This window comes from Pelophylax lessonae, assembly GCF_965119305.1.
Source record: "Pelophylax lessonae genome assembly, chromosome: 2".
NCBI lineage: Eukaryota > Metazoa > Chordata > Amphibia > Anura > Ranidae > Pelophylax > Pelophylax lessonae.
Window position 1 is genome coordinate 691,557,674 of NC_138769.1, and position 288,358 is coordinate 691,846,031.

General features: G+C 44.4%; 3 protein-coding genes across 3 annotated transcripts in view; 1 reads left to right on the forward strand and 2 right to left on the reverse strand.

Moving 5' to 3' along the window:
* Window positions 1-628: 628 nt before the first annotated feature.
* On the forward strand, window positions 629-76,117 carry CHORDC1 (cysteine and histidine rich domain containing 1). The gene is made up of 11 exons (XM_082247318.1): window positions 629-731; window positions 14,037-14,086; window positions 14,172-14,228; window positions 19,581-19,738; window positions 30,260-30,363; window positions 38,535-38,593; window positions 38,797-38,867; window positions 41,907-42,012; window positions 47,288-47,407; window positions 67,067-67,129; window positions 75,852-76,117. The coding sequence occupies exons 1-11, from the start codon at window positions 668-670 to the stop codon at window positions 76,008-76,010; spliced, it is 1,011 nt and encodes a 336-aa protein (XP_082103444.1). The 5' UTR covers window positions 629-667; the 3' UTR covers window positions 76,011-76,117.
* A 30,400-nt stretch (window positions 76,118-106,517) lies between these two features.
* NAALAD2 (N-acetylated alpha-linked acidic dipeptidase 2) lies at window positions 106,518-226,651 on the reverse strand. The gene is made up of 20 exons (XM_082245616.1): window positions 226,564-226,651; window positions 210,632-210,756; window positions 188,663-188,774; window positions 186,834-187,020; window positions 183,646-183,747; window positions 182,030-182,155; window positions 168,994-169,180; window positions 167,795-167,888; window positions 164,323-164,418; window positions 162,707-162,792; window positions 159,486-159,605; window positions 154,783-154,865; window positions 153,429-153,492; window positions 149,881-149,948; window positions 132,681-132,772; window positions 128,851-128,941; window positions 127,157-127,421; window positions 120,908-120,989; window positions 118,735-118,827; window positions 106,518-106,742 (listed from the first exon to the last, which is right to left on the reverse strand). Exons 2-20 carry the CDS (start codon window positions 210,714-210,716, stop codon window positions 106,556-106,558), a joined length of 2,220 nt encoding a protein of 739 aa, XP_082101742.1. The 5' UTR covers window positions 210,717-210,756; window positions 226,564-226,651; the 3' UTR covers window positions 106,518-106,555.
* A 52,662-nt stretch (window positions 226,652-279,313) lies between these two features.
* LOC309545356 (putative N-acetylated-alpha-linked acidic dipeptidase) overlaps window positions 279,314-288,358 on the reverse strand; it is a 135,935-nt gene continuing 126,890 nt past the window's right edge. Inside the window, exon 19 of the mRNA XM_082244520.1 lies at window positions 279,314-279,680. Coding sequence (XP_082100646.1) covers window positions 279,491-279,680 — 190 coding nt within the window. The 3' untranslated portion in view covers window positions 279,314-279,490. The remainder of the gene's footprint in view (window positions 279,681-288,358) is intronic.

Consider the following 288,358-nt stretch of genomic DNA (forward strand, 5'->3'; position numbering starts at 1 on the left):
TATATATATATATATATATATATATACACACACTATATATATATATATATATATATATATATATATACTATATATATATATATACTATATATATATATTATATACACTATATATATATACTATATATATATATATATAAAACTATATATATATATATATATATATATATATATATATATATATATTAGTTACATATAGCGAGTTAGAATGTTCATATGTGTAATCATCGTACAGAGCGAGTCAGAATCTGACATTAGATTCTTCCCCGCTCTGTCTCTCGTCGGATTGTGCCCCCGACGGACTGCGCACGCGCCAACCCCAGCCGACCAGCTGTTCTGACAGGGTGACGTCACTTACGGAGCATGCGCAGTCCGACCCGGGCATTATCCGACGGAGGGCATTCCTCGACACGACACCGGCGCTCCTATAGTACGCACGCGCAATGTAAGATTCTCGTCTCCTGTTGAAGTCGTGGCCGGCAACACGCATGCCCAAGAAAAAAAAAAAAAAAAAAACACGCCAGGTTGCGGCTCCCGGCGACGTACGCATGCGCGGAAGGTTCGGGAAAGTTCCCGAGTGGTAGACGGTGTCTTCCGGAAGGAAACGAAGCTGCTGCTTCTCTGCCGGGTGTTCCTCCTCAGCCCAGCGTGTGGCTGTGTGTGTCACCATGTCTGTGCTGTGCTACAACCGGGGCTGCGGGCAGCGCTACGACGCCGAGACCAACACCGAGGGTGAGAGCCGTGTGCCTGGGCACCGAGGGGCGGGGGATGGAGTCATAGGATACATTGTATCTGTGGGGCCGCCCCGTGTTCAACTATATGTGTGTGTGCTGGAGGGAGGCAGACATTGGAATACCCGGATGGTGGCTGTGATCTATTCCGGTATATAGGGGAGTTCTACTACACTGTCCACACACACTTCTATTCTACACACCATAAGGAATACTACCCCCCCTCCATTACCTACAGACCACTCACCCCCCCATTACTTCTGTGCTATACGCAGAACACTGCCCCCCCCCCCATTACTTCTGTACCATACAGGACACTGACACCCCCCCCCCCCCCAAATCACTTCTGTACTATGTAGGACACTGATTCCCCCCTCCCCCCATTACTTCTGTACTATACACAGGACACTGACCCCCCCCCCATTACTTCTGTACTATACACAGGACACTGACCCCCCCCCCATTACTTCTGTACTATACACAGGACACTGACCCCCCCCCCCCCCATTACTTCTGTACTATACACAGGACACTGACCCCCCCCCCCCCCCCATTACTTCTGTACTATACACAGGACACTGACCCCCCCTCCCATTACTTCTGTACTATACACAGGACACTGACCCCCCCCCCCCATTACTTCTGTACTATACACAGGACACTGACCCCCCCCTATTACTTCTGTACTATACACAGGACACTGACCCCCCCCCCCCCCATTACTTCTGTACTATACACAGGACACTGACCCCCCCCCTATTACTTCTGTACTATACACAGGACACTGACCCCCCCCCCCATTACTTCTGTACTATACACAGGACACTGACCCCCCCCCCCATTACTTCTGTACTATATACAGGACACTGACCCCCCCCCCATTACTTCTGTACTATACACAGGACACTGACCCCCCCCCCCATTACTTCTGTACTATACACAGGACACTGACCCCCCCCCATTACTTCTGTACTATACACAGGACACTGACCCCCCCCCATTACTTCTGTACTATACACAGGACACTGACCCCCCCCCCCCCATTACTTCTGTACTATATACAGGACACTGACCCCCCCCCCCCCATTACTTCTGTACTATACACAGGACACTGACCCCCCCCCCCATTACTTCTGTACTATACACAGCACACTGACCCCCCCCCTCCCCCCCATTACTTCTGTACTATACACAGGACACTGACCCCCCCCTCCCCCCCATTACTTCTGTACTATACACAGGACACTGACCCCCCCCCCCCCCATTACTTCTGTACTATACACAGGACACTGACCCCCCCCATTACTTCTGTACTATACACAGGACACTGACCCCCCCCCCCCCATTACTTCTGTACTATACACAGGACACTGACCCCCCCCCCCATTACTTCTGTACTATACACAGGACACTGACCCCCCCCCCCATTACTTCTGTACTATACACAGGACACTGACCCCCCCCCCCCCCCCCATTACTTCTGTACTTTACACAGGACACTGCCCCCCCCCCATTACTTCTGTACTATACACAGGACACTGCCCCCCCCCCATTACTTCTGTACTATACACAGGACACTGACCCCCCCCCCCATTACTTCTGTACTATACACAGGACACTGACCCCCCCATTACTTCTGTACTATACACAGGACACTGACCCCCCCCATTACTTCTGTACTATACACAGGACACTGACCCCCCCCCATTACTTCTGTACTATACACAGGACACTGACCCCCCCCCCCATTACTTCTGTACTATACACAGGACACTGACCCCCAGTGGCTTGTGTATAGTACAGAAGTAATGGGGGGGTCAGTGGTCTGTGTGGGTAAAGGGGGGGGCAGTGGATAGAACAGAAGTAATTGCTGGGGATCAATGTCCTATATAGTACAGAAGTGATTTAGGGGGGGGGTCAGTGTCCTGTGTATAGTACATAAGTAATGGGGGGGTCAGTGTCTTGTGTATAGTACAGAAGTAATGGGGGGGGTCAGTGTCTTGTGTATAGTACAGAAGTAATGGGGGGGGGGGTCAGTGTCTTGTGTATAGTACAGAAGTAATGGGGGGGGGGGTCAGTGTCTTGTGTATAGTACAGAAGTAATGGGGGGGTCAGTGTCTTGTGTATAGTACAGAAGTAATGGGGGGGGGGGGGATCCGTGTCCTGTATAGTACAGAAGTAAAGGGGGGGGGATCCGTGTCCTGTATAGTACAGAAGTAAAGGGGGGATGGAATCCGTGTCCTGTATAGTACAGAAGTAAAGGGGGGGGGGAATCCGTGTCCTGTATAGTACAGAAGTAAAGGGGGGGGGGAATCCGTGTCCTGTATAGTACAGAAGTAAAGGGGGGGGGGAATCCGTGTCCTGTATAGTACAGAAGTAAAGGGGGGGGGGGATCCGTGTCCTGTATAGTACAGTAGTAAAAGGGGGTGGGGTTGTGCCCTGTGTACAGTACAGAAAAAAAGGGGGGGTCAGCGGCCTGTGTACAGTACAGAAATAAAGGGGGGGAATCAGTGTGCTGTGTATAGTACATAATTAAAAGGGGGGGTCAGTGTACTGTGTATAGTACAGAATTAAAAGGGGGGGGGGGCAGTGTTCAGAACAGAAGCAAAGGGGAGGGGGGGGTCAGTGTCCTGTGTATAGTACAGAGGTAATGGGGGGGGGGGGGTCAGTGTCCTGTCTATAGTACATAGGTAATGGGGGGGATAGTGGTCTGTGTATAGTACAGAAGTAATGGGGGGGGGGGTCAGTATCTTGTGTATAGTACAGAAGTAATGGGGGGAGTGAGTGGTCTTTGGGTAATGGGGGGGGGTCAGTATCCTGTGTATAGTACAGAAGTAATGGGGGGGGGGGGGTCAGTGTCTTGTGTATAGTACAGAAGTAATGGGGGGGGGAGTGAGTGGTCTTTGGGTAATGGGGGGGGGGGGGGGTCAGTATCCTGTGTATAGTACAGAGTAGAGCTGCACGATTCTGGATAAAATGAAAATCACAATATGTTTGCTTGGAATAAAGATCACCATTCTCTGCGTAACAACTTATACATTATAAAAAAAAAATTGGGATAACTTTACTGTTTAGTTTATTTTTTTTATTCATTAAAGTGTATTCATTGCATTTGAAAGACTGCTGCGCAAATACACTGTGACATAAAATATTACAACAATTGCCATTTTATTTTGTAGGGTCTCTGCTAAAAAAAAAAATATATATATATATATATATATATATATATATATATATATATATATAAAATGTTTGGGGGTTCTAAGTACTTTTCTAGCAAAAAAAAACGGATTTTAACTTGCAAGGAACAAGTGTCAGAAAAAGGTTTAGTCTTTAAGAGGTTAAACTTCCCTCCTCCAGCAGAAGGAAGAGATGCATTGTATTCATTGTGTTTATACCATACTGGGAGACTGATGTTGATTGGCATTTGCGGGGGGCTCTTTTTTTTTTTTCTTTGACAGCTGTTCTCTGCTCCCTTACAGCTATGTAAAGAATGGAGCAAATGTCATGTTAAAGCGGAGTTCCGGCCACAAAATCGACATAATTGATTTTGGGCCATCCGTTTGCTTTTGGTCACCTGAAAAAGAAAAAGATCCGATTTTTTTATTTGTTTACTTGTTATTGAAGAAAAATATACTCACCTTTCTTCCACTTCCTCCCTCTGCGCCCCGCGCCGTCTCTTCCTGCTTGCATTGACTCCTGGGAGCTGAACGTCATTGCTCCCTGGAAACAATGCGCCTGCACCGGCCCCGCTCGTCACTTCCAGTGCAGCGCCTCATTCCCTGCTAAACAGCTTCTGGCCATGCCCAGATAATGTGGAGGAATGACGCGCCCGCACCGGAACTGACGGCAAGGCCGGTTTCAGGCGCATTCTGGGAGAAGAGGACACGGATGAGGATGCAGAAGAGGACGCGCTGGCTTCAGCTGCCCACATCAGAGATGGCAGCGCTGGAGAAGAAATTTTCAAGGTAAGTATTTCTTCTAAAAGGTAAGTGCAACCCGGGACAGATCAGAGGCTATCCATTGTGGAATGTACTAGCCCCGACTGTCCCGGGGGTATTTTTAGTGAAAAAAACAATGTAGTGGCCGGAACTCGGCTTTAAGATCGTCAGGGGGGGCGATTCGAGATCGCGATTTTTTTTTTTTTTACGATTAATCGTGCAGCTCTAATCAGTATGGTAGTGTCAGTATGTTAGTGTCAGTCAGTATGGTAGTGTCAGCGAGCGGTACAGTAGTTGTCAGTATGTTAGTGTCAGTCAGTATGGTAGTGTCAGCCAGCGAGCGGTACAGTAGTGTCAGTCAGTATTGTAGTGTCAGCGAGCGGGACAGTAGTGTCAGTCAGTATGGTAGTGTCAGTCAGTATGGTAGTGTCAGCGAGCGGGACAGTAGTGTCAGTCAGTATTGTAGTGTCAGCGAGTGGTACAGTAGTGTCAGTCAGTATTGTAGTGTCAGCGAGTGGTACAGTAGTGTCAGTCAGTATTGTAGTGTCAGCGAGCGGGACAGTAGTGTCAGTCAGTATGGTAGTGTCAGCGAGCGGGACGGTAGTGTCAGCGAGTGGTACAGTAGTGTCAGTCAGTATGGTAGTGTCAGCGAGCGGGACAGTAGTGTCAGTCAGTATGGTAGTGTCAGCGAGCGGGACAGTAGTGTCAGTCAGTATTGTAGTGTCAGCGAGTGGTACAGTAGTGTCAGTCAGTATGGTAGTGTCAGCGAGCGGGACAGTAGTGTCAGTCAGTATGGTAGTGTCAGCGAGCGGGACAGTAGTGTCAGTCAGTATGGTAGTGTCAGTCAGTATGGTAGTGTCAGTCAGTATGGTAGTGTCAGCGAGCGGGACAGTAGTGTCAGTCAGTATTGTAGTGTCAGCGAGTGGTACAGTAGTGTCAGTCAGTATTGTAGTGTCAGCGAGCGGGACAGTAGTGTCAGTCAGTATTGTAGTGTCAGCGAGTGGTACAGTAGTGTCAGTCAGTATTGTAGTGTCAGCGAGTGGTACAGTAGTGTCAGTCAGTATTGTAGTGTCAGCGAGCGGGACAGTAGTGTCAGTCAGTATGGTAGTGTCAGCGAGCGGGACGGTAGTGTCAGCGAGTGGTACAGTAGTGTCAGTCAGTATGGTAGTGTCAGCGAGCGGGACAGTAGTGTCAGTCAGTATGGTAGTGTCAGCGAGCGGGACAGTAGTGTCAGTCAGTATTGTAGTGTCAGCGAGTGGTACAGTAGTGTCAGTCAGTATGGTAGTGTCAGCGAGCGGGACAGTAGTGTCAGTCAGTATGGTAGTGTCAGCGAGCGGGACAGTAGTGTCAGTCAGTATGGTAGTGTCAGCGAGCGGTACAGTAGTGTCAGTATGTTAGTGTCAGTCAGTATGGTAGTGTCAGCCAGCGAGCGGTACAGTAGTGTCAGTCAGTATGGTAGTGTCAGCGAGCGGGACAGTAGTGTCAGTCAGTATGGTAGTGTCAGCGAGCGGGACAGTAGTGTCAGTCAGTATTGTAGTGTCAGCGAGCGGGACAGTAGTGTCAGTCAGTATGGTAGTGTCAGCGAGCGGGACAGTAGTGTCAGTCAGTATGGTAGTGTCAGCGAGTGGTACAGTAGTGTCAGTCAGTATTGTAGTGTCAGCGAGTGGTACAGTAGTGTCAGTCAGTATTGTAGTGTCAGCGAGCGGGACAGTAGTGTCAGTCAGTATGGTAGTGTCAGCGAGTGGTACAGTAGTGTCAGTCAGTATTGTAGTGTCAGCGAGCGGGACAGTAGTGTCAGTCAGTATGGTAGTGTCAGCGAGCGGGACAGAAGTGTCAGTCAGTATGGTAGTGTCAGCGAGCGGGACAGTAGTGTCAGTATGGTAGTGTCAGCCTGTACGTGTCAGCTTTTCTTTCCATGTCCATTGGTCACACACTCCTTGGTGCGTACCTTCCTCCAGGGAGTGAAACAATTGGCTCCCCCAGTGCGGTCGCCATTGCCGCCGTGGGACCTAAATTTGGTGCTCTCGGTCCTTCAGAAACCTCCCTTTTAGACTATTCGTCAGATTCCCCTGCTTACGCTGTCCCAGAAGGTGGCCTTTTTGGTGGCTATCACTTCTTATCGTTCACCTTATCTGGTGGTTCTTCAACCATGTCCTTTGTTCCTTTCAAAGGTCGTCCCTGAATTTATTCTGAATGAGGACATTGTGTTGCCCTCCCTGTGTTCTAAGCGTAAGCATCCTAAGGAAGTTGCCTTGCTTTCCCTGGATGTGGTTCGGGTTATCAGGGTGTACCTGGCAGTTACAGAGTCTTTTAGGAAATCAGACTCACTACTTGTCCTCACGGATGGACCTCGCAAGGGGCTGGCTGCTTCTGCTGCAACCATTTCCAGATCAGACAAGACTGTGGTTCAGGCTTGTTCTATTAAGGGTCAGGTTCCTCCTTGTCAAGGCCCACTCTACTTAGGCGCTTAGTGCCTTCTGGGCCTTCCGTCATCAGGTGTCAGTGACACAGGTTTGCAAGGTGGCCACCTGGTCGCCTGTACACACATTCACAACGTTTTTTATAAAGTGGATGTCTTGGCATCTGCAGATGCTTCTTTTGGCCGCAAAGTTTTGCAGGCTGCTGTTTAGAGGATTTTTCCTCGTTGAGGGTGTTTTTTTCAGTTGAGCTCCATGTTACCTGGTTGGCTATGTTTAGCCTTGGGGAAGTTTGTTCTGCTTTCCCCACCCCTCATGTTTGACACTGATTTGGGACGTCCCTACAGTCATGAAGATGAAGAGCTGTGTCCGTCAATGAACGAAAGAGAAAATGTCCAGCTTGACTTACCATAAAATCCATTTCTCTGATGTTCATTGACAGACACAGCACCCGCCCCTCTTTGGAGTTGGGTTTTTTTCTTCTGACACTGCTTGTTACAAAACTGAATGCCTATAGCAGGAAGTGGGAGTATAACCCCAGGGACTGCCCCATAGGCGTGCCCAAGCTTTTCTCTGCCTAGTGTCCTACTCCTGTAGGGAGCAGTATAACCCAACGGTCATGAAGAGGAAGAGCTGTGTCTGTCAATCAACATCACAGAAATGGATTTTACGGTAAGTCAAAAATCACATTTTTTTTTTTTCTACAAATAAAAAAAAATCTGGGGAGAACATAGCACTTTATAGGTATTACTGATACTGTATACTTCAGCAGTCAGGAGCAACGATAAGCCATCTGTGGCTGATGCTGCAAAATGTATAAATTCTGCATTGCATAGAAATGGGATTTTGATTTTCCTGGTTCAGATCAGCTCAGCTGTTTGCAGGAATCACGCTTTGTTCCTTTAATGCAGTTCCAGAAATTAGAATTTCATGTGGCTGCTAACAGGGGAACAAAATCCATGCTTTCTTTTTTTTTTTTTTTTTGCTATTGCTATGAAAACGATATTGGGTTTTCTCATGGTAAATGTTTCTGTAAAATTGCCGTTTTTGGAGATGTGTGTGTATGTATGTGTGTGTGTATACATATGTATGTGTGTGTGTATACATATGTATGTGTGTATACATATGTATGTATGTGTGTGTGTATATGTATATATATATATATATATATATATATATATATATATATATATATATAATCTCTCTATATCCAAAAAGAACCAATCTGCAGCACCTTGTATATTTATTAGGAGAGTAAAATACTCACAAAGGAGACATCAAAATAACAATGTCAATCGTTTCGGATCCATTAAGATCCTTCACCAGGAATAGCAAGCCATGTAACATCTTTCCCATTCTTCAAAAAATTGGGCTAACTTTAATTCTTTTTTTTTTAAATTAATTGAAGTGTATTTTTTCCAAAACAATTGAGTTTGAAAGACCGCTGCGCAAATACAATGTGACATAAAATATTGCAACAAGCACCATTTTATTCTCTAGGGCAAAGATGGCGAACCTTGGCACCCTAGATGTTTTGGAACTACATTTCCCATGATGTTCAACTACACCGCAGAGTGCATAAGTATCATCGGAAATGTAGTTCCAAAACATCTGGGGTGCCAAGGTTAACCATCACTGCTCTACGGTCTATGCTAAAAAAAAAATATATATATATATAAATGTTTGGGGGTTCTAAGTAATTTTCAAGCAACAAATACTGATTTTTAACTTTTAAGCAATAAGTGTCAGAAAAAAGCCTAGTCTTTCAGAGGTTAAACTGACCTAATTTGCAGAAGATGTTCATCCCTTTGATCTAAAAGAGCCAAATGATACAATGTTTCTTTTTATCACTCAGTGCTGACCAATGTTGATAAACATTTGCCAGCTGCTATTTTTTTCTCTCAGACAGATGCAGCTCCATCTCTTCAGAGACCATTGGGCTATGCTCCTCCAATCAGGAATAGGCACTAGGCAGGAAAAATGTTTAACCTTGCCTGCAGGCATAACCCCACACACTCTGCTATCAGCAATCAGTTTGTTTCTGCCTAGTTTTAGGAATAGGACCTAGCTCTCTGCTGGGACTTCGGTCTTGGCTTTAACCACTTCAATACCGGGCACTTTCACCCCCTACCTGCCCAGGCCAATTTTCCCCTTTTAGCGCTGTTGCATTTTGAATGATAATTGCGCGGTCATGCAACACTGTACCTACACCAAATTTATGTAATTTTCCCCCCACAAATAGAGCTTTCTTTTGGTGGTATTTGATCACCTCTGGGTTTTTTTCCTTTTTGCTAAACAAATAAAAAAATACCGAAAAGTTTGAAAAAAAAAAAAAGTTTTTTTTGTTTGTTGTTCAATTTTGTAAATAAGTGTTTTTCCTGCACGATGAGCACTGATGAGACTGCACTGACAGGCACTGATATGTGGCACTGATATGCAGCATTGGTGGGCACTGATAGGTGGCACTGGTGGGCACTGATAGGCGGCACTGATTGGCACTGATGAGCAGCACTAATGGGCACGGGTGGGCAATAATGGGCACTGGTGGGCGACACTGATAGATGGCAATGATGGGCACTGGTGGGCAGCACTGATAGGGAGGGCACTGATGGGGAGGGCAATGGGGGGCTCCCTGGGGTCATGGGTGGGCATCCCTGGGGTCATGGGTGGGCATCCCTGGTGGTTCTAGTGGCACCCCCCCCCCACCGAGGGTCTGCACTGGTAATCAATGATCTGATTACCAGTGCCGACCCCCCCCCCCCCCTGTCAGGGGAGCCGCCGATCGGTGCTCCTTTACTCGTGCCTGTCAGGCACGAACTAAGGAAAGCCGATCAACGGCTCTTCCTGTTTACTATGTGACCAGCCGTGATTGGACACGGCTGGTCACATGGTAAAGAGCCTACGTCAGTAGGCTCTTTACCGAGATCGGAGGTGCAGGGAGTCAGACTGACTCCTCACATTACCGATCGCCGCTCTGCCGCCGTCATATGACGTCCGGTCAGGATAATACAACCACATTCCCACCGTCATTTGCCTATAGGGCGGGCGGGAAGTGGTTAATAGAGAAATTTTTTTCCCCAAAAACAAAGCTGCCAAAATTGCAGGGGGCAATTAGGTTGAGCCACAACACAGTCTGCTCTGTTGTGGTGGATTCAGTCTCCAGCACTATGCCGGGGCAAGTCCTACCTCCCGTTTTTTTGGACAGTGGTAACCACGGACGCTAGCCTGTTAGGCCTGGATGGGATGCTGGGGAAGCTCTGTGCCCAGGGTTCCTGGACAGTGGAAGAGTCAAAACTGCGAGCTCAGAGCAATAAAGCTTTGTCTGAGCCATTGGACGTCTCGTTTGCAAGATTGTCTGGTTTGAATTCAATCGGACAATGCCACGGCTGTGGCTTACATCAATCACCAGGGGGGCACCAAGAGTGTATTGGCAGCAAAGGAAGTGGCCGAGATTCTGGTTTGGGCGGAAAGGTTTGTTCCAGCCCTCTCTGCTGTGCACATTCCAGGTGTGGAGAACTGGCAGGCGGATTACCTGAGTCGTCAGGTGTTGGATCAAGGGGAGTGGTCCTTACACCCGGAAGTGTTTCATCTCTTGTGTGTTCGGTGGGGGACATCTGAGGTCGATCTGTTTGCTTCTCGTCTCAACAAGAAGGTTCAGAGGTTTGTAGCAAAGTCTTGCGATCCTCTGGCCGACGCCACAGACTCTGGTGGCTCCTTTGGGTCGGTGCCGACTGATTTATGCCTTCACTTCTTTGAAACTTCTGCCGAGGCTTCTCCACAGGATAGAGGGGGAAGGCATTCCGGTGGCTCCAGACTGGCCTCGCCGGTCTTGGTACGTAGACCTGGTAAGGTTGGCCGCCAATGCTCCTTGGAGACTTCCTCTCAGTGAAGATCTGCTGTCTCAAGGCCCGATCTTCCATCCTGCTTTACAGTCCATGGCTTTAACAGCATGGTTGTTGAAAGCCAGGTGTTAAGAGCTAGAGGTCTTTCTGAGTCTGTGATTCCTACGCTTTTGAAGGCTAGGAAGTCGACTCCCAGGAAGATCTATCATCGTATGTGGAAATCGTACATTTCATGGTGTGAATCATTGAAGGTGCACCCTCGCTTGTTTTCGTTCGCTAGGGTTTTGGCCTTCCTGCAGAAAGGGGTTGAACAGCGGTTGGCTTTGGGCACTATCAAAGGCCAAGTGTCGGCTTTGGCTATATATTTCCAACGACCATTAGCTACGCGTGCCTTGATTCGTACCTTCATACAGGGTCCCCTGTTACCGCAGTGGGATCTCAATTTGGTGTTGTCTGTTCTTCAAAAGCCTCCTTTGAGAACATTCGGGAGATTTCTATGCTTTTGTTATCTCAGAAGAAAAAAAAAGGGGGAAGGGGGGAATGAGGGTTTTAATTAAGAAGTAGGTCTCATCCCTAATGTGCAAGACCAAAAAAAAGCAAGTTCCCCTCTGGGTGGAACTATAACGACCTACAGTAGAAGTCAAAAGGTAGGTATGTAAGGGTAATATAAAAAATATATATTTTATTGAATAAATTGTTTAAAATGTCAGAAAAATTGAAACATAATAGCAAAGCAACACAAAGAAAAATAACAATCTGGTTGTTGACATGGCAACGTTATGATACACATACATAATCCATGTATAGAATACAGTGGCTCACAAATTGAAAAATGTAAGACAAGGTGAAAAAAAAAACACGTTTCGGAATAGATGATATTCCTTCTTCAGGGGTAGCATACGTCCTGTAATCACAAAATAGAAGCCAATGGAAATATACTTAACAGCCAGATATTAAAACCAAGGACTGGATAGTTGGCAGCAGCGAGAAATGAACACGCAGGAAGAGATTATCCCAGGGTTCCTCCCAAAAACAGCAGGTCCTCCAACAAGATCCAGAAAAGGCCCAAACAGGATCAGCATATGGGAATGGGTAAGACTGGTTTTAAAAGTCTATTAGGTCCAAGATGGGAGTCCACGGAATAGGGGTATAAAGGCTTCATATTGTATGCCTACAGCCACAGACCTCTGACACAGCCGCATCCTGGGTTACTCAGTGAGGGATGCGGCTGTGTGAGAGGTCTGTGGCTGTAAGCATACAATATGAAGACTTTATACCCCTATTTCTTGGACCTAATAGACTTTTAAATCCAGTCTTGCCTATTCCCATATGCTGATCCTGTTTGGGCCTTTTATGGATCTTGTTGGAGGAACCCTGGGATAATCTCTTCCTGCATGTTCATTTCTCGCTGCTGCCAACTATCTGGTCCTTGGTTTTAATATCTGGCAGTTAAGTATGTTTCCATTGGCTTCTAATATATGATTACAAGACGTATACTACCCCTGAAGAAGGAATATCATTCATTCCGAAAAGCGTTGTTTTTTTTGCCTTGTCTTACATTTTTCCATTTGTGAGCCACTGTATTCTATACATAATGTATGTGTATCATAACTTTGCCATGTCAAAAACAAGATTTTTCTTTTTCTTTGTGTTGCTTTACTATTATGTTTCAATTTTTCTCACATTTTAAACGTTAAATATGTATTTTTTATATTACCCTTACAATATCTTTTGACTTCTACTGTAGGTCATTCTAGTCCCACCCAGTGGGGAACTTGATTTTTTTTTTGTTCTCGTTATCTCAGAAGGTTGCCTTCTTGGTGGCTATCACTTCTGCTCGCAGAGTATCTGAATTGGCGGCGTTGTCATGCCACTCACCTTATCTGGTGGTACACAGAGATAAAGTGGTACTTCGACATAATCAGTTGTTTCTTTCTAAGGGGGTTTCTGATTTTCATCTGAATGAAGACATTGTGCTGTCTTCACTCTGTCCTAAGCCCAAACATTTAAAGGAATTTGCCTTGCATTCTTTGAATGTGGTTCAGGCAATCGGGGTTTACCTGGAGGCCACTGAGTCTTTTTAGAAAGTCAGATGCTCTTTTTGTCCTTACCGAAGGACCTCGTAAAGGATTTGCTGCGTCTGCTGCGACCATATCCAGGTGGATCAGGCAGAGGGTAGTTCAGGCTTATTCACTGAAGGGTCAGGTTCCTCCTTTCTCAGTGAAGGCGCTTTCTACTAGAGCGCTGAGTGCTTCTTGGGCTTTTCGCCATCAGGCGTCAGTGCTGCAAGTTTGCAAGGTGGCAACTAGGTCGTCTGTGCATACGTTCACAAAACTCCAAAAATTTGATGTGTTGTCATCTTCGGATGCTTCCTTTTGGCCGCAAGGTTTTGCAGGCTGCTGTTTAAAAAGAATCTTTTTTGTTTCTCTTTGAGGGTGTATGTTTTTTTTCAAGGTGAGCTCCAGTTGTTCCTGGTTGAGCTCCATGTTACCAAGATTTTAGCCTTTGGGGATTTATGACTTCTTTGTGTTGTCTTCCCACCTCTCCATGAATATACTGCTTTGGGACATCCCTATGGTCTCTGAAGAGATGGAGCTGTGGCTGTCAATGAACGATAGAGAAAACTGGATTTTTGTAAGAACTTACCGTAAAATCCTTTTCTCTGAAGTTCATCGACAGACGCAGCACCCGCCCCACTACTTCTGAGTGATTGGGGTTTTTTGTATTCTAAACCCTGCTTGCAACTAAAGTGAATGCTGATAGCAGAGTGTGTCGGGTTATGCCTGCAGGGACAGCCCCATAGGTGTGGTTACACTTTTTTCCTGCCTAGTGCCTATTCCTGATTTGAGGAGCATAACCCAATGGTCTCTGAAGAGATGGAGCTGCGTCTGTCGAACTTCAGAGAAAAGGATTTTACGGTAAGTTTCTGACAGCTCTGAGCAGACAACGGCTCTGCACTTTAACATGAATCGTGGAAATGCCAGATTAAGATCATGAGGGGGGTTAAATCGAGATCGCTATTTTTAAACAATTGTGTAGCTTTAATATATATATATTCATTCTTCCCTGCACTGTGCTGATGACATATCATTATTCTGTGTTGCAGACTCCTGTACATACCACCCCGGTGTGCCGGTGTTTCATGATGCTCTGAAGGTACGTATATTAGAACGTGATCCATCCATAGTGGAATATGATGGAATGGGACTGTGTTGTGACATGTTTGTCTTCCTGTACACAGGGCTGGTCATGCTGTAAGAGGAGGACGACAGATTTCTCAGATTTCCTCAGTATTGTGGTAAGTGCACGGTATTTGCTGTCTTTTGAAAACATCCCACATTTTCTTCTATGCACATACTTTTCCCACTCATGCAGGATCTTAGGTCTTTTATCGTAGCATTCATTCTTGGCTGTGTCTGCATTCTAGCAAGTGGATATTTATAGCTCCCCACCCCCCCTCCCGAAACTGGAAAAAAGTACATTAGTATGGAGCTCTGCCTGCTGAACAGTAATCACTTTTATTGGGCCTAATTCACTAAGCAATATTTTACAGCATCAGAGTATGCGGTAAAATAACGCACATGTTCCCAGGAAAAAATATGTGCAATTAATGATGAAACTCGCATACTTTATCTGTCTGAAGTATCCCTTAACCACTTAAGGACCAAACCTATTTCGGACACATTTACAAGTTAAAAATCAGTATTTTTAGCTAGAAATTTACTTAGAACCCCCTAATTTCTAATTTACCCCCTAATTTCTAATTTACTTAGAAAACCTTAGAACATTATTTATATATATATATATATATATATATATATATATTTTAGCGAACACTTTGGAGACTAAAATGGGTGTTGTTGCAATATTTTTTGTCTCGCGGTATTTGCGCAGCAATCTTTCAAATGCAGTTTTTTGGGGAAAAAATAAATTTAACTGCATTTAAAAAATAAATAAATAAATAAACCGTAAAGTTAGCCCAATTTTTTTGTATATTGTGAAAGATGATGTCACACCGAGTAAATAGATACCTAACATGTTACGGTTTAAAATCGCGCACACTCATGGAATGGTGACAAACAACGGTATTTTAAAATCTCCATTGGCGAAATCTTTAACATTTTTTTTTAACGGTTACCAGTTTAGAGTTTAAGAGTAGGTCTTTTTTCAGAATAATTGCTCTCGCTCTGGCAATAACTCACATGTGTGGTTTGAACACAGTTTTCATTTGCGGGCGTTACTTACGTATGCATTTTCTTTCGTGCGCGAGCTCACAATGTTTTCCTATTTTATTAATTTTTTTTTATTTTTAGCACTGTTTTTAATAAAAAAAAAATAAAAAAAAAAAACAAAAAAACAAAACTGATCACTTTTATTGCTGTCACAAGGGATGTAAACATCCCTTGTGACAGTAATAGGCAGTGAAAGGTACTCTTTATAGAGGGATCAGGGGTCTAAAATCCCAGACCCCTCCACTGCCTTCAAAATGCTGAAATTGTCATTTTTGAATACTGACAGTTTTTTTTCAATTCGACGCCGTTAGCCACCCAGTAAACCGCAAGTAACTTCATGACGTTGCTTCTGGGTTACTACATCGGAAACCTAATCAAAGCTGAATCCGCCGGCTGGTTGCCTCCCGTTCGCTTGGCTGAGTGGCTCCTGAGTTGCATCGGCTGTTTTCTTCTGAAAGTCCACCGCTGGCTCTAAAGAACAGTACCAGGAAGATGCCTGCAGCTGCATATCATCCCGGTACAACCACTTCTCCGAGCCAACGTACAGGTACGTCAATTCGCGGGAAGTGGTTAAATACCGCATAAAACCGTGCGGTAAGTTATCCCAAGCATCTCCCATAAACCCTATGAGTTGGGTATAGAGATCCATGAGAAGTGGCTTCGATACTCTGAACTTCTGCATGGTATCAGCATCGATCCAACAGTGTGCGCTCCTTTGATGGCTCTTTCCCTTAAAACAGGGGTGTCAAACTCAGTTTCATTGGGGGCCACATCAGCATTATGGTTGTCCTCAAAGGGCCAGTTATATCTGTAAGATTAGATGTCCAGAGCACCCCACGCCCCCTTGCACGAGATGTCAAGAGCCCCACCCCCACCATCAGAAGTCAAGAGTCACCCACCCTTCCTCACATCACAATGCACCCCCCTGCTGCCAGGAAGAAGATGCAGGTGGATCTGGGAAGAAGAAAGTACAGGGTCTGGAGGAGGACCAGAGGAGGGCTGGAGTCAGCTTCCAAAGTCTGCTGAATGCTGAGACTAGAGGAGGCAGATACAAGGTGGTGTTGCGGCTGAGAAGGGGGGGTGGGCAACAAGGAGCCTTTCTGCAGCTGCACAGAGAAGCGCTGGATCTGGCAAAGGAGTTCTGTCCTCTCTGCTGCCGACTACTGAGACAAGGTGGTGGCAGAGACAAGGAGGGTGCTGCAGGAGAGGTGCGAGGGCCTCATGAAATGGCCTGGGGGGCCGCATTCGGCCCGCGGGCCTTGTGTTTGACACCTGTGCCTTAAAAGGACCATTTGAAACCTCCTTTCCCTCTTCCTCCTTCAAATTCCATAAGACTGGATTCAAAGGGCTCCATCCTATTTGATATGCCGTCTGCCAGCTTTCGGAAACAGCTCCTCATTAAAGTTCTCCAGCTTTCACTTTCCCGCCTCTTTTTTAAACTAATCAATGGGGGGGTCTGACCATTGCCTTAGTTACCGCATAGTTATCACAAGCTTTGACCAGTACTTTATTACCGCATGCATTTATTTCCTTTAGTGAAGTAACGTTATTGCCTTTTTTATGTGGTGTTTAACAATCGTTTTTAGTGTTTCTGCTAAATATCGCATACGAGCGAAAGTGAATTGACATTTTCCTTTATGGCATGTTTTAAGTGGTCATGTGACTGTCCTATTTCATGCGATAACCTTTTAGTGAATTGCCCCCATTGTTATATGTGAAGTTATGTTATTTATAAAAACTGGTGACCTAGCAGCCTAGCTAGTGCCTTCCCGTTGCCCACTGGGAAGGCTACATCACCAGTTCATTCCAAGTTCCTTTAGTACCAAGTTTCTTCAAACCCTAAAGATTATATAGATTTAAATGTACTGCCCCTCTATATAAACAAGTGTGGGGTGTTTCTCCCTCTACTAGCCTGAGCCCTGCTATAAAGGGACTGCAAGAGGCTGATGGCAAGTCTAATTTAGGTGCTTACACTGCATGCATTTAAAAAAAATACATTTTACAGTGCCTTGAAAAAGTATTCATACCCCTTGAAATTTTCCACATTTTGTCATGTTACAACCAAAAACATAAATGTATTTATTGGGATTTTATGTGATCGACCAACACAAAGTGGCACAGAATTGTGAAGTAGAAGGAAAATGATCAGTATCTGAAAAGTGTGGCATGCATTTTTTTTTTTTTTTTTAAGCCCCCTTTAGTCTGATACCCCTAACTAAAATCTAGTGGAACCAATTTGCCTTCAGAAGTCCCCTAATTGGTAAATAGTCCACCTGTGTGTAATTTAATCTCCGTATAAATATCCAATAACAAAAATCATTTTTATCTTCATAAATTTTGGCCAAAATAAATGCTGCTACATGTTTTTAGGGGGGAGGAAAAAAAGAAAAAAAAAATTCCTTTAAGTGTATATTGATTGACTTTGCGTGAAAGTTATAGCACCTACAAACTATGGTGTGTGTGTATATATATATGTATGTGTAATATATATATATATATATATATATATATATATATATATATATATATATATATATATATATATATACCGTAAATGTATTATTTTTTTATACTAATAATGGCAGGGATCAACGACTTGTGATACTAGACTGTTATAGTGCGGTGGTCAATCTGACACTGGAGGGAACTTACTAACTGCCACTGACCTCACCAGTGACATTAATACAGTGATTAGAGATCATACACTGTCACTACTAATGATATTGGCTGGGAAGGAGTTAATATCTAGGGCGCTGAAGGGGTTAAATATGTGCCTAATTATGTGTAATGTGTGTAAAGTGTGCTGCTTTTGCTAATCACTTAGTTTACCATCCTTGTATTTCATGGATGAGAAATGGGGAAATTGTTCCCTCTGTACAGAGCCCTGTGTTGATTGGCAACACAGAGCTCTGGGCTGTCATTTTAAACTGCCAATCAGCAGGTCCTGGCTGTAAATCATTGGCTGGGACTTGCTGGAAGGCTCCTGCTTTGTACAATCACAGTGGGCGGGGGGCGCAAATGCACGCACCCTAAACCCAGAAGTAGACAGTGATGTATGGGTATATCGCTTTGCCTACAGTGGCCATTTGTTCGCAGTACATTGCGGGTGGGCAGTTGCTGAGTGGTTAAGTTAAAGCAGAACTTTACTCTCCTAATCAACAATGATTTTAATCATTTTGCTGCTAGCTTTAGTAATTGCATAATAAGGTGTATTCTATTTACTTAAAACTTTTTTACATTTCTTCAGATGCTTCCTGGTTTCTGACCCAGGCCAGAATGATAACCTATACCCTAGGAGTCTTTATGGGCATTTTTTTTTCCCATCGGGATGAGGGGAAGAGGAGCTTTCTCAGCTAAGCACACCCTCCTGTCTGCATGCCTGAGTTAAGCGCAGATAGACTCTAGGAAATAAAACTAAATGAATCATGTGCCCTTACTCAAGAGGATCATGGCTAGAAATGCTTGGAGGATGTTTTTCAAAGTGATTGCTCAACAAAATAAATAATGGGACATGGATGGATGGCGAGTTTGCTTTGAAAATTTAAAATTAATTTGTAATTCTAAGTCCCCGTTCACACTGGGGCGACCTGTGAGGCGACCTGGTTGCCGTAGGTCGCCTTCCATAGGGAAGCTGCGGACCCGTTCTAATAGGAGCGACACAAGTCGCTCCGACTTAGAAAAAGGGTCCGGAGCTTCTTTGGGGCGACCCGGAGCGACCGTCTTAGACTTCAATGTTATGAAGTCCATGGCGGCCGCTCCGAGGTCGCGCCGCGCTGCTCGCACCGCGACCTCGGAGGTCGCCCCTGGAAGTCGGATCGCCCCAGTGTGAACGGGGCCTAAAGGAGATATATAATATATATTATAAAAATAAAAAAACATAGGGGTTCCTGCCTGTACTCAGCTCCTCCTCTCTTCTCAGTGCCCCCACATAGCAAACTGCTTTCTATGAAGGCACTCCTGTGTTTCGTCCCATCTATTGATACACATAGCATAGCTTGGCCCCACCCCCCGCTCTCCCGTTACATGTTTTTATTGACAGCAATAGGTGCTTCTGCCTCCATGTCCAGTGAGGTGAGAGAGGAGAGAGCTGCTGCTCCCGGGCACAGCGTTGAATCCATATCAGGCTCAGGCAATTATTTGGGGGACTGGCGGGTGGGAGCTGCTCACAGAAATAATATATATATATATATATATATATATATAATGTATTTTTTTCCTTACTACAGAGAGTGTATTAAAATAAAACAAAAACCTTCTGCCTTTAAAACCATTTTAAATAGTGATATTTTTTTCTTTTTAGTTTCTGGTGCTCAGATAGTTAAATTCTGCCATGGTAGGGCTGTGTAAATAACGGCGCTATAGAAGTACATAATAAAATAAATGATCATTTTTAATGAAGTTTTTGTGGATAATTGCAGGGCTGTACTAAGGGGCTCCACAGTAATGAGAAACCCCCAGAACCTGTAAAACCAGAGGTGAAAACATCAGAGAAGAAAGAATTGGCAGACCTGAAGCCAAAGTTCAATGAACATATCATACAAGCACCAAAGCCCATAGAATGCATTAAGAGACCCAGGTAAGTGGAAATTTGCCGTAAAAAATGAGTGTATGTAGCTCTTCATCTTGGATAGAGTAGGGAAGGGTTAAAACAACTCTCTGGTTTTTGCTTTCGCTTGGGAGATTTCCCTTTAAAACCTGTCCTGTAAATGCAATAGGAAATGAGGAGAAAGCTTCCTTGAGTGATGGAAATTCCCATCGGACAGTTCCACCGGAACATATGCAGTGGCAGCAGGCCCAATGAGGCAGCGTAATATGCGCAGTAGAAAACCGGCTGTAAAGCCGCAAAGCTTCCCTGCTGGTTTCCCTTACCCAAGATGGTGGCCCCAGCACCCGAATGCCAATTCAAGAATCGGCTTGGATGAGGACATCACGGGATCCCTGTACAGGTATGTGCCCTAATAGTAAAAGCCAGCAGCTACAATATTTGTAGTTGCTGACTTTTAATTTTTTGGTAGGGGTGTTTAAAGTGGAGCTCCAGCATTTTTGCTTTCCCCTCCCTTTTTGTTTCATTGACAGTGGTAACCCTCTCCAGTGGGGAAACAGACAGCAATTGGAACCTAACACATACATTTCCCGTCCTGCACTGTCAACCATAGTATAGAAGGGTGCTTGGGTAACAGTGGTGCTGTGTGAATCCAAAATCTAAGGAATAGCCAACACTCTCGTATTTAAAAATACAGGTGTTAGTTGCAAACATGGAAGTCCCATCAAAGCTTAAAGATGAGCTCTAGAATGGGGGGAAAAAATACCTGTCCAGGGATCCCAGGATGTCAGCACCCCGAGCTGATTGGTCAAACCGGTTCGGGTTGAGGCGCCTGCATTGTAAATAAGGGACACTGGCAGTGAAGCCTTCAGGCTTCACAGCTGGTTTCCTACTGCGCATGTGCAAGTCACGCTACACTTTTTGAATAGTCCCGCCTTCTTCTGAGACCTATGTGTGTCCCAGAAGGCAGTGAGAGGGAGGAGGAGGGGTCAGAAATGTTTGGAGATTGCTGCAACGATCTTACCTGGGAGTGGGAGCTGGTATCTGTCAAAACCAGGTACAGTGGTGATCAAAAGTTTGGGCACCCCTGGTAAAAATGTGTATTAATGTGCATAAAGAAGCCAAGGAAAGATGGAAAAAATCTCCAAAAGGCATCAAATTACAGATTAGACATTCTTATAATATGTCAACAAAAGTTAGATTTTATTTCCTTCATTTACACTTTCAAAATAACAGAAAACAAAAAAATGGCGTCTGCAAAAGTTTGGGCACCCTGCAGAGTTAATATCTTGTACTGCCCCCTTTGGCAAGTATCACAGCTTGTAAACGCTTTTTCTAGCCAGCCAAGAGTCTTTCAATTCTTGTTTGAGGTATCTTTGCCCATTCTTCCTTACTAAAAGTCTTCCAGTTCTTTGAGATTTCTGGTCTGTCTGTCACACACTGCTCTTTTAAGGTCTATCCATAGATTTTCAATTATGTTGAGATTGAGGAGATTGTGAAGGCCATGGCAAAACCTTCAGTTTACACCTCTTGATGTAATCCCCCGTGGATTTCGAGGTGTGTTTAGGATCATTATCCATTTGTAGAAGCCATCCTCTCTTTAACTTCAGCTTTTTCACAGATGGCATCAAGTTACCATTTGACTTCTACAAATGGATAATGATCCTAAACACACCTCGAAATCCACGGACGCCATTTTTTTGTTTTCTGTTATTTTGAAAGTGTAAATGATGGAAAAAAAAACTAACTTTTGTTGACATATTATAAGAATGTCTAATCTGTAATTTGATGCCTTTTGGAGATTTTTCCATCTTTCCTTGGCTTCTTTATGCACATTAATACAAATTTTTCTCTGTCGCTCATTGACAGACGTAGTCCTCGTTGATTAATAACAACTCGGTTATACTGCCCTCTACAGGAGTAGGACTAGACAGGAAAGAAAACGTTCTGGCCACACCCTAGGGGCAGTCCCAGAGGGTATATCCTCTCACTTCCTGCTACAGCAAATCAGTTTTTTTCTGTCTAGTTAGGAGTAAGGACCTAGATTCCTTGCTAGGATCTTCGGTCCTGGCAAGATTTTTTTTTTTTTTTTAGAAATACTTTTTTTAGACAGCTTTTTTTCTCCAGTGTTCCTGTGAGATCTTCAAGCAAGTACGCTGAAACTGGGCGATGGGCTGGATGTTGAGATCCAGTGGTCACCCCAGTTCAGCCTACGAGCGCGTGCAGGCCATAGCTCCGCGCTGGGTCGGCCGCGACATAGTCCCACTGGACGGGGACTGACCCTGCGAGTTAAACGTCTCGCCTGGACGCCAATGACCAACAGAGTCACGGCGTCTGTATTGGTCGACAGCCCCCCCACCCCGGTGGAGAGGGGTTCTGTCAGGAGTTGGCGCCCGCCTGGTTCCGGTATGGTGAGTAGAATGTTCCCCCTCTCCCCCTGTCGGGTTGTTGGTGGACGCGGGCCCCTCTCTGGGATGGTCGGACACTCGGTTTTCTGGGTCTCCCCTCTATCCTATAACAGGTCACAGATCCCCCAATTTGAGTGTGATTTTTGTGAATAGAAACCAGGAGGCTTGGTTTGGGAGCTGACTATCTAAAGTCACAATATGACTGTAAGGGTGACTGAAGTCAGTGGCAGACTATTAAAAGGCATTACTATTGAGGTATAGAGGTATCCTACCTGTCTAGTGTGTACACAGGCCGATGCCTATGCCTGAGTTACTGCAGCCACAGATCGCCATCCCTCCAGAAAGCCGGTCACTTCCACAGGCCACACAGCCTCCCGCAGGCCGAGGCACTTCCGCAGGCCGCACAGGCCGAATGCACACATCCCGCAGGCCACTTGCAAGCCGCCGCTATCCTACACAGGCCGCCGCCATTTTCCTGCAGATCGCACGAGGCCGCCATATTGGCGTAGCCTCGTGTCTCCAGCATGGGGGCGGCCATGTTTGAGGTGACCAAACACCTCGTGGAGTAATTGGAAGGCGTGTAAAGGGGCGGAGCCGCCTCCTTGGCCCAGGGAAAGCAAGCCAAAGACTTCCTGTCTGTAACAGACAGTGCTGGAAGCAGGTTGATAAGAAACTTCTGTGCATCAGGTGAGCCTTGGGGTCTCTCTCTCTTTCTGAGGGGTCCAAGCAGGTAGACTGAGGGGCGCTACTGCGCTGGGGGACTAAGTTTTAAAAAAAAAAAAAAAAGAAAAAATGTTTTTTTTCTTGCAATTAATTTTTTTGTGTTTGCTGGCAAGCGTCTTGTTACATGAACCCTGCCACTCATGTATCCCCACCTGATCCCCTCGGGGTGGCCGCAGGACCCTCCAGTACCCCACTTGTGATGATGCATTATCAGCAGTTTTGGAGTCTTTGGTATCCCGGGTGGAGGTAGCCTGTCAGGGACGGGGGTCAAGAAAAGCGACCCCCCCCGCCTACCCCTATGTCATCTGATACTTCAGATACGGATTCTGAGCTGGTCATTGCCGGGAAACCTTGAATCTTGAGGTTACACCGGCAGAGGTAGCTGAGACTCATATTCCTTTTTTGGTACTAGCAAACCTACCAAGATGGTGAAGGGTTTCCCTTGCCCAAATGGGGTCTTCCGTAAACAAGCCTCTGCTATTTCCAAACGCATTGCTAGGCGCTATCATTTTGAGGAATCCCTCATTACAAAAATGGACGGTACCACCAATAGTGGACTCACCGATTTCCAGACTAAATAAAGCCACTGTTATCTCGTTGGATTGACAGAATGGGCCCCACCCATCTCTAGGGTGGGGTGACGTCTTCACCGGTTTTCGGATCCAGGGCTTTCCAGAATCCCGGATAAAGGGGTTCGCAAGGTCATATGGTCGGGATACAAGATCGAGTTTCGATCACTTCCACCGGTGCGATTCTTCCCTTCCAATATTCGACATCCCCGGGTCGCTTAAAAAGCTTTGCGGGGAACAGCTTGATGCAACAAGCAGTGGTAGTTCTCATTCCTTGGAAGAGTTCTAGTCGAAGTCGAACCTGTTCACAATGCCCAGGAAAAAGGGCTAGGTGCGTCCAATTCTGGTCTTGGAAGAAATGGAGTCCATCCATACAGTGGTGGCCTCCCTGCATCAGGGGGATTTCCTGGCGTCCATAGACATTTAGGATGCCTATCTTCATATCCCCATCTTTGCAGGACATCAGCGTTTTCTTTGCTTTTCCCAAAGATCATCCCTGGTTCCCACCAGGAGACTGAACTATCTGGGCCTAATTTTGGATACATCCTTGGCAAGAGTGTTTCTCCAGGCGGAGAAACTCCAGAAGATTCAGTCAATGATTCGGATGTTGCTGTCCGTCAACTGGCTGGGATTGATGGTCGCCTCCTTAGAGGCAGTACCGTTTGCCCAGTCTCATACCCAAATTCTCCAAAGAGGAGATTCTTCTCATATGAAATCGGAATCCCGATTCCCTGGACAATCGGATCCGATTGAGCGAGCAGGCCAGGGAGGCTCTGGTCTGGTGGCTTCGGTCTCCGATGCTCAGCCAGGGGAAGTCATTTCTTCTGATAAATTCCAGGTTACCGATAAAGGTGTTGGAACTGAGAGCGATCAGACTTTGTCTGATTTACTGGACCGAGCAGCTCCAGGGCAGTCCGGTTCGGATCCAATCGGACTATGCCACGGTCATGACTTATGTCAATCACCAAGGGGCACCAAGAGTGCCCTGGCGGCCATAGAAGTGGCCAACATTCTTTATTGGGGGAACAGTTGTTCCAGTTCTCTCCGCGATATTTATCACGGGGGTGGACAGGCAGATTATTTCAGCCGTCAGATTCTGGATCAAGAGGAATAGTCTCTTCATCCAGAGGTATTTCACCAGCTGTCCCTTCATTGGGGCACCCCGGATATGGATCTGTTGGCAGGTTGGCTCAACAGGGCTCGCGCCCGCGATCCTCTAGCGGACGCAGCAGACGCGCTGAGCGCCCTGTAGGGGGAAGTATCAGCTACTGTATGTCTTCCCCCCCCCCCCCCCCTCTCAAATTACTGCTGAGATTTCTCCGCAGGATAGAGGTGGAGGGAACTGGTAATTCCGGGCTGGCCTCGTCAAGCCGGGTACGCTGACTTGGGTAGGCTAGTCGCAGACGCTCCTTGGAGACTTCTTCTCAGGGAGGATCTGCGGTCTCAAGGACCGATCTTCCATCGTGCTTTACAGTCGCGGGTTTTAACGGCCTGGCCATTGAGACCCAGGTTCTGTTGTCCGCTTCAGTTATTCCTACTCTAATTAAAGCAAGGAAAGCGACTTCTAGCAAATTCTATTATCGCACATGGAAGACTTATATTGCGTGGTGTGAATCGTTGGGATTTCCCCCACGTACCTATTTGGTGACCCGAATTTTGGCTTTTCTGCAAAAGGGGGTTGAGCAGAAACTATCCTTGAGCACTATCAAGGGTTAGGTTTTCAGCGTTGGCAATCTTCTTTCAGAAGTCGCTGGCTACTCATTCCTTGGTGTAGAATTTCATCCAGGGGGTGCGGCACTTAGCTCCGCCAGTGCGCGCGCCCTTACCGCCCTGGGATCTTAATTTGGTTTTGTCGGTTCTGCAGAAACCTCCCTTTTAAAAGATCCGGGAGATTCCCTTGCTTACATTATCCCAGAAGGTGGCCTTCTTGGTAGCTATCACTTCTGCACGCAGGGTGTCAGAACTGGCTGCATTATCATGCCATTCCCCATACCTAGTGGTTCATAGGGATAAGGTAGTTCTTCATCCGAAGCCATCCTTTCTTCCTAGGGTGGTTTCAGATTTTCATCTGAGTGAAGATATTGTGCTACCTTCCTTGTGTCCTAAGCCCAATCATCCTCAGGAATGTGCGTTGCATTCCTTGGATGTAGTTCGGGCAATCAGGGTATACCTGAAGACTATGGAATCGTTCCGTAAAACGGATTCACTTTTTGGGATCACGGATGGCCCCAGAAAGGGGTTGCCTGCGTCTGCCGCGACTATCTCCAAATGGATTAGACAGATGGTGGTACAGGCTTATTCTATGTAAGGGTCGGAATCCTCCGTTCCCTGTTAAGGCGCACTCTATTCGGGCGCTCAGTACTTCCTGAGCCTACCGCCATCAGGCGTCAGGGGTCCAGGTTTTCAAGGCGATTACTTGATCGTCGGTTCATACCTTTACAAAATTTTATAAAGTTGATGTGATGGCATCGTCGGATGCCTCATTTGGCCGCAAGGTTTTGCAGGCCGCAATTTGAGGAGACCGTTGGTCTACCTCGAGGGTTTGTTGGATTTTTTCACTTGGGTCTCATCTTTTTGCTCGATGAGTCCTTGATGCTTCTGGTTGGCTCCGGTTGGGCCTTCTGGATTTTGATTTCTGTTATCCCACCCCTCATTTGTGGCACTGCTTTGGGACGTCCCGAGTTGTTATTAATCAACGAGGACTACGTCTGTCAATGAGCGACAGAGAAAAATTGATTTTTGTAAAATCTTACCGTAAAATCCTTTTCTCTTAAGCTCATTGACAGACGTAGTACCCGCCCCTCTGTTTTTGAGTTGGGTTGGGTTAAATTCTCTAAACACTGCTTTGTGACATAACTGATTTGCTGTAGCAGGAAGTGAGAGGATATACCCTCTGGGACTGCCCCTAGGGTGTGGCCAGAACGTTTTCTTTCCTGTCTAGTCCTACTCCTGTAGAGGGCAGTATAACCCGAGTTGTTGTTAATCAACGAGGACTACGTCTGTCAATGAGCTTAAGAGAAAAGGATTTTACGGTAAGATTTTTTACCTGGGGTGCCCAAACTTTCGATCACCACTGTACCTGTCCCCCCCCCCCCTTCTAAAAAGTGGAAAATATGGCAGTGGAGGGGGGGGGGGGGTGTACAAGCGGAGCTTCCCCTTTTTGGTTGGAGCTCCGGTTTAAGGAAACCTTTTTGACTAAACCAATTGATTAAAAGGTAAATAAAAAAAAAAAAAAAAAAAAACATGTCTATACTTACCTGCTCTGTGCCATGGAATGGCACAGAGTGACTGTGAACCTCCTCTTTTCATGTCCCCCGCCGGAGCTCCTGGTCTCTCCCCTTTCCATAAGGGGCAATCGTGCGTGCTCACTCCCGAGCCCCCCCCTGTTGCATCCATTGGCAGAGAGCGGGACTCGGCCCGCTCCCTCATCACTTTCTTTGATTGACAGTACTGCCAGTGCCCCAGCAAAGCCAGCGAGACCCAGAAGTGAGGGGAGAGAATAGCTGCAGACATGCATGGCGCTGGATCGAATGGGGGGTTAGGTGAGTAAAAGGGGGGGATGCTGACACCTTTTTTTACTTTAATGCATGGAATGCAGGTAAAAAATGTTTAGGCTTTACAACCACTTTAATTCCCAATACATATTCAAGGTATACTGATAAGTCACCGTTGCTTGTGCTCTCTAACAAACGGTCAAGCCATCCTATGACTGTCATACCTGATCACGTGCAGCACCATGGCAACTACATTAAGATGGTCAAAGATGGTAGCTTCCTTGGCTGGAAAGGCTACGAGGGTTTAGTCGGAGGGTTAGTCAGAACTGAAAACCCAGGCATTACGGAGAGGGTCAAAGAAGGGGACAACAAGGATGCTGTGCAGGCACCTGACGTTGTCCTTCTCAACCAATGACCTCCTTCAAAATAAATGAATAAATCTACCAATGACACAATTTGGTTGTTAGGACGCCGAAGGCTGGAAGGTTGTAATATCCAATGAAAACTTGTGGCTTTTTGTAATTAAAAGGCAGGCTTCATCCACCTGCTGACCTGTATACAGTTTTTGGGGAATTTTTAGGCAGTGTTGCCAAGGTCCCCCTGAAGAGTCCTGAAAGCACCCTGGTTGAAAAAGCCTCGGCTAGGCAGAGCACAGAGGCTTGCTCTGGTAAAGACTAGAGATGCGCCAAAACATATTGGCTGAAAATGATTCTCTTTCGTTCGTTGATGGACACAGCTCCTGATTCTTCTTAACCATTGGATTATACTGCCCCCTATAGGAATAGAACACTAGGCAGGAAAAAGCTTGACTACGCCTATGGGCAGCCCCAGGGGGTATACACCCACTCTCAGCTATAGGCACTCCAGTTTTTTTTTTTTTGCCTAGTCAGGAGTAAGGACCTAGTTCCTTGCTGGGATCTCTGGTCCTGGCAATTTTTTCATTTTAAATGGAATTTTTTTTCCCTCTTTTTATTACTTTGTTTCTGTGAGAACAAAAAATTAAGTGCCGGACTGGGCGACAAACTAGACAATATAGATCCTTAGGGTCCCCCCAGTCTAGCCAGCCAGCCCGTGCAGACCGCAGCTCTGCGCTAGGTAAGCCACGACATAGCCCCACTGGACGGGGGCTGGCCTGCAAGTCAAATGTCTCACGAGGACGCAATACGAACTGGCTTTGGCCTGAGTCGCAGTGTTTCCTCTTGACCAACAGCACCCACATTACGATGGATCGGTGTCCTGTCCGGAGCGGTGCCTACCCTGTTCCGGGTGTGGTAAGCAGCTGTCTCCCTCACTACCCCTGGAGGGTTTTGGGGTGGACGTGGGCCCCTCCCTGGGATGGTCGGACCCCCAGGTTCCCCTCCCATCCCCCCAGCCCCTCTAAAATTTCGGTCACTGTGGGTCTCACAGGGGGTAAGAGTACTCTACTCTTCTTCCACAGGCTACCAAGGGCAAGGAGCCCCGTCATAGACTAGGGCCATTCTCCTCGGCACCTAAGTGGCCTCGTCTCTCAGGGTCTCAAGACAAGGGATCAAAAGTCAGGGCCTCCACAAGAGGTTCCAAGAGGACCTGGTCTGGCAAGCCACGAACGGGCTCTTCCAGACCTGCGGACAAGGCTGCCTCTGCGCTAAGGGGGGCCCTCACCTGTACCTGGGGAGGGGAGATGTCGTTGCTGGTTTGCGGATCCATGGACCTCCCTGGTAGAGGACAAGTGGGTCCATGAAGTTATTTGGTCAGGCTACGAGATCGAGTTTGGTCTTGCCTTCCAGAAAGGTTTTTTTCTCTAATCGTCTTCCAGGGCAGCACCTGAGAGATAGATATATGCTCCTCCCACCTGAAACAGGAAACATTTGTCCACCATTATAAAAATGTCAGTCATCCCTTCAGCCTCAGTTTGATTGTGTTTCCTCCTGACCCACAGGAGCTGCAGCAGTTTTTTTATTTTCTTCAGTCTCTGTGCTATTTGCAGGAGGCTCCCTGACCAGCCTCCCATCCAGCTCAGGAAGCCTTGGGCAGCGTGGGTCAGGGGCAGCACATTGTGGCAAGCAGGCCCCTGCCTGAGGTTTCACCCTACTGAGAGGTATACAACCATCTCCCCAGCTGTCAGGATGCTGGCTATTTCATTCCCCCCACCCCCCGTACCATACCTGGTTTTGCCCCCGAAGATCTTCCAGGCTGGTCCAGACAGCCTCAGCAATTCCCTCCAGCATTCTTGGTTGTACGGCTTTCCTGGACTCTGCTTGTGGTGGAGGAGCAAATTGGCAGCGGAACAGGAACATTGCGTCACTTCCAGTGATGTGCTTCCGGTCCGCAGCTACCTTGGAAGGATGGAGATGGAGGCCTATTCTGCTGACGTCACTTCGGGCAGCGGCGTGGTTTTCAAACAAGGAAACTTGCAAATGGAAACTAACAGAGCATGGGGGGTCCCCTTTTTTCACATGGAAAAGGTGACCAATAGGATACCAGGATGGTCAATACAGGTATGTCCACCAAGGGCGGGGCTGGAGCTGGGCAGGAAATGGTTAAAGGTCCCTATGTTGTGGTTCCCTTTCTGAGACTGACCATGTAAGATGCCTCCCCACCCTGCCCTGCAGATCCTGCTGGTCAGGACAGCTCCAAGGTAAGACAGAGCACTCTGGAGTTCCCTCTGTCTACCTCACCAACAAACTTCTTTTTCGTGGTTGTGTAACTGCCTTCATTGTTCATGGCAACTGCCTGCTTCACTGGGTCCTTTGTGCTGACTTACAAGCTCCCGTAGCAAGGCATGCGCCTCTTTCAGTCACAAGTTTCCTCCAGAATGGAGAAAACCCTGTCAGAAATGCATCAATAAAATGGTGGCCAAAGATCCTCAAATATATGCTTAATTCTTTTAAAAAGGAGATTAAAAGCACAATTAGTCCCCTTCATACATCCATAAAAAAACTGCATGGTGGGAGTCTCTTACGGTTCATCCTCGCTCCTTCTCGGTGGATTGGATCTTGATAGGTAAGCCTTATTATAGGCTTATCTATAGGTAAAATTCACGCATGGAAGTTTACTCCCACTTTTCTGTCATTTTCAGTTTTCAACCAAGTGCATCCTGCATTTTTGGGTTCGGCGCCAAAATTTCCATTCGGTGCCTATCTGAAGATGCATGGAGTATGTTGTGCTATGCACACTGTCACATCTTTCTAGAAGGTATAGATAGCTGCATATTGCTTTTATGTTCCTTGGAAATGTCTGTTATCAGTTTACTTATCACTGGAGTACACACGCCTGTATATAACTGTGTTGGTAAGTCGCTGACTGTTTCTGTCTAATGTTGAACATGGTAATCTGTTTCTGGCTCCCTTGTTACGCTCCTTATTTGTAATGTCTTTACAGCCCAGATGAGCCTTTGACACGGTTTGAGCTGAGGGTATCAGCGTCTTTGAAGCAAGCACTGGATAAACTGAAACTTTGCTCCAACGACAGTAAGACCGAAGCAGGTATGACGTTTCTAAAGACCACTGTACCTCGATAGTCTTAAAAGGCTGAAAGGAGCTTTTATCATCTGGATAATCTTTTCGTATTTGGGCTCAGATCGGATTCCCATCTAAATCAATGTTAAGATTTCTTGCTGCAATTCCTGATTACTATTTGTAATGCCCCCTTCTGGTAAAATCTGCTGGTTCAGTGCATGCATTTTAGAATGACATCTTGTGAGTGGTGTTCTAAAAAAACGCTTTTCCATTGAAACGAAAGGTTATCCAGTTATGTTTACAGCAGGAACTTTTGCTTTAAAGCATAACTGTAACAAACAGCTGGCAGGCAGGATTCTAATGCAGAAGAGACATACATTGTTTCTTCTGCAAGAAAATGATGCTACCTGCCTGCTCACTGTCCTCTCCGGTGAAGCTGTGCTCAGCTTACAGTGCCGGACTGGTCCCTGCCGGGATGACTAGCTCCTATGTGCAGGATTGACATCATCCACTGCTGCCAGATATCTGAAGACCACCACTCAGAAGCAGATGTCAGGGAAGGACTGTTATCTTTTTAGTTCCGCTTTATAGCAGGCTTGCAGTCAAAAAAGAAAACGTGCACGCTGTTAAAAAGTTATGGAATACTCTTGAGTTGGTCTGCTACAGAAAACTACTGAGCCATTAGAGGCAGGGTGGATGTAAAAATAAAAATCTCATACATGTCAATTAAAATTGAAGGTCTGCTGGTGCTCTATTTGGGGGTCAAGATTCTCTAGATTAGTAGTGGCAATGCAGGTAAGGTCAGTCAGCAAAGTTTTTTTTTTTTTTTTTTTTTTTTTTTTTTTTTAGTGAAAATGCTGTCAAGATGTTGGCATCCACAGTGCAAAGCTGTCGGCGTGGTCACAGGTCATGAAGCGTTGCAGATATTTTGAACTCTAACTGATTTTCTAATTTGGAACTGCTTCCCCACCTATAGTGGGGAAAATATTTATTTGATCCCCTACAGATTATGTACATTTGTCCACTTACAAAGAAATTAATGGTCTATCATCTTTATCCCAGGTGTATTTTAAATGATAGAGACAGATAGTCAACCAAAAATCCAGAAAAAATAAACAATACAAATGTTATAAATTGAGTTTCAGTTCAGTGAGTAAAATAAGTTTCTCTTTCGTTCATTGACGGACACAGCTCCTGATCTTCATAACCATTGGGTTATACTGCCCCCCTACAGGAGTAGGACACTAGGCAGAAAAATAATCTGGCTACGCCTATGGGCAGTCCCAGGGGGTATACTCCCTCTCTCTGCTATAGGTACTTAGTTTTTTATGCCTAGTCAGGAGTAGGGACCTAGTTCCTTGCTGGGATCTCTGGTCCTTGCAATTTTTTTTCTTTTTTGCTAGAACTTTTTTTATCCTGTTGTTTTTTTTTTTGTGAGATCTACAATCAACTGCTGGACTGGGTGACGGGCTGGATAATCTAGACCCAGTGGTCACCCCAGTCAGGCCTGTGAGCCCGCACAGGCCTCAGCTCTGCTCTAGGTCGGCCGCGACATAGCCCCACCGGACGGGGGCAGGCCTGCAAACTAAACGCCTCGTGAGGTCGCATACGACCCGGTCTCGGGCCGAGTCGCAGTGTTCCTCATGGCCGACAGCCCCCCATTTTGAAGGCGATGGGTTCTGTCTGGAGCAGTGCCTACCTGGTTTCTGGTATGGTGAGTAGCTGTCCCTCCTCTCCCCCTGGAGGGTTTTGGGGTGGATGTGGGACCCTCCTCGGGATGGTTGGACCCCCGGGTTCCCCTCTTTCCCGTCAGGCACCCCCCTTTCATCTGTCCCTCATCCTTCCTACCCCCGTCCACATATGCTGGGGCTGTGTGGGTGTTCTGGTCCACCTCCTGGGATGGGATCAGGGATCAGGGCCCTTTGCTGGCGATGGGGGCTGGGGCGGGTGCGCCGCTGGGGACTGGATGATTGGCTATGCGGGGGGGGGTCTGTCCTTGAGGCCTTGGGATCCCTCCTGGGTCCCTGGAATCCTTGTTATGCTGCGCGGGGCTGTCATTTTGCTGTAGCCTGTGTGCTTCTATGCACGGCGGCCATGTGTGTGCAGTCCGGGAGCCATTTTGAGGTGGTTTGCCATTGAAAATAGTGGGTGCCATGACAGTGGAGCCCTGTGGGCTGCAATTTCAGTGGTGGGAGCCCCTCCTCGTCCCCTGGTGCTGACTCCTGGATCTTTTCACTTCCTGATCACCGCACGTGGAGTGCAGATTATCCTGGTGGCTGCAGGTGCCTGTTTCTGCTGGGTAGGGAGTCTGGCGGGGTTCTCTCCCCCTCTGCTGAGGATCGCTCAGTGCTTGTGCCTGGCGACCAGGTGGTGCTGCCAGCGGGGTTGGGGTTTTGGCTTTGCGGTGTTATACACTTTTTTTTTGTGGGGTCTCCTTGGTGACTCATGGAGTCTTTAGAGCACATCTCCCCACCTGATCACCTCTGAGGCTGCGGGGCCCTCCGGGTCCCAACCCTTCTTCGATGCAGTGATGGTGGTCCTGGAGAGTCCTTTATGTCCTGGATGGAAGTGACTTTAGGGCGACGGGCTAGCAAAAAGCGCCCCCTGCCTTCCCCTACCTCATCAGATCCTGAATCTGATTCGGCCGCCGCGGACGTGGGTCACCCTGCTGAGTCTGCAACCACACTCCCGGAATCTTCTGATAGTGAGGATGATTCCTCCACATCTGCAACCGCGCACGAAAAGGCGCTGGTGGAAGCACTGATTGTATCTGTGCGTGAGACCTTGAAGATGGAGGACGCAGCTGCGACGGAGGCGCAGGTTCTCTTTGGCACTCACAAGCCATCCAAAGCGGCAAAGGTATTTTCTTTCCCTTCCACGGGACGTCTTTGCTGGTTCCCGGACCCGTGGACTTCCCTGGTACAAGACAAGTGGGTCGACAAAGTCAATCGGGCCGGCTACAAGATCGAGTTTCGCTCTTGTCCCCCGGCAAGGTTCTTTCCTTCCAACTTGCGCCTGTCCCCGGACCACTTACAAGGGTCTGTTTGGGGCTGTACAAGACCTGTTACTTCAAGGGGTGATTGTTCCGGTTCCAACTTCAAAAGTTTTTCAGGGTTTTTATTCAAACCTGTTTACAGTTCCCAGGAAGGAAGACAAGGTGTGTCCAATGCTTGACCTCAAGGCGCTGAACTGCTTTGTGTGGGTGCAGAAGTTCAGAATGGAGTCCATTCACACGGTGGTCGGCCTGTACCTTTTAGCAGAAAAACAGCCCCAAAGCATACTGTTTCCACCTCTGTGCTTGACTGTAGGGATGGAGTTTTTAGGGTCATGGTCAGTATTTTTCTTCAAACACGAGTCAAGTTTAATGCCAGAGCTCAATTTTGGAAAGAAAATGAAGATAACTGGCAATTGTTTACATGTGATCTCCTGTAATTGAACACAGCTGATCACGTGTTTTTTTTTTTTTTTTTTGTTTTTTTTTTTTTTTTTTTTATGCTCATCTTTAAAGTGGAGTTAAACTTCCATTTATTGTTTGTACCTATTGGTAAGCCTATAATAAGGCTTGCCTATAGGTACTGTAAATATCTATTTACTATATGTGCAGCCGATGACCTCATCGGTGCATGCTCTCTGAAGGAAGAGCCACCTGTGCCGTTTCTTCAGAGCCCTGTGCTGTGACCAACGGCTCCTGGGCGCATGCTTGGGAGTGACGTCATGCGGTTCCGGCCAGTCACACGGCCGGAGTCCAGGGACCCGCAAGAAAGACGAGTGAAGATGGATGCGGCCTCCAGCGGTGACGAGGGCTTTGTTTGCAGGTAAGTTTCACCTAATGTGCTAGTATGCATGATGCATACTAGCACATTATGCCTTTGCTTTTGCAGGTCAGAAAAAAAAAGGGGGAACTTTTATTTCCTCTTTAATGCACACAGAAGATTGGTGATTTACTATTATGCTGGAAATACAGGGACAGAGTGCTCCCATGCAATCTTGATGTTTTGAATTATTTGGGGGGGGAAACCATGGCAGCTTGGCTTATCACTGGTTCACCAAAACTGGAGCTTGCCACCTGAACATATTTTTACAATGCTTTTTTTTTCTAGACAAGTGGGCTTTGGCCTCAAAATGTCAGTTTATTATCTCCGCTATGGCTGACATATTTCTATGTGCCTGCCTCGCTGCTTGGCTAGCACAGTAGGACATATTGTCTTTTGTTGCTGAACACGGTGCTGTTACATCGACCTTGCTGCTTATGTGCCTATAAAAAGCAACAGGATATGATTACTGGTCTGAAAAAAAGAGATGGAAAAATACATTCTTTCCAGACGTTCTTCAGCTTAATCCGTTGCTGCACTGGGCTGACCACGACAAGCCGAGCTGACAGACATGAGCATGGAGCAATGGACTGTTTTATTGATGTAAATAAGGCTGAATGACAGTCTGGATTACGACCCAGCTTTTTATTTTCCAGTACTGCTCCTGTGTGTTTCTATTTGTTCTGATCTTTAGCAGATCTGCAGTTTTTAAAATGACTTTCATTCCATGCTGCTAAATGTCAGCCGCCTGTAGAGAAATCCTGAACTGAAGTGATTTAGGAAATTAACATTTCAGGAAGTGGTCAGTGGTTTCTCCTGCCGACCTTCACATCACTACTGGCTGGTCGAGTGATGTCAGGGCTTCTCTCTCTTTTGGCGACATTGGTAATCTTTACTTCTGCACAGCACTCATATAATGATGCCTGAGCGTTGTTCAATGCAGTAGAGCTCAGAGGAAGTGAATTAAATGTCATTTAACCTAGAAGACTGGTGACATCTAGTGTTGCTGCTTGTGACAGCTCATGGTTGAAAGCTGAATATTGCAGCAAAATTAGTATTTCTTTTTCGTTCATTGACGGACAAAGCTGCTGATCTTCTTAACCATTGGTTTATACTGCCCCTTACAGGAGTAGGACACTGGGCAGAAAAATAACTTGACTACGCCTATGGGCAGTCCCAGGAGGTTTACTCCCTCTCTCTGTTATAGGATTTTTTCTGCCTAGTCAGGAGTAAGGACCTAGTTCCTTGCTGGGATCTCTGGTCCTAGCAATTTTTTCTTAGATAGATTTTTTTTTTCTCCTGGTGTTTTCCTGCGAGATCTACAATCAATTGCCGAACTTGGTGAGGGGCTGGATAATCTAGACTCAGTGGTCCTAGTCTGGCCAGCGAGCACGCGCAGACCTCAGCTTTCCGCAAGTTCGGCCGCGACATAGCCCCACCGGGTGGGGCCTGGCCTGTGAGTTAAACGCCTCGTGGGGTCGCATACAACCGGGTCTCGGCCTGCTTTGCAGTGCTCCTCCTGGCTGACAGGCCCCCTACCCCATTTCGATGGCGAAAAGGTTCTGTCTGGAGCGGTGGCCGCCTGGTTCCTGGTATGGTGAGTAGATATCCCCCCTTCCTCTTGGAGGGTTTTGGGATGAATGCGGGCCACACCCCCGGGTTCTCCTCCTTCCCGTTAGCCCCCCCCCCCCCCCCCTGAATGTTATGGTCCTGTGGGTCATCTATCTCCCCCTCTGTGCCCCCCCCCCTCCTCTGCCTATACTGGGATTGTATGGTGGTTGGGCTACCTCCTGGGGCAGGGTGCTGTACTAGCGATTGGGGGGGGGGGGGGTGCGCCGCCAGCGACTGGCTGATCGGCTGTGGGGGGGGGGGGGTTTACCTGGTGGGGGGCTACTGCCACGGCCCCCCTTCTTGCTTTATGTCTTGTCTGGGCTTAGGGATCCCTCCTGGGTTCTTGGGAGCCGCCATTTTGTTGTAGCCTATTTTCTGTATAGGCTGGTGACCATGTTTGTGTAGCCGGGGCAGCCATTTTGCTTTAGTCCGGCATTGAAATGAATGGAAACCATTACTGTGGAGCCCTCTGAGAGGCCATTTTAGCTGTGGCAGCCCCTCTTTATCCCCTGGTGCTGACTCCTGGGCCTCTCTCCTTCCTGGATGCCATACGTGGAGTGTTTTAATCCTGGTGGGGTGGTAGGTCTGGTGAGGTCCTCTCCCTCTCTCTGCTGCAGGAACGACGGGTGCTCTGTGCCTCGCGACCGGGTGGTGTTACCAGCGCGGTGGGGGGGGTGTCCCTTCGCAGTGTCTTTTTTGCACTTTTGTGGGGTACCCTTATTCCTCATGGAGTCCTTGGAGCACATTTCCCTATCTGAACCCTCTCTCAGAGCCTACGGGTCCTCCGGGTCCCTACCATCCATTGTGTCCCTGGTGGAGGTGGCTTTTTGGTGGCAGGGTAGTAAAAAATGCCCCCGGCCTTTCCCTACTTCATCTGTCTCCTCAGATTCTGAATCTGATCTGGCTGCCACGGACTGTACCCGCCCTGAGGGGTCTGCGGCCATGCATCCTGAGTTCTCAGATAGTGAGGATTATTCCTCCAGCCCTGTAGCCTGCGGTGGAGGCACCGGTTCCCTTTGGCACTCGCAAGCCATCTAGAGCGAAAAAGGTGTTTGTTTCCTTCCTGTTTTGACAGATTTGTCGTAAAAGAGTGGGAACGTCCAAAACATCCCTACTGCTTTAGGACGTCCCAATGGTTAAGAAGATCGGGAGGTGTGTCCGTCAATTAACGGAAGAGAAAATTGGATTTTTGACTTATTGTAAAAATTGTAAGCTCTAACGAGCAGGGCCCTCTAATTCCTCCTGTATTGAATTGTATTGTAACTGTATTGTCTTCCCTCACATTGTAAAGCGCTGCGCAAACTGTTGGCGCTATATAAATCCTGTATAATAATGTAAAATCCATTTCTCTGATGTTCATTGATGGACACAGCACCCGCCCCTCTATGGAGTTGTATTACTTCAGACTCTGCTTGTAACAAAACGGGAGTACCTATAGCAGAGCGGGGGAGTAAACCTCCTGGGACTGCCCATAGGTGTAGTCAAGTTCTTTTTTTGCCTAGTGTCCTACTCCTGTAGGGGGCAGCATAACCCAGTGGTTAAGAAGATCAGGAGCTGTGTCCATCAATGAACATCAGAGAAATGGATTTTACGGTAAGTCAAAAACCCCAATATTACAGCGAATACTGAATTTTCTATTTGAACCGCTTAAGGCCCACCCACAGTATAAATACTGCAGACAGGCTGCTCCACTGCCTGTAGGTCAGCAGGTCTCAGCCAATGATTAATGACCGGGACCTGCTGATTGGCATAGAGAATCACAGCACAGAGCCCTGTGTTTACTAAAAACATAGGGCTCTGTATAGGGAGCAGCAATGTGGCTGTTTTTTTTTTTTTCTCCCTTCAAAGCAAGGAGAAAAATCAGTCGCCTCTATTGGTAAAAGCAGCACACATTACTCTTGTTAGGCACACAGTTAACCCTTTCATTGCCCTCTAGATGTTAACCCTTTCCCAGCCAGTGTTATTAGTACAGTGATCGTGTTCAGTATTAGCAATGATCACTATAGTAGTGTCACTAGAGATGTCTGTGTCAGTTCCTACCCAGTGTCAGATTGCCCCACACTCACTAGAAGTCGCTGATCACCACTATTACTAGTATAAAAAATAATAAAATATTCACTATATGTATCATAGTTTTGTAGACACTATAACTTTTGCACAAACAAATTAATATACACTTATTGGGATTTTTTTCCCGAAGACATAGCCGAATACATTTTGGCCTAAATTAATGAAGAAATTATAATTTATTTTTTTTTTTTTTCCAAAATGTCAAAATGTTCCGTCTTTTTTTCGTTTTTATATATAAAAAAATGAATAAAATAACCCAGTGGTAACCAAATACCACCAAAAGAAAGCTCTATTTGTGTGAAAAATATGATATAAATTTTTATTTGGGTACAGCGTTGCATGACCGTGCACTTGCCATTTAAAGTAGTGCAGTGCCAAATAGCAAAAAAAATGCCATCATCATGAAGGAGGTAAAACCTTCCGGAGCTAAAGTAGTTGAAAAGCGCTTGTCTGTGTATTTTAACTATTTAACTTCTTTAAAGTAAACCTATCACAAACCTGGGAAACCTGGGCCGTTCAAACTGACATGCTGAACCTACCAAACTACAGGTGGAAATGATCAGTAAATCCTGAGACATGGTGCATGCAAATCTCAATGTTTCCTAGAGCCCTAACACGTATAGTGATGCAGGGATTATTCTAACCAGATGGTTTTCTTTCATTAAAAATATACTAATGCCACTTGCTGTTCTTTTTATTATTTAGATGAGGACACAGGAGAGATCAAAATTGGAACTTCCTGTAAAAATGGTGGCTGCACAAAGGTACAAACAGACTTCTTAATTATAGCTTTTTTATACCATGTTAGATCTACATATGTCTGCCATCTCCCTCTTCCATCCAATGATTTCACCTTCCCTTGTACAGCTTCTATCCAGTCCTGTCCCTTTTATGCTGCACACAATCACACCTTTTTATTATGTCAAAGATGTCTCTACCAGCATTTAATCTGATTTTCTCCCCTCAGACATTTAATGGACCACAGAGTAATGAAGAAGTATGTCAGTATCACGCTGGAGTGCCAATCTTCCATGAAGGGTATTTGTAATTATTGTGTGTTTTTATCATTTATCATAATATTTATCATTTAAAGTGTAAATTCACCTTTACAGAGAATCTGTAAAGTGAACTTAAAGAAGAGGAAGTAAACCCTCCTCTGACACTTGTACCTATAGGTGATCCTATGATAAGGCTTACCTATAGGTACTGTAAATATTTCCTAAACATGTACCGTTTAGGAGATATTTACCTTACATGCAGCCAGTGATGTCACTGGCGCATGCGCTCTGAAGGAACGGCCGCTGGTGCCGGTCCTTCAGAACTCCGTGCCTTGACCGTTGGCTCCCGCGCGCGTGCGCGGGATTGACGTCACTGTGGCTCTGGCCAATCAGATGACCGGATGCCGCGATCCCGGAAGACGGGCGACTGGACATGTCGCCCGTTATACAGGTAAGCGGGCGGCACGGCGGGGGCTCGTTCTAAGGTAAGTATTTCATAATGAGCTAGTATGCGATGCATACTAGCTCATTATGTGTTTGTCTTTCTGACCTTCTCCCTGATCCCGCTATACAGGAGTCCCACAATCACCTGCTGTGAGACACCGGGTCGCCGATTCACCAGTCTGAGGATTTAAAATCCCCACGGCCTAATCTCCTATCTGTACCTCTCAGCGTGTACAGCTAGGAGGCACTCTAATTGGCCGGCGCTGCCACATGGACGGTGCTGACCAATCAGAACCCGCCTTGCCCGTCCTGTCAGCACTGGGGAAGAGGAGCGAAAGCCAGGAGGATTTCAAATTCCCAGACCGGTAAAGAGGCGTTCTAGTGTCTCACAGCAGGTGATCGCAGGGCTCCTGTATAGCAGAGTGGCGGGTCCAGTGTAAGTTCACCTTTTCTGTAACGGTGAACTTACCCTTTAAGCCTGTTTTAGCCAAGCTGGCCCAAATTAACTAGTTCTAATTTTAACATTTCCTCTGTATGTGCTGTACTACACTGTAGTAGCATTACCTACATACAGTAGGCGGCACTGAGCCGGACCATGTGCTTCTCTGTCATTTGAGAGAGGCCTTATAATTATAAGTAGCATCAGCTACATACAGTAAGCAACACTGAGCTGGCCTGACTGCTTCTTCATTTAGGAGAAGCCTTGCAGTAGTATCAGTTACATACAGTAAGCAGCTCTGAGCTGGCCTGAATACTTCTCCACCATTCAGAAGAAGCTTTGTGTTTTTATCAAATATAAGGCTTTCTCCGATTGGCCAAGATGGAGAAGTGGGCAGACGTCACAATTTCCATCTCCACTAATTAAAGGAAGTCTTGTATGTATTAAACAGGGCTATTCCTGAATCGAGAAGTATTTTTAAGTCCACTCGATTCAGTTCCAGTAGAAGTCAAAAAGTTGCTCATGTGGCTGCTGGAACACAGTGCTGCTTTACTGTATGCAGCTGATGCTACACAGCAGCTGCATCAGTTAGTGATGGAAATCATTTCTTGCTTTCCCCTGTGAGATTGCAGCTGAGCTGTGTAATGATTGGGGGGGGGGCGCAACTTGTTGGCGATGGGCACAGATTTTTTTTTTGCCCTGCCTTGATCCATGATGCCTGTCCTGTATTCCCTTAGGCATCACGTAATGTGCTTTGAAAGATGCAGGAAGGGGCGGGAGACAGCCTGATTGTCTTCTACTGTCACTCTGTTTTTGGTAACTTGCTCCTCCTTAGGGCTCTTTCACACGGGCGGTCCGATCAGATCCGCCTGTCTGTTTTTTTAGGCGGATCTGATCGGATGCCCTATGGAGCAGCGGATGTCAGCGGTGACATGTCCGCTGCCATCCGCATCCGATCCTGTCCGTGAAATCCGGACGGATGGAAACCCTATTTTCCATCCGTCCTGGGGATCGGATCGGATGAGAGCGGACAGGCGGTCCGCTCTCATCCGATTCCCAATAGAGAACAGCGGGGGCTGTGACACCTCCCTCTCCGCACTGCAAGTGGAGACGGAGCTGTCATCCGCCGGCTTAGTGGGGATCGCGGATCGATCCCCGCTGAGCAGCACGGATCCACCTACGGAGGCAGACCGTGTGAAAGAGCCCATACTGTGAGTTGGTAAATGGGTCATTTGGGCCCCTTAAAAGAGAAATATGGTCTTAGGTGTTGTTTTTTTTTTTTTTTTTTAGAATTTTAAAATCTTGTCTAGGTGGATGCGGCATTGGTCCGATGCTGCATCTGTCCCCTGGCGCTTCTACACTGAGAACCGAGCGATTGAACACCGCCTATCACTCAGTTCTGACAGCTCTCCGAGCAGAGACAGTCAGTAGCTTTCTGCTCTGCTTCCTCCTCTCTCATTGGAGCGCTGAGCTGTGGAGGGGCGGAGTGCGGCCGGCTCAGGCTCTCAGTGGCCCGCTGAGATGGGTGTTGGTCCAGGCACCTGGCGGATCCTGACATATGTGGTCGTGATGACGCGGTGCCTAGACTGACATCCGTGATGTCAGCAGAGAGCAGACTTCAGCCCGCTCTCTGCTGAAAACAGATCACAGGAGTGTAATACGATCTGCACTCCTGTGACCCTTAGGAGATGTACCGCCAAACGAGCTTTAGCTGTACATCTCATTTAAATTGCATTTGCATGGTCTCCATTGGAAAAAGGCATTCCCTCCTTTCTCATGTATTGGTAGATGCTAAGAGTTAAACTACCAACAATTTTCTTATATTGCTTAGAACTTGATCGGTGGAACCTCTGTGCCAAGTCCCTCAGTCGTCATACCTGTTGTAGCGGTTATTGGCACCCTCACTAGCTGTTTGATATTCATCTCGCTTACTTTGTGGCAGTTGTAACTGGGTGGGGGCAGTAACACCGAAAACTCCCAGGTGGACAGAAACACTTTTGGGAATTATGGTAGAACAATCTTACTGTTAGTGTGTCCCTGACAGTTGATTTACCAGGTTCCACCTTTTAACTAAAAAAATATTTTTAATTGCACTGCCTAAGTTATATCTAGGTTCTGTGAGATAAAGCAAAAAGGAAAATGTATATCTTTTGCTAATTAGTTACATTTTTTTTTTTTTTTCTTGAAATTTCTTAGGATGAAATATTGGAGCTGCTGCAAGAGGAAAACGTCAGATTTTAATACGTTTTTATCGCAGGCAGGGTGCTCGAGTGGCTCACATTTGTGGATTAAAAAGAACGATGTAAGTTTAAAGGTTGAAGAAAATCTGTTTCAATGTCTCTTTGTTTATTTGGAAACATAATTATTGGCTGCAGAAATTCATAGTGCTTATGAAAGCGCCACTGTATCCATGAATCTTATACTTGTTAGGCCCCTTACACACGCGGTGAAATCCACTTGCCCAGCAGGGGAATCTGTCTGCTGATTCCCCCCTACTGAGCGGAGTGGGAAGATGACAGGCCTGTGTTTGCTCCGCTCTGCTCTATGGGCTGTTCATTTTACATCCGACTGCTATCCGATCCACCCATAAGGAGGGGAACAAATCCCCTTCCATTGGTTTTTAGCGGATCAAGTTGAAGGTAGACTGTTTTTCTCTATCGCTCATTGACAGACGTAGTCCTCGGTGATTCAACACCCTCGGGTTATGCTGCCCTCTACAGGAGTAGGACTAGACAGGAAAGAAAACGTTCAGGCCACACCCTAGGGGCAGTCCCAGAGGGTATATCCTCTCACTTCCTGCTCTAGCAAATCAGTTTTTTTCTGTCTAGTTAGGAGTAAGGACCTAGATACCTTGCTGGGATCTTCGGTCCTGGCAGGATTTTTTTCTTAGAAAAGATTTTTTAGACAGCTTTTTTTCTCCAGTGTTCCTGTGAGATCTTCAAGCAAGAAAGCTGAACTGGGCGACGGGCTGGATGTTGAGATCCAGTGGTCACCCCAGTTCAGCCTACGAGCGCGTGCAGGCCATAGCTCCGCACTGGGTCGGCCGCGACATAGTCCCACTGGACGGGGACTGACCCTGCGAGTTAAACGTCTCGCTGAAACGCCAAAGACCATGAGTCACGGCGTCCGTATTGGTCAACAGCTCTCCTACCTCGGTGGAGAGGGGTACTGTCAGGAGTTGGCGCCCGCCTGGTTCCGGTATGGTGAGTAGTATGTTCCCCCTGACGGGTCTTGTGGTGAACGCGGGCCCCTCTCTGTAATGGTAAGGATGGGTTCCCCTCTATCCTATAACATGTCACAGATCCCCCTAATTGAGTGTGATTTTTGTGTACAAGAAGCCAGGAGGCTTGGTTTGGGAGCTGACAATCTAATTGTAAAGATGTGAAAATGATTGTAGTCAGTGGCAGTACTAGAACTTTACTGTGATAGTATAAAGTATCCTACCTGTCAGTAGCCACAGGGCGATGTCTATACATGTATACTGCATCCCAGATCATTCCTCCAGCTAGCAGATGCCTCCCGACGGCCACGGACCGCATACGGCCCGCCAGGGTCCGGTACCTCCGACCACGCTGACCACCATGAGGGTGAAGGGTTGTGAGGCCGAGATCCTTCTGCAGACATGCCGCTATTCTGTGCAGGCCGCCGCCATTGTCTGGTAGACACGAGGCCGCCATTTTGGTCTCTCTCTCTGTCTCTCTCTCTGTCTCTCTCTCTGTCTCTCTCTCTGTCTCTCTCTCTGTCTCTCTCTCTCTGTCTCTGTCTCTGTCTCTGTCTCTCTGTCTCTGTGTCTCTCTCTCTGTCTCTCTCTGTCTCTCTCTCTTCCACCGGTGCGATTCTTCCCTTCTAACATTGAACGGTTTCAGGGGTTCTATTCGAACCTATTCACAATGCCCAGGAAAGAGGGCAAGGTGCGTCCAAATCTGGACTTGGGAAGAAATAGAGTCCATCCGTACAGTGGTGGCCTCCCTGCATCAGGGGGATTTCCTGGCGTCCATAGACATTTAGGAGGCCTATCTTTATATCCCCATCATCGCAGGACATCAGCGTTTTTTCGCTTTCCCAAAGATCATCCCTGGTTCCCACCAGGAGACTGAACTATCTGGGCCTAAGGTTGGATACATCCTGGGCAAGAGAGTTTCTCCTTGCGGAGAAACTCCAGAAGGTTCAGTCAACGATTCGGATGTTGCTGTCCGTCAATTGGCTGGGACTGATGGTGGCCTTCTTAGAGGCAGTACCGTATACCCAGTCTCATACCCGAATTCTCCTGAAGGAGATTCTTTTTTTGGAATCAGAATTCCGATTCCCTGGACAATCGGATCTGGTTGAGCGAGCGGACCAGGAAGTCTCCGATGCTCAACCAGGGGAAGTCATTTCTTCCGATAGTATCCAGATTACCAATAGTGTATCGGAACTGAGAGCGATCAGATTTTGTCTGATTTACTGGATCGAGCAGCTCTAGAGCAGCCCGATTAGGATCCAATCGCATATGGCCTCTTCATCCAGAGGTTTTTCACTAGCTGTCCCTTCATTGGGACATCCCGGATGTGGATCTGTTGGCACCTTGGCTCAACAGGAAGGTGCGGAGGTTTGTAGCTCGCACCGCGATCCTTTAGCGGACGCAGCAGAAACGCTAATCGCCCCGTGGGGGCATTATCAGCTACGGCATGCCTTCCATCCTCTCAAGTTGCTGCGGGAACTTCTTCGCAGGATAGAGGTGGAGGGAATTCCAGTTATTCTGGAAATTCCGGACTGACCTCGTCGAGCCTGGTACGCCGACTTGGTGAGGCTAGTCGCGGACGCTCCTTGGAGACTTCCTCTCAGGGAGGATTTGCGGTCTCAGGGACCGATCTTCCATCTTGCTTTACAGTCGCTGGCTTAATGGCCTGGCCATTGAGACCCAGGTACTGAAGGACTAGGGAGTGTCAGCTTCAGTTATTCCTACTTCCAGTTAAAGCAAGGAAAGCGACTTCCAGCACATGGAAGTCTTATATTGCGTGGTGTGAATCTCTTGGATTTCCCCCACATACCTATTCGGTGATCCGAATCTTGGTCTGTCTGCAACAAGGGGTTGAGCAGAAACTATCCTTGAGCACGATTAAGGGTCAGGTTTTCGGCGTTAGCAATCTTCTTTTTAGAAACCTTTGGCTAATCATTCCTTGGTGCGGAATTTCATCCAGGGGGTGCGACAGCTGGCTCCGCCAGTGCGCGCACCCTTACCGCTTGGGATCTTAATTTAGTCTGGTCGGTTCTTCAGAAACTTCTCTTTGAAGATATCAGGGAGATTCCCTTGCTTACATTATCCCAGAAGGTGGCCTTCTTGGTGGCCATTACTTCTGTACGCAGGGTGTCAGAACTGGCCGCATTATCCTGTCGTTCCCCAGATCGGGTGATTCATAGGGATAAGGTGGTTCTTCTTCCGAATCCATCCTTCCTTCCTAAAGTGGTTTTCGTAAGACGGACTCACTTTTGTGATCACGGATAGCCCTTGAAGGGGATTGCCTGTGTCTGCCGCGACCATATCTAGATGGATCAGTCAGACGGTGGTACAGGCTTATTCTAATAAGGGTCGGAATCCTCCGTTTCCTGTTAGGGCGCACTTCACTCGAGCGCTCAGTACTTCCTGGGCCTATCGCCATCAGGCGTCAGTGGTCCAGGTATGTAAGGCGACCACCTGGTCGCCGGTACATACCTTTACAAAATTTTATAAGATTGATGTGATGGCATCGGCGGATGCCTCATTTGGCCGCAAGGTTTTGCAGGCCGCAATTTGAGGAGACCGGTGGTCTACCTCGAGGGTTTTTTTCTGTTGAAAATTTTCTGTTGAGTCTCATCACTGAGGATGAGCATGGTAAACTTCTAGTTGGCACCGGTTGGGCCTTCTAGATTGGATTTGATTTCCATTTTTCCCACCCCTCATTTGTGGTACTGCTTTGGGACGTCCCGAGGGTGTTGAATCACCGAGGACTACGTCTGTCAATGAGCGATAGAGAAAAATGGATTTTTGTAAAATCTTACCGTAAAATCCTTTTCTCTTAGCTCATTGACAGACGTAGTTCCCGCCCCTCTGTTTTTAAGTTGGGTTGGGTTAAATTCTCTAAACACTGCTTTGTGACATAACTGAGTTGCTAGAGCAGGAAGTGAGAGGATATACCCTCTGGGACTGCCCCTAGGGTGTGGCCTGAACGTTTTCTTTCCTGTCTAGTCCTACTCCTGTAGAGGGCAGCATAACCCGATGGTGTTGAATCACCGAGGACTACGTCTGTCAATGAGCTAAGAGAAAAGGATTTTACGGTAAGATTTTACAAAAATCCATTTTTATCCGCCATTCCATAGAGAGGAGTAGAAGGTCCAGTCGGGTCCGCCTAAAAAAATGGACAGGCTGACCTGCTCAGATCGATCGTGTGAAAGGAGCTTTATACTACACAGAGGATACAGTTGGGGGAAAATAAATGTTGATCCTCTGGAGATTTTGTAATAGAGTGGGAGTATACCCCCTGTGACTGCCCCATAGGGCGTAGTCAAGGTTTTTCCTGCCTAGTGTCCTACTCCCGTAGGGGGCAGTATAACCCAGTGGTCAAGAATATCAGGAGCTGTGCCCGTCATTGAACATCAGAGAAATGGATTTTACGGAAAGTCAAAAATTCAAACTTTAACCAGGACATTTCGTCGTTCTCTGTGAACGTCGTATGATGTCTGCCCAGGATGCGTCTCGCCCGTGCCCCACGGGCTGTGCTGCAGCGTGATCTGGCACCGGATGTGTGCCGCTGCCAAGTACTATGTGATCGCTGTGACCAATCACAGAAGATCAGATGACAAAAAATTACAACTTCACAAAAATAGCTATGCCATACTAAATTCCTTGGACTGTCTAATCATTTGGGGGTATTTGTACTGTCCTGTCATTTTTGGGCCTCAAGAAATGAGACCCCATCAGTACATCAGGATTGATTGATTTTTAGATATATATATACCATAGTTTGTGAATTCTATAACTTTCCTACAGGCTAAAAACACACATTTCGGTTATTTTAATCAAAGAAATATAGCAGAATACATTTTGGCCTAAATTTATTTGCAAAAATATTTAACAGACCCAAAGAAAATCAAAATTTTTCTTCCAACATTTTTGGACTTTTTTGTGTTTATTTTGCAAAAAACAAAAAACCCATTGGTTTATAAACCCCACCAAAAAAAAAAATAACTCTATTTGTGTGTGAAAAAAATGATAAAAATTTCATATGGGTGCAGGGTTGCATGACCGTGCAACTCTCATTCAAAGTGCAACACTGCTGAAAGCTGAGAAAGGGGTAACAGGGCCCAGTATTAAAGTGGTTAAAAAAGTGTAAACAAAAAAATAGGAATTTTGAGGTTCCTAAACCGGTGACACGAATATCGTGTAACCTAAAATAATTGGAACTACCACTATTTTATCCTCCATGGTATCTGCTTTTGGAAAATGTAGAATAGTTGGAAGTTTTGGAACTAAAATGATTTTTAAATGAAAAAAACTTTCTGGCAGTGACTAATATGTGAAGTAAAAAAAAAAATCTAACATGTTCAATATTTTTTTTCAGGGTACAAAGGTTGTTCCATGTCGGCATGACTGGCATCAGACAGGTGGAGGTGTCACCATTTCAATCTATGCAAAGAATTCTGTTCCTGAGCTCAGCTACGTAGAGGCCAATAGCACTGTGGTAAGTTTCAGTAATAGTGATCTCACTGTGGTTGGTTGTAAACCCTCAGTAGCGCGTGGGTTGTTCCTGCTGAGATGGGTTCTCCTACAGCTCATCCTGAGACTGATCTTCCTGCGCCTGTGTAGGAACAACACAGGAGCTCTGCATCGATTCCTGAGAGGACAACGGTCTGCTGTGTTTACAACAGTAGACCAGTGTTCTCTCTTCACGGGGAGTGATCGCCGGTGCCTGGCGGCAATTCCGGCCCGTGCATCGCCTTCCCTGCCAAGGAGGTACTTTTTTGTAGTGTCAGTAAAAAATGTCTCAGTAAATTTCATGATTTTTGCAGGTAAAAAATAAATGCCATTGGTAAATTTTGGCGTCCTGTCAGTAAATTTTACTTTGTGGGGTTGGCAGCACTGCTGCATTGTTACAGTCAGAAATGTCTGAACCAAAGGTGTCAGAGGGGTCAGGAGACTTGCATGGTCAGGTCAACAACTGGGATCAAGCATCTTGAACCACTTCAGCTCCGGTTTAACCCCCTAATGACCAGGCTATTTTTTGCAATACGGCACTGCCTTATTTTAACTGGCAGTTGGGTGGTCGTGCAACGCTGTACCCAAATAAAATTGATGTTTTTTTTTCCCCCACAAATAGAGCTTTATTTTTGGTGGTATTTGATCACCTCTGCCATTCAGGGGCTGGCCTGCGTGTTAAACATTTTGCGAGCCCGCATACAAACTGGTCTCGGCCTGAGTCACAGCGTTCCTCCTGGCCGACAGCACCCCCTTAAACCAGTATCGTCTGATTTTATGCCTTCCCTCCTCTCAAGCTTCTGCCGATACTCTTGGATCGAGGCAGAAGGAATTCCAGTCATTCTAGTGGCCCCCGATTGGCCTCGCCAGTCTTGGTATGCTGACCTGGTGCAGCTGGTCCCCGACACCCCAGGAGACTACCTCTCAGGAAGGATCTGCTGTGTCCCAAGGACCAATCTTCCATCCTACTTTACAGTCGCTGGCTTTGATGGCTTGGCTGTTGAAAGCCAGGTACTGAAGGATAGAGGTTTGTCTCTATTGGTGATTCCTACACTAACTAAAAGTTAGAAAGTCTACTTCTAGGAAGATCTACCATCGTTCATTGAAAGCATACATTTCAGGGTGTGAGTCGATTGGTGTGAGTCGATTGGTGTTCACCCTCGCTCTTTTTCGGTGGCTCAGGTCTTTACTTTCCTTCAACGGAGGGTTGAGTAGAAATTGGCCTTGAGTACCATTAAGGGCCAGGTGTCGGCCTTGGTGGTCTTCTTTCAATGACCCTTGGCCATGTGCTCCCTCGTGCGTACTTTTTTTTTTCAGGGGGTTTGACATTTGACTCCACCAGTGCAGTCCCCACTACCACCTTGGGATCTCAACTTATTTCTAGATGGATCAGACAGACTCTGAATCAGGCCTATTTGATTATGGGTCAGGTTCATCCTTTCCCTGTGAAGGCGTGCTCTAAGCGAGCGCTTGGTGCTTCTTGGGCCTTCCGTCATCAGGCGTCAGTAACGCAGATGTGCAAGGCAGGTACTTGGTTGTCGGTGCACACGTTCACAAAACTTTATAAAGTGCATGTGTTGGCATCTGCGGGTGCCTCTTTTGGCCGCAAGGTTTTGCATGCTGCTGCTTAGGGGGCTTGTTTCCTCTTTGGAGGTGTAATGTTTGATAGGTGGGCTCCAGTTGTTCTGGTTCAGCTCCTGTTACCTGGTTGGCTACGATTTAGCCTTGGGAGTTTTTTATTGCTGTTCCCACCCCTCATGTTTGACACTGCTTTGGGACGTCCCGATGGTTAAGAAGATCAGGAGCTGTGTCTGTCAATGAATGAAAGAGAAAATTACATTTTTGACTTACTGTAAAATCCATTTCTCGATCGTTCATTGACGGACACAGTCTCTGTTCTTCATAACAGTAGGGTTATACTGCCCCCTACATTAGTAGGACACTAGGCTGAACAAAGTTCTGACTACGCCTATGGGCAGTCCCAGGAGGTATACTCCCCCTCTCTGCTATAGGATGTCAGTTTTATTCTGCCTAGTCAGTAGTAAGGACCTAGATCCTTGCTGGGATCTCTGGTCCTGGCAAAAGTTTTTTTTTTTTTTTCTAGTTCGTTTTTTTTCTCTGGATTTTTTTCCTGTGAGATTTACAAGCAGCTAAGCTGGATCTGGGCGACGGGCTGGATATATAGATCCAGTGGTCACCCCAGCCAATGAGCGAGCACGCGCAGACCCCAGCTCCACACTAGGTTGGCCCTGCGAGTTAAACGTCTCGCCAGGTCGCATACGACCGGGTCTAGACAGCGTTCCTATTGGCCGACAGCCCCCCCACTTCGGTGGAGAGGGGTTCTGTCAGGAGATGGTGCCCGCCTGTTCCAGGTATGGTGAGTAATTGTTCCCCCCTCTCACCTGGTGGGTTTTTGGGGTGGATGCAGGCTCCTCCTTAGGACAGTCGGACCCCTGGGTTCCCCTCTGTCCTGTCATCCTCCCCCTGTCCCCCCTCCTCCAATCACTTACTGGGGCTATGGGGCGCTTGAACTACCCCCGGTGGTTGGGACCGGGAGTCAATGCCGATGGTGGGGGGGGGGGTGTGCTGACGGCAACTGGACAGATGATCGATCGATCGATCGTTCATGCGGGGGGGACTCGCCTGTCACCAGGGCCCCCCATCCTGTCGATTTCGTCCAGGAGGCTGGAGGGTCACCATAAGCTCCGCAGGCTGGGCGGGGCCACCATTTTCTTGTAGCCCATGTGCTTAAAAAGATCAGCAGCCATGTTTGTGTAGCCCGGTGGCCATTTTGCAGTGGATCCCCATTGAAAATCAATGGCAGCCATGTTTTTGGAGTCACTAGGGGCTATTGTTTTGGCGTTGGAGCCCCTCCTTTTTCCCTAATGCAGACACAGATCGCTGCAGACACCTGCTGTACAGACATCCTGGGCCTTCTGGTGCATCTCTGGTGCGGGTGGTGAGTCTGGGGGTTCTCTCTCTCTCTCTCTGCTGCTGGAGGTCTTCAGTGCTTTGTGCCTGACATTTTGGGGGCGCTATAGCGCGGTCGGACGTTCAAAAAAAGTTGTTTTTTTTTTAAATTTCTGCGGGGTTCCCCTGCTGCGACATGGACTCTGCGGAACATGTTTCCCCACCTGACCCTCTCTCAGAGGCCGCAGGGCACGTATTTTGACAATATGGTCAAAAAAGAGTGGGACTGCCCCAAGCGTCCCCATGGGGTCCCTGAGCGGATTGCTATGCACTACCCTTTTGAGGGGTCTCTTACTAAAAAGTGAACTGTGCAACTTACGGTGGACCCTCCGGTCTCAAGACTGAATAAAGCTGCCATGATTCCAGTGTAGGATCCCCCGTCCTTTAAGGATGCAGTGGATAGAAAGGCGAAGTCGGTGGCCTGCAATATGTACTCCCTGGCGTGGTCTGCACTGAGACCGGTGTTTACTATTGCTCTTGTGTCACAAACTTTGACTGAATGGGCTAAGTTACTAGACCGTGACCTGGACGGGGGGTACAACCTGCCTTTTGCAGGGCTGACGGACCAGTTGGTTCAGGGGCTGCAATTTATTTGCAATGCCTCGCTGGATGTGGTTCCACTAGTGACCCGACTGTTGGTTTCAGCAGTGGTCCTCCGGCGTATACTTTGGCTAAAATGCTGGTCTGCGGATCAAACCTCCTAAGAAGGCCTTGACTGATCTCCCTTTTCAAGGAGATCGCCTGTTTGGGGCTACCCTTGATGACGTTACTAAAGATCTTACAGAGGGGGTAAGAGTACTTTTCTCCTACAGGCTAACAAGGGTAAGGACCCTCGTCGCAGACGGGGTCCCTCCTTCTCAGCACACACAATGTTTTTTCGTCCCTCAGGGTCAAGTAATAAGGGATCAAAGTCTTTCAAGGCCCCTTCGGGTGGTTCCAAGCGACCCTGGTCTGGCAAACAGAAATCGGGTTTCTCCAGATCTGCGGATAAGACCCCTTCGGCCTGAAGGTGCTCCCTCACCCGTATCTGGGATGGGGGGTCGTCTTTGCCGGTTCCCGGACCTGTGAGCTATCCAGGATACAAGACAAGTGGGTTCACGAGGTCATACGGTCTGGTTACAAGATCAAGTTTTGATCCGTACCTCCGGTAAGGTTCTTCCCTTCCAATGTGCGACTGTCCCTGGATCGCTTACAGGCTCTCTTTGGGGCTGTACAGGACCTGTTACAACAAGGAGTAATAGTTCCGGTTCCGTCATCAGGACATTTTCAGGGTTTTTACTCAAACCTGTTTATGGTCCCCAGGAAGGAAGGCAAGGTGCGTCCAATTCTGGACCTAAAGATACTGAATTGCTTTGTGAGAGTTCAAAAATGTATGGAATCCATTCGCACGGTAGTGGCTTCACTACATCAGGGGGACTTCCTGGCCTCCATAGAAATCAAAGATCCTTACCTTCACATCCCAATATGTGCAGGACATCCAACGGTTTCTGCATTTTGCTGTGGGAGAGGGTCACTATCAGTTTGTGGCGTTACCCTTTGGTCTTACCTCTGTCCCTTGGGTCTTCACAAAGGTGTTGTCTCCGGTCCTGGCATTGTTACGCCAGCGGGGGATATCGGTCCTAGGTTACCTGGATGATCTGCTTCTCTGTGCAGAGTCTCCCACGGCGCTGGGGACAAACTTGGAGGTAAGAACTCTGGAGGATTTCGGGTGGTTTCTGAACCTTCAGAAGTCGTCCCTGGTCCCTTCCATGAGAATGGATTATCTGGGACTGACTTTGGATTCGTCCTCAGCCAGGGTGTTTCTTCATCCGGACAAACTTCAGAAACTCCAGTCAGCAATTCAGCTATTGCTGTCCATCAAATGGTAATCCCTTTAGACTTGTATGAGAGATCTGGGACTGATGGTGTCATCCTTCGATGTGATCCCTTTCGCTCAATTCCACACGAGAATCATCCAGAAGGAAATCCTTTTTCAAATGGAACAAAGATCCAAATTCCCTGGACAACCAGATCCAGCTGAGCCAGGTGACCAGGGGGTCACTGATATGGTGGCTTCGGTCCCCAACGCTCAAACAAGGAAAATCCTTCCGTCCCCTATATTGGATAGTTGTCACCACGGATGCCAGTCTGTCCAGGTGGGGAGGTGTTCTCGGCAAGCTTCCTGCTCAAGGGGTGTTAGCTCAATTCCTGTCAGGAGGCAATCATGATGATATTACAGCCCTTCAGTTGCTAACGCCCCCAATCAATAATGGATTTCCCCCAATAGATAATGGATTTCCCCTCCAACCAGCTGGGAGTTATGACGACACATCGTACTCAAACTTCGTGCAGTCACAACTAACTTTATTGAATGTGAAGCTCATATTTAAAGCATATTTGTTGAGCAGGAAAAGACTGCTCCAAACCGGTTTTACAGTTCATCAGTCGAATTACATATCAGACAGAACAATACATGAAAGGGCCTTTGCTTTTGCCATGCATCTGTATGTCAATCTAAGGCGTTCCCGAATCTGAATGTGTGTCCTATGACAGTCGCCCTGTCTGCATTTCGTTGTCATGTGTTAATGTAAGCAATTGTCAATTGTTTATGGGTTTGTCCGTAATTTCCATGCGCAGACTTAACTTTGTCAAGTGTCCCAATGAATGAATGAACAGGTGTTTACATGTCGTCTAAATGCAAAACATAGCTGTCTGCTGACCAAGGTGGATGAATGGCTGTCAGTGCCAGCTCGTTAATATGTAAATACAAGGGCCTACACTTCATCACAGAATGGGCACAAACCGAAATATATATCTGAAAAATCATAAGGCATATTAATACAACCTTTCAACCCAACCTTTGATCCCAGCTTATTTATAACGGTGGGATCACTTAGAGTCTCTGAATAGCACAAAACAGGTGACATTATATTCCAAGGTGTATGTAGGCTGGCGACTTGGTTGTGTGCACATAGGGATATAGCTTCTATTGCAGGTCATGTTGTAACATACCTCAGCGGAGGTTACATATCCTGTATCTATCTCTACCAGTGTCTCTGTGAGTGAATATGAGGATCTGTCACTACGATAAGCATATAGATTTGGATGAGTGTATACATCAGTGTCTTCTATACTTGAGTCAGCCCACACCCCACTATAATAGACTTTTAAAACATTAACTGGGGTAGGAACAGCTAGCAGGCAGGTAGAGAACAAATCATTAGAATTGTAGTGATCAGAAAGGCAAAAGTCAGAAGAGTTCAGTATGTTGGCAGCAATAAACATCCATATGTTGTCCTTTGTGTCCAATAAGCTTGATTTTAACTGTAAAGTGGAGACATGAATGTCTCGTGTCTCTCTCCTTTCCTGGGGTGAGGAAGGGCAAAATGAGGAGAGGTTCTCCGGGTGGTGAGCACATGTTGCCAGTAACCAGACAGTGGCTACTAGTGTTGAGCTTGCTGTAAACAGTACCACTGCTGCAAAAATGGGAAGTTTTACAGGAGTAGGGGTGTCCGTTGGCATTGTACCAATGCGTCTGTCTGGATCCAACTGGAATTCGTCTGGTGCGCGTCACAATCTCCGGTCCGTTGTCGTGGGGTCCAGGGGTGGGGCTTCCGTCTGTCTGGATCCAACTGGAATTCGTTTGGCGCGCGTCACAATCTCCGGTCCGTTGTCGTGGGGTCCAGGGGTGGGGCTTCCTTCAGTCGTGATGCGTGGATCCAAACCGGGGAGTCGTCTGTCAATACCGCTGTTCTGGTCACTGCTTGAACTGTCACAGGAGGTCCGTAGGGCGGGTCTAGTGACTTCAGCTTATGGAGGGCCTTCACTAGGACTTTGTCTCCAGGCTTGAATGGGTGAGTCGGTGCACCTGTTGGCAAAGGAAACGAGAGCGAAATATCACCATAATCACTGTTTAATTTTTCAATTAATTTTGCCACATATTCCTCTTGTATCTGCTGCAAATCTCCAGGTATGAGAATTAATGGACTCATGGGGTTGAGACGGGTCTGAAGTCATTCTGACTTTAGCAAGAATAGCAGGTAAGTACAGAGACAAAAATACAAGTTTTACAAGAATGGCAGGAGTATTTTGCGCCACTTGGCGTCTGGCCTATAGACAGGCAGCAAAAAATAAATGCTAGTGAAGCTACTCGCAGCACTGAGGTTTAGGGCCTACAGGAAGGCAGGTAACAGGAAGGATACTTAATGGCACTGTTGTGGGAGAACACAGCATGTCTACACATGCAACAATGTTGAGGACCCTTGGAGGGGTTGAACTGCCTTGTATTCCTCCAAAGGTGGAGATGGGTTAAATTGCAGTCCTCTGACTCACCCAAGCAGGAAGCTACCTAGAACTGAGTATCCCTTGCATGGCTAAGATGCTGTGATCACTGAACAACAGGGAGTGAAATTCAAGCTGTCTTGTGTACATGGACAAATAGAGACACACAAAACAGCTAGAAGTCAGTACTCATGCAGACATAAATCTATAAGTGATTGCTCAGTTTGCTTGGTGACACCTGAACAGGAAATTGAAACCCAAATAGCCTTGGAGACTCAAAATCTGACTCCAAGGACCATTCATATGCAAAACCTGGGCAGTGAGTCACTTTCAGGATGAAAAGAGATCAACTAATTGAATTCACCGCAGGAGGTTTACCTTTCAAAGTAGTAACGCTGGCATAAATTCATTTTAATTCTTAGCATACTATCAACAAGCCAACCACTTCCATCCTATTTTTTTTTTTTTTTTTTTGAATGACAGCTTTCTATTCTACTATTTAACAATACAGATTTCACATACTGCACATCTGATAACGTGCTGTGACATATAAATGACAATCAGCTCACTAGTTTCCAGAGCTACATATGGTATATGTACACAAATCTGTAAAATTTCATTTGTATCCAAGATTATTATATAAGAGTAGTACTCCAGTATCTGCCTGAGCACATTATCCCATACCAATAATCTTGTCAAGAGAAAAGGTAGTAAAAGCATAAGTGCATAAATTCAAAAATTAGTGTTTAGCACCAGAATACAAAAGTATGTACCAATATACCAAAGGAAAACTCTAAAAAAAAACAGAGATGCTTAATTATCTAAAGCATAGCACCTCATTTATGCCAGAGCTCATATGTGTCAAATTAGAACACATCAAATATCTGACACCCAATAAATAAAAACTTTCTAACACCCATAAAAACAGTCTAATCAATCAGAAAAAAATCAATTTGGAAACAATACTCCCATGGGTTGTTGTTGAAGGCTGTGCTTGGTCGTTCTGAAAATCTCAAATTTCACTTATCTGAGGAATAAGCATCAGAAAGGTTTAGTAACAAAACATTTTACTTTTCCTCCTAAAAATAAACCAACGGTTAGAGGAATTGAGCATACAGTAAGCATATCAAACATTTCCTTCCTAACAGTGCACTTTTCTAATACCAAAAATTGTTGACGTCAAATTAATTATTACCACGTGGATTTCTATATTTTTTGTTATTATTATGGTATACCATAAACTTAAAGAAAAAAATTATTATTGTTCACCATGGTTGAAAAAAAAAAAATGAGCAGCTCAAAACATTAGTAATTTCTCATTTGAAATACAAGAACCCATACGTCACCCATTCTTTAGCAATTCGGAACATTCCTTAAACTTGTTTTCTCTAAAAGGCAAAACTGATCGTTAATTTGTATGACAATACAGCTGTTTACAGTCCCTTTGCAGTTACCTGTGTCACAGACCAAAAGAGGTGGGGGGGGAGGGGGGTTTGTTTGCTAAAAGGGCACTTAGAAAATATATACTTTTTTTTTTAAAAAAAGCCAGAGAAGAAAGAAAAGTTGGTGACACAAAACCTTAATGATGAAAGTTCAAAATTGCTTACGATTTTTTTAAAGGATAGAGATACAATTTTTTAGTCCTTAAGGTCACACTTTACACACCAAATATATATTTCCTTGCTTCTAAAAGCTGCCATGACCAGCATAGTATGGCAAAATCACATCACTTTTAAAACATAAGTAATAACCACAAAACAAATTATTATGCAACCAACATTCATTCAATGTTATGAAATGCTTTGCTTGATACAGCACCTTTAGGAATAGTGTTAAAACGAACACAACATAACGATTCATGGATCTAAGGTTGCCCATAAACGATACAATTTTCATACAATCTTCCTAAACGTACATTTCATCATTTTCTCGGAATTCTCCTTACCTTGAAAATTTCCCATTATCTTAAGCTCAGAATACAACGTGAGATCAGCTGAGTTTGAAAGTTTATATATCTATGGGAAGTGACATCAGTGTTTATACTTATTGGAAAAACCTAGTTTCCCAATTTATGTGGTTCCTTGCGTCTAAATAATCAGATTTATACATATCCAACTCATGGTCTGCTGATTAACTATCCTTGGTGGGCAAGACTATACCTTCAAGCTCAGCTTAATATCACATACAATTTCCACATACATCTATACAATGGCATGCAAACTTATATAACGACTAAATACACTTAAGTGTCTATACAAATATATACAAGGTTTTTGGAGGGGGAATCCACCATCACACACAGTACTGCTTTGTAACCGGGTTCCAAACCCCTTTTTATCTTTGGCGCTCCAAGCGCTGGAGTATCAGACCCCATCTTTGGGAATTTCAGATTCCCGGGAGTTGCTAAAATTAGCGGTTAACTGGGTACCGTTTATCTGCTCTGACAGTATAGGGCAGTAATAATAATAATAGAAAATATGATTACTTACCCCATACTGTTTTTGGCAGATCCCACTTTTCTGACACCAAAACCAGAACGCTTTGTTCCAGCTCTCTCCACCGTTCATATTCCAGGAGTGGAAATTGACAGGTGGATTACCTCAAGTCGGCAGACCTTGAATCAAGGGGAATGGTCTCTCCATCCGGAGGCGTTTCAGCAGTTGCCTTTGTTGGGGCACTCCAGAAGTAGATCTGTTGGCGTCTCGGATCAACAGGAAACTACAGAGGTTTGTGGCCCGCTCTCGGGACCCTCTGGCAGACGGGACGCCGCAGACACGCTGGTGGCTCCGTGGGGGTCAGTATCAGCTGATGTTGGCCTTTCCCCCTCTCAAGCTGCTGCCAAAACTTCTTCGCAGGATCAAGCGGAAGAGATTCCGGTCATCCTTGTGGCTCCGGACTGGCCTCGCCGAGCTTGGTACGCCGACCTGGTCAGGCTAGTCGCAGACGTTCCTTGGAGACTTCCTCTCAGGGAGGTTATACTGTCTCAAGGGCCAATCTTCCATCTGTCCATCAGACAGAACAATACATGAAAGGGCCTTTGCTTTTGCCATGCATCTGTATGTCAATCTAAGGCGTTCCCGAATCTGAATGTGTGTCCTATGACAGTCGCCCTGTCTGCATTTCGTTGTCATGTGTTAATGTAAGCAATTGTCAATTGTTTATGGGTTTGTCCGTAATTTCCATGCGCAGACTTAACTTTGTCAAGTGTCCCAATGAATGAATGAACAGGTGTTTACATGTCGTCTAAATGCAAAACATAGCTGTCTGCTGACCAAGGTGGATGAATGGCTGTCAGTGCCAGCTCGTTAATATGTAAATACAAGGGCCTACACTTCATCACAGAATGGGCACAAACCGAAATATATATCTGAAAAATCATAAGGCATATTAATACAACCTTTCAACCCAACCTTTGATCCCAGCTTATTTATAACGGTGGGATCACTTAGAGTCTCTGAATAGCACAAAACAGGTGACATTATATTCCAAGGTGTATGTAGGCTGGCGACTTGGTTGTGTGCACATAGGGATATAGCTTCTATTGCAGGTCATGTTGTAACATACCTCAGCGGAGGTTACATATCCTGTATCTATCTCTACCAGTGTCTCTGTGAGTGAATATGAGGATCTGTCACTACGATAAGCATATAGATTTGGATGAGTGTATACATCAGTGTCTTCTATACTTGAGTCAGCCCACACCCCACTATAATAGACTTTTAAAACATTAACTGGGGTAGGAACAGCTAGCAGGCAGGTAGAGAACAAATCATTAGAATTGTAGTGATCAGAAAGGCAAAAGTCAGAAGAGTTCAGTATGTTGGCAGCAATAAACATCCATATGTTGTCCTTTGTGTCCAATAAGCTTGATTTTAACTGTAAAGTGGAGACATGAATGTCTCGTGTCTCTCTCCTTTCCTGGGGTGAGGAAGGGCAAAATGAGGAGAGGTTCTCCGGGTGGTGAGCACATGTTGCCAGTAACCAGACAGTGGCTACTAGTGTTGAGCTTGCTGTAAACAGTACCACTGCTGCAAAAATGGGAAGTTTTACAGGAGTAGGGGTGTCCGTTGGCATTGTACCAATGCGTCTGTCTGGATCCAACTGGAATTCGTCTGGTGCGCGTCACAATCTCCGGTCCGTTGTCGTGGGGTCCAGGGGTGGGGCTTCCGTCTGTCTGGATCCAACTGGAATTCGTTTGGCGCGCGTCACAATCTCCGGTCCGTTGTCGTGGGGTCCAGGGGTGGGGCTTCCTTCAGTCGTGATGCGTGGATCCAAACCGGGGAGTCGTCTGTCAATACCGCTGTTCTGGTCACTGCTTGAACTGTCACAGGAGGTCCGTAGGGCGGGTCTAGTGACTTCAGCTTATGGAGGGCCTTCACTAGGACTTTGTCTCCAGGCTTGAATGGGTGAGTCGGTGCACCTGTTGGCAAAGGAAACGAGAGCGAAATATCACCATAATCACTGTTTAATTTTTCAATTAATTTTGCCACATATTCCTCTTGTATCTGCTGCAAATCTCCAGGTATGAGAATTAATGGACTCATGGGGTTGAGACGGGTCTGAAGTCATTCTGACTTTAGCAAGAATAGCAGGTAAGTACAGAGACAAAAATACAAGTTTTACAAGAATGGCAGGAGTATTTTGCGCCACTTGGCGTCTGGCCTATAGACAGGCAGCAAAAAATAAATGCTAGTGAAGCTACTCGCAGCACTGAGGTTTAGGGCCTACAGGAAGGCAGGTAACAGGAAGGATACTTAATGGCACTGTTGTGGGAGAACACAGCATGTCTACACATGCAACAATGTTGAGGACCCTTGGAGGGGTTGAACTGCCTTGTATTCCTCCAAAGGTGGAGATGGGTTAAATTGCAGTCCTCTGACTCACCCAAGCAGGAAGCTACCTAGAACTGAGTATCCCTTGCATGGCTAAGATGCTGTGATCACTGAACAACAGGGAGTGAAATTCAAGCTGTCTTGTGTACATGGACAAATAGAGACACACAAAACAGCTAGAAGTCAGTACTCATGCAGACATAAATCTATAAGTGATTGCTCAGTTTGCTTGGTGACACCTGAACAGGAAATTGAAACCCAAATAGCCTTGGAGACTCAAAATCTGACTCCAAGGACCATTCATATGCAAAACCTGGGCAGTGAGTCACTTTCAGGATGAAAAGAGATCAACTAATTGAATTCACCGCAGGAGGTTTACCTTTCAAAGTAGTAACGCTGGCATAAATTCATTTTAATTCTTAGCATACTATCAACAAGCCAACCACTTCCATCCTATTTTTTTTTTTTTTTTTTTGAATGACCGCTTTCTATTCTACTATTTAACAATACAGATTTCACATACTGCACATCTGATAACGTGCTGTGACATATAAATGACAATCAGCTCACTAGTTTCCAGAGCTACATATGGTATATGTACACAAATCTGTAAAATTTCATTTGTATCCAAGATTATTATATAAGAGTAGTACTCCAGTATCTGCCTGAGCACATTATCCCATACCAATAATCTTGTCAAGAGAAAAGGTAGTAAAAGCATAAGTGCATAAATTCAAAAATTAGTGTTTAGCACCAGAATACAAAAGTATGTACCAATATACCAAAGGAAAACTCTAAAAAAAAACAGAGATGCTTAATTATCTAAAGCATAGCACCTCATTTATGCCAGAGCTCATATGTGTCAAATTAGAACACATCAAATATCTGACACCCAATAAATAAAAACTTTCTAACACCCATAAAAACAGTCTAATCAATCAGAAAAAAATCAATTTGGAAACAATACTCCCATGGGTTGTTGTTGAAGGCTGTGCTTGGTCGTTCTGAAAATCTCAAATTTCACTTATCTGAGGAATAAGCATCAGAAAGGTTTAGTAACAAAACATTTTACTTTTCCTCCTAAAAATAAACCAACGGTTAGAGGAATTGAGCATACAGTAAGCATATCAAACATTTCCTTCCTAACAGTGCACTTTTCTAATACCAAAAATTGTTGACGTCAAATTAATTATTACCACGTGGATTTCTATATTTTTTGTTATTATTATGGTATACCATAAACTTAAAGAAAAAAATTATTATTGTTCACCATGGTTGAAAAAAAAAAAATGAGCAGCTCAAAACATTAGTAATTTCTCATTTGAAATACAAGAACCCATACGTCACCCATTCTTTAGCAATTCGGAACATTCCTTAAACTTGTTTTCTCTAAAAGGCAAAACTGATCGTTAATTTGTATGACAATACAGCTGTTTACAGTCCCTTTGCAGTTACCTGTGTCACAGACCAAAAGAGGTGGGGGGGGAGGGGGGTTTGTTTGCTAAAAGGGCACTTAGAAAATATATACTTTTTTTTTTAAAAAAAGCCAGAGAAGAAAGAAAAGTTGGTGACACAAAACCTTAATGATGAAAGTTCAAAATTGCTTACGATTTTTTTAAAGGATAGAGATACAATTTTTTAGTCCTTAAGGTCACACTTTACACACCAAATATATATTTCCTTGCTTCTAAAAGCTGCCATGACCAGCATAGTATGGCAAAATCACATCACTTTTAAAACATAAGTAATAACCACAAAACAAATTATTATGCAACCAACATTCATTCAATGTTATGAAATGCTTTGCTTGATACAGCACCTTTAGGAATAGTGTTAAAACGAACACAACATAACGATTCATGGATCTAAGGTTGCCCATAAACGATACAATTTTCATACAATCTTCCTAAACGTACATTTCATCATTTTCTCGGAATTCTCCTTACCTTGAAAATTTCCCATTATCTTAAGCTCAGAATACAACGTGAGATCAGCTGAGTTTGAAAGTTTATATATCTATGGGAAGTGACATCAGTGTTTATACTTATTGGAAAAACCTAGTTTCCCAATTTATGTGGTTCCTTGCGTCTAAATAATCAGATTTATACATATCCAACTCATGGTCTGCTGATTAACTATCCTTGGTGGGCAAGACTATACCTTCAAGCTCAGCTTAATATCACATACAATTTCCACATACATCTATACAATGGCATGCAAACTTATATAACGACTAAATACACTTAAGTGTCTATACAAATATATACAAGGTTTTTGGAGGGGGAATCCACCATCACACACAGTACTGCTTTGTAACCGGGTTCCAAACCCCTTTTTATCTTTGGCGCTCCAAGCGCTGGAGTATCAGACCCCATCTTTGGGAATTTCAGATTCCCGGGAGTTGCTAAAATTAGCGGTTAACTGGGTACCGTTTATCTGCTCTGACAGTATAGGGCAGTAATAATAATAATAGAAAATATGATTACTTACCCCATACTGTTTTTGGCAGATCCCACTTTTCTGACACCAAAACTGTTAGCTCAATTCCTGTCAGGAGGCAATCATGATGATATTACAGCCCTTCAGTTGCTAACGCCCCCAATCAATAATGGATTTCCCCCAATAGATAATGGATTTCCCCTCCAACCAGCTGGGAGTTATGACGACACATCGTACTCAAACTTCGTGCAGTCACAACTAACTTTATTGAATGTGAAGCTCATATTTAAAGCATATTTGTTGAGCAGGAAAAGACTGCTCCAAACCGGTTTTACAGTTCATCAGTCGAATTACATATCAGACAGAACAATACATGAAAGGGCCTTTGCTTTTGCCATGCATCTGTATGTCAATCTAAGGCGTTCCCGAATCTGAATGTGTGTCCTATGACAGTCGCCCTGTCTGCATTTCGTTGTCATGTGTTAATGTAAGCAATTGTCAATTGTTTATGGGTTTGTCCGTAATTTCCATGCGCAGACTTAACTTTGTCAAGTGTCCCAATGAATGAATGAACAGGTGTTTACATGTCGTCTAAATGCAAAACATAGCTGTCTGCTGACCAAGGTGGATGAATGGCTGTCAGTGCCAGCTCGTTAATATGTAAATACAAGGGCCTACACTTCATCACAGAATGGGCACAAACCGAAATATATATCTGAAAAATCATAAGGCATATTAATACAACCTTTCAAGGGGTCTGGTCCCTGGAAGAATCCAGGCTACCGATCAATGTTCTGGAGCTGAGAGCGATCAGGCTTTGCCTAGTCCACTGGACAGAGTACCTTCTGGGCTGTCCAGTGCGCATTCAATCAGACAATGCCATGGCAGTGGCTTATATCAATCACCAAGGGGGCACCAGAAGTGTCCTTACGGCCTTGGAGATGGCAGGCATCCTTCTGTGGGCAGAACGCTTTGTTCCAGCTCTCTCCACCGTTCATATTCCAGGAGTGGAAATTGACAGGTGGATTACCTCAAGTCGGCAGACCTTGAATCAAGGGGAATGGTCTCTCCATCCGGAGGCGTTTCAGCAGTTGCCTTTGTTGGGGCACTCCAGAAGTAGATCTGTTGGCGTCTCGGATCAACAGGAAACTACAGAGGTTTGTGGCCCGCTCTCGGGACCCTCTGGCAGACGGGACGCCGCAGACACGCTGGTGGCTCCGTGGGGGTCAGTATCAGCTGATGTTGGCCTTTCCCCCTCTCAAGCTGCTGCCAAAACTTCTTCGCAGGATCAAGCGGAAGAGATTCCGGTCATCCTTGTGGCTCCGGACTGGCCTCGCCGAGCTTGGTACGCCGACCTGGTCAGGCTAGTCGCAGACGTTCCTTGGAGACTTCCTCTCAGGGAGGTTATACTGTCTCAAGGGCCAATCTTCCATCCTGCTTTACAGTCGCTGGCTTTGATGGCTTAGTTGTTGAAAGCCAGGTGCTGAAAGACAGGGGATTGTCTGCTTCAGTGATTCCCTCTCTGATTAAAGCAAGGAAAGCAACTTCTAGAAAGATCTATCATCGTACGTGGAAGTGGTATATTGAGTGGTGTGAGCCTCTTGGGGTTCCCCTTCGCTCTTACTCGGAGGCTCGGATCTTGGCTTTCCTTCAACGGGGAGTTGATCAAAAATTGGCTCTGAGTGCTCTCAAGGGTCAGGTTTCGGCCTTGGCACTTTTCTTCCAAAGGCCATTAGCCACCCATTCCCTGGTGCGTAACTTTATCCAGGGGGTGCGAGACTTGGCACCGCAGGTGTGACCCCTGTTGCCACCTTGGGACCTTAATTTGGTGCTGTCGGTTCTCCAGAAACCTCCCTTTGAAAATATTCGGGAGATTCCCCACCTTATCCCAGACGGTGGCCTTCTTGGTGGCTATTACTTCTGCATGCAGAATTTTGGAACTGCCGGCGTTGTCCTGTCGTTGACCCTATTTGGTGGTTCACAGGGATAAAGTGGTGCTTCGTCCATATCCGTCCTTCCTTCCAAAGGTGGTTTCCAGTTTCCACTTAAATTAGGACATTGTGCTACCCCCCTTGTGTCCTAAGCCTAAGGCTCGGTTTCCACTAGTGCGACTTGCGGTGCGACTTGACATATGTCAAGTCGCACAGCAAGTCAAAAGCCATTGTTTTCAATGGGGCCCGTTTCCACTGCCACGGCTTCAGTTGCGGCGACTTCAAAAGTAGTTTGTGCACTACTTTTGAGCCGTCTTCAGTGCGACTTCCCTCTATATATGAGGGACAAGTCTCACTGAAGCCGCAGTTTACTTTCGCTACGAAGTCGTGCTAGAAGTAGCACGACTTCGTAACCGCACTAGTGGAAACCTAGCCTAAACATCCTAAGGAATTTGCACTGCCTACTTTGAATGTGGTTGGCGCAATCAGGGTGTACTTGGCGACTGAGTCTTTTCAAAAGTCAGATTCGCTCTTTGTACTCACGGATGTACCAAAGAAAGGGCTGCCTGCATCTGCTGCGACTATTTCGAGATGCATCACAGACGGTTGTGCAGGCTTATTCAATTAAGGGTCAGGTTCCTCCTTTCCCTGTTAAGGTGCATTCTACTCAGGCACTTCCTGGGCCTTTCACCATCAGGCATCTGTGGTTCAGGTTTGCAAGGCCTGGTCGTCTGTTCATACCTTCACAAAGTTTAATAAGGTGGATGTGCTGGCATCTGCAGATGCCTCCTTTTGGCTGCAAAGTTTTGCAGGCTGCCGTTTAAGGGTGTTTTAGTCTCCCTTGAGGGTGTTTTAATGTTTTTTCAGGTTGATCTCCTCTTGTACCGATGAGTCCTATGTTGCCTGGTTGGCTATGGTTCAGTCTTGGGGAATGATTTCTGCTGTCCCCTCCCTCTCGTGTCTTATGGCACTAACCCCTATAGTGATGGTTAGTTTTTAGATTCAAGGTTGTTATTTCATGACAAGAGCAGCCTGGAAAAGAGGACATATGATGGGGTCCTGTATATTTTATTATACTTTTTTTTACGCTGCTCAGGTCCTAATAATAATAATCCTATTCCCCAATGCATTTAGATCAATTTTTTTTTATATTCACTTCACTTCTCTGTGGGGTATATGATTATTATATATAGATGTATTCTACATTCAGTCTGGTTTATACCATGGGGATGACTTGTGTATTTCTGTTGTTGCTATGTACTCTGCCTGGTTGCTATGGATGGTAACAGTTGCTACGGGCTCTCTTTGGACACCTAGATGTGTTTTGGTGATGTCTCTGTAACTGTATATGTTGTACACTGGGGCTATGTTGTTCATATGTGTAAAAATTTATACAGACACACAACATGCAGGGCCATAGCAACACAGTACAGTTAATCCTGTAATCTAGATCTATTATAATATTAACTGTACTGTGTTGCTGTGGGCTGGTGGATTTCTAGTGATGGGATGGTATCTCTCTAACTTTCCTGCATGGTTGCAATGAGCTATCCATGGATGTCTAGAGGCGTTTTCTAGTTCTGGTTTGGTTTAGTGTCTCTGTAACTATATACTGCATAACATAGGGGTCTTGGTGAGGTCCGTTCATTAAATGTATGAGCCGCCATAGCGCAACGCATGATGGATGTGTGAATGAGCCTTTATATGCGCAGAATGAGGTCGGGAATCAGAGTGATGAGTAATTCTTACTAATGTCCCGGGGTCACATATGATGGGCAAATCTCCATTCCTTTCCTTCACCAGACCCTGAGTATGGTGACCGCGTATATTATACACAGTCCTGATATCTTCATATGACTATGACCCACTGTCATCCTCCTCACACCTGGCACCCCACTTCCACCTTGCTAACACCCCACCCCTGTCATCCTCATCACACTTGGCTCCTCACACCTGGCACCCCACTGCTGCCTTGTTAAAACCCTACCCCTGTTATCCTCCTCACACCTGGCATCCCACTGCCTCCTTGCTAACTCCATACCTCCTCTTTATCACACCTGGCACCCCATTTCCGCCTTGCTAACACCCCACCCCCTCTCATCTTCATCACACCTGGCACCCCACTGCCACCTTGCTAACACCCTACCCTCTGTCATCCTCTTGTTCATCACCCCTGGCACCCCACTGCCGCATTAAAAACACCCCACCCCCTCTCATCCTCTTCATTACACCTGGCACCCCACTTCTGCCTTGGTAACACCCCACCCCCTGTCATCCTCCTCTTCATCACATGTGGCACCCCACTGCTGCCTTGGTAACATCCCACCCCTTGCCCTTCTCCTCTTCATCACACCTGGCACCCCACTGCTGCCTTGCTAGCACCCTACCCCATCTTATCCTCATCCTCCTCACACCTGGCACCCCACTGTTGCCTTGGTAACATCCCACCTCCTCTCATCCTCCTCTTCAATTCTCCTGGCACACCACTGCTGCCTTGCGAACACCTTTTTCTCTGGCACCCCACTTCCACCTTGCTAACACCCTATCCCCTGTCATCCTCATCAGAGTCCTGGAACTTCCTTGGGGTGACAGGGGTCCCACAATTCTGTGTGCACAATTAGTCGGCAACAATCGTGGCAAAAAAGCGCAGCGATCGAATGTCATTGGAAGTGACGGGAATCCCAAGCGTGTCCTTCGAACCGGGATGCCTGGATGTGAACGGAGCCTTAATTCAAGGGTTCCCTTTTTTTTTTTTATTTTTTTTTTTTATTTTTTTTTTTTTTTTAAAGGTTGAGAGGCTGTTCTAGAGGAATCCCACGGGTATGGCATCTGCATAGTTTTATCGGTCCAGGCTGGACTGATGTAACTATGTAACAGTAGCCATACCTGGAATTTTTTTTTTTTAAATATATGAAAAATTTGCAATGTTGGTTATTGTCCAGTTAACAGATCATGCGAACACTGCTAAATTGGCCAGGTCATCAAGGCAATAACCCCTGGTCTAGAAAGAGGTTAATGTTTACCTGCTTGGATTGGTCTGTTCTCTCGCCTCGGGTTGTAAAACATAAAAATTAGATTAGAAAAACTATTGTTTGTGCTAGATAAAAATGACACTTTAAGGGAAAAGATTGTAGCATTGTAAGCAGTTTGGGTCAGCACATAAATTTATACTGTGGAATTTTGTTTACATAGTATATGCCTTTCGTCTTACAGGTCAACATTCACATAGTGTTTGATGGTGAGAAAGAATTCCAGCAGCATCTACAGTTATGGGGGGTAAGTATTATTCTTTAGCTTTGTTGTGCTGTTCGCTTTGTTAGTGGTGTTTCTTTTTTATCTTTTTCTAGTTGATGTAGCATAACACTGTTAAATAGTTGCAGGTTCCATGGTATACTCCCAGTTTGTTTAAAGTGGAACTTTGGGCAAAAACTTCTTTTCATTTTGGATAGTGCAGTGGAGGGTTATAACCCATGTCAGATTTGTTTTAATCATCTGTGTCCCTTTGCGGAGATCCTGGTCCATGGCCAAACGGGAAGTGAGAGGAAATCCATGTATATTAAAGAATCACTTAGGAACCCCCAGGTCACCAGAACTGGTGTCCCCATTGGAAGATTTCCCCTCTATTACTTTTCTGGGGACAACCCAAAATTTGGGACTTTCTTTTACTTTTCACTTTCAATCATAATGGTAAACAGGGCAAATAGAGAGGGTGTGTCTCCCTAACGGGGGCTCAGACAGCAATAAAAACTGACAGGTGTTCTAATCCCTCTTGACTCTATCCAAAACAAACTTAACCACTTGCCTACTGTGCACTTAAACCCCCTTCCCATCCAGGTCAATTTTCAGCTTTCAGTGCTCTCACACTTTGAATGACAATTGCGCGGTCATGCTACACTGTACCCATATGAAATTTTTATCATTTTTTTCACACAAATAGAGCTTTCTTTTGGTGGTATTTAATCATCTCTGGGTTTTTTACTTTTTACAAAAAAAAAAAGAAAAAAGACAGAAAATTTTGAAAGAAAAAAAAGTTTTTCTTATTTTCTGCGAGTAAATTTTGAAAATAAATACATTTTTCTCCTTCACTGATGTGCGCTGATGAGGCGGCACTGATGGGCACTGATAGGCTGCACTGATGGGCACTGATGATGTGGCACTTATGGGCACTGATGAGGAGGTACTAATATGCCGCACTGATAGGCGGCACTGATGGGCACTGACGGGTGGCACTGACGGACACTGACGGGTGGCACTGACGGGTGGCACTGACGGGTGGCACTGACGGGTGGCACTGACGGGTGGCACTGACGGGTGGCACTGACGGGCGGCACTGACGGGCGGCACTGACGGGCAGCACCATCAGTGCCCATAGTGTTGCCAGTCAGTGCTCATCAGTGCCTAGATGAGCAGGCACTGATGGGCACTGACTGGCAGCACTATGGGCACTGATTGTGGGCACTGATGGGGGGCACTGATGGCGGGCACTGTGGGCACTGAGTGTATGTTTTTTTTACCTTGTGTAATCAGGGCACTGGTGATCGGTGCCCGTTTTAAAAACGGCCTCCCGAAAATGTGAGTCCGCGCTGCAGCCGTACATAGGCTGTAGCGCCGATGGGAGGAAGTTAAAAAAGTTTCTCTTTTGTTCATTGACAGACACAGCTCCAGAATCTTCTTGACCATTGGTTTATGCTGCCCCCTACAGTAGTAGGACTCTAGGCAGGAAAAAGCTTTACCACGCCTATGGGGCAGTCTCAGGGGGTTTACTTCCTGCTATAGGCATTCAGTTTTTTTTCTGCCTAGTCAGGAGTAAGGAACTAGGTCCTTGCTGGGATCTCTGGTCCTAGCATTTTTTTATTCCTTTTTAGATGGAATTTTTTCTTCTATTATTTTCTGTTCCTGTGAGAACTACAATCAACTGTTGGACTGGGCGACGGACTGGATATTCTAGATCCTTAAGGTCCCCTAAGTCCGGCCAACAAGCTTGCGCAGGCCTCAGCTCCATGCCAGGTCAGCCACGACATAGCCCCATGGCGACATGGCCTGCGAGTTAAACGTCTCGCGAGGGCGCATACGACCTGGTCCCGGCCTGAGTTGCAGCGTGCCTCCTGGCCAACAGAACCCCCATTCCAATGGAGCGGTGGTCTGTCCGGCGCAGTGCCCACCCAGTTCCATGGTGTGGTAAGTAGTGTCTCCCCTCTCCCCTGGTGGTCTTTTGGGGTGGACGTGGGCCCCTTCCTGGAACGGTCAGACCCCAGGGTTCCCTTTCCTTCCCCCCCAGCCCCTCTAAATTTCAGGTCAATGTGGGTCTTTCGGCCACCCAATACCTCCCCCTCCTTGGGTGTGGTTATAAATTTGCTGTTGCCACATGCTCTTAAGGTAGGCTGGTTGGAGTTGCAGCTGACCGGGTTTTCCTGGTGCGCAACGACGGGGTTGGGTTCTCTGCCATCCGAGGGGTGTTGACTAGGGCAGGGATGTCCTTGGGGCTCGGTGGTTGAGCTGGGGGAGCGGATGTTGTACCATCCGCGGGTACGCGCCTCACGTGGGTTTATTTTGTTGCAGCAGTCCTTTTTTTTTTTTTTCCCCATTTAGTTAGCACACCTATTTTTCTTTGCTTTGGTTTTTTTTTTTTTTTTTTTTTCTTCAAACCGGTTTACAGTTCCCAGGAAGGAAGAAAAGGTAAGTCCAATCCTGGACCTCAAAGCTCTGAACCGCTTTGTGGGGGTACAGATATGTCAAATGGAGTCCATTCGTACGGTAGTGGAAACCACACGTCGAGGGGATCTTCTGGCCTCTATTGATATCAAGGACGCTTATTTTCATATTCTGATATGTCGGTCATCTGCGCTTCCATGGCCAAAGAGCCTGAACAATTTGTGGCATTACTCTTTGGTCTCACCTCACCTTGGCATAAAGTGTTGTCCCTGGTGTTGGCATTGTTGGGCCAGGGGGGATTGGGGTACTAGAGTACCTGGACGATCATCGTCTGCGAGCAGAGTCTCCGAATGCTCTGACGGACAACCTGAAGATTACTGTGCGGACTCTGCAGGAGTTCGGTTGGAAATTTCATTTCCAGGAATCTGCTCTGGTTCCGTCCACCACATTGGATTATTTGGGTCTGCCTCTGGATTCTGCCTCAGCCAGGGTGTTTCTCCCATGGCGGGGGGAACCGTTTGTCAGAGGCATATCCAAGTTAGAAATGTCTTGGATCCACAAGGCCAAGACTTATGTTCCCTTTGGCCTAAATGTAGATGTAGATGTCAATGCCTTCATTAATAATTCTTAAATTCATCTATTTTTCGGTATATATTGATGCTTGGATGTGAACTCTATCCGAATTGTGTTGGTTTTAGATTAAATTATTTATTAATACAACCATTGGCCTTTTTTACCTAAAGTAGCAGAGAGTGAGTATTTACTCATTAGACCATTGATATTTAATTGATATTTTTTATAATTTTATACTGTTGCTTTTAATCCTGTACTGCTTGGAAGCAATCTAATGACTTTCTTTGTTGGCCAATGTTTGTATTATACTTCAAGATGGTTTTATATTCACTATTTATGCCATTTATTTATATTTGCCATCTTATTATTTAAGATGGTTTTATATTTATTTTATATTCATAATTTGTGCTATTTATCTTATTCAGATTTGTCATTTTAATCTTTGGAATTATGTACAGGGATTACGTTTTTCTCCTCTTATAGACATTATAAGGATGCTTTATGTGCTGTGGGGCATACTCCCTCTGCTGGTGTAATACGGTCACCACAGCCCTATACAATATTTTTATCTTGTATATATCGATTCCTGTGTGTATCTGTCAGTTTGGAACCATGCACCTGTGATCGATATTCATATTTCTTTTAGCTTTAAGATATGATCGTGTATAGGGACATATCTTATGTGTAGAGTTAAGGGCAGCCGTTCCAATACCCAAAATGGTGGCCGCTGCGCTTCCGGCACAATTCAGATTGAGGCTGGTTCCTGATTGGTTGTTTCATATATATATATAGGGTGAAGTCAGCACGCCGCCCTCATCCCCATTAGAAGTCTTTGCAGACGAGCGCGTAGGGTACGGCGTGCTGACATCACTACGCTGCCCCGAGGACGAGCTACATGAGAGCCGGCCGGCTTCTTTACATGCGATTCTTTTCATCTACCATGTGAGTGTTATTTTACAATTTATTTAATAAAGGCTGTACAGTATCGCACTATCCAGTCCCCTTCTTTTCTTTATGGCACACTGAGCCCCATCTTGTGGTCAGCACCGGTAATACCATCCACTTGGCTGTGACCTGGAGGTTTGTTGCTGCTGTGATCCTTTCTGAGTGGCGCTGTGAGGAATCAACTACTAGATGCTCATTTATACCAGAATCTGGTAAGGAGACACGCATGTCACTTGTGTGGGAGCACCGTGGTGATTAGCCTTACTGGATTTTTCCTTTCACTCCACTGATTTTGGAATTCACTTCTGGGACTTTATGAAGATATATTATGAACTGATTTACTTTGTGTGTTTGTGATTTCTGGTCACTATCAATTTACAATGTATTGTGTTGCATTCATCCATGCTTAGGTCTACCCTTCAGGGTTTATTACTTAGTAGACACCTGTTATTTATTTATCCAGTGCCTTGGTTGCCCACCGGGCACCTGATGGTTTTACTGTCTCTTTTAGGTGATTTTCATTTTCTGATTGGTGTAGGACCCATCAGTTCTCATTAGCGCAGCTTTATTATATTTATTATTGTTTCTCCCATGGGACAAGCTCCCAAAGCTGCAGGATGCCATTTGGCTCCTGTTGTCCAGCTGTCGGTTATCTCTCAGGACTTGCATGCGGGTGCAGGGCCTAATGGTGTCTACCTTTTTGAGGCAGTCCTGTTTACACAGTTCCACACAAGACCTCTACAAAGGGAGATTCTTGCTAGCTGGGACAAGAATCCACAGTCTCTGGACAATCTGATCCTGTTGAGCCTGGGTACGAGAGGGTGCCTGATTTGGTGGCTTCTCTCTCCAGCACTTCGACAGAGAAAATCTTTCCTTCCCCTGTACTGGACAGTGGTCACTATGGATGCCAGCCTGTCCGGGTGGGGTGGCGTTCTACGCTTCAGACGGTCTGGCTCATTGGACGAATCTCCTTCAGGGCTGTCCAGTAAGGTTTTATTTGAACAAGACCATGGCCGTGGCTTATGTCAGTCACTAAGGGGGCACATGAAGTGTCCTGGTGGCTCGGGAAGTAGCCGACATTCTAAGGTGAGCAGACCGCTTCGTTCCAGCCCTCTCTGCTGTGCATATTCCAGGGGTGAAAAATTGACAGGTGGATTATGTCAGTCATCAGGCGTTGGACCAGGGAGAATGGTTACTTCATCCGGAGTTGTTTCATCAGTTGTGTCTCTGGTGGGGAACTCCCGAGGTGGACCTGTTGGCCTCACGTCTCAACAGGAAGGTGCAGAGGTATGTGGCACGGTCTTGGGATCTTCTGGCCAATGCCACAGACGCACTGGTGGCTCCATGGGGCCAGTATCGTCTGAGACACGCCTTTCCCTCTCTAAAAAAACTTCTTCCAAGACGCCTGTGAAGCGTCAGGGCAGAAGAGATTCTGGCCATCCTAGTGGTCCTGGACTGGCCTGACCGGTCTTGGTACGCCGATCTGATACGGTTGGTCGCTGCTGCTCCTTGGAGACTTCCCCTCAGAGAAGATCTGTTGGCTCAAGGGCCAATTTTCCATCTTGCTTTAGTCGTTGGCTTTAATGGCTTGGCTGTCGAAAGCCAAGTGCTGAAGGATAGAAGGTTGTCTGAATCGGTGATTCCCAAGCTTCTAAAAGCTAGCAAATCTACCTCTAGGAAGATTTACCATTGCGTTTGGAAAGCGTACATTATGTGGTGTGAATCCCTTGGGGTTCACCCCCTCTGCTTTTCATTGGCTCTGATTTTGGCTTTCCTCCACCAAGGTTTTAAGCAGCGTCTTGCCTGGGGTACCATCAAGGGCCAGGTTTCGGACTTGGCGATTCTTCTTTCAACTTCCTTTTGGCTGCACATTATTTGGTTTGCACCATTGTTTAGGGGGTTCAACACTTCGCTCCCCCAGTGCGGTCCCTGTTGCCCCTTGGGATCTCAATTTGGTACTGACGGTTCTTGAGAAACCGCTTTTCGAAAATATTTGCAAGATTCCTTTGCTTACATTACTTCTGCACGCAAGGTGTCGTGGTGGCTTTGTCTTGTCGTTCACCTTACTTGGTGGCTCAGAGATAAAGTGGTGCTTCGCCCTTGTCAGTCATTCCTTCCTAAGGTCGTCTCTGGTTTCCATCTGAATGAAGACATTGTGTTGCCTTCCCTGTGTCCTAAGCCTAAGCGTCCTAAGCATCTTAAAGAGATTGCCTTGCATTCTCTGGATGTGGTTCGGGCAATCAGGGTGTACCTGGTGGCAACCGAGTCGTTTGGAAATCGGACTCCCTATTTGTCCTTACGGATCGACCTCGCAAGCGGTTGGCCGCATCTGCCGTGACCATTTCCAGATGGATCAGACAGACGGTGGTGCAGGCTGTTTAAGAGGACTAGTCCTCTATGAGGATGTATGTTTTTTTTTTTTTTGGTTTTTTTTTTTCAGGTGCGCTCCAGTTGTTCCTGGTTGAGCTCCGTGTTACCTGGTTGGCTAGGGTTAGCCTTTGGGTTTTTTTTTTTCTGCTGTGTTTTTCCCACCCCTCATGTTCAATACTGCTTTAGGGTTTCCCAATGGTCAAGAAGATTCTGGAGCTGTGTCCCTCAATGAACAAAAGCAAACTCCAGGCATATATTTTCTTTACAATTTAAGTAAAATGGCGAGGTCTCCTCTCCACCACCAGCACCTGATTGACTAGTAAACCAGTCACCAGCAAATTATGAGATCATGTCATTAGATTTTGAAATAAGAAAAAAAACAATTGGGGAACAAGCAGGTTTTTTTAACGCAGAAGAGACCTACTGTTTCTCTTTTGCATTAAAGATTCTTATCTGCCAGTCCGTTGCTGTACACTAAACTGTGCATGTACTATTTCGGCAATGCAGAGATGACAGTACTCCTGTGCATGCATGGGAGTGATGTCACCTCAGCCCAGCCAATAAAATGACTGGAGATCGGTACCTGGAAGCTGCCAGGCCAAAGATGCAGGCAGGAAGCTCCAGCACACGGCAGCGTTGAAGTGAAGGGGAAGTACAATTCCACTTTAAGGCAACGCAGGTGATGATAAAGAATGTACTAAAGAATGCAGGAAACATGCATATGCCTCAATGTATTACCTCCTGTGGAATTTCCATACTTATGGAGACTTCATGTTGGCCGGTGGCAGTACGTCCTACAGTAGCCAATGCTGGCTGTGGCAAAAGTTAACTAAATAGATGTGTTTTGAGTTGTTAATACTTTTAACCATTTTCCGCCCGCGCTATAGCCGAAAGACAGCTACAACGTTGACTTCCAGTGCTGGGAGGGCGTCCATAGATGTCCTCTCTTGATCGTGCTGCTTGCGTGCCCCCTGCGGCACTCTTTGATAGAGTTCTTCGGACTCGGCTGATCATAGAGCAGGGTAAAGAGCCAGTCACAGCGGCCCTTTACCACGTGATCAGCTGTCAGCAAATGACAGCGGATCACAGATGTAAACAGAAGCCTGCTATCGGCTGTTTTCTCTCCTCAGGATCAGCGTGAGAAGAAAGTCGGTAACTGGCTTCTATTACAGGGACATCGGTCCTCATCCATGCCCGCTAGTCATTGCCACCTATCAGAGCAAATTGGTGCCCACCAGTGCTGCCAATCATTGCCCATCATCCGTGTTGCACATCATCAGTGTTGCCTATCTCCGTGCTTATCAGTGCCGCTTCTCAGTGCACCCTCATCAGTGCCTATCAGTGAAGGAGAAAAATTACCTGTTTGCAAAATTTTATAACAAACTGACTTTTTTTTTTTAATTTTCAGGTCTTTTTTTGTTTCTTTAGCAAAAAAATAAATAAAAAACCCAGTGGTGATTAAGAGCCGGCTCACACTGGGGCGACTTGTCAGGCGACCTGGTCGCCTGACAAGTCGCCGTGGGTTGCCTGCCATAGATTAGCACAGGACCCGTTCTAATAGGAGCGACACAAGTCGCTCCGACTTAGAAAAAGGGTCCTGTACTACTTTGGGGCGACCTGCATTGACTGTATGTGAACCGGCTCTTAATACCACCAAAACTCTATTTGTGTAAAAACAAAATGGTACATTTTGTTTGGGTACAGTGCTGCATGACCGTGCAATTGTCATTCAAAGTGCAACAGTGCTGAAATTTGCTTAGCCAGGAAGAGGGGGTAAAGGGCCCAGTAAGCAAGTGGTTTAAAGGATAAGTTCACCTTTGGGAACATGTTATATGTTTCATCCATTTTTAGGGTGGATCATGTAATATGCCCCAAATGCTGCAGCCACCGTGGTAGTTCAGATTAGTTGAGGACCGTAGTAGTACATTGGTTCTTCCTGTCAGTGTATTTGCATGCCCGTAGGGGATGTACGGGCACACAGATACACTGACCGGTCTGCTGGAAACCTGCATGGTTCACTGGTGCAATGCTTTACAGGCTCAAAAAAATGAAATGCACATTTTTTTTCACCTGCAAAAAAAGTGCATTTATTACTTTTTTTTTTTTTTTTTTTAACTTCTCCTTTTAACTAAGAGTTACATTTCTATCAGCTTACGTCCTGCTCTGACACCTGTGCAAAGAATGGGCGGAGGGGTTGTAACTGGAAGCGGATCTCAGAGAGCTATAATATCATTGTCAGTAGTTCTAACCCATGACTGAATGAAGCAGGATGTCATTTGTCATAATCCTTTATCAAAGACCAAACAAATGTTTTGGCTGAAGTTGACCATAAAATGTATTTAAAACCAATTGGTGGTATCCATCTGTCCTTTTACTTTTATGGATTATGTGCTACTTTTTTTTGTGTAACTTTTTTTTTTTTTTTTAATTTTATAAATTGTAATTTTTATTTTTTCAGGTCATTGATGTCCAAAAAAGTTATGTTAATTTAACTGCGACAAAGGTGGAAGTTTTCATGAAAAAGGCTGAGCCAATGATGTGGGCCCGACTAGAGCTACCTCAGAAAGTTGCCCCTCCGCCCCAACACAAGGACTCTGGAGACGCCCAAGACCCATGATCTGGGACTAGAATAAAATGCTGGCTAGTAGTAGGGATCCAAGAAATGTATTATTTTTTTTCCCCCCCAAGCATCACGTTTCACTGACTGAGAATTTTTGTTAAAAATTAAGGCTTTGATATTATGATTACTCAGTGCATGTCTAGTTACATCTCCTCTGTATTCGTTTTGATGGCAATACAAAAGCATTCAGTTCATCTGTGATCTTCATCAAGGCAGTGTCCTCTTTGGGCACCTACTCCCAGATAGGGCTTTAGTTGGAGGGGGGCAGAGTTCAGTGCCATGGTGGATCTTCTGCCTGGGACCCAAAAAAGGGAATTTTCCACCAATGATAAGCATTTTAAACCCAAGTCCATCCTCCAAAAAATTCACATACCTGCTTGTAAATGCTTTCTGTGCATTCCATCTCTCTCTGCGAGCTTCAGAACTTGCCATGGAGTCTGTGCTGGGCCCAATAGTTATTGGCAAGATGATCCCCCCTGCATCACCCATTCATTCCCTCCTCAGCCTGTCATGGACCCGCCCCATGGGTGGGTTAATAATTGCAGAATCCTGAACTTCGCATCCAGCTCACTAAAAACACCAGCCTTTGCCCACCCCCACCAGCTAGCAATGTGGCCTAATGGTGAATGTAGTTTCATAGCAAGGAAGCACATTTCTATCTTTATCGCATGTGTACAATGCTGGTCTCCTATTGAGCTTTAACAGCCATGTGACTGCAAAATAGGGTATGTGGAGTTTGTTAAAAAATAAAAAAATCACTTGCAGAATAAACAGAGTACTGGGGACAGTAAAATAAAATTTAAATTTTTAATTTATAAAAAAATTGCAAAATTTATTTTTTCACTTGGTCGCCCTTTACTTCCCTTCTTTAAAGGGACTTATAAGTTTAAAAAGGTGGAATTACATCATCTGTTGCTTACCTCCATTTAGTAGCAAGGAGCTCAGTTTTCCCAGTTTTGGGGGTCTTATCAGATTCAAGAGCTGCACTGCTACTTTTCCATTCAGGCCCACCTATTGGTGAAATCTGGTTATTCAACTCCTACCAGCCCAGTATAATAACATTCTTTAATACAATAGTTAAGAAAAAACTTTAAAGTGATTGTAAAGGATTTTTTTTTTTTTTTTTTTTTAGCATAACAAACCTGTTATACTTGCCTGCTCTGTGCAGTGGTTTTGTACAGAGCGGCCCCGATCCTCTTCTTCTAGGGGTCCCCGCTGGCGATCCTGACTCCTAATATAGCTGGGTGCTATTAGTCAATGAAGAGGGAGAGAGGAGAGAAAGCTTTTGCTCTCATGTACAAAGCTGGATTGAGATCGGACTTATGGAAAAAAAAAGGGGGGGGGGGGGCATGGAGAACATTGCATGCAGACGGGGGGAGCTGTGGGTCAACTGCATGCAGACGGGGGTAGCTGTGTGGGTCCACTGCATGCAGAAGGGGAGAGCTGTGGGTCCACTGCATGCAGACGGGGGGGAGCTGTAGGGACCACTGCATGCATAAGCGGCGATCTGTGGGGACCACTGCATGCAGAATGGGGGAGTTGTGGGGACCACTGCACGCAGAAGGGGGAGTTGTGGGGACCACTGCACGCAGAAGTTTTTTTTTTTTTTCTTTTTCCTTAATGCATAGAATGCAAGAAGGTAAAAAAACAACTTTCTGCCATTAGAACCACTTTCAATTAAAAACATAGGGAGAGCTGGGGACCAGAAACGGATAAAGGATTTCCACTAAAACTAAGTCTGTCACACGTATGCAGAGGAGGCACCTATTGGACTCAGGAATCAGTGATATCCTGTGGCACAACGTGCCTCATGCCACATCAGTGTCACCAGTCCTATAAAATCAGGCCTTGAAATATTGGCCCCCATCCAGGACAGGTGCACTAATGTTAACTGTTTTGATGCAATATTTAAACAAACTGTTAAACATTGGTGTAAATCTTGTTATTCAAAGCCTTAGAGGATGTGTTAAATTTATATTTTCACATTGTTGTCACATACTATATTGTATATTTAAATCTTTTGTAAATATCCTTTAGTTTGCCATGTCTGTCAAGCCGGTATGATGTTTTCAATGGTTGCCTGTTTACTAACAAGTTATGTTTTTATAGGTATAATGGAATAAATTCAGTAACTTCTCATTGTAGCAAACAGAAGTGGAGCTGAGGTCTGTCCTGACCAATCAGTGCTACCTCTTTGATGTCTTGTGAGAATTATGAAACGGGTAACTTGATTTGTTGCCATGGGCAGAGCTGCAATGTTTCTCATCCTTCTAGGGCCACTGTACCTCTTAGGGCCCTTTCACACTGGCGGACCAATCGCGTCCGCCTGTAGGTTTTTCCAGGTAGACCCGATCGGACCATCTATAGCTCTCTATGGAGATGCAGATGTCAATGGACGTGTCCGCTGACACCCGCGGCATCCCATCTGCTAAAAACAGACAGATGAGGATCTCTTTGACATCTGTCCGGCAGATCGGATGACAGTCGATTGGAAATAGACAGGCAGTCCGTCTCCATCCGACCGCCCCATAGAGAACAGCGAACTGTTGAGCAGACATGGACCTGTCATCTGCCTGCTCAGTAGGGATCAGCGGAGAGATCCCCCGCTGAGCAGGCGGATCCACTTGAGTCAGCCCTTTCTCAAAGGGGCCTCAGTTAAATTATATTGTTTTGAAATGTTCCTGTGCCTGTACATAAGTTGAGATAATTGACATCTTGTAAAACTTTGCTGCTTCTTCTATGTGAGCTGCTACGTTAAACAACAAATTGATAGTTGGTGGTTTTCTACCATTGAATTACTGGACAGGAAGTCTATATTGTCTGTACTGTGCGGGAAAATATTAGTCAAAGGTCATCAGCATTTGTATCTAATAGCGGATATCTATGTGATGTTTGCATATGAGATATACTGGTGTCCATCTGTTAAGAGTAATCCTCCAGCACTTGTAGTCTGGAGATGTTGCACATTGATTTTTGGTGTCAGCTTGGCCTTATTTCAGATGCGCATGATTGCAATGTACGCTGTATGGCTAAAAATATTGTGGATGCCTGACCATCGCACCCATGTGAGTTTGTTGATTATGCCATTCCTAAACCACACCAGCATTAGGACGGAGTTGCCTTCCTTTAGTGACTAGAACAGCCTTTGCTCGTATGGAAAGGCTCTTCACAAGATTTTGGATTGTGTCTTTGATAAATTTGTGCCTCCTTTTCTGCCAAAAGACCATTTGTTGAGTCAGCTACCCGATTTTGGACCAGAAGGCCTGGCTGACAATTGGTATTTTCTATTTGAGTATGTAAGCCCAACATTTCATATTCCGGAAATGTGCCTGCTGTACCCTGTCCTTTTTATGAAAAAGTATCCTGTCCTCTTTGTATTACTTTCTTTGTGTGAAATCCCGGTGTTCCTGCCAGTCCCTTTTGGTTTTCTCTTAAAAACTGACCACACTAAGAAGAACACCCCATGGTCAGTTCTCTAGCTGTGCTGGCAACTCAGCCTGCTTTCCTCCAATGATCAGACTTGTCCTGACACCCCCCCCCCCGCATTCCCCCACACTGCCTTTCACTAAGAAGGTCAGAGTGCTGCTGTTTATCCTCCCCCAGCTCTCTTGCAGCTGAGAGCAAGAAGAATGCGATCAGTTATAAAAATGGAAAACATGTTCTTATAATGTTTTTATACCTATACACAAATGTTTTGCCTTTCATTTCTGTTTTAAACTGAATGGGTGGTTTTTCAAGGTGAAGGTTTACATACGCTTTAACCCCAAAGGTTTTCAGTAGGGTTGAGGTCAGGGCTTTGTGCAGGCCACTCAGATTCCTCCACACCAAACTCATCAAACCATGTCTTTATGGAGCTGGCTTTATGTATGGAGGCAAAGTCATGCTGGAACAGGAAAGGGCCTTCACCAAACTGTTACCACAAGGTTGGAAGTGCACAATTGCCTTTGTACCCTTTACCGGAAACACCTGAACTTCCTCAGTCATTGAGGAGTCCATATAATAACTGATGGTCAGGTGTACACACTTTTGGCAATATTGTCTGTTGAAGGCCACACTAGCAGCGGGCTGTCCTTATTTTGTTTAAGCTCTAAAATGCCTTGATCACAAGCGGTGGCGTAAAGTTGGATCTTTAGCGTTTCTGTCGTTAGGTCTAAAAATCAAACCCTGACATTATGTGTTGCATAATTTTGTTTGGTTGGGGGTGAAATTTTTCAAAAATCTCCTGAACGTTTACACATTGTCCAGGACTGTTATTAAAACTTTTTATATGAACAATTTAACCAATCTGTGTAGTTTATTGCTTATTTTATTTCTGTCCAGTGAATCAGTTGGAGAATGCTGCAGATAAGCTGGCTAATTCCTTGATGGTGGGAAACCATACTGGTTTTTGGTCACATTAATTTGTTTTGTGGCTTTCATGTTTTAAATCTTTATTGGACAAACATTTAATGTAGACTGCTTTTGTGACATTGTTCAGGCAGAGCTTTCAGGGGTTAGCAATAAGAACCCAGTAGTAGTAACTGCTTACTTATGGACTCTCTCTAGTTGAAGCTCCATCCAAAGCTTAATGAACTTGAGTAAGTCACACAGGGCTGGCCCAAGACATTGTGCTGCCTGGGTCCAAGAAAACCCCAGTGAAGGCCCCCCCCCCCCCCCCATTCATTATTTTATATAAATATAACCTTTAGAAAATATGATATATACTGATATCTTCTTCCATAACTCACTACCAAACCGGTCCACCAAACACCAGCTGTCTGTCCTCTGTCCTCCTGTCAGTCTGCCCTAGAAGATCCAGTCTGCCCTGCGTGAGAAGGAGTGCACTGATGTCTGAGGTCGTTGCGCACACCACAATCACGTGAGGGAAGTTCCCTGGAGGAGGCACTCTGCGGCCTCATACTCATCATTTTGCACTACGGGCGGCAGTATGAGATGGGGAAATGCCACCCGTAACATAGCGCAAACTGATGACATATAAAACTGCTGTAAAAAAATAAAATCTTGGGAGTCAATTTGCTGCCCCTCTCCAAGTTCTGCCTGTGTCCACTCAGTGGGATCCATGGTAGGGTCGGCCCTGAAGTCACAGTACCAACTCCCTAACTCCAGTTTAAAAAAAAAAAAAAAAAGTGAACTAAACTGCCAGGATTCAAATTACTGTCTGTACAGCATTGAAAAACTGCAAATAAAGCTTGCTGTCACAAAACCTTTTAGCTCCACCTGATTGGCTGCAAATCAATATGAAATACTCGTATGCTGTATATGAAATTAAAACCTTACACTTTCTTTTTTTTTTTTTTTTTTAATAACAAATGTCCTATCTACCTGCTGTGTGCAATGGTTTTGTACAGAGCATTCCTGATCTTCCTTTTCTCAGGTCCCCCACCGGCGCTCCTGGCTGCACCTCTTTTCAGATTGCCAGCATAGGCAGCCGCTTCCTATGGTGGCACTTGTGCAAGCTCGATCCTGTGTGTGTCTATATAGACTGCTCCTATGTCACTGGATTTTATTGACCACAGCAGGAGCCAATGGCTTCCACTGCTTTCACTGCTTCCAGTGAGGAGGAAGAGCAGCGCTGCTGCTCTCAGGCACAATGCTGGATCAAGACCAGGCTCAGGCATGTATCTGGGGGGTGGGGGGGGGGGGGGGGGTTTAACCTTAATGCAGAAAATGCATTAATGTACAAGAAAAACCTTCAGACTTTTTAACCACTTTAGGTGCTAACCATAAATGTATACAAAATCACTCTATACATTCCCCTAAAGATCAGGTTAGTGAGATCACTTTTAAGACCTAGTGTGGCTGAGTCTGAAATATTCTGTCACCCAGCAGCCAAGCCTACTTTGCTGATTGCATGGAGACAGACAAAGGAATTCCATACACAGGAGGTACAGTTGTGGTAAAAGCTGGAAAAAAAAAGTCCCTCCTTTCCCCTATAGTGGGGCTCTAATGCTGGGTTAGCCTTGGAGGCCAGTAACAGGCATAACTTGCTTTACCCCTCGCTGCTCCTGCTCCTGCAGGCTTCCTCTCCGCTAGATGACTGCTCACATGAAGCCACTACTCCTCACATGGCCACCCCCTCACTGATGGCATCATATACAATGTAACACCAGCTCTTCTGCATTGTATGTGGGGATACGGAGGACCTGCCCACATTCTACGGTAGAAGCGGAGAACGATGGCTGTCAAAGGGAGCAAAGAGGAAGGTAAGAATGGGTCTAGACTAAAATAAAACATTACAGCCTTATTATGAGAAGGGGGTGCTTGAAAGGTGGTTCTCATTTATTTTCTAGTAACACTGAAAAAGCGAATGTGATTGGTTGATGTGAACAGTACACCTGAATGAAATAGTAAATGCAGTGTAATACATTGTTACACTGTATCTACTCAATAACGCTTGCAGGCTGTCTGCAAGTGTCATTTTACATAGGTGCAGCTCCTCCTCCTGTTTATGTACGAGCTGTCAATTTGACAGCCGGTAATAACAGCAGGGGGAGAGCAGCTGAATGCAAGAGATGCTTCCTAAAAACTGCGATTTTTTTTTTTTTTTTTTTTTTTTTTTTTTTTTTTTTTTTTTTTTTTCTTGTTTTCTAAATTAGGACGTACCTCTTGCATTCAAAATCCTTACGTGGTAAATAAGACTCATCAATCCTTCCTGCAGTTACTACAATCTTCGCTCTTTTGCATAGCTACACCCATCCAACACCTCTGTGTTTCACACCAATGTATCTGCAGGACTCTGGCAGTGAAGAGTTGGCAGGTGGAACCACATCAATGTAGTGGGGAACCATGCATCAGACACACCAGAAAGCATGTCCGTAACAATTGTGTTTCTATAACCTGTGCATGAGAATATTCTCACCTACAGTAGGTACTGCGTTATTAGGATATTTGAATGAACAGAACTGACCAAACAGGCAAGCCAAGACCCATATTTCAACTGGGGTGAGCCCTTGTGGTTCTCCAGGTTCACCCACAGGCCACAGCAAGTATGATGGTGTCTCGCTCTTTCCTCTGCATATACAGTATAGTATATGTTTCACTATATTTATGCAGAATCTATCAGAAACCGCATGCTCAGGTCCCCACCTCCTAGGCTGGCTGCACAATACTTGTGGTAGAGCTGCAACTGGTAACTGAGAACACTTGTGTTCCTCCAGAACTCAAATATATGTTCTATTTTGGAAGGACTTCTCAGGGGAGTGGGTTGCATTGACACCTGTTGTTTTTATACTTCACAGCTGTCCTTTTTTTTTTTTTTTTTTTTTCTGAATATATGAATGCTATTTATAAATTAAAAAAAAAATAAACTTATAGGTCTACTGTAAGTAGGTTACTAGTGAAATGAAAAAAACATTAATATATCCAAAATGACCAGACTGTTGCCTTTACCTCCTCAACAGAACGCTGTCACTACACCAACGCACATTTTCCGTATTTTTTATTTTTTTTTTAATTATTATAATTTGCATTTATTCCTGCACGTGTAGTAGGATAGAAGCCTGTGAAGAAACCATTTAATCTGGCAAAATGTTGATTTCTCCGTTCCTAGAACTTGCACTCTGTCAATTATCTATGAAATGTATTGCTCTTTTCAGAATGTCTTGACTGATGTTTAAATAAAAAATATGGTTCTATTTTCTTTTACCAGTGTTGATTTATTTAAATGGTTTATTTATCCTGACATAGCAGCATGCAATCTAAATATCCACATTTTGCCACCGAAACGGCTCTAACCCTTTGCAGCATGGATGCCACTAGACCTCTGAAGGTATGCTGTGGTATCTGTCACCAAGTCATCAGTGGCAGATCTTTTAGGTCCTGTAAGTTTCATGGATCGAAAATGTTTTCCAGCACATCCCGCAGATATTCTATGGATTGAGATCTGTAGAATTTAGAGCCCATGACAACACTTTGAACTTGCTGTGCTACCATTCTTGAACCATTTTTGCAGTGTGGCAGGGTGCATTGGTCTGCTGAAAGAGGCCACTTTCTTCAGAGAATACAGTTTCCATGAACGGGTATACGTAGGTAGCACTTGTCAAAGTAACATTAACATGAATTGAATGGTAGGACCCAAGGTTTTCCAGTAGAACATTGCCCAAAACACTTCCTCCACCAGCTTGCCTTCTTCTCATATACTGCATCCTGTTGCCAGCTCTTCCTCAGGTAAGCAACACTTACACATACACATATGGCCATCCATATTTAATTCCTACAAAGGTTCAGGTGATGTCCGAACTACCTAAGGTCCTCCCCTATCCCTGTCCAGGGAATTTATTTACCTAGGTCTGAGTCTAAATGGACAAACTTCAGGGACCACAGGCCATGATTCACCAGCTGCTGTTATACAGATAGTTCTCTCTCCCATTTTGCATATAGGTTCGCACAGTCCTATATGCAGCTCCTTTAGCAAGTTCAGCTCCACAGGAGGATACCAAGGTTTGTGGCGAGATCAACAGGTTCCTCTGGCAGATGCCGTAGTTGTCCAAGGGCCACGGTAAGGCCAGTATCGTCCTCTGCTCAGGCTTCTTCCACAATTCCTGCGGGAAATCAAGGGCGAGGATCTTCTAATCTGTCTGGTGGTCATAAACGTCTCATGGGGGTTTCCTCTCAGAAAAGACCATTTGTTCCAAGGACTGATGTACCATCCTGCTTTACAGTCGCTGGTTTTAATGGCTTACCTATTGAAAGCCAGGTACTGAGGTCTGTCTGGATCAGTGATCCCTACTATGGTGAAGGTGAGGAAGTCATCTTCCAGTAAGATATCCCATCGTTCGTGGAAAGCGTACATTTCATGGAGTCGATTGGTGCTCATCCTCGATCCTTTTCTGTGGCTCGGATCTTAACCTTTCTTCAACAGGGCGTTGATCAGAAGTTGGCCTTGAGTACCATCAAGGGCCAGGTGTCTGCCCTGGCAATCTTCTTTCAGCGACCCCCAGCCACGCGCTCTTTAGTTTGTACCTTCATTCAGGGGGTTTGACATGTGGCTCCACCTGTACGATCTCGTTTGCCACCATGGGATTTAAATTTAGTGCTTTCGGTTCTCCAGAAACCCCCATTTGAGAATATTTTGGAGATTCCCTTGCCTACGTTAGCCACCAAGAATGTCACCTTCTGGGATATTACCTTGGCCCACAGCGTATCAGAATTGGCAGCATTATCATGTCGCAGTCCCTATTTAGTGGTCCATAGGGATAAAGTGGTTCTTCGTCCCTGTCCATCATTCCTGCCCAAAGTTGTCTCTGACTTCTATTTAAATGAGGACATTGTGTTGCCTTCCTTGTGCCCCAAGCCAGCTCATCCCAAGGAATTTGCTTTGTATACCTTGGATGCAGTTCATGCCATTTGTGTGTATCTGGCAGCTGCTGAGTCCTTTCGGAGGTCAGACTCGCTTTTTGTGGTTACAGACGGATGGACCAAGAAAAGGGCTAGCCGCTTCTTTGGCTACTGTGACGAGACCAATCTCGCCACTGGGCATTGGAGAAGCCTGGTTGCTTGCCTCCTGCAATGTGACTATGGACCCTCTCGTCAGCCCATGCTAAACGTAAACCCCATGGCGATTTGACTGTGTTTGTGGCATCTGAGCGCTGTTTGGATATGTTGAGCGCTCAGATCCAGGCTATCTGCGGATGGGTTGAATGTGGGGGTTCTGTTCAGTAGACTGGGAGGGTGGTGTACACTGAGAATATGGTTTGGACTATTTCAAATGGGACAATATATGCATTACCCATATCTCTCAGGAAATAGGGAGATCTACCTTATTCCTGTACACTGTAAGGCACAGGAAGTACCACTCCTAATATGGTCATTCCAGGAAGTTCCATGAGGAGACGGACTGTCTGAGGTGGCTCTCCATTCACCTATTGTCGGGTGTGCTAATGAACTTGCCTGCTGTCTGCTAAGAGATGTATTGACACTCAGTGTAATGTGTATTGAGGGCTCGTTGGGGAACCATTGTTCTGTGTCTGACTATTGTGTACATTGATTGCCCCCTGGGGCTTCTGTCTCCTTGCACATGGCAGTACTTCTGGTCAAGCTATCTGACCAATCACTGCTGACTCATTTTCAAGCCCTCATTTGCATGGCTGGAGAGGACTTTATGGGGAACTGCAGGTACTGTGCAATTGACCAATGGGAAAGCGGTTGTTGGGGGAAGGATGTTCCAAATTCTGTATAAAAGTGTGCTGTGTTCTTCCAATAAATGTTGTTCCTGTTTTACCCTCAACTCGGAGCTTTGTCTCGTTATTGGGGGGATTTATTGTATGCTGTTCCAGTTTGACTGCTAGGAGTGTAAACCCTTCATATGGTTTTTCCTATTCAGCTGTATGCAGCATTCATAAGGTTCCAGCTACACTGTTTGCATCATTCCTTGGTTTCTAGTTCGGGAGTTTGGTGTCCTGCAAGTAGCTGTGCCTGTAGCTCTGGAAGGGGAAGATCTCCTAAACGGTTTTAACCCTTTTGTGTCCGGGGTGCCGTTACAGCTACCATCTCCAGATGGATCAGACAGACAGTGACTCAGGCCTATTCCAATAAAGGTCAGGTTCCACCTTTCTCTGTCGCAGCACATTCTAATCGAGCTCTGAGTGCTTCTTGGGCGTTCCGTCCTCAGGCATCAATATCCCAAGTTTACAAGACAGTACTTTGGCATCTGCGGATGCTTATTTTGGCCGCAAAGTCTTGCAGGCTTCTGTTTAAGATGGGCTGTTCCCTTTTGAGGGGTGTTTTTCTTTAAATTTTTATTTTTTAGACGGGGCTTCTGTGACCCGGTTAAGGTTCCTGTGTCCTGGTTATGGGCTCTTATGTTTAATCTTGGGTTATTTTCCCCACCCCTCATTTTCCTTATAAAAACAAAAAGCAGAGCGCCTCTAAGTGTTATCAGTTTAATTAAAAGGGTAATGCAGGTACAGGAAAACTGCTCACATTTAAAACAGTATAAAATAGCTCATCTGTTAGGTGGTCTGCAGGAACACAGGGGTCCACGGCTGGATGTTAGTAGCTCCAAGAGATGGTGCAGGGGATGCTGAAGGAGGGAGATGTCTGGAGAGCCAAGAGACCAGATAGTAGGATGGTCAGCAGCTTCAGGAAGGTGTTCTGTTCCTCAGGGAGACACCTGGTGAGCCGAGAGACCGTTAGGTAGAATGGCTGTCGGCTTCAGAAGGGCGCCCTGCTCCTCAGTACATCTGGCGCCAACAGATAGGGGAGCCCAGCGTGACAGATCCAGCAGCCAAACGCACAACGCGTTTCCGAGCATGCGCAGTAGCCTCACAGGACGTGCGCGCTCCTTTCTCAAGTGCAGTGGCATGACACAGAAGAGCTGAACAAGTTTATAGGAAGCCAGCACTCAAGCTGGGTGGATACAGATGGACTTAAAGTGGCCATTGTAAATGGGCTGGACAGTGGGACCACAATACTTAAAGCGGCAATAAGAAAATAAACACAAAAAAAAAAAAAATCGCATACAAATGAAATCGCAAAACAAAAACAAAAAAAATGGTTATTTAACAAGGTAAAAAGACATACATCGGCTCTAATCATAATATGGTGTTAACATCTAGCTCTTCGTTTAAACCCTTGGGTGAAAGTGAATCCAGGGTATAGATCCAAAATGTCTCTCGTTGGCATAATTTGGCAAATCGTTCGGCCTCAGATGGAAGTTTGGGGATAGACTCTATTACCCAAACCTCCAATCCTGATGTGGACTTGTTGTGGAACTCGAGGAAATGGCGTGGTACGCTATGTTGGTCGCAACCCTCCTCCACAAACCTGCGATGGCGACCAAATCGTTGCCGTAGTGGGCGGATGGTGCGACCAACATAGAGTAGTCCACAGGGACAGGCCAGGCAGTAGATCACGTAATCAGTAGAACAGTTGTAGAATTCTTCCAAACGGTAAGTCTTATTCTCATGGGTGAACTGTTTTTTACCATGTCGCACAAAGGCACATGTTTTGCATAAAGGCTTGTTACATCGATACATGCCCTTTAAGGGGATGAGGCATAGTGGATTATGGACTTTTTTAGTTTTGAGACGACTGGGTGCAATTTTGTTTTTTAGGGTGGGAGCCCTACGGTAAGTAACTCTAGGTTTGTGACCTAAACTGGGTAAAAGATGGGGGTCCTGTAATAAAATGTTCCAGTGTTTCTGTAGTATGGATTCCATTTTCCTGTAGCGGCAGTGGAATCTGGTGATGAACCTCGGAGTGGATTCATCATATTTAGCTGTATTTTTGGGGGGTTTACCAGGCAGGAAGGTGGTGTAAGCTTGATTGACCAATTGGTCAGGGTAACCCTTATCCCTAAACTTGGCTCTCAAAGCATCACTCTGTGTGATGTAATCTATATCCCTGGTACAGTTCTGTCTAAGGCGACAGAACTGCCCTTTAGGTATATTGTTTACCCACTGGGGATGATGACAACTACTATAGTGTAGGTACGAGTTGCCAGCGGTGGGCTTGGTGTAGTTCCGGGCAAAAATGGAAGTTCCTTCACTACCCAGCTCGAGGTCCAGGAAGGCTAGATGAACCGCATCACAAACAGAAGTAAAGGTGAGACCGAAATCATTGGTGTTGCAGTGGATGACAAAATCATCAATCGAGGATGGAGGACCGTCCCAGATGATGATGATATCGTCTATGTAACGGCCGTAAAAAACTAGATATTGAGCAAAGGGGTTGTTGTGCCAAATGAAGGATTCTTCCCAGAAACCCATGGTCAGGTTAGCGTAGGAGGGTGCGAAGTTAGCGCCCATTGCGGTACCATGGGTCTGAAGGTAGAAGTCGCCATTAAAACAGAAGTAGTTATGCCTAAGACAAAAATCGGTGGCATCAAGGATAAAGGTGGCTTGTTGGTTATTGAGCATAGGATCTTTTAATAAAAAGTGTTGTGTCGCCCGCAGACCTATGTCATGGGGGATGGACGTATAAAGGGAATTAACGTCCAGGGACAACCAAAGATAGCTATCCGCCCAAGAGTATGGGGCTAAGAGCTCCAATAGGTGGATAGAGTCTCTGATATAAGACTGCAGGGACTGGGCGAGTGGCTGCAAAAATACATCAATGTACTGTGACAATCCGCTGGTGATGCTATCCATGGCAGCCACGATAGGTCTACCAGGTGGGCAGAGGGGGTCTTTATGTACCTTGGGAAGGTGATAGAAATAAGGTGTATGGTAGTATTCCTTTTTAAGAAAAGCGGCTTCTTTGGTATCAAGGACTTTATCTCTAACTGCGTTACAGATCAAAGACTCCGCCTCTAATCTAAAGGTGGGGAGTGGATCCTTGGTTAGCTTGACGTAGGTGTTTACATCAGGGAAGCCCTCAGACTCTTGTCTGACACAAACACCTACGTCAAGCTAACCAAGGATCCACTCCCCACCTTTAGATTAGAGGCGGAGTCTTTGATCTGTAACGCAGTTAGAGATAAAGTCCTTGATACCAAAGAAGCCGCTTTTCTTAAAAAGGAATACTACCATACACCTTATTTCTATCACCTTCCCAAGGTACATAAAGACCCCCTCTGCCCACCTGGTAGAACTATCGTGGCTGCCATGGATAGCATCACCAGCGGATTGTCACAGTACATTGATGTATTTTTGCAGCCACTCGCCCAGTCCCTGCAGTCTTATATCAGAGACTCTATCCACCTATTGGAGCTCTTAGCCCCATACTCTTGGGCGGATAGCTATCTTTGGTTGTCCCTGGACGTTAATTCCCTTTATACGTCCATCCCCCATGACATAGGTCTGCGGGCGACACAACACTTTTTATTAAAAGATCCTATGCTCAATAACCAACAAGCCACCTTTATCCTTGATGCCACCGATTTTTGTCTTAGGCATAACTACTTCTGTTTTAATGGCGACTTCTACCTTCAGACCCATGGTACCGCAATGGGCGCTAACTTCGCACCCTCCTACGCTAACCTGACCATGGGTTTCTGGGAAGAATCCTTCATTTGGCACAAAACCCCTTTGCTCAATATCTAGTTTTTTACAGCCGTTACATAGACGATATCATCATCATCTGGGACGGTCCTCCATCCTCGATTGATGATTTTGTCATCCACTGCAACACCAATGATTTCGGTCTCACCTTTACTTCTGTTTGTGATGTGGTTCATCTAGCCTTCCTGGACCTCGAGCTGGGTAGTGAAGGAACTTCCATTTTTGCCCGGAACTACACCAAGCCCACCGCTGGCAACTCGTACCTACACTATAGTAGTTGTCATCATCCCCAGTGGGTAAACAATATACCTAAAGGGCAGTTCTGTCGCCTTAGACAGAACTGTACCAGGGATATAGATTACATCACACAGAGTGATGCTTTGAGAGCCAAGTTTAGGGATAAGGGTTACCCTGACCAATTGGTCAATCAAGCTTACACCACCTTCCTGCCTGGTAAACCCCCCAAAAATACAGCTAAATATGATGAATCCACTCCGAGGTTCATCACCAGATTCCACTGCCGCTACAGGAAAATGGAATCCATACTACAGAAACACTGGAACATTTTATTACAGGACCCCCATCTTTTACCCAGTTTAGGTCACAAACCTAGAGTTACTTACCGTAGGGCTCCCACCCTAAAAAACAAAATTGCACCCAGTCGTCTCAAAACTAAAAAAGTCCATAATCCACTATGCCTCATCCCCTTAAAGGGCATGTATCGATGTAACAAGCCTTTATGCAAAACATGTGCCTTTGTGCGACATGGTAAAAAACAGTTCACCCATGAGAATAAGACTTACCGTTTGGAAGAATTCTACAACTGTTCTACTGATTACGTGATCTACTGCCTGACCTGTCCCTGTGGACTACTCTATGTTGGTCGCACCATCCGCCCACTACGGCAACGATTTGGTCGCCATCGCAGGTTTGTGGAGGAGGGTTGCGACCAACATAGCGTACCACGCCATTTCCTCGAGTTCCACAACAAGTCCACATCAGGATTGGAGGTTTGGGTAATAGAGTCTATCCCCAAACTTCCATCTGAGGCCGAACGATTTGCCAAATTATGCCAACGAGAGACATTTTGGATCTATACCCTGGATTCACTTTCACCCAAGGGTTTAAACGAAGAGCTAGATGTTAACACCATATTATGATTAGACCCGATGTATGTCTTTTTACCTTGTTAAATAACCATTTTTTTTTTTTTTTTTTGTGTTTATTTTCTTATTGCCGCTTTAAGTATTGTGGTCCCACTGTCCAGCCCATTTACAATGGCCACTTTAAGTCCATCTGTATCCACCCAGCTTGAGTGCTGGCTTCCTATAAACTTGTTCAGCTCTTCTGTGTCATGCCACTGCACTTGAGAAAGGAGCGCGCACGTCCTGTGAGGCTACTGCGCATGCTCGGAAACGCGTTGTGCGTTTGGCTGCTGGATCTGTCACGCTGGGATCCCCTATCTGTTGGCGCCAGATGTACTGAGGAGCAGGGCGCCCTTCTGAAGCCGACAGCCATTCTACCGAACGGTCTCTCGGCTCACCAGGTGTCTCCCTGAGGAACAGAACACCTTCCTGAAGCTGCTGACCATCCTACTATCTGGTCTCTTGGCTCTCCAGACATCTCCCTCCTTCAGCATCCCCTGCACCATCTCTTGGAGCTACTAACATCCAGCCGTGGACCCCTGTGTTCCTGGAGACCACCTAACAGATGAGCTATTTTATACTGTTTTAAATGTGAGCAGTTTTCCTGTACCTGCATTACCCTTTTAATTAAACTGATAACACTTAGAGGCGCTCTGCTTTTTGTTTTTATTTTCACTTTCAGAGCTGACTTCTCTCTGCAGCTGAGCTGGCCCTGAGTGTAATCTATTTCAGCCATCAACTACACCAGATTAATGACTATACATGAACTGCATACCCCTTGATGCTATATAGGTATGTGTGATGCGCCAACTCTTATCCTGCGTGCTCATTTTCCTTATGGCACTGCTTTTGGACTTCCCAGTACTTATGATTTATGGATCACTGTGTCCGTCGATGAACGAAAGAAAATGGGATTTTTGTACTTACCGTAAAATCCATTTCTCTGAGTTCATCGATGGACACAGCACCCTCCCCTCTTTTAATCTCTGATATTTCTAATACTGCTTGCTACTAAACTGATTACCTAGAGCAGAGAGAGGGGTTATATACCAGCTGAGGATGGCCCATAGGCGTAGCCAGCTGTTTTTTGTTCTCCCTAGTCCTACTCCTGGAGGAGGTAATATAACCCAGTAGTTTTGATTTATGGAGCGCTGTGTCCGTCGAACTCAGAGAAACAGATTTTGTAGAAAGTACAAAAATCCCATTATCTCTCTCCTCACTTCACCTAAAATACAATTTCCATTTCAACAGTTCCCAAGCAGTTCCATTTCTTCTCACCAAAAGGCTTTATTCAAAGCTTTGGATGTGATGAATAGATGCTTGCCCACTGTTTAAATAGATTATAGTCTCCAGGGTTGGGATTATAAATCTGCATAAAACCCATAACCATACAAAGCATGTTCCTCTCACATCTGTGTTTATGAAATGGCAATGATTTATTTTATTACAATCCGCTCCTCGCTTATTTATATGTATATTTGCTTTACACCAAGTCCCGGCTTACTATATCTTATAAAACAGAACGTTTTGCACTTGTCCATTTTTATATTGCGTGCGAAGCAAGGATATTTTACGAACCTTTATATTTTTTAACAGGGTGACTAAAAATAGACCATGCGCCACTGGTTTGACGTCAATTGTTACACTAGAAAAGTTATTTTAACTGAACTCCATACAAAACTTTAGTGGGGAAGAGAGAGAACCTCTTTTGAGGAATAGGGAGACAACCACTGACTAGGGGACAGGAAGTTTGAGGAAGACATCTAAACAAAAAAAGACAACTCAAAAGACATTAAAGTAAAACTATAGGCACCAATTTTTTTTTAAATTTTGGATAGAGCGAGAGAATTATAACCCCTATCAGATTTTTATTTTTTAACCATCTGTGTTCCATTGCAGAGATTTCACTTCACTTCCTGTCCCATAGCCAAGCTGAGAGTGAGGAAATCCCTGCAAATTAAAGGAATATCTTTGAGGACCCCTAGATCAACAGAACTAGTGTCCCCATTGGAAGATTTCCCGTCTATTACATTTCTGGAGACAAAAACCCCAAATTTGGGAACAGAACAAATAGAGAGGGTACATTTCCCTAATGGGGGCACAGATCTCCAACAAATCTGGCAAACATTCTAATCCCTTTTCACTCTATCCAAAAAACAAAGTTTTGCCTTTAGTTATACTTTAAAGCTTGCCATGTATGTGGCAATTTGGTAACACAAACAAAATTTCAATTTCACTTTTTGCCAAAATTTGAAAGCAACGGAAGACATAAAATGGTACATTTCCATGGACAGCAAGCTAAAAGGATCCTATTTACCCTGATTGAGCCTGGTAAAAAAATATAAACGCTGTTTTGTTATTTAGGCCTCATGCACACAGGGTGTTTTTACAGCTGCCTTTTTGGAGCGTCAGGCGTTTTTTCTTTTTTTTTGTTTTTTTTGTTTTGCAGCTTAAAAACCCTCCTCCATGTTATTCTATGGCCTCATGCACACACAGGTTTTTAGGAGCTGTATGTGGCGTTTTTAAAGCGGAGTTCCACGCCCCCCTCTTCCAAAAATTAAAAGTCAGCAGCTACATCTACTGTAGCTGCTGACTTTTAATATTATGTCACTTACCTGTCCTGGAGTCCAGTGATGTCGGCACTGCAGCCGATGATTCAATCGGCTGCCGCTGCCATTGCCGGTAAGGGAACAGGGCAGTGAAGCCTTGCGGCTTCACGGGCGGGTCCCTACTGCGAATGCTCGAAGCGTGCTGCGCATTCGGATTGGGGGGGAGCCAAACTTCCGAGGGGTGGCGCTGTCTCCCAGAAGTGGGGAAGGGTACCTGTCAAAAACAGGTAACTGTTCCCCCCCTCCCCCCTGAAAGGTGCCAAATGTGGCACCAGAGGGGGGGGGGGGAGGAAGCAAATGATCAGAAGTTCCACTTTTGGGTAGAACTCCGCTTTAAGCTGTAAAAAAAAAAAAAAAAAAAAAAAAGTCCCCTTTCACACAGGCTTTGCGATCTGGTCTGCCTGTCAGTTTTTCAGGCGTACCTGATCGGATGCTCTACCTCTATGGAGCGGTGGATGTCAGGGGAGACATGTCCGCTGACACTCGCTGCTATTCAATCCGATGCTGTCCGTGAAATCCAGACGGATGGAAACCCTATTTTCCATCCGTCTGGAGGATAGGATCGGATAGGCGGTCCGTTTTCTTCTGATCTCCCCATAGAGGAGAGCGGGGCTCTGACAGCTCCGTCTCCGCAAAGTAAGCAGAGATGGAGCTGTCATCCTCCTGCTCAGTGGGGATCGGTGGATCAATCCCCGCTGAGAAAAACTGAGTCCGCCGAGCGCACCGCCTGTGTGAAAGGACCTTAACTTAGTTCTGGTGGTGGAATAACCTTGTGGGGCATTTCACTTCATTTCTTGATTACTTGCAATCATTTTGGAATTTCCCAATGGCTCAAAAAGGCTTAAAAGGGTTGTAAAAGGCAAAACCTTTTTTAAATAAAGGCGAAATTCACTTTTGTAGAAAAAACAAAACAAAAACGTGCATTTATTCATTTTACACTACAGCCTGCAAAGCATTGTACCTGTGATCAGTGGATTACTGGTGCAATGTCACTCTGTCTGCCTGTATGGGAGGTATGTGCAGACAGCTAGACTGTTACTGGAGAGCAGGAAGGATCAAAACTACGAGAGTGCTCACCAACACCCTTAATAGTTAATTGAGAACTACAAGCTGTCTGCTTTGGTGGCAGATGGTACTTGCAGTTCATTTATTCTTAGAGCTCTGTAAATGAATGACACGGGTGTGCACCGCCCTGTTTTTAAATTGTGATGTCCGGTGCGGGAAGAGGATCCTCACCACCTGTTGTCATAATAGGGTTTTTTTGGAGGGTGGGGGGGGGAGTTAGGGTGGTTGTGATCCTCTGCTGATTTTTTAAGTTTCCCATTGACAAAGAAATGATCAGGCTATAATTTTAATGGTAGGTTAATTTTACCAGTGAGAGACAGGATAATAACAAAAATATCCATAAAAATGCATTTCAAAAAAGGTATAAATTGTTTTGCATTTTAATAAGTATTTGATCCCCTATCAATCAGCAATATTTCTGGCTCCCAGGTGTCTTCTATACAAGTAATGAGCTGAGATTAGGAGCACTCTTAAAGGGAGTGCTCTTAATCTCAGCTTGTTATCTGTATAAAAGACACCTGTTCAAAGAAGCAATCAATCAGATTACTAAAGGTGAAGTTATCCTTCAAAATAATTGTGGTTTTTATGTACCTGCTTGGTATGGGGGGGGGGGGCAAGCCGGGCTGTGTGCATCCATAGACACACAGCGTTGCACAGCTCTAACAAACCCCTCCCCTCTCACTGTATTTGATTGACAACAGTAGGCCCCTGAGAGAAAGAGAAGACCTCATATAGTAAAATGATGGCCGCAAAGTGGTTGTCCCATCCCAGCTGGGAGTCATATGACGTCCAGCGGGATAGGCCGCAAAGCGGCGATTGGTGGTGCGGTGTGTCACTCTGACACACCACATCTCCGATCCCGGTAAGGAGCCTATGACAAAGGCTGTTTACCATGTGATCAGCTGTGTCCAATCACAGATTGTCACATAGTAAATAGAAAGTGCCATTGATCGGCTTTCTGTGCTGGTAATCAGAGCATTGATTACCAGTGCAGACCCTTGGAGGGGTGCCACTAGAGCCACCAGGGATGCCAATCAGTGCTCAGGGAGCCTGTTAGTGCCCTCCTCATCAGTGCTGCCCATCATTGCCATCAGTGCCACCCACTAGTGCCCATCAGTGCTGCATATTAGTGTCTCCCCATCAGTGCAGGAAAAAACGTATTTATTTTCACAATTTGACAACATAAACAAAAAAAAAACTTTTCGGTCTTTTTTTGCTTAGCAAAAAAGAAAAAACATTGCGGTGATCAAATACCACCAAAAGAAAGCTCTATTTGTGGGAAAACAAATGATAAATGTGTTTTAGGTACAGTGCTGCATGACGGCGCAATTGTCAGTCAAAAAGCTGAAAATTGGCCTGGGCAGGAAGGGGGTGTAACTGCCCTGTATGGAAGTGGTTAATGTGGAGAATTTATTAACCACTTCCCGCACCTGTACGTCACTTTGTTGAAGTGGTTGTACCGGGGGGTGCTGCTGCAGGTTTCAACCAGGTATCATTTTTTTTTTAGAGTGGACGGTCGGCTTCCAGGTGATAACCGATGCAGCTAAGTAGCCGCTCGGCCGTTATCACAAGGAACGGCAGGGGATGTTAACACCCCCCCCCCCTTTCACCGCTCTGCCCGGGACTCTGCCAGAATCAGCTTTGATCAGGTTTCAGATGAAGTAACCCAGAACCAATGTCCCTTCCAGCTTACTCGGCTGCCAACGGCGATGATTTTGAAAAATCCAAAGTATTCAAAACCGCCAATCTTGGCGTTTTGAATACCTTGAAGTGCAGTGGAGGGGTTTGGTGTCTTTTAGACCCCCGATCTCTCCATAAACAGTACCTGTCACTGCCTATTACTGTCACAATGGATGTTTACATTCCTTGCAATGGCAATATAAAAGTGATCAAATTATTTTTTTTAAAGGGACGGTGTAAAAAAAAAAAAAAAGAAAATAAATAAGAGAAAAAAAAGTTTAAAGCGCCCCCAGCCCTCCATGCTCGCACACCAAAGAAAATGCATATGTAAGTCGCGCCTGCAAATGTAAACAGTGTTCATATCACACATGTGAGGTATCACCGCGATCGTCAGAGCCAAAGCAATAATTTTAGAAGACCTCCGCTGTAACTCTAAACTGGTAACTGTTAAAATTTTTTAAAGCTGCATCTATGGAGATTTTTAAGTACCGTAGTTTGTCACCATTCCACGAGTGTGCGCAATTTTAAACCGTAACATGTAATGTTTCTATTTACTCGGCATGATATCATCTTTCATAATATACAAAAAAATTGGGTCACTTTTACGGTTTAGCTTTTTTACCTGTATGGACAGGTAACCTTTACCAACTTTACTTTATTTTAAAAAGTTGGTTTTATTTACCATGACCCCAGTGGAGATTTTCCATCACTTTTTGTCCCAGCAACACCAAAGACATTGCGTTGAGTGGAGCTTCCCATTTCCCCTGTGTTGCATTCAATATATATATATATATATATATATATATGTCTCTTTTGTGATTTTTTTATTTTCGGACTTACTGTATGTAGAACAATATGTTTGACTTAGAAACAAGACACCAAGTTTGAGGGAATACTTCGCAAACAAATGCCCTTGGATACAATGGGAACAATTAACTATTGTTGTTTCAGTTGACAGTCGTTTTTTTATTGTGTCTGTAACCCGGTCAAAAAAAAAAAGCTTGACTTTTTGGCATATATGACCTATGGCATGTATGATACAACAGTGCCATCTAGAGGTCAAATTTGAGAATGCTTCTCCCATTGAAACACAGTATTGCGAAAGGGGCCACACCCACATGGGAATGGTAAAACTTTTCAAATAAAAAGCCAACAACAGAGACTGAAAGGGGGACGCTATAATGACTTAACACAGGTCTCCGGTGGAACGGAGGTTCAGGGCGAGCCGCGAATGGCAGAGGGAGGGAGGAATATCCCCTCCCGCTGCTTGTAATAACAGCCAAGCAGCTGATTAGCTAATTCAGTTGATATTACATGAAAGCTGACCGTCGGCTCTAAAAAAAACAGTACTGGGGTGATGCCTCTAGCTACAGGCATCACCCCGGTACAACCCCTTGAAGCCGAGGCTGCATATTTGCCTTAGGTCAGTGGGAAGGGGTTAAGCCTGGGATCCTCATTTCCTACGGAGATCATTAACCCACTCTAACCCAGGGTAAATAACTTTTCATCGTATTTCTGCTGTTTACAGACCATAGTTTCTGCTTATTTGCTAGGAAGTAGTTAGCATTCTGCTTGGTATAGGTATATCTGTCAGTCTCATATTGTATTCCTATAATTGTAATAGTTTTGTATGTACAGCATTTTTCATTTAGTAAAAGCAAAATAACACATTGCAGAGGTCTAAGGTTCTTTTCTTTATTGCAACGTGACCTTACTAGATATCAAAGCAAAAACATCCCTCTCTGCAGAGTGTTCTCTCCGGTATTATGAAAAATCATCTGATACTTATCATAATTTTTCTTTCCTGGCTCCTTCCATTTCTCAAGCGAAGTATGTTGAGCCGGTGGTGTTGGCAGAGCCACTCACTGCTTGAATTTCAGCCAATTCACAGGAATCAAATTAAATTGGCCAGCTTAAATATATTAAAATTATCTGCATATTCTTAACCTCACGCCACCCACATGTGCATATGTGTGGCAGCAAAGAAGGCTTTAAACTGGTTCTAGAGCCTTAGGCCCCTTTCACACATACGGTCCGCTCAGATCCACTTGTCAGTTTTTCAGGCAGATCTGAACGGATGCCCCATGCATCTCTATGGGGCAGCGGATGTCAGCGGAGACATGTCCACTGACATCCGATCCAATCCTGTCCGTCAAATCCGGACTAATCGAAACCCTATTTTCCATCCATCTGGCGGATCAGATGAGAACGGACAGGTGGTCCGTTCTCATCCGATTCCCCCATAGGGGACAGCGGGGATCGGACACCTCCGTCTCCACACACAGAGCGGAGACCGAGCTGTCATCAGCCTGCTCAGCGGGGATCGGCGAAACAATCCCAGCTGGGGATGGAAGTGTGAAAGGGGCCTTATGGTTTTTCATCCTATTGCATTCTATGCATTAAGGTGAACGGCCCGCCTGTGTGAAAGGGGCCTAAGGCTGTTTTCTTAACAATATTTAGTTACATAGTTAATAAGGTTGACTAAATCCATCCAGGTCAACCAACAATTTATCTTTAACTTTCTAACTTTTCTGCCTCATGCACACTGGACATTATCAAAACGTGAGTAGAAAGCTGTAGAAGGTGTTTTTCAGCTTTTTTGTAGTAGTTTTTTTTTTTTGGCTGTGACATACCGTATTTTAGCTTTTTTTTTTTTTTAAAAAAAAACTTTATTCCGACAAAAGCTCATGGCTAAAAAACATTGATAAACGCAGAATAACTGCGTTTTTTTGTCTTTTATCAGAGTTAGAGCATTTTTACAGCTAAAAAATTCCTCCTAAAACCCACTAGTTCTGGGATTTTTTTTTTCCAGCCAGAAAACTGCTAACAGCCTGTGTGTGCATGGACAGATAGGATACCATGCTGGGGAGTTTACTGGCTGCAGAAAAAAAATTTCTGATGCCAAAAACAGCCGCTGTAAATTGTCCTGTGTGCATGAGGCCTTCAGTGAAGTGGGGTAGGGTGGATCCTCTGTCAGGTTATTTTAGGAATCTGAGGTCTTGCTAAGATTTTCCCTCACTTCCTGCTTGAATGACAAGATTGTCACCAAAGAAAGGGAAAGGTTAAGGGAAAATATGCAAAGACAGAAATAAAAAGCTATATAAAAAAAAAATATATATATATATATATATACATACACACACACACACACACATATATACCGTCAGGTCCATAAATATTGTGACAATTCTAATATTTTTGGCTCTATACACCACCACAATGGATTTGAAATGAAACCAACAAGATGTGCTTTAACTACAGACTTTCAGCTTTAATTTGAGGGCATTTACATCCACATCAGGTGAAAGGTGTAGGAATTACAACAGTTTGTATATGTGCCTCCCACTTTTTAAGGGACCAAAAGTAATGGGACAATTGGCTGTTCCATGGCCAGGTGTGTGTGATTCCTTTATTATCCCATTTACAAGGAGCAGATAAAAGGTCCAGAGTTCATTTCAAGTGTGCTATTTGCATTTGGAATCTGTTGCTGTCAACTCTCAATATGAGATCCAAAGAGCTGTCACTATCAGTGAAGCAAGCCATCATTATGCTGAAAAAAACAAAACAAACCCATCAGAGAGATAGCAAAAACATTAGGTGTGGCCAAATCAACTGTTTGGAACATCCTTAAAAAGAAAGAACGCACCGGTGAGCTCAGCAACACCAAAAGACCCGGAAGACCATGGAAAACAACTGGTGAATGACCGAAGAATTCTTTCCCTGGTGAAGAAATCACCCTTCACAACAGTTGGCCAGATCAAGAACACTCTCCAGGAGGTAGGTGTATGTGTGTCAAAGTCAACAATCAAGAGAAGACTTCACCACAAGATGTAAACCATTGGTGAGCCTCAAAAACAGGAAGGCCAGATTAGAGTTTGCCAAACAACATCTAAAAAAGCCTTCACAGTTCTGGAACAATATCCTATGGACAGATGAGACCAAGATCAACTTGTACCAGAGTGATGGGAAGAGAAGAGTATGGAGAAGGAAAGGAACTGCTCATGATCCAAAGCATACCACCTCATCAGTGAAGCATAGTGGTGGTAGTGTCATCGCGTGGGCATGTATGGCTGTCAATGGAACTGGTTCTCTTGTATTTATTGATGATGTGACTGCTGACAAAAGCAGCAGGATGAATTCTGAAGTGTTTCGGGCAATATCTGCTCATATTCAGCCAAATGCTTTAGCACTCATTGGACGGCGCTTCACAGTGCAGATGGACAATGACCTGAAGCATACTGCGAAAGCAACCAAATAGTTTAAGGGAAAGAAGTGGAATGTTATGCAATGGACAAGTCAATCACCTGACCTGAATCCGATTCAGCATGTATTTCACTTGCTGAAGACAAAACTGAAGGGAAGATACTGCAACGGTCTTCAGTTCCTGCTTGTTCTTGGGGCAGAGGCCTGGCAGAGCATCACCAGGGATGAAACCCAGCATCTGGTGATATCTATGCATTCCAGACTTCAGACTGTAATTGACTGCAAAGGATTTGCAACCAAGTATTAAAAAGTGAAAGTTTGATTTAGGATTGTTAATCTGTCCTATTACTTGTGGTCCCTTAAAAAGTGGGAGGCACATATACAAACTGTTGTAATTCCTACACCGTTCACCTGATTTGGATGTAAATACCCTCAAATTAAAGCTGAAAGTCTGCAGTTAAAGCACATCTTGTTTGTTTCATTTCAAATCCATTGTGGTGGTGTATAGAGCCAAAAAGATTAAAATTGTGTCGATGTCCCAATATTTATGGACCGGACTGTATATATATATATATATATATATATATATATATATATATATATATATATACACACACACACACACAGTATAATCAAAAAACGAGGACGCAATCTCCCAATTTGCAAAATTATTTACTTTAAAGTCGAGTCTTCATACAAAGCTACAATCAGTGTAGTGACTGCACAGTCATCATTGCTCTTCATCAAGCTGCATATAAATGTTCACTAAACCTGATCTAATCTATATACCCACACAGGGTGTAGCCACACAGCTACATCCCCACCACCAATTTTTCCTTAATTACCTCGCACACCCACACTCTATGATCATACTAAACGAACAATAAATTTACAGCATTATCTTCAGGAAATAATCCATTACACATTACTTTTGCCGTGTTTACATATACCATTAAACACGCAAATTGGGATTATTTCCTAAAGATAATGCAGTAACTTTGTTGTTTGCTTAGTAGGATCATAGAGTGTGGGTGTGTGAGTTAATTAGGTAAAATTGGTGGTGGGCATGTACCTCTGGGGGTGTATAGATTAGATCAGGTTTAGTGAACATTTACATGCAGCTTCATGAAGAGCAGTGATGCTTGAAACTGCAGTCAGTCCTCTGATTGTAACTTTGTATGAAGACTCGACTTTGAAATACATGTTTTTTGCAAATGGAGATTACATCCTCTTTTTTGATATTTTGATTAATGGATGATTGGGAGTCCACTATTGATACAATTTCCAGGTGCTGGAACATAGGCGTGCGCACAGGGTGTGCCGGGTGTGCCTGGGCACACCCTAATCACCTAGGGCACATTAGCATTATCGCTCTGTTTGCCAGTGAGGAGATGGGAAAGATCTCCCTCGGACCTGCTCTGCCATAAGAGAAGTGCCACACACTTCTATTTCACTTTGCCAGCAGGGAGAGTAATGTACCGGGGCCATATATACATGTAGGCAAACACATGCATGTGTATTTAAACTTTGGGGTGCACACCCTAATGCAATAGGCTGCGCACACCTATGTGCTGGAATTGAACACAGGAGGAGTGACTTACCCTCTATCTGTATATGTGTGTATACACACCCTTTTAAAGTATTCATACCCCTTGAAATTTTCCACATTTTATCATGTTACAACTAAAAACGTAATGTATTTTATTGGGATTTTTGGTGATAGACCAACACAAAGTGGCACATAACTGAAGTGGAAGGAAAATGATAAATGGTTTTCAAAATGTTACAAATAAATGTGAAAATTATGGTGTGCATTTGTAGTCGCCCCCCGAGTCAACACTTTGTAGAACCACCTTTTACTGCAATTACAGCTGCAAGTCTTTTTGAGGATGTCTCTACCAGCTTTGCACATCTAGAGTGAAGTTTTTGCCCATTTTACTTTTCAAAATAGCTCAAGCTCCGTCAGATTGGATGAGAAGCTTGTGAACATCAATTTTCAAGTTTTGACACAGATTCTCAATTGGATTTAGGTCTGGACTTTGACTGAGCCATTCTAACACATGAATATGCTTTGATCTAAACCATGCCATTGTAGATGTATGTATGTATGTATGTATGTGGAGTTTAATATATATATATATATATATATATATATATATATATATATATATATATATTACACGCATACATATATATATATATATATATATATATATATATATATATATATATATATATACACAGTGGGTACGGAAAGTATTCAGACCCCCTTCAATTTTTCACTCTTTGTTATATTGCAGCCATTTGCTAAAATCATTTAGGTTCATTCTTCTTCCTCATGAATGTACACATAGCACCCCATACTGACAGAAAAACACAGAATTGTTGACATTGTTGCAGATTTATTAAAAAAGAAAAACTGAAATATCACATGGTCCCAAGTATTCAGACCCTTTGCTCAGTATTTAGTAGAAGCCCTCTTTTGATCTAATACAGCCAGGAGTCTTTTTGGGAAAGATGCAACAAGTCTTTCACACCTGGATTTGGGGATCCTCTGCCATTCCTCCTTGCAGATCCTCTCCAGTTCTGTCAGGTTGGATGGTAAACGTTGGTGGACAGCCATTTTTAGGTCTCTCCAGAGATGCTCAATTGGGTTTAAGTCAGGGCTCTGGCTGGGCCATTCAAGAACAGTCACGGAGTTGTTGTGAAGCCACTCCTTCGTTATTTTAGCTGTGTGCTTAGGGTCATTGTCTTGTTGGAAGGTAAACCTTCGGCCCAGTCTGAGGTCCAGAGCACTCTGGAGAAGGTTTTTGTCCAGGATATCCCTGTACTAGGCCGCATTCATCTTTCCCTCGATTGCAACCAGTCGTCCTGTCCCTGCAGCTGAAAAACACCCCCACAGCATGATGCTGCCACCACCATGCTTCACTGTTGGGACTGTATTGGACAGGTGATGAGCAGTGCCTGGTTTTCTCCACACATACCGCTTAGAATTAAGGCCAAAAAGTTCTATTTTGGTCTCATCAGACCAGAGAATCTTATTTCTCACCATCTTGGAGTCCTTCAGGTGTTTTTTTTAGCAAACTCCATGCGGGCTTTCATATGTCTTACACTGAGGAGAGGCTTCCGTCGGGCCACTCTGCCATAAGGCCCCGACTGGTGGAGGGCTGCAGTGATGGTTGACTTTCTACAACTTTCTCCCATCTCCTGACTGCATCTCTGGAGCTCAGCCACAGTGATCTTTGGGTTCTTCTTTACCTCTCTCACCAAGGCTCTTCTCCCCCGATAGCTCAGTTTGGCTGGACGGCCAGCTCTAGGAAGGGTTCTGGTCGTCCCAAACGTCTTCCATTTGAGGATTATGGAGGCCACTGTGCTCTTAGGAACCTTAAGTGCAGCAGAAATCGTTTTGTAACCTTGGCCAGATCTGTGCCTTGCCACAATTCTGTCTCTGAGCTCTTCAGGCAGTTCCTTTGACCTCATGATTCTCATTTGCTCTGACATGCATTGTGATCTGGAAGGTCTTATATAGACAGGTGTGTGGCTTTCCTAATCAAGTCCAATCAGTATAATCAAACACAGCTGGACTCAAATGAAGGTGTAGAACCATCTCAAGGATGATCAGAAGAAATGGAAAGCACCTGAGTTAAATATATGAGTGTCACAGCAAAGGGTCTGAATACTTAGGACCATGTGATATTTCAGTTTTTTTTTTTTTTTAATAAATCTGCAACAATGTCAACAATTCTGTGTTTTTCTGTCAGTATGGGGTGCCGTGTGTACATTCATGAGGAAGAAGAATGAACCTAAATGATTTTAGCAAATGGCTGCAATATAACAAAGAGTGAAAAATTTAAGGGGGTCTGAATACTTTCCGTACCCACTGTATATATATATATATATATATACATACACATACGGTGTTGTGGAAATTTAATTGTGGACATTTCTTTAGTTAAATAGTCATAATGTCTCCCAGTGTCGGTTTTTACAGATAATCCCTATTCACAGTGATTATTGCTTTAACTGTCATTGCAGGTAAGACTTGTTAGTGAAAACCTTCCATTGGATGAGATGGCACAATACTAGTAGCAAAGAGAGTCCATCACACAGATCTATATCCGCAGTTCGGGGCCCCGTACTGCTGAGATGTGTTTGCGATATGGAATTCTTATGATTTTTACCAAGATTAATAGATGGCATCTTTTAGTCACATTCGATCCGTGTGACTGAAACTGCTGCTATTGTCTTATGCAGATAAAGCCTCATCGACTGGAACAGTTAGAATGGTCACTATTAAATTTGGTTTATATACATGAATCATGTTTGATTAGACCCACTAGCAGGTATGAGTCCATGTTTATGGATTGACATGAATGATCAATGGAAAGCCATGTGCTACAGTTGGGATTCCCTTTGTTCAGCCATTTCCATTCATGGGCATGTACTCTACAGTTCCTATTGTACTTTTTGAATGTATACATGTTCTGTGATTGGTGGTTTTGGAGCCACTCCCTGTAACCCCCTTTTGTTAAATAAACCTGTTCTGTCTTGGAGGGCTCAGTCACACACAGGAAACCCTCCAGATGGCATTGAATTGATTACAGCAAGCATTTCTGTTCATTTCTTTGCTGCCGAGCGATTGGATAACCTTATACAAAAGAGCTGTACATTTGTACTTTTCAGTCCAAGGGTTTAATGGCGTTTGGGGTGCGTATTAATCTTGAGCGCACTGAGCAGGTTTCTATGCCACGACAACATACACACACACAAAAACACACCAGTGTACTGTATGTGTATATTATATACACTGCTCAAAAAAAAAAAAAAAAAAAATGAAAGGAACACTTGGAAAACACATCAGATCTTCTGGGGGAAAAAAAATTGCTGGATATCTATAATGATATGGACTGGGTAATGTGTTAGGAATGAAAGGATGCCACGTTGTTTAATGGAAATAAAAATCATCAACCTACAGAGGGGAATTCAAAGACACCCCCCGAAAATCAAAGTGAAAAAATGATGCAGCAGGTTAGTCCATTTTGCTGAAATTTCATTGCAGCAACTCAGAATGGTACTCAGTAGTTTGTATGGCACGCATGGGCTTGTATTCATGCCTAACAACGCCTCTATTGGATATTTTCTCTCGCTTCCTGTTCTACATACAAAATTTGGAGGTAAAGAAAAAGGAAGCGTTCCACACCATTCGTTTTAGGTGGAAAAGTTATTTATTTAATGATAAATCCAGTAACAAAGCAAAACATTTTGGGGGCCAAGCTGCTCGCCCTTCATCAGGGATTCAGCAGAGTTCTTTTCTGACATAAGCGAGCATGTTTGCTTTTGTGTGTACTTCACCATACATAAAACTACATACAACATATGGATCGCAAGAGTTTGCGGGATGCCCATCTTCAGTGTAATTTTTGCCACACTGCAATGCTAAGGTTTTACATATACATTTTATTTACCCAGATTAAATATATTTAAACCTGGACCCTGAGCAGGTAATAAAAAAAAAAAAAAAACAGTTTAAAGACAGACCAGTGTATAGTAGTAAAACTTTCGACAATTGTGCTTTAAGGGCCCAGTCACACTTTTGTGCTGCGGTATCAATCAATGTTAACAAGATGCATGTTACTTGTGTTGGTGCAATGTGGTGCCAACATAATTAACACAGGTACACTAATGCACTGCTATGATGTGAATGGGCCCCAAGTGTCTAGAAAGCCCCCCCCCCCCCCCCCCAATTCCTGACAGTTGGGATGACTGAGAATACTGCACTTCCAAAGACCAATGCATGTACATTTTGGACCGTATACCTTTGGATCTGCTGTGACTGTACAGTGCATTTATTTCGGCCTTTACTGATAGATGCCCAAAATTAACAAGAAGCTGACACTTTATTAAACGTCTTTTAAGGTTTCTGCAGCAGCCTGCACAGTAAACGTGGCGATGGCAATTTGCCTTTTCACTTCTTCCCAAGCCTTCTGCTGGTCCGCATTGTTCTCAATGTCAAACAGAGCGTCGTAAATCCCGGGAAATGATTCCCCCGCATATTTATTGTGGCTGCTGGGCGCAAAGATGACATGTCTGCAAAAGAAGAGAATATTTGATACATTTTGTGATGGAAAGCAATTTGTTTGTTGAAATTGTTGTTAAGAAATAACTACAGCTTGCTATAGTCGGGATACAAGATAACAGGAATGGTTGTCTTTGCTCAGAAATTTGCAAGGATCGCAAGAGGAGAAGAAATAAAAAAATGAAAGACAACTTCTGTTAGGAGTCAAGTGGTTCTGCTAGTATAACTAAACATTTCAGCTGAAGTCAAGGATGAAGAAAAGGTTACGATTGCATTGGATTCCCCCTTAAGCAGTGGCGGCTGGTGCTCCATGGGCAGGGGGGGGTAGTCAGATGGACCACACCATACCCACCCCCCACCGGACCACACCAGCCTGCACACCATAACCCCCCCCCCCCCCCGGTCACTGACTCACTTACCCTGAGGAGAACCTGCCACTGCCTGCCTGCCCTCCACATGTTCAGTCGCCTCCCTCTTCCTTCTCCTTGACCAATGGCATGGCTTCTCCTTTCGGCCAATCGGGAAACGGGTCGCAGGACCCGCTTCCTGATTGGCCAGGAGGAGGATCCGTGTGACAATAGTGAATATTTGCTATTGTGACACAACTGGGTGGGCTCAGGGGCAGTGCTTTGCGCCCGAGCCCACCATTTTTTTGAAGCCTATTAGAGCCTCTGGCTCTAATCGCGTCCTTCAAAAAAAAAAAAAAAAGAAAAACCATTGGAATCAATGCGTCTGACGCCCTGCATGTACATTAGGGGGCCGGACGCATGGATAGGGGGGGCAGTGCCCTTGCGCCCCCAATGGATGGGCCACCACGGCCCCTAAGGGCTGCTTGCTTTGTCTAGGGTAGGGATCTCCAAACTACAGCCCTCAAGTTGTTCAGGAACTACAATTCCCATCATGCCTAGTCATGTCTGATTGTCAGAGTTTTACAATGCCTGTATAGTTCCACAACAGCTGGAGGGCCGTTGTTTGGAGATCTCTAGTCTAGGGCAATTGGAACTAGGGGAAACCTTTACCTTATTTCTCACTCCCAGCAGTCCTCCATGCTGTACCAACATACCCCCCACAGCAGCTTCTCACCACTGCCTGACCAGTTGTAGCAAAATCATTGCATATAATATGGGAGCAACAGTCCTGCATTGTACATGAGAACATACAGAGGGCCCGTCTACAACTGGGGATCATCGAACAGGAGGCTTAAAACAAATTTATATAAAAATGATAGAAGCCGGCTACATAAGACAGAAACACTCAGACAAAAACACTCAGACAAAATACTGCAGCCATGAGCTAGTTTTAACCCTCCTTCAGACTTTAGATGTAATGGACAGCCAAAATGCTGAAGGGATTAAAAGAGAAGTGCGTGATTTAAAACAAACAAAACCTACCTACGTACCTAGGTGGATGCAGCATCTGTCCCCGCCACCCCTAAAGTGGAGTACACACTATGCGAAAATCAGAAGAAAAATTCCACACAAGGCATGATTGTTGGATTTTTGTATAGTGTGTATAGTGTGTACACAACTTTTGCACAAACCAATCAATATACGCTTATTGGGAATTTTTTTGTTACCAATATGCAGCAGAATAAATGATTGGCTTAAATTGATTGAAGAATTTTTTTTTTCACATTTTTTTATTGGATGGGTTTTATAAACAGAAAGTAAAAAATCTATATTTTTTTCAAAATAGGTCAGTCTATTTTTTTGTTTATAGTGCAAAAAAAAAAACGCAATGGTATTAAAATACCAATAAAAGAAAGCTATTTGTGCGAAAAAAATGAAAAATAGTATTTGGATACAGCGTTGCACAACCTGCAATTCTCAGGTAAAGTAATGCAGTGCCATATTGCAAAAAAATGGCCTGGTCTGAAGTGATTAAAGTGAACAGTTTTATTACAGTTTTCGTATGAGAAAAAGCAGATGCGAAAGACTGCATGATCAAAAACCATAAACAAAAAGAAAAAAGCCTTTGTCGTAAGAGAATTTTCGTACATTTCTATCGACTTGACTTGCTGTGAAGCATCGAGGAAAACTGGATGATTTTCTTATAGTGTGCGCTGGGCTTAAGACCAACTGAGCAATCAAAGGACCATTGATCGCTCAGTTTTTTGTGATGGTCACACGCTTCTCTGCTCTGCCTCTCCAGCACTCACCGGAGTGCCAGGTTGTGGCGGGCACAAGAGGCTGGGCCTTTCAAGGCATATGGGTGGATCCTGACATTACAGTCAGAATCTCTCCAGAGCCTGGACCGGCTGAATATGGGTCAGAGGAGTGCAGAACAAAGTGCACTTCTGTAACCACAGCCAAATGGGGCCAAAAGAGCTTTGGCCCCACTTTTCCTTTAAGAGATATAAAGCTTAGTATGTGGGTGTCCTATGGACTATCTGCCTTGTCCCTACAACAGGAACATACAAAAGGAGAAGAACCATAGATGTAATACTTGGGAGGATATCTCTCCTAAAGGAAAAGTGGAACATACAAAAAAGGAGAAAAACCCCCTAGTTGGGACTTTTAGGGCAGATAAAGTTTATATTACCTTTTATACGACTTTTTATACTATTTATTATCACCTTTTATAGTACTTTTTTATACTATTTATTATCTGCCCTAAAAGTCCCAACTAGGGGGTTCTTCTCCTTTGTATGTTCCACATTTCCTTTAAGGGAGATATCCTCCCAAGTATTACACCTATGGTGCAATATCCAATGAAAACATCTCTTTAATATAAGGGTGAGACGGGAACATGTGACATGTCCAAACCTATTAATATGCTGTATATAGCCCAAATAGTCCTCCAGGACAGCATATGAGATAGGCACCTCCTCCAACAGGAACAGGAAATGCATTACCAAATACACTCTAAAGGAAGTCCTTCTGCCATACTGGTCAATTACGGTAACAAGAACTGAAGGATGAAACCTGAACTACATAAATGGCATAATAAAATTATTCAATTACTCTGTTACATCGACCGCATAGACTTCAGGGGCATTTGTATGTCTTGAGCCTCACTAGGGTTTATACCTTTTTATAACCAATACTTTTTTTTTTTTAAATCAGTCGCATGTAACTGAACTTATTTTCTTGATATAGACTTTTCTCTGCAGTTAGGGCCACTGCCATGGTTTTCTCTGGATTCAGAATTTATTACAACAGGGTTCACCATATCTGTGATATTTATGGTGATCCCTGTGGGAGGAAAGGTCTCTGGGCTCTTTTATTGTCCCTAACAAATACAAAAGAAACGTGTACATATTACACAAAACGTCAAGCGCTCCTCTGTTTAATGTAATGACAATTAGTCTATGGATAAACACTGTCTATTGTAGAGGAGTGGATGAAAAATAAAAAATAGATGGATAAATGTGGTTCACCTCTGCAGCTCCTGTAAAATCTGGGCATGGCATTAGAAAAAAAAAGAGGGCCATGTCCCTTGAAACGCGTTATGCTTACCCCCTTCTGACAGTGCAGCTGGAGACGCCGTCAGTTCTTTCTCTCCATACTACCTACTGGAGCTTTGGAGCCTGTGCTGCATGTTTGGCAGCCATCCATTGTCTCCGTGTACCTCCAGCTGATCAGCCCTGGTGTCTCAACCTGCTGTGTTACTATCCACTGGCGGATTGGTGATTTTTGACATGCAAGTGTGCTGCTTTTATTAAAGGTGTTTTTTGATTGGCATTAACCTCAGCTGCCCTGCTTTTTGCCATTCCCTCTTATTGTCCCTCAATAGTCTGGTAAGTTCTTGCTAATCCTCTCAAATGCTGTCCCGGAAAACAATTTGGGAAATCTGTCTTACTGAATACTATTTCCTTGACTCTTTCTGGACGGCAGGGTTCCAACCCCTGTGTTATGCTCTTTCTGGCTTTTGGCCTTCGGTTCTTGGAAAACCCCCTTGGAGCCGGTGCCTCCTGGCCTTTTAGGGGTTTCAGATTCCAGGAGGCGGGGCAGGGTTTATGATCGTGTGAACGCCATGATTGGCAGTCAAGGCTGTCACATGATCAGAAAGCTGCTATTTGCAAGAAGCGATCGGGGGTTAGGTGTCTGGAGCACGCAGGGCACACGCTCTTGGCACAGCTGTGTCTGCATATTGGTATGCAACTATGCAGCCTCTCAACGCCAAGGCCCACCCACTGAGAGGCCACATATTTGCGTACCGTCGGGCTTCAAACTGACCGGTCTGGTAGAAGGACGACATCCTTTTAAAAAGTGTTTTTGGGGTTTCTGGTTCCTGTTGGAGGAGGTGCCTATCTCTCATGTGCTGTCCCGGAAGACTCATGGAAATAAGAGCCACCAGTAAGTCTAGATCCAGATTTCCTACACTTTATAGTCCAGAGTTCAGCAGTAGTGTTGAGCGAACACGGACTGTATTATTCGTGTTCGTACCGAATAATTGGATTTTTTGTACCCGAACACGGACACTTTACTGTATGTTCGGGTAAAAATCCGTGTTCGGTCGTTTTATTTCCGGGTTTTGCATGCTTTGGCGCTCTTTTCATGGCGGGCTTTCAACAGCCAATCAACAATCGTTTAACTGGTGTGCCTTAAGCCATCCCAGCCATGCCTGCAAATGTCTCAGTAGCTGTGATTGGCCGTCTGAAGCATAAGTTCGAGGCAGCCGCAGCGGCGTCATTATGCTGCTTAGATTCAGGGACAGAGCACACATCAACGTGCTGGCTGCTGATTAGGGAAAGATAGGCAGGAAAAAACCATTTGTGTCCGGATAGAATTGAGGGACAGGTCGGAGTGTTTAGGCAGGGCGAGTTGTAGGCATTTTAGGGATAGAGTCTGCTGAATTATAGGGTCAGTGTCTTCTACAAACTACAATCGATATTGCTGTGTGGGGGGTGGGGTCTGCACTCAATCCTGATCTACGATCTCTTCTCAATCCTGTTAGGGACAGAGTCTGCTGAATTTTAGGGAAATTGTGTTCTACAAACTACAATCGATATTGCTGTGTGGTGTGGGATTGGAGATAGGCAGGTGTCAGTGATCCACATCCATTTTTCTGTGTGTGAGCTGCAGTGAACACAATCTTTTTGGGCTGCAGTGAACACAATCTTTTTGGGCTGCAGTGAACACAATCTTTTTGGGCTGCAGTGAACACAATCTTTTTGGGCTGCAGTGAACACAATCTTTTTGGGCTGCAGTGAACACAATCTTTTTGGGGTGCAGTGAACAAAATCTTTTTGGGGTGCAGTGAACACAATCTTTGTGGGGTGCAGTGAACAAAATCCTTTTTGGGGTGCAGTGAACACAATCTTTTTGGGGTGGAGTGAACAACATCCTTTTTGGGGTGCAGTGAACAACATCCTTTTTGGGGTGCAGTGAACAAAATCATTTTTGGGGTGCAGTGAACACAATCTTTTTGGGGTGCAGTGAACACAATCTTTGGGGGGTACAGTGAACACAATCTTTGTGAGGTGCAGTGAACACAATCTTTGTGGGGTGCAGTGAACACAATCATTGTGGGGTGCAGTGAACTCAATCTTTGTGGGGTACAGTGAACACAATCTCATACTTCTGAAGGTTTGAGGGTGCTGCCTGTTCCATACTCCCCCCTACTCCTCATCTAGCCTTTTAGGGGTACAAACAATAGTAATTGGGGCCTAGTGTGGTTGTGTACGTGTGATATACATACACTTTTTTGGGATCATATTTTCTATTCCGCTATTTAATCAAAAACCTTTGGGGATCAGTTAAATTGGGGGATAGTCTGTGTTGGTACGTGTGAGAGAGATCCACCTTTCCAAGTTGTTGGGGTTCATCTCATACTTCTGAAGGTTTGAGGGTGCTGCCTGTTCCATACTCCCCCTACTCCTAGCCTTTTAGGGGTACAAACAATAGTAATTGGGGCCTAGTGTGGTTGTGTACGTGTGATATACATACACTTTTTTGGGATCATATTTTCTATTCCGCTATTTAATCAAAAACCTTTGGGGATCAGTTAAATTGGGGGATAGTCTGTGTTGGTACGTGTGAGAGAGATCCACCTTTCCAAGTTGTTGGGGTTCATCTCATACTTCTGAAGGTTTGAGGGTGCTGCCTGTTCCATACTCCCCCTACTCCTAGCCTTTTAGGGGTACAAACAATAGTAATGGGGGCCTAGTGTGGTTGTGTACGTGTGATATACATACACTTTTTTGGGATCATATTTTCTATTCCGCTATTTAATCAAAAACCTTTGGGGATCAGTTAAATTGGGGGATAGTCTGTGTTGGTACGTGTGAGAGAGATCCACCTTTCCAAGTTGTTGGGGTTCATCTCATACTTCTGAAGGTTTGAGGGTGCTGCCTGTTCCATACTCCCCCTACTCCTAGCCTTTTAGGGGTACAAACAATAGTAATTGGGGCCTAGTGTGGTTGTGTACGTGTGATATACATACACTTTTTTGGGATCATATTTTCTATTCCGCTATTTAATCAAAAACCTTTGGGGATCAGTTAAATTGGGGGATAGTCTGTGTTGGTACGTGTGAGAGAGATCCACCTTTCCAAGTTGTTGGGGGTTCATCTCATACTTCTGAAGGTTTGAGGGTGCTGCCTGTTCCATACTCCCCCTACTCCTCATCTAGCCTTTTAGGGGTACAAACAATAGTAATTGGGGCCTAGTGTGGTTGTGTACGTGTGATATACATACACTTTTTTGGGATCATATTTTCTATTCCGCTATTTAATCAAAAACCTTTGGGGATCAGTTAAATTGGGGGATAGTCTGTGTTGGTACGTGTGAGAGAGATCCACCTTTCCAAGTTGTTGGGGTTCATCTCATACTTCTGAAGGTTTGAGGGTGCTGCCTGTTCCATACCCCCCCTACTCCTCATCTAGCCTTTTAGGGGTACAAACAATAGTAATTGGGGCCTAGTGTGGTTGTGTACGTGCGAGATACATACACTTTTTTTGATCATATTTCCTATTCCGCTATTCAATAAAAACCTTTGAGGATCAATTGAATTGCGGGATAGTCTGTGTCGGTACGTGTGAGAGAGATCCACCTTTCCAAGTTGTTGGGGTTCATCTCATACTTCTGAAGGTTTGAGGGTGCTGCCTGTTCCATACTCCCCCTACTCCTCATCTAGCCTTTTAGGGGTACAAACAATAGTAATTGGGGCCCAGTGTGGTTGTGTACGTGTGATATACATACACTTTTTTTGGATCATATTTTCTATTCCGCTATTTAATTTAACTGGGCCTCCATGCGAGACCTGTGTGCCTTGTTGCGCTGTTTTGAGTACTCCACCAACATGGCCAGTGGCAATGACGCCGTTCTCAGCTTAACTATCCCACTTCTATGCCTCCTTGAAAAAACAATTCGGGCGATGATGGAAGAGGATGTGGCACAGGATGAGGAGGAGGAGGAGGATGAAGAGGTAACATTTCCAAGGCTTTCAGGGCAGTCATTCGCAAGGGGCTCCGAGGGTGGGTTCCTGCACACGCAAACGCCAGGGACGCAATTGTCCAGCAGGGGCACAGTTCTGGAGGATGAGGAGGATGAGGAGGAGGAGGAGCTGGAGGAGGAGATGGAACCATGTTCACAGCAGGTCGGCACCCAGGCCAGCTCATGGCCATCACTGGTGCGTGGCTGGGGGGATACAGAGGACACGGACGATACACCTCCCACAGAGGACAGCCTTTCGTTGCCTCTGGGCAGCCTGGCACACATGAGCGATTACATGCTGCAGTGTCTCCACAACGACCGCCGAGTTGCCCACATTCTAACTTGTGCTGATTACTGGGTGGCCACGCTGCTGGATCCCCGTTACAAGGACAACGTACCGTCCTTAATTCACTCACTGGAGCGCGATCGCAAGATGCGCGAGTACAAGCGCACGCTGGTAGACGCCATGCTGCTGGCATTCCCATCTGACAGCGGGGCCACAGTGGAAGCACAAGGCAGAGGAGGAGGAGGAGGAGGTCGCCAACGCAACCAGGGCACCGCCAGCACCTCAGAAGGCAGGGTTAGCATGGCCGAAATGTGGAAAAGCTTTGTCAGCACGCCACAACAAACAGCAGCACCAGCAGCTCAGATGGAACGTCTTAGCAGGAGGCAGCATTTTACCAACATGGTGGAGCAGTATGTGTGCACACGCCTACATGTAGTGAATGACGGGTCTGCCCCCTTCAACTTCTGGGTCTCCAAATTGGGCACATGGCTTGAGCTTGCCCTTTACGCCTTGGAGGTGCTGGCGTGCCCTGCAGCCAGTGTATTATCTGAACGGGTATTTAGCACGGCTGGGGGCGTTATAACAGACAAGCGCAGCCGCCTGTCCAGAGACAATGTGGACAAGCTCACGTTCATTAAAATGAACCAGGCATGGATCCCACGGGACTTTTCCGTACCTTATGCAGAATAGCAATGGATACCGACCTTACCCACCCATTGTTCCATTTTTGCTCTTTCTCACTCTTTTGGGGTGTACCCTCATTTAAAATTTTTGAAAAGAAGCAGTGTTGGCTACCTCGTCCTCCTCCTCAGGGCCAGATTAATGTAGGGGCTATTGGAGCTGCAGCTCCAGGCCCCTACCTTTTATATAGGCCCCGGGTTGGCCATATTCACTGTTACCGCTCTTCTGTCACTTGTAAACACAGAAGTCTGGCTTCTATGCTCGCTTCCCCAGGCAGCACCCTCAGAACCTCCCCACACAGCGTGAAGGCCGGACAAGGAGGGACAGTTGGCGATGCATGGATGTGTTTATGGGCTTCAGAGACAGCATCCCATGTTGAATTAGGCATGCATGGCTGCACCCTTCCTCCTCTGGGTGCATGGCAAGGCACGGCCCTTAAGGCCCTTCAAAATCCTCAGCACCAAGCCCATGATGCTGTTAATCCGGCCCTGGTCCTCCTCCACCGCCGCTTCCACCTACACCGCCCATAGGTGTGCGCAGCCTATTGCATTAAGGTGTGCACCCCAAAGTTGAAATACACATGCATGTGTTTGCCAGCAGGGAGAGTAATGTATCGGGACCATGTACCTGTAGGCAAGGAGAAATAGAGCAGAGCAGGTCCCAGGGAGATCTTTCCCATCTCCTCACTGGCAATGCTATGTGCCCTAGGTGATTAGGGTGTGCCCAGGCACACCCAGCACACCCTGTGCGCACGCCTATGTCACCGCCACATCCACCACCACCTCAACCTCCCTCCTACTCCATATGGGCCTCGTCCTTCAGAGATGAAGAAGAACATTGTTTTATTTTTCTGTTTTTTTTTTGTTGTTTTAAGTTATTTTCCCTATCCACATTTGTTTGCAGAGCACTTGCCATGCTCTTAATTACGTTTTGCTGCCATTTGCAGCACTCTAGCCCTTTCCTTTGGTGTTTTAGAGCCATTTTAGTGCCTTAAAGTTCGGGTCCCCATTGACTTCAATGGGGTTCGGTGTCCGGGAAAAGTTCGGTAAAAGTCCGGGACACGGACCCGGACTTTTTTTTAAAGTTCGGCCGAACCCGTCGAACACGGACATCTAGGTGTTTGCTCAACCCTATTCAGCAGTGTTTTAAGCCGCCCATTAACATGCCCTATGCTTAAAAAGTGCTAAATTGGGCATTTTCACCCTCATATGCCACAGCTGAGACCAAAATATAAATGTATTTTATCTGCGTTCAGGGCTGCATCAAATTTTGATGTGTGGCTGTGGTGGCACCTGTGCAGTCACTGCATCTGCATGCTTGTGGCTTGGTGGGCAGCAGCACCTGTGTGAATGAGGCCATATGCTGTATTTGAAATCTGCAATCTTATTCAGCCAAACCTCACAGATTTTATTGAGGTCTGTGTACAAGCTGGGGAGATTCCCTTCTTGGTTTATCCTGGCGATCATGGTCACCAGGACAATAAGTGATGAGAAACCCATAAGTTTGCATTGTCACAACATTAGGAATGAAGAAAGTGAAATGGTCAGCCTGATTTGATACAAACTGTATGGAACGCTCAGGTCTGGTCATTTTCATAGCTTTAGTGGATCTAAAGAAGAAAGCTTAACCACTTGCCCTCCGGTAGATTTAACCCCCTTCATGACCAGGCCATATCGATACGGCACTGCATCACTTTTAATTGACAATTGCATGGTCATGCAACACTCTACAATGAATGTATTTATCTCCCACAAATAGAACTTTTTGGTGGTATTTGACTACCACTGTGTTTTCTTTTTTTTTTTTGCGCTATAAAACAAAAAGGTTGACAATTTTGGGGAAAAAAATAAAAAAATTACACACACATATATTTTATATATATATAAAATTGTAACTTTCTGCTATAAAACATATCCTATAAAAAAAAAAAAAAAGAAAATTAACAAAATTTTAATTTCTTCATCAATTTAGGCCAATATGTAGATCTTTGGTTTGCCTAAAAATTATAGGGTCTACAAACTATGGGATATATACTGGAATTTTTATCTATTTTTTTTATACTAGCAATAGCAGCGATCAGCGACTTTTAGCAGGACTGCAATATTGCGGCTGACATTCTGACACTGACACCTTTGACACTTTGTGGGATCCAGTGACACTAATGCAGTGATCAGTGCTAAAAATATGCACAGTCCTTGTACTAGTGACACTGATCGCCCTAGATGTTATAACCCCTTTCTAGCCAAAGGGTTACCTGTTTGTGTTCCATGTTGTGGTTTTACTAAGGGAAGTGGTGGATTGCATTCCCTGCTTTGTGGGGAATCAAAATCCATCACTTTACTGTATGTAAATAAGACAGAGCTCTGTCCAGTCAGCAGGAGTCAGAGCTCTGTCCTGTCTCTCTCTCTCCTCACCGATTAGTGGGCGACTGTGGACATTTATTGGCCCGCAACTGTTGATCGGCTTGTGTTGTGTCTAATCACAGCACAGCCGAGTTGCCCGCGGTGCACGCGCCCGCCCCCTGCCTGGTAGTTCCAGATCATTTACTAGGTATGTGATCTGCCACAGAAGAGTTGCTCTGCCGCCGTACATCTAAGTCTGGGATATGCAAACTGTGGCCCTCCAGATGTTGCAGAACTACAAGTCCCATGAGACATAGCAAGATTCTGACAGCCACAAGCATGACACCCAGAGGCAGAGGCATGATGGGACTTGTAGTTTTGCAACAGCTGGAGGGCCACAGTTTGCATAACCCTGATCTAAGTTTTATGGTCGGCAAGTGAGTAAAGTGGAATTAAACGCTCAGTCAACATCAACTATTTCTTAACCTTACGCGGGCTAGCATTAGTAAATATATAGGAAGGTACTGTATTGTATATTATATTTACTTGTTCACTTTTTATTTTTACATTTCAGTTACTTCCTGGCCTAGGCAAAAATTATGTTATACTTCCAAGGAGTCTTCATTGGATTTTTTGTTTCTTTCATCTGGAGGAGGGGCTTTCTCACCTAAAAACACCCTCCTGCCTCCATGCCTGTGCTAAGGGCAGATGGATTAATGGATTACCTGGAAGTAAATGCTACATGACATGAATCATCTGCCCTTACTCAAGATAGCAGTGGACCCCCCCCCCCCCAACAATTGTAGCGATTTCTCAAAAAAAAAAAAAAAAAAAAAAAAAAAAAGAAAAGAAAAGAAAAGAAGAAAAAGAAAAAGAAAAAGAAAAGAAAAAAAAAAAAAGGAGTCATGGACGGATATGGAAGTTAACTTTAAAAATGCTATTCAATTTAAAATGCTATTCAGTTAAAGATGCTATTCAATTAAGTGATAATTTTCAGTTTGTGGGGCTGAACTACAGTTTAGTTCCACTTTAAAACAGGAGATACATCTACTCATTCCTGTTTCCCACCCCATCCAAAGCTTTAGCTATACTTTCTACAGTAAGCAGATTTTCTATACTGTACATGTAAAAATACCTACATTACCACGAAAGAGGAATATATGTCCAAGGCAGAGGAAAGAAACACAAGTACCAACTATAAATTACTCAAAAAGAATGAACAGGTGAAGATTGGTGGTTACATAAAACCAAGTTAATGGAAGAATGAACTGTAGATAATGGAAAGCCATGGCAGTGGGCAGCATTTATCCAGTACCTGTAAAATGGTCTTCCTGGTAGACCAAGGGGATCCGTGAAAGCTCTCTCGGAAAACATCAACTGGTCATTCAGTATACGAATAGCAAGGGGACTGTAATTGAAAAAACTGATTAGTAATGTGCATGCCAACCCTGTGCACTGGATTCAAATGAATTTAAAGTACAATTAAAGACTTCTGTATGAAACTCCATTCAAGTACCTGAAATACTTCTGTATGAAACTCCATTCAAGTACCAAATCCAGGTACTATGTAATGTACAAGTCTCAAAGTAAACTAAAAGCTATTCTTTGTGTTCCCTAATTAATCCAGACCCTGTGTCTCACACGCTCCCCCTCCCAGATACTGCAGCTCACAATGGGAAAGGTTCAGGGGCTAAAACAGCATTTTCAATGCAGAAAGCAGTGGGCACGACAGGGTGTGATGGTACCGATTGACAACATAAAGGCTTGTGAGTCAGCAGTAAATGTGTTGATGGCCACACCCCTGATCATCATCCCGCTGTACTGCAATCAGGCTCAGCCTACATGGCCGTGACAAACCTTTCAGGAGCAGTGCAGCATAGTTGCCACACCATCACAAGAAGCTGCATTGGGTGGACTTCACTGACAGGATCAACAATTATTTGTGGGATTTTGCAGGGGGGATAAGACAACTCCCAAGTGCAGATGCACTACTTAAGTTCGGCAGCACATATATATTTTTTAATGGGAATTTATAGATTTACTTAAAGCGAATCTCTAGATTGATACAAAGGTGGGCAGCACAGTGGCTTAGTGATTAGCACTCATCCCTTGCAGCACTGGGGTGGAATCCAAACCAGGACCCTACTTGCATAGAGTTTACATGTTCTCCTTGTGTTAGTGTGGGCTCTCTCCAGGTACTCCAGGCTCTTCCCACATTCCAAAGACAAGTTGGTTGGGTAATGGTCTCCTCTTTAAATTGGCCCTAATATGTATCTGTATGAATGTGATATCCAATGGTAGCCACTGCACACAAATCAGGGATAAAAAAAAAAAAAAAAATGGGCCTGGGTGCACAGCAAATACTTTAGTGCATACAAACCAAAAGAGAGAGCGGCACTCCTGGATCTTGAAAGGTGAATACACGATAACGGCTTTATCTCGATGTTTCGAGGAGGCACAAGCTCCTCTTCCTCTGGATGTTTGAATGGGAGTGAAAGAACCTTCGATTGTAAGCTACTTGAGGTCAGGGACTAATGTGAATGTACAGTATGTAAAGTGCATCACATGCCTGATGGGAGTCCTACATGGTCCCGAAAGGTTGCAATTTACTGCTGTGATGTGATCACCTGAATAAACGCTTGAATAATATTTCAAAGATCCGTGGTGTGCTGGCGATATATACTTTGACTGTGAAAAAAGAACCTTCCAACCCCTTGCAGATACAAGTCCTAATGTCCTAGTATGCACTACATACTAGGATATTGTGCTAGACTCCAGCGTGTTGCTGTCACGGCTCTCCCTGGTCCTCAGTGCTTCCATCTTCGCTCAAGTCTTCCTTTCGGGTTTCGGATCATTGGTTGCTTGAATGGGCAGGCCGAGGGGACATCACTCCCGCACAGGCACTTGGGACTTACATCGCCGCAGCACACAGAGTGGTCCATAAATGTGGTCTGAGCTGTGCATGTGCGGCTCAGATCACATTACCCACTGACAGGCCAGGCGGCCATTTATGACAGGAGAGAAACCTCTAGGGCAGTGATGGCAAACCTTGGCACCCCAGATGTTTTGGAACTACATGTCCCATGATGCTCAACTACACAGTGCATGAGTATCATGGGGAATGTAGTTCCAAAACATCTGGGGTGCCAAGGTTCGCCTTCACTGCTCTAGGGTCTGCCCGTTAGTGGCTTTTGTAATTCTGCAGTTTACTACCACTTTGTACCGCACTGACTGCACAAAATTCATTCTCAGCTAAACAATCTTATTTGAATTTGTTTGCCTGACAAATATTTAGTGAAGAACCCAAAACGCACCAAAAAATATATTGGATCACATTGATGCCTAGGTCTGCATTTACTGATATACTAGCAGGACCAACGTAAAAAACAGTCATCAAACTATGTTATAAAGAGACAGACTGCACTTTAGATGTCACTTTTTATAAAGCACTGTTTGTAGGATTAAAGTATAATAAGTGTCAAACTTACTTTTGCAGATCAATGTTTTGAATGCGTTTGTGTAGGCCAGTCCCGTAATCTGTAAAATTATTAATGGCAGAAAACAAAGATTCTACAACAAAGAAAAAAGTAAATTATTAGAGAAAAATAAGATCCAAAATCCTTGTTTCTAAGCAGACAGGAACTTTATATGAAATATAATGTAGGACACGGTCATATCTGCTCACAAATCCACACTATGCTTCCCACTTTACATGCAGCACAGAGGAAGGTATACTTTTCTGGTTCACGGTCAGCAGAAAGACTGAGGGGGGGGGGGGGGGGGATGGAATGGCAGAAGGGTAAAGTTGCCCATAGGCACTAGAAGGGGGCTGGAAATGCAGGTGCAAGCTTACTGTCCTCTCCCATCCCAGCAGCCCCACACCTACTAAGGTGCCCATAGACATTAGCTGCCGAAACCAGCATCTAGGAGAAGATACTTTTGCCGAATACATTCGACCCTGATGAAGGGAAACAATTTGAACTCCTGAAAAGGAGTCAACTAAATACAACTTAGTAAGGGCTCTTTAACTCGGGCAGTGCCCGTTCTGCTCAGCGGGGGATCGATCCGCAGATCCCCGCCGAGCAGGCGGATGACAGCTCTGTCTCCACTCTGTGTGCAGAGACGGAGCTGTCAGATCCCCGCTGCCCTCTATGGGGAGATCGGATGAGAACGGACCGCCTGTCCGTTCTCATCCGATCTGATCCTCCAGACGGATGGAAAATAGGGTTTCCATCCGTCCGGATTTCACGGACAGGATCGGAATCGGATAGCAGCGGGTGTCAGCGGACATGTCACCGCTGACACCCGCTGCCCCATAGGGATGCATGGAGCATCCGATCAGGTCCTCCGGAAAAACTGGCAGGCGGATCGGATCCCCCGCGTGAAAGGGGCCTAAAAATAGTTTCTGGACTACACTGCACACCAGACCATCCAAGGTTGATGTGTATGTTGGATAGGCTGTGTCCCTTCCCTCTAATCAGCTCTCACTGAGCTCTGTAGAGTGCAACTTTAGATCCCCACCCCCTGCTTTCTGAAAGCTTAGACAAACTCGATGTAGCACTCTCCTAGGTAAAATATATGTATGGCTCTGTTCTGCTAATCAGGAGAGCCTGGATCTGTAGGTTTACCCTGTCACATGTTTCCAAGTGTGATTCACTGGGTCTGAGGGAGCTCATTGGACAGTGGAGGAAAGCTAGTCAGTGGCACACTCGTTTTATGTCAGTTCCAGTGGGAGGGCATTCCTGCAATGCATCCTGGGATTGCACATAATAGGAGCGGAGCATGTGACAGGGTGTCTTTAGGCGGGAAGCCAGGTCCCAGGAGGAGGGTGACGGCTGCCTCTCCTCCTGTTGCTAAGGAAGGTGGTCCAGGCAGTCAGCCTAGGGACCAGGGGTTGAGCTGTGCTGCAGAAGGATCCAGTGTGCTGACCAAGTGGAGCTCCTGGGCAGAAAACTTCTGGAAAAACCATCATGAGTACTCAAGCATCTGCCCAGGGGTCTGCCTAAGAGAGGGGACCACTCCAGAGAGGTCAAGGGGATCAAGGAGGCAGCTAACCTGGAGTGTTACAGTAAAGGGGGTGCCAAGTTGTAAAGCCCTGAAGATTAGGGGTTAAAGGGAGCGCCAGGAAGGGCCCTGAATTTGCTCAGCAGTGCAGACTATTATTAAAGTCCGCTACCTCAGGAAAGGAGTAGTGCTACATAGATAAATTATGCACTTTGAATGGATGTGGAGAAGAGAAGACTGCGGATAAACAGGTACTTCTGCAAGAGGATTTGTCACTGGCTGTGTGTAAGAATTTACAACCACTTTAAAGAGGATGACTGCCAGGCTATTAATTTGCACACCTTGTACATTGGCGGACACCTCAACTATGCAAAAAACGTATACCAAAAAAAGGGGGGGGGGGGGAGAGATGGAGCAAAAAAAAAAAAAAAAAGGGGAAAACAAAAAAGGAGGTTGTATCTGACTCCCAAATGAGGCAACTTGATGTACCTCTAAGCAACAAGGTCCCTTCTAGGCAGAGGTAGGGGTCACCGGGGTCTGTGGAAGTAGCTACCTAAAAAGGGCCCTATAGTACCAGCTGGGGTCGGCTTCGCATTACACCTGCACTGGGGACCCTTCGTCTACCGGTCGCAGTACTTGCCCCCCAACCAGCCAATATTAGCCCAACTAAAAACAACCAACCACTCTACCAGGAGTAGAAGAATAAGTCTGCATAGAACTGTTTTTCCAGTACTAGGACAGGACTTGTTTGTACGGATCAGTAACCTTAAAGTGAGTCCAGCACACCCAATGAAATTCTTCCATTTCTCAGGATCCATTTACTCTGAGATACCAATCCCCGTAAGCTTGGGGGTTGCGTGTCTAATCAGACAATGTAGACACACCCTGGCAGCATTGATCAAATGGGCTGCCAGGGACTTCTTGTAGGTACAGAGTGGTTGATCATTCCCATGCAAGAGATACTGGAGTGTGTGTGGGGGGGGGGGGGGGGGGGGGGGGGGAGTCCAGTCTCATGTACCTTTTGCCAGTAGTCAGATATACAGGGGCAAGTCCACCATGAATTCTAGGATACTTCTTCCTCCATCCTTGTTCCCAGGCCTCATCTTCTAGTATACAATTCAAGTCTGATGTCCATGCTTTTTACCTAGACATGTCTTTTAGTGGCTCGTCTGGAGCAGATAGCCTCAAAGGACAGCAAGGGTCTGCTACATGTTTGTTTTAGGGGATGAAGACAAAAAAATGTCTTAGCCTTAAACATGAACCAAAACTGGATAGGCGCCTCTTCAAATTGAGTCAGTAAAACTGACTTGTCCAGAAAGGCACCTGTATACAAAAAGTGGTGGGCCAGAGGAGAAGTAGAAGGCCGTTGTTGTAAAGAACTCGTCATACCCGGCATAAAATCCACGGGATTCCATCACAGTTGTGTTTAGGGTCCCAGGACTGAACAGATCCCACACATCCTAATAGTGGATTGAAAACTTTGAAGGGTCACTGTAAACAGTGGATTTTCACGGATCTTCGTCTTCCAGTGACATGACTGTACCCATGGCAAATTCAGTAAGAGGGGATGTTCATGAAAGCCTGCTTCAATCTGGCCCAGTGTTTGCAGGCCGCATGTACTGACCATTCTACAATACTCGCCAGATGTATTCCCCAATAATATTTCTGCATATTAGGGAGAATTTAAATTACCATCAAATTATATTGTGCGTTCGGCTCCTTTTCTTAACATACCTCGGCTGCCTGTCAAACACTATTAACAACTGCTAGATGTACCTGTAGCACAGCCCCCTAGAGGGCTGCTGGATATTACATCTTAGGGATTCCCCTGGGTATCCGTAGCAATTGTTTGCAGAAACTTAAGTTCTTGTCTCAGTCAAAGATGAGTCCAGGGGATGTTTTTGTGGTTTTATTTAAATTGGGATGGGAGAAGGGATGAGTGGGATACTCCAACTGTTAACTATTCACAATGCTGAGGACTTAACTTGAGAATGCGGCAAGGCTGCTACTTCATCCTGCCACTTGAGTGAAGAGGAGGCAAGTGTTGCTATAATATTTCTCTTCAGGGCACTCCCCTGGAACCCCCTTTCTCTCTGGGCTGACACCCGTCCACTGACTCTACACTCTGGAGTGGTCCCCCCTTCCTGGGCAAGTTCCTCTGTACTCCCGACACTATTTTTCCAGATTCTCCAATGCCCCAACTCCTGTAGTCAGCTTTCCTGGACCTCTGGGTTCAGCCTCACACCACCGGTACACCAAACCGACTGACTGTGACCACCATCAACTGCTGCAGAAGGAGGCAGCCGCCACCCTCCTTCTGGGACCTGGCTTCCTGCCCAAAGACCTCTGCCTCATGTGCCCGTGGCTTTTTATACCCTGTCCCATAATGCACCGCTGTCTGTGCCATCCCCCAGGGACAGTACCAAAAGCCTGTGTGTCATTGGTCAGGTTTCCTTCAGCATCCAACGTGCCTCCCCATTGGATCAGCTGCGGACACTCCCTGCGTCCAGATGAATCACACACTAGGCACACTAAGCAGACCGAACTACAAATCCTGCTCCCTGATGAGCAGAGTGCACAACTATTTTGCCTGCTGCTCTTCTGGTAAGCAGAGAGCCAAAACTACACTCTCTTACCTAGCACCTGACTAGGAGGGTGCTACATACCCATACACATTGTTGCAGCTGCATACAAAAAAAAAAAAAAAAAAAAAAAAAGGCATGAGGCATGTTACTTACGGCTGGTGAGACTGCCTACAAACACACACCATAGAAGTGAATTGGGCTGTACCACAACCACGTCTAATGGGTCCAGTTGCACCATAGTGAAGAGTACCTTCAGTATAAAATCCATCTTTAAAGTGGCATACGGGAAGTTGCATATTGTCTGATTACCTGCTAACCACGGGCCAGCTGCTGCTGACATAGCTATCCACAGTGGATTGCGAGTCAGAATCACTGCCCATGTGAAAAGGGGCCTTAAAAGAAGAGACTTCTGTTGCAATTTACTCTTTGGGAATATACTCTTTGGGAATATACTCTTTGGGAATATTCTCTTTGGGAATATTCTCTTTGGGAATATTCTCTTTGGGAATATTCTCTTTGGGAATATTCTCTTTGGGAATATTCTCTTTGGGAATATACTCTTTGGGAATATACTCTTTGGTCAAATTTAAAACAGCGCTAGCATATGGAAATAAACAGTAAAAATGATTAGAAATAATATACAAGTTGATATAAAGAACATCAGGAATAAATAAATAATAAGTCCTTTTTAAAAGTGATTAAAATCCAAAAAAGTGCTCGAGTGCAGATTATCTATTCAAGGTGCTCAAAAGGTGACAGGTGGCCCCTCTTGGTTCCCTACTCACCGCAACAGTAGATATACGTCGCTTGAAATATCAATAGAGATGTTGCACCCAGCCTCCTTCCGAGTATATCACAAAACCGCTAATAACTCCTAGGTGGGACTGGTCCAAGTCTCCTCCGTGGACCCCAAGTGAAAAGACAAAAGGACCGCATTATAGTGTAGTACGTTTGTAAAATGTATTGCCCCAATGAGATAATACACTATATGCGGTCCTTTTGACTGGGGGTCCATGGAGGAGACTTGGACCAGTCCCACCTAGGAGTTATTAGCGGTTTTGTGATATCCTCAGAAGGAGGCTGGGTGCAACATCTCTATTAATATTTCAAGCGACATATCTACTGTTGCGGTGAGTAGGGAACCAAGAGGGGCCACCTGTCACCTTTGAGCACCTTGAATAGATTATCTGCACTCGAGCACTTTTGGATTTTAATCACTTTTAAAAAGGACTTATTATTTATTTATTCCTGATGTTCTTTATATCAACTTGTACATTATATTTCTAATCATTTTTACTGTTTGTTATTTCCATATGCTAGCGCTGTTTTAAATTTGACCACCTTCTTTTATCTAAGCTTTTTATACTTAGAGACACAGCAGCTGCATACATTGAATATTTATATTTATTTAAATTCTATTGACACATTTTTCATTCACTAGTATTCACTTTACACCATAAGCGCGGGTTTTAATTTATAATATACTCTTTAGGAATATACTCTTTAGGAATATACTCTTTAGGAATATACTCTTTAGGAATATACTCTTTAGGAATATTATTAATTTTGCCACAATGTTCCTTTACATTTGTTTTAAGACAAGTGAAATTTCCCCTAAATGGCAATTTAAGGCGCTTTTCCACTGCATAGAACCGTACCGGCTCGGCACGCTTTTGTGCTTTTCCACTGCTGGTACCGCATGGTATAGGGTCGGAACGGTTCGGTACGGTACGGTATAGGTTTGCTTTTCCACTGCATGGAACCGAATGGTACGGTACGGCTCTGAAAAAACAGTACCTACTCGATTGTGGTTCCAACAGGTACCAAACTGGTACCATATCCCACAATCCTTTGCATGCAGTCACTACTAGCCACTGATTGGTCAGAGAATCACACCCACCCCGTTGTTATCCCACCCACTTAACTTTAGTACTACTTTAGTGGAAAAGCAAACCTATACCGTACCGTACCGAACAGTTCCGACACTATACCATGCGGTACCGCAGTGGAAAAGCAAACCGGGCCAAGCAGGGCCGAGTAGAGCCGAGCCGGTACTAGCCGGTACTTGCAGTGGAAAAGTGCCATTACATTCATTCTGTTTTAGGGAGCACAAATGCAGTATCCCATCTATAGATTATTTTTACTCACCAAAAGACACTCCGTAGGTCTCCATGGTCTCTTGGTGTTGCTTAGCCAACTTAGAAATGCTGTCAGCATAATTCTTTAGCTCCTTGCCATAATCCAGAACATTAAACGGTAGAATGGTGGAGTCAGCCAGCTTGTACACCAGACTTCCCCTCATCTGGGCTACTGCGAGTTGTTTCTTGAACGTTGGATCATAAAACTGATTCACCAGCTCAAATGTCTCATATACTGTGTGGTAGACCGGATAATTGCTGTATTTGTCCGTTTTCTGTAACAGAAAAAAGAAATAAAAATCAATGATGCCAGACGCACTATGTTTTATATGTGGCTGTCCTTGCAGAATATTGTATTCGTGTCAGTGATAGGTTTTGGTAACTAACCTTAAATGTATTTTTAATCTCTTATTACACCTTTTATTTAAATCTGAATTCCAGCATCACCTGTTTCTTTTCCATTCTATCTGGAAAACTATGCTGCGCTTTAATTTTTCCCCATTCCTACCCACTGTGTGCCTCCAAAATTTGACTGAAGGGAAATGCAGCAGGCACACTTCCTGGCTACTCACACAATACCTGCTGACCCCTCTGGGCTTAAGGGGGTGTCAGTCACTGCTGCTGTGGCCTGTGTGGTGCTAGTCCAGATGAGCTCCATAGAGCTAGTTTCATCTGGATGGAAACTTTAAAACTACAGAGCTGTTCCCCTGTGCTGCAGTAGTCCAGTACAGGGTCCCAGACATGATCCAGGACCCCCCATTAAAGAATATGTAAACCCAACCTTTTATATTCCCTATTCCACCACGTACATAGCTCCCAACTGTCTCCGATTGCGAGGGACTGTCCCGGATTTGGAACAAAGTCCCTCTGTCCCTCTCTCCTCATTTGTCCATTTTGGTCTGATCTATATTAGTTGTATAAAAAAGGCACTTTTTACCTTTTCAAAAAGTTTTTCCCAGTGCTCACCCTTTCAATTACTGCATTTGTAAATTTCAAAAGCCAATATAAAGTTAGAATAGTGGTAAAAAACAAAAACAAAAAAAAAAAAACAAAAAAAAACAAACACACTTGTGGGTTTAGCTAATCATTTTTTTGTAGAATTCTCCTTTTAAGGGGGCGTGGTAGGGGGTGTGTCTTATGCCTACATACTTTTGCTATTTGGTGTGCCTGGTTTCCATCTCAAAAAGTTGGGAGTTATGCAGGTACTTGTGTGAAAACAAATCCGGTTCCATTTGTATTGCTTCCTTTGTGTGAAATGCCTGGTGATCCTGCCAGTCCCTCTGCTCTTCTATTAAGAATTGACCACACTAAGCATGAGAGCACAGCGTGCTCAGTTCTCTAGCTGTGTAGGGAACTCAACCTGCTTGCCTTCAATGATTAGACTTGTCCTGACTCGCACCCCCTTCCCCCTGCACAGCCATTTACTGAGAAGTTCAGGGAGCTGGGGGAGGAGAAACTGCAGCACACTGAACTCATTATGCAGCTTAGAACACTTAAGGGGGAAACAAAGGTGTTTATAATATTTTCTACAGTATCCACAAATGTTTTGCCTTTCATTTCTTTTTTAATCTGAATACTTTGTTTACAAGGTGAGGGTTGACATTTACATAAATTACGGAAGCTCAGCAATAGTTGCACCCTCTGTAGTTGGCCGCACCATAAAACGGGTCCACTGCAAACGCATGCATCTCACAGCCAGCTCACCCTATTTTTTGTGTAGCGTGCTCTTGCAGATGCAATCCCTAGACGCTGGAAATAAGCCTCAAAGTCACTGCCAGAGCCAAGCTTGTTTATCCTGCACAGAGAGAAGTACAGAGAATAAGAAAGTAATATTAATGAAAAGAAGCAGAATGTGGCAGCTAGGACACAACAGCTCATATTATGCACTGCTTACAGAACATGACTAGGGTAGTTCAGATCCCACTTGTTTAACCATATTACCCGGATCAGTACCCAACACCATCCCCTTTACCATTAAATGAAAACACTAACTCAGCATTGGGAATGAATGGCTGGTTCGGCCCTTTATTAAACAAAACCATAAGTACCAGAAAAACATAAAAAACGGTCAAACCAATCCAGATCAAAGAATAGTTGCAGATCCTGGATGATACCATCTCCCACAACTTTGGAGTCTGTGGTACCATTAAGTCTGGTGGCTAATACAGCCTCAAGGACTATCCTAACTGCTCACAGACCCCTACCACCTTACACTACCCGGTTGGTCTCCAGACTGAACCAGACCAACCATAGGACTCCATACCCGAGATGGGTCCCACCATTTTATCGTTCAACGCCATGTTTTGGACCCTCCTCGAGGACCCCAACCACCAACATCCAACCTCGTTAGCAGAGCGTCAGAAAATGGAACCACCAGGGCGGGCGGGAGGGACGTTTCTCCTATGATCTCCAGTCTGCAAGTGAAGCCCCTTCACTCCTCCCCTCCAACTACTCTCTCTCCTGCTCCTCCCCATCACCTCGTCTGCTCTGCCAATAAGGGTCCTGACCTCTCATATCCCAACAACAAATTGAACCCCCTACTGCCTGGTTTTCCTTCCACCCCGTCATGTATGCCCTATGCTGATCATTTCCTTCAACCCCCGGGGATGTCGTCTTTCTCTACAGGTTTACTCTACTGAACTTGGGTTGCATTCACACCTCAGTCTTTAGAATCGCGAGCAGATTTCCTAGGATTCTGCCCATGATTTCAAAGTTCCCAGCCGTGAACAACAAATTGCAGGACACATTTGAGATGCCATTCATTTGAATGGCACCCAAGATCGTGGTACGGTTCTGCCATGATTGACGCACGTTAAATGGCGCTGCACTCGTGGCCAACCACATCGTGTAAAGCATGTAGCCCTAAAGTAGCTCCTGAAATGTTTTAGGTGACAAGCTTCAGGTAATGCAGTTTGCCATGATTGCAGCGCGATTTAACGTGCGACAATCGTGGCAGAAATGCACTGCGATTTTAGGTGCCTTTCAAATGAATGACACCTCAAATTAGGGTCCTGCAATTTGTCATTCACACCTGGGTGCTTTGAAATCATGGGCAGAATCATGGCAAATTTGCCCGCAATTCAAATCACTGAGGTGTGAATGCAGCATACAACAGCAATTTAAAAGTATGTATGGGCAAAAAAAAAAAAACAAACAAACACACACACACACAGTCAGTGCTGGGACAAGATCCTCCTCCTGTGCCCAGGGCAAAGTTGCCAAATTGCTCCCCCCTCTTCATTATATATGAACCTTTGTGGTGGAGGGAGGAGAGAGCACAGCCCGTACCTCTTCCCAGAACTCTAATGCTTCCAGTGCAGGGCTGAAAGAAGTAGTGATGCCGCTGTCACTACTGTCAGCCTTATAGTAGAAGGAACTTGAGATGTTCCCATCCCTACAATACCCGCTGTAACCAGGGCAGCCATCCCTTTTGCCCATCCCTTGTCCCAGCCCTGTATGCAGTATATCTCTGCAAAACTTGGACATTACAGAATTTCTAAAAAAAAAAAAAAAAAAAAAGAAGAAGGGAAAACGCCTGCAAATCTGCCAAAAATCCAGCTCCTAATTTCCTCTAATGAGCTGACAACACAGGGCTTCTGACAACACTGCTTGGGATTTCAGTGCAGCAGTTCTGCCTGTGTTCTCCCCTGCTGGTCCCCTACAGAACTCCCATCTTTCCCCAACCCTCTCTCCACAAGAATACTGTAAATTGATTTCTTTCCACCCAAAACAATGATCCTGCCGCCTTTATTCCCAGAGGTCTCTCAGTACACTGAGTGGTGAAAGCTTTTGGTAGATGTAGTTCTGGGGACATGCCTAAGGAAATGGGCACTGACAGGGCGCCCTGTTGATCGCTTCCCCCCTAGCCACTGCCCCTGCAAGACTTCTACAACCCAGGTGAGGACTTCACAGGGAGTAAAGCAATGCCCTGTGTTATAAACACAGTAAGGGCTCATGACTGGAGATGGATTTTTCCAGATAGTATGTTAGCATCAAAAGAATTAATGAATGGCAAAAAGGGTGGGGTGGTGAGGTGGTGTGATTTTTGGTGGCAGGAAAAGTAGAAAGGAGGGGACTTCTGTGTCACATCAAGTCCTGTGAATTTACTGTCTGCATTTCTCACGAGGGAACGAGTCCCCACCCCTCCCACCCTAGGTTGCCGGACTTACCCACCCCTCCCTAAGTTGCTGGACTCTCCCCCCCAGGTTGCTGGACTTGGACTCCGCCCCCCCCCCCCCCAGCCTCCCGCCCTAGGTTGCTGGACTTTGTTATGATTTGGTTAAAAAAAAAAAAAACTATTTAAAATCCTAAGAAAAATAATAATAACAAAAACAACAACAACCATCTGACCTCAGGAATATTTACCCCCCCTTCATGAGCAGGCCATTTTTGCGATATAGAACTGCGTTACTTTAACTGACAATTGCAGTGTCATACAATGCTGTATCAAAATAAAATGTATGCCATTGTTCCGCACAAATCGAGCTTTCTTTTGGTGCTATTTGATCACCACTGGGTTTTTTCTTTTTTGCGCTATAAACAATAAAATATGTACAATTTTTAAAAAACTAATAAAAAATATTTTTTACTTTCTGCTATAAAAAGCACATCCAATAAAATCTTTAAAAAAAAAACAAACCATCTAATCTAATTTCTTCATAAATTTAGGCCAATATGTATTCTGCTACATATTTTTGGTAAAAAAAAGAAATTCCAATAAGCGTATATTGATTGGTTTGCGCAAAAGTAATAGTGCCTGCAAACTAGGGGACACTGGAATTTGTATTGATTTTTGTTTTATACTACCAATGGCAGCGATCAGCGACTTCTAGCGAGACTGCGATATTGCGGCGGACATTCTGACACTGACAATTTTGACATGGGAACCAGGGACACCAATACAGTGATCAGTGCTAAAAATATGCACTGTCACTGTACTAATGAGGGAGGTAAGGGATTTTTTTTCTCTGCCTTGCAGGGAAAGAAAATCCCATTCCTTCCCCGTCAGGTTGGAGCTCTGCCTTGTTTACATAGGTAGAACTTCATCAAGCCTCCCTTCTCACCGATCAGTGGTTGCCGGCAGAGGCTGATCGACTTGTGCTGTGTCTAAGCAGAGCCGCGGCAGCGCGCGCTCCTTACCCGGAAGTGCCGGATCGCGTACGTACTACGTGACCCAGCTCAGGAGAGCCGCTCTGTCCCCGTAGAACTAGGTTATGCAGTTGGCAAGCGGTTCAAGTAAACTTTAGGCCTAAATGGTGCATTTTAACACTTCCGCAAGCAAAAAAACCGAAGGTGAAAAAGCTGAAAGGGTTAAACCAGGATCAGCATGTGAAGCCAGGATTAGGAGTGCAAAAAATGAATTCTTTCCATATAAAAGGTTTAAACAGAAAGCATCTTTGTTGCCTATGTTTGGGCAGAACTTTTTTTTTTTTTTTAAAGTTTAAATAACTGACAGCTTATCAAGAGGACAAGTTAAAAAGCAAAGTTTCACTTCAGTGACATCCGTAATTAGGCCAGAGACCATGACACTTTACCTTGGCAGCTCTGCATTCTCTATGGAAGGATCTTTGTTGAGCCAACTTTCATACAAGGATTTGCCCTCAAAGCCTTCATCTGGACTGGAGATCTAGAAAAGACAATGTGCAATGATGACTACATTTACATGGAACTCCTGCCAAGGCATTTTTCTTCTGAATGGAATGAGCAAGGGTTGGTGTGTATATATATTATATATATATATATATATATATATATATATATATATATATATATATATATATATATATATATATATATATATATATATATATATATATATATATATATATATATATATATATATATATATATATATATATATTATACACATATATACATATACATACACACACACACACACACACACACACACTTCCAAAAAAAGTTGGGACACTGTACAAATTGTGAGTAAAAAAGGAATGGATTATTTTACAAATCTCATAATCTTATATTTTATTCACAATATAATATAGATAACATATCAAATGTTGAAAGTGAGACGTTTTGAAATGTCATGCCAATATTGGCTCATTGTGGATTTCATGAGAGCTACACATTCCAAAAAAGTTGGGACAGGTAGCAATAAGAGGCCGAAAAAGTTAAATGTACATATAAGGAACAGCTGGAGGAGCAATTTTCAACTTATTCAGTCAATTGGCAACATGATTGGGTATAAAAAGAGCCTCTCAGAGTGGCAGTGTCCCTCAGAAGTCAAGATGGGCAGAGGATCACCAATTCCCCCAATGCTGCGGCGAAAAATAGTGGAGCAATATGAGAAAGGAGTTTCTCAGAGAAAAATTGCAAAGAGTTTGAAGTTATCATCATCTACAGTACATAATATCATCCAAAGATTCAGAGAATCTGGAACAATCTCTGTGCGTAAGGGTCAAGGCCGGAAAACCATACTGGATGGCGGTGATCTTCGGGCCCTTAGACGGCAGTGCATCACATACAGGAATGCTACTGTAATGGAAATCACAACATGGGCTCAGGAATACTTCCAGAAAACTTTGTCGGTGAACACAATCCACCGTGCCATTCGTCATTGCCGGCTAAAACTCTGTAGGCCAAAAAAGAAGCCATATCTAAACATGATCCAGAAGCGCAGGCGTTTTCTCTGGGCCAAGGCTCATTTAAAATAGACTGTGGCAAAGTGGAAAACTGTTCTGTGGTCAGACGAATCAACATTTGAAGTTCTTTTTGAAAAACTGGGACGCCATGTCATCCACACTAAAGAGGACAAGGACAACCCAAGTTATCAGCGCTCAGTTCAGAAGCCTGCATCTCTGATGGTATGGGGTTGCATGAGTGCGTGTGGCATGGGCAGCTTCCACATCTGGAAAGGCACCATCAATGCTGAAAGGTCTATCCAAGTTCTAGAACAACATATGCTCCCATCCAGACGTCGTCTCTTTCAGGGAAGACCTTGCATTTTCCAACATGACAATGCCAGACCACATAATGCATCAATTACAACATCATGGCTGCGTAGAAGAAGGATCCGAGTACTGAAATGGCCGGCCTGCAGTCCAGATCTTTCACCCATAGAAAACATTTAACATCATAAAGAGCAAGATGCAACAAAGAAGACCTAAGACAGTTGAGCAACTAGAAGCCTGTATTAGACAAGAATGGGACAACATTCCTATTCCTAAACTTGGCAACTTGTCTCCTCAGTCTCCAAACGTTTGCAGACTGTTATAAAATGAAGAGGGGAGGCCACACAGTGGTAAACATGGCCTTGTCCCAACTTTTTTGAGATGTGTTGATGCCATGAAATTTAAAATCAACTTATTTTCCCCTTAAAATTATACATTTTCTCAGTTTAAACCTTTGATATGTCATCTATGTTGTATTCTGAATAAGATGTTGAAGTTTGAAACTTTCCACATCATTGCATTCAGTTTTTATTCACAGTTTATACAATGTCCCAACTTTTTTGGAATCAGGTTTGTACATACACACAATATACAGTATGTAACTATGTTACCTTCCATGCCAGTCCGGCCATTGTCTCCGATTTGACATGTCAAATCGGACCGATGTGAACGTGGGCTAAATGTGGGAATTAAAACCAGGTGTGTGACAGTGGGGAATGTTTCCCAATAAAATAGTTGATCTAAAAAGAAGTCTTTCCCCATCTTGCATGAATTCATCAGAATGGGCACCCATCCTCTTCCTTCCAATCAATCTGATCTGTGTGACTGACTAACCATGACGGGTCGGGAGTGTGGCTCGGAAGATAAAAGGAGCTTTCACTGTACGCCACAATGAACATCTCTGCTCATCGGATGATAGGACAGGCGGCCAGGCGGCTCTCTGCTCTGTGATGCTTCCTTCCATAAGAAAATGAATTGGAAGATAAAAGGACCAGGGTTCTTATTTATGGCTGCAAAAAGGGACTACACCTGGTTCTGAAGGCTGAAGCCCTTCGCAGATGAACAACAAGTCTCAGAATGCTGGCTATACACCACTAGATTTTAGAACAAAAACTCCTGTGAAAATTATCAGAATATTCAATGGCATGACGGCGGTCGTTCCGTCAAAATTTTTTTTGTTTTTAAAATTTGATTTAGAAACAAACCGACTTTACTGAATGAAAAACAGTCACTTTTAGAGCCGGTTCACACTACTCCGACTTGTCAGGCGACTTGGTCATCTGACAAGTAGAACTCCATTCTGTGCAATGGAACGGTTTTATTCAGAGCGACTCAAGTCACTCCGACTTAGAAAAAGGTTCCTGCACTTCTGGGCGAAGTAGGATCGACTTGCGTTGACTTCTATTATGAGAAGTCGTTTGCAAGCGCAATTAAGTCGTGCTGCACGGGCGACTTTGTCGTCTTGGTGTGAACCGACTCTTAGTCTTCATTCACACTGGTACGACTTGTCAGGCGACTTGGTGAGCCTGACAAGTCACGCACCATCGCATCCCATAGAGTAGTACAGGAACGGTTCTAATAGGAGCGACACAAGTCGCTCCGACTTAGAGAAAGGTTCCTGTACTACTTCAGGGCGACCTCAGAGCGACTTGCAGACATTCATTTTATGAAGTCCGTGCAAGTCGTGCCAAAGTCGTGGTGAACGCGACTTCACAGGTTTTTAGCGCAAAATCAAAAAACAGCAGAGGTGGTATTTGATCACCTGTGCGATTTTTATTTTTTGCACTCTAAACAAAAAGATCGACAATTCCAAAAAAATAAAATAATATATAATATAATATATATATATATATATATATATATATATATTTATTTATTTATTTAATTTATTTTTTCTCCCCACTTTCTGCGTTTCACTTTCAACAATCCCAATAAAAAAAAAAATAAATAAATCCTCCACACATTGTGTAAAAAGGCTGTTTGATCCTGTCTTCTCTGATCCCCACACCATCTCCGGAGAGGCTAGGGGCACATGCTCAGCTTGATGTGTATTGCTAGAGACTTTTTTTCTTGGGAGAGTGCATGTGATCAGCAAGGGTCCATTCAGCACTGTCTAGGTCAGGGGTCCTGCATCCTGATAGGACAATCAGGAGAGAATGAAAACTCCTCCTACAAGCTTTAACCAGGCTCTGATAGAAGCCACAAGACTGCTATATACTGCTGATGAGAAGATGTATTTAGCAGTTTAGATTTACTAAAATAATTGCATTTCCATGTTCTGTGTACTGTGGGAGGCCAGATATAGTGTATGCAGGCTCCTGGGTTTAGTAACGCTTCAATGTCTACACCCGACCTCTTTGAGCCAAGACCAATGCATTAACACTAAAAAGTTTTGCTCTTTCAACTGTTCTTGGTAAAAATCAATTTTTTCCCGTGCTCCCTCTATTTTTCTGATAACAGATCCTCTAACCAGCCATAAAACCGAAGCTGTTGCACTCAGAAATAATTCAGTTCTTGAAAGCAGACACAATGTTGTTATAACATAAACTAACTGTAACTCGCTCTCTGCAGGGAAACCCCCATAAAATTCAGTCATTAATACAAAACTGGAGCAACAGTGCCACCTGGTGGATACATTAGATATTACACATCCATCTGTATCAACAAACAAGACCTCTATTTAATAGATTTATATAGCGCTGAGCACTTTACATATACATTGTACATTCACATCAGTCCCTGCCCTCAAGGAGTTTTCCATCCAAGTTCCCCAACTCCTATTCATGCATACGCAGACAAGTTTAGACAGGAGGCAAATAACCTACCAGCATGTCTTTGGAGTGTGAGAGGAAACCGGAGTACCCGGAGCAAACCCACGCAGGCACAGGGAGAACATGCAGACTACATGCAGGTAGTGTCTTGGTTGGGATTCAGACTCTACTGCTGCTAGGCAGAAGTGCTAACCACTTATATACTGTGCTACCCAATTAGCTAGAAATAGAACCTAATTTGGTTAATAAAATGACAGTGGACATGTATGGATCGTTTCTGGAGAATAAGGATATCATTACTATTTAATGGACCTGTAATCTATTTTTCATAAAATCCTTTTTCAGTGTTTCTGCCTCCTTAAAGTCCTCCGTGAGCTCCCGAACCCCCCCCCCCCCCCCTCACCGTTTGTATGAGGAGGAGAATAAAGTGACAGCTCAGATTCTTGCTGGGACTGCCATCACATCTAAAATGGCAGCAGCCACAGGCAGGACTACTGATAAGGCAGTACGGCCCGCACTCCTGTACCGGGCCCAGGCCCCATCAGTTCAATTTTTTTTTCATAGTCACCTACCTGAACCCTCTTTACCAAATACCCCTGAGGAAGCCAGAAAGGCGAAACGCATCAGTTGAGTTCGTCCCTCCCCGTTATTCACATTGGTCATTCTCTGGAAACCAGGAGCAATGCGTACTCATCGCTTCCGGTTCCCACAGTGAGGGGGGACCAACGTCAGTTCCTCTCTCTCTCTGTACCAGGCAGCCATCGCCGCATTGCTCCTGGCCTCCACAATGGGATTGGAGAGCCCAGGAGAGGCGGCAGCGGGAGGGGGGTGGGACCCCCTTCCACCAACTGTAGAAGTGATCGAGTGGCTAATTCGGATAACTTCTGCCTTGTACAGAAATTGCTGGCTGCAAAGAAGGATACCGGGATGATGCCTGTAGGTGCAGGCATCATCCCGGTATACCCACTGAAACCCAAGGACGTATGGGTAGGTCCATTTGGGGGAAGTGGTTAAAGAAGATTTATACAAAAAAATGGATTGGTTAAATACACAAGTGCTTTTTTTTACCACTACTATTCTCTTATAGTGGCTTTTAAAATTTACAAATGCAGCAATTTAGAAATAGGATGAAAGGTTTAGCACTGGGAAACACTTTTTGAAAGACAAAAAATGTATTTTATATACAACTATATGGATCAGACCAAAATGAGGGACAAATGGAGGAGAGAGGGACAGGAGGGACTTTGCTCCAAATCAGGAACAGTCCCTCAAAAAATCAGGGAAAGTTGGGAGCTATGCCCTAATGCACTTTTCCTCCCAAGGTACACAGAGCCAGGTGGACCCTGCTCCTTAGGGACCTGCCAAAGCTTGTCCTCAGTGTACTTGGTGAGGTTTCTCCAGAAGAGAAACCCCCAATGGAGGAAAAGGCCTGAGGACCACAGATCCTCTCCCCAACATCAGAGCAGGCCTGAAAAACCCTTGGGGGGGGGGGGGGGATAAGGAAGACGTGCATAAGTGCCCATGATAAATATAAAGTGCAATGTGCAATATATCAACACATCAGGAGCTCCATGTGCCTCCCAGTCCCTGACCAGAAACAAGATGGCGTTCCAGCTCTACCAGGAAAGTACTTAAAGAGGGACTGCCTACAAGCAGGGGGACAGCAAGCCAGGCCAGAATCAACCCAGAATAAAAAATGATCCCTCCCACCGTACCTACCTTACAACATTGTGCATAACTTCGCACAGTAAAAAGTGCGCCAACACATATGCTCAACTAATTACAACAATCAGTGACTAATCACTTGGTGCAAAAAAAAAAACCTATATCAAATAAGTGAAGAAAAAGTGTCCATGTTCCAATCGAATGAAAACCAAATCAATTTCCTCATCGTGTTCCAAATGTACGGGTTATAAAAATACACCGCTCCCAGTGATGAACAATATTTTCCAGTGCTCCACCCATGTATAGAAAGGATGTGCCTCTTACCAGAATCTCAAGATCTCTAAATTATAGGAGATCGTAATCCGCTCTAGAGGACTCTAGATATTACATGCAGCCCTTGAGGCTCGGTTCAAACTTGTGCGATTCGGGATCGCCGCGAATATGCAGCGTGATCCCGCATCGCATCCGCACATTGGCAGTTCACACTGCCATATGCGATACGCAGGGGGTGTCAATTAAATGTTAATGACACCCCCAGTTTGATCGCATATCGCAGTGCGATCTGAAAGTTCGCACAGAATCGGATTTCGCACAAGTGTGAACCACTATCCGATCCTGATGCTGCTGAAAAAGTGCCTCATGTGCGTCTTTGGTGCGGATACAGTGCAAATTCAGCCATACAAAGTGTATGGCTGAACTCGCATCCGCACATGAGATCGCATGTAATGAAGAAACAGTGCGCTCCGACATTACATGCGATCTCGCAAACCGCACTAGTGTGAACCGGCACTTCGAGGCGCAGACACCTCTCAGATGGATGAATCGCAAGCCTTACGATATGCAGCTCAGCCTTCACACCCGGCTTTTCTTCTCATTCCAACCATAGAAGGTATGTGAACTGTTCTGCACCATGCAGTAGAAATGGAGAAACATTGTGAATAACTAACCGGCACCCTTCCTAGGAGAAGGGCACCGGCGTTCCATTCCCAAAAACTGATAAAGGACTACACTTGATCTTAGCCAAGAGTGAGAAGCAATAGCAGGGCCTCTAACTTTGGTACAAGTACCTCTGAAGCTCACATTTAAAAAAAAATATTAAAAATAAAATAAATGCATTCAAATTTTCTTTTCAGTATCTAATTTTTGTCCTACGTGGCGTTTTTGTATATCACATTTTGCATCCGGAAGAGCTCGAGAGGGAGAGGAGTATTGAGGCAGAATGCTGGGATGTTTTTTGAAACCTTTAACTACATCAAGGGGGTGAATAATGCCTCGTTTCCACAGAGCGGTTCGATTCGGAACGGTACACCTTGATCAGGCTTGCATTTCCACCGCCAACAGTACCTCAACAGTGTAACTCCACCCTGTTGGTACGGTACTAATGTGCTTGGTACCCCAACGAAAAGGTCCCAAAAAAGTGGTAAGGTACGGTTCGAAATTAGGGTACCATTCACAACTTTTGACAATGGAAACGGCAAAAATTGCGTACCGTACCGAACCGTTCAGTGGAAACGAGGCATAAAGTTCAGGAGGGCAGTTTTTCACAATATGAAACCAAAATCAAGAACACAGGGATGTGACCTCAAACTAACTGGAGGAAAGTTCAAAACTAATCCTAGAAATTATTTTTTTTACTGAAACGGGTAGTTAAAGTAGAACTATAGGCAAAATTTTTTTTCCCCCCATTTTGGATAGAGAAAGGAAAAGTAATAACCCCTGTTAGATACAAAGCAAAATATAAGAGGAAAAAAAATGATTTTAAAGGCCACAAAAAGGAGGGATGATCACAATAGCATAAAAAAATTAATTGTATTTAATCCCTAAAGTTAAAGAGATCATATACATGACTCACAAAAATTGACAATAAAAATATTCCTCATAGGAATATTTTAAATACAAAAAAGGACTACTTGGTCTTCTGCCATCACTTTAATATGTTTAAATTAAGCTATATACAATGCCCTACCCTCAGCAGTGATGAGCCTGCATTGCTTGGAGAAGCACAGAGACCCAGTGAAGACGCCACCGGGTCTAAAATAAGGTATAAAATAAAATCTGATTTTTTTACATTTTTTTATTTTCATTAGCAGGTTGATGAGGAAAAAAATTGTGAAGTCAAAATATAAGCAGATTAAACTTCATTATTAGGAGGTTGCAGTACAACCACATATACAGGCTCATTTAAAGATGATTCCCACTCCTGTGAGCAAGGACAAGCTATGTAATATCTTTATCTTGGAGTTCCAGTAACAGCTGTGTAGATGTAATTACAGTGCAGGGAAGAGAATGAAGCTGTCAAGTCTGGAGACAGAGGGAGACCGCTTCCCTGAACTCATTACACCAGGAGCCGCTCTCAGAGCTACAAGGGCAAATATTTCCCGTCTCCTAGACCAGATCTTAAGGGCTTCCTAGTGTTTTCTTATTGCATTGTCACCTACAATTCTCTGCACAGAGCAGACTACATCGTACAGACACAGCTAGGGGCTGATGGGGATACTGGCAAGTTCTATGAGCGCAAGATTCAGAAACAAAAACATGTTCTAAAGGGGTCCACACACCACCAGATCATCTATCATGATAATCATCAGACCGTGTAGTCTTAAAAGTTCACATACATTGGATAGAATTTAAATGCGATTAGAGCGCTGTACCTCTATGGATCACAGGAGTCAGCAGACTGAAGCCCGCTGTCTGCTGGACGTAACATAGCCGGTCCAGGCTCAGGCAAGAGCGTGACAATGAAGTCGGGATCCTCCCACATGGCATGACCGCCACCCGCAAGACGCTGAGAGCCTGAACCAGCCGCTCCCGCCCCCTCCACACCCCAGCACTCCAGTGAGCGAGGAGGGGGCAGAGAGTCGGTGACTGACAGTCTGTCACCGGCTCTCTGCTCAGGGAGCCCCGAGAAGCTCGGTGTTCAGTGTCACCGGCTCTCTGCTCAGGGAGCCCCGAGACCCTCAGTGTTCTCAGTGTCACCGGCTCTCTGCTCAGGGAGCCCCGAGAAGCTCGGTGTTCTCAGTGTCACCGGCTCTCTGCTCAGGGAGCCCCGAGACCCTCAGTGTTCTCAGTGTCACCGGCTCTCTGCTCAGGGAGCCCAGAGACCCTCAGTGTTCTCAGTGTCACCGCCTCTCTGCTCAGGGAGCCCCGAGACCCTCAGTGTTCTCAGTGTCACCGCCTCTCTGCTCAGGGAGCCCCGAGAAGCTTGGTGTTCTCAGTGTCACCGGCTCTCTGCTCAGGGAGCCCCGAGAAGCTCGGTGTTCTCAGTGTCACCGGCTCTCTGCTCAGGGGGCCCCGAGACCCTCAGTTTTCTCAGTGTCACCGGCTCTCTGCTCAGGGACCCCCGAGAAGCTCCGTGTTCTCAGGGTCACCGGCTCTCTGCTCAGGGACCCTTGATACCCTCAGTGTTCTCAGTGTCACCGGCTCTCTGCTCAGGGACCCTTGATACCCTCAGTTTTCTCAGTGTCACCGGCTCTCTGCTCAGGGACCCTTGATACCCTCAGTGTTCTCAGTGTCACCGGCTCTCTGCTCAGGGACCCTTGATACCCTCAGTGTTCTCAGCGTGTTCGAGACGGTGGGGGACCGAAGCTGCATCCACCTAGGAAAGTATGATTGGGAAAAAAAAAATTAAGACTCCATCCTTCTCTTTTAAAGCCAAATGCTGGCCTTACAATCAGCTTTGCATAGTTGTACAAACTCCTCTCCTGTACTGACCTAGCTTACTCCGATTTCACCGCACACTGAGCTTCTCACAATATGCTTTAGAAGCTGCAGCAATTAAGATAGGGCCCGCCCCATTTTAATCTGGAGAAGATTCAGTATCTAACCCATTGTTTCTCAACCTTTTCTCAGTCAAGACACCCTTTAAAATTCTGCACAATCTCAATGCACCCCATTTTAAAATGTAAAAAAAACAAATAATTGTACATAATGCAACAGCATCTACACACATAGGACACCCAATGTTAGAGGAGATTTATTCTTCCACCAAAAATACATCTTTGCACAGTGGTACTGACTAGTATTCTAATGTCTTTTCCCCTAGTTTCTCTCCATCACTCACTAGTTTCTTTGGGATTCCCATTGTTGATAGAGGGGCAAGGGAGGACAAACAAGAATGCAGTGCAGGCGCCCTACATCATTGGGTGTTAGGACGTCGGTGGCTAGATGGTTGTAATGGTGCACATTGAAAATATGTGGCTTTGTGTAGCTAAAAAGGCAGGCTTCATCCACCCGCTGGCTTGTATACAATTTTTAGGCATTTTACCCATCCACCCCTGAAGAAACTTGAAGGCACCCCAGTTAAAAAAGGCTGATCTAGCCCTTTCTGCCTCAGACTGACTGTCCCTCATCCACCCCTTACATTCATTGGATTTCAGTTCCGTCAATCATGGAGGCTCAGCATCACATGTGGGTGTTGTCTAGGGTAATGTCTGCTACCTAGATAAAGGAAACCCTTGTGTCCCCAACACATTGGCCTTTATGGAACTGCAGCAAATCTTTGAACTTGCACTGTGCTGCACTTGCGCTGGTGTTTTTCTATTCTGAACTACACAGTACCACCGGTGGCTGTACACCCATTTAACCACCTCCTTCCCGAGCCTATTCTGACACTTCCCTCCTACTTGTAAAAATCTACTTATTTTCTTAGAACCCCCAAACATTTTTTTTTAGCAGAGACCCTATAAAATAAAATGAGGGGTGTTGCAATTTTTTTATGTCGCGGTATTTGCGCAGCGGTTTTTCAAACACAATTTTTGGGGAAAAATAAAATCACTTTCATGAACAAAAAAAAAAAAAAAACACTAAAGTTAGCCCAATTTGTTTGTAGAATGTGAAAGATGTTACGCCGAGTATATTGATACCTAACGTGTCATTCTTTAAAATTGCATCTACCAGTGGAATGGCAGCAAACAACAGTGCTTAAAATTCTCCATAGGCTGAGGCCTTCCCAATTTGTAGGCCTATTCATAGTGATTACACTTTAGTGTAGTCTCGCCCTCAAGATCCTTATGTCTTTTTGTTGTATACTCTGATATAATGAGTGGTCCTCTGGATTGCTACTTTGACTTTGTTTTATGTTATATCGATAGCTCAATGGTTGTTTATTTTGTTTACTAATGTTGGTACTCACATGTCCACCTGTTGCCTTATGGAAGACCTACCCATCTACCAAGTCTCCGTTTTTTTTGTTATGGTCGATTAATACCTCCCCCTCACTGATTTACTGTTTCTTGTATGTACAGAGCATGCGAGGATTGTTTGCGGTTTTGTACTTCTTGCTTTTTTCCAAATACTAGTAAAAACGATTGAAAACAGACAACTCTCCATAGGCGACGCTTTAAACGCCTTTCCAAAATTACCAGTTTAGAGTTGCACAGGAGGTCTGGTGCCAGAATTATTGCTTTGCTCTGCTCTGACATTCGCAACAATACCTCACATGTGGTGCGAGAAGTCTGTACATATGCCTGCGGGAATAACGTATGCGTTTGCACGGTTGGATGGTGGCGCTTTAAAAATAATTTTTTATTTATTTATTTTATAAATTTTTTTATTTACACTTTTTTTGTATTAACTTTAATGTTATAACAAAGTATGAACACCACCATGACGGGTCCTCATTATGGAGAGATTTGGGGTCCATTAGAACAAAGAGGCAGAACCAGAAGTGACAAACTACTCGTCGCTCCCGGTTTCCAGGGTTACAGAGATTGAGGGGAACAACATCAGTTTCTCTCTCTCTGTACCATGCGCCACTGGCCAAATCGTTCCCGGGCACCCCGATCGTATGGTAGAGCACGGGAGAGGTGGAACCCCCTTCTGCCACCTGCTGAAGTGATCAAATGGCTAATTAGCCACTTGGATCACTTCTGCTTTACTCAGAATCACCGGCTGAAAAGAAGGATACCGAGATGATGCCTGTAGGTGCAGGCATCATCCCGGTAAAACCCTTAAAACCTGAGGACATACAAAAACGTCCATTTGGGGAAAACTGTTAAAAACGTTCCCTTTACCTTCCTGAACTGAGCCAAATGCTCTTTCATTTGTGTCTCACAAGCTCCCCCTCCCGGACACTGCAGCTCACAGTGGGAGAGTTTCAGCAGCACAGACAGTCAGGGCCCTCTTTAACACAGGGCAAAAACGGGCAGCTGCCCCGGGCCCAGTCATTGTTGTGGGGCCCAAAGCAGCTGCCCCTTGAGTCTGAACTGCCTGCAAATATTTGATAAGCGAATTTTGGAGAGCCTAGGAAATAGTTTGCCCAGGGTCGACTCAATATTAAAGACGGCCCTGCAGAGAGTGCTATAAATCCAGAAAGCAGTGGGCGGGACTAGGTTGTCAGGTGCTGATTGACAAGTTATAGGCTTGTGAATTAGCAGCGACAATGGAAGCCACGCTCCTTGCAACATCTCATCCCACTGTAGTGCAATCAGAACAGCCTAGTGCAATCAGAACAGCCAGTCTAGGTGAGTAACAACTCTGCTCTGATTTCAGGAGTAGTGCAGCATTGTCGCAACACACTAGAAAGCCACACCCCTTCTATTCCAACTTTAGTTCATATATGGAAATGGGGATGTTCACCAGCACACCTTAGCGTAGTGAGAATATTTTAGTCACAAAGCATCTGACATCAAAAGCCAGTAATTTAGGACAGGATCACTCTACCTTGAAAAAGGCACCCTGTGAGGTCCAAAAACGTCAGTCTGATTCCTGTTTGGGTGACTAAAAGGACATTATTACTACTATACCAAGGTATGTTGATGAAGATCCCTTTTTATCTAGGACACATGATGGCGCCATTCACCAATTACAGCACCAAACATGAACTGTGGGGGAGCCTGTAAGGAGTGCGGCGGATACAATAGTGACGGGCGGTGTTTATGACCATGTGACTACTGTGATTGGCTGTCACATGATTGGAAAGCTTCTGATCGCATGTAGTGATTGGGAGCTTTACGTTCGGTGCTGATGCGGGGAGCGTGTTTTGTCCTCGTCACAGGTTTGTTACATTTTGGTACGCAAATATGCGGGGGGGGGGGGGGGGGGGAGTAAGACGTTTTTGGAAAATAGGACTTTGCCCATCTCTTCTGCCAAAAATCCCAACCTCTCTTTCATTGGGAGGCTGTAGTTCTTCTTCAGGGGTCTTCAAACATTCTAAACAAAAAAGGTCCAGATTACGGTCCTTCACAGACCGTAAACTGTGGCCAGAGGGAGTAGACCGTGCCTCAGGCTTAGTGATCAAAGTGCTTCATCTGGCCTACATGCCGCAGTTTGGAGACCGCTGATCTACTTTAAACATGGATATCCACATTCTTGCACAAGCCCTGTTGGAATGGCCCTTGTTTTGCCTAGTGTGATATCTAGAGTTATGCGCGTTTCCCATAGAAATCTAATCCCTGTGAAAACAGCTTTTCAACCATAATCCTTGGATAAACATTGGCTAAACCTGTTCCAGGTCACTGGGCACACTAGGTCTGCTCACTGCAGCATATTGGAGCATTTTGGCTGTATAGCTAGGACATACAGTGCATGGTTTCCTAGCAAAATTTTAACTTAACCTTTTAGGTTATATAGGAAAGTCGCCACATTTATATGGTTGACTTCACAATATCCTAGTTAAATGTTTAAACATTCCTTGACCTTTCTTACCACAACTACTAAACCCCAAGAAAGCCAAGCACTCATCTCAACCTTAAAACATAAATGTAATATACTGCAGCTTACCAAATATGGTGTATTCATTAGTTTTTTCAGTATTTTTTTATTTTTATTTTCACCTGGTGGATCTGCCATTAATACATTTCCTGTTCTAAAGTCACAACGTCCACTCACTCTTCTGTTCTATGGAGGTGCAGCATTGTCATCCTAGGTTCCCCTCTCCTGAATTGGACTACAGACTACCTTCCCCCCTTCCACTTATCTTCAAAGAAAGTAATTCTGTAGTCTCTAGAAATGAACTGTGCAGAGCTGAAAACACTGTATAAGATTTCAGTGATCAAAGTATACATCAGAAAGACCAAATGGTAGACATGTCCAAATCGATTTAAGGCTTCACACAAACAGCCAATGCATTTGTATTATGTAGGGAAGGGATCCTCAAGCTACTGCCCTCCAGCTGTTGTGGAACTACACATCCCATGAGGCATTGTAAAACTGACATAAATTCACAGACATGACTAGGCATGATGGGAATTGTAGTTCCTGAACAACTGGAGGGCCATAGTTTGAAGACCCCTGATGTAGGCCATCAGTCGCCAGTAATGCCAACATTATTAGCCATGACTCTCCTGAACCCAATGTAGCACCCTACAGGTAGGTGCTAGGCAAATGTATAGTATAGTGGGCCTTGTCTGCCTAACTGCAGGGCCATGGTCTCTTTTTGCTAGGGTGTCATGGCTTCCAGGTGTGCCTGTTGAGAGGGGAGTCTCCCACTGGTCCCTGTGAGAGGCTTCTCATAGGGCGGTGGAGGAAACCCAATCAGGGGGACACATTCAGGCTTGTAACTACTCCAGAAGGCAGATTATGCCACAATGGATTCTGGGAGTGGGTATAAGTTTGTGGGAAGTGCGTGACTGGGTGTCTTTGGCGGAGTCCCAGAAGGGAGAGTAAAACGGATATCTTGGGGTGTCGCCTGAGAATCCAGAGAGTGCCGAGTTGAGCTGAGGGGATCCGGTGTGCCGAGAACCAGCGGACAGCGAGAGGGGTCCAGTCCCAGGAAAGCCTACACAGGTCGTGAGTACTGAGGATTGCCCATGGGGGTCCGCCTGAAGTGTTAGAGGAGACCACTCCGGAAGAGGTTCTGGGATCCAGTGTCAGCTAGCTGTAAAGGAGGTGCCCAGGTTGAGGACCCTGAAGTGACAGAGGGGGTGCATAGTCCATGGACCCTGAAGAGCTAAAAGTGTACAGAGGGCGCCTGCAGTTTGGGCCCTGAATTGTGCAGAGTACCAGTTGAGAGTTGCAGCCAGGGATTATTGAAACCATGTCCTGTGGTCTGATGAGACCAAGATAAACTGATTTGGTTCAGATGGTGTCAAGCATGTGTGGCGGCTACCAGGTGAGGAGTACAAAAGATAAGTGTGTCTTGCCTACAGTCAAGCATGGTGGTGGGAGTGTCATAGTCTGGGGCTGAATCAGTGCTGCTGTCTCCGGAGAGCTACAGTTCATTGAGGTAACCATGAATGCCAACATGTATTGCGACATACTGAAGCAGAGCATGATCCCCTCCCTTCAGAGACTGGGCTGCAGGGCAATATTCCAACATGATAACGACCCCAAACGCAGCTCTAAGATGACCACTGCCTTTCTAAAGAAGCTGAGGGTAAAGGTGATGGACTGGCCAAGCATGTATCCAGACCTAAACCCTATTGAGCATCTATCTGTGGGGCATCCTCAAACAGAAGTTGGAGCCCAGTGAGGTCATCATGGAGGAGTGGAAGAGGACTCTAGTGGCAACCTGTGAAGCTCTGGTGAACTCTATGCCCAAGAGGGTTAAGGCAGTGCTGGAAAATAATGGTGGCCACACAAAATAGACACTTTGGGCCCAATTTGGACATTTTCACTTAGGGGTGTTCTTACTTTTGTTGCCAGCGGTTTAGACATTAATGGCTGTGTGTTGAGTTATTTTGAGGGGGGACAGCAAATGTACACTGTTATACAAGCTGTGCACTCACTACTTTATATTGTAGCAAAGTGTCATTTCTTCAGTGTGGTCACATGAAAAGATTAGAAAAAAAAAAAAAATGTACAAAAATGTGAGGGGTGTACTCACTTTTGTGAGATACTGTATATTCCTCGTATGTGCCTGCTGTACTATGAATTTGTATGAAAAAGTATCCTGTTCTCTTTGTATCATTTCCTTTGTGTGAAATACCTGGTGATCCTGCTAGTCCCTCTGCTTTCCTATTTCAAACTGACCACACTAAGCATGAGAACACATCCATCTCAGTATGGCCAGCTTTCTGACCATGCCTGCCTGCCTTCCAGTGGTCAGAATTGTGCCGACACGTTCCCCTGTTTCTCCTCCCCATCGCTCCAAGCCCCTTATTCAGCTGAGAACAGAGATTATGTGATCACTTATATAGGAATAAAAAAATAAGGAAAAATAGGATATTATAAACTTATACATATACATATACATATACACACACACACACACACTTGTTTTGCCTTTAATTTAGATTTTAAACAGAACAGAAAATGTGAGGGTTCACAAATATTTTAAATTCTGACAAACTCCCATTCTCTGTGGGATTTGAATTGACTTGTATTCTTGGATTGCCACCACGTCCACAAAAATCGTTGCCGAAAAAGGGGATTGCCATTGTCTTGACCTTTGCAGACGACTCTTTGGGTCGCGGGGAAGACAGTAAACGCCATTCCATCAATTGCTGCTTCGATTCCAGATCGAACTGATAGCGCCAAGTCTCTTCCCAAGCGATGATGGTTGGAAGAAGATGGATCCTGGTCACACATGGTAATGAAATCTCTAGAGGCGTCCATCTGTTTTGCTTCGTGTTCGTCTGTTAGCTTGTGCAGCACAAACCGGGATCAGATCTTCCGCTTACCCAAATCTTTGCGGACGATGGGGCGCACTGCATCCTTGCTAATGCCCAATTCCTCCGTCAATCATAGAGTCAGTCACCTATCTTGTGCCAGCATTTGTCACTCACTCAATCACGTCTGGGGTTCTGCTTGTTAACGGCTGACCCAAACGTGGCTCATGGTGGGTCATTTAGTTTCCATCCCGAAAGCGTTTAAACCAGCCGTAAACACATTTTCTGCTTACGGCTTCCATCCCGTACACTTGCACCAAAATTTCATGGGTTCCCATCGCGGTTTTCCCCAATTTGTAGCTTGACTACAATTTTGTTACAATAACTTGATGTTGACTCGTTGCTGCATTGCACTGAGACCCTACCTCTCACATGGACTGGGTTAGACTGTCCGTAGCGGGTTTACCCTGATGGTCACGTGTATTGCACTCTAGGTGTCGCTTCTCAATGGGCCTCTGGATAGCCACGTGCATGCACGCACAGCTGGCCCATGTTGCCGTTGAGATGTCGGACCATTCAAACTTTTTAGACACACCTCGTATAGTAACACTGCAGTCACCTAATGACCAGCAGTGGAAATTAAGTAATTTTGTTACTTTGGGGTTGATTTACTAAAGGCAATAAGACAATGTCAAAGAGAGTGTGCACTTTGCAAGTGTAGTTGCTCTCTGCAAGGGAATTTTCTCCAGAGCTACAAGAAGTAGAAGCTCTGCTGCTTTCCATCATTCAGTCATGTGCCCTTACTTCATTCATCACTTTGAGTTTATAAAATAAACCTGGACACCAAGTGACCCAGCAAAAATGCACAACGCACTTTTCTTCCAGGGGACTTACCTCTTTAGTCAGCTCATAGACCAGCTGGTACAGCAGAGGGGTGCAATCTACTCTTAAGGTGTAGTTTCCTAAAAAAACAAAACAAACAAAATAAAAATCTATATGGAATTAATCTCTTAGGAAGAGAAACTTCAATTGGTAGCCACCATTCTGCCTCTTAGAATAATTGGACAACATGGGTGGTTATAGAGGGTCAACTTTGGCAGGTAAGAATATATACTGAAAACATGGGCATTTTTTTTGTCAAAGATCACATGTATAAGGCACTTGTCAACATTACATCACTATCTTTCACACTATGAACAACAAAAACTGCTCCCTCGTGTGACCAAAAGCTAGGCAGCCCGGATCACATGAAGAAATCAACTATAGACTTGGATAAAAAGGAAGGCGCGCCCGATATCCAGATAAATGGGACTTCCAAAATCTGGTTCATTGATCTTTATTAAAAATTAGCAACATGTACATCAAGCCAAAGCATTTTGGGTTAACAGACTCCCCCCTTCTTCAGGGATGTTGCTGCGTTCTATTTGGTGGGAACAATTCCCATAAGTGGTAATGTTGGATCAAGGTCCCTGAATGGTAGGAAGCCTGCTTTTGTTGTATAGGCAGCAACACAACTGCATTACTGCAAAAACCTAAAAGCCGGCATCCTGCCATTCAGGAACCACTTATAGGAAATGTTCCCACAAACTAGAAAGCAGCAACAACCCTGAAGAAGGGGGGGGGGTCTATTTCCCCTACATGTGTTGGCTTGATGTACAGGCTACTACATTTTTAATAAGGATCTTGAACCAGATTTTAGAAGGCACATTTTTCTTGACACCGGGTGCTGAAAGGACCTTAAGGTCACACAGAAAAGCCAGCAGCTCAATCCCCGAGAGGGCCCATCACCACCATCCATCGCTGGGCAGGATCCACCGGAAGGGATTACTTTTTTCCCCACATGGAATACCCACTCAGGACTAGTGACCAATCCAGTCAGTCCATCGCGGTCTCCAACACAAGCTAGGTACAACTGTAGGCATTTCACACCCTTAGTGATTGTCACTGCACTTTCTGCAGACTCACATAATAAAAAAAAGGACCAGCCAGGCACAGCCTGCACATCTGAGGAAATATAATCACCCCTATACAAGGAGAATTCTAGAGAAAATATATTTTTTGTAAATCAGAAAATAAAAACTTTATTGAACAAAATGGGCAGTACATAGCAGCAAATTAACAGGTACTAATACATAAACATGACATCATCTCAATTATAGTAGTGTCCTACAGTTATCTCGCAAGAGTGCAATCATAGAAGGCAAAAAATAAAGGGAAAATTACAATTCACGGAACAAAGTATGTGAGAGTCCAGTATAGATGTTAAACCTGATACACAATACCCAACAACATGTAATCATGCCATAAGAGGATTAAGATCAAGTGTTAAATTGAAACCTCAGAACTCTGAGGACAGAACAAAACCATAGAAACAGGAGGAGAAAAAGAAAGAAAGAGAGAAAGAAAGAAAGAAAGAAAGAAAGAAAGAGAGAAAGAAAGAGAAAGAAAGAGAAAGAAAGAGAAAGAAAGAGAAAGAAAGAGAAAGAAAGAAAGAAAGAGAAAGAAAGAAAGAAAGAAAGAAAGAAAGAAAGAAAGAAAGAAAGAAAGAAAGAAAGAAAGAAAGAAAGAAAGAAAGAAAGAAAGAAAGAAAGAAAGAAAGAAAGAGAGAGAGAGAAAGAAAGAAAGAAAGAAAGAGAGAGAGAAAGAAAGAAAGAGAAAGAGAGAGAGAAAGAAAGAAAGAAAGAAAGAAAGAAAGAAAGAAAGAAAGAAAGAAAGAAAGAAAGAAAAAAGGGGGGGGGGGGGGGGAGTACAGACTGTTGCCACTACAGGATATGGCATTAGCGGTCACCTAGATAGTCCACCTCATCCCAAACAATCGGGTAGTTTCTATTATCCCTGCAGGAGCCTATCCGCAATGAACTGGTGAGGAGCTAGGCCTGGAGTTTCTAACTACGATTGCCACATAGAATAAAATTTGTTTGGAGAACCTCTATGAATGCAAGTCAGTTTCTCACGAATTAAAACACTGTTTCCTCGAGCTATCCACATTTGTACCGTGGGTGTCCGAGAGGACATCCACAATTGAGCAATCAGCTTACGAGCGATGCACAATAGTCTCAATATTGAGACATGTAAGTGAGGAGACAAGGAGTCTAGTAGACACAGAAAAGGATCTTTTGACATTCTAAAATCAGACACCCTAGAGATAGTGCAAAATACATCATCCCAATAGTGTTTAAGTTGGACATCTCCAAAGCATGTGGATAAGGTCTCCATGATCTCTTTCACATTTTGGACAAAGGTGTGTCCCCCCCTTCCCCATCTATATAACTGAGCAGGAGTCCTATAAGCTCTATTGAGTAAGTGCATAAGGGACAAATTGTGGTAAGGAGAAAATATCTTTAAAATTATTAAAGACTCCATGAGGCTCTGTGGTTTAGATACAGGCAGAGGACACAGGGGCACCATCCAGCCTGTCAAACAAATAGGCTGACAGCTGCTGTTGTTGGATGGGGTACCTAGCAATATTTACATTTAGGGCAGTAGGGCAGTATGTACCCAGGGAGGAATGATCAGAACACAGACTTGAGTTCCAGACATTTGTCCCTGGATAAATAGATACTGCTCCAAAACCTTAGTAACACTTGGTGCCTCGACAGGCTGCAGACAGTAAGGCAGTATGGTGTGCCTGTGCCCTTAGCCCACACCTAAACACCGGAGCCTCCTGCATGGAGGCTAGATGCCCAGTGTGGAAATATTCCCACTGATAAAATCCCAGTGGGGCAACGCACTGATAAGACTACCTTAAAGTGATACAGTTACTTATATAGAAACTGCATATCTTAAAGAGTCACTATACTTAGCCAAAAGCGTTTGTTGAAACACCAGCTTTTTGCTGCTCGCACCGGCAAAATGAGAAGTGATGGCATTTCAGCAAATAAGCTTGTATGTAACTCTTACACAAAATGATTCTGCACTAGTCTCACAAAGTTCAAAAAGTATGAAGGACCCCTTAGGACGACCCAAAAAAAAAAAAAAGTGCAGAAACTCACATCTGGTAAGTGGACCATCAGAACATACACAAGTACAGGTCTTTTTAGTCAAAGTACATGTTGGAGTTACTTTTTTTTTTTAATACAATGGTGAGACAATGAATGGCTTGTTGGCTGCATGTGAAGTAACAAAAACACTTGGTTTATAGGTCTAGGTTGGAGTGTATGAAAAGGAGAAGCCAAAAATATACAAATTATTATTAGAAGTGAATGATGCATTTTAAATGTTTACTGAGCTTGGACTACCCTGGGCCCACATTGACCAAAGACCCACTCATTCCATGTTCCTCCTCTACAATTCTCAAAACCTCCACTGGTTTGAGGTCAGTAAACGCTTCAATACAATCCAAAGATACTTGGACAAATAAAAAATAAAAATAAAATAAAAACCAGGTATACATTCTACAACCTACAGAGCACACTAAAAAAGGGACATACAAATAATCTCACCTTCTATGGAAGAGTCTGAATTTATGTAGGCCACTCCCCTCTCCTGGAGAATTTTAGCATTTTCCTTAAATAAATATTTAAAAAATATAAGATAAAGTAAAAAATATTTTGTTAGGAACTGGAAATATATACAATTTAATGTTTTCATGAAAAGAAAGTTACGAATATCCAAAGTCAACATATATTTGTGTAGTTTTGAACAGCGTAGAAATTGATTAAAACCCTAGTGTGGATTTTGTCTCTCCAAAAAATGGGAAGAGTTTCCATCACGATGTGTCCTGCAGACACAATTCTAAAATAATGTGGCTACTGAGGGGACATTTCAGGCCACAAGAACAGGGCCAGAAAGGAGCTTCCATTACCCTCAGGAGCCTATTAAGCCCACTTGGGTTGATTTACTGTACTAAAACAGTAAAAAAAAAAAAATCGCAAAATCTGGTGCAGCTTTACATAGAAACCAATCAGCTTCCGGGTTTTTTTTTTTTTGTCAAAGCTAAAAATTAAGAAGCTAAAGTAATGCTGGCCATACACCATATGAAAAATCGGCCGAAATTCGGTCATTTGGACAGTTTTCGTTTTTCGGCCAATTAATGGGCACGAATCGATAATAGTTTGTGATTTTTTTACGAGCCAAAAAAAAAAAAAAAAAAAAACGAAGGACAAGTTTGCAAATTTTCTGCCGAACGATTGATAATGGAAAGGTTATTGTGGGAATCTATTTATGTCAATTGAACGATTTATCGGTCATCACATGATGGCACGATCGTTTGTTCTCATGGCCGACGATTTTTCATATAGTTTATGGCCAGCATTAGAAGCGGATTGACTACTGTTCACAGGTGAATCAGATTTTGCACCCTCCAGTTTTAGTAAATTAAATCCATTGTTCCCTATGAAAAGCAGCAAAAACTAAAGCTGAACTCCAGCATAAAAACATTTGTTCAAATATTTCTCAATAGCCACAATGTATATAAATTCTCTTTGTTAGCACTAAATGCCTTTACAAATGCAGATATTACTTTGTTAATGTAACAAAGACACCATCACTGTGCAGCAGATCTCATATCAAGTAATCTTTGCAGTGCCTTTTGGCAACCCGGACAATGGCTTTGTTTGACCCACCGGAGTGCTGTACTGCACATGCACATGGGAGCTGCAGAGGCTTCTGTGGGCTGCCTGAATATCTAAGCATTTTACACTTTTTTGCACCAGCTTGGAAGTCCTGCAGTAATGTGGTGATAAGGAGATGGTAGTAGTAATCCATAGTAATCAACTGAATTAAATTGTAATAAGATTTTTGAGTGTTTGGTAGAAGACAAAACACTTTCCCTCAATCAACAACACTTGATCTCACCTCTGCCCACTCTGTTGATCCCAGAAGTCCAAACTCTTCCGCGTCCCAGCTTGCAAAAATAATTGTTCTTCTAGGCCTCCAACCTGAAAGAAAATGTTCTTTAGCTTTGGACAAAACTGCATACTTCACTGCTCAGAGACATGCCAGTATGTTATTTGGCTTACGTACGTCTAAAATCAATCTTTACCAAAGGTTTAATTCCTCCATTTGGTGGGACTTTAAGGGCTCAAAGAGCTCTTATCTAAAAAATTTATGAATTTTATTTTAAAAACTAAATATTAAAAATTCTGCATTGTAGAATGAACACAGAATCACAAAAATATGGTATGTATAGATTTATTTGATACGCAGAGATCACGTGTCCAAAGCGTTTCAAAGTCAAATATCTTCTTCTTTAGGAATAACTCTGCAGATAATATAATGTGATAAAGTGTTCTTGGTACGTGGAAAAGGAAAGATCATATAAAAAACAAACAATTAGGACCAAACAATTGCCCTAACTTCCATCAACCAGCTAGAACCCCATCACAGGATGGACATGTGAGGGGGAAGGTGATGACTCTTCGGCCTGAGCGGGGCCAACTAGGTGTGCACAGAGACCACCTCCAATTAGAGTTTGAATCTGCCAGAGCAGTTGTTAAAAAATGAGGACTCTTATGTTGATGTCCTAAATGCACTGGAAAGCAATCCTGTTTTTTCACAAACATGCTGCACAAATTTGACCTGACACTAAATCCACACCTGATTTAGGGTGCTTTCCAGTGCATTTAGGACATCCACTTATCAGAATCACCATAAAAAAAAAAAACTTACCTGGTAGAGCCAAACTCTAATTACGGATGGTTTCAGGGCACACCTGGTCAGCCCTGCTCAGGCCGAAGAGTCTTCACCTTCACATGTCCATTCTGTCCTGGGGGGGGGTCTAGCTGGTCAATGGAAATGATGGCAATTGTTTGGTCCTAATTGTTTAATTGTTTTTTTTTTCCTTTTATATGATCTTTCAGTTTCTACATACCAAGAACACTTTATCACATCATACTATGTGCAGAGTTATCCCTGAAGAAGAAGCTATTGGACTTTGCAACGTGTTGGAAACTTTTTTCATTTTACTATGTGGAATTTTTAATATTGTTTGTTAACGTATACATTTTAAGATAATTGGATTACTCTTTGAACCTTTTAAGTCCAACCAAAGGGGAAATCAAATCTTTGGTAAAGACTGTAACAGATGTGGCCAAAATAGCAGAAAAACCTCAAATTTATATTCGGTTTAAAACCAGGCCTAGTACGTGTGTGGGTCTAAAAACCCCAACTGCATCCTCCCAAGTAGACCCTGGTAACACTTAAGTCACTAATGCAGCTCTGGTACTCTTTTCAAGCATGAAGCCACAGTAAAACGTAAGGTTTCAGGTTCATGGATAAATGGGTGGGATCGAATAATAAAACAAGTGCAAGAAGAAGACCTCTCTTTCTGGCTGGCAGATAGAAAAGAGCAGAGCAGGGCTGTATGAGCTGTGTAGAGGAATTGTTCTACAGGAGTTGGTGAGAGTTGGATCAGAAGAGTTACTATGGTGCAAGAAACAAAACCATCTCTCCTTACTCTCATTGGTTGATTTTTAGATTTAAAAACTCAACAAATAAAAGTAGACTACATGCTACCTGCAAAAGTACATTCTTGCAATGGTCTTCAATTAAAAAATTAATAAAACATTTAAGACACAAGAGGTGTCATCATTCATGTGCACCATGAGGTCTAAATACAGATCTGGGGTGAAAGTTCGAGGAAATTGAAAAAGCAAGAATTAAACCAAAATAGTAAAAATGGATTATCGGGCATGGGAATAGGCTTTCAATAGTAGGGTCAGAAAATGGAGATGCTGAAGTCTTTGGTATGACCAGGAATATCCTTCTGGGAGCCCTAAGGACTCCTGTGACACCCATCATCCCCCAGCCTATCCCTACTATGTTGTGATGGGGCAGGCTGGCGTTTAGGCAGAGTTGCAGGTTTCGCATGCTCCAAAGTGTCCTGCTCTCCTTATTGGTTTAAGTAGTGAGCACAAGCTTTGAGTGCACCATCATTTTACATGGTCTGGAAAAGCGGGTGGGAAAAAAAAAAAAAAAAAAAAAATCACCACATTCTTACCTCGAAAAAAGTGCTGCTATTATGTGTGACCTTCTACCTACAGTATGCAGCATGGATTGCATGGTCTTGGGCTACCAAAATCATTACAGTTAGTAGAGTCTATTTTTTCATCAGACATAGGCCGTCTGGTAGATTTGAAGTGAGCTCGGCGGCTCAGCAATCAAAGACACAGTGCAGCAATACTAAGAACAGCCTGCATATAAAATGAGCAAATAGAACTTCTACCTTACATAAATATTAGTTCAAAAGTATACAAAGAAACAGGGTTTCAATATATTACCACAATATAGTTTTACATACAGTAAATAAAAAAAAAAAACATTTTGGGTTTATAACTATACATAAAGCTTTTGGTTTGACAAAAAAAAAAAAAAAAAAAAAAAAAAAGAAGATTCCCAGAGCAATATGGGGGTTTCTAATCCAAGAGAACACAGCAGTTATGGCCTTTCAGGCACCCAGTCTCTTATTGAAACCACAGATAAAAGCATTTGGAGAAGGGGGTGGGTTGTAGTCACTGCTTTGACACATTTACTCAAGTGTAAATGTCAGCTTGAGCTACTGAGCCCTGTAAATAGATTTTTAACAAGAGGAGCAAAAGGATTTGCAGATAACTATGTGAAAAGTAGCCAGCTGGTTACAAAAGAAAAAAAAAAAAAATATATATATATATATATATATATATATATATATATATATATATATATATATATATATATATATATATATATATATATATATATATATATATATATATATATATATATATACACACACACACAGCTGTCAAGACATACTAGTTCTATGTAAAATTGATTTTCTAAAGAACACGCAATTGTGTTTTTTCCTTATCTGCTTGTGGTTTAGTTTTAAAGGATTAGTGCAGTTATGAAAAGGTTTGTTGTTTTGAATACGTTTTGTAATTCAAGTATTATGTGTATGCTTTCATCACAGTCTTCCATTACAAGTGTTTGCCTATGTGACAGGTTCCATTTAATTAGGTCGTTTTCCAAGGTTTCAATGCAGATTTCGATTACAAGAAAAGTGTTCCATGTTCTTGTTTATACAGCAAGAAGTGTTGGCGTCGTACAGGATTATAATTAGGTGTTACCTTCAAGGAATACATAACAGAAAGTGTATCAATTGGGTGTATTCAATATCAGTTTATAGGGAAATGAAAGCAATAACTAAACCCCAAATATACTATTTCAGGAATTATCTTACTAGAGAAAAACTACAAATCCTATTACGTAGGTCCAGGGCATATTAGAAATAGAGGGGCCCCAAATAGCATACCCGACAGGGCCCCTGCCTGAGAGTCCCTGCCTTTAAATACCTTATTGTACTCGTACAGTAATTCCTCCAGTCGCAGCTCCCACCAAGAAAATAAAAATTTCTCCCAACAGCTAAAAGGTTCACTGGGCCATACTACGTCTGGGGATAGAGAGGGGACTATTGAATCATTTACGGGATCAGAAAAGTAGTCCTCCCGACAAATAAAAGTCCGGCCTGCCCCAGTGGATTAATATAGAAGAATTTGAAACTCAATTGAATGGTCTTGAGCAGTGGCCATGAATATTACACACCTACTCCCGGAAATGAACAGTGCACTCCACTAGCACCTATTTAATTACTGGTAGTCATAGCCATTGGGATTATAGTGCATGTTCCCAAAAGGTGTTAAAGTCCCCCTCTCTGCCTTGGGGCCCCTACTAAACTGATGGGGCCTGGCACAGGAGGGCTGGATTCCCCCCCCCCCCCCCCCACCCAAATCAGCAGCTCTGCATAAAACCAACTAGGGGACTGCCACAGACAATAACCCCTATTCATTTGTATACAACTGTACATACATCCAAAAAAAAATAAAAAACAGGTCTTTGGGCCTTTTTCATATAGCAATGCACCAAAAAGCTGAGCACTGCGGTTCAGTGGCGCTGCGTTTGCAAGATCTGGGGTAGCATACCATTTAATGGCACCCATGTGCATCTTGCAGGGGCAGCGTATTCAAACGCGGTGCAGAAAACACACACAGAACTTGCATTTCAGTTAACCAAATTCCTGTGCGAACAAGTCCTCAGATTGGAAGAACAGAAAATGATCTTCCACACACATACTGCCAAAGGCCAAGAAAGTAAAATTGATGCATGGCAAGCGGTGGCCCCGTACACATGTGAGATAAAAAAGTACTTCAGAAATCCATGAATAATAGATCTGGTCAATCAAGGGAGGACAAACACTGGGGACTCATGGGTCACCTTTATCAAGCTGCAAAAGACCTGGGCGTCGACTTTGTCTATTGCGATTGATCTGGCATTCTTTGCAAAGTGAAAAGTGAAAATTCACCTCATTCACTAAGTGAAGGTGGATGCCTTTGCAAAGTTCCACCACCCTATTTGTCGTTAGCAAATCAACGCTCTAGGGTTGATTTAGCTCTGCACCGCCTTCATCCTCATTGCAGAATAGATTAAATTTTTTGAAACAAACCTAAAAAAGGTTTTAATTGTTGGTTAATATAAAATGAAAATTCAAGTCAAAACGCACAGAAAAGTTATGGAGACTCTACCTTCTTTTACTTTTTTTCCAAAGCTTCTTGCAACTTCCTGCAGTACAGCTGCTCCAGTAGTTGGATCTATTCCACCAAACACCCAGGAATCTCGATGGCCTCCCAAAATTATGTAACGATCTACAGAAACATAAAAGGACAAAAATGAAACAAAGCATGAAGTGGTGAATGGTGAAAGCTAGTTTACAGGAAATTCAGTTTCTTGGATGGACTTGTCAAGTACAATCTAACCATGTTTACGAGATTGCTCCCCATGCAAACATTTTTGTAGTCAGTATGACTAGTCCAGTGGCAGTCAACATACTTCATATAGGCTTCATGTGCGGCCCACGATAATCACCAAAGGGCTGCATATAATATTCAGTTAACTTAATGCTAAGGATAGCTGCCAAAGACTGCACACATGTGATAGGCATTGCTGGGGACACTCCCCGAATCAGGCAAATGTTGCATTGTGACCACTAAAATGGGGCCGACTTTTTTTTCCCCATTTTAATAATAATGAGACCTTCAGGTATCGAATTACCACGAGGTCAATGGGTCACAAGTTGGGCACCAAGGGACTAGACTATAAAACATGGTTCTGATAACTTATTAAAACACCTAGGATAGGGATAAATTGACAAATATCCCCCAAGAAATGACAAGAGGACCAGGAAATCTGTGTGTGATAATACTTTGACCACTAGAGATGCTTACATAAAATTATACCATAAATAGATAAATATAAAGTTCACGCATAAAGTTGTAAAAATAAGTCCTACACCAAACAGTGAGTCCAAAAATAAATCCAGGATGCAACAGCACAAGAAGTTTTCTGTGGGTCCCAAATCAGATGTCCAAGCACAGGAAAAACATGCACATTCGGTTTGCTTACCAGAGCTAGTGTGACTGAGCAGAGAAGTCAGACAACACCTGTGTGAGTGAAACCTCACTGAATAATCCAGGGTCCTCCACAAACCGATATTCCACAGTTTAGGTTCCCCAAAAATGATGAAAAATAGAGCACCAGGCTCGCATAGTGTAAAATCCTTGGTGGTACTTTAGTAAACAAACACATACTAGAAAGTGTACAAAACCATTAGTGTCTTGCTGTCCAAAGAAAACTACAAATCCCACAATGCAGCGCTTTTGTGGGGACGTCAAGACTTCAGTTCCACCCTACGTACGTTTTGTCGAAAATTACATCAGCAGCCCGTAAAGGATTTTCCATAATGCAGTATTTTTCTGATGTAGCACTGCCCCCTGGGTAGCTGCTGAGAATTGCACCTTGGATTCCCCTGGGTTACCCTTAGCAACTGAATGCAGACAAATAGCAGCTTAGGTCTTTGGCTTAGTCAATAAACAGTCCAGGGGGATGTTGGTTTTTGTGTTTTATTTTAGAACTGGGATGGGAAAAGGGATGAGTGGGATTCTCCACTTGAACTAGGCACAATCCTGAGGAAAACTAACTGCAGTGTGTGCGGCATGGCCGCTGCTTCACCTTGCCACTGAAGTGAAGATAAAAAGAGTATGAACTCTTGTTTAGGTTACTCTTTAGGGTCCAACTTGGCACCCCCTTTCTCACCTGCTGTGTGTGCTGACCTCCTGTCCACTGACACTCTACTGGAGTGGACCCCTTCCTGGGCAGACCCCTGGCAAACATCCTGGTACTCACGGACACTTTTTCCCCAAGGTTCCTATGCCTCCAACTGCCTTGTCAGCATCCACTGGACCTCCTGGTTCAGCACCACACTTCTGTTCCACAAGGCCAATCGCCTGTCACCACCTTCCTTAGCAACAGGAGGATAGACAGCCGTTACTCTCCTCCTGGGACCTGGCTTCCTGCCCAAAGACACCCTGTCACATGTGCCCATGGCTTTTCTAACATATCCCAGGATGCACCACTGTTGTGCCAACCCACTGGGATGGTCATAAAAGCCTATGTGTCACTGGCTGGGTTTCCTCCACTGTCCAACAGGCTCTCCTGTTGGATACAGTGGGGACACTCCCTCAACCCAGATGAATCACACATGGGACACATGTAACAGGCAAAACAAACAAACAATCGGGCTCCCCTGATAAGCAGATGGAGCTGCTAAGCTTTTATCCACCTAGCACCTACCTAGGAGGGTGCTACACTGAAATACACCAAATCAGGAAAATACTGCATTATGACAACTAGATGGAGCGGACAGTCATAGGAAATATACGAGACAAACTATAGGGATTATTCATGATAGCTGGGTAATGCTTAAGACAGACCCCTTTAAGTTTTAGTTATGCTTCTTTCACACGGCCGCTCCGGATTTATAATCCGCTGCGGGACTTTTTTTTTTTTTTTCACGGAGCGGACGACATTTGTGTCATCCGCTCCGTGTGCCCGCATATCATCCCATCCGTTTGCGGATGATATGCGGACATAATGTATGTCTATGGCATTGCGGATATCAGCGGATGACACCGCTGACATCCGATTTTTCTTCCTTTCCGTTTTTTGAACGGAGGAAAAATAGGGTTCTGTTCCAAAAAAACGGAACAGAACTGAAAGGACGAAAATCGGATGTCAGCAGATCATCCATCAAAAAAAATAGGATGATTTGCGGACAAGAGGTTCACTTAAATTTGGGACAGGAAGTGGAGGGCAATAACCACAATGAAACAGATTGGCGAAAAGAAAATTGGACAGAGGTTATATTCCTCTACTTTCTCTATCCAAAATGTAATAAAAAGTTTTGCCCATAGTTCTACTTTAGGTTTACCTTATAAGCGGAGTTCCACCCAAAAGTGGAAGCTCCGCTTATCTGCCTCCTCCCCCCTCCGTTGCCACATTTCGAGGGGGAGCGAGTACCTGTTTCCGCTGCGAGATCACCTGGAAGTTCGGCCCCCTCCTCCTTCCTCCACCGCAGGGCCATTCACAAAGTGCTTCGCACATGCGCAGTAGAGAACTGGCTGTGAAGCCACAAGGCATCCCTGCCGGTTTCCATTACAAGCAATGGTAGCGGTAGCACCCGAGAGCCGAAAAAACTGGCTGGGGTGAAGACCCCACGGGAACCCTGGACAGGTAAGTGTCCTAATATTAAAAGTCAGCAGCTACAGTATTTGTAGCTGCTGACTTTATTTTTTTTTTTAAGGAGGCTGGACCGCCTCTTTAAGGTCTCATACATCCCTTCCCATGATGCATTTACTCATATCAAACACAAAGACAATGTCATGCATCATCTCTTCAGTCAGGCTCATACCTGGTTCCACAGCCCCTCGGATGGTACCGATGACATCATAAATCCTTGTGACTTTATTGTTGGTGTAAATGTGCATTCTCACTTGCCTGTGACAATTAAAAAGGGAAGTCTTTTTTAGAAAATATTTGATCAGCTGGTAAATATTTCTTTATAGTCAACATTTTATAGTCACATAAAATTGAATGGCATTCCAGACTTCTCTGTAGGGTTCAATATTGAGTTGGCCCACCCTTTGCAGCTATAACAGCTTCAACTCTTCTGGGAAGGCTGTCCACAAGGTTTAGGAGTGTGTCTATGGGAAGGTTTGACCTTCCCATAGACACATTAGCGCATTAGTGAGGTCAGGCACTGATGTTGAATGAGAAGCCCTGGCTCGCAGTCTATGCTCCAATTTATCCCATAGCTGTTGTATCGGGTTGACGTCAAGACTGTGTAGACCAGTCAAGTTCCTCCACCCCAAACCTCACTCATCCATGTCTTTATGGACTTTGCTTTGTGCACTAGTGCGCAGTCATGTTGGAACAGGAAGGGGCCATCCCCAAACTGTTCCCATAAAGTTGGGGGCATGAAATTGTCCAAAATGTCTCGGTATGCTGAAACCTTAGGAATTCCCTTCACTGGAACTATGCGGCCAAGCCCAACCCCTGAAAAACAACCCTACACCATAAACCACCCCTTCACCAAATGATTTAAACCAGTGCACAAAGTAAGGTCATGGATGAGCAAGTTTGGGGTGGAGGAACTTGAATGGCCTGCACAAAGTCCTGACCTCAACCCAACAGAACACCTTTGGGATGAATTTGAGTGGAGACTGCGAGCCAGGCCTCTTAACCAACAGGAGTGCTCGACTTCAAAAAAATGCGCTTCTGGAAGAATGGTCAAACACTCCCATAGACACTCCTAAACCTTGTGGACAGCCTTCCCAGAAGAGCTGAAGCTCAATATTGAACCCTACAGACTGAGACTGGGATGCCATTAAAGTCAATGTGCGTGTAAAGGCAGGCATCCCAATATTTTTTGTTTAGATAGCATAGGTTATATGTTTAGGCAACCCTTTTATGCGAGTGTTCAAGAAGAAAGTTTGACCGCACTCAGGAGTAAATAAACTGGAAGTATTTTATTCACCATGAACTTGAATACATAGGTGCATCACACAGACATGGGACAGGTTGACGCGTTTCACGATTCTACAGATCGCTTACTCATAACCAAAGTTGGTTATGTCTGTGTGATTCACCTATGTATTCAAGTTTATGGAAATAAAATACTTCCAGTTTATTTACTCCTGAGTGCGGTCAAACTTTCTTCTTGAACACTTGACGATTGGATGGCGGATCCGACCGGCACCGGAGTGTTTCGCCTCACCTGAGCGGCTTTTTTCTGTTGCTACAACCCTTTTATATGCACTGGCTGCTACAGCTGCTCAATCACTTCCACGGACCTCCCAGTTATGTGGTGGTTTTAACTAATCTTCAGGCCTAAATAGCTTTTTTTTTTACAAGATGTGCAAAAGACACAAACAAATCTGGCAGTGAAAGGGTTAACATTTTAGATCCAAAAAGCCCTCTTCCCAACAGGACACTGCTAAGGACTTTTCAATGAAGTATCTGTGCTACCTGTTCGAATAGTTGCTCACAAATCCAGGTCCGATATTATAGGAGACATTGAGATTTCCTTTCCATGACTTTGGCGGAGCTGGTCCTCCCATAAGCCTGATATACAAAAAAATAACAATTATAATTATATGGAGCATTAGTTGGTGTCATAGGATAGTTGTGACTACTATGAATACAAATGGAGAGAGTAGAAGAGGCAGCTGTACAATGATGGATTATAATACAGTCATGGTTCATAGGACTTGTATAGAGGACCACATTCAAACCACTTTCAGGGGATGTCTACCTTTATGAAATAAGGAATGAGCTCCTGATAGAACAGGAAAGGACGCCTAACAACCTCACCTCTTACAACATGCATCTAACACACAGTAAACTCAACCACCAGCACTTAGAAAATGCTGATTGCCAAATGTATATATCTTCCTGCAAGGTAGCAGAGGTACTCCAGCAGCTGGGGTAGCTTTATGGTTAAAGGGCTTTTAGTCCTAGTGGACTGAAACTGCCTACTGTATACTGACTGAGCATTTTATTTCTAAAGGACTGTATAATATACATTATATGCAGGGCTTTTTTTTTTTCCTCAGAATAGATGCTGGAACTCCCCTTCTGAATCCCCCCTTGTCTCCGCCTCCTCTGAGCACTGTTCCTTGGCTCCACCCCCTACCCACCTCCCAGTACCGCCCCTTTTAGAGAATATAGAACCAAGTATCATTTGGTGCCAAGTCATTTGTATAGAATTTGTAAATTAAAATAAGAAAAGCAGTACAAATCAATCCCCTGCTGCCAGCAATAGACCCCCCGCTACAATAGATCCCCCATACAATAATATGTCCCCCCCCAGCAACAATGGACCCCACCAACAATATATGTCCCCCCAGCAACAATGGACCCCACTCCAGAAACAATATGTCCCCCCAGCAACACTAGTCCCCACCCCAGCAACAATATGTCCCCCCAGCAACAAAAGCCCCCTCTCCCCAGCAACAATAGACTCCCAAACAATAGACTCCCCCCCAGCATCAAAAGATTCCCTGCAGCAACAATAGACTCAATACAACAGACTCCACACCAGCAATAATAAACCCCACATACCAATAGAAGACCCCCCCCCCCCCACACACACACACACACACACACACACACACACACACACACACACACACACACAGCAGCAGCAATTGGCTGCTCACAAGAAAATAACCCCCCCCCCCTAGCATTAGAAGATTCACCCCAGCAACATCCAACATCAGACACCCCCCCCCCCCCCAAGCAGCAACAGATTTCCCAACAGCCAGCATCAATAGACCCTCCAGCAGCTAGCAATACACCTCTCCTTTAACAGTAGACCCCTACCAGCAACACAAGACCCCCCAGCAACAATGGATCCCCCACAAGCAACAATAGACCTTCACACAAGAACAGATCGCCACCAGTGACCATAGATTCCCAGGCAGCCAGCATCAATAGACCCTCCAGCACACCTCACACCCCTTGACATTACATACATTCAGTGCTGGAGGTGGTAGAACTGTGTTCCCCCGTGTTCCTGCTAAAAAAAGCCCTGCTAAAAAAAGCCCTGATTATTTGTCTTCCTATTACTGACCTGCAGCCTACACAGAAAACCATAATAACAAAATGAAACTTATAATGCTTGGGTGTATTGTTACTGTGTTAAGCTTAGTCTAAACGTTTTCTTCATTTATTTTTAATATAGGGTTAAAACCCCCGTCATTCCTTTCTGTGCTCCATTGGTGATATTTCTCATCATTTCCTGTCCTGAAGATGCAACAGGAAATCTCTATAAATTCAAGGGAATTACACTGGAACCCATGTCCCCAAAGAAGATTTATCCCCACCACTACAATTTTGGATTCCTCCTGTGTACTGGTGACAATGCCCCCCAGGACTATGAGGGTGAATCTACCCACTGGGGACCCAGATAGCAGGGACACCTATAGGGGGGTAGCACCGGGCCCTTCTGTAGGGGGACCGGGCACACAGGGGGGATTGGATGGGAGGACAATTACAAAATAATGCACTGCGTCTGTCTCTCCCTCCAGCAGCTGAAAGCCAGTTTCTCCCCCCTCTCCAGCTGCTGGAGGGAGAGACACAGACAGAGCATTATTCTGCAATTGTCCTCCAGTCTCGCCCTACTGATTCCCCCCTCCCTGGGCTGCCCACAACTGCGTCCCCCCTGTGTGACCTGGCCACCCCTCTTCCGCTGGTTGCTGTAGCCGCACAGGTGGATAGAGAGTGGGGGGAAGGGGTGGTAAATATGCAATTTACCAGCCTCTTCCTTTTCTGAATTTGAACAGTCAGCGGTACCGTTTGCACCGGTGTCTATTCATAACTGAGCATAGTAAACTCAGCTTTTTACTATGCTTCAGTTTATCATGAATGAATGGGATCCTCTGTCTCCTGTTCATTCATCTTCAGGGCAGCTGTATAAAAGAAATTTTAGGAGTCCATGTCCTCAATTCCTCTCTGTCTAAATGGTGAGATGTCAGGGACCCCCTGACATTTCCATCGAACCCCCCTACAACAGCGCTGTAAAGTAAGCAAATAAAAAAAAAAAAAAAACAAGCATTTTTAAAAATTGGAAAATTGTAAATTTGTCATTTGCGGGGGGGGGGGGGGGGGCTGCCCTGTCAGGTAGGCTGTACAAGGCCCCATGATTTTTAACGGTAGCCATGCTGGATAGCAACAAGAACTTCACAGTTCTTATCCTTCCCTACCCAGTCCAAAACATTTCAGATTCTGGCTGTGTACATCTTACTTTTCTTGAAGCAGAACTCCAGACAAAAAAGAAGACAAGAAAAACCCACAACACCACACTTCTTCCACTATATAAATAAATAGCCCATTAAAAATAGGAAAATTTGCTGCAATATTCACCTTCAATCTAGAGCTTGTTTTTTGCACTAGATCATAAGACGATTTTATTGTGGCTAGAGGTCCTCAGTTTGATGTCCAGCATCATTTAAACCCTTTCCCTCTGAGCACAGGCTGTCCTGGACCCACCCCAGCCTGTGACTGGACAGTGAAAGGAGAAGCAGTACAGTGATGAGCTCATCTGTCACCCTGTTCTCGCCTCCTATCAGCATGCTTCTTGTAAGCAAATTAACTAATTGGCTCTATGTATTGCTTCTTCCTCTCGCACTCCAGCCCTGCTGTACAGGAACTGAAAGAGGCAGATCCAGGTCAAAAGTAATTACACTGCCTGTATCCAATAATGTATCAGATTACAGAAATGTCTATGTGTGTCTTTTATATCTGCCTAGACTACAAGATTAGACTGCTGCGTTCAGATTTAACATTGGGCAGCCTCTGAAAACCTGTACCCTGTTCGCAAAGAGGTTACATGGTATATTTAGACAGCGCGATAACTGCTTTGATTAATCTACATTAACATTACTGGGTGAGATACCTTGTATAAAGAAAAGATTGCCTTCATCAAAAAACTACTTACTTGAGGATCTTTTCTGCATCATGGTAACCTATAGGATGGACAGGAATGCTGGGCAGTCCTACGCCTTCATCAGCATTGTATCTGTACATAAACTCTGACCGGCAGAAAACAAACACAAATTTTGGTTATGAAAAATTTGATATTTCCTATACCCAATGACACTGAACGTTAATGCATGCGCAGTAGACATAATACATAAGGGTGAGAGTCTAGGTATATGCCCTATAGGGAGCATGAGAAATCAGGGAAAGAGCGCACAAAGCCGACACTGGGAAGTGGAGGAAAGAGTCAGAGTTTTACTGTGTTACTGCGCTATTTTCTTGAACTCTGCTGAAATGACACTGCGTTTGAGGCTCCGAAGGCAGCCCATGCTAGGCCCAGGGTCCCCTGCTGACCCAATGGGTACAACCTGTACCCCTCCGGTGTCAGCTCTGATCACAATAATTGGTTGTAAAGATCATCACACAAATCAAGAACCATGCCACTTGTGCCCTGATCACTGTTGGAAGACCCAAAGCAGTCATAGACTGGGGTCAAAAAAACTAGAACACGCACAATTGCCCATCCTTAGTTGTGAGCTTTAATGTTCATATTTTTTATACATTAAGTTTACCTTACATGGCACGGGTCACAAAGCAGATTTTACCTCTTTCATTCAGTGTCTGCTTTAAATGCATATATGTCAAATAGTACTAATTCTGTATATTCTGACTCCAATTGTTGTAATAGTGACTTATCCCCTGCTGAGACCTAATCCTGGCCTGTATAAGCAGATACAATTACCGCAGACAATCGTTATTCGATAGCTGAACTCACCAGGCACCGTTTTCCATCTACGTAGGTTTTATTGCAAGCAATAGATATAGCAGACAACAAAATGTGGCAGATGATGGAAAGATGGTATCTGCAGGTCAAAACATGGTAATGTGTTCCCGGATGCAAGCAGATTGTATAAAGGCCTAGACAGATGTGGCCATCTCTATACCCACAAGCATAAAGAAGCAGGAACAGGAAATACATCATAAATGGGAGGGGACAGGAAGGAACACAGAAGGGAAAGACAGAAAGCAAGTGCAACAACCACAAGATGGCAGTATAAACCAATAATGACATTATCACAACTATGCATTATATTATATTTTACATATTGGTAAAACAGCACACTAACTTTTCCATATTCTTGGTTTTGTTTTACTAACCTTTAGCAGGATAACCTGGAGTTAGAGGGTCTCCAGCTCCATTGAGATTTAGAACATTTCCTCTCTGGGCTGCACCACCAGGTAAGTTCCAGCCATTCGGATAGGGCTTAACACCAGGGGCGCAGTAATCAGCTGGATCAGAAAACAAGATGATTCCTTTGGCACCAGCTAATATAGCATTTTTTACCTGCAAGGAGAAATAGAACTACTAGGTCAGTGGAAGTTCATCCCAGAATTACTCTATAAACATTAAACAGCCATATAAAACAACATGTACCATCCTATATGCTTAGGACCACTGTTTACTTTGGTTTCGGCTGTCCCAGCATTTGATAAACTGCTGGCCGTTTATGAGACACCCCAAGAAACTCAATGTTTGTTGCTCAGTCACCCCTTGTGATGCTATCCCAAGTCTTCGACATCGTCAGGGAGAAAAGGAGGAGGAAACTTCTTTCTGGTCAAGCCTTTCAATCACAAGATGTACTGTATAACACATGCTGGGGTTGAGCCACACCAAGAGTTGCATGGTGTCACTCAGGAAAGGCTGCCTGCTTCCAGTGTGGATTGCTGGACCACTTTAGTATAGACAGATTTCAAACATGGGTTTTTTTTATCAAGGCACTGTAGAGGTTTTACATAGCTGTTTAATTGTCAGAGAAATTAGAAGGCGAAAAAAGGAGAACAAAAACTAGTTTGGACTTGAGGCACAGAAATGTAACCAAAATGTATAAAATGTGTATTTGTATTACAAGCTTATTATAAAAAAAAATAAATAAAAAAAATAAACCATGGCTGACATGATGTACACAATAGAATGCTCTTCTAGTTAGATCTAACCTATCCACTCCCCATTCCTACATGGGATTCATTCATTTCAATACTGCCATCGTAAAAAGATGGTTCCATGTGAGATGAGCCAATGCGTTTAATAATAGTCTTCTTAAGGGGCTGAACTAGCTATACATATGAAGAGAGTGAGAAGTTGGGCCAAATCTTAAAAAAAAAGCTCAATCCTCCAAATTGAGCTAAAACTAACCATCGTCAAGGGGCAAGAGAGCACACAGACCACAAAAAGGAAACCTCACAAGGTTAGTTCCCTTGATCAAAAATAACCTCCAGAGTAAATAAAGATGCTCCGTTACAGCTGCCCAATGGGGAACTTCCACTTTAAGGCAATGCAAAGAGAATTGATGTGCAAAGAGTGGTCAGCCACTGCATTCAATCCAAAATCATATTGCGCTAGCTCTACATCAAAGCTAAAAGGCTCTGTGGGTTAATACTATCTCTGATCCTACCAACACAGAGGAAGAAACAGTAAGTAATATTACATGATCCACAAAGCCATGGGACAGCACCGAGGTGTCACAGCTAGGAACTTTGATCTGTACTACCTTTAAAGGGGAACTTTGCAATTTTAAGCCAATTTAGCCTAGCAGTGCTGTGAGATCAAAGTTAGGTGGAATTGACTGCTCATTGCTAAATGTACATTAAAGCAGAACGAAAGCCACATGCGGTCCTTTCAGCTCTTGCCATTAATGGCAAATAAGCACAGCATTATGGCAGACCTACATTTTATTGATCTTGATACATTACTCTCGGGGTATGAGAAGTGTGGAACACATGCAAAAACATGAAAACAAGGGGAGCCTTTATAGTGCTGTAATGTTTTTAGATTGTAAATAAAGGAAAGGTCCGGTGAAAAACAAATCAAAAACTGGCTTTAGCTACTTGCATTGGTGTGATCGCGTATTGCCTTAGAGAAAGTCGTACGATGCAATACGACGCAACCTTTGTTCAGCTGCTTGTAAAGAATATCTTCACACAGAATCATGTTGGCCGCTTTTAATGCTTCCAGATGCCCAATCCTAGGTTCGTTTGGGAGACCTGAGGATAGTTTATACGATTAAGTGGATTGTTGTAGTAGCAGAGATACCTGGAGGTTGGTGGGTTTTTCCCCGTCAGTGGAACGGTTAAATCCAGTTTTTCTAAAACAAAATGTCAAGCTATGTTTTAGTGTGCCCTCCTACAGCAATACCAGGTCCCCACTCTCTCTTGTCAGTCTTCTCCTAGTCTTCTTACAGGTCCAGAGTCTTTGGTCTTCAGCCATGGGGTGGCTACTGACGATTGAAACCCCCAGATATGTGCACCATGAGTATGAGTTACAGTGTCCCCGGACCCTTTTCGCACTCTTAGTGCCGAAAAGGAAAGAGGTTTTATGGCACAATACGGTGTTTCCTCTTCCATAAAAACTTTCTTGGTATCAATTTTCCATTAAAAAAACCTTTAGACCAGGGGTCTCAAAACTGTGGCCTGCTTGCCAAATCCATCACTGTAGTTGGTTGCTAGAGCCGCTGGCAGTGGCATCCTAAGAGCCAACCACGTGCTTGTGCATTCCATATCATTCACAGGAGGATGCCACTTCTGATATAGATTGATTAAGGGGGACTATTTTGAATTGATTTGCTTTTTTTTCCTGAAGTGCTAAAAAACCTAAATTAATTTTATTTATTAATAAAACGGATTTTTGTCCCGTTTGTCATGGTGACCATTGCCTCTGGTATACCAGTGACCAACTGTCTAGCAGGGGGGATCTTCCTCTTCTTTTGGAAAGATTTACTGTTGTGTCTCTAGGACAGGAAGTGAAGGGACACCACATTCCAACAGTCCTCTAGTTCTTTAGGAGGATTTTAGCATCAGAGCATCTATTTGTTGGACAATGCTTGGCCTTTCCGATCATGTGATCACCATGATTGGCCATCTCTAGATAATGTAAACTGGGAGCCTGTCCTTACTGACTCCTGATTGTTACTAGGTGACCATGAGCTGCTGGTGACAGTGTAGCCACTGTGCTAAGGGCACACAATTGTGCTTGCTTCCAGTTCAAAAGAGGTATGTGTATTATCTGTCGGAATGGCATTAAGGCCCATCTCCGTGCTGTCACATACAATACATGTGTACAGCCAATGGGAAGGGGTTAATCTATCCCAAAATATAAAGCTTGACTTCACGTAAACTTTCACTTATCTGATTTCAGTAAATCGAAATAACTGAATTTTTGTAAAATCTTACCTGTAAAATTCCTTTCTCTGAGTCCTCCGACAGTCGCCGCCTCCTCTAAGTCATCACTATTGAGTATTGTCTTCCAATCCGTAGGAATAGCTAGGCATATAGACTTAGTCAAAAGACAAAAGGCATTAGCATATACACACCCATGGGGGCTGTCCCATCCGGTCAATACCCCCCCCCCCCCTGCATCACCACTCCCAATTCAGTTTGGTAGCATAGCAGTAGGTAATAAGAACCCCAAAAGAGGGGCGGGGGCAGCGACTGTCGGAGGACTCAGAGAAAGGAATTTTACAGGTAAGACTTTACAAAAATTCAGTTTTCTTACGTCCTCCGACAGTCGCCGCCTCCTCTAAGTCATCACTATTGGGATGTCCCAAAGCAGTATAGACATGAGGGGTGGGAGACGCAACCGTAGAAAAGGCAACGCAGTACCCACATCAGAGAAAGGAATCTTACATGCACCGTAAGAACCAACTGGGCAACAGAAAAAAAAAAAAAAAAAAATGCTCAACAGGAGCAACAGCCTAGGAAAGCTAATGCCAACAGCCAGGGACCCAGAGAAAAATTCAAGGGTCCAACATGGCACAGCCACACTGAGAACTTTGCGGCCAAAAGAAGCATCAGCTGATGCTAGAACGTCTACTTTGTAGAACTTGGTAAAAAGTGTGCACCGACGACAAAGTCGCCGCCTTGCACACCTGGGCCACTGAAGACGGATGCCAATAGGCCCAGGAAGTACTCAAAGACCTGGTAGAGTGCGCCTTAACAGGGAAGTGCGGAACCCGTTCCTTCAAGGCGTAAGCCTGCTCAATGGTCTGTCTGATCCATTTGGCAATAGTCGCTGCGGACGCAGCCATGCCCTTCAGAGGTCCCTCAGGAAGGACAAAGAGGGAATCCGTCTTCTGAAAGGACTCCGTAGATGACAGGTAAACCCTGATCGCCCTGACAACATCCAAGGAATGCAAAGCAATCTCCTTTGGATGTTTAGGCTTCGTACAAAGCGAAGGCAGGACAATGTCCTCATTAAGGTGATATTCAGAGATCACCTTGGGAAGGAAGGATGGGGGTGGTCGCAAAACCACCTTATCCTTGTGAATTATCAAGTAAGGGGAGCGGCAAGACAATGCCGCCAGCTCCGACACCCTGCGAGCCAAAGTGATCGCCACCAGAAAGGCAATGATATCTCCCTGATATTTTCAAAGGGAGCACGCTGCAACGCGGACAGAACCAAGTTCAAGTCCCACGGAGGTAAGGGCTCCTTCCTGGGAGGAGCCAAATGTCGCACACCTTGAATTAAGGTGCGCACAAAGGAATGAGACGCCACAGGGCGTTGGAAAAGGACAGCCATTGCGGACACCTGGCCCTTTATCGTGGCCAGCACCAGGCGCTGATCCACTCCAGACTGGAGGAAAGCCAAGATTCTCAACACCGAGTAAGAACGAGGGAAGAACCCCCTGGACTCACACCAGGTGAAATAGGCTTTCCAGGTACGGTAATAGATCTTACCAGAGGAGGATTTCCTAGCCTTGATCAGGGTAGGGATAACCTCAGGGGATAGACCCTTGTCCTTCCAAGACCCGGGTCTCAACAGCCAGGCCGTTAAAGCCAGCGACTGTAAAGCAGGATGGAAGATCGGACCCTGAGACAGGAGATCTTCCCGCAGAGGCAGGCGCCACGAAGGTGCCCCTGCCAGATGAACAACGTCGGCGTACCAGGACCGGCGTGGCCAGTCCGGTGCCACCAGAATCACCATGTGCGGTTCCGAGGCCAATCTGCGAAGGAACCGGGATAGTAACCGAATCGGAGGAAAGGCGTACATCAGACGATACTGATGCCAAGGGGCCACCTGATCGCGCGTTCTTGCCACTAATCTTTCCACCTTTCGATTTAGCCGGGATGCGAACAGATCCACATCTGGGGATCCCCATCTCGCACACAGCATCTGAAAGACCTCCGGGTGAAGGGACCATTCCCCCTGGTCCAGGGTCTGGCGGCTCAAATAGTCGGCCTGCCAATGTTCCACACCCGGAATGTGAACTGCCGAGATCGCCGGGACATGAGTCTCGGCCCAAGACAGAATGTCGGACACCTCCCGGGCCGCACGAGCACTCTTGGTGCCCCCCTGGTGGTTGATTTAAGCCACCGCGGTAGCATTGTCCGTCTGTACGCGAACAGGCAGGCCCTGGAGACGTTACGACCACTGGAAGAGACAGAGTTTTATCGCTCGTAGTTCCAGCACATTTATCGGGAGGGAGGACACCTCCTCCGACCAAGTGTCCTGGGCAGACAAGTCCAGGACTCAACCCCAGCCCGACAGGTAACCACCGTCCACACTAACGGACGGAAGGACTTGCCTTCCGCCACCGACGGGGACTAGATCCACCAAAGAAGAGCCAATCTGGTCTGGCGACTCAGGGAGACATCCAGATCCAAGGACTGAGGAAATCTGTCCCACCTGGCCAGGATCTCCGTCTGGAGAGCCCGCGTGTGGAACTGGGCAAAGGGAATCGCCTCGAAGGCCGACACCATCAACCCCAGGCCCTGCATGCAGGTCCTGAGTGACGAGGACGGATTGTCCCTGAGGGACCTGAGTTTGTCCCGCAAAGTCCAGGGCTTGTCCTCCGCCAAGAACACCCTTGCCTGAGCAGAGTCCAGAACCATTCCCAGACAGGGAAGGCGAAGCGACGGAGACAATGCTGAGTTCTGAACGTTGACGGCCCAACCGAACTCCTGGAGCGTCTGTACCGTGATGGACAAATCGCAGTAGGCCCAGGACCGGTGCCAACACCCTGGTAAACACCCTGGGTGCCGAAGCGAGACCGAAAGGTAACGCCACAAACTGGTAGTGGTCCTCTGTGATAGCAAACTGAAGGTACCGCTGATGACCCTCAAAAATAGGGATGTGCAGGTACGCATCTTTCAGATCTACCGAAGCCAGGAATTCTCCTGGACTCAAGGAGGCCACAACCGAACGGAGAGACTCCATTCGAAACTTCCGAAACACGCCCGAAGCGGTTCAGCGCTTGCACGTCCAGAATAGGAAGCACTTTGCCCTCCTTCCTGGGCACAGTGAACAGATTCGAACATAAAAACCCCCGAAACCCTCGAACGATTTCCTGGACCCACCTGTCCGATAGCCGGAGCAGCCAAGGTCGGAGGAAACCACGCAAACGTCTCGCCACCCCTGAATGGGTGAGGGCGCCCCTTCAGGTAGAGGCAGATTGACCCGCCGAGCCGGCAGTGCCGGACTCCTGCTCACCTGCCCAGGGCTTCTTCTGGGTGCCCTGGGCCTTGAAGGGCTTGCCCTTGGATTGGTTCCGAAAGGCACAAAAGGACCCCCCGATTAGAACCAGACGCAGAACCCCCGCCTGCCTCGAAAAGACTTGGTCTTCGGGTTCTGGGGCATCATAGAGCACATGCCCCCCGTGACGCCTGTTACCAGGGTGTCCAATGCCTCGCCAAAAAGGCGAGAGCCAGCATAGGGAGAATCAGCAACCGTCTCCCTTGAGGACTGGTTGGACGACCAGCTCTTCAGCCAAATCAGTCGCCGTTGAACCCCCTGCGACACTAGAGAGGCGAGCCACTAAGGGAGCCTCGGCCAAAGCTGCATCACACAAGTACATGACTCCTTGGTGGATTTGATCCACCAATTTCAGCTGGGCAGGTGTAACACCAGCAGACACAAGATTGCGCTTAAGCATCCTAGTTCAATCAGCAGTTTGAGCAATGAACCCGCCACCGTATAGGAATGGAGAGATAGGGACTCCAACCGCCGGTCCGTGGAACCCTGGAAAACTGGGGCATCCTCAGTAGGAACCAAGGTAGCCTTGTTTAGCAAGGCCACAGTGTGATCCACCTGTGGAGGCACACCATCGTGAATCTGTAGCCGGATCAAAAGGATAAAGTAACCCAAACCGACTAGGTACCAGGAATGGACGTTTTAACGTGCGCCACTGTTCATTAACAGTGTCATGGAAAAACCTGCGCAGACTTGCGGGTCCTGTGCGTCCCAAACGGGGACACAACGCCCGGAGGACAGGGCTCATCCTCTAAATGTAAGGTGTCCTTAACAGACACAATCAAAACATCCATGGTCGCCCGTTCTGCAGGCGACCCCGGGGAGGGGGCATCAACCCCTTCCATCTCAGCCTCCCCCTGAGACCCCAAGGGGTCCAAGGATGAGCGGGACCCTGAAAAGGGCACGCTCGCAGCAGCAGCAGCCAAATCCCCATCTGAATCAGAAGAGAGAGACAATCCGGGACTCCTACTCGCAGCCTGTTCAGACATCAGCAGTTCCTTATTCGCCACCGCAATTAGAGCGGGGCGCAGCGGGGCCACAGGAGAACTGGGACCCCCCACTAGAGCTGGAGGAAACTTGCTTTCCTGAGAATCCATGGCTCAAGTTATCAGAAAACAAACTACAGTGCAAAAAAGATGTACTGTCCCCTTTAACAGCGCTGCAGTGTGCGCAGCCCACCGCTACTGCAACAGTGATGAAAGACCCCCAAAGGAGAAAAGAAACTGAGCCAGAAGCGATATACAGAGGGAAAACAGAGTGATAACCTGCAGAGCGTTGCTACCAGTGTCCTTGCTGCTGATGGAATGCTGCTGGAGAGGGCTGGACTAAGCCAGACCCCGGGAAAATGGCTGCCCCACAGGAATGCATTGGAGGCTACGCCAAAATGGCCGCCGACATGCGGTCGGACAGATCGTTCCACCGCCCACAAAATGGCGGCGGATGGCACCAAAATGACATGTACAATCGCCCCAGAGGAGCTATACATGTGTGCCCACAGTAAAGATGGCGGACCGCGCGAAATCGCCCTGCTGCGGTCGCCGCACAAGCACAAACGTCTGCACCCCCAAACATGCACCTAAGGTGTCACAGGGACAGGGACCCCCGGCAAACATACAGATCTGCACAAGCGAACCCCACAGTGAGTCACACAGGCACAGACATGGGGACACACAGCAACACAGACTGCCATCCCAGACAGAGGCCCCACACAGAAAAGTACTTACCTGTATCAGATGGCGTGGGGGGAGCCTCTATGCACGGATAAACCTCTGTCCTCATCTGACAGGGAGTGCCGTGAGCCAGGGACATTACGCTGCAGCACCGCAGACGAGTCCTGTGAGGTAGCCACCTCACGGCTGCATCCCTGCAGCGAACAGGGATGGGTCGTTCGTAGTGCCAGGGCGAACCATAGCTGAACGCTTGATGGCGGGCTGGGGGTCCATCTGACCCTTCTGCCCTGGAGAACCAGGGCGGTCAGTCCGAATCCCAGCACCGCATGATCCATCTTCATCCGAAGAGAAGACTAACACTAGAAGCTGACAAAATAAACAGCTAGTAAAGCAAGAGAAAAAAAAAAAGTGACATTTTCAAAAGAAAATCAAATAAAAGATTAGGAAGGCTGAGACTGAAGCCCCAGCACAAGGTAAGCCCGACTATTCCTGACGCTAGGCAAATTAAAACTGAATTGGGAGTGGTGATGCAGGGGGGGTATTAACCGGATTGGACAGCCCCTATGGGTGTGTATATGCTAATGCCTTTTGTCTTTTGACTAAGTCTATATGCCTAGCTATTCCTACGGATAGGAAGACAATACCCAATAGTGATGACCTAGAGGAGGCGGCGACTGTCGGAGGACGCAACAGAAAGGTTGGTTTTCTGAACTAGCACACTGTCAATGACCCTTAGCATACATGTATAAGCTCTGACGTATAGCCAGACCCTTATTTAGACAATGTGGCCCACAACTTAATGAGGATGCCCCTTTTATGCAAGCCCCGTGTGCCATGTGATTTGTTTAGTGCAAATGTTGGAATGTACTACTGGAGGCAGCACAGGGTCTACTTTTATATGAAAGCACATATTACCTGTACTGACCATCAAACAAGTTAAAACAAAAAAAAAGGAAGAAATGCCTTCAGGTTCCCTGAATTCTAAAGAGCCGTCAACTCCCCTACAACATTACCTACACCCCTTTCCTCCTATATTTTTCGCTCTCACTTCAGCCATAATATTGGCCGACAAAGGAAAACAATACAAGGAAAAATTCTCCAGTTTGTCACTGTGGAGACTAGATGCTGCCCCCTTCTAACCATGCTGCCCTAAGTACTAGTCCAAACCTAGTAATACCTTAATGACCTAGGGCCTAGTGCCATTATTATAATACAGCCCAGAGTACAGACCTCAGATCACAGGAGCAGCTAAGATACAATGAACAATATGCTGACTGGTCTTGTTCTCCCACCTAGAATAGTTAAGTGAGAGGTTACAGTTGGTGGAACTCAGCAGATCATTAACAGACCGGTAATTAGTCTGAAAGGATTAATTACATCATGACAGACGTAAGCTCAAGTTGTCAAAAAAGGTCAGTTGGTAGGACTTTTCACCTGTTCGCAGCAGGAAAAAAACATGTACCAAGTAAACCACTATCCACTGGGGGATGTAACTAAATAAATTAACCTCTGGTCTTCCATACATTCCAGAAATAACAGCCTTGGCTGTTGAAGTGGGAGTTAACTCACATTAAGCAGAGCACAGTATAGGGGAATACTGTACATGCCGTTTTAAGGCTGAGCCATCACTTAATCAGGATACCAGTTGTATTCAGCTGGAAGTGTACCGTTATTCTGGGGTCCAGAGGACTAGTGTGCAATTGATCTGGGGTCCAGAAGACACACTAGACCAGATTGTCATTGTTCTGAGTCCCAAAGGACCAGTGTGCCAGTGTCTATGGGATTCACAGGACCACTGTGCTATTCTGAGGCCCTGTAGACCAGGGTACCATTGCTCTGTGGCACTAAGTACCAATGTGCAATGTATAATGGACCCAAAGGACCAGGTTGCCATTTGACTGGGTCCTTGTAGGCAGTTCCCTTGTTCTGCGATGGGACCTGGTAACCAAACAATGACCAGTCAGTCGTTGTTCTGGAACTTTGACAACAGGAGTAATGTTGCTATTTTTTCTGATCTTTGAAATGCCTGCACTCTTGAACATGAAAGTTGTCTGGCTGTTCTGTTAACATATAGGCTTCCACACATGTGTCAAAGATTATTAGTTCTTAATCAAATTAAATCGGCTGTAATCTACAGATCAGGTCATGGCCTATTACCGTTTATAAATTATAGTCTATACCTCTGAATACAGCCGTGACCAAAAGTGGAGAATGACAAATATTAAATTTTCGCAAAGTCTGCTGCCTCAGTTTTTATGATGGCAATTTGCATATACTCCAGAATGTTATGAAGAGTGATCAAATTAATTGCAAAGTCCCTCTTTGCCATGAAAATGATCTTAATCCCATAAAAATTATTTCCATTGCATTTGTGAAGAAGGCTTCAGGGCACCCAAGAAAGTCCAGCAAGTGCCAGGACCGGCCTCTACAGTCGATTTAGCTGCGAGATCGTGAACTACATCAGAGCTTGCTTGGGAATGGCAGCAGGCAGGTGTGAGTGCATCTGCATGCCCAGTGAGGCAATGATTTTTGAGGATGACCTGGTGTGAAGAAGAGCAGCAAAGAAGTCACTTCTTTAGGAAAAACATCAGGGACAGACTGATATTCTGCAAAAGTTACAGGGATTGGACTGCTGAGGACTGGGGTAAAATCATTTTCTCTTTTGAATTCCCTTTCCAATTGTTTGGGGCAACAAGAAAAAAAACCTTGTCCTGAGAAGAAAAAGTGAGCAGTGCCATCAGTCCTGTGTCATGCCAACAGTAAAGCATCCTGAGACCCTTAATATGTGGGCTCACTCACAATTTTGCCTTAGAACACAGCCATGAATAAAGAATGGTACACAAATCCTCCTCAGAGCAATGACTCCCAACCATCCAAGAACAGTTTGGTGACAAACAATGCATTTTCCAAGATGGGAGTACCTTAACATAAAGGCTAAAGTGATAACTATGTGGCTTGGGGAACAAAACCTCAACATTTTGGGTCATTGCCAGGAAACTCCTCAGACCTAAATCTCATTGAGAACGTGTGGTCAATCCTTAAGAGGCGTGTGAATAAAAACCCCCCACAAATTCTAACACACTCCAAGCATTGATTATGCAAGAATGGGCTGCCATTGATCAGGATGTGGCCCAGAAGTTGACCGACAGCATGCCAGGGCGAATTGCAGAGGTCTTGAAAAAGAAAGGTCAGCATTGCAAATATTGACTCTTTGCATAAACATAATGTGATTGCCAAAAAAAGCCTTTGACACTTATGAAAGGCTTGTAATTATACTTCAGTATACCATAGTAACATCTGACAAAAAGATCTAAAACAGTAGACTTTGTATAAATTCATATTTGTGTCATTCTCAAAACCTTTGGCCACGGCTGTACTTGTAGCGCCCTCCTCTAGTTAGGCTTCTAGGTTAAATTTAGTTCTTGGCCTCACTGTAGTGAGTGGAACAGCGATTGATTAGTTTGTCCTGTTCAGGGAGTTTGATCCCCTCAACCTGCTACTGAAAGAAGTTTCCAGAGTTTAGGACAGGGAGACTCAAATGATCAGTGTGAATATTTATGCCCCAGCCAATCCCTGGAGGGAGGCATCCAGACGGTGGCTGGGGAGTGGAAAAAGGTTTAGAAAGCCTTGCCAGAGTGTCCTTTTCCCTTCAAGGGAGGGTTCTGGCCCTCTTGAGGCTCCTGCCCCTGGAGGCAGGTTGAACTGTGCTTAGTTGTAGTGAATCAGCGGCTGCCCCAGGCTGGGGAAAAGGTTCATTTGTTACATGCTCAGTTCCCAGGCTTTTGGTCCTAGCCAGCCCACCTATGCTATAAAAAAAGGTCCAAGAGTTCCCAAGGTCCGGTGGGTTCCAGACTGCCTGTGAGTGGAATCGTCTGACACTGCTAAGGACACAGGAGTTTTCGGAAGACATCAAGCCATGGACAACGCTGTTATGGACTTTCATCTCACTGGAGGTATGCCTGGGCCATTACATTACTCTAGTTCGAGTTAGGCAAAATGCAACATCTGTGTAGTGACATGGGACAGCACTTTGTCAAAGGAATTCTGCACACAGTGAAGGTTCATCTCTAAATCAGGAAACTGCCTTAATGTTAAATTCTTCACATGACCGCAGTCTTCGCCTGGTCCCAAACATTGATCAGCGCGCTCCACGTGAAAGGTACACATGCATAGATGCAGATGACCCTGCCCACAAGCTTAACAAGAGAAACAAGAAAACTGTAGGCTGGGCTACAGCAGCTCCTGGGTTGGGGGCTCTGATAAGATTGCCAATGGATGTATGCTGGAGGGTACTGCACTGAAGTCCTGGTCTGGAGAAGAATCTTTATCTCCCTCACTGAGGATCTACCTCTGAAAGCTGAGTGGTAGATAGCTCCTGGGGCACAAAGTAAAGAACTTGACCCTAACCCTCTCCTGTTAAACTTCTTTAGCAATAAATACTAAAAAGGCATCCTCTAGACTGAGCCTGAATGATGTGTGGGACTGTGCTTGTGTAACTGGAAGCCACTATACTATTGTAGGAGACCTGGGCATATTCTTAGCAGCTTGCCCCTTCAACGGCAAGTGCTAGATACTGGACTACTGCTGCTACTTAAAAACTGTCTCTTAGCTCTTTGAAGGCAGTCAACACAGTAAAGCTGGCCACACACTAGTAGAATGTTGCTTGAAAATGTTTGTTTTGAAACAATCTTAAAGGTAGTTGGTCAAATCCACTTTTGTTTTTTGACTGTAGGAACCACAAAATTTAAAGTTGCAGAATAGAACATTTTTCTTGAACAAACAAAATTTAACTGAATGGTTTTCTTTCAGGAAAAATTGTACATATTTAACTGAAACCCGTTTTAACATTCCAGTATCGGGTCTGGATGATATTTTAAGTGCTTTCAAACAAAAATTAGTTGACACAATGGCAAGAAAAATAAAAAAGTGGTCTGAAGAGCGATTTTTCTACAAAACATTCAAATACAAATCCAATTGCATATAACCAGCCTAATTTTCCTACCTTATTCCCTCGGAAGATCTTGCCGTATCTGGCGATCACAATTCTCCCAGTGCAGTTGATACTCAAGTTTCTCTGCAGATAGAAGAAGTCTTCAGTACGTGCATAGTTCACGTACACCAGATCTCCCTGCAAAATAAACCATAAGTTAGACTGTATTTTAGCAAGTGCAAAAACAATACAAGAAACATCAGCTTGCTTATTTGGTTCAGCAGCTGATCACTCATGGCTAAACGCTACAGTAGACGGGAACCAATGATACTCTGAAGACCTCTATGGACAGTCTTAAGAGGTCAATGGCAGGATACAGCCTATAGCAGTCACAACAAAGCGCTATGGGTCTCTTCCTTAAATTTTGTTTTAGACCGATGCAGAGAGACTGCTACCCTCACCAAAAAACATGGCTGGCTATCTCTGGCAAATATATCCATCTATCTTTCTCCTTCCTTTTAAGCTTAACCACATCCCACCCTATAGCAGAATGACGGCAGGAACGTGGTTGCATTATCCTGACCGGACATCATATGACGGCGGCAGGATAATGCGCTCTGCGTGCCCCCCGGGGGCGAGCAGAGCAGCGATCGGTGATGCGAGGTGTCACACTGACTCCCTGCATCTCCAATCTCGGTAAAGAGCCTACTTATGTAAGCTCTTTACCATGTGACCAGCCGTGTCCAATCACGGCTGGTCACATAGTAAACAGGAAGAGTCGTTGATCGGCTTTCCTCAGTAAGGCTCCATGTACACGGGACGCTGGAAATGGCCGTTTAGGAGCAGTTGGGCGTTTTTTTCAGAAGCCCCTGAACCCATCTACATGTTATCTTATCTGTCCATGTACACCAGGTCGTTTACAGTCATTTGCAGGCAGTTGCGTTCAGGGACTATTTTTAGAACGCAATTATTTGCGTTTGAACGTGTGTTTCCCGGCGTTTCAAACGCACAAACGCGTCTGAACGCAAACGCTGCTAAACGCTGCTAAACGCCCGCTAAACACGGGTACAAACGCGACCGAACGGACGTTTCAAACGTCCTAAAAATTCCAGCATTCAAAGGGACTTTTAACAACGTCCCGTGTACATGGAGCCTTAAGGAGCGCTCAGTAATCAGATCATTTATTACCAGTGCAGACCCTCGGGGGGGGGGGGGGGGTTGCCACTAGAACCACCAGGGATGCCCACCCATGACCCCAGGGATGCCCACTATGGCCACCAGGGATGGCAATCAGGGCTCAAAATGGTCATTCAAAATGCAACAGCGCTAAAAGCTGAAAATTGGCCTGGGCAGGAAGGGGGTGAAAGTGCCCAGTATTGAAGTGGTTAAATTGGGCTTGAATAAAAAAAGAATTTACACATCTAAATGAATATAGTAGTGTTTGCCTTTAAGCACTGGAACCAATTCTTTTTTTTTTTTAATCATGAAATTTGTAATTATACCCAATTCGGTGTAGGATTTTGCCACATGCTCCAGTTTCATCCCACAAAACAGGAGTTTAACTTAATTAGTCCTAGTAGTCCCGGTGTTTATGTGACCATTGTAGGGAACTGTGGCTTGCAAGCTGCATAAAACAAAAAACACGTAGAAGTGAAATATGTCCAGATGCCAACGTTAGGACTGCTTACCTCTGGTTCCCCCTGAGCCGAAAAGGCATTATAGGGAGGGACTATATCTGTGAAGTTTTCATAGCCATCCGGAGGTGGTTCTGATAAAGAAGTGTTATACACCTGGAAAAAACAACAATTTCTTCTAGATTAAAATCATTTTAATTACCAGATTAAATCAATATTAATTAGTTAAAAAGAGCACAGAGGCTTGGTACTCTGAAGGACAGCATGGCCTACCTGTGAAGGCCAAACCAAGGGGTTGTACACCGTAGAATAGCTGCATCGAATATATTGCAGGAACCCAGCAAACTTTGCACAATGTCAGTTCAAAGCAGCTATTCCCAACCAGGGTTCCTTGAGCTGTGGTTGACGACTTCTGCATCCTATGGTGCCTGCATAGTTCCAGGGTCAACAGCACTTGGCAGAGCCAGCAGTATGACAGTATTCTTTTTAGCTGTAAGGGTGGCATTCTTCTCATGGGCCACCAACATAAAGGTAGGATTTTTTCACTGACCCCTAATAAATTTTATTTATTTACTTTTTTTTTTTAAGCAGGGGTTCCACTGTTATCTATAAAATCTTTCAAAGGTTCCTCTTGGGTAACACATTTGAGAAAGGCTGGTTTGGAGCTCGATGCCCGTCAGTACCACTTCTGGCTCCAGTATACAAAAAAAAAAAAAAAAAAAACACTGACTCAAAACATCCTTTTAGCTTTGGAAAATGGGAAATATGCTTTGGGAAAATTAAAGCACACCAGGTGTCCCATTTTAAAGCTGGGCAAGGACCTTAGACCACTGCTAACAAGCAAAAACAGCCAACTTTCCGTTATCCAAGAAATAAACACTAATCACGCATATACCTTATATCCCCCCCCCCCCACCCTCTTCAAGAGGGGGCACAATAGACTTTTGGCTAAACATTTTCAGCTCCAGCTAAATGCACCCCCCCCCCCCTTCTCAATGGTGGTGGCTTGAAGTATCTAAATCCAAAACCGTCCATTGGAGTATTTGTCATTCATTGGAGAAATTCCTTCTTTGTGTGGTGAAAAAGATGTCCCCAGGGCAGGTCAGGAAGGGACCCATCAACCAACCCCCCCCCCCCCCCCCGCCCACACACACTTCCAAAAAAACAAACAAACACACACACAAACACACACATTTTTTGGGTCCAAATGCACTTAAACTAGCTTGCCTGCAAATAAATTATAGTTATACCAATCAGTCTTGAGATTTACAGTCTTACCACTAAGCACAGCCTAATAACCCAATTTTACGGCAGTCAGGCAAGACAGGCTGGTCCCCTTCCCACTCCAGCCTATGATAGGACAATAAAAAGGAGCAGCAAAATACCTAAAACATCTCTGCTCTCTCCACCCTTATCAACATGTCCCTTGTCAGCATTGTGGAAGGGGCACACAAAATGGGCCCAAAGTGCTATCCCGCCTTTTCCAAGTCTGAACTCTGCTGTACAGGGAATTCCGAAACCCTATAATCAAGTCAGATTTTAGATATTCATACTAGTTGACATTTAAATCATTTTTACATGGGAGGAAAAAAAAAAAAAAAAAAAAAAAAAAAAAAAACACAAACATACATACATACATCCGTGTTTCCCCGAAAATAAGACCGGGTTATGTATTATTAATTAGGACTACAAAAAAAAAAAAAAACTAGGGCATTTTTCAGGGGGATGTCTTATTTTTACAGTATGTACAATGATCTACATTTATTCAAATACAGTCATATCATCTTCTATTGGAAAATATATAATATATATATATATATATATATATATATATATATATATATATATATATATATATATATATACACACACACATATATATATATATATATATATATATATATATATATATATATATATATATATATATATATATATATATATATATATATATATACATATACACATACACATATATATATACATATACACACACACACACACACACACACACACACACACACACTGACCCTTTAAAGCATGATATACAACAGTGCTTGTGCTGTGTCATTTACCCCCTCTCTATGTTCTAAAAAAAACCTGGAGTAAAACAAAATGTTTTTTTAAAGTTCCTGTGTCCCCTGTCTTTTCTCCCCCACTCCCCGTCAGCATTATTAAATTCTGTAATCCCAAAATCTTACTTAAAGTCCTTGTAAAATTTTGTAAACCATTCTGTAAAAAGATTATGTAATGTGCAGTGTGTCTCCTTGTGTAACTTTATTGTGGAAAATACCTTATTTACAGCGCTGCTGGGCACTCACATGACCTGCCGGAGCCCTTCTTCTCCGCTCCGAGCACTACAGAGGGAAGGGCCGCTGACATCAGCCGGGAGGAGAGAAGTTCTCTAGCAGGTCCCGTGAGCACCCAGTGGTGCTGGAAATATGGTATTTTCCACAATGAAGTTACCCAAGGGGAAGACACTTCACATATATCATCTTTTTTACAAAACGGATTACATGTTTTTTTTACAATGACTTTAACTAGGGCTTATTTTTCTAGGTAGGGCTTATATTGCAGCCATCCCCAAAAATCAAGCTAGGTCCTATTTTTGGGGGTAGGGCTTATTTTCAGGGAAACATGGTATATACATACATATATACACACAAAAAATTTAAGGAACACTTGCATATAAGCAGGTGGGGGCCATACAAACTAGTACCATTTTGAGTTGCTGCAATGAGTGACATTTTGAGTTGCTGCAGCAAAAGGGACTAGCCTTCTGCATAATTTTTTCACTTTGATTTTCAGGGTGTCTTTGAATTTAACCCTCTATAGGTTGACAATTTGCATTAAAGGATGTGGCGTCCTTTCCTTCCTAACATTATCCAGTCCATATCAGTATAGATATGCAGCGTGAGATTTTTTTCCCCATTGAGATCTGATGTGTTTTTTAAAAAAGTGTTCCTTTAATTTTTTTCAGCATTGTAGATTTTAAATAAATAACAGCATTCACTGGTGTTTTTAATATCGGACAATGGGTTAGAGTCGATACAAATAAAAATTCATGAAAAATTCATGCAGAGAAAATCTTTAACCCATTCCAGGACTAGAGGAAGGGAGCAGGGTAAAATTAACCCTTGCCTTCTCACCCGCTTCTCAGTCTAAAATATTTGGGTGCAGTTTTTGGATTTTTGAACACAGAATTTTAAATACGGAAATAGATTGTAGAACAATTCCCTTACCTCTGTTCCATGTTCATCAATAACAGAAATATAATTAGGCTTGCTGCTGTTGGGATAAGAGAGCAAGACATCATAGTGGACCAACTCAGCGCTATCCAACCCAAACTTCCTCCACTGGGATTGGATACGTTCTGCCAGATTCAGGTTCTGCTCTGTCCCGGCCAGATGAGGAATTTTTGTGAAATCCCTGAAACAAAAACACCACAATGAAAACAGTTAGACACAAGCACATGCTCCTGAGGTTTGCAAATAACTGAATGTCTGAAATAGAGTCTTTCCTAATTAGATTTCAGCTTAACAATATTGAGGAATTAACATTTTTGGAATATTTTCTTAACAGGGGGTGCAGAGGAATAAACTACGGTCAAATCAAGTACCATGGGTGTGCAAAAGGACAATGTATGAAATAACTATGCACGAGTTCCTAGATTGTATTTTCCTGGTCTATAAGTGTAGAGGAAAATCCTAACTGGATAACATTTACTTTGCTTTTCAACATCTACCATTAATTTCAGGTTTTTATCCTTATCCGATGTAAGATGAACCTTCGCCCCAGTCTGATGTCCAAATCGCTCTGGAGCAGGTTTTCATCAAAGATATCTCTGTATTCATCTTTCCCTCGATCCTGACTAGTCTCCCAGATCCTACCGCTGCAAAACACTGCAGCATGATGCTACCACCACCATGCTTCACTGTACGGATGGCATTGGCCAGGTGAGGAGTGGTGCCTGGTTTACTCCAGGCATGACGCTTTCCATTCAGGCCAAATAGTTCAATCTTCGTTTCATCAGACCAGGGAGTTTGGTTTCTCATGGTCTGAGTCTTTCAGGTGCCTTTTGGCAAACTCCAGATGGGCTGTCATGTGTCATACTGAGGAGTAGTTTCCGTCTGGCCACTCTACAAAACAGATTGATGCTGCAGAGATGGTTGTTCTTCTGGCAGGTTCTCCTCTTTCCACAGAGAAAGGCTGGAGCTCCCTTAGAGTGACCATACCATCGGGTTCTTGATCACTTCCTTGACTAAGGCCCTTCTCCCCTGATCACTCAGTTCCAAGAGTGGGCCGCCTGGTGGTTCCAAATTTCTTCCATTTATGGATGGAGGCAGCTGTGCTCTTGGGACCTTCTAAGCTGAAGAAATTTTTCTGTACCCCTCCCCAGATCTGTGCCTCGATACAATCCTGTCTAGGTGGTCTACAAACAATTCCTTGGACTTCATGGCTTGCTTTGTGCTCTGACATGCACTGTTAACTGTGGGGCCTTATATAGACAGGTGTGTGCCTTTACAAATAATTTCCAATCAACTGCATTTACCACAGATGGACTCCAAGTTGTAGAAACAAGAAAACAAGAAAACAACGGATGAGCAGTGGAAACCGGATGCACTTGAGCTCAATTTTGAGTGTCATGGCAAAGGCTGTAAATAGTTATGTACATGTGATTTTATTTTGTTTTTTTTTTATGCTTAATAAATTTGCAAAGATGTCAAACAAACTTCTTTCATGTTAACATTATGGGGTATTGTTTGTAGAATTTTGAGGAAAATAATGAATTTAATCAGTTTTGGAATAAGGCTGTAACATAACAAAATGTAGAATAACAAAATGTAGAAAAAGTGAAGTGCTATGAATACTTTCTGAATGCACTGTAGTGACTTGAGGAAGGGAACTTTTACCCCAAATTCTTTCCAAATGTTGGTCTCATTTGTGAGTTTAAAGCTTGAAATAAATTTACACTGGAGCCACAATCCAAGCCCCTATCATGAAGCCATGATTACACCCAACATTTATTGTCCTTTTGTGTGCAGAATGTAAAGAAAATAAAATTGCTTACTGTAAAAACATTTTTATGTTTTCTGCCTTCATTTCCAATATAAGCTCTTTTCGTACATCTACACGGGGATGCCAGATATCTTCCCGATTTTCTGCTGGCCTGATGAGCCATCCTGGGGGCAAAAATGGTAAAAAAAAAAAAAAAAAAAAAGTGTCCCATGTAAGAAAATATTCTGCCAAGGGTTATAAATATGAACAGAAGAACTTCAAGCATAGCGGCATGCAGGACACCGTTTAATAATTTAGGAGCTGCTGAAATAACTAGATTCCACCAAAGAACCCTTTTACTTCTTTTCCTACTAATGGCAGAGAAATTGATCCAGGATCTAGGAGCTGAAAACCCAAAATATATGAGGTCTTATTTACTAAAATAGATTGGATCAATCGTTAAGGTCCTCATTTGACCAGGTCATGATGGATCTAGTTAGTAGTTCACATGCAACTGGGCTTTGTCTTTGTCTTTCAAGACCAGCAATAGAAAAAAAAAAAAAAAAGCTGGTACATCCTAAAAACCCAATACTCTTTACAAAATTGACACAATTGAAGGAACTTGGTACATGAAGTGAAGTGTACAGTACAAGTGTAGTTAGGATTATGTTGGGGAGACAAAGCAACTCGCAACCAAAGAATTATACGAGGACAAGTTTTACAGTTTTCCCAAACCTTAAAAAAAAAAAAAAAAAAAAAAAACACACAACATTTAAAGTGCAAGTTCATCTTTCCAGAAAATCCGCAAGGTGAACTTTCATTGGACCCCCATCACCTCCCCCCCCGTCCTGTGAACCCTCGATATCAGACACCAGGACGCCGCTTCACCGGTCTGGGGACCCCACAGCTTAATCACCTATCCCTACCTCTCTGTGTTTGGATAGGAGGCATCTTTATTGGATCAGCACCATCACATGGATGGTGCTGACCAATCAGAGTCAGCACTGGAGGAGAAAACCAGGAGGATTTCGAATCCTGGTAAAGAAATGTCCCAGTGCCTTACAGTGGGAGATCGCAGGACTCCGGTACAGAGGGTCCGGGGGGGGGGGTCCAGTGCAAGTTCACGTTACTAATTTGGTGAACTTACCCTTTAAGGACAGTGAGATGAATCTGAACAGGAAGGACAACTTGTTCACAAGGAGGTGTGAAATAGACCATCTACGTCAAGCTTTTGCTGCCATCTGTTGCCACACATAATGCTGTATTAACATCTCTACCCCCAACGTTTTGACAACAATTCACATATTTAGCCATGTAAATTAAAGGATTAACATGAACCTCCCTGACACCAAGATTAGGATTATGTAACTAGGACAGGGTGGTTCACAATTTTCATACACCAAACATCCTGTCCTTGGGCAACATTTGCCTTTCCATGGTAAATGGGCCAAGGTGTCAGGGCTACCATTTTTTGAATATACACTCAGAGCTAAGCAGTAAGCTCAAGTCAAGCTGCAAAACCTAAAAAGGCAAAAAAAAAAAACATTTTTAGTTTTCGATAGAGGAGATCGCAATTGGAACCTAGCAGGACTAAGACTGGGAATTGCATTAAAGTTCATGTGCGTGTAATCCATCGACACTATATTGTCGAAAGTATTGGTATGCCTGCCTTTACACGCATATGAAACTTTAATGCAATTCCCAGTCTTAGTCCGTAGGGTTCAATATGGAGTTGGCCCACCCTTTGCAGCTAGAACAGCTTTAACTCTTCTAGGAAGCCTGTTCACAAGGTTTAGAAGTGTGTCTATGGGAATGTTTGACCATTCTTCCAGAAGCGCATTTGTGAGGTCAGGTACTGATGTTGGATGAGAAGCCCTGGCTCGCAGTCTCCACTCCAATTCATCCCAAAGGTGTTTTATCAGGTTGAGATCAGGACTCTGTGCAGACCAGTCAAGTTCCTCCAACCCAAACTCACTCATCCATGCCTTTATGAACCTTGCTTTGTGCACTGGTCCGAATCATTTGGAGGAGGGGGGGATTATGGCAAGAGGTTGTTTTTCAGGGGTTGGGCTTGGCCCCTTAGTTCTAGTGAAGGGAACTCCTAAGGTGTCAGCATACCAAGACATTTTAGACAACTTCATGCTCCCGACCTTGTGGGAATAGTTTGGGGATGGCCCCTTCCTGTTCCAATATGACTGCTCACCCGTGCACAAAAGCAAGGTCCATAAAGACATGGATGCGCGAGTTTGGGGTGGAAGAAATTTACTGGCCTGCACAGAATTCTGACCTTAACCTGATAGAACACCATTGGGATGAATTAGAGCGGGTACTGTGAGCCTGGCCTTCTCATCCAACACCAGTGCCTGACCTCACAAATGCGCTTCTGGAAGAATGGTCAAACATTCCCATAGACACACTCCTAAACCTTGTGGACAGCCTTCCCAGAAGAGTTGAAGCTGTTATAGCTGCAAAGGGTGGGCCAACTCAATATTGAACCCTAAGGACTAGGACGCCATTAAAGTTTATGTGCATGTAAAGGCAAGCGTCCTGATACTTTTGACAATATAGTGTATGTCCCCATTAGAGAGAAAGTGAATCCCCCGATTTGTCCTGTTTACCATGATCACCAAAAGTAAAAGAAAATCCCAGATTTTGGGTTTCCCCAGAACAGTCATGTAGGGAAAATATTCCAGTGGGGACACTAGCTCTTGTGGCCCTAGTGACAGCCAGGAATTCCCTCACTTCCGGATTGAGCAATGGGACAGGAAGTGAATGGAAACTTCCCCAATCGGAAACCCATGGCAAAAAATAAACTGACAGTGATTAAAACCCTCCCTTACTCTATCCAAAATGACTATCCAAAATGAAAGAGAAAAAAAAAAAAAAAAAAAGGGTTTGGATTTTGTTTTACTAAAGTAGAGATAGACCAATATGGTTTTTTTTTTTTTTTTTTTTTTTAGGGCCAATACCGATATTTTGCACACAACGTATCGGTCTCGGCCGATATTTTGTATATTTAAAGTTTTGAAAAAGACAATTTTTGACACAAATCTGGTACTGAACATGTTAATTTTTTTAATGCTTAATGGCAGGCTTGCTGGTACCCTGTGGTGGGTGGCTGGCACCCTATGGTGGGTGGATGGCTGGCTGGCACCCTATGGTGGGTACATGGCTGGCTGGCACAGGGCCTCTGGCTGTCTGGCACCCTGTCTGTGGGTGGCTGTCACACAGCCGGTGGGTGGCTGGCTCGCTGGTACAGTGCCTGTGGCTGGCTGGTACAGGGCCTGTGGATGTGGGTGGCTGGCAGGCACAGGGCCTGTGGATGTGGGTGGGTATATGGCTGTGATACACTCCCACAAGACTAGTCCCAACTCCAGACGAGGCTGTTGAAGGTGAGGGAGGCGGCCTAAGAAGGCAGAATGACGGCCCAAAAATAAATCGGCAATATGGGACAGTTCCGGGGCCGATACCGATATATCGGGGAAAGTGCATATCGGCCTTGCCGATAATCGGTCTGTCCCTACTAAAGTGCAAACCCAGTTAAATGTGGCCAAATACTAGGATATACTTATCCAATCATGTGAAAAGCAAATTCCAGTTCTTCTTTCACCTGCCATAATTGGGTTACCAAAGTGAACAAAGCTACATTTTGAGTATAAAGATTCTCAGCTCTCTTAGCATATCAATCTGATTGTGACTGCAGTGCCCACACCTCAGAGCGCAAAGTTAAAAGGTTTTGGGTTTAGATTTTAATTTATATTATGGAGAATGTAGAACTGAAACATTACAAGGTTGGCAAAACATACAAAAACACCAAGGTGGATGGGAACCCAGCCAAGAACAAGGAAGATCTCACTTCTGAAGCCCTCAGCAGATAAGGGATTAAGGCGATTCATCTTGCCAGGGTCTAAGCGAAATATCACTCGTGTGTGAACTGACTTTTAAAACAACCGTTTACCTCGTCACCTAAACAGTTTCCAAAATTTTCCTCTGTCAATGTTTTTCTCAACTTTGTGTACTGTAGCTTTGGTGTGATTCTCTATTATAACCAACAGACACGTGAGACAGCTGCAGGTTATGTGCAAAGTAAAGTTCTCTTTGAAGCTCATTAGCTAAATAATAATTATGAGCTTACATTTGTACTCTGCAAGATGTTTTGCTTTTCTCATAACAAAGGGAATCATTTTCATTCACGATAACAAGATCCCTCGCCGCTTACATGCTAGGTGTGCATTGTTTTCCCCCAATAAAAACTACCAAGCAATCAAATCTGGCCAAGAGTGCCCATGGCAACAAGAGCACTGAAAACCAGAGGGGGCCTAGAGAGACCTGACCCCACCACCACCTTATCAATTCTGGTTCAAAACTACAAAACAGACTAGTTTCCAAGTGTCAAACATTGCTTTCTTGGCTCTCCATGTTAGTGGTCAGGCTGCTGAGATAGCCAATATACACAGTGTACTCTGCTTCTGATAGGATCAGTGGTGGCGCATCCATTAGGGGCGCGCCCCCCCCCCCAATCCATGCGTCTGCCCCCTAATCTACATGCAAGGATTCCAATGGGGGATTTTTTTTTTTTTTGAAGCAGAGCCAGAGGCTCGAATAGGCTTCAAAAAAGGGTGGGCTGGGGCTGCAGAGCACTGCGCCCTGAGCCCACCCAGTTGTGTGACAATAGCGAATAAATATATGCTATTGTCACATGGATTCTCCTCCTGGCCAATCAGGAAGTGGGTCCTGAGATCGGTTTCCCAATTGGCCGAAAGGAGAAGCCATGTGACAATAGCATATATTTATTGCTAGGAGGAGGAGGAAGCCCAACCAATGAAGGGGGGCACGGAGGAGACTGAGGGGGAAACCGCTGCCGCCCCCACATGTCAGTCCAGGGGCAGCACAGGGTGAGTGAGCTGGCGACCGAGGGGGGGTGGGCTATGGTGTGCGGTGCGGGCTGGAGCTGGTGTGGTCCGTGGTCAGGTCCGTCTGCTGGCCCCCCCCCCCAACCCATGGAGCACCAGCCATCACTGAATAGGATGTAACATTTGATTTATAGAGCACATATTAAACACTACACTAAACATGACAGACCACTGGCCATTATACAATTGAATTATACTCTAGACATAGAAAACCACACCAACAACATGACTAACCACTGGTCATGATCATAATCAAATTCTATTACATTCTAATCATAGAACACTACACCCCCAATATGACTACCCACTGGATACCTACTGCATCGGTGCAGTTGGGGCATAGGCAGAAGTACAGAATGAGCAGTGGTGGAGAGTGGGTCTTGCATGTTGGTGAAGTGACAGCAAGCGGTATCATGCACAGTGGAGAGGTGGCACATTTAACCCTCGGAGGGGCAGGATAAGAAAGATACGATATAAGTGACTGAAGCTTAGCTTTATTAATACACAAGCTCTTGTTTGGATCAAGCCAAATAGTATACAGCCAGTATACAGCCAATATCCACCATCATTATGTATACATAAATGGAAAGTTCCTTCACTTCGTCCTCTCAGATATTCATACTTGAAGCAGATAGTGTAACAATGCTATACAAGTAATGCTTTGGGTGTAATAAATACTGAATTCCTTAAAACAAGATTAGATTGCACTGGATAAAATATTACAATCAAGTAGCCAAAGTGCCTAAGCCTTTCACACTCTATTTTATATTGCATAGTCAAAGTGATTGGGGAGGAATAGAATAGGAAAAGTGTGCTAAAAAAAATAAAAAAAAAAACAAAAAATAGTGGATGCATGATCTCTGCAAACTCAAGAAGAACACAGAGCACCCAAAGACTGCACTGGAACTAGGGATGAGCTCAGATGTATTTTGATATTAGTCTCAACCCGCCTGAGCAATCCTGCTAGGAAGCGGTCACTGTGGACCACCATTCATAAGTGGCCAAGAAATGACCCACCCTGCAGTCACATCTATATAAGTGATGACTGAGTAAACACCCAGCTGTGGGGTGGGAAGTAGTATCTACACCTCAGCTCATACACAATACCAACTTGTGTTCAATCAGGAAGAAAAATTTAGTTGAACACTTACAGTAGGGCCTGTTCACCCCCATTGCATTTTAATTGCGCTAACCTACGCGTACACAGCACCGCCAAAACCATAAAGAAAATAGTTTCTGCCATCTAAAGCTCTGCACATGGTGTGTTGTGGCAAAGTGGATAGTGTTTGTCAAAAATCTGCTTGCTCCATCTTTTGTATGGTTCTTGAAAAAACAAGGGTTCTATTATGGTCAATGGTAGCCCATTAAAAGCACGCAAAAAAAGAAAGCACGTTTTTTTTTTAAGCGCATTTGAGTTACATGTCAGCAGGGCCTTTTTTCAACTGGAACGAAGTTCCACCACCTTTGGTTTAGGCTCTGTTCCCCGCTCACCACTATCACTTGTAAAAACAGAAGTCTGGTTTCTGTGTTAAAAAAAAAAAAATGACAGCTTGTCTCCCAACATCTCCCATAGATCTGATCTCCTGAGCAGATCCCAGTGAGTGCAGGAAGGGGGACAAGGGAGATGCAGGTGTCCGGGGTGCAGTGTGGTCATGGGCAGAAGGAGGGGGGGCATTGGGTGGTAGGCTGATCCTCTGATTTCCATTTTTCCTTGGTGCTCGTATGCCGATACCCCTGCTGTATGAACTCCCTGCAATGAGAAAGGCGAAACTGCCTACAGTTGGTGGGAAACTGCCTACAGTTGGTGGGGAGATACTAGAGCTAGAGGGTGCTTCAGCTTAATATGGCAACAAAAGACATGCAGAAGATGAAGGTAGGGCAGTGGAGGGGTAGGGCCGTAGAGGGGTGGGTGAGCAGGAGGTCAGAGCTAAAGAGGTGAAAATGAGATGTGGATGGGAAATGCAGGAGGTAAGCGCTGTGGAAGAGGGCTGAACTCTGTAACTCCCCTGAACTCTGCACTGTACATAATGCACTCTGGGTATTTATTGCCCCTTTAGGACTTGGCCACACCCACTATTTGATACAGTTGTGTGCGTTTTGGGGGGGGGGGGGGCAATTGAGTTGCTGCACCTACTCAAAAAAAAAAGCCCTGCATGTCAGGGATTTCAAATGTTACATAGTTGTTGAGGTTGAATAAAGACAATAGTCAATCCAGTTCAACCTGTGTAGGTATTTGTGGCCGTAATCATCTTATACCACTGAATGTTCTGATCCTTGAGATGTACGTCCAAGAGTCTTTTGAAAGTAGCCAAACTTCCCGCAGAAACCACCTCTTGTGGTAGAGAATTCCACAATCGTGTAGCCCTAACAGTAAAGAACCCCCTGCGTTGCCTGAGGTTAAAACGCTTCTCCTCAAATCACATTGTATGCCCTCGAGTCCTCATGCAATCCTTTCGACTGAATAGCTTTTTTTCTAGGTTGAGATCACCATTATAAATTTCTATCATGTCCCCTCTCAGGCGTCTTCTCCAGGGAGAATAAATCAAGCGATTGCAGACACTCTTCATAATTAAGGTCCTCCAATCCCCTAATTAGTTTGGTTGCCCTTCTCTGGATTCTCTCCAGCTCCAACACATCCCTCCTGAGGACTGGCGACCAGAACTGGACAGAATACTTCAGATGCGGTCGGACCAGAGTTTTATAAAGTGGTAGGATTATAGTTTTATCTCTGGAATACATCCCTTTCTTTATGCATGCCAATATTCTGCCTGCTTTGGCAGCTGCCGCTTGACATTGCCTAGTCTATCCTCTACTAAGACCCTCAGATCTTTCCCCCCCCCCCCCCCCATTTTTGATTCCCCCAAAGGTTCCCCACCTAAAGTGTATGGTGCTTTTATGTTATTAGTCCACAAGTGCAAAACCTTACACTTCCACATTAAACCTCATTTGCCATGTCATTGCCCACTCTTATTTTGTTCAGGTCATTCTGTAGGATAAGTGCCTCATGCTGTGCAGTTATTGCCCTGCCCAATTTTGTGTCATCTGCAAAAACTGATATAGAACTACTGATCCCGTCCTCAATGCTGTTTATGAATAAATTGAACAAGGTTGGTCCCAGGACTGAGCTTTGGGGGGCCCCACTTACCACCCCAGACCAGTCTGAGTATGTGCCATTTATTACCACCCTTTGGACACGCCCTTTTAGCCAGTTCCGTATCCAAGAGCAAACCTTGCGGTCAATGCCTGCAGACCTTATTTTATAAATTAAGCGCTTGTGGGGAACTGTATCAAACGCCTTAGCGAAATCCAGGTACACCACATCCACTGGTCTCCCCCCCCCCCCCCCCCTATCTAGCTCACAGCTCACCTCCTCATACAATGTTAAGAGATTGAATTGACAAGAACGCCCATTTGTAAACCCGTGCTGGTTACTGCTGATGATGTTGTTGTCTTTAGCAAACTCTACGATATAGTCCCTTATCATCCCCTCCAGAAGTTTACATACTATTGATGTCAGACTGACAGGCCTATAATTTCCCGGGACATGCCTCTGGCCTTTTTTGAATATCGGTATCACGTTAGCTTTCCTCCAATCCCCCGGTACATTTCCGGTCATAATACTGTCAGCAAAGATCAGGAACAGTGGTCTAGATATAACCTTACTAAGTTCTTTGAGTACTCGCGGATGTACGCCATCCGGGGTTGGTGATTTATTTGTGTTAAGTTTATCCAGCCTTTTCCTGATTTCACCCTCTGTTGCCATAGCGGCAAGTCCTGTGTATTACTACTAACCATATAGTCGTGGTCAGTGTACCCCTCCTTTTCCTGTGGAAAAACTGAGGAGAAAAGCATTAAGCGTGGTTGCTTTTTCAGTGTCCTCTGTAACCATCCTCCCATCATCGTTAATTATGTGTGCAATATGCTCTGCCCTAGTTTTTTTGCTGTTGATATATTTAAAGAATTTTTTGGGGTTCTTTTTACTATCCTCCGCTATTTGTCTCTCAAAGTTGATTTTAGCCATTTTGATTTCGTATTTACTTTTCTTATTTGCCTCCTTGTATTGCTCGAAAGCCGGATACTGTGCCCTCTGATTTACATTTCTTGCAGGCCATTTTTTTTACCCCTAATAAGTTTAACATTATGGTTTAGCCAGCCAGGTTTGGCTTGGTCTCTTCTAAATTTATTTCCCATAGGAATGCACTGCGAGATGCATTTGTTTAATATGTTTCTAAAGCATTCCCATTTTTCCTCCGTGGTCAGTGTTCCTAGGGTTTGGTCCCAGTTTACCCTTTCCATCATTGAGCACAATTTGGGAAAGTTTGCCCTTCTGAAGCTTAGGGTTCTTATATTCCCCTCTTGCCTAAATGTGATCATCCTGTGATCGCTAGAGCCCAGGTTGTCCTGGACTCCAACCTCCAAGATTAGGTCTGGGTCATTAGTGATCAATAGTTTCAGAACTGCATTTTCTCTAGTAGGAGAATCCAGAACCCACCAACTGAGACATGCAATTATCCTGTAAGGTTTCCATGAAGAGACAGGCCTTCTGTGAGTGTGTAGTCCCCTCTTCCCAGTCAATGTCGGGATAATTGAAGTCCCCTAATATGATGACTGATCCCAGCTTTGCCACTTTACCCCAACAGTGATCTAAATTCCAGCTCTACCTCCCTTTGGTTGGGTGGCCTATAGCAAACCCCCACAATTACTTTTCCCTTTACTTCTTCCCTATGGAGTTCTACCCACACGGATTCTAACTCCATACTCATCCCTGCTATTATGTCACTCCTCTCCATCACCCTTACATTATTCTTGACATAGAGACATACCCCTCCTCCTCTTTTTCCTACCCTGTCCTTCCGGTACAACCCGAATACCCTTGGATATTGGCCAGCCAGTCATGTGAGGGGTCAAACCAAGTTTCCGTTATTCCCACAAGGTCCATGTCCTCCTCGTGTACTAACATTTCCAACTCATCAATTTTATTAGCTAGGCTCCTGGCATTTGCATATACCCCTCTTAAGTTTTGTGAAAGTTGATAGTGAATGGGGATTATTTTTATTCTTGTTTGGTCTGAGGTTTTCACGCACAGACCCCCCCAATTGACGTGATGGAACTACTGTCGCTGCTGTCTCAAATACTGCCTTCTGTCCTTTGCTCCCTCCTGACTATCTCTACTTCTGAGCCCTCCCCCTGTCTCCTAGTTTAAAATCCCTTCCAACTTGGTGGCCATCTTTCTCCCCAAAAGAGCTGTACCATCCCCATTAAGGTGCAGCCCATCCTTACTAAAGAGCCAGTAGCCGACTGAGAAGTCAGCCCAGTTCTCCAGGAACCCAAACCCTTCCTTCCTACACCAGTTCTTTAGCCACTTGTTAAGTTCCCTAATCCCCTTCTGCCTCTCTGGTGTGGCTCGAGGTACCGGCAGTATTTCAGAGAAAACCACCTTGGAGGTCCTATTCCTCAATCTATTACCCAGGTCCCTGAAATCGTTCTTTAGGATCCTTCACCTTCCTATTACTTGGTCATTAGTGCCCACATGTACCATGACCGCTGGGTCATCCCCAGCCCCGCCTAATAATCCGTCTACCCAATCCGCCGAACTCGAGCGCCCGGTAAACAACATACTGTCTGGCTACCGCGATCGTGTCGACAGATTGCCCTCTCTGTCCTCTTGATAATGGAGTCCCCCACTACCACAACCTGTCTAACCTTTCCTGAATCTCTGCCCCCCTTCTTCCTGGAGCCGCCACTCCCCTGGCAGTTGGGGGAGGGTGCCTGCTCCAGCACTGCCACCCCTAAGCTGATATCCCCATCAACATGCAACTTGGCAAATTTTTTTTAGAATGCATCAACTCAGGACTGGCCTCTCTGGCACTCTTTCCTCTACCCTTCCTAACGGTCACCCAACTGCCTACCTCTGATGCCTGTGTCTCCTCTACTCCTCCCTCCTCTATGCAGACACCGCCAGCGCCTGATGGGTAATGTCCAAGCTCCTTTCCAGGTTGTTGATGCTACGCAGTGTTGCCACTTTGTTCTCTAGATCCAGGATCTGGGCTTCCAGAGAAACAAGTCGCTCACATCTTGCACAGCAGTATTCGCCCTTGATTGGTTCATCAAGGAACGCATACATGCGGCAAGAGTGGCATCCCCAATCCTGTCGGACATGATTACCCACTACTCTATGGGGATAATTAGTAACAATCTGCTATTCCTTACCTAAACTACCTCTATCTCCCCTGATACTAACCCTAAGGTACTCACCAATCGCTAAGATACTCACCAGTCCTCCCAGGTACTCAGTCGTAGGGCACAGTCAGTCGTAGGGCACAGTCACTTAGTTACCCCCCCAATCAGCCGATCAGTCCCCCTACTCACGTCCCTCAGTCCTCCGCCGCTCTGTCACTGGTCCCTTGAGTCTCTGTACCCGCTCCCGGCTTCCCCGCACGTGTCACACACGGATCCTCCACACACAGCTCTCTACCCCCGCCTTGCTTGCAGCTGCTGCTCCGCACACTGCCTCTGCTTCCGGGAACGCTCTCCTCCTCCTCTGTAAAGGTTTTAAGGGAGCATACTGGAAATGCACCTTGCACTGAATTAACATTTAAAAAACATGACATAGTGTCAGTACGCAGAAAGTTTGGAGTACAAGTAAAATAATTGATAGCCAGTTCACTTTTTGGAAAAATGTGAATTTTTTTTGGAGCCTGTAAAAGCATTGCACCAGTCATCAGCAGATTGCTGGTGCCATGCAGGTCTTCTGCAGATCTTCAGTGTATCTGTACATTCCACAGGGGCAAACAGATACAATGAAGGGCAAGGAAGAATGAATGAACTACCACAGCGCTCCATGTCATGGTAGTTCATTGAGAACTACAAGCCGACAACCGGAAAGGATGTCGGAACTTGTAGTTCACACACACAGCTGTGCGAATGACTGTGTTGCGTTTGATATAAATATATACAGTGGGTACGGAAAGTATTCAGACCCCTTAAATTTTTCACTCTTGTTATATTGCAGCCATTTGCTAAAATCATTTAAGTTCATTCTTCCTCATGAATGTACACATAGCACCCCATACTGACAGAAAAACACAGAATTGTTGACATTGTTGCAGATTTATTAAAAAAGAAAAACTGAAATATCACATGGTCCTAAGTATTCAGACCCTTTGCTGTGACACTCATATTTAACTCAGGTGATTTCCATTTCTTCTGATCATCCTTGAGACCTTCCAGATCACAATGCATGTCAGAGCAAATGAGAATCATGAGGTCAAAAGGAACTGCCTGAAGAGCTCAGAGACAGAATTGTGGCAAGGCACAGATCTGGCAAAGGTTACAAAAAGATTTCTGCTGCACTTAAGGTTCCTAAGAGCACAGTGGCCTCCATAATCCTCAAATGGAAGACGTTTGGGACGACCAGAACCCTTCCTAGAGCTGGCCGTCCGGCCAAACTGAGCTATCGGGGGGAGAAGAGCCTTGGTGAGAGAGGTAAAGAAGAACCCAAAGATCACTGTGGCTGAGCTCCAGAGATGCAGTCAGGAGATGGGAGAAAGTTGTAGAAAGTCAACCATCACTGCAGCCCTCCACCAGTCGGGGCTTTATGGCAGAGTGGCCCGACGGAAGCCTCTCCTCAGTGTAAGACACATGAAAGCCCACATGGAGTTTGCTAAAAAAACACCTGAAGGACTCCCAAGATGGTGAGAAATAAGATTCTCTGGTCTAATGAGACCAAAATATAACTTTTTGGCCTTAATTCTAAGCGGTATGTGTGGAGAAAACCAGGCACTGCTCACCACCTGTCCAATACAGTCCCAACAGTGAAGCATGGTGGTGGCAGCATCATGCTGTGGGGGTGTTTTTCAGCTGCAGGGACAGGACGACTGGTTGCAATCGAGGGAAAGATGAATGCGGCCAAGTACAGGGATATCCTGGACAAAAACCTTCTCCAGAGTGCTCTGGACCTCAGACTGGGCCGAAGGTTTACCTTCCAACAAGACAATGACCCTAAGCACACAGCTAAAATAACGAAGGAGTGGCTTCACAACAACTCCGTGACTGTTCTTGAATGGCCCAGCCAGAGCCCTGACTTAAACCCAATTGAGCATCTCTGGAGAGACCTAAAATTGGCTGTCCACCAACGTTTACCATCCAACCTGACAGAACTGGAGAGGATCTGCAAGGAGGAATGGCAGAGGATCCCCAAATCCAGGTGTGAAAGACTTGTTGCATCTTTCCCAAAAAGACTCCTGGCTAAATACTGAGCAAAGGGTCTGAATACTTAGGACCATGTGATATTTCAGTTTTTCTTTTTTAATAAATCTGCAACAATGTCAACAATTCTGTGTTTTTCTGTCAGTATGGGGTGCTATGTGTACATTCATGAGGAAGAAGAATGAACCTAAATGATTTTAGCAAATGGCTGCAATATAACAAAGTGAAAAATTTAAGGGGGTCTGAATACTTTCCGTACCCACTGTATATTATATGAATGATTTTTTCCATCAGACTGGATTTAAAAAAGAAATGCTGTTTAGTATGTAGTGCCCTACAGATACGTGCTAGGTAAATGTATAGTGGGCCTTGTCTGTCTAACAGCATGGCTGTGATTTATTTAGCTAGGGTGTCAGGGCTTCCAGATGTGCCTGCTGAGGGGAGAAGTATCCCCATTGGCTCTTGTGAGAGGCTTCTCATAGGGCAGTGTGGGAAGCCCAATCAGGGGACACATCCCAGCTTGTAACTACCCCAGAAGGCAGATTATGCTGCAAGGGATTCTGGGAGTGGGTGGCACGGTGTCTTTGGCGGGAGCAGAGTCCCAGGAAGGAGAGTGCGAGAGAGAGTGAGAGTGCGAGAGAGAGTGAGCGTGCGAGAGCGAGAGCGCGAGAGAGCGAGATCCAGTCCCAAGAAAGCCTACACAGGTCGTTAGTACTGAGGATTGCCCTAGGGGTCTGCTTGAAGTTAGAGGGGACCACTCCGGAGGAGGTTCTGGGATCCAGTGCCAGCTAGCGGTAAAGGGGGGTACCTGGGTTGAGGACCCTGAAGCTCCAGAGGGGGTACATAGTCAGTGGACATTGAAGAGTTCGAGGTTAAAGGGGGCGCCTACAGAGGGGGGGTTGGGGAGAAAGTATTCAGTGACTTTCACAGCACAACAGTGTCAGGAGTTCTACAGTTCTCAGTCTTGGATCTTCTGGACTATAAAAGTTGAGGATTCAGCACTTCTGTTCTACAGAGTGTTCTCAGTGTCAGTGAGCATTGGCTGGCGCCAGCTGGTGTCAAGAAAGCGCCAACGGGCAATTCAGAAGTAAAAGTCCCAATTGTAATTAGTTACAGCCTCAAGGAGTATCCAACTCATTCCCTTCTCCCATCCCCTAATTCCAATAAAAAAAAACAAAAACCACAAACAAAGATGCCGGAGTTGTCGCTGCTTCAGTTATCACACCCAGGGCTGCAGCTCACATGGGCTGGAGAGATTACCGATACCAATGACAGACCCACATCAGGCCATAGGCCTGGAAACCTTGCTACAAGTAGTTTGTCATAGAAACAGAAATCAGGTTACTTTTGAGAGTTTAAGGGGATCAAACAAATGCCCTGGCTGTCCTCAAACAATGGGAACTTAGAGATACCATTGTTGCATTTACAGTTGGATCAGTCTATTTACAGTGTGATCAGTCTATTGTTTTGCAACTATGGAACACAATAGCTTGGCTTTTCTGACATACAATGCCTTGAAAAAGTATTCACATCCCTTGAAATTTTCCACATTTTGTCATGCTACAACCAAAAACCTAAATGTATTTTATTGGGATTGTATGTGATAGACCAATATAAAGTGGCACATAATTGTGAAGTGGAAGGAAAATGATAAATGGTTTTCAATATTTTTTACAAATAAATATGTAAAAAGTACATGCATTTGTATTCACCCCCCGGAGTCAATACTTTGTAGAACCACCTTTCGATGCAAAATTACAGCTTCCAGTCTTTTTGGGGATGTCTCTTCCAGCTTTGCACATCTAGAGAGTAAATGTTTTTCCCATTCTTTGCAAAATAGCTCAAGCCCTGTCCGATTGGATGGAAAGCGTCTGTACAGCAATTTTCAAGTCTTGCCAAACATTCTCAATTGGATTTAGGTCTGGTCTTCAGCTGGGCCATTCTAACACATGAATATGCTTTGATCTAAACCATTCCATTGTAGTGCTGGCTGTTATGTTTAGGGTCTTTGTCCAGCTGGAATGTTAACCTCCACCCCAGTCTCAAGTCTTTTGCAGACTCTAATGGGCCATACACACTATACAATTGTCTTTAGATTTACCAAAACCATATAATATGAGGTCAAATCTCAACACTTTTAATTTGTATGCAATCTTGCAGGCCCTTTGCACTACATAGTAAAGGTAAATTCAAAGGAAATCTAACAACAAAAGTTGTATAGTGTGTATCCAGCTTAACAGGTTTTCTTCTAAGATTGCCCTGTATTTGGCTCAATCCATCTTCCCATCAACTCTGACCAGCTTCCCTGTCCCTGCTGAACAAACGCATCCAAACAACATGATGCTACCACCACCATGTTTCATGGTGGGGATGGCGTGTTCAGGGTGATGTGCAGTGTTTTTTGCCATACACAGCGTTTTGCTTTTAGGCCAAAACGGTAAATTTTGGTCTATCTGACCAGAGCACCTTCTTCCACATGTTTGCTGGGTCCCCCACATGGTTTCACGCAAACTGCAAATGGGACTTCTTATGGCTTTCTTTCAACAATGGCTCTCTTCTTTCCACTCTTCCATAAAGGCCAGATTTGTGGAGTGCATGACTAAGGCCTCATGCTCACTGGACATTTTTCATTTGCCGTTTTTGGCATCTTTTTTCCTGCAGCCAGTAAACTCCCCAGCATGTTATCCTGATGCCACGTTCACACGTGCAGATTGTCGGCCGAAAATGTTAGTATGATGCTACCGACAGCCGACAGCGCACTTTCGGCCAAAAAGAATCTGTCGTGCAAGCATTAAAATTTTTGTATGCCGACACCAGAACGGCCGATTGTTCGCCAGTCAATACAGAATTCGGCTGACAGACAGCAGATTTGCAAGACTGGGCATGCTCAGAAAAGAAAAAAACACAGGGAAAGTTAACCATCACATGACATCACTTCTGCAGTCGGCAGACAAAATTCTTGTGCAGTCTTTTGCACTTTTCAACAGACACGACAGCCCGGGGACAAAAGACGGCCGATCGTCGGCTGATGATCTGCACGTGTGTACGAGGCATTAGTGTTCATGCACACATAGGCTGTTGTCAGTTTTTGGCAGGGGCGTTTTCTGGCTGGAACAAAAAAAAAAAAAAAAATCCAAAACCAGAGGCATTTTTCAGCTGTAAAAATCGTCTAACTCTGGTAAAAAGCTTAAAAATGCTGAAAAACACCAAAAAACCATTGCTATTCTGTGTTTATCAACTTTTTTGAGCCATAAGCTTCTGTGGGTATATCGTTTTGCAAAAAAAAAAGCAAGCTACAGTTTTCTACTGACATTTTGATAACATCCAGTGTGCACGAGGCCTTAATAGTTGTCCTGTGGACAGATTTTCCCACCTGTTGATCTCTGCAGCTCCTCCAGAGTAACCATGGGCCTCTTGGCTGCTTCTCTGATTAATGCTCTCCTTGTCCGGCCTGTCAGTTTAGGTGGACGGCCATGTCTTGGTATGTTTGCAGTTGTGCCATACTCTTTCCATTTTTAGACGATGGATTGAAAAGTGCTCAGTGAGATGTTTAAAGTTGGGATTTTTTTTTTATTTATTTATTTTTTTTTTTTTTTACAACGAACCCTGCTTTAAACTTCTCCACAACTTTATCCCTGACTTGTCTGGTGTGTTCCTTGGCCTTCTTGATGCTGTTTGTTTACCAAGGTTCTCCAACAAACCTCTGAGGGCTTCACACAACAGCTGTATTTATACGGAGACTAAATTAGACACAGGTGGACTCCATTTACTAATTAGGTGACTTCTGAAGGCAATTGGTTCTACTAGATTTTAGTTAGGGGTATCAGAGTAAAGGAGGCTGAATACAAATGCATGTCAAGTTAAGGACATCCGGCCCCGCTCCTTAACAACCAGCTTACACTGCGCCCAGATTGGGCAAAGCTTTGCCTAATCAGGGTGCAGCATTGCAGCTTGTTCGACAGGGTCAACAGCCAGGAAAAAAACGTGCAAATTTGGGTGTTCGGCAAACGGCCAAAAAGGAAAATGTTTGGCCCGAACCGTTAGCCCATCCCTGGTTGTAACATGACAAAATGTGGAAAATTGCAAGGGGTATGAATACTTTTTCAAGGCATTGTATGTAACCTTTGGCATTTAAGATACCATAATGCAATCTTAAGGTAGAATTTGAGAATGTCTCTCAAATTAAAAACAGTGTTTGGGAAAGGGGCAACACTCGTGTGGGGATGGTAATCTTTTCCAAATAAAAGGTGGTCAGGCATAAGCTGACAAGGGGACTCTATTGCCTTAACACCAAGGAAGGACTGTGCCAGCTAGAAGAAGCTATACCTAGATAGGATTTCACGATTTCACCTGATCTCCAGCAACTGCTTAAAAGCCTGGGTCCTTATTGTCTGCAGAGATCATGAACACGCAGTAACCAGATTTAAGTAACGTTTAAGTATATTTTCACTGTTTACAGACCATAGGCTGTGTATTTGCTTGGACGTAGGTAGCATCTTGCTTGTTATTAGGTATATCTGTCAGTCTTTTATTGTATTCCTAATATTGTACTAGTTTTGTATGTAAAGCATTTTTGTTTGGTAAAAACCCATTTATACACTGAAGAGGTCTGAGCTTTTTTATACACCGCAAAATAATTAATCTTACTAGATTGACCGAAACAAAACAATGATGCAGCCGTGAGGACGGAGGCCGCAGCAGCTACAGCATTGAGAGCATGCAACATGTTCAACCCTAAAAACGTGTGGAACATGTAACATATTCCCAAAGTTGAACTTATCCTTTAAGTTTTTAAAGATGCAAGCTTTCAGGATAACTCAGAGTCCCTTTGGCTTTAAAAAGTAACTCCACTTTTGTTGATAAAATAAATATTCCCCTCTGGGTGATATACAGTATGTACATAGCAAGAATTTTAACCAATTTTGTTGCAGATTCCTACCTTTTGTTATCCTGAAGAAATAGCTGTTTGTCTCTCTATGTGCATAGTGAATCTGTATAGGAGTGATTTTATAATTTTCAATCAACAGCTGCACTTGCAGGGTTCTAATGAGGAAAGTGGTAGGGTCTGCATCCCTTTAAGAGTATCTCACCAAAAATGACATTTGTGTGGCAGAGGATGCCAAAAACCTGACTTGTATCTAAGTGCAGAAAATCAGTGGGCCAATCACACAAGCAGGAAATGACAGACATTTCTGGGGGGGGGGGGGGGGGGGGCAAACACGTCCAGTTTGCCATATTGCATTTTACAGAAAATTACAGAGCTGCAGATTGAGAAGGAAAGAACATTAACATTCAATTACAATAGGACTTTGTGTAGCAATTGTACAGTCCAATTTGTCTGCAATGAATCACACTGAGTTTTAAACAAAGTGAATATGCATTTAATGCAATGGTGTTAACAGGATCCTTAACAAAATTGGATCTGGGCTTAACCCCAATGCAATCATACGTCTCTACCAATTACTGATCAATGGTTACAGAAGAGCCAACAAAAAATGTCACCGCATGAACATGTTCCCAAATGCCCAGTGTTTGCATTGGGGGGCATTACACAGCTGTCTAATTGGGACCCATGGCTGTGTCCATGCAGCTGCTGCATCCCAATAGACATGAATGGGATGCAAAGAACACCTGCGCATCCTGCATGGTCAAAGATAGCCCTTCACATGGGTGTATGGATAAGTATGCTCGTGTGAACGAGGCCGAAGCACACATGACCTGGATCTGCACAGGGCTACTCATGCAGCCATTACTGACCTATAACCTATACTCTGTGCACTACGCTCATGAATGCACACATGTCACTAGGCAGTACAATGCCCCAAATCAACATTCTACAGATAAAAATACAAACTCAAAATAAAATGAGGAACCGGGATAATATGCTAACCTGCCATTTACTGAAAATTGGTCATTACAAACCTGTCTTTATGGATAAACAACGAAGGGCTGTCTTCTCGGTTATGTCTGTTGAAGGTTGTAAAGTGGTATTAAACTCATGATGAAATAAAACAAAAAAGAGGGAAGGGGAGAAGGCTGGAGAAATTAATAGAGAAATATAATAAGTTTGTTGTGAGGATGCGAGAAACATCAAAATTTAAAAAAAATTGCTGTACTTCCTCTGTTGTGTGATTCCTATATTTTCATTGCCACCTAGTGGCCATAATACTTTATGATTGAGAGTTATGGGGGGAAATAAAATGCGTTACAGCCACTTGGTGGAGCTTATACTATAGGAATCGTAGCCCCTTACTGACCACCCCAAAGCAGATTTATAGGGGGACTCTCCGATGCAGGATCACACACTATATAATATCGATAGAGATAGATACACACACAAGATTCTGCACTTCCGCCTACAGAGGGCACGCACGAGCTGGCTGCCGCTGCTTCTGCTGTGATTATTCACAGCAAAATCTGATTTGCGGGTTCCGGGCACTGGATCTCTGCTGGCACGCATCGATCGTTGGGCAGAGACTCAGAACGGGGATCTGCCTATGTAAACAAGGCAGAGCTTTGTTCTGACATCGTGAAAGGGATGGATTCTGTGTCCCTGCAGAGCAAACCACAAGCATCATCAAAACACTGGCTAGGCACACTGTTAACCCTTTGATGTTAACCCCTTTCCAGAAAGTTTCATTAATACAGTGACAGTTATATTTTGAGCAATGATCACTGTATTAATGTCACTGGTTCCCGCAACGTGTCAAAAGTGTCAGTTAGTGTCAAACTCTCTGCCGCAATATCACAATCCCACTATAAGTCGGTGATGGCTGCCATTACTAGGAAACAAAATCGCAATAAGCATATTTTGATTAGTTTGCGCAAAAGTTGTCGCGTCTACTAGTACGGGAAAGATTGTAATTTTTGTGTTTTTTTTTTTTACTAGCAATGGCGGCGATCTGCGATTTGTAGTGGGACTGCGACATTGCGGCGGACAGATCGGACCCCTAACTGACATTTTTGACACTTTTAGGGGGACCAGTGACATTACTACAGTAATCAGTGCTAAAAATATGCACTGTTAGTGTAATAATGACACTGGCAGGGAAGGGGTTAACATTGTGGGTGATCAGAGCCTAGGGGAGTGATTCTAACTGTATGGGGGGGGGGGGGCGTAGCTTGTGGAGTGAATATAGAGACATGTGATCCTATATAGAAGGAAGGATCACAGGAGCTCTGTGATCATTTCAGGGAGAAGAACGGTCAGCTGTGTTTAGAACAGCTGACCGTCCTCTCTCAGCGGGGAACAATTGCGGGTGTCAGGCGGCAATCAGAGCCGCCTGCCCCGTGCATCAGCTTCCCTGCTGCAGAGTGGGGGCTAGCTGCAGGCGCGCGACCGAAGTAGGTCTACATTGGTTTGCGCAGGAGGGCCGCACTGCCGCAGTAAAAAGGCGACGGGCGGTCCTGAAGAGGTCATTTGGGTACAGCGTTGCATGACTGCGCAATGGTCAGTTAAATAAATGCAGTGCTGTATCGCAAAAAATGGCCTGATCATGGGGGGGTAAATCTTACGGAGGTTAAGTGGACACATAGCATCAAGGCAAAAATTGCCACTCCAATACGTGCGATTCCTATATCAGCGCCACCTAGTGCCCATAATTCATTTTTTTCCCCCCAGTAACACTTCATAAGCAGAAAAGAGTATTTTTGCCACTAGGTGGCGCTCATGAGATAGGAATCACACAAAGTACAGCAATTTGCACCCTGATATTTCCCATGTCGGCATAGCAAACGTTTGTATGTAGACCCCATAGCGTGTATTTAGGGTGGGGGTACGCTTTAACGGTAAAGTAGAAAAGCCTGCCCCCTGCAGGACAGAAGTACCTTACCCTCTATGGCAGTGATGATGAATCTTGGCACCCCAGATGTTTTGGAACTACATTTACTATGATGCTCATGCACTCTGCAGTGTATTTGAGCATCATGGGAAATGTAGTTCAAAAACATCTGGGGTGCCCAGATCCGCCATCACTGCTCTATGGGAAAGCAGTGATCTTTCAGAGGTCCACATGCGGCCCATCATCCCCCTTGTCCAGTGATGGCAAACCTTGGCACCCCAGATGTTTTAGAACTTAAAGCGGAGTTCCACCCCCCCCCCTCCAAAAATGAAAAGCCAGCAGCTACACATACTGTACACATACTGTAGCTGCTGACTTTTAATATTAGGACACTTACCTGTCCTGGAGTCCAGCGTTATCGGCACCGCAGCTGATGTTGCCAATCGGCTGTCGGGTGCTACCGCCGCCATTGCCGGTACGGGAACCCAGAAGTAAAGCCTTTGCGGCTTCACAGGCGGGTCCCTACTGCGCATGCGCAAAGCGCTCTGCGCATTCGGATTGGCTCGGCGGCGGGGGCCTAACTTCACAGCGAAGCCGTTTCCCGGAATTGGGGGAAGGGTACCTGTCAAAAACAGGTACCCCCCCCCCCCCTCTGAAAGGTGCCGAATGTGGCACCAGAGGGGGGGGGGGGGAGCAAATGAGCAGAAGTTTCACATTTGGGTGGAACTCTTTAATTTCCCATGATGTGCAACTAGATTTCAGAGTGTGTGAGCCTTATGGGAGATGTAGTTCCAAAACATCTGGGGTGCCAAGGTTCGCCATCACTGCGCCCAGTCTAATAAGAACCAGAGCCCTCCAATTAGCAGGGAGTAGGAATACATTTTTTGCACATAAGTAGCACAAGTGTTGCACCATGACTACACGGGACGTCTCAGGATTTGCAGTAAATATTGTAGACACAACATAAGACACAATTTAGAACAATATTTACAGAGAAAGTACAAACATGATCCAATGTAATCCCAGAGCCTGGGAGGGATCTCAGGACTGCAGATCTGCTCATTAGCAATGCTGTCCCTGGCTCAGTCCCACCTGTGTCCTCTGATACTTTGTATCCCATGAAAAGTTTCATTAACTCACCTACAAGGACCCCCAGGAGGAAGATGACAGCCAGTCCCAATATGACCACCACACAGGTGCGCTTCAGCCCCTTCTTCCTGACCATGGTCACACTGGGCTTACTGGTCTCGTCTGCTCTGTGATCTCTGCAACAAAACACCAGGAGACACAATGTCAGCACACAAAAACTTTACCAAGGGAAACTTTCCTTTCCTTCTACAGCTCTACTCTCATGACACCTAGTGTGACAAACTGGTACTGCAGCATGTGCTGTATGTTTTCAGGGCCTATTCACTAAGGGCTCCTGTACACCACAATCCCTGCATTTAGTGTGTGGCTTCGCATGCCCTTAAAGTGACTTTTAGCAGCATTTCATTTTTAACAAAGTTGAATTTACATACATTTGCAGTGCGTAAAAATGCATCATGCTGTACTTTTTTTTTTTTTAACCACTTCTGGACCTGAAGGTTTTACCCCCTATAATGACCAGGCCATTTTTTGCTATACGGCACTGCATTATTTTAACTGACAACTGCGTAGTCGTGCAATGCTGTACCCAAATAAAATTTATGTCCTTTTTTTTTCCCCACAGATAGAGCTTTTTGGTGGTATTCGATCACCTCTGCGATTTTTTTTTTTTTTTTTTGCGCAAAAAAGTAAATAGGCGACAATTCTGAAAAAAAAAAATATATATATATATATATATATATATATATATATATATATATATATCGTACGATAGCTTAGGCTGGCCATACACTATACAATTTTCTTATTCAATTTCCTTTAGATTTACCTTAAACTATGTAGTGCAAGGGCCTGCCTGACTGTATACAAATTGAAAGTGTTTAGGTTTGACCCTATATTACATGGTTTTGGTAAATCTAAAGGAAAGTTGAACAAGAAAATTGTATAGTGTATGGCCAGCCTTAGTGAACGACAATCGTTTAATCAGTACACTATGCGTCCACAAAAAAAAAAAAAAAAAGAAAGAAGAAAGAAGAAGAAGAAAGAAGGAGAAGAAAGAAAAAGAAGAAAGAAGAAGAAGAAAGAAGAAGAAGAAAGAAGAAAGAAGAAAGAAGAAAGAAGAAAGAAGAAAGAAGAAAGAAGAAAGAAGAAGAAAGAAAGAAGAAGAAAGAAAGAAGAAGAAAGAAAGAAGAAGAAAGAAAGAAGAAGAAAGAAAGAAGAAGAAAGAAAGAAGAAGAAAGAAAGAAAGAAAGAAAGAAGAAAGATCGACAAAGACCACCCATGTTTAGAAACACTAAAATAGCACGGAAAAAGCCTGGCTGCCATTGTTTTGCACCATCTGATGTATGTGTAGTGTTTACTACTAGGGATGATCGAACGGTTCGGGTCGACCATCGGTTCGGCCCGAACATTGGGTGTTCGAGGTTCGGCCGAATTTAGAACTTTTTGCCCAAAAAGTTCGGAATTCGGCAACCAGAACCGCCCAAAATGCAATGGTTCAGGAAATGGGCTTTAAAAGCCCATGATTGGACCAGAACCATTAACAAAAGCCAATTGAGGGGGCAGGAGAATGCTAGGAATGTGATTGGAGTGACTAGGGGGTCCAGAGGCCAATCATTAGTGAATACGCCCCCAGTATATAAGATCGCCCCCGCCATATTCCTAGCATTGTTAAACAGACATGGAAGAGAGTGGAAGCAGTTCTGTTAATTTTACTTTAAAAGTGTCATTTAGCATTTATTAGTGTGAGGAAAGGGATATCTAGTGTAGTTAGGGTGCTCTTTTACACTTTAGTTTGCTTCAAAAAAGTAGTTTAGTTTCTGTAGGGAAAGTGTGAAGTGTCAGGGTGACCGTAATGTAGTGTAGGGTTAACTGACCGCTATGGCAGGGTGACCAAACCCTTCCATATCAGGGTGACCGTAATGTAGTGTAGGGTGAACTGACAGTGACTGTTATGGCAGGGTGACCAAACCCTTCCATATCAGGGTGACCTCTATAGAGAAAAGCTAGTTTCTCTCAAGTCACTTTCGCTGCAGTAATATGGCTTCGCCCCTGTCAGCTTGCTTTTTGGCTGCAGGCGTCTATAGTGATTTTTTGAGCACATGTTTGGAGTCAGGCATGACATCTGAACATGTGTATAGGGAGTATATATACACAAGTATATATACACACCCATGTATGTATATATACACCTGCACATATATAGGTGTGAAAGGAGCAGAAAAAACTACTTGCACTAATGAAATAATTAACACCAATATAGTTAAGCTCCTATCACACCTATATATGTCTAGGTGTGTATATACATACATACAAGTATGTGTGTATATATATACACAAGTTCAGATGTTTTGCCTGCCTCTAAAGAACCCAAAAAAAACCGGCAAGGTGTGAAAAGCGAAAAGCCACTAACCTGTTCTATAATTGCACTAATACAAATGATCTTTTTTTTATGGTTCTGGACATGCTACAGAGCTGAAACTTCACAGGTACACCTTTTAGACCTCCCCAGACACAAAATCACACAAAAAAAAAAGTTCTTAAAAATTTTCATTTTTGATAGACAGATATATACCACTATACACAAGTTCAGATGTTTTGCCTGCCTCCAAAGAACCCAAAAAAACGCTAGCGCCATAAAAAAAAAAAAAAAAAACGCCCAGGTGTGTTGTTGCAGGCATTTTTTTTTTTTTTGGAGGCAGGTAAAACATCTGAACTTGTGTATACGGGTATATATACACACATACTTATATGTATATACACACCTAGACATATATAGGTGTGATAGTAGCAGAAATATATGCTTGCGCTAATGAAATCATTTACACTAATATGGTTATGCTCCTATAAACACACACATATATATATATATATATATATATATCTTAAGGCCCGTACACACGTAGCGATTGTCGGCCGTAAATATTCGGCCACCGACCGATCGTCGGCTTGTTAGTATGATGCTTCCGACAACCGACTGCGACTTTTCGGCCGAACAGAATCTGGTGTGCAGGCATTAAAATTTGTGTTGGCCCAACACCAGAACGGCCGATTGGTCGCCAGTCAGTACAGAATTCGGGCGACAAACAGCAGATGAGCAAGACTGGGCATGCTCAGAGAAGAAAAAACACACGGAAAGTTAACCATCACATGACATCACTTCTGCAGTCGGCTGTTGGCCAACAAAATTCGTGTGCAGTCTTTAGCACTTTTCAACCGACAGGACAGCACCAGACAAAAGACGGCCGATCGTTCGGCCGACATTCGGTACGTGTCTACGGGGCTTAAGCATAAAATACATACAAGTATGTGTGTGTACACAAGTTCAGATGTTTTGCCTGCCTCCAAAAACCCCAATAAAAAAGCCTGCAACAACACACCTGGGCGTTTTTTTTTTGGGCATTTTTTTGGGTTCTTTGGAGGCAGGCAAAACATCTGAACTTCTGTATAGTGGTATATATACTACTATACACAAGTTCAGATGTTTTTTTCTGACTCCAAAGAACCCAAAAAAACACCTGCTACTAAACCGGCAAGATGTGAAAAGCGAGAAGCCACTAACCTGTTCTATAAGTGTTCTAATACAAACAATCTTTTTTTTTTCTGGTTCTGGACATGCTACAGAGCTGAAACTTCACAGGTACACTTTTTAGACCCCCCAGATACTAAATCCAAAGACATTTTTTTTTTTTTTTTTTTTCAAATATTGTCTCTCTATCAAAAATGACAATTTTTAAGAACTTTGTTTGTGTGATTAATAGTCCCTGGGGTATGACCCAGAAACCTAGGCACTTTTTAGGGGCATTTATTGGGTTTTAGGGCTTCAAAATGGGGTTTTTGGATTACCGAAGTTCGGGTCCCATTGATTTCAATGGGGTTCTGAAATCCGGGCCGAACTTTTGGGAAGTTCTGATGTTCTGGCCGAACCGAACTTTAAAAGTTCAATCATCCCTATTTACTACACCATAAATACACATAAAAAGCACCACAGTGGTGTAACCCAAACTCAAATTGTAATTTTTTTTTTGCAAGAAAAAAAAAAGAATATAAGTATGCATATGAATACAAGTATGCATAAATATACAAAAAGGGGGCTGGGTTTACACCACATGCATCAAACACATTTTTAAAAAAGCATTACAAATGCATAAGGAGGAAAAAATTAATGCTTTTTAATGTGCCATCTTTTGCACCATTGAGGTGGTTACATGCGTTTTGGAGAACTACAGCATGCTGCATTTTTTTTTTTTTTTTTTTTTTTTTTCGCACATAAAACACGCCACAAATCAGGGTGGATTTGATTTAAATCAAGTTGATTTAAAACACAATTTAAAATCACTAGTAAAAAGGCTTGATTTAAAGCATATTTTTAAACAGGAACTGTCATCGGTCCTACAGCGGCTCCTCCTTTGACTCACCAACAGTCCCCTTCCCTTGACCGGTCTGCACAGAGTCCTGACCTCAACCTGATAGACAGGGCCACCATCAGAAATTTTGGGGCCCCTTACACAGCTTTAGGCCTGGGCCCCTCCGGGCCTGACCACCAACATTTCGCAGGGCCCGCCCTCTGGCCGTCCCACAGAATCCACCCACTGGCCATCCAACCGAGTCATTCAGCGCACCCACTTCCATTTTAACACTCTTACAACTTAATAAAGGAAAATAAATCCAAGCCAGTAAAAGAGACATCCCCATATATTCAGCAAAGAGACATCTCAATCCAGTAAAGAGACAGCCTCATATATTCAGCAAAGACATCCCAATCCAGCAAAAAGACATCCCATATATTCAGCAAAGAGACATCTCAATCCAGTAAAGAGACAGCCTCATATATTCAGCAAAGACACATCCCAATCCAGCAAAAAGACATCCCCATATATTCAGCAAAGAGACATCTCAATCCAGTAAAGAGATGGCCTCATATTTTTCAGCAAAGACAGCGCAATCCAGGAAAGAGACATCCCTTCAGCTTACTCTGCAGCTGCCCTGCTTTAGCAACTGCTAGTTACTACAGCAGCAACAACTCTGCCTTGTTGGTTGGGGCCTGGGCCCCCTACAAGTGTATGGGCTGTCCCCCCCTGATGGCTGCCCTGCTGATAGAACACCTTTGGGATGAATTAGAGCGGAGACAGCAAGCCAGGCTTTTTCATCCAGCATCAGTGCCTGACCTCACAAATGTGCTTCTGGAAGCCCACATTCCCACTCCCAATGGTTGTGGAGGCCATTGGAGTACAGTGACCTCATTGTCATGGTGAAGAAACCAGTGGTGAGATGATTGGAGCTTTGTGACATGGTGCATTATCCTGCTGGAAGGAGCCATCAGAAGATGGGGACACTGTAGTCATAAAGGGATGGACATGGTCAGCAACAATACTCAGGTAGGTCGTGGTGTTTAAATGATGCTTAGTTGGTACTAAGGGGCCCAAAGTGTGCCAAGAAAATATCCCCCACACCATTAGACCCCCAGCCTGAGCCATTGATACAAGGCAGGATGGATCCATGCTTTCATGTTAACACCAAATTCTGACCCTACCATCTGAATGTGGCAGCTGAAATCGAGACTTATCAGACCAGGCAACGTTTTTTCCAATCTTCTATTTTCTGATTTAGGTGAGCCTGTGCGAATTGTAGCTTCAGTAGCTGACAGGAGTTGCACCCAGTGTGGTCTTCTGCTGCTACACCCCCATCTGCTTCAAGGTTCAATGTGTTGTGCATTCAGAGACGGTATTCTGCATACCTTGGCTGTAACGAGTGGTTGTTTGAGTTACAGTTGCCTTTCGAACTGCCCATTTTCCTCCACACAACAGCCGCTCACTGGATATTTTTTCTTTTTCTGATCATTCTCTGTAAACCCGAGAGATGGTTGTGCAAGAAAATCCCAGTAGATCAGCAGATTTTGAAATACTCAGACCAGCCCATCTGGCACCAACAACTATGCCACATTCAAAGTCATTTAAATCCCCTTTCCTCCCCCATTCTGATGCTCAATTTAAACTTCAGCAAGTCATCTTCACCACATCTAAATGCATTGAGTTGCTGCCATGTGATTAGCAATTTGTGTTACCAAGCAATTGAACAGGTGTACCTAATAAAGTGGACAGTGAGTGTATATGCGTATGTACAAATACACTGAAAATAGTTATATGATATCCTAAACTTCCCAATAAACAAAATAATCAACAATTAACATAAACCAGTATGAAAAGCCCGTATAACATCATGATGGTCCATTACCTTTCAGCTTCTGGATCCGAGGTATTGGTCATGGTATAACAGAGGAGCGCACATCCAGTTGATTTATAGATGTCTACTTCTCTACTAGAGACTAGGCAGGCACTGCTAATCAGTTCCTCACTGATTGTTGATGGTTCTGGCTGGGCTGTGTTTGGACGTCACACTTCCCCAGGCACACCTAAATCATAATGTCCTATTATACCAGCTCCACCCATGGTGTCCTCTCATTGTTGTAGTAAAAACTAATGTTAAGCTGGATACACACTATACAACTTTTGTTGGTAGATTTCCTTTAGATTCAAGCCCCGTACACACGCACCGATTGTTGGCCGTGAATTTTCGGCCAACGTCCGATCGGCCGATTGTCGGTTTGTTAGTATGATGCTTCCGACAACCGACAGCGACTTTTCGGCCGAACAAAATCTGGTGTGCATGCTATATAATTTTTGTTGGCCGGCAACAGAATGGCCGATTGTTCGTCAGTCAGTACAGATTTCGGCAGACAAAAATCAGATGAGCAAGACTGGGCATGCTCAGAGAAGAAAAAACACACGGAAAGTAAACCATCACGTGGCATCACTTCTGAAGTTGGTTGTTGTTGGCCGAGAAAATTCATGTGCAGTCTAGAGCACATTTCAACCAACACAACAACACTGGACAAAAGTCGGCCGATCGGTCGTCCAACAATCTGCACGTGTGTACGAGGCTTTACCTTCAACTATGTCGTACAAGGGCCTGACTGATTGCATACAAATTGAAAGTGTTTAGGTCTGACCTCATATCATATGGTTTTGATAAGTCTAAAGCCTTGTACACACGCAACGAATTTTGCCAGAAGTCTTTTGTCCAGAGTGGTGTCTGTTGGTTGGAATGTGCTCTAGACTGCACACGAATTTTCCCGTACGACAGAATTCTACTTCAGAAGTGATGTCATGTGTTGGATTGCTTTCTTTGTGTTCTTTCATCTCTGAGCATGCCTAGTCTTGCTCATAAGATTTTTCCCCATCGAAATCTGTACTAATGAGACGAAAATCGGCCGTGTTTTGACGGTCGACAAAAATTTTTATAGCCTGCACACCAGGATTTTTTCGGCCGAAAAGTCGGAGTCGGTTGTCGAAAGCACCATACTAACAAGCCGAAAATCGGCAGATCGGTCATTGGACGAAATTTCCCGGCCAAATTTCTTATTGTGTGTACGGGGCTTAAAGGAAAAAATCTAAAGAAAATTGTATAGTGTGTATCCAGCTTAAGAATGCTCTATCAGAGGTAGTATGAAGTCTGCTTTATGTACTATTCAATTGTACAGCCCAACAATCAAGGAGATGGTAGAAATCAGGAGGACTCTGACTCTTCTCGCTACCCCCTGTGCTTGTTTTACACTAAACCCTATCCGTATTCTCCAAAAATAATCCATACCCACAGGGCAGCCATCAGATATATTGGGGTCCCTTACACAGCCCCTATCACCAACATTCCCCTCGGGACGGCTGGGCCCTTGGGGATGCCCGGGCCCCCTACATTGTATGGGCTGTTCCCCCCTGCATACCTACCTACTACTTAAAATACAACTAAAGGAAAAACGTTTTAAAATTTTGGATAGAGTAGAGCAGGATTAGAACACCTGTCAGTTTTTATTGCTATCTGTGCCCCTGTTATGGAGATTCGCCCTCTCTATTTGTCCTGTTTACCATTATCATTGAAAGTGAAAGTAAAAGAAAATCCCAAATTGTGGGTTGTCCCCAGAAAAGTGATAGAAGGGAAATCTTCCAATTGGGACACTAGTTCTGGTGACCTGGGGGCCCCCAAGAAATTCCCTTAATTTGCAGGGATTTCCTCTTACTTCCTGTTTAGCTATAGGACAGGAAGTGGGGGGAAATAACCGTAATGGAACACAGATTGTGAAAAGATCCCAAATTTTGGGTTGTCCCCAGAAAAGTAATAGAGGGGAAACCTTTCAATGGGGACACTAGTTCTGGTGACATGTGGGTCACCAAGGGATTCTCTTAATTTGCAGGTATTTCCTCTCATTTCCTGTTTGGCTATGGGACAGGAAGTGAAGGTAAATCCCCGCAATTAAACACAGATGGCGAAAAAATCCCACATTTTGGTTGTCCCTGGAAAAGTAATAGAGCGGAAACATTCAAATGAGGACACTAGTTCTGGTGACCTTGTGGTCCCTAAGGGATTCTCATAATTTGCAGGGATTTCCTCTCACTTCTTGTTTGGCTATAGGACAGGAAGTGAAGGGAAATCCCCGCAATGGAACACAGATGGCAAAAAGATCCCAAATTTTGGACTGTCCCTAGAAAAGTAATAGAGGGGAAACATTCCAATGAGGAAACTAGTTCTGGTGAGCTGGGGATCCCCAAGGGATTCTTTTAATGTGCAAGGATTTCCTCTCACTTCCTGTTTGGCTATGGAACAGGAAGTGAAGGTAAATCACCACAATGTAACACAGATGGTGAAACAATACCCCAAATTGTGGGTTGTCCCTAGAAAAGTAAAAGAGGGGAACCTTTCAATGGGGACACTAGTTCTGGTGACCTGGGGGTCTCCAAGGGATTCTCTTAATTTGTAGGGATTTCCTCTCACTTCCTGTTTGGCTATTGAACAGGAAGTGAAGGTAAATCCCTGCAATGGAACACAGATGGCAAAAAATCCCAAACTTTGGGTTGTCCCTAGAATAGTAATAGAGGGGAAACATTCCAATGAGGACATTAGTTCTGGTGAGCTGAAGGTCCCCAATGGATTCTCATAATTTGCAGGGATTTCTCTCACTTCCTGTTTGGTTATGGGACAGGAAGTGGAGGTAAATCCCCGCAATGGAACACAAAAGGTGAAAAAATCCCAAATTTTGGGTTGTCCTCAGAAAAATAATGGAGGGGAAACCTTCCAAAAAGGACACTAGTTCTATCGAGCTGGGGGTCCCCAAGGGATTCTCTTAATTTGCAGGGATTTCCTCTCACTTCCTGTTTGGCTATGGGACAGGAAGTTAAGGGAAATCCCTGCAATGGATCACAGATGGTGAAAAAATCCCACATTTTGGGTTGTCCCCAGAAAAATAATGGAGGGGAAACCTTTCAATGAGGACACTAATTCTGGTGAGTTGGGGATCCTCAAGAGATTCTCTTAATTTGCAGGGATTTCCTCTCACTACCTGTTTGGCTTTGGGACAAGAAGTGAAGGTAAATCCCTGCAATGGAACACAGATGGCAAAAAATCCCAAACTTTGGGTTGTCCCTAGAAAAGTAATAGAGGGGAAACATTCCAATAAGGACACTAGTTCTGGTGAGCAGGGAGTCCCCAAGGGATTCTCTTAATTTGCAAGTATTTCTCTCACTTCCTGTTTGGCTATGGGACAGGAAGTGAAGGGAAATCTCCACAATGGAACCTAGATGGCGAAAAGATCCCAAATTTTGGACTACCCCTTGAAAAGTAATAGAGGGGAAACATTCCAAGGAAGACATTAGGTCTGGTGAGCTGGGGACCCCCAAGGGATTCTCTTAATTTGCAGGGATTTCCTCTCACTTCCTATTTGGCTATGGAACAGGAAGTGAAGGTAAGTTCCCGCAATGGAACACAGATGGTGAAAAAATCCCAAAAGTTGGGTTGTCCCCAGAAAAGTGATAGAGGGGAAAACTAGTATACAAAGAAAAATCCAGTATATATCCCATAGTGTCTAGACCAGGGGTGGGCAAACTTTTTGACTCGAGGGCCACAATGGGTTCATATATTGGACCCGGGGGCCGGACCAAGATGCAGATATGCCAAGGGGCCCCCTTTAAATGCAGATATGCCAGCGTGCCCCCTTTCAATGCAGATATGCCAGCATGCCCCCTTTCAATGCAGATATGCCAGGGGGCCCCCTGTCAATGCAGATATGCCAGCATGCCCCCTTTCAATGCAGATATGCCAGGGGGCCCCCTTTCAATGCAGATATGCCAGCGTGCCCCCTTTCAATGCAGATATGCCACCGTGCCCCCTTTCATAGCAGATATGCCAGTGTGCCCCCTTTCAATGCAGATATGCCAGCGTGCCCCCTTTCAATGCAGATATGCAAGGGGGCCCCCTTTCAATGCAGATATGCAAGGGGGCCCCCTTTCAATGCAGATATGCCAGCATGCCCCTTTTCAATGCAGATATGCCAGGGGGCCCCCTTTCAATGCAGATATGCCAGCGTGCCCCCTTTCAATGCAAATGTGCCAGCGTGCCCCCTTTCAATGCAGATATGCCAGGGTCCCCTTTCAATGCAGATATGCCAGCGTGCCCTTCTTCAATGCAGATATGCCAGGGCCCCCTTTCAATGCAGATATGCCAGCGTGCCCCCCTTCAATGCAGATATGCCAGCGTGCCCCCTTTCAATGCAGATATGCCAGCATGCCCCCTTTCAATGCAGATATGCCAGGGGGCCCCCTTTCAATACAGATATGCCAGTGTGCCCCCTTTCAATGCAGATATGCCAGGGGGCCCCCTTTCAATGCAGATATGCCAGCGTGCCCCCTTTCAATGCACATATGCCAGGGCCCCCTTTCAATGCAGATATGCCAGGGTGGCCCCCTTTCAATGCAGATATGCCAGGGCCCCCTTTCAATGCAGATATTCCAGCGTGCCCCCCTTTCAATGCAGATATGCCAGGGTCCCCTTTCAATGCAGATATGCCAGCGTGCCCTTCTTCAATGCAGATATGCCAGGGCCCCCTTTCAATGCAGATATGCCAGCGTGCCCCCCTTCAATGCAGATATGCCAGCGTGCCCCCTTTCAATGCAGATATGCCAGCATGCCCCCTTTCAATGCAGATATGCCAGGGGGCCCCCTTTCAATACAGATATGCCAGTGTGCCCCCTTTCAATGCAGATATGCCAGGGGGCCCCCTTTCAATGCAGATATGCCACCGTGCCCCCTTTCAATGCAGATATGCCAGTGTGCCCCCTTTCAATGCAGATATGCCAGGGGGCCCCATTTCAATGCAGATATGCCACCGTGCCCCCTTTCAATGCAGATATGCCAGGGGGCCCCCTTTCAATGCAGATATGCCAGTGTGCCCCCTTTCAATGCAGATATGACAGGGGGCCCCCTTTCAATGCAGATATGCCACCGTGCCCCCTTTCAATGCAGATATGCCAGTGTGCCCCCTTTCAATGCAGATATGCCAGCGTGCCCCCTTTCAATGCACATATGCCAGGGCCCCCTTTCAATGCAGATATGCCAGGGTGGCCCCCTTTCAATGCAGATATGCCAGGGCCCCCTTTCAATGCAGATATTCCAGCGTGCCCCCCTTTCAATGCAGATATGCCAGGGCCCCCTTTCAATGCAGATATGCCAGGGCCCCCCCGCAAGGCAGTGCTTCTCTTCAGTCCCCCGGGGTCTTCTTGAGTCCTCAGTCCTCCCACCTCCCCCTCAGCCAATGGCATGGGGTTTGCCTTTCGGCCAATCAGAAAGCGGGAGGACCCTGCTTGCCAGGAGGAGGATCCGTGTGACAATAGCAAATTTTCATTCGCTATTGTCACAAAATGGGCGGGCTCGGGGCGCACTGCTCTGTGCGGCCTGGTACAGTTTGATCCACGGTACCGGTCCGCGGCCCGGGTGTTGGGGAAAACTGCGCGCTCCATGGGCCGGATTAAAAGGTCCGCCGGGCCGTAGTTTGCCCATTCCTGGTCTAGACACTATAATTTTTGTGCAAAATATGTGGGAGAATACATATTGGCCTAAATTTATGAAGACATTTAATTTTTTTTTTTTTTTTAATTAGATATGTTTAATAGCAGAAAGTAAAAAATACTGTTTTTTTTTTTTTTTTTTTCAAAGTTTTCAGTCGTTTTTGTAAAAAAAACCCAAGGGTAATCAAATGCCACCAAATTAAAGCTCTATTTGTGGGGAAAAAATACATAATTTTTATTTGGGTACAGGGTCGCATGACTGCACACTTGTCAGTTAAAGTAATGCAGCGCCGTATTGGAAAAATTTGCCCGGTTACGAAAGGAGGGTAAATCTTCCAGAGGTCAAGGGGTTAATGGCTGTGTCCTCAGGGCCGGTGCTTCTACTAGGCAAACTAGGCAGCCGCCTAGAGCTCATTGCCACCTAGGGGTGCAGCCACGAGTCAGCATTCTCTCTCCATCATGAATGATCCTTGGGAGCTGAGGGGAGGTGCGGCAGTGGGGGATGAAGAAGGAACAGAGGAAGATGCCAGGTGTCTGGGGCAATGGCGGAACTACCAGGCCCTGGATTTCCACCATTGTTGGGGGGGGCCCAAGAGGCAGGAAGGGAGCCCACCGGAGTGCTGCTTGCATAATGATCCTCTTCATCTGGAGCTGAGCGGCCTAAACCCTGGGCAGGACGTGACTCTCTACACTGAGCTGGTGGGCAGCTGTTCATTTCCCTGGGTCAGTATCAAGCAGGGAGTGGAGGAGAGCTGAACCTGAGCCGGAGCTCGGCACTGGAGGGCGGCACCTTTACTGGAGCAGAAGCGATGAGGTACCGGAATGGTCAGAGGAGGTTGGTGATGAAGGATGTGCGGAGCTCTCTGACTGCTGCTTCTCCCTCCACCAGGAGCCAGTTGGAGCTGTGTTGAGCACTGTGGTCAAGGAGAGGAGTGTCCTGGGAGAAGAAATTTAGCGGGATCACAGTGAAGGAGGGCAGAGTGCAGGCCACTCTCTTCATACTGCCCAGTGAGTGTGCCCAGAACAGGGGATCAGGGTCCCTGGGTGTGACATGGAGGATCCCTGGTGTGAAAGAGAATTGGGGTCACCAGGTGTGCCATGGGGAATCTGAGTCATAAAGGTATGACATGGGGGATAGGGGTCACGAGTGTGGAATTGTGGAATTGTGACCCCTTAGTATGCCATGGGGGATTGAGGTCCGCAGGTGTGACATGGAGGAACATCAGGGTCCCCAGGTGTGACATGGAGGAACATCAGGGTCCCCAGGTGTGACATTGAAAAAACATCAGGGTCTCCGGGTATGACATGGAGCATCGGGGGCCCCTGGTGTGACATAGAGGAACATTGGGGTCACTGGGTATAACAGCACGACATGGAGGAACACAGGGTTCCCTGGGTGTGACATAGAGGAACATCGGGGTCAGTGGGTATGACAGCACAACATGGAGGAATATTGGGGTCCCAGAATGTGACATGGGGAAACATTAGGGTCCATGGCTGTGACATAGGGGGACATCAGGGTCCCCGGGTGTGACATGGAGGAATATGGGGGTCACTGGGTATGAAAGAATTACATGGAGGAACCATCAAATCAGGGTCACTGAATATGACAGAGAGGAGTTTTTAAACCCTTCCCTTTTTGTTTTATTTGTTTTTGGGGGAGGGGGCGCGAGGAGCTGGTCTCGCCTAGGGCGTAAAATAGTCTAGCACCGGCCCTGTGTGTCCTAAATTTTTCATAAAATCATTTTTTACTTTGTTTGGTTTTTTTTTTTGCCCCTTTTAACATCCACTATAAGCTTCTGAACCTCTTCTTTTTCGCTTTACTTCCATTTGTTTGGACTGAGATGTGCACTTTAGTTGCGGTCATGTACACTGCTCTAAGCATACTACACATCCCATAGTCCAGAGTCTATCTCAGGAGAGGAGTGAGCAAGAGAGTGTGACTACATTTCTATATACAGTGGGACCATGGAGACAGAACGTAGCCACCCTCAATCAGAAAATCAGATCACAGCAGCAAAAAAAAAAAAAAGGAATTTCCTCACATGTGTTCAAACCACACATGTGAGATATCGCCATGATTGTTAGAGCGAGAGCAATAATTCTAGCACAAGACCTTCTCTGTAACTCTAAACTGGTAACCGTAAAAAATTATAAAACATTGCCTATGTAGATTTTTAAGTACCGTAGTTTGTTGTCATTCCACGAGTGTGCGCAATTTTAAAGCATGACATGTTAGGCATCTATTTACTCTGCGTAACATCATCTGCCACATTATACAAAAAAATCGGTCTAACTTATACTGTTCTGTTTTATTTTTAATTCGTGAAAGTGTATTTTTTTCCAAATAAATGTGTTTTGAAAGACCGCTGCGCAAATACAGTGTGACATAAAATATTGCAAGGACAGCCATTTTATTTTCTAGGGTCTCTGCTAAAAAAAAATATATATATAAAATGCTTGGGGGTTCTAAGTAATTTTCTAACAAAAAACAATTGATTTTAATAAGTGACAGAAAAAGGCTTAGTCATTAAGGGGTTATTATTTATTTATGTTTCTAGTAACTTAGAAAAAAGGGAAGCCTAATGCGCTGCCACTGAAATATTGATAGAGATAATAGGTAGAAAAGTAACAAATAATAATGGAATAAGCTGCCAATCGTAGTAGTGTCACCACATACTGAATAGATATGAAAATATGAATATAGCGCCGATTCATTTTATTTTCAGCTGCTAGTAACTTATGGTTACTTTTTGATTTGTGCACTTGGGGTTTATAGTGGCGGCAGTGGAGTAGTACATTTATTTTTTTATTACTCTTTAGCACGTTTATTTTATTCACATCTTTTTTTTTCCAACACGTTTTTTATTGGGCAACTTTAGCGCGGAGTAGGGGTTGTTGTTTTTAGATAAGCTCCCATTGAAACGTCTATAGGGATAAAAGCACACAGTTTTGCTCCCAGACTACAAATCATGCTTAAAAACGCACAAAAAGTGAATCCCTTTTCATGCATTCCCATTGAAGTTTATGGGGTCTAAAAATGCACCAAAAGAAGCACCAGCACCTTTTAAAAAAATTGCACCACACCATGTTACATTGATATGAACAGGCCCCATAGAGAATAATGTGATTTCCATGATGTCCCCTTGAAATCAGGGACAGTTGAGAGCTAAGTGTAAGGGATGTCAGGTACCCCATAAAAAAAAAAAAAAAAAACACATTTCTGTTTCATGGCATTTCTATTAAACCACCAGTAGATGGGAGCACAAAGTTCAACTGCAAGCAAGGCATGGGAGGAACTAAAAGTTAGACCTTTTGTTCCTGGAGGAACAGAATAGCAGTTGCTGTGTCCCTCAGAATAAAAAGTCATATCTCATGTCCTTATCATTGCAGGTAAGAAGGAGTATATTTAGGACTATAAACAGGGCAAAATTGATTTAATGTACATCCCTGTGATCAGTAAAGGCTCCTGTCACTACTGTGTGATTGAATAACATACTGCACAAATGTTAGTGGGTCACACTGTCGCATCACATGACTACAGTGTACCAGGAATGTGATTATTATAGTGTTATGTTTTTATATCTTATATTAGGTTGTATTATGAGACCACCGTGATGCAGAAGGAGTAACAACATATCAGCACATGTTTAATTGGTTATTATTTTCTATGTATATCAGAATGTTGATATTATTATATATATATAGATGTGTAATAGTATGTATGAACAGAATAGCAGTTGCTGTGTCCCTCAGAATAAAAAGTCATATCTCATGTCCTTATCATTGCAGAAACGTTTTCAATAAAAATAATTCTGGTTTCACCCGGTCCGATCCCTTCGCACATTGGAATTATTGACCATACTTTCAGCATATGTGCAACAGATGCAATACTGATGCATTCAGAACCATATAAACTGTACACAGCATGGATCTAACGCAGCATTGATATGCCCGTGTGCATGAGCACTAAAGCTGAACTCCAAGCAAACAACAAGTTCAACTCCAAGCTGCCATTACATTTACGTATGCACTAGGATCCCCATCTAAATGCTTGTTTGGCTGGGGGGGGGGGGAACAAGTACAAACCTTTACCTTATTTCTTTCACCTCTTGAAGCCGACTCTCTCCCCCACTGTCTGATGCTCCAGAATGTATGGCCGTCCTTCCATGCAATGCAGGACAAAAAAATAAAATAAGCAATCATGTATTATACATGATATATTAGAAAACTATCATTCAATAAGGCTACATCCACACAGCCGCACATCTGTAGATTCTTGCCGGTGGTAACGCACACTGTTAAAATATTATTATATTATTCATATTCAATCATGCCTACACCTTTCGTAAGAAAAAATGTCCGCATTAGCAGCGTTCTTATAGAAGAAATAAAATTCCTGTGCCTTTAAGAGTCCTTGACCACTCCTTATGGGTGTCAGTAATGGTGTTTATAAGAGTGAAAGTCCAAATGAAATCCACTGGACCCGTCACCACCCCAAGTGACCTCTCCCTTAGGTAATAAACACTCACCAGAGCTCAGATATGGCAAGCATTTTATTATTTATCCATATGTAGCACCCTACAGGTAGGTGCTAGGTTAATGTATAGTGGGCCTTGTCTGCCTAACAGCAGGGCTGTGATTTATCTAGTCAGGGTGTCAGGGCTTCCAGATGTGCCTGCTGAGGGGAGAAGTATCCCCACTGGCTCCTGTGAGAGGTTTCTCATAGGGCAGTGTGGGAAGCCCAATCAGGGGACACATCCCAGCTTGTAACTACCCCAGAAGGCTAATTAGGCTGCAAGGGATTCTGGGAGTAGGTATAAGTTTGGGGAGAAGTGCGTGGCATGGTGTCTTTGGCGGGAATCCCAGGAAGGAGAGTGCGGCTGTCTCTTCTCCTGTCTGAGGAAGTGGATGTCTCGGGGTGTCGCCTGAGAATCAGGAGAGAGTGCTGAGTTGAGCTGAGGGGATCCGGTGTGCCGAGAGCCTGCTGAGAGAGAGAGGGGTCCAGTCCCAGGAAAGCCTACACAGGTCATGAGTACTGAGGATTGCCCCTGGGGGTTCGCCTGAGTCAGAGGGGACCACTCCGGAAGAGATTCTGGGATCCAGTGTCAGCTAGCGGTAAAGGGGGTACCTGGGTTGAGGACCCTGAAGTTGTAAAGGGGGTACATAGTCAGTGGACCCTGAAGAGTTCAAGTAGTAAAGGGGGCACCTTCAGTCTGGGCCCTGAATTGTATTGCGTGTGCCAGTTACAGTGACAATTTTTCAGAGTTCTATAAAATACTACCTGAAGCTGTGCCGGGCAGGGGAAAGTATTCAGAGACTTACACAGTGAAACAGTGTTAGGAGTTCTACAGTTCTCAGTCTTGGATCTACTGGACTATAGGTCAGGGGATTCAACACTTCATCTGTGTTCTCAAAGTCAGTGAGCGTTGGCTGGCGTCGGCTGGCGTCAAGGAGTGCCAATGGGCATTTTCAGGATCGAAGTCCCAATTGTAATTAGTTCAAGCCGAAAGGAGTATCCCACTAATTCCCTTCTCCCATCACCTTAATTTATAATAAAAACAACAAACAAAGATGCCGGAGTGGTCACTGCTTTAGTTGTCACACCTAGGGACTCAGCTCACATGGGCTGGAGAGGATTCCAGTACTAATGGCAGACCCACATCAGGCCATAGGCCTAGAAACCTTGCTACACATAGTATCGCAAAGCCTCCTCTCTGCCAACACATCTACTCTCACCACATTGGCTTCCATATAAAGTTAAATGGACTCATAGTGTACTCCTGTAAACATGTATTAGCATAAAAAACCAGACCCCCCAGGTTAAAATGACCTTACACAAAACATTACACAAAACATTACAAGATAAAGCATGTCATGAAAAGATACACAGATAGTGTGTGCCGATCTCAGGAAGTTATGATAACGAAATGCGTCAGCGTGTGATCACGCGGCTGCCTTGACAATCGATCGTGTGTGTCTCGCGGGATCCCCCTGAGCAGCGAGCAGCAAGCTGTGAGCTTACATCAGAGGTGAGATCGACACACATTATCTGTGTATCTTTTTATGACACGCTTTATCTTGTAATGTTTTGTGTAAGTGCATTTTAACCTGGGGGGTCTGTTTTTTTATGCTTATAAATGTTTACTGGAGTCCATTTATCCTTATGTAGCACTGTTACATAGTTACATAGTTAGTGAGGTTGAAAAAAGACATCAGTCCATCCAGTTCAACCTATGATGTGTGTGTGTGTTTGCTTTTAACCGTACATCGTATACCCCTGTATGTTGTTGTCTCTAAGGTGCCCATATAATAGTTTTTTGAAACTATCAATGCTTCCTGCTGATACGACTGCTTGTGGAAGAGAATTCCATACCGCTCTTACAGTGAAGAACCCCTTACGCACTTTAAGGTTAAACCGCATTTCCTCTAGTTTTAGTGAGTGGCCACGTGTCTTATTGTATCTCCTTTCTCTGAATAGTTTGTTCCTTATGCTAGGGTCGCCAGTACAGTATTTGTACATTGATATCATATCCCCCCTCAATCGTCTCTTCTCCAGAGAGAATAAGTTCAGTGCTTGTAGCCTATCCTCATAGCTGATGTCCTCCATTCCCCTAATCATTTTTGTTGCCCTTCTCTGGACTTTCTCCAGTTCCAGCACATCCTTCCTGAGGACTGGTGCCCAGAACTGGACAGCATACTCCAGATGTGGCCGGACCAGAGTCTAGTAGAGCGGGAGAATAATCTCTTTGTTTCTGGAGTGAATCCCCTTTTTTATACATCCCAGTATTCTGTTGGCTTTGCTTGCAGCGGCTTGGCATTGCATGCCACTGCCAAGCCTGTTGTCTACCAGTACCCCCAAGTCCTTTTCCATCTTAGACTCACCCAGAGGTTCCCCCCCTAGTGAGTAGCTTGCTTTCTGGTTTCTGGCCCCCAGGTGCATTACTTTACATTTTTCAACATTAAACCTCATCTGCCATGAAGTTGCCCACCCCGTTATTTTGTTCAGGTCCGCTTGCAAGGTTTCCACATCCTGCATAGAAGATATTGGCATACCTAGTTTAGTATCATCTGCAAATACTGAGATTGTACTAGATATCTATCTGACCTCTAAATCATTTATGAATAAATTAAACAGGATTGGTCCCAGGACAGAACCCTGGGGGACCCCACTTTCCACACCCGCCCAATCCGAGTACTCCCCATTAATCACCACCCTCTGGACTCTCCCTCGGAGCCAGTTCTCTATCCAGGTACTCACCTTATGGTCCATACCTACCTTCCTTAGTTTGAACAGTAAGCGTTTATGGGGAACGGTGTCAAAGGGCCTTTGCAAAGTCCAGATACACCACATCCACAGGCTTTCCCCTATCTAGGTGGCAGCTCACTTCATCGTAGAAGGTTAATAGATTGGTTTGGCAAGAACGATTTTTCATGAATCCATGCTGATTATTACTTATAATACCATTTTCTTTACTAAAGTCTTGTATGTCCCCTAGGGAGCTGCTGAGAATTACACCTTGCGGGTCCCCTGGGTTACTTGTAGCAACAATCTGTGGAACTTATCACTCCAAACACTCGGCTCAGACAATGAACAGTACAGGGGATTTGTTTTTTTGTGTTTTATTGTAGATTTGGGATTGGAGAAGGGACGAGTGGGATACTCCAACTATGAACTATGCACAAATCTTGAGGACAACTGACTGTAGTGTGTGCGGCAAGACCGCTGCTTCACCTTGCCACTGAAGTGAAGTAGAAGATATGTTCCTGAATTGATTCCTTTTCAGGGTCCTAACTTGTCACCTCCTTTCTTACTTCCCATGCGTGCTAGCCCCCTGTCCATTGACTCTCCACTGGAGTGGTCCCCTTCCTGGGCAGACCCCTGGCAAGCTTTCCGGTACTCACGGACACTGTTTTTCCCTGGGTTGCTCTGCCTTCAGCTCCACGTGTCAGTATCCTGGACCTCCTGGCTCAGCACCACACACTTGGTCCACTAGGCTGACCGCCTGTGACCATCTTCCTCATCAGACAGGAGGAAAGACAGCCATCACCCTCCTCCTGGGACCTGGCTTCCTAGGAGCCCAAAGGCACACTGTCACATGTGCCCGTGGCTTTTATAACATATCCCAGGATGCCCCACTGTCGTGCCAACCCACTGGGATAGTCATAAAAGTCTGTGTGTCACTGGCTGGGTTTCCTCCACTGTCCAATTGGATACAGTGGGGGACACTCCTCAGACCAGATGAATCACACATGGACACATGCAACAGGCCTAACTTCTGATCAGGCTCCCCTGATAAGCAGATGGCGCACACCTATAATTTACCTAGCACCTATCTAGGAGGGTGCTACACTTACATGGGAGCCAATGTGGTGAGTGAGAGGAGATGTGTTGGCAGAGAGGAGGCTTCACGAGCTATGGATGACTAATCAAAGGCTTGTCATATTTGAGCTCTGGTGAGTGTTTATTACCGAAGAGAGAGGTCTCACTTGGTGTGGTGACGGGTCCAGTGGATTTCGTTTGGACTTTCACTCTTATAAACGCTTACCATCACTGACACCCATAAGGAGTTGTTAAGGACTCTTAAAGGCACTGGAGTTCTATTTTTTCCAAAAGAGCACTGCTAATGCTGACATTTTATTCTTATGAAAGGTGTAGGCATGATTAACTTTTTATATTTATTAACTTTTTTTGATTTATGTGGAATACTATGTATCACTGCTAGTCTATAGGCGCTGGGAGAAAGGGACAAGTGGTTTTGAACCGAGCTGGTCACTTTCGCGTTGTTATTATTATATTATTATTAAGGATTTATATAGCATCAAAAGTTTGTGCAGTGCCATTTAAACGCTTCTGAATGCAGCAATCTATCAGTACCTGGGAGGTTATGTGATTCCAGCCTTAAAGTATAGCTAAACGCAAAACTTTTTTTTATAGTGTTGGATAGAGTGGAGAGGGGTTAGAACATCTATTAAGGTTTCATTGCTATCCTTGCACCCATTAGGGAGATTCGCCATCTTTTTGTTCTGTTTACCATTATTTTTGAAATTGAAAGTAAAAGAAAGTCCCACATTTTGGGCTGTCCCCAGAAAAGTAATGGAGGCAAAATCTTCCATTGGGGACACTAGTTCTGGTGACTAGGGATGATCGAACTTTTGAAAAGTTCGGTTCGACCAGAACACCCGAACTTCCCAAAAGTTTGGCCCGGATTTCAGAACCCCATTGAAATCAATGGGACCCGAATTTCGGTAATCAATAACTACCATTTTGAAGCCCCTAAAAAGTGCCTAAGGTTCTGGGTCATGCCCCAGGGACTATTAATCACACAAAAAAAAAGTTCTTAAAAATTGTCATTTTTGATAGAGAGCCAATTATTGAAAAAATTAAAAAAAAAAAAGAGATTTCTTTGGATTTAGTGTCTGGGGGGGTCTAAAAAGTGTACCTGTGAAGTTTCACCTCTGTAGCATGTCCAGAACCAGAAAAAAAAGGTCGTTTGTATTAGAATTAATATAGAACAGGGATATGGCTCCGCTATTTTCACACCTTGCCGGTTTTGTAGCAAACGTTTTTTTGGGCATTTTTTGGGGGTTATTGGAGGCAGGCATAACATCAGAACTTCTGTGTAGGGGTATATATACACACACACTTATATGTATATATACACACACACATATATAGGTGTGAAAGTAGCAGAACACTATGCTTGCGCTAATGAAATAATTAACACCAATATGGCTCCGCTTCTATCACACCTATATATGTGTATGTGTAAAATACATATAAGTGTGTGTGTATATATACCCCTATACAGAAGTTCAGATGTTTTGCCTGCCTCCAAAGACCCACAAAAAATGCCCAAAAAAAACGCCTGCAATAACACACCTGGGCATTTTTTTTTGGCGCAGGCGTTTTTTTGGGCGTTTTTTTGGGCTCCCGCGTCACAACTTCCTCAGTAAGGGGTCACAGTAGGGATGACCCCTTACTGAGGAAGCTGTGACGCAGGAGCACAGAAAGAACTGCAGAACATCATCCAAAATGGCTCTCTGTCTCTAGCCAAGCACCTGGCCATATACTATTTTGAGGAAGTCCACTTTCTTGGGATGTAGTGTTCCACCACCAATATGGTTGTGTGATTGCCTGCTATCTAATATGCTTTGTTTTCCTAGCTGTTCTTGATCATTTGTCCCTGCCCCTAGGGTGCCTGATGGCTTGGACTCCCTCACTCTTTGTCCAATGGTCTCAAAACCATGATAAGAAGATGATTGGTTTATAAATATTGGATGTTCCAGTCTAGTTGTAAACCATTTGGGTATATATACATAGGATTCTCCTATTTACTGTGCTGTTTAAATATGTAGTGGTTTTTAAGATGAAGTATAATAAGATTGTATATATTTTTAAACGAAAATCCTTGGGACAACCAAAAGTCCATTTTATTGAATATTTCATATTAGTATGATTTGTATGTGGTGCCATATTACTGGCTAACTCCAACCTTCTTGTAAATAATAGTATAGTATAACAGTAAATGGGCTAAATTAATAAAATAACTCCTTCAAGCCTAAGCCTTTTTCTGACACTTGTTGTTTACACTTTAAAATCAGTATTTTTTGCCAGAAATATGCTTAGAACCCCCAAACATTATATGCATTTTTTAACAGAGACCCTAGAGAATAAAATTGTGTTTGTTGCAAAAAAATTTTGTCACACTGTATTTGCGCAGCGGTCTTTCAAATGCAATTTTTTTGGAAGAAATATAATTTCATGAATGAAAAAAAAAAAAAACAGTAAAGTTAGCCCAATTTTTTATATAATGTGAAAGATGATGTTAGGCTGAGTAAATAGATACCTAACATGTCATGCTTTAAAACTGTGCTCACTCGTGGAATGGCGGCAAACGTAAAAATCTCCATAAGCGTTGCTTTAAAAAATTATTAACGTTTATCTGTTTAGAGTTACATAGGAGGTTGAGTGCTAGAATTATTGCTCTCGCTCTAACGATTACAGCGATACCTCACATGTGTGGTTTGAACACATTTGCGGGTCACATTTACATATGCGTTCACTTCTGCGCGCGAGCACAGGGCGCTTTAAATTTTTTTTTTTTTTTACACTGTAACTTTATTTTTAATTTTTTTTGATCATTTTCATTGCTGTCACAAGGAATATATTATATAATAGTAAGTGACATGTACTCTTTATGGAGGGATCTGGGGTCTATAAGACCCCAAATCCATCCTTTGCACTTAAAGCGGAGTTCCGGGCACGAAAACTTTTTTTCAGTGAACATACCCCCGGGACAGTCAGGGCTAGTACATTCCACAATGGATAGCCTCTGATCTGTCCCGGTTCGCACTTACCTGCAAGAAGAAATACTCACTTATAAAATTTCTTCTCCAGCGTTGCCATCACTGTTGTGGGCAGCTGAAGCCAGCGCGATCCTCTTATGCGTCCTCTTCCGCGTCTTCTTGTCCCAGAATGCGCCTGCACCGGCCCCTCTCGTCACTTCCGGTGCGGCGCCGCATTCCTCCACAGCTTCTGGGCATGCCCAGAAGCTGTTTAGCAGGGAATGCGGCGTCGCCCCGGAAGTGACGAGCGGGGCCGGTGCCGTCGCATTGATTCCTGGGAGCGATGACGTTCAGCTCCCAGGAATCATCGCAAGACAGAAAGTGACATCGGAGCCGCGGCACCGAGGGAGGAAGTAGAGAATAGGTGAGTATTTTCAATCTCCAATTACAAGGTGAGTGAAAAAAAGAGGCCTAACTATTCAATTAATAGCAAATATGGGAAGGCGCCTGGCCCTTTAAATTCAAAGATAGTATCTATGTATAACCTGCTGCCCCTTTTAATTTTCTAAAAACAATATATAAGTATGAATCGTGAAAAAAAATTCGCTGGTAATCTTTTTATGTTGCTGGATATAATTATTCAAGGTGTCCCGTATTTATAAAATTAATCAATAAAAGTATTGTAAAAATTTGTATATTATGCTGTATTTAAAAAAGTGCAAATCGTGATAAATGAATATCAAAAGTGCTTATTAGTGCATCGACCTAAAATTGCAAGTGTTAATTATCACTACTAGTAAATTGCATAAATAAATAAATAAATTCGTGCAACAAGCAAATAAAGTGCTTAATAGTGCATGCATAAATTAAATCACATCAGCTTGAATTGGAAATGTTCATGCTCTCCAATAAAGTGCTCAAAAGTGTATATATAAATCCAGTGTCTCTGAAAAATACTGAGCAATTCGTGCAATTGAATAGTGCTTCTATATTCTTGTATATGGAAAGTGCTCCAGGTGGTGGGGTGTGTCACACGTGGCCTCTTACCAGCTTCCAATGAGTCGTAATGACCCCCAACGCCTGTGATCCCTTTCACTAGGTGGATCAGACCTCTCCTCGATATCTTTAACTTGGATATCTGCTCCTACATTAAGCGTGTATGGACCATGTAGTCCGCATATAAAGATAAAACAAATGCCTCCAATAGTGAAATATTGTATGCTTTATTTTATTTTATAAACACTAAAGGATAACAGTTGGTCTCTTACTATTTGCTGTGCCCTCCTGGCACTGGGCAATACGGCAGTACACAATCGATCGAGTATTGGGAAGATAGTATCCGAGGATCTGCAGCTTCCTCCTATCCTTCCTTTCACTGTGTTTGTGTGCGGCGGTCGGCGTGCGTCCCTGCCCCTGCTCCGAATGCCTGTGTATCTATTTCCGGGTTTAGCAGTGACCACAATGCATTTCGCTACTGTGCGTCATCAGGCGGTCAATTCCTTTTCAGGTGAAGGAGACCAAGCGGATGGGCACAAAAAAAAAAAAGTTTGTTTTTGTGCCCGGACCTCCGCTTTAAAAACATTAAAAACGCCAAGTTGAATACTGTCATTTTTTTAAAATCTGGCGCCTTTAAGGCTCCAATAACCGGAAGTGATATCGTGACATCGCTTCCAGGTTACTAGACCTGAGACCCGATCAAAGCCGGGTCCCCTGACAGCTGGCGGATGTGCTGGCTGGTCACTCAGGTCTCCTGGTGGGACAGGAAACCCGGGGGGGGGAGAGGTGGAAAGGTGGTGGGAGGGGGACGTCCTATCCCGCTGCTTGTGATAACGGTCGAGCGGCGGAATAGCCACATCAGTTGTTATCAGAAGAAAGCTGACCTTCCACTCTAAAATACGATACTGTGGTGATGTTTGCAGCTGCAGGCATCACCCCAGTACAACCCCTTGAAGCAGAGGCGTAACTAGAACTGTTCTGTCTCAGCATCGATTGTACCTGTGACCCTCTTGTAGATACCCAGTCTGTAAGTGTGTGCAGCAGGTTGAATGATGGCTTTAACAGATAGTTTACTCAATGAATAAAGACTCCAGAGGTGTTCTCCAATGCTTCTTTATGCTTCAAGTTAGCAAAGACATAAACATAGAGGCTTTTCCATAGGTAAATTTACAATGAAGTTACACAGCTTCCACACTCTGCAGTCTCCTCATAACAACTAAACAAAATGGCAGTTACAGCAGGAAAATGGAGATGGGAGAAACCATCTAGCCAGAAACAGCAGGGGTGCTAGGAAGATACCAATAACATAGCATAACATAACATGTAATAACAACTGCAAGACAGTTAAAGCTGCGTGGCAGCACACTCCCCGCCTGGTATCGTGAGATACCACTACACAATTATTTTCCATAAACATACAATTAACATTGCATACAGTAGAATGCTATGTAGCCCTATCCTCTAAGCTAACTATGCTAGAGGTCTAAGTGACTCCTTCACATAACACTAAATCAGAATTTTTGGAAGCAGGCATAATTAGGACTGTCTCAGTGACTGGTCTCAGGAAGGTTTTTGGGCTCCCGTCCTTTACAATCCTGACTTCCACACTTCGGACCTTTCCATCATCACTAGCAATGGCCTTTGAAATAACTCCAACTGGCCACTGGATCCGATTGGTTTGCTTTTCTTTTAGAAGAACCAGGTCTCCTTCCTTTAAGTTAGGCTTCTGGGTATGCCACTTTTTATGTCCTTGAAGAAGTGTGAGGTATTCCCTCCTCCATCTGTCCCAGAAACAATCTGCAAGGTATTTAGCATATCTCCATTGACGTTTATATATGTCCTTTTCATCAAAGATGCTCTTTGGCACTGGGATCTGTCCAATTTTCCAGCTCAATAATGCAGCTGGAGTTAAAACAGTTGGACATTCTGGGTCTGTGGATACAGCTGTCAGCGGTCTTGAGTTGATTATTGCTGCGACCTCAGCAAGGAATGTAGTAAGTACTTCATGGGTAAGACGTGAAGAACTCACATCAAGCAACATAGAATCCAGTATGCGCCTTGCCATCCCAATCATACGTTCCAATGCTCCGCCCATGTGTGAAGCGTGTGGTGGGTTGAATTTCCACTGGTTTGCAGTGGCGGAGAAGGTGGCCCTTGGAGGTGGCTCTGTCTGAGAAGCTCGCTCCCGCAGGGGTTTGTTAATGCTCTGGGACGCTCTCTCGCTATAATTGAACTGGTTGGTCAGTTTTCTCTCCTTCTTGTTCCTGGATGGTATTTCCTCACCTTCTGTCCATTCTTCACTAGCCTGAGCGTCAGACTTCCCATCTGTATCTTTGTCTCCCGGCTCTGTGGAGTCGTTGGTCTGAGTCTCTTCAATGACTCCCAACTTCGCCATCTGTCGCCGCGCTTTATCAGAGTCTTCGTTTAACATGTTTCCATCCAGGAAGAAGTGTACGGCCAGCTGGTCCACGATGCTAATGGGTTTGTAGGCCAGTTCCTTAAAATTGTACCTCACAATGTTCTGGGGGGCATGAGGGTTGTTTGCAGTCAGGATACGAGTGAATTCCTCCTTAAGTTCAGCCTCGCTGAGTTCCAGCTGGTCCGGAGGCTTAACCAGAGTCTTGGCCTGCATCCATTCATCAGCTCCATTCCCCATAACTGTGGAGTCATCTTCATCCTCCAAATTTCTTCTTGAGCAGATGTTGGAACTCAATGCTACAACTTCAGGCCGGATTTCCGGATCAGTATCTGGATCCTCCAGGTGGAAATCGATATCTTCTTCTGAGTTTGTAGAAGACTGGTCCATTAAAAACTTGGGTTCTGAAAACCAAATGGTTTGTGTGAGGACAACTGCTGGCACTAAAATCTTCTGCATGAATGCTAGAAAGTGCTCTCGCTTCTCAGGTTTGTTACGGAGAGTTTTCTTCAGTGCAGCAAATCTGGTTAAAGCTTGTTCTCGATTGTTAGGGAGAGTAAGCCTTGGTACTCGGAAGGGTACTGGAGCTACCCAATTGTTGGAATTGTCCTTGAAGAACTCTTCATCCGTAATCTTAATGAGCTCCTTGTCTTCGACTGAAGGAGCAATCTTGTTGTCATCACAAGTAGTCTGGTACACTGAATCACCAAAGTCCTTTTGAGAAGTGAGCTTGCAGTTAATGCTTTGGAGTGCTTGATATGGAACTTCGTTCTTAAAATCAAGTCTTTCCTTCACATAATAGTGCGATGGACATTTCATCAATTGACAGGTAACATTAGTTTTGTAGGAAGCTACATCTAAGAGCTTGTGAGATTGGTCTAAGCAGACTTCTCCTATTATCACCCATCCAAAATCGAGTTTCTGGGCCTGAGGAGCATCATCTGGACCGTTACATAACTCTCTTATTTTATGAACTCTAGGAATGTCTCTCCCTAGTAGAATCAAAATCTTAACATCCTTGTTAAGTGGTGGAATGTAGTTAGCAATGTGACTCAAATGAGGGTGATGACGTGCAACCTCTGGTGTGGGGATTTCTTCTCTGTTGTTCGGTAGCTGATCACATTCGATTAGAGTTGGAAGAGGAAACTCTGTGTCCTCATATTCTGATGCAACTACGAAGCCATGGGCTCTTCTTCCAGAAGTATTGACCTTTCCTGCACATGTCTGCAAGGTATAGGACCATGTCTCTCCTTGAATGTTGAATAGGTCAAAGAATTCTGTACTGGCCAATGAGCGATTGCTCTGATCATCGAGTATGGCATACATTTTTATGGATTTTTGTGGACATCCTTCAGGAAAAACTCTTACAAGACATATCTTGCTACAAGACTTGCTATGAAGCCCTTCTCCACATACCTCTGTACACCTTGTGGTTACGGGGTCGGCATATTGCTCAGTTCTCTCCCCGCCATCATCTGATGTAGTCTTGGGGTTGCTGCCGAGTGAAGGTTTCCTTTTGAACAGATCTGAATGAAGAGCGTCCACATGTTTGTCACTGTTGCAGAGAGAACATCTGATGGCGATCTTACAGTCTCTAGCTAAATGATCGGAGGATGCACAACACTTAAAACAGATATTATGCTCTTTGAGAAATGACTTGCGTTCTTCAATAGGCTTGTCCTTAAATGCACGACATTTGGAGAGAGAGTGTGGCGCATTATGAATAGGACACTGTTGATTAAGATTGCTAGCTTTGATGTCTGTAGCTAAGACGTTGGATGCTATCGCGGTCTTCCCCACTGCAATAGGATGCCTTAAATCCTTGAATTTACCGTTGGTGGCAATACCCCTTGAAGTACTTAAAGGAATGGTGGTTGTATCTGGATAGAAGAAGCTTGGGTCATTCTTGGATCTTGCAACCTTCCGCACGAACTCTGAAAAATAAGAAAAGGGAGGGAAGGAAACACGATGCTCATACTTATACTTTGATCCTACACTAGTCCACTTTCCCTGAAGATAACTAGGCAACTTTGCTACAATAGGATTTACACCCTGAGCAGTGTCTAAATAGCTAAGACCTGGTAAACTAGGATCTAACTTAGCAATTTCAAGTTCTTGAAGGAGGTCACCTAACTCTCTAAGCTTATGATTGTCCTTAACAGAGATTTTAGGAAAGTCGTTAAGTCTCTGGAATAAGGCAGATTCAATGACTTCGGGGCTCCCATAGTCTTGTTCTAGACGTTCCCAGGCAGCATCAAGGCCTGCTTTAAAGTTATAAATGTAGACAGATTTAAGTCTCTTTACTTGTTCTGAAGATTGACGCCCCAACCACTTTATTAGTAAGTCAAGTTCTGCTTGAGGATCAATGTCCAAGTTCTTGGTTACCGCCTTAAATGTAGATCTCCAACTCCTGTAGTTCTCTGGGCGGTCATCAAATCCAGACAGTCCAGTTGTAATCAACTCTCGTCGAATCATATACTTGCTGAACTCTGCAATGTCAGTGCTTTCAGTTTTTATAGCCACAGGGTCTACTGATGGTGCGCTGTCTTGGACCATGGTTGGTATCTGATGTTGGCTGGTAGGTAGAGAGAAAGGTGTTGCAGATGGGTTTAATTTAGGTAAGGGTCTGTCGTCTGAAGGTCTCTGAGCATTTGAAGTCAAAGAGAGCTGTATCAAAGGGGGTATAGAGTTCATTCTGTAGTCTTCTGCTGTGCCCTTGTAATCTCTATGCACATAGGGTTGTGGTGGCACATGAGCTGCGTAGGTTGATTCACTTGATTTTGTGACGTGCGGTAGTTGTGGAGGGTCTCTGTTAGTAGGTGTGTCTAGTTGACCAGCTTGCTTTGGCGACACATTGCCTTCTGATCCACTTGCTTGATGATTATGAGAAGAATCTCCAACTGTAGGTGGGACTGTATTGTCGTGGTTCTGAGTTAAGACAAACTGTAGGGTCCTTTCCACAGGGTCTTGAAAAGCAGCCAAGCTGGTACAAGCTGCTCCTTCTTCTTCCAATAGGGCTTGTTCCAAGACAGATAACTCTGCTAAAGCTACTTCCTTTTCTCTATTCTTCTGAAGAATTTCTAGCTGAGCCTCTGTTTCTGCTTGTATTCTTGCCTGAATGCGTTTAGCTTCTGCTTCCTTGCATTTAGCTTCTGCTTCCTTGCATTTAGCTTCTTCTTCCTTGCATTTAGCTTCTGCCTTGATGGCTGCTTCTTTTTCAGAGCAGGCGGCTTGAACCTGGGCTACTGCAACCCTTTGGCGAGCTTTGAGTATTTGGTCGCTCAGTATTGACCTTATAGAGCAGGACCGCAATGACTTAGAAGAAGATTTATGATATGAGCGGGCAGACCTAGAAGATTTTCCTGAGTGTCTTGAAGAAGCAGAGTTACAGGATATAGTCTCATATAGCTGTGCCAATCTCCCTTCTATCTGTGCCTTTGCTTCAAGATATGTACTATGCCTCTGCTGGTCATTAGAAGTAAAGTCCTTTAATTCCAATGCAGCTTCCTCTATGTTGGAATGTGACAATAGGGAATAGTACTTCTCAGAAAGTCTTTTATAATTCTCAAATGCCTTCTTAACCCTTGAGAGAGCAGTGTTCAATTGCTCAGAGTTGTTGCTAGTTACATTAGTGGCTGTTATACAACTTAAAGTCTTTTCCCATAATGCAGTCAGGTTACTAGAGGTTTCTTCCTTACTTGCTTCATAAACCTCCCTTGCCTTCAAGGATGGGTGAGGGGCTCTGACAGGACGAGCAGAATGAAGTAAGGAGTCTGCTTTATCTTGACTAAATGCAGGTAACTCTGTGAGATCTCTGTCAGACATAATAAGTACTGTATTTCTGGTGTCTTGTTAGAAATCTGCCAGAGCTCAGCTCTGTAAGTAGTGACTTCTGTTATTAAGCAGGCTGGCTGAGGTATTTTTTGTTACAATAGTGGCTAGTGCTGCAACTAGTTCAAACTGGATCACCTCAGAAGGCTGTAACAGTAATGAAGCAGTAATAGGTGGCTGGTTTCATATGCAGAGTAATGCTTCTGGTGACTCACAGACAAGTTTGGTACTTACAGTTCTGAAGCTGTATATTACCATGGACATTTACTTCAAGTACTTTTTGGAACTGTACTCTCTGAAGCTGTGTATTCCTGGAAATTTACTTTTTGAAGCTGTGTACTCCTGTAAATTTACTTTTTGAAGCTGTGTACTCCTGTAAATTTACTGTTCTGTCTCAGCATCGATTGTACCTGTGACCCTCTTGTAGATACCCAGTCTGTAAGTGTGTGCAGCAGGTTGAATGATGGCTTTAACAGATAGTTTACTCAATGAATAAAGACTCCAGAGGTGTTCTCCAATGCTTCTTTATGCTTCAAGTTAGCAAAGGCATAAACATAGAGGCTTTTCCATAGGTAAATTTACAATGAAGTTACACAGCTTCCACACTCTGCAGTCTCCTCATAACAACTAAACAAAATGGCAGTTACAGCAGGAAAATGGAGATGGGAGAAACCATCTAGCCAGAAACAGCAGGGGTGCTAGGAAGATACCAATAACATAGCATAACATAACATGTAATAACAACTGCAAGACAGTTAAAGCTGCGTGGCAGCACAAGAACCTTCAGGCCCCCGATGCAAGAAACCATGAAGGGCCCCCCAGACCCCTGGCCGGGGCCCTTCCCTTCAAGCCCGGGGCTCTTCCCACTAATCCTGGGGCTCTTTACTCTCATTGCATGGCCTTTTATTATGGTCCCGCATCAGGATCCTTTCACAAGTTCTGCAGTGGGCCCCCTTCCTGCAATCTTGGGGCCTCCCCACAGTGGTGAAATGCCAGGGCCCGGTCGCAAGTGTGACCTTTGAGATCCTAGAGGTTCACCCACTGTTTTGCTACTGGGCCCCCTGGAGCATGGGGCCCGGTAGCGATTGCAACCCCTGCAACCCCTGTAGTTACGCCCCTGCCTTGAAGCCAGAGGACACATATTTGTGTTACATCGGTGTGAAGGGGTTAAGAAAAGTGTTATGAGCTACTTTACTGTATGTGCTAATGTGTTCTTGTGCAATGCTGCATTTTGACACAAAGTAGGTTTCCTTTGATTGCTATCAGTGTGCTATCACTGGGCATAAAAACAAAAATAAAAAATAAAATAAAAAGCACTAGATGAGCCTTTCTCAACCTTTTTTCCCTTGAGGAACCCACAAAACCCTCAAAACATTTTCAAGTCTTAGGAAGAAAAGTCCCCTTGCGCTGGTCGGTGATCAGTGTAGTGACTCCTTACATTGACCCTCTTTTTAGTCATTGTAGGTAGGAGATCAATCTGTCAATGCTCACTGGTCAAGGAACCCCCAGCAACGTCAGGTTAAAATGTAGGATTACATGGAATCCCTTGCTAAGAATGGCTGCACTAGATCAATGCCAACCTGCCAAAACATTTTCTTTCACTTTGCATAAAGCAGGGAATGGTGTCCCTTTTTGGGGGATTCCATACCTTCACAACTTTCAGAGATGAGAATGAGGGACACCGATTAGCAAACGTACTGCATGTAGGCATAGGACACGCCCCCTGCCACATCCCCCTTAACCACTTAGGCTCCGTTTCCACTATTGCAACTTGTTGTGCAAAATGACACATGTCAAGTCGCACAGCAAGTCAAAAGCCATTCATTTCAATTTGGCCCGTTCTTACTGCTGCGACTTCAGTTGCCGCGACTTGAAAAGTAGTTTGTGCACTACTTTTGGGCCGACTTCAGTGCGACTTCCTTCTATAATGAGGGACAAGTCCCACTGAAAGTCGCAAACAACTAACACTACGAAGTCGCGCTAGAAGTAGCCTGATTTTGTAGCCGCGATAGTGGAAACTGAGCTTTAAGCCCCGGAAGATTTTACCCCCTTCCTGACCAGGGCCTATTTTGCGATTCGGCACTGCGTGACTTTAACGGACAATTGCGCGGTCGTGCGATACTGTACCTAAATAAAATTTACGTCCTTTTTTTTCCCACAAACAGAGCTTTCTTTTGGTGGTATTTGATCACCTGTGCGATTTTTTGATCATGCGCTATAAACAAAAAAATAGCGACAATTTTGCAAAAATAACAATATTTTTCACATTTTTTTATATGAAATTCCCCCCCAAAAATTTAAAAATGAAAATGTTTTAACATTTTAGGCCAATTTTTTTTTACCATATGTTTGGTAAAAAAAAAATCGCAAAAAGCGTACTTTGATTGGTTTGCGCAAAAGTTATTGGGTTTACTAACAAAGGGAAAGATTTTTGTCATTTTTATTGTTTTTTTTTTTTTTAAACGAGTAATGGCGGCGATCTGCGATTTTTTTCCGGGACTGCGACATTGCGGCGGACAGATCGGACCACTGACTGACATTTTTGACGCTTTTGGGGGTACCAATGACATTACTTCAGTAATCAGTGCTATACATATGCACTGTTACTGTAAAAATGACACTGGCAGTGAAGGGGTTAACTTTATTTGAGAGGGAAGGGTTAAATGTGTCCCTAGGGGCGTGATTCTAACTGTGATTGGATGTGACTGTGTGTGTAACAGCAGAGATCTACGGTCCTACATAGCAGAACTGTATGATCTGTGCTGTTACACAGGGGAGAATGACAGGCGGCTTTGTTTACATTAGCCACCTGCCTTTCTCCTGCTGTACCGGAGGATCGCGAGTGAGCGGCGGACATCGGGTCCGCCGCTCACTCGTGCAGGGGGGGGTCCGTGAGCGAGCGGGAGCGCGTCCGGCGGCGCACGCTCGCTCCCTAGAGCCTCACAGGCTAGGGACGTACCCCTACGTCACTTTGCCTGTGAGGGGCTGACTGCCGCCGTATATAGTCAGGCGGCAGTCGGCAAGTGGTTAAAAGAGAATTGTTGGTTAACCAGTTTACGACCACCAGCTGCAGATATACTGCGGCAGGCAGCTGCTCTCAGGCAAATTGCCATACATGTACTGCGCTTGCTCTCGGGAGTCTAGGGGGCAAGCACGTGCCACCACCGGCACGCACCCGCCCCCACTCGTCAGCGGGGAAACCGATGCGTGTGTCAGGTGGCTCCGATTACCGCCTGACACCCGCGATCGTTCCCCGCTGAGTGAGAAGGACGGTCGGCTGTTGTAAACACAGCCGACCGTCCTTCTCCCTGAAATGATCATAGCGCTCCTGAAATGATCATTGTGATCCTGCTATATTCACCCCTTTCCTGCCCAGGCCAATTTTCAGCTTTCAGCGCTCTCACACTTTGAATGACAATTGCGCAGTCATACAACAATGTACCCATATGACATTTTTATCATTTTTTTCACACAAATAGAGCTTTCTTTTGGTGGTATTTAATCACCTCTGGGTTTTTTATTTCTTACAAAAAAAAGAAAAAAATACAGAATTTTTTTTAAAAAAAGTTTTTCTTATTTTCTGTTAGTACATTTTTTAAAATAAATACATTTTTCTCCTTCACTGATGTGCGCTGATGAGGCGGCACTGATGGGCACTGATAGGCTGCACTGATTGGCACTGATGAGGTGGCACTGATGAGGAGGTACTAATATGCCACACTGATGGGCACTGATAGGTGGCTCTGATAGGCGGCACTGATGAGCACTGATGGGTTGCACTGATGGGCACTGATGGATGGCACTGATGAGCACTGATGGGCGGCACTGATGGGCAGCACCATCAGTGCCCACAATCAGTGCCCATAGTGCTGCCAGTCAGTGCCAAGTAGTGCCTAGATGAGCATGCACAGATGGGCACTGATTGTGGGCACTGATGGCGGGCACTGTGGGCACTGATGGCGGGCACTCATTGTAGGCATTAATGGCACTTTTTTTTACATTTTGTGTAATCAGGGCACTGATGATCAGTGCCCTGATTACTTGTATTTGTGTCCCCTATGAGGAGGAGCTGCTGATCGGCTTTCCTCGCCTCAAACACTGACAGTGTGAGGCGAGGAGAGCCGAATAAAGGCACTTCCTCATTTACATGTGACCGGCTGTGATTGGACACAGCCGATCACATGGGTAAATAGTCATGTCACTGACTCTTTACCGAGTTCGGGATCGCGCCGTGTCCTAGCAACATGGCATGGTGACGATCGCCGCTCTGCGAGAGGCTGTTCTGGTGCGCCGTCATATGACGGCGTCCCAGGATAATCGCTCCACCATCATTTGAAGGAGGGCAGGTAGTATGTGGTTAAAGTAACGCAGTGCTCAATAGCAAAAAGGGCCTGGTCAGGAAGGGGGTAAAATCTTCCGGGGCTGAAGTGGTTAAACCCTAAAGTGCTTTTTTTTTATTTTAACCAGTATTCCTTTTTATTGGCTTTTGAAATTTACAAATCAAACAATTTAGAAATTGGATGAAAGGTTTAGCACTGGGAAACACTTTTTGATAGATGAATAGTGCATTTTATATACAACTCTATAGATCAGACCAAAATGAGGGACAGAGGGACTTTTTTTCCGAATGAGGGACAGTCCCTTGAAATCAGGAACAGTTGGGAGCTATAAGAATCCACAAAAAGTTATTGGGTGTGAAAAATGTATTGGACACAGACAAAAGCACATTTTTGGTAGAATGAAGAAGGGTTAGAACTTCAATATACACGCCTCAAAAAAATGAAAGGAACACTTTGAAAACACATGAGATCTCAAAGGGGAAAAATCTCATGCTGGATATCCATACTGATATGGACTGGGTAATGTGTTAGGAATGAAAGGATGCCACATCGTTTAACCACTTCTGGACCGGAAGAATTTCCCCCTTAATGACCAGGCCATTTTTTGCGATTCGGCATTCCATTAATTTAAATGACAATTGCGCAGTCATGCAACGCTGTACCCAAACGAAATTGGTGTCCTTTTTTCCCCACAAATAGAGTTTTCTTTTGGTGGCATTTGATCACCTGTGGGATTTTTATTTTTTGCGCTATAAACAAAAAAAGAGCGACAATTCAGAAAAAAATATATATATTTTTCACTTTCTGCTATATAACATTCCCAATAAAAAAAAAAAATAATAAAAATCAAATTTTTTTTCATCATTACTGAAGGCATGCCTCCAAAGACGCCCAAAAAATGCACGATAAATGCCTGCAAGAAAAGCACCCAGGTGGAGAGAAGCCACTACCCTGCTCTATTAATAATTATAAGAAAAATGATCTTTTTTATGGTTCTGGACAAGCTACAGAGCTGAAACTTCACAGGTACACTTTTTAGACCCCCCAGACACTAAATCCAAAGAAATCTAATTTTTTTTTTCAATCATTTTTTCAATAATTGGCTCTCTATCAAAAACAACAATTTTTAAGAACATTTTTTGTGTGATTGAGCATGACCCAGAACCATCATATTCTGATTGGCCAAATACAAAGTTGTACAAAGTCGTCTATCATACAAGTCGCGCTGAATATGCGCAAAGTCGCGCTGAAGTCACGCTAACAAGTCGCCCCTTATGAGGCGACTTAGAGGTCACGACAGTGTGAACCGGCTCTTAGGGCATGATAGACAGCACAGTGTACTGTGTCATTTACCCCTCTCTTTGTTCTAAAAAAAACCTGGAATAAAACAATAAAATGTTTTTAAAAAATGTCCTGTGTCCCCTGTCTTCCCGATCATCTCAGGAGTCAGCATTAGGACATTCTGTAATCCCAAAAATAAATCTTGGTCAAAATCAGTTTTGTAAAAAGATTATAGAATGTGCAGTGTGTCTCCTTTTGTATTTTTATAGTGGAAAATAACCTATTTACAGCACCGTTGGGTGCTCACATGACCCACCGGAACTCTTCTTCCCAACTTTGAGCACTGCAGAGTAAAGCCCCGTACACACGTACCGATTGTCGGCCGACGACCGATCATAGGCTTGTTAGTATGATGCTTCCGACAGCCGACAGCGCATTTTTGGCCGAACAGAATCTGTCGTGCAGGCATTAAAATTTTTGTTGGCCAACACCAGAACGGCCGATTGTTCGCCAGTCAGTACAGATTTCAGCCAACAGACAGCAGATTAGCAAGACTGGGCATGCTCAGAGAAGAAAAAAGACAAGGAAAGTTAACCATCACATGACATCCCTTCTGCAGTCGGCTGTTGTTGGCCGACTAAATTTGTGTGCACTCTTTTGCAGTTTTCAACAGACACGACAGCCCTGGACAAATGACGGCCGATTGTTTGGCCGACGATCAGTACGTGTGTACGGGGCTTAAGGGGCTACTGACGTCAACCGGGAGGAGAGCAGAAGATCTACGACGGGTCATGTGAGCACCCAGTGGCACTGTAAGTAAGGTATATTCCACAATAAAGTAACAAAAGGAGACACACTGCATATTATATAATCTTTTTACAAAACGGATTGCATGTTTTTACAACGACTTTAACTAGGGCTTATTTTCGGGGTAGGGCTTATATTGCAGCCATCCCCAAAATTAAAGCTAGGTCTTATTTTCAGGGAAACAGGGTATATATAGCATGGTAAAAATTGGAAAATTTGGAAATGGAAATTTAATTTAATTAGGTAGAAATTTGCAGTGTTTTGAAAAACTTTTTGAAATACATAAATATGGGTGGGGCACCAATGAAAGAAATATTTCCTAAGGCCCCTTTCACACATGCGGTACGCCCCTAATCGCTGAGCAGGTGGATGACAGCTTCGTCTCCGCTCCCTGTGCTGAGACGGACCTGTCAGAGCCCCACTCTCCTCTATGGGAGATCGGATGAAAATGGACCGCCTGTCTGCTTTCATCTGATCCTATCCGATCCTCCAGACAGATGGAAAATAGGGTTTCCTTCCATCTGGATTTCACGGACAGGATCGGATCGGATAGCAGCGGTTGTCAGCGGAGATGTCTCTGCTGACATCCGCTGCTCCATAGAGGTACATGGAGCATCCGATCAGGTCCTCCTGAAAAACTGACAGGCGGACCTAATCGGAAAGCTTGTGTGAAAGGGGCCTTAGTGCCGGTTCACACATATGTGATGCGGGAACCCTGCAAATCCACTGCGGGATCCCGCATTGCACTAGACTCGCAGATGCGAATCGATGGGGGTGTCAATACAAAGTTAACGACACCCCCAGATCAGTTTGAATATTGCAGTGCAAACTGTCAATTCCAGCATAGGAGTGAACACCCATGCGATCCGATTCTGGTGTGGAGCAAAAAAAGGCTCCTGTGCAGCTTTGGTCCGAATGCGATGCAAATTCAGCCATACAATCTGTATGGCTGAATTTGCATCGCACAGACATCGCATGTGATTTGCAGAGCAGTGTGCTGTGAATCATATACGATGTCTGACATTGCTATAGTGTGAACCGGGACTAAAAGTAATAGAAAATACAGCTAAACCAAAAAAATCTATGCAGAAATTAATAATATTATATATAATGCATGTTCGGCAGACAAGAAAGAATTGTAAAAATGCAACTCAATGGAGGGTGCATTGTGTTAACTTTTATAATTGCAGAGAAACTACAGAAAGAGAGAGAGGGAGAGAGAGAGGACGACTCGACAAACAATGAACAATGGAATAACATTTCAATACAACAGTCCTCCATGTACCAGGCAAGATCTAACATTGAGGTCACAGAGTTGTCAGAGGCTCAGGCCAGGTCATAGAATGTTGTAGTATGTGTGTACAAGGGAATGGGATGCAAATCATTTTATCACAGGACATTCATGGTGTAAAGTATTATGTAAACCCCCACTTTATAAAACAACCCATTCAGTACATATATATATACATATAAATATAAATACAGATATAAAAAAAACATTATAAATACCTTGTTTTCCCTTTTAAACCAGTGATCACATTCCCTCTGTTCTTAGCTGCTTAGGAGTTGGGGGGAGGAGAAACAACATAAACTGGTCTTTCCAGTGAATGGCTGTGAAGGGGACGGGGGCGTGCCAGGACAGGTCTGATCATTAAAGGACAGCAGGATGAGTTCCCAGCATAGCTAGAGAACTGACCACGATGTGCTCTCCGGCCTAGTGTGGTTAGTTTCTTTAATAGGAAAGCAGAGGAACACCAGGGATTTTACAGAAAGGAAGTGATATTGCAAAAGGCCTCGATGGTAAGGTTTGTCTTTTTGCTGATGACACAAAGATATGTAACAGGGTTGATGTTCCTGGAGGGAAACGCCAAATGGAAAAGGATTTAGGAAAACTAGAAGAATGGTCAGAACTCTGGCAACTGAAATTTAATGTGGATAAGTGCAAGATAATGCACCTGGGGCGTAAAAACCCAAGGGCAGAATATAGAATATTTGACACAGTCCTGACCTCAGTATCTGAGGAAAGGGATTTAGGAGTAATTATTTCAGAAGACTTAAAGAGGTTGTAAACTCGTATAAATTTTTTTTTTTTTTTTACACCCTGCAAAAGAAAGACCTAATGAGCTAGTATGCATCGCATATTAGCTCATTATGCAATACTTACCTCAGAACAAGCCCCCGCCGTGCCGCTCACTCACCTCTATGACAGGCGACATGTCTAGTCGCCCGTCTTCCGGGATCGCGGCATCCGGCCATCTGATTGGCCGGAGCCGCGGTGACGTCACTCCCGCGCACGCGCGCGGGAGCCGACAGTCACGGCACGGGGCTCTGAAGGAACGGCACGATCGGCCGTTCCTTCAGAGCGCATGCGCCAGTGACGTCACTGGCGACATGTAAGGTAAATATCTCCTAAACGGTACATGTTTAGGAGATATTTACAGTACCTATAGGTAAGCCTTATCATAGGCTTGCCTATAGGTACAAGTTGTAGAGGAGGGTTTACTTCCTCTTTAAAGGTGGGAAGACAATGTAATAGAGCAGCACGAAATGCCAGCAGAATGCTTGGATGTATAGGGAGAGGTATAAGCAGTAGAAAGAGAGAAGTGCTTATGCCGCTGTACAGAACACTGGTGAGACCTCACTTGGAGTATTGTGCGCAGTACTGGAGGCCATATCTCCAGAAGGATATAGATACTCTAGAGAGAGTTCAGAGAAGAGCTACTAAACTAGTCCATGGATTGCAGGAAAAAACTTACCAGGAAAGGTTAAAGGACCTTAACATGTATAGCTTGGAAGAAAGAAGAGACAGAGGGGATATGATAGAAACTTTTAAATACATAAAGGGAATCAACTCGGTAAAGGAGGAGAGCATATTTAAAAGAAGAAAAACTACCACAAGAGGACACAGTTTTAAATTAAAGGGGCAAAGGTTTAAAAGTAATATGAGGAAGTATTACTTTACTTAGAGAGTAGTGGATGCATGGAATAACCTTCCTGCAGAAGTGGTAGCTGCAAATACAGTGAAGGAGTTTAAGCATGCATGGGATAGGCATAAGGCTATCCTTCATACAAGATAGGGCCAGGGACTATTCATAGGATTCAGATATATTGGGCAGACTAGATGGGCCAAATGGTTCTTATCTGCCGACACATTCTATGTTTCTATGTTTCTAACACAAAGAGAACAGGAGACTTTCTCATACAAGTACATGGTACAGCAGGCGCATATTAGGAAATGTTGGATTTACAGATTCTTTAAAGCGGTTTAAAGACAAAGGCATAATGAGCTAGTATGCATCACATACTAGCTCATTATGAAATACTTACCTTAAAACGAAGCCCTGACACGGACCCCCGGACACCGCTGCGGGAGCGGACATGATCCCTCGGCGTTTGCTACGGGTTCGGCGGCTCCGGCGCTGTGAGTGGCCGGAGCCACAATGAAGTCGCTCCCACACATGCGCACGGGGGATTAACTTTCCGGCAACTTCCCGGCAAGGAACTTTGAAGGTCCGCCGGACCTTCAGAGTGCATGCGCCGCTAGCGTCAGCGTCTGCATGCAGTGCAAATATCGCCTAAACCGTGCAGGTTTAGGAGATATTAATTGTACCTACAGGTAAGCCTTATCATAGGCTTACCTGTAGGTAAAAGTCACAAAAATCGGTATACTACCGCTTTAAATGCCTTGCTATGCATAGGTTGTATATGATTGGGGAAAGAGCCATAATATGCTGAATGTGATTAGTAGGGCTACACAGTGATTGTTTAACCACTTGCCGACCAGGCCATAGCCGAATGACGGCTACAGCATGGTCAGCTTATTCTGGAAGGGCGCACAATGAGGTCCTTCCAGAATCGCGATTCCCACGTGCATCACGGATCGTAGTAAAGGACCAATGACAGCGGCCCTTTACCATGTGATCACTCCGTCCAATGACAGAGCAATCAGCTGTCAACAAACCGGCGCATGTCCGATTCAGTTCTCTCCTCTCCTCGCATGCTGTACACAGCGATTGGTACAGCGTGCGAGGAGAGGAGGGAGACTACAGAACTGCTCACCCCTGCCTCAATCAGTGCCTCATTTATGCCAATCCGTGCCTCAATCATGCCCATCCATGCCTCAATCATGCCAATCCGTGCCTCAATCATGCCTATCCATGCCTCAATCATGCCTCATTCATGCCCATTCGTGCCACATCCATGCCTCATCTGTGCCCACCCATGCCACATCAGTGCTACTCCATGCCACATCCATGCCACATCTGTGCTTATCCATGCCACATCCATGCCACATCAGTGCTCATCTGTGCCACATCCATGCCACATCAGTGCTCATCTGTGCCACATCCATGCCACATTAGTGCTCATCTGTGCCACAGCCATATAGTTACATAGTTACATATCCATGCCACATCAGTGCTCATCCGTGCCACATCCATGCCCCATCAGTGCTCATCTGTTCCATATCCATGCCCCATCAGTGATCATCCATGCCACATCAGCGCTCATCCCTGCCGCATCCATGCCACATCAGTGCTCATCCCTGCCCCATCATTGCTCATCTGTGCCACATCAGTGCTCATCTGTGCCACATCCATGCCACATCAGTGCTCATCCGTGCCACATCCTTGCCCCATCAGTGTTCATCCGTTCCACATCCATTCCATTTCCACATCAGTGCTCATCCATGCCACATCAATGCCCCATCAGTGCTCATCCTTGCCACATTCATGCCACATCAGTGCTCGTCCATGCCCCATCATTGCTCATTCGTGCCACATCCATGCCACTAAAGTGCCTATCAGTGCCCTCTGGTGCCTGTAAGTGTAAGTGGTAGTCAGGAAATTCGATTTGTAATTTTATGTCCCTAGAGCACCTGACTGTGCTCCCTGTATGTCGGGCATCTGTATGTGGCCAGGCTGTGTAAAAGTCTCACATATGGTATGTATCGCCATACTCAGGACGAGTAGCAGATTATATTTTGGGGTATCATTTTTGCTATGTACATGCTATGTGTTAGAAATATCTTATAAATGGACAACTTTGTGTAAAAAAAAAATGCGTTTTCATTTTCTTTCCACATTTTCCAAAAACCTGCAGAAAAAAATGACATGTTCAAAAGACTCATTATGCCTCCTAGATTATGTGTTGGGGTGTTTGCTTTCTAAAATGGGGTAATTTTGTGGGCAATTCCATTGTCTTGGTGCTCCAGGGCCTTTAAAAGTGTGATAGGTTGTCAGGAAATTATATGTGCACTTTACGCTCCCAGAACGCCTGCAAGTGCTACTTGGATGTTGGGCCTCTGTATGTGGCTAGGCTGTGAAAAAGTCTCACACATGTGGTATCGCCATACTCAGGAGGGGTAGCAGAATGTATTTTGGGGTGTCTATAAAGTGTGTGAGAAAAAAACTTTGTAATATGACAATTTTGTGGAAAAAAAAATCTTTATATTGCAAAGAATTGTGGAAAAAAATTAAAACTTAAAAAAAAACTCACCATGCCTCTAACTAAATACCTTAGAATGTCTACTTTCCAAAAAGGGGTAATTTGGGGGGTATTTGTACTTTCCTGGCCTGTTAGGGTCTTAAGAAATAAGATAGGCCTTCAGTACATCAGGTGTGATCGATTTTCAATGATTGGCACCATAGCTTGTAGACCCTATAACCTTCACAAAGACCAAAAAATATAGATTTATTTGGGTTATTTTTTAACCAAAGCTATGTAGCAATATAACTTTTGGCCAAAATGTATGAAGAAAAATGACTACATTTGCAAAATTTGAAAACTGAAACAAAGAAAAATGTATTTTTTTTACAAAACTTTCGGTATGTTTTCATTTATAGTGCAAAAAAATAAAAAACCCAGTGATGATTAAATACCACCAAAAGAAAGCTCTATTTGTGTGAAAATAAGGATGAACATTTCATATGGCTACAGCGTTACATGACTGAGTAATTGTCATTCAAAATGTGAGAGCACTGAAAGCTGAAATTTGGTCTGGTTAGGAAGGGTGTTTAATTGCCCAGTGGGTAAGTGGTTAATAAATATTGTATATGTAGCACCCTCCTAGGTAGGTGCTAGAGAGTGAGTATAGATTTTGGCTCTGTCTGCCTATCAGAGGAGCAGCGGGTAAATCCTATATTACATTCTGCTTAACAGGGAGCAGGTTTTTTGAGTTAGATCTGCTAAATGTGGTCAGTGTGTGATTCATCTGGTCTTTGGGAGTGTCCCCACTGGTCCAATGGGTAGGCACATTGGACAGTGGAGGAAACCTGACCAATGGGCACACAGGCTTTGATGTTTGAGGGGGTCGTGTCTAAGGGCCTGACCAGGAAGGGGGCCACCCCAGAGTAGAGTAGTCAGAGGACGGGTGTCAGGTGGTGGATAGAAAGGGGGTGCTAGGTGAGTACCCTGAAGATAAGTGCTTAAAGAACATTACCTCAGATTCATCTAGTGGCAGGATGAAGCTGCGGCCTGGCCACATCCTCAGATAGAAGTCCTCAGTATTGTGAATAGTTCAAGTTTGGAGTATCCCACTCATCCCTTCTCCCTTCCCCATATAAAATAAAACAACAAAAACAACAACCCCAAGACTGATCATTTACTGAGCTGGAAAGTAAAGTGAGAAGATTCTGCATGCAGTTGCTATCGGTAACCCAAGGGGACCTGATAGGTGAAAAATTCCAGCAGTCCTCAGGGGGGGCAGTGCTACATATATCTGTCGTGAGAAAAATGTTTGGGCATTAACAGCACACAACCCTGACAACTAACCACCTAGGCGCCAGTACTGCATCATGGAAAGGAGGGGAGATAGGGGGGTGGGGGAGATAAGCTTCCTTTTTTTAACCACCTAAGCCCCAGAAGATTTTACCCCCTTCCTGACCAGGGGGTATTTTGCGATTTGGCACTGCGTGACTTTAACGGACAATTGCGCGGTTGTGCGACGCTGCACCCAAATGAATTTGACGTCTTTTTTTTCCCACAAACAGAGGTTTTTTTTGGTGGTATTTGATCACCTGTGCGATTTTTTGATCATGCGCTATAAACAAAAAAAGAGTGACAATTTTGCAAAAATAACAATATTTTTCACATTTTTTTATATGAAATTCCCCCCAAGTAAAATGTAAAAATCAAAATTTTTTAACATTTTGGGCCAATTTTTTTTTTTTTTTACCATATGTTTTCTGCTACATATGTTTGGTAAAAAAAAATCACAATAAGCGTATTTTGATTGGTTTGCGCAAAAGTTATTGCGTTTACTAACTAAGGGAAAGATTTTTGTCATTTTTGTTGTTTTTTTTTAACGAGTAATGGCGGCGATCTGCGTTTTTTTTGCGGTCCTGCGACATTGCGGCGGACAGATCGGACCCTTGACTGACATTTTTGACACTTTTGGGGGTATCAGTGACATTACTACAGTAATCAGTGCTATACATATGCACTGTTACTGTAAAAATGACACTGGGAGGGAAGGGGTTAACTTTATTGGAGAGGGAGGGGTTAAGTGTGTCCCTAGGGGGCGTGCTTCTAACTGACATTGGATGTGGCTAGTGGTGTAATAGCACAGATCAACGGTCCTACATAGCAGGACCGAGTGATCAGTGTTTTTACACAGGGGAGAATGACAGGCGACTTTGTTTACATTAGCCGCCTGCCTTTCTCCCTCTCTGCCCGACGATCGCGAGTGACCGGCGGACATCGGGTCCGCCGGTCAAATGCGCGGGCTTCCTCTGGTACGAATGGGGGCGGGAGTGCTCGCCCCCTGTTCGCTCCCAGGCTAGTGATGTACTGGTACGTCACTTTGCCTGGGAGGGGCTGACCGCCGCCGTATATAGTCGGGCGGCGGTCGGCAAGTGGATAAGAGATTTTGTGAATAATGGTACATTTTGTAAAATTTTGAGTGAGGTTTATCTCCCATTTTCTCTGTTTTGTTTGGTAATAACCTATTTGTCTAGGAATTTTACAATACCTTTGACTATTCGGGTGGAGTACAGAATGGGACAATTGAGTTTTATTTGAGTTGTTTTCCTAATCTATAATAATGAGTCTAATGGCACCACACATAGCATGCATCCCAATGGCTGAAACTAAATAAAACTGGGTCTGGGACTAGACTTAAGACCCCTTCTGATCCATCCAAATCTTTTCCAGAAATGGTCACATTTTGACAGAACACATTGCTTTTGACCAGTGTCACTCTTTCCAAGAACTCAAAATCATAATAATCTATTCTCAAAAAATGCTCAATAGGTCATTACTATTCTTCCAGGGATTCATTCCACAGTCTATCAGATCTGCTACAGTTTTTGAAGTTTTCTCCATCTCATCACCTGTTTCCATTTCCATGCCAGGTAAACTGCCACAGCTTCCAAAAGTATGTCCTGCCCAACCAATTAGCTCTGTACAACCACTGACCGAGAAAAGGGAATGAAACTCTAAATGTAGCCAGGTGCATGGCTAAGAACGAGAGTGAGTGAAACACTGGCTGCAGCTGCTCTCTGCTAACTGTTTCAGCAAGAAGATGGAGCTGTTGAGCAGGTGGAGTTCGGAAAGTTTCCACATTTTGTCATGTTATAACCAAAAGCGTATTTTATTGGGATTTTATGTGATAGACCAACACAAAGTGGCACATAATTGTGAAGTGGAAGGAAAACGATAAATGGTTTTCACATTTTTTTACAAATAAATATGTGAAAAGTGTGGCGTGCATTTGTATTCACCCCCCTTAGTCCATACATTGTAGAATCACCTTTCCCTGCAATTACAGCTGCAAGTCTTTTTTGGGATGTCTCTACCAGCTTTGCACATCTAGAGAGTGATATTTTTGCCCATTCTTCTTTGCAAAATAGCTCAAGCTTTGATAGATTGACTGAGGAGCATTCTGTGAACAGCAATTTTCAAGTCTTGCCACAGATTTTCAATTGGATTTAGATCTGGACTAGGCCATTCTAACCAATAAATATGCTTTTGTCTAAACCATTGCATTGTAGCTCTGGCTGTATGTTTAGGGTCATTGTCCTGCTGGAAAGTGAACCTTGCCCCAGTCTCAAGTCTTTTGCAGACTCTAACAGGTTTTCTTCTAAGGTTGCCCTGTATTTGGCTCCATCCGTCTTCCCATCAACGCTGACCAACTTCCCTATCCCTGCTAAAGAAAAGCTTTCCCACAACATGATGCTACCACCACCATGTTTCACGGTGGGGATGGTGTGTTCAGGGTAATGTACTGTGTTAGTTTTCTGGCACACATAGCGTTTTGCTTTATGGCCAAAACATTCAATTTTGGTCTCATCTGACCAGAGCACCTTCTTCCACATGTTTGCTGGGTCCCCCACATGGCTTCTCTCAAACTGCAAATGGGTCTTCTTATGGCTTTCTTTCAACAATGGCTTTCTTTTTGCCACTCTTCCATAAAGGCCAGATTCTCCCACCTGAGCTGTGGATCTCTCCAGCTCATCCACAGTTCCCATGGGCCTCTTGGCTGCTTCTCTGATTAATTCTCTCCTTGCCCTGTCTGTCAGTTTAGGTGGATGACCATGTCTTGGTAGGTTTGCAGTTGTGCCATACTCTTTCCATTTTTTGATGATGGATCGAACAGTGCTCCAAAGCTTGGGATATATTTTTATAACCTAAACCTGCTTTAAACTTCGCTACAGCTTTATCCTTGACCTGTCTGGTGTGTTCCTTGGCCATCATGATGCTGTTTGTTCACTATGGTTCTCTAACAAACCTCTGAGGGCTTCACAGAACAGCTGTAGTTATACTGAGATTAAATTACACACAGGTGGACTCTATTTACTAATTAGGTAACTTCTGAAGGCAATTGGCTCCACTAGATTTTAGTAGGAGTAAAGGGGGCTGAATACAAATGCACGCCACACTTTACAGATATTTTTTTGTAAAAGATGTGGAAAACCATTTATCATTTTCCTTTCACTTCAAAATAATTTACCACTTTGTGTTGATCAATCACATAAAATCCCAATAAAATACATTTACATTTTTGGTAGTAAAGCCCCGTACACACGTACCGATGGTCGGCTTACAAATGTTCCTCTTTTCTCCCCGGGATGTCGGTGTCTGCTGAAAAGTGCAAAGACAGCACAAGGACAGCACAAGAATTTTGTCCGCCGACTGCAGAAGTGATGTCATGTAATGGTTAACTTTCCCTGTGTTTTCTATTTTCTGAGCATGCCCAGTCTTGCAAATCTGCGGTCTGTCGGCCGAATTGTGTACTGACAGGCGAACAATCGTCCGTTCTGGTGTCGGCATACAAAAATTTTCATGTTTGCAAGAAAGACTTTTGTCCGAGGATTGTGCGCAGACATCTGTCGGAGGCACCATACTAACACGCGTACAATCGGCAGATCCTTCGTCCACCGACGTTTGTATGCCGACGATCGGTACGTGTGTACGGGCCTTAACATGACAAAATGTGGAACATTTCAAGAGGTATGAATATTTTTTAAGGTACTGTATCTATACTGGTGTCCTTATGTGTGCTTGCAGCAGTTTTTATTCAACCAGGTGTACTCAGGTTATTCATTGAGTCGAGGCAAAAAAACAGAGGACTCAATCAACCAAGTGGCTCCTGGTGGGAGGGGCGGGGTAGCACTACATAAACTGTAAATAAACCTCACAAACTAAGCTCAGCTCAGGGACAGGAAAAAAGACTGGCCTACAATATGAATCAGACTGAAATGTCCTTCCTCTTTTTGTAAATGAATATTTATATTAAATGATCTAAAGAAATGAGTGTGTAGTCAGTACATACCATAGACGAATGATTCTACTCCACTACAAATGCACAGCGACGGCTGATATTCTGATGACCTGAGGAACGACCAGTAACGCAAGGTCCTAAATAACTTGGAGTCTGCGATGAAGGTGCGTTGTTAAAATTAGCAAAAACTGGTCAAGCAGGTTCATTAGGAAGCAGCAGGAGATCTTGGCAAGGCATGCAGCGAAAAAACATTGTACTCATAGAAGAAAACAATCTGCTAATACATTTTATCTTTATTGTTTCTAGAAAGAGAGATTCTTACTTATAACAGCTGTGTTGAAGCTTCTGTCCTGGAAAGTACTGGGAATCGTTGGCCTTGGAGGCAAACACAATCAACTTTTCATATCTTTGAGCATTCGTTTCTTATAGTCAAAGAAGAACCCAGAGCTGTGAAAAAAGTTGGTCTGAAAGTATTCCCTATGCCATATGTTGGGTTAACAGATCTAAAAGGTGAGTAGATAACTACATAATGCCCAGCATGCCTCATTGACAGTGGGTTCCACTCTGATCAATCTCTGAAAATATGTACACCCAGTGCCACCAGCACTACATATATTGTTAACCACTTAAACCACTTAAGATTTTACCCTCATTCCGACCAGGGGCTATTTTGCGATTCGGCACTGCGTGAATTTAACGGACAATTGCGCGTCGTGCGAAGCTGTACCTAAACAAATTTGACGCCCTTTTTTTTCCCACAAACAGAGCTTTCTTTTGGTGGTATTTGATCACCTGTGCGATTTTTTGATCATGCGCTATAAACCAAAAAAGAGCGAAAATTTTGCAAAAATAATATTTTTCACATTTTTTTATATGAAATTCCCCAAAAAAATTTAAAAATCTAAATTTTTTAACATTTTTGGCCAATTTGTTTTCTGCTACATATGCTTGGTAAAAAAAATCACAATAAGAGTATTTTGATTGGTTTGCGCAAAAGTTATTACGTTTACTAACTAAGGGAAAGATTTTTTTTTAACGAGTAATGGCGGCGATCTGCGATTTTTTTTTTTTTGCGGGACTGCGACATTGCGGCGGACAGATCGGACCCTTGACTGACATTTTTGACACTTTTGGGGGTACCAGTGACATTACTACAGTAATCAGTGCTAAAAATATGCACTGTTACTGTAAAAATTACACTGGCAGGGAAGGGGTTAACTTTATTGGGGAAGCAGGGGTTAAGTTTGTCCCTAGGGGCGTGTTTCTAACTGTGATTGGACATGGCTACTGGTGTAAGAACTGAGATCAACGGTCCTACATAGTAGAACCGTGTGATCTCCATTTTTACACAGGGGAGAATGACAGGCGGCTTTGTTTACATTAGCCACCTGCCTTTCTCCCTTCACGCCACACGATCGCGAGTGATAGGCGGACATCGGGTCTGCCGGTCACACGCACTGACTTCTTAGGGAACGAGCCGAGGCGGGCGCGCGCTTCCGCGGGTGTGCACTCGCCCGCTATTGGCTCACAAGCTAGTGACAGGCTAGTGACGTACCGGTACGTCACTTTGCCTGGCCGGGGCTGACCCCTGCAGTATATGTACTTGCGGCGGTCGGCAACCGGTTAATTCTGGTATAAGGGGCAGATCCCTCCTGCCCTACAGTCTAATGCTTTCCTGCTTCTATCCCAAAGGCCATGAGGGCCAAGATGTGGATTGGCTTCCACCTCCAACATGTGGACTAATAATACCCTAATTTCCAGAATCTGCACTCACTACTCAGTCGTGAAGGTGCAAGTAGTAGCTGAGTAGCAGGAGCAGAAAAGAGAGGCACTGCAATGTCACAAAATAGAAAAATGGACAAACATGGGACAACACAGTCAATGTAGGAAATAATGTGGACATAAGAAATAAGTGGACCCAAAGGGAAACAAAGTATATTGTTGGACATCGCAAATGAGCAGTAAAGGGTTTTCCTGTAATGCTTGATGTTCCATACACGCTGAGGCAGATTGTAGAATCACCCAATGAGAAAGTCCTCTCAATGACAGTTACCACCAAGATGGATATATACATTACAGGCATACCCCGCTTTAAGTACACTCACTTTACATACACTCGCGAGTAAGGACACAGCTTGTTCAGCTTGGCATGACACTACTCCCGGTTTTTAACACTGGCGTCTATAGGAAATCTTGGTCAGCTTGGCATGGCACTGTTCCCAAACCATAAGTGACAGGGATACCAAACTTAGGGAGCACCGAGAGGGGACCCAGGACTACAACATATCCTTTTTGTGGCTGGCCAGCTTGCCTAGGTTATCTATCATGTCATAGTCCTGGATCCCCTTAACGTGCTCCCCAAGCTTGGTGTCCTTATCACATGGTTTGGGAGCAAGGCCATGTCAAGCTGACCTATGGAGCTAGTGTATTTACATGAATTGAGAAATGAAAAAAGGTATTCCTTCACTTTAAGTACATTTTCCTTTTACATACATGCTCTGGTCCCATTGTGTACTTAAAAGTGGGGTATGCCTGTATACACTTTGTCCTGCTTGGACAAAACATAGGTTCCCTTTAAGTATTATAATGGGTTTATTGGCACCACACATGGCAATATTCCCAATCTCTCAAGCTAAATAAAGCTGAGACATATTAACCTTAGACCCCTTCTGATCCATTCAAAACCTTGCCAGACAAAGTCATGCTTTATAGAACACATTGTTTTCAGCACCACTCTTTCTGGGGGCTCAAAATCATTAAAATCCTGAAAATATTTGGGTTACTTAAAAAAAAGAAACCTGCTCAATTGGTCATTATAATTCTTACATCTGCTGAAGATTCATTCCACTGTCCACTGGGTCTGGTAAGGTGATGGAAGTCTTCTTCAACCCATCATTGGTTTCCATTGCCTTAGCTGCAACAACTTCTGAAAAGTATCCCTGCTCAGTCATTTAACTACGTACATCCACTGACAAAGGAAGAGGACTGAAACTACCTATATAAACTTAAAAAAAAAAAAAAAAATCTAAGAGAGATGACCAAATTTCCTTCCCTTTTCTACATAAAATATTTCATGATGAGTTATCTAAAAAATCATTGTGCACTCCTCCTGTACATACCTTAGAGCAGTGGTTTTCAACTCCGGTCCTCGGGACCCACTAACAGGCCAGGTTTGCAAGGTAACTAAATTACATCACAGGTGATCTCATTTGCTGCTCAGTGATTTGCAGTATTCTAGTCTGCATCTCCCCAAGGTAATACTTAAAATCTGGCCTGTTAGTAGGTCCCGAGGACCAGAGTTGAGAACCACTGCCTTAGATGAATGGCCCTATATCCCAACAAATGCACAGCGACAGCAGATATTGGGATCAATCCAAACCCTTCCTAGACAAAGTCATGCTTTGACAGAACACATTGTTTTTGAGCACCTCCACTCTTTCTGGAGACTCAAAATCATTAACATTCCAAAAACATTTGGGTTACTTAAAAAAAAACAAAAAACTGTCCGATTGGTCATTATAATTCTTACATCTGCTTAAGATTCATTCCACTGTCCACTGGGATGGAAGTCTTCTTCAACCCATCATTCATCTCTATTGCTGTATTCTGGAAGCTACCACAACGTCTAAAACGTATCTCCTGCTCAGCTATTTAACTATGTATATCCGCTGATAAAGGAAGAGGGCTGAAACTACCTACAGTATCTCACAAAAGTGAGTACACCCCTCACATTTTTGTAAATATTTTATTATATCTTTTCATGTGACAACACTGAAGAAATGACACTTTGTTACAATATAAAATAGTGACTGTACAGCTTGTATAACAGTGTAAATTTGCTGTCCCCTCAAATTAACTCAACACACAGCCATTCATGTCTAAACCGCTGTCAACAAAAGTGAGTACACCCCTAAGTGAAATGTCCAAATTGGGCCCATAGTGTCAATATTTTGTGTGGCCACCATTATTCTCCAGCACTGCCTTAACCCTCTTGGGCATGGAATTCACCAGAGCTTCAGTTTCCACTGGAGTTCTCTTCCACTCCTTCATGACGACATAACAGGGCTGGAGGATGTTAGAGACCCTGCGCTCCTCTACCTTCCCTTTGAGGATGCCCCACAGATGCTCAATAGGGTTTAGGTCTGGAGACATGCTTGGCCAGTCCATCACCTTTACCCTCAGCTTCTTTAGCAAGGCAGTGGTTGTCTTGGAGGTGTGTTTGGGGTCATTATCATGTTGGAATACTGCCCTGCAGCCTAGTCTCCGAAGGGAGGGGGGTCATGCTCTGCTTCAGTATGTCACAGTACATGTTGGCATTCATGGTTCCCTCAATAAACTGTAGCTCCCCAGTGCTGGCACCACCCATGCAGTCCCAGACCATGACACTTCCACCACCAATGTAGGCAAAACACATTTGCCTTTATACTCCTCACCTGGTGGCCATCACACATTCTTGACACCATCTGAACCAAATAGGTTTATCTTGGTCTCATTAGACCACAGGACATGGTTCCATGCTTATCTTCAGCAAACTGTTTGCAGGCTTTCTTGTAGCATCATCTTTAGAAGGAGCTTCCTTCTGGGACAACAGCCATGCAGACCAATTTGATGCAGTGCGCTACGTATGGTCTGAGCACTGACAGGCTGACCCCCCCACCCCTTCAACCTCTGCAGGAATGCTGACAGCACTCATACATCTATTTCCCAAAGACAACCTCTGGATATGATGCTGAGCACGCGCACTCAACTTCTTTGGTCAACCATGGCGAGGCATGTTCTAAGTGGAACCTGTCCTGTTAAACCGCTGTATGGTCTTGGCCACCGTGCTGCAGCTCAGTTTCAGGGTCTTGACAATCTTTTTATAATCTAGGCCAGTGATGGCGGACCTTGGCACCCCTGATATTTTGGAACTACATTTCCCATGATACTCTACTGCACTGCAGAGTGCATGAGCATCATGGGAAATGTAGTTCCAAAACATCTGGGCAGCCAAGGTTCACTATCATTGGCCTAGGCCATCTTTGTGTAGAGCAACAATTAATTTTTTCAGATCCTCAGAGTGTTCTTTGCCATGAGGTGCCATGCTGAACTTCCAGAGACCAGTATGAGAGAGTGAGAGCCATAACACCAAATTTAACACACCTGCTCCCCATTCACACCTGAGACCTTGTAACACTAACGAGTCACATGACACCAGGGAGGGGAATTGGCTAATTGGGCCCAATTTGGACATTTTCACTTAGGGGTGCACTCACCTTTGTTGCCAGCAGTTTAGACATTAATGGCTGTGTGTTGTTATTTTGAGGGGACAGCAAATTTACACTGTTATACAAGCTGTACACTCACTACTTTACATTGTAGCAAAGTGTCATTTCTTCAGTGTTGTCACATGTAAAATATAATAAAAGAGTTACAAAATGTGATGGGGCAACTCACTTTTGTGAGATACTGTAAATAAAAAAAAAAAAAACCTCATCAAGTAAGATCAGCTAAAAGAAAGGAAAAGAGCTGACCAAATTTCCTTCACCTTTCTGCAAAAAATTGTTTATGACGAGTTTTCTAAAAAATTAATGTGCACTCCTGTCCTGTCCATACCATAGGCGAATGGCCCTACACCACAATAAATGCACGGGGACAGCTGATATTCTAAAAGCCTTGTAAGATTGAGGACAGACCTGTCAAGCAAGGCCACAAATACCTTGGAGTGTGCTTGGAAGGTGTGTTGTTAACATTAGTGAAAACTGGTCAATCAGGTTTATTAGGAAACAGCAGGAGATCCTTCCACAGTAAACAGATTAAGCATTGTGTTCATAGTAGAAAGTAATCTGCTAATGCAGCATATGGCAGCTTTTTAACTCTGTAAATGCTGCACCAACACACCACAACCATGCAATGCACCTGGTTGTGGGGTGTTTGCAAAGCATCACTATTTGCTTAAATAGGTCACGTTCGGCAGCAGTACCGCCCACCATCAGGAGTGATGTTTTTGCAGTGGGTACAAAGCATTGTGACCAAAGCATGGGAACACCTCCATTCACTGCCATTGCAGCTGAAATTGTTTGTATAGGCTCATACTTTACTTTTTTTTTTTTTTTTTAAATCTCAAACATGTTATACCTATCTACTGGAATGGTTTTGCATAGAGCAGCCCAGATCCTCCTGTTCTCGGTCTTCCCCTGCTGTCGAGTTCCCCATAGCAAGCTGCTATGTAGGCTTCAACTACACAAAATGTACCCTCAGATGAAAGAAAGTTGCAATTTCCGAAAGCCACCAATTTATCTTATCCTCTGGATAGGCCTTAGGCCTGGTACACATGATGAGAATATCGAACCAATGATCGTCTGTTTTTTTTTTTGCATGCTAGTCTTATATTGAAAATATAGGAGGTTACTACAGCTACAAAAATTCTCATATGACAGAATACAACTTCGGAAGTGGTGTAATGTATTGTATTGTATAGTAATGTATTCTTTCATTTCCAAGCATGCGTGGTCTTGCTCTTCTGATTTTTTTCCGGACTAATACTGTACTGATTAGGCGAAAATCATATGTTCTGGTATTGTATGAGAAAAAACGTTGTGTTTGTTCCTTTGGAAAATGTTGCATGAACTGTTGTGATCTGCTCTTGAAAGCTGTGTACTAATGTTTAGACCAGGCATGTCCAACCTGTGGCCCGGGGGCCGCATGCGGCCCGGAAACCGCAGGCAATACGGCCCCTGCCAATTTATTTATTTTTTGCTGGGGAGGAAGGAAGTCGAGTCGGTGGCACGGCCACAGAGGCAGCCTCGGAGGGGATCATCCACTAGTTGTGTTAAATTAGTGCTTGGGGGGGGGGGGGCGCCGTAGCACGGGAAGGGTGCAGCGGTGTTTTATTACTTGTATACCTTAACTAATAGTATATATTTTATATGCGGCCCGAGAAAATTTCTCTACACTCAATGTGGCCCAGAGAAGCCAAAAGGTTGGACACCCATGGTTTAGACTATCAGACCATTGAATCAAAAGTGTTTTTTTTCGTCCAATTTTCTTATCATTTGTACTAGGCATTATGCTTCAACTACACAAAATGCACCTGCAGGTAAAAGAAAGTTGCAATTTCCGAAAGCCACCAAATCATAAAACCTCTGTAGATCCTACCCCCTGGATAAGCTTTAGGCTGGCCATACATTATACGATTTTCCTTTAGATTTACCAAAGCCATATAATATGAGGTTAAACATAAAGTAGAAGCCCAAGCAAAGCTTGTTTGGCTGTACTTCTAATGTGGATCACAGGAGTGCAGTTCGTTTTGCACCCCCCTGACCCGTTTTTAGCAGAGAGCCAGCTGAATTTCCGCTTTCTGCTGACATCACAGAAGTCGGTCCAGGCTTCATGTCACCGCGGCCAAGGAGTCAGGATCCGTCAGACCCCCGGACCGACACTCGGCTCAGCTTCTCAGCGTTAATCATTTGCATTGTGTGTAAGTGCAATGTGTAAGGCTGTTTGATTCTGTCTCTCTGATCTTCCTCTTCTTTCACTGTCTCCAAAAAATAACCTAATATTTACAGAGCCAGGGGATGGGCTGCACATGCTCAGTTTGGTGTGTATTGCTAGAGAGAGGTTTTTTTTTCTTGGGAGAGTGCATGTGATCAGCACAGGGCCAATCAGCACTGTCCAGACAGAGGATCAGGGGAGAATGAAAACTTCTGCAAGCTTTATTAGGAACTGATACAAGTCACAAGACTGGTATATACTGCTAATAAGAAAATATATTTATCCGTTTATATTTACTAAAATAATTGCATGTCCATGTTCTGTGTACTGTGGGAGACCAGATATGGTGAATGCAGATTCTGGGTTTAGTAACACTTTAAGTTACTGTAAATGTTATCCTTCTTTATTTATGAAGTGCAAACATATTGCCTGTTGTACAGTAGTAAAAAAGTGTTAATTTTGGACTCTTGAAAGTACAAAGGCATGGCTGCAGAAGGCAGCTTTACCCTTATTAGCGTATACTTTTGGAGGCGGAGGAACATTATATACAAAAGGGAAGGCTACACTAGATGTTAGAAGCGTTGCCCTTGATAATCATTGAACTGACAAGTGGATGGCTGTGTGATGGCTGAATCCTTATCTGAAATCCACTGCACTTAGCTATTTATTATCTTCCTTTATATATATATATATATATAGATATATATATATATATCTATGTATATATATATATATATATATATATATATATAAAACGTGCAAAAAGTAGTGTAGCACTCTCCTAGATAGGTGCTAGGTAGGTAGTGTATTTTTGCTCTGCCTGCTTATCAGGAGAGTGGCAGCTAAAACCTACTGGCTCTTTCTGCTTATCAGGGAGCAGGATTTATCGTCAGGCCTGTTACATGTGTCCACGGTGTGATTCATCTGGGCTGAGGAAGTTTCCCCACTTTATCCAATAGGGAGGCCTGTTGGACAGTGGAGGACACCCAGCCAGTGACACACAGGCTTTTGTGGCTGTCCCAATGGGTCGGCGCATACAGTGGTGCATCCTGGGATAGGCTATAAAAGCCAAGGGTACATGTGGCAGGGGGTCATTGGGCAGGAATCCAAGTCCCAGAAGGAGAGTACTGCAGTTGGAGTATCCCACTCATTCCTTCTCCTGTCCCAGTTCTCAATAAAAACACAAAAACCAACATCCCCTGGATTGATTATTGACTGAGCTAAGGACTTTTAATGCTGTTTGTCTGCTATCAGTTGCTAAGAGTAAGCCAGGGGAATCCAGAAAGCGTAATTCTCAGCATTCCTCTAGGAGGCAGTGCTACATTTGGGGGCTCGTCCGGAATATCGCCCTAGGAACGGTTGCTAACGGCAACGGGCAAAAAAATTCCAAAATGACATTTTCTTCTCAAGATATTTGTTATAATGCTAAAAAGGAGTGTGAGGCCTGCTCTACAGGAGATAGGGAGAGTGGGATGAAGAATCAAATACACAGTGATGGTTGCCAATGGCAAAGGAAGAATCTTTGTCCGAACCGTAAATTGTCTACTCAAGTAATGTGCTGGAGAGTGGGAGAGTTGCCTCATACAGTAAAAATGGACTGTGCCTGCTTAACAGTAGATGGTGCAAGTGTGGACGGAGAAAATAATGGCCCAGGGCACGTGGATCGGTGTGCCAGGGGCCATGTGTGTGCCAGAGCTATGCAGGAAAATGTTGACCGTGCATTCAATAATAGCGGAGCATTCTTCTACAATAGTGGTGGTGAGAATGCTGTAAAGAAACTTTTTGACCGTGCATGTAATGACAGCGGGACATTTTCCAATACAGTATGGCGAGTCTTGCCTGTACAAGTGCTAAGAAGAGAAATGTCGGCCGTGCATCTGACAGCGGGACAATTCTACTGAATAGCAAAGAGGGTCAGCTGGCTCAAAGTGATGAAGGTGCAGCTGGTGCCCTGGTACAGACATGGATGGCGGATGCGTGCGGATTGAAAAGCACGATTCGTTTTACAGTGACTTTCATGCTAGCTGAGCTGAGATGGAGCGGCATTGAACAGGTTACTGTACCGCGCGGGAAAGCGCGAGCAGGAGAAATCTGCCTAGCAGGAGCAGCCACCTACAATCCGAAGTTGGCTGCCTACGCACAGCCAACCCAGAAAGAGGAAGGGAGTCTAAAAATTACCTCTGCTTTCGGGTGGAGCTGAGAGGGAGACACGTGTGTGGAGGAGCAAGATGGCGAGCACCGGAGTGAGCCGGAGCGCAGAGGCAATCCCACGTGTTGGTGGAGATCCTGCGGAGCAGAACGGAGAGCCAACATCAACCCTGTGGGATACAGGGGTGCAATTAGTGCCCGATGGAAGACTGGCGTTGTGCACCGGAGAAGGCGTGGATCACTTGGGCCTGGTATGTAGTCAGTGTCTGAGTGTTACCATGCGGACGCAAGTTTGGGGCCAGTGCGGGCACTGCGCCAATCTGCTGCTGCGGGCAGAGAGGAGTGAAGGTCAGCCCAGAAGATTGAGTGTGTCATGGGAGACCGGGGTCACTCATGCCCTGTCGGCTGCGGGAGCGGGACCCTTTGTGGGCAGAGGAAGAGGAATCCTTAGAGTGCTAGCGGAACTCGGCTCTATGCAATTTGCCAGTGACATAGTGTACAAAGCGAGTGAAACCCGAACTACCACGTCTGTGTGCATGCAGGTAGTGCGGGCCGGGGAGCGGCCACCTGATGTACAGAAAACTGCAGTGGCAACAGATGGCCTGCGGTGACCAAGGCTGTGCGTGTGAGCAGCGAGGAAGGGTCATCGATGTAGGGTCTCCCAGCTTGGAGGAAGGACTGAATGTGTGGAAATCGGAGGAAGAGACCGAATGGGACTAGGGGTCGGATGAGCAGAGCAGTGCAGCCAGTCCAAATGTTCCTGATGAGGAGACTAGGAATCTGGGGGTTCTGTGAGGCCTATTCTAATCGGGCCCAGACCTATCCCCACCTCAAAACTATGCCCGGGCTCGGGATCAAAATGAGGGCTATGCCTCTCTCATCAAAAGAAAGGAGATTCTATATTCCCCATTTGGGAGAGGTAACCGGAAAACCTTCCCCAGATTCTCCAGGATGCAAAGATGGATACAGCAGAAGGTGGCCTTAGAGTATGGATATGACTATCCCTATGCTCCACGGGAGGTCATGCTGGAGATAGAGGCTAGAAGAGAAGCCTGATGTGATGAGGCTGTATGGGACTTTCTCTTTGTTCCCAAACCCCACCACAATCAGTCTAAGCTGGAATTATGGAAGACCTTCCTATCGAAGAAGGCACAGTGGAATCACGGCCGGGCTATCTACATAGACTGGGTAGCGGTCCGTCGTCCGGATGGATCTGGAAAGGCTTGGTCGATCCGAGTACAGGATAAAGATGGCAAAGTCGTATGAATCCCTCATCCGGATTACTACTGCTGAAACAGACTGCTGACTTTATCCAGGATGGCTAGCCTAGAAAAAAAATGTTGATGCACAAGTACAGGTGCAGTTGTTGCAGGGTGCAAGCCCTATATTCAATACCCCTCTCCACAAAATCCACAAAAATACCATTTGCAAGTGGATTCATCAGAGAGGGCTGCCCCTCTAACTTTCAAGAGGAGAGACCTCTTGTTTTTATTTTTCTGCAGAAAGGACTCTAAACCTATCGCAATGACATTATTGAGGAGATCCATTGGGCCATTGGGCCAGGATCCTGTTGTTCAACAATTTAGAGAATTAAGTGGGCCATCAGGCTGAAGATAAGGTTTCTACAGAGAGACTCTTGTCCATGAGATGGATACAAATCAGAAAGCAAATTTTTCAGTAATCTGATCAGGAGATACTACTCACTTTTCTGATTTGTATCCATAGTCATTTGATCCCTTTTGTTTTGGATCACATAAGCTGAATACACACTATACAACTTTTGTTGTTAGATTTGCTTTAGATTTATCTTCAACTATGTAGTACAAGGGCCTTCCTGATTGCATACAATTTAAAAGTGTTTAGATTTGACCTCCTATTATATGGTTTTGGTAAATCTGAAGGGAAAAATCTAAAGACAATTGCATGGTGTGTATGGCTCATAAGGGTATTCCTGATCATACGCTTAAACTAATAGAATCTCATACAGACTACTTATTAACTGGGTAACACTAATCACGTATTTGTATGTGTACTAATCATTAGCCCATTGTGCCCATCTGCCCAGGCACGTACACTAATGGCTTATGTATTTGGAGAAGACAATGAGGCCGAGATAAGATCCACCTTTGTAGGTGATATCAGAGATCAGATACCCCCTGAGAGTGCAACTATAAAATCCCTGTTTAAACACCATCAAAATCTAACCATCAAACAACTTAATCGTAAATGGGACATTCTGTCTTTAGAGACATATATAGATAAGAAAATAATACCACGGGGAAAGTGTGATACCAGCAGAACATCTGCAAAATGAGAGGTTTCTTGCTAAGTGGAAAGAGGTTTGCATAAATCTTGGCATTGAAATCATGAAATTGATAATGAAATTGATAGTGGAGGAAGAAAGCCTTCAACTCTCAGAACTGCAAACACAAATAGTAGACAGCTTGAACCATTTACTGACTGACCGGAGTTTGAAAAATATAATTTGTCACTCAAAAATGAGGTCATTAAAATGCAAAAAAATCTAAGGACAACTAAACAAACTATATTTCTCAGAGACTTAAGCCTCGTACACACGCGTCGAAATTCGGCCGGGAATTTTCGTCCGATGACCGATCTGCCGATTTTCGGCTTGTTAGTATGATGCTTCCGACAACCGACTCTGACTTTTCGGCCGAAAAAATTCTGGTGTGCAGGCTATAAAATTTTTGTCCTCCGTCAAAACACGTCTGATTTTCGTGCAGTCCGTACAGATTTCGACAGGGAAAAATCTTATGAGCAAGACTGGGCATTCTCAGAGAAGAAAGAACACAAAGAAAGCAAACCAACACATGACATCACTTCTGAAGTAGAATTTTGTCGTGCGGGAAAATTTGTGTGCAGTCTAGGCACATTCCAACCAACAAAACACAACTCTGGACAAAAGACGGACGACCGGTCGGCAGAAATTCGTTGCGTGTGTACTAGGCTTTAGACGACTGGGAGAAAGGAGTGATCTTTGATCTCAAGAGGGAGGAGTCACTCTAGAAAACAAAGGAGGGGATCAAGTTCCCAATCGAGAAAACAATTTGCAACCTCGGGAAGTGATGACGATGAGGATCGCCATGTCACTTTTTTAGAGGAGGAGCAAACGTCCGAGGAGGCGACTACATTAATGAAAGGAATACAGAAAAATGTGAAACAGGATCAAACAAAAGAAAAAGGAAAAAGAAAAAACGAGGAACCCGTCAGAAGAGACGACCTGAACCTCGAATCACAACCATCGTAAGAACTAGGTATAAAAAAAAACTGGCGCAAAAGGAGGAGAAAAATGGGGACCAAACAGGTTCCACACTAGGGGCCTAAACTGGCAAGGAATAAATATAGGACACAGAAAATAAAAAGTCCATAAACCTATAGTTCATAAACTAGTAGTCCATATGATCAAGTTCATATGTGATCCATATAAAATCCAAAAAAGCACTCTGTAGGCTGCACCGATGACAAGTAGAAGAAAACTTGGAAGCAACTGTAGGGAGAACACAGGCGCCACTCTAAGTGCAGTATAAGGATTTATTGGCATAAAATCAAATGTTATGGTACTCACAAAAGAATATATAGATAAGCAAGGGGATGTCCATAGACAGGGTCCATCATTCCAGTGCAATGGTCAGGAAGGCCTGAGGAAGGAGCGCATGCTCCGACAACGCATCGCCTGCGCCATTACGTCATACCCGGAAGTGACAGCGGGAGAGCCCCAGTGCATTCCAGTCACCAGGAAGTACTGGTAACCACCGGTACACACTCTGAGGATCGTGACCGCTCGAGCCATCCTGACCACTGCACCGGAATGATGGACCCTGTCTACATATATGGACATCCCCTTGCTTATCTATATATTCTTTTGTGAGTACCATTACATTTGATTTTATGCCAATAAATCCTTACACTGCACTTAGAGGGGCGCCTGTGTTCTCCCTAACGTAAGAACTAGATGATGTATCTGATGATGCTGCTGCCCCTATAGGTCACGGAAATAATACCATCATTATCAATCTATCTGATTTTCCACTTCAGGCAAGACATTTGAAACTTTTACAGAAGGGATTGTCCTTTTCTCCCACGGGATACATGAATAATTTTGAGGTTTTCAAAGACATTAATCTGTTCTTGAGAAAAGTCTATCTTCACCTGGTACACTCTTCACCAACAACCCAGGAAAACAATATGGACCATTCTGAAAGTCAAGAACAGGTAGCTCTGGAAACCTTGGAGGCACTCTGGTGTGGTGATGAAGAGGATGATATTGAGCCATCCCCTAACAGCTACATCCGATCCCTGGAGACGAGAGTCGAATCTCCAAATTAGATCCACTAAAATGCCTCCATTTAATAACAAGTGGCTGAGAGTTTTTCTGGATATAGTACAGGAGGATCTTTCACAATTAGACTGAGAAAAACGGGGGAATGATCGTTTGGACCGTGAAGAACGCATTGCATTACAAGAGCTTAAAGAAGCACCAAATTTGATCATCAAAAAAAGTGACAAGGGGGGAAATGTTGTCATTCTATCAGAGGTGTACTATGAGGGTGAGATTAGACGGCAACTTGAGGATACCCTAACCTATGAAAAACCTGCCCCCAACCCCTTCCCCAGCATTGTAAAGGAACTAAACCTAAAACTGAACCTGGCATATGAAGAAAATCTTTTAACCACTTAAGCCCCGGAGGATTTGGCTGCTAAAGGACCAGGGTTTTTTTTGCGATTTTTTACTGCGTGACTTTAACGGACAATTGCGCGGTCGTGCGACGCTGTACCTAAACGAATTTGACGTCCTTTTTTTCCCACAAACAGAGCTTTCTTTTGGTGGTATTTGATCACCTGTGCGATTTTTTGATCATGCGCTATAAACAAAAAAAGAGCGTAAATTTTGCAAAAATAACAATATTTTTCACATTTTTTTATATGAAATTCCCCAAAAAAAAAAGTAAAAATCAAAATTTTTTAACATTTTTCGGCCAATTTGTTTTATGCTACCTATGTTTGGTAAAAAAAATAGCAAAAAGCGTATTTTGATTGGTTTGCGCAAAAGTTATCGCGTTTACTAACAAAGGGAAAGATTTCTGTCATTTTTGGTGTTTTTTTTTTTAACGCGTAATGGCGGCGATCTGCGATTTTTTTTCGGTACTGCGACATTGCGGCAGACAGATCGGACCCTTGACTGACATTTTTGAAACTTTTGGGGTTACCAGTGACATTACTGCAGTAATCAGTGCTATATATATGCACTGTTACTGCAAAAATGACACTGGCAGGGAAGGGGTTAACTTTATTGGACAGGGAGGGGTTAAGTGTGTCCTAGGGGCGTGATTGTAACTGTGTAGGGACATTCCTATTGGTGTAAAAGCAAAGATCAACCGTTCTACATAGTAGAACGGACAGATCTTCACTTTTACACAGGGAGAACTGACAGGCAGCTTGTTTACACAAGCTGCTCTGTCTTTCTCCCTTCACAGGAGCGATCGCAGTGTGACTGGCGGACATCGAGTCCGCCGGTCACACGCACTGACTTGCCTGTGAACGAGCCGCGGCGGGCGCGCGCCTCGGCGGGCGCGTGCCCGCCCGCGATAGGCTCGCAAGTCAGTGACAGGCGAGTGACGTACCGATACGTCACTCTGCCTGGCCGGGGCTGACCGCCGCAGTATATAGTCGTGCGGCGGTCGGCAACCGGTTAAACAAAAAAAAAAACTTGAATTTCTAAAAGGTAACTGAGTATAATATACCCACCATCTATATTATACCAAAAATCCATAAAAAATCCCCTGGGTAGACCTATCATTTCAGCGATAAAGGGTCCCTTGGAAAGGATAGGCAAATATTTGGATGCCTTCTTAAAATAAATAGTTATGAAGTTACCTTCTTTTGTTCAAGACACTAGACATGTACTCACAAAACTAGAGAACTTGGCATTGCCCCCAGACAGTATTCTAGCCAGCATTGACGCTAAGTCTCTTTATAAGTCTATACCCCATTCCTTGGGCCTTTCAGCAACTGCCTACTTCCTAGATGCAAACTTTTCTTCCATGGGGATCCAAAATTAATTCCTGCTGGACCTCCTACAATTTGCATTAATGAACAACTGCTTACAATTTATGGGAACTAATTTTAAGCAAATACGAGGGACCTCCATGGGAGCCCCATGGGCACCGGCATATGCATGCCTGCATCTAGGCTGGTGGGAGGAGGAGGTGGTATACTGCTCAGGGCTCTTTCATGAACATGTACTTCTATGGATAAGATTCATAGACGATGTGCTAATAATCTGGAAGGGGACATCTGAGACACTTGAATGCTTCATTAAAGAACTTAACATCAATAATCTGAATATTCGTCTTACCTTCAACTACCATTTCTCTCTAATCTCCTTCCTAGATCTCTTGATCAGGAATGAACAGGGTCAATTAATCACTAAAATGCACAGAAAAGAAACTGCAGCAAACGCACTACTTGAAGCAACTAGCCACCATCCAAAATCCCTCATTGCGGGTATCCCGACTAGACAGTTTCTCCGGATACGCCAAAACTGTATCCTATATCCGGACTACCAAACAGAAGCTACCCAACTCTACGCTAGGTTCAGAGAACATGGTTATTCACATAGAACTCTGAGGAGATCTAAAAAGAGGGCATCAATGAGAACTAGGACAGACCTTTTGAAAACCAAAGCCCGTACTGACCTGGCTACTAAAAGTAGACCCGGTTAGGATAATAACCACCTATGGTTCCCAATGGGAGGAAGTGCGGAGCATCCTCAATAAAAACTGCTATCTTCTAACCCGCTCACCGGAATTGGCCAAGATTGTAGGCTCTAGACCTTATATGGTCGCTAAAAGGGCTAAAAATCCATCTGATGAACTTGTGAGATCAGAATTCATCAAATCCATACCCCGGAACTGGCTCACCGACCTTCTTCCACTCCGGGGAATGTTTCCCTGGGGTAGATGCCATATCTGCAAATACGTTGATAAAACGGCAGACTTCACAGACGCAGATGGACTAAGAACATACCCCATTAAGCAGTTTATTAACTGCAACACAACTAGAATACTCTATATGTTGGAGTGCCCATGCCACAAACTGTATGTGGGAAAAACAAAGCGTCCGTTGAAAGTGCGTATTGGGGAGCACTTGGCAAGCATTAGGACTAGGATGAGGACACACCTATTTCACAACACTTTGCTAAGCATCTTAACAAGATCCCCAAAGGTCTTAAGGTCAAGGGCTTCTTTGCTCTCAAATTATCAAGCAGAAGGGGTGACTTCAACACTATTCTCCTTCAGCGAGAAAAGGAGTGGATATTTCGACTGGGGATGATGTCGCCAAAGGGACTCAATAATGAGATGAGTCTCCAGATATTTCTGACACCTTAAATTGATAATAAAACAATCTGTACCATGATTATGTGTGCTTGGCCAGATGTGTTCTGCTAGTGGAGAGTGATGAGAAATATGCTCTCCTCTGTTGACTATATTTTATATAAAATGATGATATACTGAAACTTATTTGTATGTGTTTGCTGTATATCGAATTTATTTGTAATTCTGCATTCTCATTTGTATGCACAAGATGGATTCTTTGGTTCACATACAAAATGCTCTCTGTCTCATGAAGGGGTTAACTTTTCAACCATCAATCAGTTGGGCGGAAATTATGTTAAGAGTCCTTCCTGATTTTGTGTGACCCCATAAACACATAAAAACTGTCTGTTGAGGAGAGCATTGTACCCTGAAGAAGTCCACACCACCAGGTGGACGAAACGCATTGGTGTGTGTGCCCTGCACCCCCAAGCTTCATCTTTGCACCCCCCACCGCCATTATGTCTGCATAGTGTGAGAAGCCCTTTATTTGTGAGCTCTGCTTCCGTCCACTGATGCAGCTGTATCACTCAGGAATTGGTCCATGCTCACAACACCCTGCCTGACCCATAAGACCTTCATACTGAGGATTCTGTGGATATGATACAGTGGAACCTATATTAGAAGGAATTGTATGTAAGGAATCCCCTTGCAGCACATGTTGGAACCGAGGCTACCCTTTTGATATGTCTGAGGCTCCCAGCACTCTTAGCAGGTGTGTGATTACCAGATGAGAGATGCTGCAAGTAGTGATGGCACAGACTGTGAAACTCTGCTGAATGAAGGTACCCAGCGGCACTGATCCAGGCTATGTAGCACCCTCCTAGATAGGTGCTAGGTAGGTAGTGTATTTTTGCTCTTCCTGCTTATCAGGAGAGTGACAGGTAAGACCTAGTGGCTCTTTCTGCTTATCAGGGAGCAGAATTTCTAGTCAGGCCTGTTACATGTGTCCAGGGTGTGATTCATCTGGGCTGAGGGAGTGTACCCACTGTATCCAATAGGGAGGCCTGTTGGACACTGGAGGAAACCCAGCCAGTGACACACAGGCTTTTGTGGTTGTCCCAGTGGTTCGGCATATACAGTGGTGAATCCTGGGATAGGCTATTAAAGCCAAGGGCACATGTGGCAGGGGGTCTTTGGGCGGGAAGCCAAGTCCCAGAAGGAGAGTACGGCTGTTTCTCCTGCTGCAGCTGGAAAAGGTGGTCACAGGCAGTCGGCCTAGTGACCCTGAAGGTGTTGCTGAAAACAGAGGTCCAGTGGATGCTGACAAATGGAGTTTGGAGGTAACTCTGGAAAAACAGTGTCCGTGAGTACAGAGGAACTACCAGGAAGGGGACCACTACAGAAGCTAGGGTCAGCGGAGCGGACAGGCGTTAGCACACCAGTGTTGAGCGGAAAGGGGGTGCCAGTTATAGAACTCTGAAGAGTATAACTAAAACAGGGACCTTTAAGACTACCTTTACTTCAGTGGCATGGTGAAGCAGCGGCCTTGCCGCACACTACAGCTAGTTGTCCTCAAGATTGTGCATAGTTCATAGTTGGCGTATCCCATTCATTCCTTCTCCCATCCCAGTTCTCAACACAAAAACCAACATTCCCTGGATTAATTATTGACTGAGCCAAGGACTTTCAATGCTGTTTGTCTGCTATCAGTTGCTAAGGGTAACCCAGGGGAATCCAGAAAGTGTAATTCTCAGCAATCCTCTAGGGACAGTGCTACAGTAGTTAAAAATAAAGTGCAAATTATGGATTCGAAGTAGTCCAAAGGTAAGACTGGAAAAGAAAACAGCCCATATGAGCTTAGATTTTTAGAGATTTGGGGGACATTAAATACAAAAGGTAAGGCTGGACTAGATGTTAGGGGTTTTGCCAAAGTATTGTTGGTAGTACTTTCCTTAACCAGCCGTTCACCACACAAGGCTTATTCCAAATAAGGGCTCAGACTTCATAAAGCCCTTAGCAATATGATTTCTTTATCAGCATTTCTCAACCAGGGTGCCATCTCGGTTCGTCAGGGGTGCCACGTTAAGTTCCATAGTTTAGAACAGATCATCATGGTACTGAAATGATAAATGATTATATTTTTTTTAGTTAATTACCACTGTGGATGTGGAGAGAGGCCTGAAATAATGGCTGTCCTGCCTATTAATGGGGGAACCTGTGCCAAGATCAAGACCCAGGAAGAGGTCCTTCCCCAAGAAAGCCAGAATGAAGGCTGGTTTCTCACAAGGGCCCTGGTGGCTCTCTTGGAGAGGATGTATGGAAGCCTATGAGTTTGTACAGAAGGCACTGGAACCAGCAAGAGAGAGAAGCCTGTGAACCAATTAAGATGCTGTCTACAGTGTTGACTGAGAACTCTCATGTCAAAGGAAGAAGTGGAATGAGAAACCTGATGTGAAAGCTTGGTGGACTGAGGACTCCGATGTGAATAGGTTGAGAAACACTGGTCTATATATCACTAAATAAATCCCCTTTCCTAAAAAAATTGAACCGTCCATTACAAACTGACACAACAATCTACCTAAAATATAACTAAAGGCAAAATGTTTTATTTTTTTAGTTTTAGATGGAGTGGAGAGGGATTAGAACCTCCATGTCAGTTTTTTATTGCTTTCCATGCGCTTGTTAGGGAGATTCACTCTCTCTATTTGTCCCATTTACCAATATCCCCTAAAGTAAAAGAAAATCCCAAATTTTGGGTTATCAACAGAACAATAATAGACCCTGGTGACACCCCAGGATTTCCTTACTTTGGGTGGATTTTCTCTCACTTTCTGGTTTGGCTATGGGACAGGAAATTAAGGGAAATCTCCCTAATGGGACCAGATAGCAAAATAAAAATGACAGATGTTATAACCCTCCCAAAATGAAAAGAAAAAAAAAAAAAATAGTTTTACCTTCAATTCTACTTTAACCGCTTGCCGACCGCCGCAAGTAGATATACTGCGGCGGTCAGCCCCTCACAGGCAAAGTGACGTTTATAAACGTCACTAGCCTGTGAGGCTCTGGGGAGCGAGCGTGCGCCGCCGGAGGCGCGCTCCCACGCGGTCACGGACCCCCCCCGCGCGTGTGACCGGCGGACCCGATGTCCGCCGGTCACTCTGCGATCGTCGGGGGAGAGGGAGAAAGTCAGGCGGCTAATGTAAACAAGCCGCCTGTCATTCTCCCCTGTGTAGAAACACTGATCATACGGTTCTACTATGTAGGACCGTTGATCATTGTTCCTACAGCTCAAGCCACAGCCAATCACAGTTAGAATCACGCCCCTAGGGGCACACACAGCCCCTCCCTCTCAAATAAAGTTAACCCCTTCACTACCAGTGTATTTTTACAGTAACAGTGCATATGTATAGCACTGATTACTGCAGTAATGTCACTGGTAACCCCAAAAGTGTCAAAAATGTCAGTCAAGGGTCCGATCTGTCCGCCATAATGTCGCAGTACCGCAAAAAAAATCGCAGATCGCGGCCATTACGCGTAAAAAAAAAATACAACAAAAATGACAAAAATCTTTCCCGTTGTTATTAAACGCAATAACTTTTGCGCAAACCAATCAAAATACGCTTTTTCCGATTTTTTTTTACCAAACATATGTAGCATAAAACAAATTGGCCGAAAATGTTACAAAATTTAGATTTTTACATTTTTTTGGGGGGGAATTTCATATAAAAAAATGTGAAAAATATTGTTATTTTTGCAAAATTGACGCTCTTTTTTTGTTTATAGCGCATGATCAGAAAATCGCACAGGTGATCAAATACCACCAAAAGAAAGCTCTGTTTGTGGTAAAAAAGGGACGTCAAATTCGTTTAGGTACGGCATTGCACGACCGCGCAATTGTCCGTTAAAGTCACGCAGTGCCGAATCGCAAAATACCCCCTGGTCAGGAAGGGGGTAAAATCTTCCGGGGCTTAAGTGGTTAAGATAGGACAATAGCTATGCAATATGAGGCTCTCTCTAAACAAATTATATCTAGTGAGCTAGTCCACTCCTTTCTGTGTTTTTTTTTAGTAAATTAGCAGATTTACCAAAATAAGAAAACTTAACTGTGTAGTCAGTGTATGGGAAAGATATGACATTTTGAAGAATCTCTGGGGAAGCCATTCAAAACATTTTCACCTATAAAGTGTAAATAAAATATAACAAATATATTAAAAATGTAATTATTAATGATAAAGCCATTGTGCAAAAAGAACTTCCGTTTTTTTTTTTGTTTTTTATTTAAAGTTTATGATTTTAATAATGAATATATTGAGCACACTTAGCATATAGTTAGTGAAGTGTTCAGATTGACAATCTTGTGACAATAGTTGGGGGTGTGATACATTCATGACGTCTCTTCAAGTGTCTGCGCTGCGGCCTGGACAGTAAATGCAGCCACTGAAATTTGTTTTTTTACTTCGTCCCATGCAGAGGCTTGGTCTTCCTTGCTCGCAATATCAAACAGTGCATCGTATATCCCGGGGAAAGATTCACCTGCATATTTATTATGGCTGCTTGGAGCAAAGATGACGTGTCTGGGGGAGAGAAGCAAACAAATTGTAAGGTTTAGAAGTCATATTCCAAGAAAGCCATACATGGAGGAAGTCAAGGTTGATGTGAACCCAAGCATGTTGTATTACAAACTGTAAAAAAAAAAAAATAATAATAACAATGATATATCATTATTTTTTTTAGAACTATTATTATATATATATATATATATATATATACACAGTATATATATATATATTATATATATATATACACACACTGCATATACACACACACACACACACACTAGTTAAAAATAAAAACACATATATACAGAGATGTATAGTAACGAAGTAGAACTACTTAAGTACTGTACTTAAGTACCGAAATGCGGTATCTGTATTTTCCTAGAGTAGAATTTTTTTCTCCTACTTCTACTTTTACTTCACTACATTTTTTCGATGATTTTGATACTTCTACTCAAGTATTTTTTTTTTGTGCTGCATAGTTACTCGTTACTTTTAAAAAAATTACCACTGCCAGAACAGTAGATGGCAGGTTGCATAAAGCTCAAAAAAATGTGTATAATGTCATTTGTAAATCAGCGCATACGAAAATAAAGGCTGTGTATAATAAAAGCTGCTATACCAAATCTTTCCAATAAAAAGAAAATATGAAACAAACAAATAAATGGTGCTACAGCGCTTAAAGTGCATCAAGAAACTACTAACAAACACAGGTTAATCATTTGAATAAATCATTTGAAATAATAAAAAACAATATGATGTTCAAACTTTTGACTTCTTTCTTTAATAACTACATAACACAGTACTTGTACTTCTACTTTCAGTACTTGAGTAGAATTTTTTTTTCAAAACTACTGGTACTTTTTACTTTTAGTACTTAAGTAGCAAATTTTTTGAAAAACCTACTTGCAATACTTAAGTAAAAAAAATGTTGAATACTTTAGTACTTCTACTTAAGTAACTTTTTCTGCGAGTACTTCCACTTCTACTCAAGTCACTTTTTGATCGAGCACTTGTACTTTTACTCAAGTAGAAATTTCGAGTACTTTATACAAGCCTGCATATATATATATATATATATATATATATATATATATATATATATTTTTTTTTTTTTTCTTTTTCATTTATTTTTTCATCCATTGTTGCCACCGCTATCCCTCCACATACATGCACTTCAGCAACTGCTACACATCATTTCTCAGAAAATGTTATTTGATAGGGACAATGGTGGAAAATGCCCATGTGCAATAATAAGTGCACAATTGCTTGTAGCCTCCATCGGGAGAGCATGACACTGTAGGAGAACAAATGGGAGACAGGGAGAGCGTTGTCACCCCATAATGGTACCAGCACAAGGACATTCATGGCAGAATTAACAAGTGTTATTTGGATGGAAAGAGCAACTTTAAAAAAATGTTTGGGATATAAATGAACATTTTAAAGCTTATTTTTTTGCAACCGGGTTTAAGTAGAATACTGACTCCCCTATCCTCCATGATCTCATGAATAACTGTAAAGGCTCGTACACACGAAAATCGGACGAAATATCCTCCAATTATTCTCTCTCATGCTCAGCGTTCATTATCGTTTTTAGTTGACAGTGCATAATAACGAAATTTCTCGTCCGATTTTTTATTTTTTTTTGTAACGTTTGTATCTAGACTTCCGGGTCATCAGCAACTTCAGATCATGTGCAGTATTTCGTATCCGATTTTTCGCGGGCGTACTGCATACACATTAACCGAAAATTGGTCGTGTTGGGGACGGACGATAAAAATATTGGTGTTTGTCCCTCTGTTTTTTTTCATTGAAAATGTTGGCATCGGCTGCTGAAAGTTGTGTACACACTAGCCGAAAATCATACGATTTTTACCTTGGATGGAAATTTACGGCAGATTTTCTACTAGTGTGTACCCCACTTAACACCAAACAATACCAGCCTAAGGCCCCTTTCACACAGGTTCAGATCCGCCTGTCCGTTTTTTTGGCGGATCTGAACGGTCCCCCCATGCATCTCTATAGGGGATCGGATGTCAGCGGAGACATGTCCGCTGACACCCGATCCGATCCGTCAAATCTGGACGGATGGAAACCCTATTTTCCATCCGTCCAGCGGATCGGATGGGATCGGGTGAGAACGGACTGACGGTCCGTTCTCACCCGATTTCCCCCATAGAGATGCATGGGGAACTGACAGCTGTGTCTCCGCACACAGCACAGAGACACAGCTGTCATCCTGCTGCTCAGCGGGGGATCGGCGGCTCGATCCCCCGCTGAGAAAAACGGACGGGGTGTGTGAAAGGGGCCTTAATCTGCTATCATTTGTCTACCAATGCTGGTCAGGAAAACTTCTTCTTATAGGCCCAATGTCATCATACCTGCACCCCTGTCATCAAGATGGAACATGGACCCTGCTATAAGTACCAGGTTTATTTATTTATTTATTTTTTCATTTGCCAGTATTCTGCTTAAAAAAAGATTTTTTATTAAAATAATCGTAGCAAATGATTTAGACCTGCCCTGTACAATAGACGATAGCCCTGTCTCTTTCAATCCTCCTGTACACAAGAGCTGTAACCTCTTGATATTGCTTGGTGGACTGAAAGAGTAATTAAACCTTCTAGCTGTAGGGAGGCTCTTGCCTGAATACTTTCACATTATGGCAGACTCACTTCTGGATCTGCCCTACTCCAATGCTGATATGTCAAAGCTTTCCATTGCAGCCATCTTTATCACAGCTTCTTCCTGCTCCATACTATACAGCATGATAGTATAGAGCTTTTTTTTTTTTTTACTAAACTCTTATTTTTTCTATAATCTTATTATGCTAGTGTTTACTGTAAATTATTTTTTTAATTTTATTTAAAATTTTCTACAACATTGCTATTTCATTTTTTTTTTTTTATACAGAATTAAAAACAGAGATTAGGCACTAGCGGGAGCGCTGTACTTGATTTATCCACTTTCCTTTTCCTGACTTTGATGCCTAACAACTGTCAAGCTAAAATATCAGTTACATAAGGAGTGAATTGTTTTCACTAAATTTGCTAACTCTGACTTACACTTTCAGAAGGAACAATAAAGGAAAACCATAACTAGTCTGTAGCACTGCAGTATACAAAAAAAAAAAATGTCTGTATATGTACAGTGTGTCCCCTTGGATCTAAAAACCATTGTAGACTACATGTTCACCTTCAAACTCAACTCCAGCCATATAAAAATGTAACAAATTTACTTTCCCCACTTCCTGCTCAGGAAGAGGATTGGCTTTATAAGGCCCCTTTCACACAGGCGGACCGTTCAGATACGCCTGTCAGTTTTTTTGGTGGATCTGAACGGCCCCCCAATGCATCCCTATGGCAGTGGTCCTCAACTCCGGTCTTCAGGGCCCACTAACAGGCCAGATTTTAAGTATTACCTTGGGGAGATGCAGACTAGAGTACTGCAATCACTGAGCAGCAAATGATATCACCTGGGATATATTTCAGTTATCTTGCAAATCTGGCCTGTTAGTGGGCCCTGTAGGCCAGGGTTGAGGACCACTGCCCTATGGGACATCAGATGTCAGCGGAGACATGTCCGCTGACATCCGATCCGATCCGTCAAGTCTGGACAGATGGAAACCCAATTTTCCATCTGTCCAGCGCATTGGATCGGATGAGAACGGACCGACGGTCCGTTCCCATCCGATTCCCCCATAGAGATGTATAGGGCTCTGACAGCTGTGTCTCCGCACACAGCGCAGAGAACAGCTGTCACTCTCCTGCTCAGCAGGGGATCGGCGGATCGATCCCCCGCTGAGATAAACGGAGTCCGCCGACGGAGCGGATAGTGTGAAAGAGCCCTTAGGCAAATGCTGCATGCTTTTGATATCAGCTTGAGATGCTTCTGAGATCATTCTGATCTCACTGCAGGTGCATCTGAATGGTTTCTGATCTGCATTTGATCTGCTTTAGCTGCTTTTGCATTCTCATAAATTTGAATGGGGTGAGAAAAAGTTCTGAAGAAAACAAAAGCCTATTGACACCAGGGACGTGCAGTGAGGTCAGGGGCTGGTGAGGCACTGGCTAGTATCAGAGCCAGATACACACAGGTTACATATTCACAAATTACTTATTCGATTATCCGTATGTAGGCAATTGCAGTTCTACTCATTTAACAAAAATATTTACAAACGCTGTCCCTTTAAGATGTTTTTGAGTCACACGTTTTGATGATGCTGGAAACATGTAACCTGTAAAAAGTTTTGTAAGCGTCCCCTTTGAAGATTTTTAAGTACTAAAGTTTGGCGCCATTCCACAAGTGTGCGCAATTTTACAGCGTGACATGTTAGATATCTATTTACTTGGTGTAATATTATCTTTCACATTATATAAAGAAAAAAAATAAATCGGGCTAACTTTAATGTTGTTTTTTTTAAATTCATTAAATAGTGTATATATGTATATATACAGTATATATATATAATGTTTGGGGGTTCTGAGCAATGTTCTGGCGAAATAATGATGATTTTTACACGTAGGAGAGAAGTGTCAGAATTGGCCTGGGTGATGGCAAGTGGTTAATTACCATCAGTAAGTAATATACAAATAATTATTATATATTGTTTTTAAGGTAATTTACTATATTTTCAAAAACCGTACTCAAGCAGATGGCTTAATGGACAAATTACTGAAGTTTGCAGTTATAATTTCAAACCAGTAATTTCACAGTAAATAGATAAATAATAAATTATGTTATACCATATAGCATAACAAATTATTTTGCTTGATTAAAAAAGTATCTTTTCAGCAGCAGAAGATTTTCCGTTTGAGAAAAACATATGATTATTGGTAAACCTTATACCCATAAACCCATGTTTTTCCTTGTAGCTAGGAGTGCTAGACTGGAAGGGAGCATGTGTCTTTTAGACACATGCCCCCTTCTATGACACTGCAGTGAGAGGAGAGCCTCCATTGCAGCATTTTTATTGGACAGCTTGGACCAATGGTGCTTTACCATTGGCCCAAGGCTCCAAGCTTTCCATTCAGCTCAGTGGCTCTGACAAGAAGTCAGAGGTACTGTGAGCTCATCCTCTCAGTCTCAGTGGCGGCCCGTGCATAGGGGGCGCCAGGGCGCCGCCCCCCTACCCCTAAAAAAAGAAAAAAAAAATTACAAAACGGACAAATAAAGTTGTACAAAAGAAAAAAATTGGGTTCGCCGGCCTCTGTGAAGGGACTGGTGGCTGGGGGGGGTGGGGTTACGTCCCAGAAGAGGCGCCGATTGGCTGCCTTCTGGGGGCGTAACCTGGGCGCAAGTCTTTGCGATTGGACACCCCCACTTTCTGATATCCTGGCTGTGATTGGTCCAGTCTACAGCCTGGACCAATCATCATCCAGGACATCCCATGGCCCCATACTGACCCCGCTGACGTCACGTCGTGTGCGTCAGTCACGAGTCGGGTGCCCTAGTGGACGGACACGGCGGGAGAGAGCGGACTCAGCGGAGAGGACCGGCAGAGAGCGGAGAGGAGACCCGGTACCAGACCACCACCGGTAACGGTAAGTAAGCGGGGTGCAGTGACACATTCATGTGAATCATTTTCAAAATGACCATAAAGTGCAAATATGTAAATAAAGTGCAATAGTGCAAATATGGAATGGGAATGGGATGTGCAACACAAGGGAGGTTAAAACAATGAAGACGGCATCCAGTATTAAACGTGCTGCTACACTATCAGAGCTTCCTTTCCATCCCTCCATATGAACGTATGAGGACAAGCGATCCGTAGTATTGTGGACATTACAAGCCCGAGATAGGGCTGACCAAATATACTTTGGGAACAGATGTGTCAAGGACATCTAGTGGTGGAACACTAGCACAACCAATTTATGGATATATCACTATTATGATTCTTATCCAAGAAATACTGAGGTGAGCTACTAGAGAGCACTTTTGTGCCAGCAGATAACACTGGTGAAGGGACACAGGATAGCACAAATTAAGGACTATTCATTTTATATTTTTCTTGATGGGCTATTGTTATATGTGCTATTGAAGATTACAGTTATTTTTGAATTTAATTCTTTTGCACTTGGCAATTTTTTTCAGACATTAAGTGACACCCCTCCTACCTTTTATAACCATTGGAATCCAATATATCCAATATACTGGTGGTCACTGCATTGGAGGCACGCACGCATAGCTCTGCATTAGGGGACATATACTGGTGGTCACTGCATTGGAGGCACGCACGCATAGCTCTGCATTGGGGGACATATACTGGTGGTCACTGCATTGGAGGCACGCACGCATAGCTCTGCATTGGGGGACATATACTGGTGGTCACTGCACTGGAGGCACGCACGCATAGCTCTGCATTGGGGGACATATACTGGTGGTCACTGCATTGGAGGCACGCACGCATAGCTCTGCATTGGGGGACATATACTGGTGGTCACTGCATTGGAGGCACGCACGCATAGCTCTGCATTGGGGGACATATACTGGTGGTCACTGCATTGGAGACACGCACGCATAGCTCTGCATTGGGGGACATATACTGGTGGTCACTGCACTGGAGGCATGCACGCATAGCTCTGCATTAGGGGACATATACTGGTGGTCACTGCATTGGAGGCACGCACGCATAGCTCTGCATTAGGGGACATATACTGGTGGTCACTGCATTGGAGGCACGCACGCATAGCTCTGCATTGGGGGATGTATACTTGTGGTCACTGCATTGGAGGCACGCACGCATAGCTCTGCATTGGGGGATGTATACTTGTGGTCACTGCATTGGAGGCACGCACAGCTCTGCATTGGGGGACATATACTTGTGGTCACTGCATTGGAGGCACGCACGCATAGCTCTGCATTGGGGGATGTATACTTGTGGTCACTGCATTGGAGGCACGCACAGCTCTGCATTGGGGGACATATACTTGTGGTCACTGCATTGGAGGCACGCACGCATAGCTCTGCATTGGGGGATGTATACTGGTGGTCACTGGCTGCACTGGAGGCACGCACGCATAGCTCTGCATTGGGGGACGTATACTGGTGGTCACTGGCTGCACTGGAGGCACGCACGCATAGCTCTGCATTGGGCGACGTATACTGGTGGTCACTGGCTGCACTGGAGGCACGCACGCATAGCTCTGCATTGGGGGACGTATACTGGTGGTCACTGGCTGCACTGGAGGCATGCACGCATAGCTCTGCATTGGGGGACGTATACTGGTGGTCACTGGCTGCACTGGAGCCACGCAGGCATAGCTCTGCATTGGGGACATGTATACTGGTCACTGCATTGGGGACATGTATGCTGGTCACTACATTGAAAGGGGGCATTTATACTGATCACTATATTGAAGGGGGCATGTACTGTGGGATTTGTGCTAGGGGCCTGTACTGTGGGGTTTGTGCTTGAGTTGTTTGTGCGGGGTTTGTGCCTGAGGGGTTTATGCTGGGGGGGGGGGGGGTCTGTACTGTGAGGTTTGTGCTGGGGGGGGGTCTGTACTGTGGGGTTTGTGCCACTCTCAGTCCATGTATCCCATAATAGGATGTCTCTCACAGTATATCCCATAATAGGGCCCCTGTTCCCTGTTATGGGATATACTAGTACTGATGGACCCCTTAATATGTGATATATTGGGAGAATTGGTTCAAGCAAGCAAAATACAGGGGACAAAATGGGTGGAGTCTATAAGGGGCTTCTGAGAAATGGGAGGGGTCAAAATGGAAGGGCGGGGTCTTGCGCCCCCCCCCCATCTTAAAACTTCACCAGCCGCCACTGCTCAGTCTGCTGCAAACAGCGTGTGCCAGCTTGTATCTAATCTGGTCGCGGTGTATGTAGCTTCTAAATGGCAGCGCAAGGAGCCCCGTATCTCGGGAACCATAGGTGCTAGGTGCCCCAAACTTTGACCAGTTGAGGATAGAACTTTTGCTACCTACACCCAGGTCTGGAAGCTATGACCCCCGAAGCTCAATCATTTTTTTGTTTTTTTTATGTTCATGGCAGGTGAGGCTCTGCATCCCCTGGCTGCATGTCCCTGATTGACACAGGCCTTAATACTCCCCTTACTGCCCTGTCCTGCAAAACCCAATGGTTCAGTTCTCTGCTCCACAGAGCTGGAATGTGGCTGGCCACCCCAATCAGTGGCCATGCCCCATCCTGATTACAAGGCTAAGGGTCCAGCATTGATTACAGTGCAGATGTGATGACGTTTGTGAGATGAGCAGCATCAAAACTGGCTGTAGACCAACATGAAGAGTGGCTTTGGAGGACGTCTCATAACAACAGCAAACGGCAGTGTGGAAGATGAGGAGACCACATAGTTTGAGTTTATCAGCCCCCTTTTGGAGCAATAGATTCTTCATGAGTGACAGAGGGCAATTTGTATCTTTTTAATAAGGCTAAAGTTGGGCTTTAAGAAAAGGATTCATTGGATTAAAAGAGGAATTTAAAAAAATTATGCTTGAAATCAGAAAAAAAAAAAAATATGGATCACACTGGCAACACCTAGCAGGACAAGAAAATATAAAGAAAATATTAAAAGATGAAAACAAAGTAGGCAGTAAAATGAAGGCTAAAATAAAGCCTCCCTTGTGTAGACATCCAGAAGGCCAAGACTGTGGCTGGGTGCCGCCATCTTTTATGTGGTGTCAGCAGCCCCAGTAGACTCCGGGCTGTTTCTCGAGTGACATTC

What these genes read in the sequence shown, in the direction of transcription:
- CHORDC1 (XM_082247318.1), top strand. Translation starts at nt 668, where the DNA reads ATGTCTGTGCTGTGCTACAACCGGGGCTGCGGGCAGCGCTACGACGCC. An exon ending in TGTGGATTAAAAAGAACGAT is followed by an intron (nt 42,013 to 47,287) that starts GTAAGTTTAAAG and finishes ATTTTTTTTCAG; the next exon opens with GGTACAAAGGTTGTTCCATG. An exon ending in TAGAGGCCAATAGCACTGTG is followed by an intron (nt 47,408 to 67,066) that starts GTAAGTTTCAGT and finishes TTCGTCTTACAG; the next exon opens with GTCAACATTCACATAGTGTT.
- NAALAD2 (XM_082245616.1), bottom strand. Translation starts at nt 210,716, where the DNA reads ATGGTCAGGAAGAAGGGGCTGAAGCGCACCTGTGTGGTGGTCATATTG. An exon ending in CCGAGGGGCTGTGGAACCAG is followed by an intron (nt 159,606 to 162,706) that starts GTATGAGCCTGA and finishes ATGTTTCTGTAG; the next exon opens with ATCGTTACATAATTTTGGGA. An exon ending in CAAAACATTGATCTGCAAAA is followed by an intron (nt 118,828 to 120,907) that starts GTAAGTTTGACA and finishes TTTCAATTACAG; the next exon opens with TCCCCTTGCTATTCGTATAC.